This window comes from Lutra lutra, chromosome 12 (assembly GCF_902655055.1).
Source record: "Lutra lutra chromosome 12, mLutLut1.2, whole genome shotgun sequence".
NCBI lineage: Eukaryota > Metazoa > Chordata > Mammalia > Carnivora > Mustelidae > Lutra > Lutra lutra.
Window position 1 is genome coordinate 37,838,505 of NC_062289.1, and position 243,793 is coordinate 38,082,297.

Genomic DNA, 243,793 nt, shown 5'->3' on the forward strand with positions numbered 1-243,793 from the left:
AATATTCTTTAATATTTGTACGCGTTTACTGCTGATATATGCAGACTTAAATTTATGTCCCCCATAATGAAAACTTTAACTCCAACTTTATATTGTCCGATATCTATCTAAAGTGTCTATTATTCATTATAAAGATTCCTCCTTTTTCTTCTCCCAAGGAAAAGTACTAAAATTTAAGCAAATCATGTACTATTTCCATAGTTAAGATGTAAACAATTTAATAACTAAAGCTTAGAAATGACTAGAGGCTGCACAAGTGTACGTATTTATAATTTATTTGGATTTAATATCTGGTGTTGTAAGAATGATCGCTTTGCTTTTCATGATCGCTTACCAATCCTGTAAATGTGTTATTTCCTGACTTATAATTTAGGTTAGTGTTCTATAAAAGGACTACTTTTTTAAAAAAAGATTTTATTTATTTATTTGACAGACAGAGATCACAAGTAGGCAGAGAGGCAGTCAGAGAGAGAGGAGGAAGCAGGCTCCCTGCTGAGCAGAAAGCCCGATGTGGGGCTCAATCCCAGGACCCTGAGATCATGACCTGAGCTGAAGGCAGAGGCTTTAACCCACTGAGCCACCCAGGTGCCCCCAAAGGACTACTTTTTAAAATTGATTTTCATTTCTTTAGATCTGTAAGTTTTAAGAATATGATTCCCTTCTACTTTTTTTTTTTTTTAAACATGGGGCCCAAACGCTGGCCCCTGAGATCAAGATTTGAGCTGAGATCAAGAGTCAGGGGTTTAACGACTGAGCCACCCAGGTGCCCCAATTCCCTTCTACTTTTACATCTATTTTGTTTAAAATGAAATGGCAAGCTGCTGGCCTGGAATGAATGAATGAATAAATGAACAAATGAGTAGGTAAATAAACACACAGTGCACACACAGTACGCAACACACACAGACAACAAGCTGTTGGCCTCTATTTCTCAGGCTTTAAGTTGCTGCTGTAGGAAACCATAGCTCTTTGGTATTTTCTGGTAGTTCCCTTCCTACTGCAGAAGACACGTTCTCTGCCCTGCCAGTGGCCTGCTTTCAATGTTGTCCTTTTTTTAGATTTTATGTCCCTTTAAAATATCATGGCATTTCTAGCTCTGAGAATATGATGAGAATCTGTTGTTCATGCCTTTAAAATTAACTAAAATTATAGATCATTGTTCCTATGTCGAAGTAAGTTTTAATGAAAAAAAAATTTTTTTTTTTTGATGGTTGAACGGGAAATCCTATTTCATCGTTTTGACCCAGGGGCTCTTTGTAGCATCTTAAAACTTCTAGTCTCTGATTAGAAGGTGTTAACCAGAATATTCTCCACCTTAAAAAAAAAAAAAATTGGATGGGATGCCTTTTTTTTTCATTTTTAAAAAATTTAAATGAAATTAACATATAATGTGTTAGTTTCAGAGTTGGAGTTCAACAATTCATCAGTCCTACATAACACCCAGCGTTTGTTGAATCACATACCCTTTACCACTCTTTCTCCACATCCTCACCAACATCTGTCATTTCCAAACAGGTTAGTTTTAGCTATTCTGACTGGTGTGAGGTGGTACCTCATTGTGGTTTTGATTTGTATTTGTATTTGTATTTCCCTGATGCTGAGTAATGTTGAGCATTTTTTCATGCGTCTGTTGGCCATTTGGATGTCCTCTTTGGAGAAATGTGTGTTCATGTCTTCTGCCCATTTCTTGATTGGATTATTTGTTCTTTGGGTGTTGAGTTTGATAAGTTCCTTATAGATTTAGGATACTAACCTTTTATCTGATATGTCATTTGCAAATATCTTCTCCCATTCTGTCAGTTGTCTTCTGGTTTTGTCGACTATCTCCTTTGCTGTGCAAAAGTTTTTTATCTTGATGAAATCCCAATAGTTCATTTTTACCCTTGTTTCCCTTGTCTTTGGTGATGTTTCTAGACAAGAAGTTGCTGAGGCTGAGGTCAAAGAGGTTGCTGCCTGTGTACTCCTCTAGGATTTTGATGGATTCCTGTCTCCCATTTAGGTCTTTCATTCATTTTGGGTTTATCTTTGTATATGGTGTAAGGAAATGGTCCAGTTTCATTCTTCATGTGGCTGTCCAATTTTCCCAACACCATTTGTTAAAGAGATGGTCTCTTTTCCATTGGATATTATTTCCTGCTTTTTCAATGATTAGTTGACCATAGAGTTGAGGGTCCATCTCTGGATTTTCTATTCTGTTCCATTGATCTATGTGTCTGTTTTTGTGCCAGTAGCAAACTTTCTTGTTAACAACAGCTTTGCAATAGAGCTTGAAGTACAGAATTGCAATGCCTCCAGCTTTGGCTTTCTCTTTCACTGTGACTTGGGTATTTGGGGCCTTTCTTGGTCCCATACCAATTTTAGGATTATTTGGCCAGCTCTGTGAAAAAAGTTGATGGTATTTTGATAGGGATTTCATTGAATGTATAGACTGCTCTAGGTAGCACAGACATTTTAACAATATTTATTCTTCCAGTCCATGAGCATGGAATGTTTTTCCATTTCTTTGTGTCTTCCTCAGTTTCTTTCATGAGTGTTCTATAGTATTTTGAGTGCGGACCCTTTACCTGTTTAGTTTTATTCCTAGATATCTAATGTTCTGGGCGCAACTGTAAATAGGAATTACTCCTTAATTTCTCTTTCTTCTGTCTTTTTACTGTATAGAAATGCAAACTGATTTCTGTGCATTGATTTTTTATATTCTGCTACTTTGCTGAATTCCTGTATGAGTTCTAGCAATTTTGGGGTGAAGTCTTTGGGGTTTTCCACATGGAATATCATGTCATTTGGAAAGAGTGACTGTTCAACCTCTTCTTTGGTGATTCAGATGCCTTTTATTTCTTTTTGTTGTCTGATTGTGGGGGCTATGTTGAACAACAGTGGTGATAGTGGACATCCCTGCTGTGTTCCTGACCATAGGGAGAAAGCTCTCAGTTTTGCATGGAATGCCTTTTAATAGAGGTTAAAATGAATAAAGTAACCTTTAAAAAATTATGCTTAAGGGGCTCCTGGGTGGCTCAGTCAGTTAAGTGTCCAATTCTTGAGTCTGGCTCAGGTCATGATCTCCGGTCATGAGATCGAGCCCTGTGATGGGCTCTGCGCTGGGTGTGGAGCCTGTTCAAGATTCTCTCTCTCGGGACGCCTGGGTGGCTCAGTTGGTTAAGTGGCTGCCTTCGGCTCAGGTCATGATCCCAGTGTCCTGGGATCGAGTCCCACATCGGGCTCCTTGCTTGGCAGGGAACCTGCTTCTCCCTCTGTCTCTGCCTGCCTCTCTGTCTGCCTGTGCTCGCTCACTCTCTCTCCCTCTGTCCCTGACAAATAAATAAATAAATAAATAAATAAATAAATAAATATTCTCTCTCCCCCTCTGCCCCTTCCCACCCTTAAAAAAAACTGCTTTAAAGTTGTCTTACCTCTACATCTGAAACCAATAATACATTATGTTAATTAATTGAATTTAAATTTAAAAATAACAAATTGGGGCACCTGGGTGGCTCAGTGGGTAAAAGCCTCTGCCTTCAGCTCAGGTCATGATCTCAGGGTCCTGGGATCGAGCCCCACATCAGGTTCTCTGCTTCCTCCTCTCTCTCTGCCTGCCTCTCTGCCAACTTGTGATCTCTGTCTGTTAAATAAATAAATAAAGTCTTTAAAAAAATAACAAAAATAGTTTTTAATACAAGTTTGATAACATTTTGAAAGATCCCAAAAGTAGTTAGAAAATGAAACATTTTTGTTGGCTACTCAGTCTCACCTACCTGTCTACCTGTCTACCTTCTGGATAGCCAATATAAATGTTTTGTTACATACTATTACAGAATTTCTTTGTGCATATATATACTGAAACAAAATATATTTTACCTCTTTTACTTAAAAGGTAGCATACCATATACTGTTTTCACTTCCCTTTTTTTTTTTTCTTTAAAGATTTTACTTGTCAGAGAGAGCATGCATACACAAGCAGGGAGAGCAGAAGGCAGAAGGAGAAGCAGTCTCCTTGCTGAGTAGGGAGCCTGATGTGGGGCTCGATCCCAGAACCCTGGGATCATGACCTGAGCCAAAGGCAGATGCTTAACTGACTGAGCCATCCAAGTATTGCTTCACTTTGCTTTTTAAAAAAACTAATAACATACCTAGAGATCTTCCTATATTACTAAAGAGCTTTCTCTCTCTCTCTCTCTCTTTTTTTTTTTTACAACCACATAGCATTCTAGCCTGTAAAATTTATTAGACCATTATATTCAATTAATCAGCCTCCTACTGATGGACATTTAGGTTGTTTTAAATCTTTTGCTATTATAAACAATCCCACCAAGAATAACCATATACATTTAAAAATAGGATATTGACCTTTTCTTGTTTTTGTGCATGTCTTTTTCTCATGTATTTGTGTGTTGGGGGGGGAATCTTTTCTCCATGAAGAGCTTTTTTTTTTTTTTTTTTAAAGATTTTATTTATTTGACAGAGAGAGATCACAAGTAGGCAGAGAGAGAGAGAGAGAGAGAGGAGGAAGCAGGCTCCCTGCCCAGCAGAGAGCCCGATGCGGGACTCGATCCCAGGACCCTGAGATCATGACCTGAGCTGAAGGCAGAGGCTTAACCCACTGAGCCACCCAGGCAGCCCCATGAAGAGCTTTTTTGATTTTTATATAATCAACTTTGTCAATTCTTTCTTCTATGGCTTCCCCATTTTGTATCATGGTTAGAAAAGCTGTCCTTACTTCAAGGTTATGAAAGAAATGTCTACTCTCTTTAAATACTTCTATTGCTTTATTTTCACATCTAAGTCATTGATCCATTGAGAATCTCTCCTGATGTAGAGTGTGGATCTAACATCCTTTTTTCCAAGTGGCTACTCAATTGTTACAACACCATTTATTGAATAACCCATCTTTCCCTAACTAATTTCAGATGATACCTTTTCATCTACTAAACCCCTGTATGTATTTGATTTATTTCTTGGCTTTCTGTTCTTTTGGGTTTATCTGGCTATATATATGTCATTTTCCCAAGTGACTTTAGATTTATTAAACATTACTAGGCTTTTTTATTTTTGTTTAGTGAATAACTGGGGGTTGTAAACATCCTGTATTTTCAGAAAGACCTATTCTGTTTATCAAGGTAAGGTATGAAGACAGTCAGATGATGGAGCTGCCAGTGCTGGCACCTCGATAGGCCCAGTGTCCTGTCCTTTGTGTTCATCCTGCAGGTCAACGTTTTCTTGGTTGTTAGAGGGATGCTTAAAACATTTTAGTAGCCATGTAGGCTCCCAGATGTTAGCTGTATGGCCTGGACATGAACTGGCTGGTGTAAATAATAAAAAATTTTTTATTTTTATTTTTTATTTATTTTTTTAAAAGATTTTATTTATTTATTTGACAGAGAGAAATCACAAGTAGGCAGAGAAGCAGGCAGAGAGAGAGAGGAGGAAGCAGGCTCCCTGCTGAGCAGAAAGCCTGATGCGGGGCTCGAACCCAGGACCTGGGATCATGACCTGAGCTGAAGGCAGCAGCTTAACCCACTGAGCCACCCAGGCGCCCCATAAAAAAATTTTTTAAAAAAGGTTTTATTTATTTATTTGACAGAGATCACAGGTAGGCAGAGAGGCAGGCAGAGAGGTGGTGGGGTGGGGGGAGGCAGACTCCCTGCTGAGCAGAGAGCCTGATATGGGGCTCAATCCCAGGACCCTGGGATCAGGACTGGAGCTGAAGGCAGAGGCTTTAACCCACTGAACCACCCAGGTGCTCCTAAATAATAAAAAATTTAAAAAAGCATTTAATCTTGTCCAGCTCTACAACACAGGAAAATAAAATTCTTAGGAAAATTATTTCAGTTATTTCTTACCATAACTTGGTAGGTAATGTTATTTCATTATATGGACTATGAAACCAAGAACAGATTGGTTAAATGAACTCAAGTTCACCGAAGGAGTGGTGGAACCTGGATTTGAACTTCAGGGTTTTATTTGTTTTGTCTTTGAGATCATTATAGTTACAAAGGAACTGTAAATATAGTAAAGGAGAGGCCCTGTGTACTCTTATCCAGTTTTCCCCAGTGGTTCCATAAGACACAAAACCACTGGGGAAACTGGGCAAAGGGTTACACCTTAGGTAACCATATTACTGTATTAAAAGCAAAGCATGGAGTCTGTACAGTGTGTGTGTGTGTGTGTGTGTGTGTGTGTGTGCATCTATGTCCTTCTATCATGCCTACATTGGTATAACCTCTGCAGCATCTAGGATACAGAACTATTCCTTCACCACAAAGATCCCTCTCATGCTTTGCATTTATAGTCATGGCTCCCCTCATTATCCCTAACCCCCAGCAACCACTAATCTCTTCTCCACATTTATAATTTTGTCATTTGGGGAATGCGACCTAATGGAGTAATACAATATATGACCTTCTGAGACAGGCTTTTTTTTTTTTTCCCCCACCCACCATAATGCCTTCGAGTGCCATCTGGGTTCTTGTAGGCATTTGGTTGTAGACAGAATAGAGTTGGGTTATGATTTTTATCTATTCTGCCAATCTGCTTGGTGAACTTAGACTGCTTCCATTTAATTTAGTTACTGACATTCGGGCTTAAGTATTCTATTTTTCATTTTGTTCCGTCTCTCCATTTTGCCTTTTGTGGGTTACTAAAATATTTTTTAGAATTTTGTTTTATCAGTTTGTCTTCATATCGCTTTCTTAGTGATTGCTGTAGACATTATATTACATATACATAACTTATCACAGTCTACTGGTGTTGACATTTACCAGTCTGAATCAAGTATAGGAACCTTACCTCCTTTTAAGTTCCCCTATCTCCCACATTTATAATATAATTGTCTTAAACATTTCCTCTACATACATTGAGAAGCACACCAAATTATATATATATATATATAGCTTCAACCATCAAACACAATTAAGAAAATGCAAGTGGTGATGGAATGTCTGTTGTATTTACCTTAATCTTTACTCTTTTTGTTCTTCCTGATGTTCCAAATTTCCTCCTATTGTTTCCTTTCTGATTCAAGAATTTCTTTTAGCCATTCTTTTAGGGAAGGTCTGCTGACAACAGATTCTCTTATTTGTCTTTCATCTGAGAATGTCTTATTTCTCCTCTATTCTTGAAGGTTATAGAGTTCTTTTCTTTCCATACTTGAAATAGTCAGTCTTTTTATGTTTATGTGTAATATCCAGGTATTTTAGCTGTACTTAGTAAGAAGAATAGGGAGATGAACACTTACACATCTTGTCCTGGAACCAGAAACTCATGGAACAGTTTTCAATATTTAATATTATTTGTATTCAAATTTAGAAAATGGGTACTCCACGAGTTCCCCAGCATATAGTTGATTTTTTCCCCCCTGAGTATTCTAGAATTATCACCAGTGGTACCAAAATTTTATGTCCTAAAGTGACCAGAAAGTGATGTCAAGAACAAAGCTTAGGATACTGGATGCAGGGGCACCCAGCTGGCTTGGTCATAAAGCACTGTAACTCTTGATCTTGGGGTTGTAAGTTTGAGCTCCACGGTGGGTGTGGAGATTACTTAAAATCTTAAGGGGTCACCTGGTTGGTTATGTCGGTTAAGGATCTGACTCTTGATTTTCGCTGGGGTCACCATCGCAGGGTTTTGGGATGGAGCCCCAAGTCGGGCTCAGTGCTCAGTGGGGAGTCTGCTTGGAGATTCTCTCTCTCCTTCTGCTCTGCGCCCCCCCCCGCCCTACTCATGCTCTCTCTAAAATAAATAAAATCGTTAAAAAAAGATCCTAAAAACATATTGGGTACAAAATCTAGATGCAATTTCTAGGGAGTATAAAAACAACTTGCCAAAAGAAAGACATTAGAGTACAAATAAAAATGCCAGCTGAATGTATCCAGTGTTTGCCACCCATTCTCTTTTGGACTGGTTAATTCGGGGAGCTTAATGAAATAGTCCTTTGTGAAAGGAAAGGACCTTAGAATCATTGAGGACTCCTTTCCAAAATCACACGTGCAGGACTTTAGTGAGACACATTCATTAGTGTTGATTGGAGTTATGTAATTCTTATTACTCACGGTATTATAGCTCCCTTTGTCAGTGTCCAATCTAGTGCCAGACTCCCAAAAGGCCCTGAATTTGGCAAGCTCACAGTATGATGAAATGCATAGCCGTTTCTTTAAAAAAAAAAGAAAAAAAAAAAAAAAAAAGAAGGGGGGCAGTCCAAGCTGTTCTCTCTAAGTTTTAAGCTTAGATTTAATCAAGTCCAGCCACAATTATCCCACCCAGGAGCTATTATCACATTCTTCCTTTTGAAAGCAGCTCAAACCATGGAATCGTTGGCAGTCACATCCAATCCTTTAGGAACAAAAAATTCTTGGAGCCTCCCAATCCCTAGCTCTTATTTCTTTTTCTGTTTAACATGTTGGTGAAGTTATTTGGGAAACAAAAAACAAAAGAAGATTTGAGTTTTAATTTGTAAATCTTCAATTTAATGCAAGATATCATCATGCTAATAATGCAGATATTGAATCTGGGAGAAATAGTAATTGGAAAATTGGCTCATGAGGGGACTGATAGAATTATGTATCAATATAAATATTTCTATTAATCTTGTTAACCAGCTATGTGTATGTCTGTGTATATACATGGATATCTTAACTAGAAAAGCAAAACCCAAAACCCAAGAGATAATGGCAGTAACCTCAGACATTAAAAATGACCAGTTTTTATTTATTTAAAAAATTTTTTTAAATTAAAAAAAATTTTTAAAAAAGATTTTTATTTATTTATTTGACAGACAGAGATCACAAGTAGACAGAGAGGCGGGCAGAGAGAGAGAGAGAGAGGAGGAAGCAGGCTCCCCACTCAGCAGAGAGCCCCATGTGGGGCTTGATCCCAGGACCCTGAGATCATGACCTGAGCTGAAGGCAGAGGCTTAACCCACTGAGCCACCCAGTGGCCCCTAAAAAAATTTTTTTAAGGGGACGGCACACCCAGTGTGGAGCCCAGCTCAGGGCCTGAACTCTTGACCCTGAGATCAAGACCTGAGTTGAGATCAAGAGTTGGGCGCTTAGCCAACTGAGCAACCCAGATGCCCCTTAAATAATTTTTGAGCAGCAACTCTTTGGGCTGAGCTGTAATGCCCTGTCCACATCTGTTTCTTCATCTTTCTTTTATAGATGTTTATGTGAGAAAGAAAACATTTAAAGATCCGTGTATTCTACCTGCGCCTTGTCAGAATTACCTGTGGTTTTGTTTGGGATCTCTTTGTTTTATACGATGGTGGAACGGCCCACTTGAGGTTTAATAAACAGATAATTTTCCATTGTATGGGACAAGTTTACACCAAGGAGGGCCTTATAGGGCTGACCATGAATGGTGAGGGATGTGCTCATCCTGAACAAAACTGAGAAGCCCATAGAGGTGTGTTTTGGTTCTTTCTTAAGTCTGTACCCTGTTTTCCTTCCTGAATTCACCATTTCCATCCACAAGCCCTGTCCTGAGGCCTGATTCTACTTTCACATGGCTGTCAAAAAATTTTTTACTAACATTGGCTCAAGGGTGTATAAAAGATGGTTTAAGTAAGCTAGACTTCTTTACAATCTTTTGCTTTTTAAATAAGATCTTTGGAAGATAAAGTACTTTTTCTCTTCTGCTATGCCTGCCTGCAGCTGGAAGGAAAGAGTTAGCATCTTGAAGAAGAGAGAGCCCCTGGTCTGTGCTTGTTTGATAGAAAGAGTTGGCTTTTTATGAATTATAGAAGCCACTTCTGGGAGGAGAAGGGCTCTAACTTGAAAAAAATCACTGGAGTCCAACCATCCAGGGCTCTCAAGGGAAAAGCTTAAGTTAAAGACTCTCCCTAGTCGGGCCATCAGTCCAAATCAAAAAGTACCTGCTCATTAAATTGCAAGTGGCCATCTGCTTGCTTAATCATGTGCTGCTTTTTTTCCTTTGGGCTGGTTATTATTTTCTGGTCTGGCCCCTTTTACTAACTAGCCTAAACTTGAGCTACAGGCGAACCTCTTCCATTTGGTTAAGCCATTTGAAGGGAAAAAAATTATTCTCAAGTTTACATGGACTGGTTATTGAGAATCTGGGTTGACATGTGGCTTTTGCCATGTGCATTTGAATACTCCCAAATGAATTGTTTTATTTTATTCTTTTTCTCGGCATGGCAGTGTAGATCATAATGTTTACACTTACTGGTTTTTTATTTTTTATTTTTATTTATTTATTTATTTTTAAGATTTTATTTATTTGACAGAGATCACAAGTAGACAGAGAGGCAGGCAGAGAGAGAGAGAGGGAAGCAGGCTCCCTGCTGAGCAGAGAGCCCGATGTGGGACTCGATCCCAGGTCCCTGAGATCATGACCTGAGCCGAAGGCAGCGGCTTAACCCACTGAGCCACCCAGGCGCCCTACACTTACTGGTTTTTAGAACTAGACAGTATTCTTTGTTTCTTCAGTAAGTCATGTATTATTAAAAAAGAACTCAGTTTTAAAGTTTAGATAACCAGTGCTAACCATTTAGTCTGCATTCTTTGCTACACCTACAAGTGTGTGCCATGGGCTAAATATCTAAATGGAGCAAATAAAGTTGTAGGAGAATATTTCTCTAATGTGCTGGGGTGGAATGTGGAAGTGAAGGAGGGAAGCTTCTTAAGTATGATGGAAAACCCAGAAGCTTGGAGTCAGATTTGAATTAAATTAAAGGCTTAAATATGAAGATGAGACCCAGTTTGAGAAATTATTTATAATTCCCAAACAATTGAATGCATAATGTTTTCAGGGTCCATCCATGTTGTTGCGTATGTCCTGCTATTTAGGCGAGGAATTCCAGGGTTATGGGGACTCTGGGCATGGTCTAGAAGGGGAATGCCTTTATGGGAAAGAGGAGTGCCGTGAGAGGAAGACTGGAGCAGAGGCTCAAGCAAAATAGAGTGGATGAGGATGGACATTGCATTATTTATTGAAGTGAGTAATTAGAAATATTGAACTGCTTAGCAGTAGAGGAAAGGTTGAGTATATCCTTTTGATAAGCCACTAAAGTAGAAGCCATCAAAAACCTTAATCTTGCAGGCTATATAGCAACATAGAAACTGTTTACTGCATATAATATCCATTGTGAAAATCCAGGCTGCAAAACTGAATGGACACTAGGACTTTACATAAAACATCAACTTAAGATCCATTTCTAGGAATTTATCCCACCAATATACTTGCATATCTGCAGAAAGATATAAGTATTAGAAGGCTGGTTGTGGCCTTGTTTGTAATTACAAAAAATTGTAAATGAGTGATTTGGTATTCTATTGAGACTAGGTAAATAAATATTGCTACATTCATATATTGAAATAATATGCAGCCATTAAAAATAGTGAGACAATTCTCAATATGTGCATACATATATAATTTTTTTTTTAACAAGAACACATCCTTTAATCTTCTGTCTCCCTCTCATACTATCACACTATTGGTTAAAAAGTTTGTTTTTTAGGGGTGCTTGGGTGGCTCAGTCAGCTAAGTGTCTGCCTTCAGCTCAGGTCATAATCCCAGGGTCATGGGATCGAGTCCCACATCAGGCTCCTTATTTGGCGGGTAGCCTGCTTCTCCCTCTGCCTGCTCTGCCTTCTGCTCCCCCTGCTTGTGCTCTCTCTCTCTTTCTGAGAAATCAGTAAAGAAAATCTTTTTGAAAGAAAAAAGCCTGTTTTTTGTCTCTTTCCTCCTTCATTCGTTTCTTAAATTCCACATATGAATGAAATCATATGATATTTTTCTGTCTTTGATTTATTTCACTTAGCATTATACTCAGTAGATGCATCCATGTGGTTGCAAATGGCGAGATTTCATTCTTTTTGATGGTTGAGTAGTGTTCTTTTATATATATTGGAATGGAATACTGCATATATATAACTTCATTCTTTTTGATGGCTGAGTAGTATTCCATTATGCATATGCATCTATATGGGAATGGAATATGTTTTGTATAAACATATAAAACAATATAGATGCATATATATGTGTGTGTGTGTATGTATGTATGTATGGATATATGTGTGTGTATATATACATTATATATAAAAGTCTCTTCTTTATCCATTCATCTATTGATGGACACTTGGGTTGATTCCATAATTTGGCTATTATAAATAATGCTGCAAAAAACATTGGGGTGCATGTATCTCTTTGAATTAGAATATTAGAATTATTAGAATTATTATTAGAAATATTAGAATATCTCTTTGGGCAAATACTGAGTAGTGGAATTACTGGATTGTATGGTAATTCTATCTTTAACTTTTGGAGGAACCTCCATACTCTTTTCCACAGCAGATGCACCAGTTTGCATTCCCACCAACAGTGCATAAGTGTTCCTTTTTCTCCACATCCTGACCAACACCTTTTTTTCCTTGTGTTTTTGATTTTAGCCATTCTGACAGGCGTGAGGTGTTATCTCATTGTGGTTTTTTTTTTTTTCCTCTCATTGTGGTTTTGATTTGCATTTACCTGATGATGAGTAGTGTTGAGCATCTTTTCATGTGTCTGTTGGCCATCTGTGTGTCTTTTTGGGAGAAACGTGTGTTCATGTCTTCTGCCCATTTTTAAATTGGATCACTTGTTTTTTTTTGGTGTTGAGTTGTATAAATTCTTTATTTCAACTATGAACCCTTTATCAGGTATGTCATTTGCAAATATCTTCTCCCATTCAGTGCATTTTCTTTTAGCTTTGTTGGTTGTTTCCTTTGCTGTGCAGAAGCTTTTTATTTTGATGTAGTCCAATAGTTTATTATTGCTTTTGTTTCCCTTGTCTCAGGAGGCATAGCTAGAAAAATGTTGCTATGGCCAGTGTCTGAGAAATTATTACTTGTGTTCTCTTTTAGGACTTTTTATGGTTTCGGGTCTCACACTGAGGTCTTTAATCCATTTTGGGTTTATTTTTGTGTATGGTGTAAGAAAGCAATCTGGTTTCATTCTTTAGCATGTAACTCTCCAGTTTTTGCAACACCATTTGTTGAAGAGACCATCTTTTTTTACATATTCTTGCCCCTTTTGTTGAAGATTATTTGACCATATAACTGTGGGTTTATTTCGGAGCTTTCTATTTTGTTCTATTGATTTGTGTCTATTTTTGTACCAGTACCCCTCTATTTTGATTATTACAATTTTGTAGTACATTTTGAAATCTGGGATTGTGATACTTATAGATGAGTTCATTTTTTTTAAGATTGCTTTGTCTATTTATTTATTATTTTGGTGGTTCCACACGTTTGAGGATTGTTTGTTCAAGTTCTGTGAAAAATGCTGTTGGTATTTTGATAGGGATTGCCGATTCAATTCTGCAGATTGCTTAGTGTAGTATGGATATTTTGACAGTATTCTTTCAATCTGTGACTGTGGAATGTCTTTCCATTTCTTTGTCATCTTCCAATTTTTTTCATCAGTACTTCATAATTTTCAGAGTACAGGTCTTTCACCTCCTTGGTTAAGTTTATTCCTAGGTATTATTATTATTATTATTTAAAGATTTTACTTATTTATTTGACAGAGAGAGAGAAATCACAAGTAGGTAGAGCAGCAGGCAGAGAGAGAGGGGGAAGCAGTCTCCCTGCTGAGCAGAGATCCTGATGCAGGACTCTATCCCAAGACTCTGAAATCATAACCTGAGCTGAAGGCAGAGGCTTAACCCACTGAGCCACCCAGGCGCCCCTAGGAATTATTATTTTTGATGTAATTATAAATAGGAATGTTTTCTTAATTTCTTTTTCTGCTGCTTCATTATTAGTGTATGGAAATCGATTTCTTTTTTGGGGGGGATATAATGGATTTCTGTATTTTGGTTTTATATCCTGTGACATATCATTTATCAGTTCTAATAGTTTCTGGGTGGAGTCTTTAGTCTATATATGGTATCATGTCTTCTGCAAATAGTGGAAGTTTTACTTCTTCCTTAGTAATTTGGATGGCTTTTATTCCCTTTTCTTCTCTGTTTGCTGTGAGTAGGACTTCCAGCACTATGTTGAATAAAAGTGGTGAGAGAGGACATCTTTTGTCTTGTCCCTTAGGGGGAAAAGGTTTGTTTTTTTCAACCAACGAGTATGTTAGCTATGGGTTTTTCCATATATGACCTTATGTTGAGGTATGTTCCCTCTAAACCTACTTTGTTGAGGGTTTTTTGTTTTTGTTTTTTTTAATCACGAATGGATGTTATACCTTGTCAAATAGTTTTTTTTTTCTGCATCTATTGGAATGATCATATGGTTTTTATCCTTTCCCTTATTGATTCCCGTATCATGTTCCCGTATTCCCGTATCATGTTGATTGATTTATAAAAATTGAACCATCCTTACATTCTGGGAATAAATCCCACTTGATCATGGCGAATGCTTTTTTAAATGTATTGTTGGATTTGATTTGCTAATATTTTGTTGAGGATTTTTCACTATGTTTATCAGAGATATTGGCCTGTAGTTCTCTCTCTCTTTTTCTCCTTTTTATTTTTATTTTTTTAATGTCTTTATCTGGATTTGGTATCAGGGTAATGCTGGCCTTGTACAATGAATTTGGAAGTTTTACTTCCTTTTTTTTTTTTTTTACATAGTTTGAGAAGAATAGATATTAACTCTTCTTTAAATGTTTGGTAGAATTCAGCTGTGAAAAGATACAGTCCTGGACTTTTACTTATTTGGAGATTTTTGATTACTGATTCATTTTCTTTTTTGATTCCTGATTCATTTTCCTTGCTGATAATTCATCTGTTCCTATTTTCTATCTCTTTCTGATTGTGTTTCAGAAGTTATGTTTGTAGGAATTTATCCATTTCTTCTAGCTTGTTGAATTTATTGGCATAGAATTTTTCATAATATCCTCTTCTAATCCTTTGTATTTCTGAGGTGTTGACAAGTGTTTCTCCTTTCATTTTTGAATTTTATATGAGTCTTTGTGTGTGTGTGTGTGTGTGTATCTAACAGTTAGATCAGTTTTGTTGATCTAACTAACAATTGATCAATTTTTTTTTTCCCGAAGAACTAGCTCCTGGTTTTATGGATCTGTTGTAATGCATTTTTTAGTTTTTATTTTGTGTATTTCTGCCCTAATCTTTATTATTTTCTTCCTTCTACTGGTTGTGGGTTTTGTTCTTTCTTCTTGTAGGTGTAAAGTTAGGTTGTTTATTTGAGATTTGTTTTCTTAGGGTAGGCTGGCATTACTATAAATTTTCCTCTTAGAAGAGCTTATGTGTATCCTAAAGATTTTGGCCAATCATGTTTCCATTTTCATTTGTCTCAGTATATTTTCTGGCTTCCTCTTTGATTTTTTTTTGGTTGACTCATTCATTGTATAGTAGAGTATTATTTAACTTCCATGTATTTGTGCCCTTTTCAGATTTTTTTCTTGTGGTTGATTTCTAGTTTCATAATGTCGTGATTAGAAAAGATGCATGGGGGGTGCCAGGGTGGCTCAGCTGGTTAAGTGGCTGCCTTCGGCTCAGGTCATGATTCCAGGGTCCTGGGATTGAGCCCTGCATCAGGCTCCCTGCTCAGCAGAGAGCCTGCTTCTCTCTCTCTCCCTCTGCCTGCCACTCTGCTTACTTGTGCTCTCTCTCTGTCAAATAAATAAATAAAATCTTAAAAAAAAAAAAAGATGCATGGTAAGACTTCAGTCTTTTTGAATTTGTTGAGACTTGTTTTGTGGCCTAATATGTGATTATACTGGAGAATGTTCCATGTGCACTTTAAAAGAATGTGTATTCTGCTGTACTAGGATGAAATGTTCCGTTTGATCCATCTGGTCCAATGTGTCATTCAAAGCCACTGTTTCTTTGTTAATTTTTGTTTGGATGATCTGTCCATTTCTGTAAATGGACATTTACATTTATTGTATCACTATCAGTTCCTTTGTTTGTTATTAACTGTTATTAACTGTCATGTGTTTGGGTGTTCCCATGTTAGGTTCATAAATATTTATAATTGTTACATCTTGTTGGATTGTTTCCTTTATGATTCTGCAGCGTCCTTTTTTTTTTTTTGTCTCTTGTTAGTCTTGTTTTAAAGTCTATTTTGTCTGATATAAGTATTGATACCCTGTCTTTTCACTTCCATTGACATCATAAATGCTTTTCCATCCTTCACTTTCAGTCTGCATGTGTCTTTAAATATGAAATTAGTCTTGTAGGCAGCATATTCTGTTACCCTATGTCTTTTGATTGGAACATTTAGTCCATTTACATTCAAAGTGATTATTTTTTTTTTTAAGAATTTTTATTTGAGAGAGAGGATACATGAGTGGGAGTGGGAAAGGATAGGGGGAGAGGGAGAAGAAGACTCCCTGATAAGCAGGAAACTGGATGTGGGGCTTGATACCAGGACCCTGAATCATGACCTGAGCTGAAGGTAGATGCTTAACTGACTGAGCCACCCAGGCAACCCTCAGAGTGATTATTGATAGATACATACTTATTGTCATTTTGTTACTTGTTTTAGGGCTGTTTTGTAGTTCCTTCTCTTCCTTCTCTTGCTCTCTTCTCTAATGGTTTGCTGTCTTTCTTTAGTGATTAACTTGGATTACTGTTCTTCTTGCATATCTATAACCAGTCTTTTTATTTGTGGTTACCATTTGGTTTACATATAACATCCTCTGCAATAGCCGTCTACATTATGTTGATGCTTGCTTAAGTTTGAACCCATTCTAAAAGCACTAAATATTTACTCCTCTCTTACCAGCATTTTAGGTAAACAGTGTCCAACTTCACATCCCTTCATTTTGTGAGTCCCTTGACTGATTTTTGTAGATATAGTTAATTTTACTGCTCTTGTGCTCCCTACTTTTCCAGTTCTTGCCTACAGTCCTTTCTTTCCACTGAAAAAAATCCCCTTTAATCCTTTTTTGTAAGGCTGATTTCATGGTAATTAATTCCTTTAACTTTTGTTTGTCTGGGAAACTCTTATCTTCCCTTCTATTCTGAATGAAAGACTTGCTAGAGGGGCGCCTGGGTGGCTCAGTGGGTTAAGCCTCTGCCTTTGGCTCAGGTCATGATCCTGGGGTCCTGGGATCGAGCCCCACATCAGGCTCTCTGCTCAGCAGGGAGCCTGCTTCCCTTCCTCTCTCTCTGCCTGCCTCTCTGCCTACTTGTGATATCTCTGTCAAATAAATAAATAAAATATTAAAAAAAAAAAGACTTACTGGATATTCTTGGTTGCAGTTGTTTTCTTTCAGCACTCTGAATATATCATGTCCCTCCTTCTGGCCTTCAAAGTTTCTGCTGAAAAAAAGGTGATTGCCTTATGGGGTTTCCCTTATATGTAACGTTTCTGTTTTTTTCTCTTGCTGCTTTTTAAAATTCTCCATCACTATTTTTTACTATTTTAAGTACTATGTGTCTTGGTGTGGACCTTGTGTTGATTTTGTTGGAGGCTGTCTGTGCCTGCTGGATCTAGATTTCTGTTTCCTTCCTCAGATTCAGGAAGTTTTCAGCTATTATTTCTTTTTTCCTTCTGCTTTTTCTAGTCCACCATTTACTCATCTAGTGTATTTTTAATTTCTGGTATTTAGTTCTTCATCTGATTGGTTCTTTTTTAAGGTTTCTGTCTCTCTGTTGAGGGTCTCACTGATGTTCTCTACTCTTGTGTGAAGTCCAGTGAGTATCTTTATGACCATTACTTTAAGTTCTCTATCAGTCATTTTACTTATATATGTTTCATTTCTCTTTTGCTGTGTTTTTGTCCTCTTCTTTAATTTGGGATATATTCCTTTCTCCTCATTTTATCTAACTTTCTGTGTCTGTTTCTGTGTGTTAGGAAAATCAGCTACATCTCCTATTCTGGTGAGCAGTAGCCTTATGAAGAAGGGGTCCTGTAGTGCCCTGTAGTACAGCATCCCCTATTCTTCAGAATCTGGTGCTTCAGGGCTGTCTCTAGTGTATGTTGGGTGTGCCCTACTGTTGTGGCTGAACTGCATTTGCCTCAGTCTAGTTCTGCAATGGCTCTCTTTTCCTTTTGTGAGCAGTGTTTGGGCCCTGTGGTGTTAATAGGCCAGTGAGGGTCACCTTATGCTTGAGTTGGGTCAGACAGGGGTGTTTGGCAGAGCTGTGGTCACTCTGAACTGTAGGATGCTCTCCTTGTGTTCTCCTCTGGGAGTTTTTCACTGGTAGGTAGAGCCTGCATTCAGATCAGAGGCCACTTATAGGGCTGCAGTTAAACTGGTGTTATGTGGGGTTATCCTTCCCTCTCCCCAGGGGCAGGAGTCACTTGGGAGTACTGGGGCTGCTTGCACAGTGCCATGCTTAGTCCCCCACTTTGGATGTATTCCTGCCTCTCTGGGTTAGAGGGGGCACACCTGCAGAGGAATGTAGGGTCAGGTCATGCTTTTGGCAAGCTAGGTAGAGAATGTTTTTACTGCACTAGTTCCTGTAGGTGTGCTTCAGTATAGGCTGGGGAAAGGGGTGGTGGAGAGGGAAATGCATCTACCAGTTCTTCATTTCTTGGAGTAGTCTCCCAATGATGTCTGCCCCTCTAGCATATACTCTGAGGTTATTAAAGAAACTTTCCTCCCTGGGCACCTGGCTGGCTCAGTAGGAAAAGCATGTGATTCTTGATCTTAGGATCATGGATTTGAGCCCCACATTGGGTGTAGAGATTACTGGATTTAAAAATTTTAGAAAAAAAAAATTCCTTCCTCTATATACTGGATATTTTTCAATTGTGCTTCTATGCTGTATCTCAGTAGGGCTCTTTTTTGTGCTGTCTCTTAAAGGGTGTGGACTCATTTCTTCTTGCTCTCTTGGCTCTCTCGGAGCTGAGCTACTGATTTTAAAGTTCCAGGTGTGAAGCTCCAATGATTATAAGAATTTGAGAAGTTAAGTTTCTCTGGTTTTCATAGCCAACTGTTGTGGGGATTTGTTTTCCGAATGGGGGTTACCAGGCCTGGGTGCCTGGTTTGGGGTCCGTTCCTTTCCTTCTCCATGCTTGTGGTACAGCTCCCTCCTGTGGACAGTCCTGCAGGTCAGTTCGGCTTCTGACTGCACCTCTGCCCATCCTACCTTCTTCAGTGTGGCCTCTTCTCTACATTTAGCTGTGGAGATCTCTTCTGACCTTCTGACAGTCCTTGGGTTATTTACATTGATGTGAGTGTTATCTAGATGTATCTGTGGGAGGGGATGAATTTAGGATCCTCCTATCCTGCCATCTTTCTATCACACTCCAAATACCAAGATGAAAGCACCTCCCATAAATATTTTGGTGGAGAGGAAAAAAAAAAAAGCGAGGTACATGTAATATATTCCTGCGGGTATAAAGTAGAGGGTTTTGTATACGTGAAGAAGCAAGACCAGGCAAGAATATGACACATGATGATAGTTTTAAGGTGCAGCGATGTGGATAATGATTTTTATTTTCCAAACATTCTTTAGTGCTTTTGTAACTTAAAAAGTAAGATCAAGGAAAAGTAAATGCCTACGCAGCTATGGGAAGGATGTTTCTTAAGCTCTAATGATCTCTCCCTATGCTGTTGACTTCTGATGCGAGTTAATGTAAGCACACTATCCATTTCACAAGTCTTCATCGCCCTGTTATGTTCAGAGGCAGAGTGCTAGGACTTGGTTTTAGTTAACAGTCATTTTAGCATCAAGCATGTCAGTGCTTTGTAAAGTGAGAATTTCATATATAGCTACACATAGGAGAAAAGACTGAAGTTGAGAGAGGTTTTTGCTTTGGTTGAGATTTCCTAACTGATCTATTTCTGTTAGTGATATCTTACACGGTGCCATAAATCAAGGCACCTGAACACTTTTCTTGGCTTTTATAACTGAACCTTAACTTTCATTATTTTACCTTTAGACATTATACTCCCCCCCTTTTTTTAGCCCAAATATACTTTATTAGCACAAAAAAGCAGCCATAACAAGGCACAGAAAACAAAAACATACATTAGCCATCAAAGGGTTAATGTTACATACATATAGCTTTTCTTTTTTGTAGCCTTGGCAATAGCCAACAGAATGTAAAAGAATTTTCTGTAGCAACAGGTAAGGAAACCAAGGAGCACTCACCAGTGGTACAGAGCACATTAACAAAAAGACACCAAAATGGATTTGACTAGTGCAAAATGTCTAGGACAGGACTGTAGATTCAGTTCAGTACTAAGAAGCAAGCACTAGGACTTGGTATTACTTCCAAAATAGCTTGTACTTCCTTCTGTAGCTACACTAGTGGGTCTTGTTGTCAACTTGGTCTTAATAGAAACATTAAGGGAGACAGCTTCTATAGCTAAATGATCTGGTACTATTTTGAGAAACCTGGGGGTATTGAGATGGTAAAATCAATTAAGTCCCCCATATTTTTTCATTCTCTGTGTTCTATGAAATGTAGCAAATTCATAAATATCTTTCATTGATCTGCTTGGCTATACAGGTGACAGTTCAAGGGCTGAGCTGATAACTATTATTAGCAGCACCTATGAAAGTGCCTGAATTAATAGTCCAAGTTAGATTGCCAGTTGATGCTGAATTTCTACTCTAGTCCTTGAATTTCAATACTTTTAATTTTTTCCCAAAGTCTTGGTAATAATTACATAAAAAGTTCTTTTTTTTTGTTTGTTTGTTTGCACAGATGAAAAGGCAATGATCCTAGATTGATTAAAATTCATTCTAGGCACAGACTAATTGCTTATGATTATAGCTTCCTTAACTGGCACGTAAACTGACTTTCAACTGTGGTTTATCTCCTATAAAAGATATGATTCATTAAAATTGGAGAAATTTTCTTGATTTATATAGTTTTCATGTGTCCTTGGCAGGGTTTCATTCAAATTAGTGAGTAATCAAACTGCCGAGGGTTGCTTGCAACTGGTCTTCTAATTAGTTTGGGACGGCAGCGCATTCATATGAACCCACATAAGAAGCCAGAAAAAGGGTGTAACATATTTTAATTGTTGTCTCAGATCAGAGTTTCATTTGTTATTTTTATTTTCTATTTTTTTGAAGTTGAAATCACTCTATATATTCAAGAGATACTACATTCTTTATATTTATTTCTTCAACTTGGCCACCTTGTCCCCCCCCCCTCCAGGAAGTTATTAGATAGATAATGGAGAAGATAAGACCTTTTATAAGCAGAGTTCCTGACCATATATATATGATATATATATATATATAACATATATATTATATATAATTATATATAATGAATATTATATATATTTCATTATAAAGTTTGGCAGGTAGAAGTCTATGGTAAAAACAGCATGGGTTTTGAAGTTAGGCCAAGGTTGGAATGCTGATGTTCTAGTCACTACTTTTCACAACTAGTGTGTACGTTGGCAAATTAAGCCTTTTAACTCACAGTCGCTTCAAACGTCAAGTTGGCATATAATCTTTGTCCTGCTAGGAAGTTATGAGACATAATAAAAGAATGAATGTAAGTCTGGTTTTCAGTTTGGTCTTCAATTCAATAAGCATTCACTGAGTATCCACTACTTTCGTTCCTTTTTTTTTTTTTAATGTTCTATTTTTTAAAAAAAATTTATTAACATATAATGTATTATTTGACCCAGGAGTACAGGTCTGTGAATCATCAGGCCTACACACTTCACAGCACTCACCACAGCACATACCCTCCCCAATGTCCATAACCCAACCACCCTTTCCCTACACTTTCTTAATTTCTTTTAAAAATACATCTTTCATAGGATTTCTTAACTAAAGGATGTATCACAGAATATTGTACTATGGTAAAAGAGTAGTTGATATTTTATCATCTGGAAATCTCTCTTGCTATTTATTTCTACACATCTGTTATATAGTAATGATGGTTCATATTTATTATTAGTAATCCTGAGCCCAGAGGCTCTATCCAAATGATTAAAGATAGGATAGGTCCTATGCTTTCATCTTTAAGAATTTTTATTGTGTTCTATTTCCTTAAAAATCAGTAATCCTGGGCACCTGGGTGGCTCAGTGGGTTAAGCCACTGCCTTCGGCTCAGGTCATGATCTCAGGGTCCTGGGATCGAGGCCCGCATCGGGCTCTCTGCTCAGCAGGGAGCCTGCTTCCCTCTCTCTCTCTCTCTGCCTGCCTCTCCGTCTACTTGTGATCTCTCTCTGTCAAATAAATAAATAAAATCTTGGGCGCCTGGGTGGCTCAGTGGGTTAAGCCGCTGCCTTCAGCTCAGGTCATGATCTCGGGGTCCTGGGATCGAGGCCCGCATCGGGCTCTCTGCTCAGCAGAGAGCCTGCTTCCTCCTCTCTCTCTCTGCCTGCCTCTCTGCCTGCTTGTGATCTCTCTCTGTCAAATAAATAAATAAATAAAATATTTAAAAAAAAATAAAAAAAAATAAACATAATCTTAAAAAAAAATTTAAAAAAAATCAGTAATCCTTTTAGGCACAAACAAAAAATCCATAATTTAATCCCACATATTACTTTTAACAATGACAAATATGGAAACTATCTATTTACCAGAATATTGTTGTTGTTGTTTTTTAAAGATTTCATTATTTATTTATATATTATTATTTATTTATATATTATCTCTGCTGAGCAGAGAGCCTGATGTGGGCCTCTATCCCAGGACCCTGAGACCATGACCTGAGTTGAAGGCAGAGGCTTAATCCACTGAGCCACCCAGGTGCCCCCAGAATATTGTTTTTTATAATCATGCCAGATAGCAAGTCCATTGAAAATTAAGAATAATATAATAAGAGCCCCCATTATCCAGTGCTTACTATGTACCAAGCTCTGTGTGTTTCTCATCTTGTTTTATTTAACATTAACTTGAACCATGCAGGATGTGTGTTATTATCCTCATTCACAGATAAAGGAACTCAGAGGTTAAGTAAAGTGCTCAAGGTCCTATAGGAGGTAAATGGCAGAACCATGATTGAACCTATGGCCATCTTTTTCAGCCACCTTATTTCAAAGCGTTGGTTCTTAACCACCATGCAATTCTAGATGGCTTTTTGGTATATAGCTACTCTTAAATATTTTTCATATGCCCTGTGGTCAAACTCTTTCTCTCTGAATGGGCCTATGCTAGGAAATGGTACCTTATGATACATGCTGTAATTAGTAAGTCAAGACTCTGTCAACAGGAGGGAAAATGTACTAGCAGTAGCAAAGTTGGACTGTATCTCTGGACTCTGTAAACAACACTGTATCTCTGAGGTTGATGGGGTCGAAAGGTGACATCGTCTTTACCATCACTATTGAAGGCATGGGGATTTAGCATGTGAAAATCCATCGTGAGTCATTCGCCCCACAACATGAACAGAATGTAGTAATAGAGGTGCTACATATCACTTCAGTAGAAAATCAAAGTGAAGAATGGGAAGGCTTGCTGGTAACACGTGCAGAGATGACCCGGCAACATTAGCCTGTGACTGAGCGGGGTTCTAATGTCAGTAGAGACATCCTTAAAGTTAGCAGCCGTCTAGACTGTTGTATGTATGGCGTGTGCTCTTTGTCTGGGTGGAGTGTGCACAGTATTGTCAAATTCTCTATGGATCTGTAACCAAAATAATGTTAAAAACCAGCTCATCTAAATTTATCCTTACAAAAATGATTTTAAAAAAGTAAAGTTTAAAGATAGAAGGTAATTTCTTTCTTTTTTTTTTTTAAAGATTTTATTTATTTATTTGACAGACAGAGATCACAAGTTGGCAGAGAGGCAGCAGAGAGAGAGGAGGAAGCAGGCTCCCTGCTGAGCAGAGAGCCCGATGCGGGGCTCGATGCGGGTCTCGATCCCAGGCCCCTGGCATCATGACCTGAGCCGAAGGCAGAGGCTTTAACCCACTGAGCCACCCAGGTGCCCCAGAGTTGAAGGTAATTTCTAAGGATATAATTGCGTGTGGTTTTATGTTTATCATTCCGATGAAGACCACTCTGGGCAGAATTGTCTCATGGCTGAGAGCAGTAGGTTTCAGAAGCCACTAATTAGTTTTGTATCATTATCCCTGTCCTGCCTGCTTCTAACTTAACTTGTGTGGCTCAACTTCCTCTTCTGTAAAATGGGAATACTAATCCATTCCTCACTGGGTTGTTATGGAGAATACATGGGGAAATTTGAATGATCTGTGCAAAAAAAAAAAAAATTGTCTAAACAGAGTAAACTGTATGGCACTTGGTTTCATAGTTACTCAGTAAATGATTGTAGTCAGAGCCCCATAGCCTTTGTTTTAAGACTTAAAATGGGCACCTGGGTGGAGTATTTGGTTAAATGTCTGACTCTTGGTTTTGGCTCAGTCCCTGAACTCGGGGTCTTGAGATCAAGCCCCACATCAGGCTCAGCGTGGAGTCTGCTTGAGATTCTCTTTCTCCCTCTTCCTCTGCCTCCTCCCTTCTGCTCTCTCTCTCTCTCTCAAATAAATAAATTAATTTAAAAAAAAAAAAAGACTTCAAACAGCCAAGCGAATGCTGCCAGTATGTACGACATACAGAAAACATAACAAGACGACTAAATTAGCTGAAGTCAAGGAAAGTGAGTTTTCAGCAAGATTGGGGCAGGAAGCATGAGGCAAGGCAGCTAGTTAGCGATGTTTGAAGCTTCTCTCCAGGTTTCCCTAAGGGGGCTTGGTCAGGGAATGAGGATTTGGGAAGGATGTGACGGAGCACTCGCAAGAAGCGTAAGCTGCTGCTTTGGAGTTATGTCAGGAGCAAGAATGGGTCCCACTCTGCACCGTCTTCTGACACCCTAGTGTATCATCATGTAAATGAATTCATTGGCTTGTTCCAGCTGCTTGCAAAGTCATGCCTCATTTCTTGTAGTCACAAGAGCCCTCATAGTAGAACTATATTGATTTCTAATGGGGGGGTGAGAGATGGAAAGGAAGGGCTTGCTAAGCCCAAATGCCCGAGTTTCCATGGCTCTTTGGACAGTTGTAAAATGGGGACATACAGCAATGGAGAGACTTCTTCACCAGTCCTGTCTTCTGGGGCTGCTTGAAGTAAAGGTGTTCATGTAAAAGAAAGCAGTGCATTCACACTGAAATTTAAGTTTTCCAAACGGCAATTGAAACAAGGGAAAATATTTTCCATTTTTTGTATTGAGATGTAATTGACATATAACATTTTATTAGCTTCAGGTGTACAGCATAATGATTCGATGTTTGTTGTATATTGTGAAATGATCACAATAAGTCTAGCTACCATTCATCACCACACAGTTACAGATAAGAGAAAAGGTTTTTATTTTATTTTTTTATTTTTTAAAGATTTTATTTATTTATTTGACAGAGATCACAAGTAGGCAGAGAGATAGGCAGAGAGAGAGAGAGGGAAGCTGGCTCCCTGCTGAGCAGAGAGCCCGATGCGGGACTCGATCCCAGGACCCTGAGATCATGACCTGAGCCGAAGGCAGAGGCTTTAACCCACTGAGCCACCCACGCGCCCCGAGAAAAGGTTTTTAAATGATAATCAACAATCTTCAGAACTTGAAGACAGAACCTAACATTTAAAATTAGCTATTTCCTTAAGTAACTATGTTAAACTTCCTAGCATAGAATCTGGCACAGAGTAGATTTTTACATATTTTTTCTTTCCCTTCCCTTTCATATGTTTGCTGGCCAATGAAAATTTCAAGCTTATTAGGGACCCCCTTCTCCCACAGTACTCCAGTGGTGTTTTCTAATGAATGACAAAACACATTTACATGATAAAATATCTTTCTCTTTTTAACTCACATACAAGAGTATCCTGCCCCTTCAGAGTCAAACATTCTCTGTTCTCCCAGGATATGAAAGCTGAACCCTTTTAACAAATAGAAACAGTGGATTTTCTTTTCCCTGTAATAAAGGCCATAGAAAAGTTGTTGGATTTGTCCTTGGGTTTTATGAATGGGACATGAATACACCCACTTAGCTTTCCCAGAGGCTGTTTCAGAGAATAACCTCTTTTCTCATTCTACTAACACTCTAAATCCTTGCACAAAGCTACTAATTTATAATTGCTGATTTGACTGAATGTATAATCTTAATCTTAAAGCATTTCAAGTTCTTTCTGGCAACCACAGGGAATTTCCATGTTCTAAAAGAGAATGTTCAGTTTACTTTTCTTCTTTAATTAGATGAGATGGTGGTTTTAACCCTATCAAATGAGGTAAATTTTGATTGAAAGAAAAATCTGGATAGTATGGTAGGATACTGAGGGCAGAACAAATCACGAGGAATGTTAGGCAAACAGCACCTTAAAATTGAACTCAAGTCCTTAGTACCGAGACTACCAGTAGTCCGGGGTTTGTCGGCTCTATTCAGACTTACCAGAGAGAAATTCCAAACCTCATGATAGTATACTTTTACTTGCAGTGACAAACATCTTTTTTTATCCAGATGACTCATAATTTTGTGTTATCGGAGAACTTGGGGCTTAATTTTTATTTCTATAGTCATTAATTTTACTTGCAGTTGGCAGTGTTTTGTTGTCTGCTCTGTGTTTTTAAATAGCCTATTTTGGTAGCACAGTCTTGTTTCAAATTATTCCTTAGGGGACACAGTAAATTCTAGGCTTATAGCAAACTGGGAAAAGATGCTGGATGAAGGTCTAGAAGCCTTCATGAGGCATCTGAGGACCTCCAAATGACAGGGTGGATATGGGACCCTCAGGATCTCCTCATGCTTCTCTTGCTAGAAGTCTAATACAGAATTGGATTTAACCTGGAAATCTACATGGATGAAGAGCAGAACTAATCTGCTCTGGGTATAAGCCAGACCTAGAGTTTCAGGAGTGCCTGGAAGGGTAGATATGTTTTTTTTTTTTTTTTAAGATTTTATTTATTTATTTGACAGAGAGAGAGATTACAAATAAGCAGAGAGGCAGGCGGAGAGAGAGAGAGGAGGAAGCAGGCTCCCTGCCGAGCAGAGAGCCCGATGTGGGGCTTGATTCCAGGACCCTGGGATCATGACCTGAACAGAGGGCGGAGGCTTTAACCCACTGAGCCACCCAGGCGCCCCGGGTAGATATGTTTTTGAGAGCTCTTCGCATATTTGAAATCTCACAGGAGTAGGTGGCAAGCTGGGGTCTCTCCGGTCAGATTGCCTGACTTCGTGTTCTAGCACTACCTGGCTGTACAACTTTGGGAGAGTTGCTCAACCTCTTTGTGCCTTAGTTTTCTCATCTATGACATGGGAAACTAATAATAGTAGAGTTGTTTTGAGGATTAAATAAGTTAATTTTTTAAAAAAGCCAAATACAGTAGCTATATATGTTTAAAAAAGAAAATACCAGGTCAGAGAAAGATCAATGTAGGCTAGAGTGAGGGCTGGCAAACTATGACCCATAGGTCAAATCTGGCCTACTGTCTGTTTTTGTAAATAAAGTTTTATTGGAACATGGCTACACCTATTCATTTATGTACTGTCTACGGCTATTTCTGTGATACAACAGCAGTTTAGTAGTTGTGACAGAGACCCAATGGTCTCTAAAATATTTACCCTAAAATATTTACCATTAGGTCCTTCACAGAAAGAGTTTGCAAGCTCTGAACTATGGTCTTCATTCTTTTGCATTGCTGTATTTCCTTGATTCAATAGTAAATGCTTTTGCCACAGATCCAGCAAAAGTGCTTCCAGCTACTCTTTCCTTCTTTAAATGCATGAGAGTCTGTAGGTCATGAAACTCCCACGAAGTCACACATTGTACCAAGCCTAGAGGCCGCCCATGTCACAGAATGAATTGTGACTGGATCTTTTGTGGTGGTACTGTGGACCATTGAGACTAATATGAAAATTACCTTCTGAGTATTTATGTGAGATAATTTAATTTTAGAGCTCATAAACAAGATCAGAGTTGTGTGGTTTAACAAAAGGTCTCCTTATGTGTATACACTCTTGCCAAAAACATGATGAAATCCTGAAACATGGCAAACTTCATGTGCCCTTCCCGATTTCCATGTGGCAGACAGAATGGGTGAGTGTATCTTCTTCAGAAATACTCCTGTTGCTTTTGGAAGGTGCTTGGGAAACTGGCGTAGTTCTAGAAAATAGGAGAATGATTTTCTCTTTCACTATGGGGGCCCCCGTCCCAATGAACACATGTGTACCAAAGTCCTGCAGGCAATTTTTCTTTTTAAAATGTTCTGTTCTATAGCAAACATGCCCAACTTTCCCCAGCATCTTGCCCATTCATTTAAACCTGTCCTTGTTCAGACTGCCTATCTTGAGGCTGCCCTGGAGTCTTAAACTTCAGAGGTTCCCAAAAGCTGTGTGTGGCAGTGTATAAGAAAAGCTAAGTCTGCACTAGTTCTAGGTTAGAAATTAGATTTGATTTGGGCACCTGGGGGGCTCAGTCAGTTAAGTGTCTGCCTTTGGCTCAGGTCATGATCTCAGGGTCCTGGGATGGAGCCCCAAATCAGGCTCTCTGCTCAGCGGGAAGCCTGCTTCTTCTCCCTTATGATCTCTCTCACTTTCACTCTCTCTCTCAAAGAAATAAAATCTTTAAAAAATTAGATTTGATTTATTTATCCAATTTTCCAGGTAACTCTACAATTGAAAGCAACCTACTTTCTTTCATTCCAATCTGCAAACATCAGGCTAAGTCATGTCTGCATGCCAACTGGAAAAGAAATGGTGGAGGAAAATGTCTTCAACTTAACTTAGTTATTGAGAGATACTTAACCACTAAAGAGGGGGTTGGCTTTATTGCCATTGTTGATGGACAGCAAATACCATCAGTGATCAGTTTCATTCAGCAATAGACCGTATTCTGTGTGGCCATGGGTAGCCATTCTTCTTCATATTGGACTGGATATATTGGAACCAATGTTTCGATTACTTGACACTAGATTCAAATGAAGTCATTCTAGCAGTTTTGATTCCCTAAAGTAATATAAATATTTAATTGTTGTGAGGATAATAAATGTAGGAGAGGGAAGGAAAGTCCTCTTATTATAAAAATGCACACCATATAAAACCTCACCAACAATTAAAAGAAGCAGATCAAAATTAGCTAGAATTTTACTTAAAGGCTAGCAAAGATGAAGTTTCCTAATATGCCAGTTCGTTGGGTATGAGGGGGAATGACTACCCTCATACATTATTGGTGGAAGTTTAAATCTGAATTTGACAAAACTTCTTGGAGGTTTGCAATTTGGCAGTATATATGCAAATTTATTCCTTTGATTCAGCAGTTCTATTTCTTGGAGTTTCTTCTATGGATATACTCACACATGTACGAAGATTTCTCTACAGTGATGTTCATTATACAGTTGTAATAGTAAAAAGCTGGAAATAATAAAACCTATAATCCTTCTGTTATAGGCTGAATTGTGTCCCCCCACCCCCCAAGTCTATATGTCAAGGCCCCCTAGCCTCCCAGTATCTTAGAATGTGACTATATTTGGGGGCACCTGGGTGGCTCAGTCAGTTGAGCACCTGACTCTTGATTTCAGCTCCTGTCTTGATTTCAGCTCTTGGAATCATAACATCAAGCCCTGAGTCCCACACCACCCGGGGGGCGCCTGCTCGTGGATTCTATCCCTCCCCCTTGTCACAAGCACACGCTGGCTCTCTCTCAAATCTTAAAAAAAAGAATGTGACTATATTTGGAGAGTTGGCCTTGAAAGAGATGATTAATTTTATTTTTTTAAAAAAGATTTTATTTATTTATTTGACAGAGATCACAAGTAGGCAGAGAGGCAGATAGAGAAAGAGGAGGAAGCAGGCTCCCCGCTGAGCAGAGAGCCTGATGCGGGGCTCGATCCCAAGACCCTGGGATCATGACCTGAGCTGAAGGCAGAGGCTTTAACCCACTGAGCCATCCAGGTGCCCCAAGGTGATTAATTTTAAAATCATTAAGGATGGGGCCCTAATTCGATGTGACTGGTGTCCTTATAGGAAGAGAAAGCCCCAGGGGGCACACAGATAGAGGGCAAGCCATGTGAGGACACAGCAAGTAGGCAGCTGTCTGCCAGCCAAATGGAGAGGCCTTAGGAGAAACCAAATTTGCTCACATGTTAATCTTGCACTTCTGGCCTCCAGAACAATGACAAAGTAAGTGTCTGTCCCTTAGGCAACCAGTATTCAGTTACAGCAGCTCTAGCAAACGAATCCGTCCATCTTATGAAGTACTGTGCAGTTCCCACATCAGGTAGAGTATACTCCCATTTACTAGATTAAAAAAAAATTTTTTTTTTTTTAAAGATGTGCCGTGCTTGTATATATTCAGAAACAATTTGTGGCTGCTTTTGGGGAGTGGCCTGGTAGTGGGGCTTGAGAATAGGTAAGGGAGACTCTGATTTTTCATTATATACCCTTTTGTCTTGTTTGCATGTTTTTATAAATGTATGGGTATTATAGTAAAGCATTTAGTTAAAGACAAAAGAATATTCTGCTTACAATATAGATATTTGAAAACGATGGAACACAGCCCCCGCCAATATGTCTACCTATAGAACAGTGTTTTTTTTTTTTTTTAAAGATTTTATTTATTTATTTGACAGAGAGAGATCACAAGCAGTAGAACAGTGTTTGTTTTGTTGGTTTTTTTCCCCCATTTAAGTTCAGCATTGAGGAATTCATCCTAACAAAGTGACCAGAGGTAGGTAAGATGATAGATGTTCAAAGGTGCCCATTGTGGCTGTGTTTGAGAATGAAATATCAGGAATTTCAACAACCAGATGTGGTTTAAGACCTAAAATGAAGATTTAGTGCTATGTGCTGTCTTGACATTTGAAGTTGGGTGTCTGTGGGGGACACAGAATGGCTTAACTGCAAGTTCCCCTCCCCATTCTGTTGCTGTAGGTAAGACCTCCCAACCGGAACACCCTCTTTATCATGGGAACTGAACACATGCTGCTTAACATGAGTGACGGGCTTCACTTTCCTACTGGTGTGCAAAATTATTCAAACAAGCCAAATTCAGATCCCATCCTTCTCCAGGAACCAGCAGTCACCTCACTCTCTTGTTATGAGGATGCCTGCCTCCCATAGACCCTGCTTGTGCCCTCTGTTCCCAGGTGGGACCCTCCCCGCAGCCCCGTGATCCTGTGTGGCACACACAGTCCTCCCTTCGACTGGGAGCATGGATGACTCATAAATTGCTACTGGTCTCCTCTGGCCCGTGTCAGATGTGTGGCCATTCCTATAACCCGAGGGTGCGAACCCCTCTGTTACTAATGGGGTGAAGGGAAGGTGAATAAAATACAAGAGATTGATGAATTAAACTGTGGTACATCCAAAAACCAACAGGCTATGCAGTCATTAAAAATCTTGTATAATATTTAATAATGTATAAAACTGCTCATAATAGATTAGGCTTCATGAGTAACCGCTGTCAGCCATTGTGTCATCTGTCACTCTCTGCATGGTTTCGAGGACTCTGGGGAATAGTAGGTGATGGATATAGGAGGCAGTGCCTGGGGGAGCATCAGAAAGCACCCCCCACTGACTCTGGATTCCCAATCCCAGAGTCTGATATCATTAATCAGAGAGGTCACTTCCTGTCCTGGTGTTTTGAGTGATCTGAAAAATGAAGGGGTTGGGGTGCCCGGATGGCTCAGTGGGTTGAGCTTCTGACTCTTCATTTCAGCTCAGGTCATGAACTCAGGTTCGTGAGATCGAGCCCCTTGGGCTCCGTGTTCAATGGGGAGTCTGCTTGAGATTCCCTTTCTCCCTCTCTGTCTGCCCCTACCCTACCCCCACACACCTTCCAGGGGCCTCTCTCTCTCAAATATTAAAAAAAAAAAAAAAGGGGGTTGAACATCTGTGTTCTATCGTTAAGGTCTCTCCTAGCTGAAATATTGTGATTCTTTAAGATGACTTTCAAGGGGAATTGCATTCCAGGCTGCAGTGTTAGAATGACCTTATAGTCCCTGAGCAGAGGGACCAGGCCCTCTTTCAGTACTGCTTGTGTGTATAAATATACACACATCTACACATATGTATGCTGCATATGTGCACACACAGACATGTATGCAGGGGTTCTTCCCTGCTTTCCTTTTTCAGGGGAAGAAGATGACCGGCATGCTAGTGTGCCTAGACAACAATGGGTTGTTAGGTCTCCTGGAATCCCAGGACCATCTTTTTTTTTTTTTTAATATTTTATTTATTTATTTGACAGAGATCACAAGTAGTCAGAGAGGCAGGCAGAGAGAGAGGAGGAAGCAGGCTCCCTGCTGAGCAGAGAGCCCGATGCGGGGCTCGATCCCATGACTCTGGGATCATGACCTGAGCCGAAGGCAGAGGCTTTAACCCACTGAGCCACCCAGGTGCCCCCCCCAGGACCATCTTCACGATGTATCAGAGCATTCCTAAGTATTGTGTATCCAAGTATCCAAGTATAGTGGCTTCAGAAACAAAGTTGGTATTCGCCCTACCCCTAGCATTTTTACCTTTCAAAATTCTAAAGAACTTGAACAGAAATATTTATGGCAGTCTTTATTTTACTGCTCAGATTCTCATAAAAGAAAGACTATGACCTAGACAGTTGAGACCTAGAAAGAAAAAACATATAGTTTCTTGAGATCAAAATTTCACTGGCAAGGATTTCATATGTATTAATATTTAAACTGATAATTCCTTAGCACAATCTAACTGTAATATGATACAGAAGGGAATAAAGTAGTAAAGGGAAGGTGCAAGAAAACTATTTATTGGATGGGGGGGTGTGGGTGGCTCAGTCGGTTAAGGGTCTGCCTTCGGCTCAGGTCATGACCGAGCCCCATGTGGGGCACTCTGCTCAGGAGGGAGTCAGCTTCTCCCCCTCACTCTGCCTCTGTGCGAGTGCTCATTCTCTGTCTCTCAAATAAAATAATAATAAAAAACCACTATTTAATGGAGACTGTGATTCCAAGAGGCCTCACAGAGTTCAGAAGTATGCTAAGGTAATACTGGAGTCCAGGTACATTTGTCCTAGAGGATGAAAACCAGAAACCCTCATTTAGGAGGTAGTTTGACCTGATGGTTGAGAGTATAATTTTTGGTGTTGGACTATAATAAAGCCCCAGGAGAAAGAAAATGATCTAACATATTAAAATTAAGTTAATTTGGGGGGTTTTAATCCAGGGATGATTTGCAAGGATAGAACTCTCATCAGAGTGCATGCTTCAGAACTTATAACAATGGGATGAAGGGGTGGGAGAGACTGGTTTCTGGAATCTGAGAGTTGTATAGAGAGTACCATCTTGAAAACAGTGGTGATCTTCACTTGCAGGACACATAAGTTTGAAGGTGATGCTACAAGGAGGGATCCTGGGAATAAGTACCCCAGACTTAGTCTCCTTCCTCCCTCTGACGTCCTCCTTGGCCCCATCAGTTGACACAAGTGCAGTCCAGAAGCCCACTGATGCAATTCCTAGAGGTCAACCACCTGGCCATAAAGTTGACACAATTTGTAAAATTGGTGCAGAGATTAGGGTGGAAAGTAGATCTGGTAAATGAAGAGGTCCTGCACACAAACCCATCTGAATTTAAAACCCAGCCTTGGGATTTCTTAGCCATATGCCTTTGGGCAAATTATTCAGTCATCCTAAGCTTATGTAAAATGGGGTTGATAATACTCTCCCAGAAAGTTGTTGCAAGAATTAAATGAGCTAATTTATAGGAAGCCCTTGGTATGATGTCTCACCTGTGGAAAAGATCAATAAGTGCTAGCTATTTCATTATCATCATATCCCCCCCCCCCAACCCCTCTATCTCCTTCTCTTCCTCCTCTAAAGAGTATGTTTTTAATGCATACCTGCTCTGGGCTTGATCTTGGAAGGATCTATTGACGAAGACAAGGATCCCTTAGGGGCTGTTTCCATCCCATGCAGAGGGGAAGCAGGGTCTTGTGCAGTCACTTGGCCCAACTGTCCCAGTCAGCTAGCTCTTGGAACCCCCAATCTGATTTCTCTCAGGTGCCTGACAATCATAATGATCCTATCACAGAATGACGACCTTTTATCTTGTTTTTTAATTTAAAATTTTATGTGAATCCGTTATGTTGTCAGTGCGTAATAATGCTCATATATACTCTTAGTAATAACCCTGGAAAGTCCATGAGACCCAAAACGCCACCAATGTTGGGAAAAAGGACAATTACTTCAATACATTAACTTTGATACATTAACTGCCAGGATCCTTGGAATAGTTTCTGAAAAATTGTGTGTGAGCTTTTTCTGGAGCTTAACTGTGGGCAATTCACTTTGTTTTTGTTTAGAAATGTGGAATTTAAAAAATGTCTTTGGAAAAAGCATTTGTGCTTCTCCTGATAAAAATACAAAGTGAGTGGAAAAATGAAATTTTATCGAATGGGAAAACCTTACCCTCCTTATGGTATATACAGCTTAATTCATCAAAGGAGGAAGAAGTGTGAGAGAATTTCTTAGAGTAACATGTCTTCATAATTAGGATTTCTTGGACTGTGGTTGTTTTTATAACAACTGTATACCAAAACCTCAATCTTGGAACACGTGGGCTCAGCCAGTAAACTCACCATGTGGGGTTTTAAAGTTAGGTCTCTGGGTCTGTTGGCTCTGCCTCCATCTGAGCTGTCCTCCATTCAAATGTTGGCAAGTAAAGTTCTTATTATATAACCCCAAACTTCTATGGCAACAAAATCCCATGATCTCTCCATATTCCCTTATACCATCAACAGATTACTACTACAACAAGGGGCCCTCAGGGACTGTAGGGTTAATATGTATCCGTAACTTTTTTGCTCTGGGAAGGGCAGTTGAAGGGGACATCTTTTCATTTCATTTTTTAATTTGGGAGAGTGTTAGTTGTCCCATTATCTTTATTAGAACTGCTTAAGGGATCCACTGTCCACTTTCTTTTTTCACTTTGTTTATGAGAGAGTGCAAGAGCGTGAGTACACGTGTGAGCAGGGCAGGAGGGTGCAAGGGAGAGGGAGGGCGAGAATCTTCAGCAGCGTGGAGCCTGACGTTGGGCTCAATCTCTCAACCCTGAAATCATGACCTGAGCCGAGATTGATAGTCAGATGCTTAACCAACTGAGCCACCTAGGTGGCCCTCCTTTTTCACTTTAAAGAGTTAATGTCAGAATGGTGTAAGGAAGAAAATAGAAGTTAAAAATGAAAGTCTTTGTCAATACTGCAAATTCCTTTTTCTAAGAATTGAAAACACTTTTCATGATCTATCATAATTTCACATATCCCATTTGGAGTAAAACCTAGGTCAGTCCCCTCCCCTCACCCATCTCACATGAACACACACTCACACGCACGCTCATATCATGTGCCAAAGGGGAAATGAGCCATTTTCCATAGAAATGGTGACAGCTTGGTTAGCTAAATACCCAAGTACACTCCAGATCTTATCCAGCGCCGAAGCACAAATGTGGAAAATCAACTCCAGGAGAGCACAGAGAGATTTCTCAACTTCATCAAAGATTTGTTTTTTTCTAATGGAAATCTAGCCTAGTGATTCAAACCATCTCCAAATCATGAATTGATTTTGTTCCAGAAGTCCATTTGTCAGCTGGTTGTCATTGCTCAGAATTCATTTTTCCACATAAGCGATGTTACAATGTTCCGTTCCCAACTGGCTTCTAAAAGCTGATTGAACACATGTGCAACTGAGCAGTGCTGCTCTAGACTGGGACATTGTTTGTACCCGAAATATCTTCAGAGATCTTCAAGTTCAGTAGAAATGTTAAGTCATACAAAGGATCAGAGACATGACTTGTTACCTAGTAGAGCCCAGACTGGATCCACATGTCCAGACTTTCAGGCCATGACCTTTCTACTCTAGTATAATTTATAAAATGGCACCACTGTTTACTACCTTATGTCTCTGAAACTTGCTTCTGAATAACTATATTTCACTGTGGCACTTAGAAAATACTTGCCTATATATTAGTCTCACAAAGACTTCCCCCACAATCCTATGAAGATGGTAGAGCAGGTCCTGTCCCCATTTTAAGGGTAAAGACATAGAAGCTCCAGGAGGCTAATTAGGTTGTCCACAGACACACACTTAGTAAGTGGAAGACTAGGGTCTCAGTTGGCTCTCAAACACGATCTTCTGAAGCCAGAGTCAGCATCTCTGCAGCCCTGCAGCTGGAGGGAAGCCCACAGGCCTTGTACCCTAGGGTATCCCATCAGGGACCAGTGGGCAGATGTACCTCCCACAGGTAAGTGGGAGGCTGGGTTCATCCTGGAGAGGGCGGGGACTGCAGAGCTGATGGTGGGGCGACAGAAACCAGGAAAGGGGCTGGAGAGGAGAGATCTAGGGCTCTGGTGGTAACGCAGCTCTGGGTAATTCCCAGGGTCATGGTGGGTGGTTGGCAGTTGGTGGTCCTATGCCGTAGGAGGTTGAAATAATGTCAGAGTGGGTGAGCTGTGCTTGCTGTTACCTTCAGGTCCCAATTTCCTTAGGAACTACCTCCATGGAAAGGTGACCTTTTCTTTAATAGATCATCTGGCATGTGGTCGGTATTTTAATTATAACGTGCAGACTGGGCTTTAGTGCCTTGCTATAAATAGGCACTCATTAAGGACTTAATGTGGGTCCTTATTTAATTAACCGATCTGGAATTAACCTAAAACTTCACCATAAACAGATCAAATGGCTACAAAACACCTTTCAAAAACTAATCTCCGTTCGTTCGAAGAACATGTGCTTCTTTAGGGAATACAAGCTAATGCTTTTACAGACTCTCCCTCTGCAGTGTTAAGGATTTTCCTACCTTTTTAGAAAGAAATGTTTATCTACAAACAAACAAAAAACAAAACAAAAAACCTATTGAATCTGGAAGGAAAAGAGATTATAGCTGCAAGTTTAAAAAGGTTCTGACATGGTTTGCACATTGTAAATGTGATTTTTGAAATTCCCCGGAAGGGGGAGAGACAGGAATAGCATTCAGAAGCCGGCACCTCTTCCTGGGTACGCCTCGCCGCGGCTGGCCGCTCCGCCCGTTGTCGAGCTGGCTGAAGGTGTTGGCAGGCAGGCGTGTGACACTGGGGGCATGTTCCTGAAGCTCCCTTCTGCTCGCTGGGTAGTAAAGATGGAGTTGGGCTCTGGTCTACAACTCGGGGGACTAAGCAGGGGAAATCCGTGACCGCAGCCTGCGGTCTGGAGGCTTTGCTGCAGGACTGAAAGTGGTTCCAGAACACTGCCATGTTTCGGTGCCACGTGCCACGTTTCTCAGAATTATGTCATGTTGGAATTTCATTTGCATTCCTCAGTGCTTAATTTTCCTTTTGAGGAGCCTGTTTGCTCACCGATGCTTTCAATTTATCACCTCTGCGACTGCAAAATGTATCACTCCAAGTGGTGGAGGCTGTTGATGTCAGGAAAGGGAGGGAAACCCCGCCTGGGAGGACATGGAGCTGATTTATGGAACGACAGGAGGGCTACATCTGCCTTCTCCTGCCCATCGTTCATCTGACCCCATGATTTCTCTCATTTTTCATCTTTTCTTGCTCTGTACTCCTTTCACTCTCTCTAACTCTCATCTTCTTCTCCAGGTTTCCCCTCAATTCCTGCCTCTTTTTATGCCTCCATCCTTTGTAGAACTGCCCGCACCCCGCCTCCCCCCCACTCACCCCCCATCCTCCACCTCCCCATCCAGAGCTTGTTGTGTTACCTCCCACCGACCTACTCTCTTCACTTTCTTTCCTTTTCTGTCTTTGTCCATATTTCCTGAGATTCATGCTCCTTATTTTTAATTATGTCTTGGAGTATAAGAATGAGAGGGTGGTTCCAAGCTTGTGGGCTGTATTCTAAGATGGTGTTTGGGAAGAAAGGATCATTTTTCCCTTCTCTGGGTCTAGGGTTACTAAATGAACTTAAAAATATTTGGGGAAAAAGGGAGTATATAAACCCAAAATATATGTCAGATTTGCATTATTACTGCTGCTAACAATAGATATTTAATAATGAGTTACACCTACCTTGCAGGTCTTCCAGCTTGGGTTAAATACTAGTTCAAGCAAATGTCATAGTTTCCATTTTGGAGCAGAAGCACAATGTTGTGGGGAAAAAACATGTACTTTTGAGACAAACATGTGAATTTGAATCAGAGGTCTGCCCTTAATTAGCACTGTAATATGGGTAAATTGTTGCCATCATTTATTATTTTTTATTATGAAATATCTCAAGCTCACAAAGAAGAATATAGAATAGCATCTGTTTACCCAACATGTAACTTTGTCTAATCTATCCTGCCCTATTAATTTCAGATCTTTGTATTTTTGTTAAGGAATAAAATGTGATAGCAATTGCTTAATTGCTCTGATCTGCAGTTTCTTTTACACTGAAATGGATCCAATCATATCAATATCCTGGAGTCATGAGAATTAAATAGCATGACGTATAAAGGGTCTGCCATATGGTGAATACTTAAAAACATTAGCATTCTTATGGAAACAGTAATGAGTAAATCGCTTTAGCGGCCTGTTAAAAACTCCATATGATTTTTAGAAAATAAAAGAAATAACATAATTTTGCTGATTCTAGGTAGTCCCTAACCCTGTCTGTTACTATAAAATAAAGATGATTTTCTTTATCACTGCTTAGAAATGACCCCAAGTTAATATCTTCCAAAACTAATTTGTTAAAAATGTTAAATTTTCACAAGCATTTGAATGTTTAAGCACCAACTGGTTCCTCATTAAATGCTTTTTGGAAATAGTATTTCATAGTCACTTGGCTACTTTGTTAAAAGTAAAAAGTTACTTTTCCAGGCACATGCGGGTTGAAACACTTTCTAAGTGTGTCTTCCAGATGGTAGGATGAAAAGTGTTTTGGTAGCTGGTTCTTCTGCCGTAGCAGCTGCTGTCCAGGCCGATGGCGAAAGTGTGTCCTCAGTGGTGGGCGGATGGCAAATCAGGGAGGCGTGGTTGCCAGGGAACCCAGGAAGATCACTGCCTAGAAACGGCCATGGCCACCTGACGAGCCAAGCAGTGGAGGCTTGTCATTCCTTTGTATTTATTAAGTGCCTACTGAATGCCTGGTGCTGTTCTATCTACTTGGGACGTAGGAATAAACCAGCCATCTGAAATCCATTTTGTCATGGAGCTTCTGTGTGGAGGGGATGTTGAAGATGAAGAGATAATGAATGAAAGAAAGAAGCAAATTTATAGAATGTTAGAGGCAGTAAATGCTATCGAGGAAGAGAAGGAAGGGAAAGGGATAGGAAGCCCTGGGTGTGGGGCACTGTTTACAGTGGCTGTAGGTTTATTCATTTAGTCAACAAACATTTATTGAATAACCACGCCATGTGCACAGTGGAGTGACATGGCGCAGGATCTGACATTACTTATCCGGTGGAACAGCCTGTGTCTGGCGGGATCTGGTCGAGGTGGGCCATGGGAAGACAGGAGAGGGGCGTTTCAACTCTTCAGGATCAGGGAAGGGTTTCTGGGAAGAGGAAATAAGGCTGAGTGGTATGAAAGAGTTGGAATCCAGAGGATATGACCGCAAGCGGGAGGTGACTGAGAGGAGGCATGTAGGACAAGGCCTGGTTCCTGCAGGACTCCCTGGGTGGCGGCGGTTCTGTTGTCCTGAGTTAGGGGAGGCAGAGACACAGTGGTCTGGGGGGGTGATAAGCTCTGTTTGATGCCTGTGAGCAGAACTGATTAGAAGCAGAAAGAGGTCCCACAGACTGGCTGGGGCTCTCATTTAGATGGGACAGCCATGCATCTTTCTGTCCCCACCTCTTGTTTCCTTCTTGAGAGCTGATATGCTCGGCTTTAAGATTAATCTTTGGGATAAAATGAGGAATGTGTGGCTAGTCATACTCAGAACATCAGCCCTGATCACCTACCTAGGACCCGGACCATCACAAAATTTAATAACTGGGTCTTTATTTCCCTGGGTTCTAAGTCCTGTCCTGATACCCTGTTCTCAGCTCTTTCCCCCTTAAGACTGGTTTCCTGCTTCATAGTTTAGTCCTTCTTACTCATGAGCACTTGGTCCTGGGTACTAAGGGCACCATGTAAGGTAGGAGAATTGAACCTGTTCCCTGTCCTTATGGGGCACATTAGTTTTGTAGGAGAGCTGGTCCTATAAGCGGGTAATGATGGTTCTGTATGACTTGATGCAATAACGGCAGAATGTTTACAGTCTAGAGGAAGAGTTCTGCCCAGGAACAGGGGGCACCAAAACCCAACTCTGGCCTCAAAGCCACCTGCTGCAAGACTTCCCTGTTGGTGGTTGCTGGCCTGTCCCCCACTATTCTCTATTCTGCTTCTACAGGACTGACCCCTCAGTGTCTTTAAGCATTCTTTTTGGAATCTAGAATGGGTGACTTCACTGCCTTTCTCTGCTGTTTACTTCAACTGTAGAGCCTCTTTCCCCTTTCTCTCCTCTCCTGTCTGACTTTGACCTCACCTGTACACTAGTTCCAAGCCCCTGGTTTTAACGTGGAAAATTAGCATCTGGAGAAGAGTCTCAAATCTGTATCAGAACTTGAATCTAGTTTCCCTGGGTCTCATTGTAGTGCTCCTTCCATTAAAGCTCCTGGCCATGTATTTATTTATTTATTTATTTATTTTTAAAAAGATTTTATTTATTTATTTGACAGAGAGAGATCACAAGTAGGCAGAGAGGCAGGCAGAGAGAGAGGAGGAAGCAGGCTCCCTGCTGAGCAGAGAGCTCGATGCGGGGCTCGACCCCAGGACTCTGAGATTACGACCTGAGCCGAAGGTAGCGGCTTAACCCACTGAGCCACCCAGGCGCCCCCTGGCCATGTATTTAAAAGGGACAGCAAGGAATCTGCATTTTCAGTAAGCATAGTATGGTGGTTTTATTTTTATTTTATATATATATATATATATTTTTTTTTTTTTTTAAAGATTTTATTTATTTGACAGAGATCACAAGTAGACAGAGAGGCAGGCAGAGAGAGAGGAAGGGAAGCAGGCTCGCCACTGAGCAGAGAACCCGATGTGGGGCTTGATCCCAGGACCCCGAGATCATGACCTGAGCCAAAGGCAGAGGCTTTAACCCATTGAGCCACCCAGGTACCCCAGTATGGTGGTTTAAAAACCTATCTGCAGGGCGCCTGGGTGGCTCAGTGGTTAAGGCCTCTGCCTTCGGCTCAGGTCATGATCTCAGGGTCCTGGGATCGAGTCCCACATCGGGCTCTCTGCTCAGCAGGGAGCCTGCCTCCTCCTCCTGTCTCTCTCTCTGCCTGCCTCTCTGCCTACTTGTGATCTGTCTGTCAAATAAATTAAAAAAAAAAAAAAACCTATCTGCAAATTCTTTGACATTCCTCCCATCAAAAGGTAGAATCTAATCCCCCCCCTTTTTGAATGTGGACTGCCCTTTATGATTTGATTTGAGAGAACAGAGTGTGGAGGAACGACACGGTATGACTGAAAAGGTTAAGGTAAGAGCTGACACAGCTTCGGGCTGGCTCTCCTCTGGGATGCTAGCATGTGGGGCCCAGCCACCTACTGTGAGGAAGCCCAGGCCATGAGGAGGGGCTCTGTGTTGGGACTCTAGCCCCTGCTAAGATCCCAACCACCAGTGAACAGCAACTGCCAGCCTTGGGAGTCCATGAGCCTTCAGATGCTTGTCGGTCTCAGCCTGTGCATTCTCCGAGATGGTTTTGAGCAAAGCTGAGATGAACTCTTCCTGGTGAGTTCTGCCCAAACTGCATTTAAGACACAAACTTCTGGACTGGTGTTTGATGTGGTTATAGATCATCAGAACACATACTAAACAAATTTACTGATTGTGTTAAAAGCTGTTGGTAAGATATTTGAAACCTTGATTTTCTATAAGGAGGCAAAGAGAGATAGCAAAAGGGTTCCTTCTTGGATTAGAATCGGTTGACAACCTCCGAATCAGGCCCATTAACAGTGTTCTTTGGAGAAACAAAATCCTCAGCTTTTGTACAGGACTGACTTGCTTATCTATAGTTATGTCTATCTGTAAAAGTGAAATCAGTAAATTTGAGCGGAAGAAGGTCAATCTCTAGTTGCTTGCATGTTATTATTTAACAAATAGCTTTCCTGAAGTATGATTGAAGTACAAGGAACTGCGCATGTGTCGAGTATGTGCAGATTATGTCAGTACATTTTGAGATATGTACACATGGACGAACCTCTCACTGCAGTCAAGATAATGAACATGCATCCGCCATCCCCCCTTAACAGTCTCTCCCTCCTGACCTTCCCACTCGAGGCCACCACAATCTGCTTATTGATTAGCCTGCATTTTCTAATGTTTGATATAATGGAATCATACAGTATGTATTCTTTTTTGTTTTTTTTTTTTTTTTCATTCTGTGTAATGATTTTCAGATTCATCCTTGTGGTTATGGGTACCATCACTTTATTCCTTTTTATTGCTTAGGAATATTCCATCAGATGGGTATATTATAATTCTTTAAAGATTTATTTATCTGAGAGTGAGAGAGCATGCATGAGCAGGGGGAGGGGCAGAAGGTGAGGGAGAAGCAGACTCCCTGTTGAGCAGGGAGCCCGATGTGGGGCTGGGATCATGACCTGAGCTAAGGCAGACCATTCACAGACTGAGCCACCCAAACACCCCTATATCATAATTTGTTTAACCATTCACCCATTCATGGACATCTGGGTTGTTTCCATTTTTTGATTGTTATGAATAAAACTGAGAACATTCGTGTTTAAGTCTTTATTGTGGAATGGCCTGTTTGTGTGTAGGTGTGTATTTTGTTTTTTTAAGAAACTAACAATTTTCAAAAGTGGGCCCACCATTTTACATTCTCACCAACAGTGTATGAGAGTTACAGTTGCTTAATACCATCTCCAACACTCGCTACTGTGTGAGTCTTTGTAATCTTAGCTTTTCTAATAGGTAAGTAGTGGTATTTAATTGTTATTTTACTTTGTAGTTCCCCAATTACTAATGGTGAGCATCTTTCCATGTACTTGTTTTCCCACTTATTTGCCTTCTTTAGTGGTAGCTATCAACATGTTTTGCCCATATATTTGTCGTACTTTGTCTTCATTTTAGAAGTTGAGAATTCTTTATATTTTCTGGATAAAATCTTCTATAAGATACACAATTCTCAGATATTTTCCCCCAGTCTGTGCCTTGTCTGTTCATTTCTTAACAGTTTTTAGTTTTCATAAAGTCCAGTTTTTCAATTCGTTATTTTATTGATTATGCTTTTGGTGCTATAAGAGATCTTTGTCTAATTCAAGGTTATAAAGATTCTCATCTATGTTTTCTAGAAGGTTTATAGTTTTAGGTCTTACATTTTGGTCCATGATAGTCCTTAAATTAGTCCTTGTATATGACATAAGGGATTGCTCTAAGTTCACTTTTTGTGCATATTCTAGCACTATTTGTTGAAAAGATTATCCTTTCTCCACTGAATTGTCTTGCATTTTTTTGAAAATCCATTGTTTAAATATGTGTGGGTCCTTTATAAACTCTAGTCAATTCTATTGATGCGGTTGTCTATCTTCATGGCAATACCACTCTGTCTTGAGTATTGTAGCTTCACAGCAGGCTTTGGAATCAGGTAGTGTTAGTCCTTTAACATTGTTCTTCTAAAAACTTGGTTTTCTTTTGTTGCTCTAGGTCTTTTGCCATTTCATCTGAATTTTAGAATCATGTTGTCCTTGTGTGCAGAAAGCCAGCTGGGATTTGGATAGGAATTATGCTGAATCTACGGATCACTTTGGGGAGAACTGCCATCTTAATAGTGTGGAGTCTTTCGACTCACAATGATACATCTCCATTTCTTTAAGTATTCTTTAACTTTGGGGGGCAGTATTTTATGGTTTCAATGTACAAGTCTTATAATTTTTGTCAGATTTATATTTTTGATTTTTGATTTGAAATTTTCAATTTCTAATTACTCATCATTAGTATGTCGGTATATAGAAATATTATTGACTTTGTATATTGGTTGTATCCTGCAACCTTGTTAAATTAACTTATTAGGTCTAGTAGTTTAAAAAAAATTCCTTAGGATTTTCTACAGAGGTAATCATGTCATCTACAAGTGAATAAGTTCTACATTCTGCTTTCTAATTCTTTACTTTTTGCTTTTTAAATGAAGACAGTTTTACTTTTTACTTTATAAGACTGATGACTTCTATTTTTTTTTTTTCTTGTCTTATTGAACTGGCCAGAATCTCCTGTATGATGTTGAATGGAAAGGTGAGAGTGGAAATTCTTATCTTGTTCCTGATTTTAGGAAGAAGACCTCTAGTCTTTAACCATTAAATATTAGGTTAGCTGTAGATTTTTTGTCAATGCCCTTTATTGGGATGAGAAAGTTCCCTTCTATTCTTAGTTTACTGAGAGTTTTTATCAGGAAGGAATGTTAGATTTCATCAAAAGCTTTTTCTGTGTCTATTAGGATGACCATATTTTTTAGTTTATTATTTTTTAGTTTATTAATATGGTGAATTACATTGTTTTTGAAAATACTAAACTAACCTAGCATTCTGGGACATCCCCACTTGATCATGATGTATTACCCTTTTAATATATTGTTGGAGTGATTTGCTAAATTTTCTTAAAATTATTTTTTTTGCATCTCTGTTTAGGAGGGATATTCATTCTCTATTTTTCTTCTATTGTCTCCATCTGGTTTTTATATCAGGATAATGGTGGCCTCGTATAATGAGCTGGAAAGTATTCCTTCCCCTTCAATTTTCTGAAAGAGTTTGCAAGGAATTACATATTATTTCTCCCTTAAATATCTGATAGAAACCATCAGTGAAGCCATCTGGGCTTGGATGGTGTTTTCTTCTCCCCAATGGTTTTAAACTACAAATTCAATTTCTTTAGTCATTATAGGGCTATTCACATTGTATATCTATATTCATGTTAATATCTTCATATTTGAGTAAATGTTGGTAGTTTGAATTGTTCAAGCAGTATGTCTATTTCATCTAAGTTGTTGAATTTATTGGTCCAAAGTTGTTCATAATATTCCTTTATTATCCTAGAAATAAACATAAACTCTAGTGATATCCTTTCTCTCATTCCTGATGTTGACAATTTGATTCTTTTCCCTCTTTTTCCTCCCTGATCAGCCTGGCTAGATATTTACCAATTTGGTTGATCTATTCAAAGAACCAGGTATTGGCTTCATTGATTTTTTTCTTTGTTATTGTTCCATTTTGTATTTTAGTGATTTCAGTTCAGGTATTTATTTCCTTTATTCATCTTAACTTTGGGGTTAATTTGCTCTTTCCTTTTTAGTTTATTAAGGTGGAAGCTGAGGCAAATGATGTGAGAACTTACTCCTTTTCCATTGTAGGAAATTAGAGCCATACATTTCCCTCTAAGTGTTGATTTAGGGACATCCCATGAATGAGTTCTCCTTCAGTTACCCCTTCCTGCACTATGACCTGACCTGGAATTTCTCTAAGTCAGTAAACTAAGTAAATCATAGGCCTCACCTCATTTGATTCCTCTTTTTCAGGAATTTCTGTCCTCCATTGTCTGATATCCATTATCTTAAAAACCATTGTTTTATATATTTTGTCTGTTTTTTGGTTTTGTTTTTGGCCTTTTCAGGTAGAAGGGTAAATCTAATCCTTGTTACTCCATGATGCTTGGAAGTGGAAGTTCTTATGTATTCTTAAAGATATATATTAAATCATCTTTTTTTTAAAGAAGTATGATTTATTTAAGTAATTTCTACACCCAGTATGGGGCTCAAACTCATGACCCCAAGATCAAGAGTCATATGCTCCTCTGACTGAGCCAGCCAGGTGCCCCTAAAAGATAGGTATTAACTTATAGGCATCATTTTGATTGTGGAGTGCACACGTTAGTTTACTTATCCTAAAATTACTCTTAATTCTCTTCTTTTACTCTTCAGACACCAGAAGATCTGGCTTTTCTTTCCCTAAGACAGTATGGTATAGTATTAGGAGCTCAGATTTTGTTTCTTTTCACAGGATATATCAACCCTCTGATATGCTATACAGTTATTTATTTATTTTATTTATTTACCTTCTGTCTCTCCTCTTCCCCACAAGTGCAGTGAAGAAAGGCATTTTTGGGGGCACCTGGGTGGCTCAGGTAGTTAAGTGTCTGCCTCTGGCTCAAGTCATGATCTCAGGGTTGTGGGATCGAGCCCCACCTTGGGCTCTCTGCTCAGCAGAAGTTTGCTCCCTCTTCCTCTGTGCTCTCTCTCTCAAGTAAATAAATAAAATCTAAAAAAAAAAAAAAAGCATTTTTGTTTGGTTTCTGCTGAGATTCAGATCCTGGCTCTGCCACTTTTACTTACCAGATGATATACTCCTCTGTTTCAGGTTCATCATCTCCAAAGTGAGAATAGTAATGACCATCTCAATGTGGGGTTGTAACAATTAACTGTATAACATTAAGCACTTAGAACAGTGCTTACTACGTAGTAAATCACCGTTCTTAAAGATGTTACTGAATTTTCCTCACTAGAGACTGGCAGGGTTACAAGAGATAATAAACACAAGCTTAACTCTCTCAGATCAGCCACAAACCAGTCGCACTTAACACAGTTTGGTTAGGGCTGTGCATTGAAATGATCCACTTAGGGGCAACTGGGAGTCTCAGTCTTTAAGCGTCTGCCCTCAGCTCAGGTCATGATCCAGGGGTTCTGGGATCGAGCCTGCATTGGGAAGGTGCCATCTTCTCCCTTTCCCACTCTCCTGCTTGTATTTCCTCTCTCACTTTGTCTTTTTCTGTCAAATAAATAAATAAAATCTAAAAAAAAAAGAAATGATCCACTTAATATGACTATCAGATCATTTGCAGATCTACTAGCTTTACTTACAAAATAAAATAATTGAGCATTGACTATTAAAAAAGCATCCTAGTGCCCCCCAAATCCAACACATAACCCATTTTGTGGTGAAATGTATAAATGTTCATACTAAATAGATAAAGACTATAAGAAACCCAATGTTCGGATTCATTTTTGCCACCAAAAGACATCTTTTTTTTTTTTTTTTAATCGAAAGACTTTGCTGTACACTTAAGAAAAAATATTTGGGGCACCTGGGTGACTCAGTAAGGTAAGCATCTGACTCTTGATTTTCACTGAGGTCATGATCTCAGGGTCCGGGGATTGAGCCCTAGGTAGGTACCATGCTCAGCAGGGAGTTTACTTCAGTATTCTTCCTCTCCCTCTGCCCCTTCCCCCACTCTTTCTCTCTCTCAAATATAAATAAATCTTTAAAAATTTTGTATTTTCAAGACTTTTTGTATTTTGGAATTATGGGTAACAATTGGGGGCCTTTTATCCTAAGGCCGTAGAGAGGATTAACTATGTAAAACAGCTGACATGTGATAGGAGCTCAGTGAGTTATTACTGTTGCTCATTGCCTTGGCAGTATTGGTAGTGTAATGTAATAGTAGTAATAGTAACAGTAATAGTAGTCAGAAGAGGAGGAGGAGGAGAAGTGGTAAAAGAAGTAGGATAGTGGTGATTGCAATACTGTAGAAGTTAAAAGCCTGTTAGAAATGTTCCTCAGTTTCCCTGATCATCCAGGCTTGGTTTAAACCATGAGTGATTTTTAGAGAGGGTTTAGACAGGAAAAAGGACTGGGAGGCTCACCCTTTGTGTTTCACTGAGGGATGAAATTGAGAGGCCGGTGGTACACGTACCTGGTGGTAGTGGATGGAGCCCCAGGTCCCGCTGGCTCTCAGAATATTGAGAACTGCTTTTTTCCTCCTTCCCTTCCCTCTCCTCTCCCTTGTCTTTCCTTTCTCCTTTTCCTCTTCCTCCTTTTTTGGGTACTAGATCTCATGGATGCCGTCTCATGAGGAACAGGAAATCACTTCAACTTTGGGCTAGAGGTTGGGGATCACATGTGGGGGGTGGAGACCAACAAGGAGGTTTTGATTCTGTGAGGGAGTCAGGGCACATTCTCCCCTGCACTGTGGCCGGTGAGGCTCAGGCCACTTCCGCATGTTCACGCTAGCATGGCCATCAGTCATTGCCTTTTGAGCAGTGGCTCCTGTTGTGCTCACCTCTCCTGTGTTTAGGTAATGAACATCTGGTTGATGGGGTTGTTAGAGGTTGGGGTAAGTTCTTAAGGAAGCCAGGAGACCTGGGATTGTTCTAGCAGTGGTCCTGCCTTAATTGGAGAGTGAGACATTTCACAGAGTCTTTTCCCTGATGTGTAGTTCCTTGGAAATATCACAGACTTGGGAGTATTGTGAATCCTGGCTTCCCACATGTAGGTGTGGGCAAATCACTTAGCTTCTCTGAACCTCACTCTCATGAGCTAGAAAAATAAAGATTTTCTTTATTTTGTGAGGGTTTTCTTTAATTATGAGGGTTATACACCAAAAAAAACATGCAATCATCTAGAACATTCTTCAGTGCATCACATGATGCATTATCTGTGTATCATGTTAGCTTTGATCTAGTAAGAACATGATAACAGAATTATCATTTGAAGATCTCTATTAAAAGAGGATGATGAGTTGTAATAAATGTATTGTCTGGTTGGGGCATGTCAGTAATGGGGGAGACTGACCATGTGTGCGTAGAAGGTACATGGAAATCTCCATACTATCTGCGCAATTCTGCTGTGAGCCTAACACTGCTCTAAAAAATAAAGTGTATCAAAAAATAACTTAGGGCACCTGAGTGGCTCAGTGGGTTAAACCTCTGCCTTCAGCTCAGTTCATGATCTCAGGTTCCTGGGATCAATCCCCACATTGGGCTTTCTGCTCAGCATGGAGCCTGCTTCCTCCTCTGTCTCTGCCTGCCTTTCTGCCTACTTGTGGATCTTTCTGTCAAATAAATAAAATCTTTTTTTTAAATGACGTAAAAAATTACTGCATGGGAGCTGTGACAGCAGCTGTAGAGGTACTCAGCCCGGTTCAGTGAAATAGTTGTAAAGTAATTTAGAACATGATGTGGTTGTGCAAAGAGCTTGAGCTTTAGTAACGGGATACTTGGCTTCCAGCCTGGGTTTTACTGGTTGTAGGATCTTGACTAAGTCACTTAACTGGATTTTAGTCTTATTTTCAATAAAATGAAGATCATGATGTAGACTTTGCCTACCGCCTAGGTCTGATGTGAAGATCAAATGAGAATATGCATGGAAGCATTTTTGAAACACAGTAATATGTCATAGAATGGATAACGTTTCATAAACCTACTCTATTCTTTGTCATTTTGGCAAAGGGACCCCTGGTTCCTATCCAGGGGAGAAGAGGTTAATCAGAGCGTAATCGCCTGAATTCGAAAGGAAACTTCTCATTTCTTGCCAAGCCGCATTTCCGTTAGAGACGGGGGAATACCATCACTGAAAGCAGTGGGGAGGATGTACATAGGGATAGGCTTGGAAAAATGAAGTACAATGAATAAAACATACAGCAGTTCCCCGTTTTGGCCTTTCTCATTTGATACCCAGGTCGTTTTTGGCAATGTGTACTTCCCTCCTCCTGTTGGGGGTTTCCATTTATATGAACCTATTTATTTCCATTCATATAAATAATATTAAGAGTGTAATTATTTGGAAAATAGAGAATGAGTGCTTGTGGCTCTCTGCATTGGTGAGAACTTGGTAGTCGGAACCCCCGATCCCAATTGTTCCCCTGTTACTGTGTTGTCAATTTGTTTCACTTTAATCTTTCATGCTATCTCATGCGTCCTCCTTTGCTGTCATAGGCCCTTGAAAATTAGCCTAGAGTTTCATCAGTGACACTGGCTTCATTACTAGAAGGATCTGGGAAAAGCAGCCTGGCACGTGGGCAGGAACATGGGTGTGGAGACCTCAGACCGGCCTTTGGGTCCCAGCTCTGCCACCTGAGGGCTCGATGACATGAAAGTCACTTCTCTGAACCTCACCTTCCTCTCTACCTTTTAGGATGGTTTAGAATGGCTGTTCATAATTTAGGACCATGCTCAAGACTGGGAATTTATTTTTTACTATTAGGAAAAAGGTTTTGGAATTTGAATCTAGTTCCGCAGCCTTCGGCTATAGCCAGTGGGCAAATCACTTACCCTTCCAGAGCTCCAGTGTTCTCATCTGCGAGGTGGGGATCACAGCACTACTGGTCTCTGAGGATGATTCTGAAAATTAAAGATCAGACATGCAAAGTTCTGGAAAGTCATGGGAATTGGCTCTTTCTAATGCTGCTCGTTTCGTGGCCGAGTTTGCACCCATTGTAGGTCTGGGTGTAAGTCCTAATTGGACCACTTAGCCCTTTGGAACTGCATTTTTCCCTTCAGTAAATTAGAGGATAACCTCTTCCTTGCACAGCTGGTGTGATGATGTATCTTTGGCAAATTTATAAAACTGCTCAATAGATGCTAGGATGATTTTTGTAATTTGAGGTATTAGTAAGTCATTTGTATGTTTCATTGGCTAATTGTGACTGTTCATGTACTGGAAAATAGCCAATAACTAGTAAGAATGTTTAAACTTTAATTATTTTTTTCTCAGGCCTGTAAACATTGGCAGCATTGGGAAAAAAAAATGCGTTTCTGACATTTAGCTCAAGCAAGAAATGAGGCCGGACAGATGTCACCTGATCTGAAGGCATAGTTGGGGAGACATTTCAAAGACTTTGCGCTCAGATGTGACGGTGGGCGCAGTTCACGCCTTTCCATTTGGGAAACCTCCAATAACCTGACTCTCTCAGCCTGTAAGGGAACTGAGTGTATACCTGAAATAGGAACTTGAAAACAGTGGCTCTTACTCTTTTCCCTTTTGGAATATGGTTTGGAACCTGCTGGCCAAAGCTGAAAGGTTAACAAGGCACTGGAGACCATTGGTCCCGGTAACTCAAACCAGACCTTTTTCTAAAGTCTGAACCACTGAGATTGTAGTCTTCTACTTTGTAGACGTAGTCATCTACTTTGAACAGTTTTCCAAATTGTTTCTCCCCTGTGTAGATCCAATCAAAACATATAATTGTCAGTGGTACAGAACATTTCCTGGCTGTCAGCTTTGCAGGCCAGCTCGCCTGTAGAAATGACGGGCACAGAATACCTATACTCACAAGAGAGGCTCTTTTTAAAGATTTATTTATTTGAGAGAGAGAGAGATTGAGAGTAGAGGGAGGGGAAGAGGGAGAGAATCTTTGAAGCAGACTCCCATTGAGCACAGAGACCGATGTGGGGGATATGGGGCTCGATCTCATGACCTGAGCTGAAATCAGGGGCTGGACAACTTAACTGCCTGAGCCACCCTGGCACCCCAAGAGAGGATCTTTTTGATACTGGAGTAGAAAGCTAATTCCTTTATCCCCAGTTAAGTATTTTTAGCAGTGGAATGATTATAAAGCAATAAAACAACAATTACAGTCCATTCCATTGACTCTGGAATCAAGACAGGCAGTTGAGAAAGGTAAGTTTCAGGGCACATGTTACAACCTGAATACTTTGAAAATATGTGCATTTAGCCAGGTCTCAACTCGATCTGTTGGATCCAAATACTGGGCGTATTTGTTTCTCAGGACTGTAAGAATGTACCACAAACTGGGTGGCTTAAAACACCAGAAATTAATTGCCTCTCAGTTCTGGAGGCCAAAGTCCAGTCTGTCCAGGTGTCAGCAGGTCCCACTGTTTTCTGAAGGTGACAGGAAGGATCTGTTCCGCGTGCTGTCCTAGCAGCCTCAGACGTCCTGGGCTCAAAGATGTGTCAGTCCAGGGACATCTGGGTGGCTCAGTTGGTTAAGCGGCTGCCTTCGGCTCAGGTCATGATCCCAGCGTCCTGGGATCGAGTCCCACATCGGGCTCTTTGCTCGGCAGGGAACCTGCTTCTCCCTCTGTCTCTGCCTGCCTCTCTGCCTACTTGTGATCGATCTCTCTCTCTCTCTCTCTGACAAGTAAATAAATAAAATCTTAAAAAAAAAAAAAAAAGATGTGTCAGTCCAATCCTCTGTCTTCATGTGGTGTTTTCCCCGTGTGTCTTCACATCTCTTTCCCTCTGTGTGTGTGTCTCTTTCTGTGTCAAAATATACCCCCTCTTTTTATTTTTTAAAAGAATAGCAGTCACATTGGGTTAGAGCCCGCTCTAATGACTTATTTTAACTTGATGACCTCTGGAAAGACCCAATTTCCCAAAAAGCTTATATTCTGAGGTACTAGGCTTTAAGACTTTAGTGTATCTTTCTTGGGGGACACAGTTCAACCCATGACAATGGGTATAGGTTTCTTACTAAGGAAGATCATGAACTTTTCATCAATTGACCCTTGAACAAGGTGGGGGTTGGGGCACCAACCCTCACACAAAGTCCCTGTACAACTTTGACTACCCCAAAACTTTACCAATAGCCTAGTTTTGACTGGAAACCTTACCTAAATATAATTAATACATATTTTGTATGTGTATTATATATTGTATTCTTACCATACAGTAAGCTAGAGAAAATAAAATGTTAAGAAAATCATAAGGAAGAGAAACAACATTTACAGTACTGTGTTTACTGAAAATATCCACATATAAGTGGACCCACATAGTTCAAACCCATGGTCAGGTATGTTTACCCTATACAAAAAAAAAAAACAACTCTCTGATAATCTTTCTCTTCATCAGACTCTTAGAGATACATGTCTTTTTTTTTTTTTGATATTCACAGCAACTTTTTTTGTAAAAAAAAAATTTAATTCTAGGATAATTAACATACATTGTTATGTTTGAGCTGTAGAATGTAGTGATTTGACCATTCTGTTCATCACTCAGTGCTCACCATATGGGTACTCTTAATCCCTTTCACCTTTTCACACACCCTCATGCCTACCTCCTCTCTCATAACTATCTGTTTTCCATAGGTAAGATTCCATTTTTTGGTTTGTCTTTTTCTTTCTTTTTTTTCCTTAAAATCCATATACGAGTGAGATCATATGGTATTTGTCTTTCTCTGATTTATTTCACATAGCATTACACCCTCTAGATGCATCCATGGTTGTTGCAAATGGCAAGTTTCATTCTTTTTGATGGCTGAGTAATATTCCTGTGTGTGTGTATATGTGTGTATAACTTATTTTTTCTGTTCATCTATTGATGGACAATTGGGCTGCTTCCATAATTAGGCTATTGTAAATAATGCCTCAGTAAACATAGGGGTACATGTATCTTTTCAAATTAGTGTTTTTGTATTCTTTGGGTAAATACCTAGTAGTGGAATTACTGGACCACATGGTAATTCTATTTGTAATTTTTCGAGGAACCTCCATAATGCTTTCCAAAATGGCTGCACCTCTTTGCATTCCTATCAACAGAGCAAGAGGGTTCCTTTTTCTCCACATCCTTGCCAACCTTGTTGTTTCTTGTGTTTTTAATTTTAGCCATTCTGACAGATGTGAGTGCTATATAATTGTAGTTTTGATTTGCATTTCTCTGATGATGACTGATGTCGAACATCCTTTCACATATCTGTTGTTTATATATATGTCTTCTTTGGAAAAATGTCTGTTTATGTCTTCTGCCTATTTTTAATTAGGTTGCTTTTTTTGGTGTTGAGTTGTGTTAGTTCTTTATACATTTTGGATACTAACCTTTCATTGGGTATATCATTTGCACATATCTTCTCTTATTCAGTAGGTTGTCTTTTAGCTTTGTTGGTTGTTTCCTTTGCTGTGCAGAAGCTTTTTATTTTGATGTTCTCCCAATAGTTTGTTATTGCTTTTGTTTCTTTTGCCTCAGGAGGAATAGCTAGAAAAATGTTGCTATGGTCAATGTCAAATAAATTACTTCCTGTGCTGTCTTCTAGGATTTTTTTATGGTTTCAGGTCTCACATTGCAGTTTTTAATCCATTTTGAGTTTATTTTTGTGTCTGGTGTAAGAAAGCAGTCTGGTTTCATTCTTTTGCATGTAGCTCTCCAGTTTCCCAATACCATTTATTGAAGAGACTGACTTTTTCCCATTGTGTGTTCTTGTCTCATTTGTTGTAGGTTAATTGACCATAGAAGCATAGGTTTACTTCTGGGCTCTCTATTCTGTTCCATTGATCTCTGTGTTGGATTTTGTGTCAGTACCACAGTGTTTTGATTATTATAGCTTTGTAGTGAATCTTGAAATCTGGACTTGTGACACCTCCAGTTTTGTTCTCTCTCAAGATTGCTTTGGCTATTTGGGGTCTTCTATGGTTCCTTAGAAATCTTAGGATTGTTTGTTCTTGTTCTGTGTAAAATGCTGTTGGTGTATTGATAGGAATTACATTAAGTCTGTAGATTGGTTTGGGTAGTATGGGACATTTTAACAATGTTTGTTCTTCTAGCCCATGAGCATGGAATGTCTTTCCATTGTCTCGAATTTCTTTCATCACTGTTTTATAGTTTTCAGAGTACAGGTCTTTCACCTCTTCGGTTATGTTTATTCCTAGGTTTTATTTTTGCTACAATTGTAAATGGGACTGTTTTCTTAATTTCTCTTTCTGCTCCTTCATTATTAGTATACAGAAATGCAATGGATTTCTGTATATTGATTTTATATCCTGTGATCTTACTGAATTCATTTATCAGTTCTAGTAGTTTCTGGATGGAGTCTTTGGGGATTTCTGTATATAGTGTCATGTCATCCTTAAGTACTGAAAATTTTACTTCTTCTTTACCAATTTGGATGCATTTTTTTCCCCCTAAATGCTGCAGCTAGGACTTCCAGTTCTATGTTGGATAAAAGTGGTGAGAGAGGACATCCTTGTTTTATTCCTGATGTTAGGGGGAAAGCTTTCAGTTTTTCCACCATTGAGTATGATGTTAGTTGTGGGTTTTTCATATATGGTTTTCTTAAAAAAGATTAAAAAAATATTTATTTGAGAGAGAGCATGAGCGGGCAGAAGGAGAGGGAGAAGCAGGCTCTTCACTAAGCAGGGAACCTGATGTGGGGCTCAATCCCAAGACCCTGAGATCGTGACCTGAGCTGAAGGCAGATACTTAGTCAACTGAGCCACCCAGGTGCCCCACATATATGGTCTTTATTAAGTTGGGTTACATTCCCTCTAAACCTGCTTTATTGAGTTTTTTTTTTTTTTATCATGAATGGATGTTGTATTTTGTCAAATGCTGTTTTTGCATCTGTTGAAATGGTCATATAGTTTTTATCCTTCTTGTTGATGTGATATATCATGTTGATTGATTTGGGAATACTGAACCATCCTTGGAGATGCCTGTCTCACAGGCATGAAACATTTGCAAACTCCAGTGGCTATAGTTCCTTCAGGTCTGAGAATGTCCTTGATGTTTGTACTTACTTTATTTTATAATCTGTAGAGAGAAATAACTGAACATTTATCCTGTATCCATTATGTAAATGATAATATAATGTGTTTAAAGGCATCAAATCAGTAGTTAAAAAACAAAGTTTATTGTAAGATAAAGAACAGAGTTTAGTTGTAGGTGTGCATGACTTAAGATTTTTAGAGTTGGCAAACAAAAATGCTAATGCAAATTTTGTTGTTGTTGATTAAGTGCATAAAAATCCATGGTCAGTAGAATATAGCTAATGTAGAAAAGATTTCAGAGGCTTTAAATTGGAGCTTGAAAGGAGGGAAAGAAATATTTCCATTGCTAAAGAGTTTGAAGAAAGTTAGTTTAAAAAGGGAAACATGACACAAATAAAACTTCAAAGAGTAGAACGGGCAAATTGGCAGGGTGGTGGGTTTTATTCAATAGATACTTACTGAGTCCTGGCTGTGTGCTTACATTCTAGGCACTTGGAATATCTGTGAACAAAACAGAAAAATGAGTACCCTTGTGGAGCTGATATTCTAGGAGTGTGTGTGTGTATGCAGGGTGGAAGAAAACAGAAAATAAAGGAATAGGTAAACATTAGAAACTGGCTAGTATTTTAGAGAAAAGAAAAAGTAGATGGTAGAGGATAGAGGTCTGCAGTACCAGAGAGAGGTGGTTACAATTTTCAACAGGTGTTCAGGGCTAGCCTCAGTAAGAAGCGAATACTTGAAGGAAGTAAGGGGACTCTGTGGCTGTCTGAGGGAAGAACATTCTACAAAGCGAGAGGCACCAGTGCAAAGAATCCAAGGGAGGAACGTGCCTGATATGTTTGAGGAAAAGCTAGATGATCGGAACAGGTTGAAAAATGGGGAGAAGTTATCGGAGTGACATGGGTAGGCATTGCAGAGCTGAACCAGACAGAATGTAATGATATGACTGCTGTTTAAAAAGAATCCCCTTGGGGCACCTGGGTGGCTCAGTGGGTTAAGCCTCTGCCTTCAGCTCAGGTCATAATCTCAGGGTCCTGGGATTGAGCCCCGAATTAAGCTCTCTGCTCAGCGGGGAGCCTGCTTCCTCCTCTCTCTCTGCCTGCCTCTCTGCCTACTTGAGATCTCTGTCTGTCAAATAAATAAATAAAATCTTAAAAAAAAAAAAAGAATCCCCTTGGCTCTCTAGGAGGCAAGGATAGAAGCAGAGAGACCATTTAGGATCCCATTGGGGTAACCCAGGTAAGAAATGACGGAGCCTGGATGGGTAGTAGCTTTGAAAAATGATGTAATGGACTGAATTCTGGTTATGGTGTTTTCTTGATAGCTTTTCTTGGAGCCAGTAGGATTTCTGATGGATTTAATATAGGGTGTGGGAGTCAAGTGTGACACTGAGACTTAACTTGAGCAACTGGGAGGATGGAGTTGTTATCAACTGAAAATAGGAAGCCTGTAGGGTTTGTACATTTTTGGGGTGGGGCAGGGAGAAATTGGGTGTTCAGTTTGGGATATGTAAATTTGAGATGTCTGTTTGATCTCCAAATGGGGATATTAAATAGGCAGTTATGTGTATAAGTCTGGAGCTCAGCAGAGAGTTTGAGCTGAAAATAGAAATTTGAGTCACTGGCATACAGAGACTGGATAAGCTCTCCAAGGGTGGAAGTATTGATAGAAAAGAAAACCAAAGACTAAGCCCTGGGATCTTTCACTATTAAGAGAAGAATCCAGAGAAAGGGACTGGGAGGGAGGAAGCAGTGAGGTAGAAGGAACAGCAATGGGATTTGCTTGGCTGTCATGGAGGATCACCCTTCTTTTGAGACAGGGACAAAGGATACATTGGTAAAAGGTCTTGAAGACCAAGCATGGAATCTAGGTTTCTTGGATGCTGAAAGTGAGGTACAAATTGATACAAGAATTGCCTAAAATGATTCATAGCAAATCTGTTCTTTTTTTTTTAAGATTTTATTTATTTGACAGAGAGAGAGAGAGAGAGAGAGAGATCACAAGTAGGCAGAGAGGCAGGCAGAGAGAGAGAGGGAAGCAGGCTCCTGGCTGAGCAGAGAGCCCGATGCAGGGCTCGATCCCAGGACCCTGAGATCACGACCCAAGCCGAAGGCAGAGGCTTTAACCCACTGAGCCACCCAGGCGCCCCGCCAATCTGTTCTTCTAATGCTAGTTCCTCAATTTAGTTAGCATCTTTGTGGTTGAGAAAAATTTTTTGATATGCAATGTTTAGTGATAGGCACCTTACTCTATCATGGAATTCGGTATAAGAGGCTGTTTCGTTCTGAGTTGTTGAGAATAACAAATTCTTCATCTACTTGTGTGTGTGTGTGTGCGTGTGCATGCACATACGTGCACACTTCCGATGAGTGGCATTTCAAAGAAGCTTCCACAGAGCCACTAAAGACAGTAGGTCAGCATTACTATCTGAAAACTTAGTTTTCCTCACAAGCTTGATAAAGGAGAAGTTTCAGGCTTGAAAGCCAGACTTGAGGATGGAGATTACTGAATCTTGGTTCTGGCATCATCTTCTTTAGTTTTTCCTTTTTTAAAGATTTAAAAAAAATTTTTTTTAAGATTTAATTTATTTATTTGCCAGAGAGAGTGAGCACAGGCAGACAGAGTGGCAGGCAGAGGCAGAGGGAGAAGCAAGCTCCCTGCTGAGCAGGGACCCCGATATGGGACTCGATCCCAGGATGCTGGGATCATGACCTGAGCCGAAGGCAGCCGCTTAACCAACTGAGCCACCCAGGCGTCCCCAAAATTTGTTTATTTGACAGAAATCACAAGCAGGCAGAGAGAGGCTGGGAAGCAGGCTCCTGCTGAGCAGAGAGCCTGATTCGGGGCTCGATCCCAGAACCCTGGGATCATGACCTGAGCCAAAGGCAGAGGCTTTAACCCACTGAGCCACCCAGGTGCCCTGGTTCTTTTTTTTTTTAAAAGATCTTATTTATTTATTTGAGATAGATAGAGAGAGAGGGAGCACAAGCGAGGGAGAGGGAAAAGCAGGCTCCCTGCCAAGCAGGAAGCCTGACTCAGGGCTCCATCCCAGGACCCTGGGATCATGACCTGAGCCAAAGGCAGATGCTTAATGGATAGAGCCACCCAGGTTCCCCTCTATTTTTTCTGAGATAATCAGTCTTGCTTGTTGACCTCTAACTTGGGAGCTTGGGTTTCCCTTTTGCAGTGTAGGTTATGAAATTGAAGAACAGTAGATTCCCAAGGAGGCTGAAATAATATCTTTGGAACCTGAAGTGTGATGTAAAAATATACTAGAGATAAAGATGTGGAAATTCAATGAGATTCCACAAAACAGGTGAAGAATGAGAGGTAGTGGTCTGGCATCTCCTATGACATACAGATCCCAGGTGTGTCATCCCTAACTTGGGAAAAAACTTGAGCTGCGTGCAGAATTTTCATGGATTTTTTGTTTATGACTATTGGGTAATTGCTGACTAAATTGGTGCTTCAAAGAAATAACAAAGTGTTGGCATTTCATAGCCTTTGAAACTCGCTTTAAGACATTTGGTGGGGGGAGGGGAGTTTGGGTGGCTCAGTGGTTAAGCACTTGAATCTTGATTTTGGCCCAGGTCGTGATCTCAGGGTTGTGAGACTGAGCTCTGTGTTGGGGTTCATGTTCAGTGGGGTGTCTGCTTGAGATTCTCTCTGCCCCACCCCCTCCTCAATCAGCACCCATGAGAATGTGCGAATGCACTCATTCTCTCTCTCTCTCAAAAAAAAAAAAGCTTCTTTTTTGGTTGTTGTTCCATTTTCTGTGTTGCCTTTTTGATCTAAACTCTCAAACTCTTTGGGAACTGTAGCAGGAAATTTAGATTTAACCTCAAGAGTCAATGTTTTGTCTTGTGTCTCCTCTAATATAATACAGATGTTGGGATGGCTATATTTTACTTGAATGCTTATTGAATTTCTTCCTTACTCCTTTCTCTTTTTAATGGGAAACAGTCTGACTATAGTCCTCATTAAACTCAGAGAATCCAAATTGTAATCTTGAGAATGTACATGGAGAGAAGATACGTTCAGGCTATTTACTTAGATTACAAACCCTCAAATTGCTTCAGTATTTGAGGGAAAAAAATCCTCCCATCCAAGAAAAAGGCACTGAAAAAAAAAATAAAGATTAGAAAAGTATTATTTTAAGGTCTGAAAAAGTGGATCTCCAGAATGTTCTGTCTTGACCAAAATGAGTAGCAGTTCATTACCTGGGCGGTCTGTAATATGGCTGAGAGGTCACTTTCTAACACTCTGTTTTCTAACATTATAATGCCTAGATTTTCTATGTAGAAAGCTAAATTGCACTATTTCAGGGAATTGTACAAACCATCCCAATATGTCAGCAATTTTGAGACGGCTACTTCAGCTCTGTGCTGCACATACTCTCTCTCGGTCGGCCGGTCAGAGAAAGACCCAGTGTGTCCAGTGACTCTAAGATATAAACAACAACATCTGGCTCCTTTGGCCGAAGTGCCACATTTATTTACTGGTGCTCAACCAACAACCTGATTTTTTTTCCAGGTCAGTGGCAAATTTATTTAAGAGTTAAAACCACTGCATAATGAGGCTGGGTAATACGAGCTTATTCCTATGGTTTAGGTACCAATTCTTTGTTGGCTCCGTGACCTGATCTGCTTCAACTAGTCTAAACATATGTGTCATGATTTTTGTATTTTGTATTTTGTATCCTCTTTTGATTTACTCGGTTATAGGCTTTCTTGTTGACTTGTGTTCCAGAGGAAAATAAACATGTATCTGCGTCCTCAGACCACTCCCTGATTTGTTTACTCTGACAGTTACAACTAATCACGAACTAGAGCTGTCTAAAGTGGAATGGTGGCCTCTTCTGGGGTGTAGTGAGCTCTTGGCCAATGTAGTCAGGTGGCAGACATGACTCTGGCATGTAGCCAGATAGCTATATGGTGGGGATCTTATGTAGAGACCCGTGTTCTGAATGAGCAGTAGGTCTAGATGACTTCCATATCCCTTCTCACTCCTAGGTGTTTTGATCGATTCATTTGATTCAGTGCTGTCAGGACTGAGTGTCTGGGTGGGGAAGGGGGCTTGGTTATAAATGAGCCATGTGGATCCTGTTCACATCTGGTCCATCTTGTGCCAATGAACCTGCTAATAATCACATGTGTGCACTTGGCCGTGGTATGTAGAACCAGCATTCTGTGGGAGGAACATTTAAAATAATTTATTGTTTTGGCATTGACATTTGCTTTGAAATTTAAATTTCTATCATGTGCTCATTAGGAATGCTGGGAATCTGGTTTAAAAACAGGGTTGTTATCCCTATGGTCCACCTCATCGTTGTGAATTATGACAAATATTCGCTTATAAATGCTCCTTCCTGCCTTCCCATCCAGCCCTGTGTTTCTGGCTTTTCTGCAGACTTTGAATAACATTAAACCCAAGAAGGTACATTAGGAGGCACCAGAGAAAGAGTAAGGAGCGGGTAGTATGGATTGACATGGGTTGGAAATTCAGCTATGAAACTCACTTGCTGTGATTCGTTGTTTCCAACTTCTTTTTTTAGATTCTTTAGAAAAAACAAAACAAAACAAAACAAAACCCTGGGCCTCATGAAAGCTGCTCAGTGCATGTCCTGTGTGCAGAGAGGGACGTCCTTTCACGGGAGGGACCATGGTTCCTAGCCGGACCTGGGGCATCAGTGGGAGCAAGGAGCAGTGAAGGGGATGAAAGGCGTATTAGACCTTCTCTAGTCCTCTTCGATTGTACTGGCTTGTACCTGCTTCAGCGGTCGGCAGATCAAAGGCTGAAGGGGGAAGAGAGCATCAGGGCACTGGAGCAAGAATGTGCTCAACAACGAGGGTCTTGCTGTTCTCAGAAGCTGGTATTTGGCTTAAATAATTCTGTGTGGCAAAGATGAAAGCTTATTCAACTTCTGAGAGTTATGGGATGACTGCAAAGCCTTCTAATAGGTATTTTTGTGTTGTAGGGCAGATCTGAAGAAAACCCTGGAAAGAAAATGTTAGTTTTCAGGAAGCTTTGCTCCCCTTTCATATCTCCCACCCTCTTGTTTCCCCCTCCTTACTCTGCGCGTGGTCTCACCCCAGCGGACATGGTGACCAGGCAGCCCAGCCTGTTGATATTTGTGTCTGCTGTTGCTTCTCCAGTGTGACTCTCAGGGTCTCGAGTCCTCACTGGTGTTATTTACCTGGTAGAGACTCTTCCATAGTGGAGGTATGAATCCTTGAACCCAGCTTGCTTTGACAGACTCAGCCAGTGTATACGATGCACATTCACCAGCCATCTACCTTTTGAAAGAGGTTCAGGTCTTGGGGCGCAGGAGATAGCTAACGTGATCGCAGAACTTGGGTGACATGGGAGGAAGCTCGGTGCCACTGGAGAATGCCTGCAGTTAGAACCGATTCCTGTCCAGAGCACTCCACCTGACAGGCGTGGAGTGGTAACAGATTAGGTTCCTGGGGCTGGAGATGGGTTTGGTGGAAGGACAGGCTGGCCTGGCCTTTGGGCCGGAGAGCAGAGCCATGGGAGATTGAATGACAGCGTCCAGGCCAAAGCTCAAGGGGGACACAGGCTAGCGGAGGGAGCAAGCCGGAGCAGAGAGAGAGAAGCTGAGAATGTGGTGGTGGCAAGGAAGCTGAGGCCACTAGACCCACTAGACCCAGGGATGAGGACACAAGGGCAGGAGGCACAACACGACAGGTCCCTGGTTAGGGTCTAGCAGCCTAGCTCACTGGAGAGCTGTCTGTAACCAGCTTGCTTACTTTACGGAGAAAACAACTGAAGGCAAAAGCACTGTGCAAAAGATCAGATCACTGGCTCCCCTGACCTTGTATCCTGAGGATCCCTGAGCTTGTAGATCTGATTGCTCTGGCTTCTGGAGAAGAGAGCTCAAGAAAACAGCTAGGCTATCCTAAGAGAAGCTGGGGATATCTGACTGCACTGTTCTAGCTTCTATCAGCAATCCAGTAAGTAGCAAACCTCCTGGCAGTCTCAGGCACTGTCAGGGTTAAAGGAAAATGCTGGAGAAGAGGTAGGAAACTTTGGTCCTTTAAAACTGGTTTGAAGCTTTACACTCTGGCAGCCGAAGACGTATTGATTCTGCGTTCCCTGTTTTCTGCTTTTCCTGTTTGGCCTGTGATATAATGCATTTAATGTATGCCTCCTCTTTAACTTTGGTGTGGTCCTTTGGATATTAGAAGTTGACCGTGAAGAGGACAGGGGCATCTTAGTGGAGTAAATCATTCGGTGGTCTTGGTTTCCAGTTTCATTTCATTAAATGGTGGTTTGCTCCTTTTAATTTGTAATACAAAGAAGCCATTGAAAAGGGGGAATATTTTCATGTTCTCCTATCAGAGCCAAATGAGCAAAGCATTAAAGAATAGGAGTTGAAATGGTTTCCAAGTCAGAAAAGCCACATATCTCTAGAATTTTCTCATTCTGGTTCCTATTTATATTTTCTGTGGAGGCTGAGCGGTGGTTGTCATAGTAATGCCTTCTTACATATGAAATTCTGATGCTTGGATTTTTATTATTTGCATCCCTTTTCAAGATCTAGTCAAGTCTAAATACTTCCTTTTAAATAATATCTGACTAGATGCGGTCTTTTAACCTTCACCTTATTATTCTAATATTTTTTTGACCTCTGAATTATGCGATTTCTGAGTATTGTATTTTGGGCGGACCAGAAAACGGTCCTTTGAACAGGGTGGTTTGATGAAATCCTGGGAGTCCGGTGCTCCCCATCCTTCCCTTTGCCTTTAGGGCCTGTAGGGGCTCTGAGACCTTTGGCTGTTTCCATCGCGACTACACCCAGGTTGTCGTGGCTTACAAACCAAAAGCCTTTGCAGGATTTGTTCCCCCTTTCTTTCTCTTACCCTCTTTATTTCCTTTCTTCTGCATTTAGATTTTTTCATTAAGTTTTCATGTATTGTTTGGACCCCACTACTCTGCTAAAAATGTTTGTCTGAAGCAATGACCCGATTCTTGTCAAATCCATTCGTGTCTCAGCCTTTAGCATTTGTGTCTTTCCTGGGCTTTGTTGGGCAGTCTGTCCTCCTCGAAGCTGTTCTCTTTGGTTCTGTTCTGTTCTATTTTTTTTTTCTTTTTCTCTTTTTTGGTCCTTTCTTTCATCTTCCCACCCATCCATTGGCGATGCCTTGCCGAGATTCTGTACAGGCCCTGCACTGTGCTGGTCTCTTGAGTGAGCCTTTCCCAGCATCTCCCAGACTCTTCTTTAATTCCTATTCCAAGAGGAGCCCCTCACCTCCAGATCTGCCTTGAACTGCTCCATGTTCCACATTCACTTCCTCGACAGGACGGGCTTACTCACTCTCTGGATGCCACCTGTCACTAGAGAGGGCTGAGCCTCAAAAACTTGTCACTGGCCTGGCTGCTCACACCCACAGTTCTCTGTGTCCAGGTAGAGATCAAGACAGTGCAGGGCTTCTCCGCTTGCAGGATCTGCTGGTTCGCACTGGCTTCCTACCTTCTCCAGACTGGCTAATTTCAACCGCCAGAGGCTCTCCTGCTGGTTGCCTAGCCTGACTGAGAACCTTTGAATCTTTGGCTCTCATTTCTTTTTCACTTCCTATACCTAGTTTCTTACGAATGATTGCTGCTAATTCACAACATTTTTTTGGTCCCAGCCCTCTCTTTTTACTGTGACGCCAGGGAGCTTAGAGAGCTTCTTTGCCCTCTTTATTAGTAACCACACAGAAAAGCCAGCACCTGGGGCGCCTGGGTGGCTCAGTGGGTTAAGCCTCTGCCTTTGGCTCAGGTCATGATCCCAAGGTCCTGGGATTGAGCCCTGCATCGGGCTCTCTGCTCAGCACGGAGCCTGCTTCCCCATCTCTCTCTCTGCCTGCCTCTCTGCCTACTTGTGATCTGTCAAATAAATAAATAAAATCTTTAAAAAAAAAAAAAAAGCCAGCACCTGATTTGCAGACTTGAATGCCAATCCCAGGTTAAAAACCATGGGTCTGGAGCAGTGGTTCTTAGGCTGTATGGTCTCAGACCATATCTAGACTTTTATTTAGACCCTATTTAAGTTTTATTTATATGGGCTGTAGTTATTAATATTTGTCATAATAGAAATTAAAATTGGGAATAAAAACATTCTTCTTAAAAAGCAGTGAGTTCATTATATATGAACATAGCATATTTTTATGAAAAATAACTTTTAAAACAAAAACTCTCAGAAGAGTAATATTATTTTACATTTCTGTAATTCTTTTTTTTTTTTTTAAGATTTTATTTATTCATTTGCCAAAGAGAGAAAGAGAACAAGCAGGGGGAGCAGTAGGCAGAGTAGAGTGGGAGAAGCAGGCTCCCTGCTCAGCAGGAACTTGATCCCAGGACCCTGGGATCATGACCCGAGCCGAACGAAGGCAACCACTTAATGAACTGAGCCACCCGGGCATCCCTCATTTCTGTAAATTTTCTTAGGGTTTGGCTAAATAGAAGGGAATTGGGTTCTTAGATCTGCTTCTGCATTTGTCTGCTGTGGTATCATATATCATGTAACCTGTGGAAAGATCCACTGTTCACTGGTGCAAGAATGAGAGTGAAAAAGGCAAATAATGCCCGAGTATCATTAGGAAAATGGCTTTGATTTTGAGGACTCCCTTAAAGGGTTTTGGGGTCTCCAAAGGTCCCCTGACCACATTCTAGAGCATCAGTGGTCTAAAGGGTTGCTAAGTCTTTTTCTAACTCAACATTTTATTTTTTATTTTTTTAGAGATTTTATTTATTTGTCAGAGAGCGAGAGCACAAGGAGGGGGAACAGCAGGCAGAGGGGGAAGCAGGGGTCCCATGTGGGACTCGATCCCAGGATTCCAGGACCATGACCTGAGCCGAAGGCAGACCCTTAACCGACTGAGCCACCCAGGTGTCCCACAACATTTTATTCTTGTTCATGATCTTTCAATTTTGGTTTTGAAGTTTATATTAGGAAAGTTCAAAATTAAACACAATTATGTAGTCAGAATCTAATATTTACCAATGACATTCAGTCTCCAAGGCTTGAAAATACATCCTATGATAAAGTGATAGCTTTTTAAAAATCATGATGTCGAAAAAAAAAAAGAAAGAAAGAAAAATCATGATGTTCAACTTTCATGCTCCTGAAAATCAGGCCACGCTTCATCGTTCTCTCCAGTTCTGAGTTCTCATCTCTCTAGTTCTTCTGGTCACATGGACTGTAATTTTCTTTAGTAGAAAATTAAATTTCGGGGCACCTACGTGGCTCAGTCATTAGGTGTCTGCCTTTGGCTCAGGTCATGATCCCAGGGTCCTGGCATCGAGCCCCACATTGGGCTCCCTGCTCAGCAGGAAGCCTGCTTCTCCCTCTCCCACTCCTCCTGCTTGTGTTCCCTCTCTCGCTGTGTCTCTCTCTATCAAATAAATAGGTAAATAAAATCTTTAAAAAAATTTAAATTTCTGTTGCTTGTGTTATTGGAGAGCAAGATGGATATATAGGAAATAACTCTAAACTCCATCATTGCACTTTTCTTTTCCTTTATTTGGTAGACATACTGTGTTTCTCTAGGTGCTCAAAATCCTAGATGCCGAGGATATTAAATTCGTAGATAAAATGGTCCCATCCCTGAAATCACACCATAGTATGAACAGCAGCCTAAACACCAGGAATCACAATATACTGTGTTAACAGAGGAGAACTCCTTTAAGAGAAACCTGTGCTGACACAGTACAAGGTGACCAATGATCTCCAGTCCCCGTTCTGCCCAAAGAGACCACTGAGGACACGTAAGATCCGAAGATTTTGGATCTTACGTGTTGAGCAGAAAGCATATCTCTTCCCGTTAACTCTGGACATTTTTATTCTTCTTGGGACTGGAACGTAAACCAGAAGAGCTGCTAGTGGGGGGTGGTCTGTGGGGAGAGGAGGCAGGCACTTAGAGCCAGGAGGAAAATGGCGGTGATGGGGATCTGAAGATGAGCGGCGGTGTACATACTGGCTCTGGATAGCAGCCTCTCTGGAGAGCAGAGAGTGTCCTCTCTTACACACACCTGAGTTCAGGTGTGGATTGAGAGAAATAATACCACTGCTACCACCACGGTTCCTAGTCCTGTTAGTCGCAGTGGCCAGCAAATGTACCGAGTTCTCATTGTGTCCCAGGCACAGTGCTAAGCTGTTTGCGTGCATACATGTAGCTATTACTGATTGAGGACCTCTGATGTACTAGACCGTGGGCATCTAACAGGGCTACTATTGCTATCCCTGTTCCAGATAAGCAAACTGAGTAAGTTTTGGCAAACTGCATGACAGCATGTGCACTGCCAGGTTGGGTCTTTCTGCATCGTGCTGATGATGAGTCACTGAGCACACCTGGACCCGTCAAAGGATGGACCATCTGCAGGCTCATTGCCTTTGTTGTGGTTTTCATCAGAGGTGGCAAAAGCAAAATGTGTGGTTTGGTCTCCTCATGCCACTGGAAGCTAGTGTCTTGGTGAAGGTGGCTGTGGCTAGGGTTCTTCCCTGGATATTCGGAAGTTGGGAATACAGAAAAAAGATAGCCAGTGTGATTTTTATGATGAAAGTGAAGGGCATGTCCAGTAAAATATGTTTTTAAAATTATCCCTGAGCTGTTTTTTAAATCACAACCAATAAAGAAATCTATCTAAAGGAAGGAAGTGTTTCCCATAAACTACACTTTGGAAATAAACCAGTTTTTTTTGTTTTTTGTTTTTTTTTTTTTTTGGCTTCGGGAGAAGGAAGTTTGGGGGAGAGAGCAGGGCAGGAGGAAAAGGAAGTTTTTATAGATAACAGTGACTTGTAATGAGCCTCCTTTAGCTAGAGCCAGCTCCCCAGGTCCCCACCATGTTTTGTGTCTTCCTTCACAGAGCAGCCGCCAGCCTTCTGGAAAGCCTGGAGTCTTTGACACTTGTCCTGTTTACTGTGTCAAAAGCTGAGTCTTGTTCACTGCAGAGGGTGTGGTGAATATATGATCTTTTTTTCCTTCTTAGGAATGAAAGAAAAAGTTCCAGAAAGAGGGTGGAGGCAGATGAGGCCATGTCTCTGCTGCTGACAGGGGCGTCTGTGAAAGTTGGCTATCTGTCGTATGTAAAGGGTGACTTGTATTTTCCGTAGGCTCAGCTGCCCGGGGAGGAATAACCTAAGGGAGAGCAGGTTGGGTAGATGTGCCCATTAGCTGGAAAACTTTGAGAACCTTGGTACAAGCGTAGTAGTTCGTGTTGACAATTCACTTCGGACCTGTTTACTCTTACTTCATTGGTTTAGGAGGTGACCTCAGGTCAAGTGAGTGAGGAAAAAAATAGCTGAAATTAAGTCAAAGTACCCATGAAAGTGATATTTCAATTCAAACAAATTGTAGGCACCAACGATGCCTCTAAAATCAGTTTGATTTCATGTTGGACAGTTTATAAGGTAGGAAAGCCGTTGAGCCTCGGGAAGGGCCATGTCTGGATGGTGGTGTTGGCTGGCCATCAGAATTTTGAAGAACCAGAAGGGATCTCAAAGATCATGTAGATCATGCCCTCATTTTATATTTTTATTTTATGAAACTCAACAAAGTGATGTGTCAAATTATTTTAGAGCAGTTATAATGAATGTGCGATGGAAATCTCATTCTCTCTGCATGAGGTGTGCACGGAGCAACAACATAAAACTTGTCCCTTACTATTAACCAGTTTTCTGTTGCCATGTCATGAACAGCCCTACACTTAGTGAGTTACAACAGCTTGTTGTTTTGGTGGTTCTAGGGGATGGCTGGGCAGCTCTTGCTTGGGGTCTCTCCATGGTCGTGTGGGTGCCCAGAAGGCTCAGAGGGGCTGGACGTCCAGGGTGCTTCGTCACACTCACAGCTGCCGGTGGGGCTGGCTGTTGGCTTGAAGCTCAGCTGAGCTTGGGACCAGCTTGTCTTGAAGGTCCCTTCTGTTTGTGCACTTGGGCAAGTTATTCCCTCTCAAAGAGACTCACTTCATGAGAATGTCTTAGGTTACAAGGAAGACATTCATTTAAGTGGCTTCTCTGACTTTAAGATTACACAACACATCACATCAACCAAACTGACCTACTGGATTTCAAGGATAAAAACAACTGGTGGGTGTTCAGGGTTCAAGAAAGCAGCCGATGTGTGTGGATCTTAGCTAAAATGTTGTTCCCTGGTTCTTGCTTGAGTGTCTCTTTTCCTTTTGCTTCTTCATTCTTCTGTTTCAGGACAACTGCTTTATGTATAACATCTGCTTTGCTGTGATCTTTCCTCAGGGTTCCCTTCATTCTGCATCTAAGTCTAGTTTGCACGGCTCAGTCCTCAGTCCTTAGCAAATACAAGAGACAGGTGGGCTCCGCTCGTAGAGTCATGCTGTGTGATTACTGGCCACCCCAGATTGATTGTCCCTGGGTTGGCTGTCCATTCTGGACCATCAGCTGTGGCTGGGTAGGGGTGGGGTAGTGGGATGGTGGCGGGATCTTAGCATATAACCTAGGACTGCCTAGGGCTACTCCTTCTGCAGGTGTGATGGGAGCCATGGGCAGTATTGAAATAAATGTCTAGCACCAGGTCATGGTAGTATTATACTACCTATATCACCCACTAAGAATAGCTACTATTTATTAAAAATCTATGTACAAGGGACTTTATACATGTCATCTCATTTATTCTTCAAAATGTCTTTGAGAGGTAGGTTTATTTTTTATTATTTTTTAAAAGATTATTCATTTACTTGATAGACAGTGAGAGAGGGAACACAAGCGGGGAAGTGGGAGAGGGAGAAGCAGGTTTCCTGCTGAGCAGGGAGCTGGATGCATGGCTCGATCCCAGGACCCCAGGATCATGACCTGAGCCGAAGGCAGATGCTGAACAACTGAGCCACCCAGGCACCCCTGCAAGGTAGTTTAACCTACATATTCAGATGAGGAAATGGAGGTTAAGAAATAATATGCAATTTGCTTAAAATCACACAACTAGAAGTGATGTGGCTGGGATTTGACTCCAGGTCAGCGCATTTTCAAAGCCTAGTCTCATTTTCCTCTACATTGTTGTTTGTTTTATTTTTATCTTAACTGTATGTAGTTAACATACAATGTTACTAGTTTCTGGCATACGATATAGTGATTCAGCAATTCGATGTGTCGCTCAGTGGACTCTTAACCCTTCACCTACTTCACCTCCCAGTCCCTCTGGTAATCACCAGTTTGTTCTCTATAGTTAAGAATCTGTTTTTTGGTTTGTCTTTTTTTTTTTTTGCTTTGTTCATTTTTGTTTCTTAAATTCCACATATGAGTGAAATCATATGGTATTTGTGTTTCTCTGATTGACTTATTTCACTTAGCATTTATACTCTGTAGCTCTGTCCATGTTGTTGCAAATGGCAATATTTCATTTTTTTTTATGACTGAATAATATTTCTGTATGTGTATGTGTGTGTGTGTATAACACTTCTTTACCCATTCATCTATTGATGGACACTTGGGCTGCTTCTGTATATATACCCAGTAGTGCAATTACTGGGTCATAATATGGTAGTTCTACTTTTAACTTTGTGAGGAACCTCCCTACTGTTTTTTACATTGGCTGCCTTCCCGTCAACAGTGCAGGTGGGTTCCTTTTTCTCCACATCCTCAGCAACACTTGTTTCTGTAGCCGTTCTGACAGAATGAGGTAAGATCTAATTGTAGTCTTGATTTGCATTTCCCTGATGATGAATCACGTGGAGCATTTTTTCTTGTGTCTGTTGGCTATCTGTATGTCTTCCTCAGAAAGGTCTCATGTCTTCTGCTCATTATGAAGTGGATTATTCATTTTTTTTGGTGTTGCATAGTATAAGTTCTTCATATATTCTGAGTAGTAACACTTTTTCAGATATGTCATTTGCAAATACCTTCTCCCATTTGGTAGGTTGTCTTTTAGTTTTCTTGGTTGTTTCCTTTGCTGTGCACAAGCTTTTTATTTTGATGTAGTCCCAATTGTTTATTTTTGCTTTTGTTTCCTTTGCCTCAGGAGACATAGCTAGAAAAATGTTGCTATGGCCAATGTCAGAGAAATTACTGCCTGTGCTTTTTCTAGAATTTTTATGGTTCCAGGTCTCACGTTGAGATCTTTAATCCACTTTGAGCTTATTTTTGTGTCTGGTGTAAGAGAGTGGTCTGGTTTCATTCTTTTGCATGTAGCTTTCCAGTTTTCCCAACGCCATTTGTTGAAGAGACTGACTTTTTCCCATTGTGTGTTCTCGTCTCCCTTGTTGTAGATTAACTGACCATATAAGCATGGGTTTACTTTTGGGGTCTCTATTCTTTTCCATTGATCTCTGTGTCTGTTTCTGTGCCAGTACTATGCTATTTTGATCACTATAGCTTTATAGTACATCTTGAAATCTGGAATTTTGATGCCTCCAGTTTTGTTCCTGTTCAAGATTGCTTTGGCTATTTGGGGTCTTCAGTGGGTCCTTACAAATCTTAGGATTAATTCTTCTAGTTCTGTGAAAAATGCTGTTAATATGTTGATAGGGATTGCACTGAATCTGTAGATTGCTTTGGATAAATAGGGACATTTTGATAATATTTCTTCTTCCAGTCCATGAGCATGGAATATCTTTCCATTTCTTTGTGTCATTTCACTTTCTTTCATCAATGTTTTATAGTTTTCAAAGTACAGGTCTTTCACCTCCTTGTTTAAATTCCTAGGAATTTTATTATTTTTGGTCCAATTGTTAGTGGGAATATTTCAATTTCTCTTTCTCCTGCTTTGTTATTGGTGTATTGAAATGCAATGGATTTCTGTATATTGATTTTGTATCCTGTGACCTTACTGAATTCATTTATCAGTTCTAATAGTTTCTTGATGGAGTCTTTAGGTTCCCTGTACATAGTACTGTGTTATCTGCAGAGTGAAAGTTTTACTTCTTCCTTACCAGCTGGGATGCCCTTTATTTATATTGTCTGACTGCTATGGCTAGGACTTCTGGTACTGGGTTGAATAAAAGTGGTGAGAGTGGACATCCTTGTCTTGTTTCTGATATTAAAGGAGAAGCTTTCAATTTTTCACCATTTGGTGTGATGTTAGTAGTGGGTTTTTCATATAAGGCCTTTGTTATGTTGAGGTATGTTCCCTCTAAACTTAGCTATTTTGTTGAGGGTTTTTACCATGAATGGATGTTTTACTTTCTCAGATTTTTAGATCTGAAATCTTAGATCTATTGAAAATGATATTTTAAATCCTTTCTCAGTGATGTGATGTTTCATGTTGATTTATTTGTGAATATTGAACCACACTTGTATTTTGAGGATAAATCTAACTTGAGCATCATGAATGCTTTTTGCGGGGAGGGTAGAAGGAGAGTGAGAAAGAATCCTGAGCAAGCTCCACATTCAGCATGAGCCCAATGGGGCTTGATCTCATGACCTTGAGATCATGACCTGGGCTGAAATCAAGAGTCAGACACTTCAACTGACTGAGCCACCCAGACGTCCCTGTTGGGAATTTTTCAATTACTGATTCAATTTCATTGCTGATAACTGGTCTGTTCAACTTTTCTGTTTCTTTCAGATTTAGTTTTGGGAGGTTGTATATTTCTAGGAATTTGTCCATTTCCTCTAACTTCTTGAATTTGTTGGCATACAATTTCTCATAATATTGTATTGAAATCCTTTGTTATTTCTGGGGTGTTGGTTATTTGTCCTCTTCCATTTTTTATTTTATTTATTTGGATCCCCCCCCCCCCCCCCCCGCTGAGAGTCTGGTTATAGGTTTATCAATTTTGTTGATCTTTTCAAAGAACTAGCTTCTGGTTTCATGGATCTGTTCTTTTTGTTGTTGTTGTTTCTGTTTTATTTCTGCTCTAATTTTTATTATTTCCTTTTTTTTTTTTTAAGATTTTATTTATTTATTTGACAGAGATCACAAGTAGGCAGAGAGGCAGGCAGAGAGAGAGAGGAGGAAGCAGGCTCCCTGCTGAGCAGAGAGCCCGATGAGAGGCTCGATCCAAGGACTCTGAGATCATGACCTGAGCTGCAGGCAGAGGCTTTAACCCACTGAGCCACCCAGGCCCCCCTTATTTCCTTTCTTCTACTGGTTTTGGGTTTTGTTTGATCTTTTTCTAGCTCCCTTAGGCGTAAGTGTAGGTTGTTTCTTTGAGATTTGTCTTCTTAAGGTAGGCCTGTATTGTTATAAACTTCCCTCTTAGATTTTGCTGTATCCCAAATATTTTGGACCATTGTGTTTTCATTTTCATTTCTTTCCATGTATTTTTTAATTTCCTCTTTGACTTCTTGGTTGACCCAGTCATTGTTTAGTAGCATATTATTTAGCCTCTGTGTTTGTGTCCTTTCCAAATTTTTTCTTGTGGTTGATCTCTAGTTTCATAGTGCTGTGGTCAGAAAAGTTGCATGGTATAACTTCCATCTTTTTTAATTTGTTGAGGCTTGTTTTGTGGCCTAATATGTGGTCTATTTGGAGAATGTTCCATGTGCATCTGAGAAGAATATGTATTCTGTTTTAGGCTGAAATGTTCTGAATATATTTCTTAAATCCATTTGGTATGGTGTGTCATTCAAAGCTACTGTTTCCCTGTTGATTTTGTTTGGATGATCTGTACATAGATGTAAGTGGGGTGTTAAAGTCCTCTACTGTTACTATATTACTATTGATTACTTCCTTTCTGTTTGTTACTAACTGCCTTATGTGTTTGGGTGCTCCCATGTTTGGTGCATAAATATTTATAATTGTTAAATCTTCTGGTTGGGTTGTTTTCTTTATGATTATATAATGTCCCGCCTTGTTTTTTTTTTTTTTTTTTTTTTTTTTTCCACTTCCATTTGCATGATAAATGCTTTTCCATCCCTTCACTTTGAATCTGCTTGTATCTTTAGGTCTGAAATGAGTCTCGTGTAGGCAGCACATGGATGAGTCTTATTTTTTTTTACTTATTTCACCCTATTCTTTTGTGTGGAGCATGAGTCCACTTATGTTCAAACTGATTATTCATAGGTATGTATTTATTGCCATTTTTCCCTTGTTTTATGGTTGTTTTCATAGTTCTTCTTTGTTCCTTTCTTCCCTTGCTCTCTTCTCTCAAGATTAGCTGGCTTTCTTGAGTGATATACATGGATTCTTTTCTCTTTATTTTTTGCACATCTATTACTGGTGTGTGTGTGTGTGTGTGTGTGTGTGTGTGTGTGTGTGATTACCATTAGGTTTGTATAGAACATTTTCTGCATATAGTAGTCTGTTTTAAGTTGATGATTACTTAAGTTTGAACCCATTCTTTACTCTTCTTCCCCCATAATTTAGGCATACAGTGTCATAATTTACATCCTTCTATTTTGTGAGTCACTTGGCTGATTTTTTTAATAGTTATACTTATTTTTACGGCTTTTGTGCTTCCTACTTTCTTACTCTTATGGTCTTTCCTTTCCACTCAAGGAGTTTTCTTTAACATTTTTTGTAGGACTAGTTAGTGGTCATGAATTCATCATTTGTTTGTTTGGGAAACCTACTCTGCCATCTTCCCAGTGATCTCTACTACAATGGTTATTTGTACAACCATTTTGCAACCTGTTAAGTGTTTCATATGGTGTCATACTTTAATCCTTTTATTTTGTGAATGCCTTGACTGATTTTTATAGATACTATATTTTCACAACTTTTGTGTCTCCTGGTTTCCTTATTTCTGCTTAGGGTCTTTCATTTCCACTCAGAGAACCCTGTTTACCATTTCTTATAAGGCTTGTTGAGGGGTGATGAATTCCCTTAACTTCTGCTCATCTGGGAAACTATCTCACCTTCTGTTCTGAATGATGGCCTTTCTGGATAGAGCATCCCACTGAATAGAGCAGATTCAACCCCTCCAGCCAGGCCTGCCTTAGTCCTGGTGGTGGCCAGTGCCTTCCCACAGGAGACCAGTTTGCAAGCCCTGCTAGCACTGTGCATCCCTCCCACAAGCACACTGTGGCTCCGTCTCCCCCAGTACACTGTCGGCTGGAGACCATCCAAAACTGTGCGAAAGGCCTGGCAGTGTCCAAGCAGCCTCTACAGGGGCCAGCACCACTCCTACTGTCCTGGGAAGAGGGAAAGATAACCACATATACCAGTCAGACTGCAGCCCCAGCAGCGGGCTGGGAGCAGACAGCTAGTCTAATTGTGAGCCCTGTCCCATGGCTTCCATGAAAGCTTCTCAGAGGACAACACAGGAAAAGCACCCCGCCTTTGGATGCTAATGCATTTCTGGCAAATGCCTGGTCTCACCAACTCAAGCCCAAGGCAGCCCCAGATTTGACCACTTGCACAGAGGGACTAAACCCTGCCTGCAACAGGCCAAGAGAGCTACTTCAGAAGACAGGATGAAGGAAAAGGTGGCTCAGTCACAACCATTGGGCATGCAACACATGTAGAAGACAGCCCTGAAGTGCCAGGTTCTGGAGAACAGGGGACATTACCACAGGGCACTATGGAACCTCTTCACAAGGCTACGGCTTTCAAGAGCAGGAGATATAGCTGACTTTCACTTTTTTTTTTTTAACTTTTTTTTTTTTAAATGATTTTATCTATTTATTTGACAGAGAGCATGAGTGTGTGAGTGAACACAAGTGTGGGGGGAGTAGTTGGGCAGGCTCCCTGCTGAGCAGAGAGCCTGATATGGGACTCAATCCCAGGACCCCAGGATCACAACCTGAGCCAAAGGCAGACACTTACCTGACTGAGGTACCCAGGCACCCCTGTGGCTGACTTTCCTAATGCACAGAAACAGACACAGAGAGTTAGACAAAATGAGGAGACAGAGAAATATGCCCCAAATGAAATAGGATGAAATCACAGCAAGAAACCTAGGTGAAATGGAGATAAGTAATATGCCCAATAGAGAATTTAAAGTAAGAGTCGTGAAGATACTCACTGGACTCGGAAAGAGTGGAAGACCTCAGTGAGACCCTTACAATGACCCCAAGACTGACAGGATAAATTCCACAGCTAAATGTAGAGAAGAGACCACATGGGAGAGGGTAAGGAAAGGTAGGGGTGTGGAGGGGGAGCTAAAAGGACCTGCAGGGCAGTCCCCTGTCGGGGGAGCCGTGGGCACAGAGAAGGGAGAGAAAGTCAGTCACACCGGGGAGCCTGCACGGAGAAGATGAAGCCCGGTAAACTTGGGCTTTGAAAACCAGAAGGGCCAAATTTCATGAGCTCTTAGAACCAGCAGGATTAAATATTGGAATTTAAAAAATCAGTGGGCTCTGTTCTGAAAGGAAAATGCATCCCTGCCCCTAAGGAAATAGGTAAAAAACAGCCCATGGAAATATAGCACAAAAGTAGCAGTTTGAAAAATACCCGGGGCTTATGTTGGGAGGGTTATTTACTAATCTCAGAGCTTAATGGGAGGGACAGAAGTTACTGGGAGACCCCTCCAGGAACAAGGGAACTGGTCCAGGCCATTTCCCATAGGTACAGGAATACCTGGAACCAGTGGGGTGCTCACAATGCCCTCCCCCCGCTTTTTTCCCAGGATGAAGCCTGACACTCTGGAGTGATTTCTGTGCATAGACAGTTTAGATCCCTGGTAGACTGGTTTTTACTGAATTGCATCTTGCCATTATGTCATCAGGGAGAGACTTGATGCCTCCCAGAACATCACTGTATTAGCTATGAGATGTGGTGAAGGTCGGGCTCCCTCCATCATTTAATTTCTTCTTAGGAGCCACAGAAATTTCTCTTACGATCTAAGTAAGGCAGATGTGCTAACCACTACACCATGGGACCCTCTTACGATCTAAGTATCTGCACTCTTAAGTAACTGTTTTCAGGTTATGGACTTTCAATTGAGTAACAATTACTTACCTCTTGATGTTGGCAACTAGGAAGCTCAGTGGTCATTTTTCCCCTTCTTCCTAGTAAAGTCTAGAAGACCTCAGGGCATCTGTGAGGATACTGACCGTACTTCTGCTTTTGCTTTTCCCTCATTTCCCTTTGCTCTGATTTCCTCACTTCTATATGGAGTGTATGATTTTAAAAACTAAACCGCTTTACCTTTTTTTTCTTTTGGACTGAGGCAGGTATGGATGCAGAACGCTCTTCTTTCAGAGTTGCATTAGAGTAACTGAGGGATAGGGATGTGATATCAAGAGTAAAAAGTCGCTGTTGACTTGTGCTTTATCCATGGTTTGTGCTCAGCTTTTAAAACCATTAAATTAGAGGAGAAAATAAAAACACTCTCCCCTTCCCCCTTTCTTTAGCCAAAAAAATTCTTTTGGGTCTTTCTGAGGTAGTATTACACCTTTTCTGGATACATGTTTTAAATTTAAAGAGTGTCTACATTTGGTAATTTTTCCCTCTTATTTCCTCTTGAGAGCACAATTGAGTCAATACTTAAACGTAGGAATCTTGTCAGTAAAGAAATGTGACCAGGAATAGACACCCTTTCTGGGAAGCAGCAGCTGGTTCCTTCTCTGGTTCCCAGGGCATGGTTTCTCCAGAGGAGCAATGTTGATGGAATCCATGACCGAAGATCTTCCATGGACAAGATACGTGGAGCTGTGCGCTTCTCTTCTGCTAAAGCTGCAGCCTTGGCAGAAATCCTCTTGCCAGCCTTTTGCCTCCTGCCCACTTCAGCTGGCTTTGGGCTGCCGGTTCCCCCGCCCCAGGGCCTGGGTTCTTACCTTGCCTGTTCTTTGAAGTGAGCACACAGCTCCTGCCTCAAGCTAATCTGTTCTTGTTGAGTTGCACCTGGATTGAGGACAGGATCAAATCCACCTCACACCCCCCGCCCCAGCTCTGCCCCCCCACCCATGCTATTCTCAAAATAGGATCATGTGACTTGAAGGATACTGGATTATTCTTAAGATGTTTTAAAAAGGAAAAGAGATCACCTCTTCTACCACTGTCCCCTTTGCAGTCTTTCCTGCTCTTTCTTTCAGTAGGAAAATCATGTAAGGGGACTGCCACTGAGCTGGACAAGTAGGGAATGATGAGGGAGCTGAAAGCTCTTGTAGGTTCTGCTCTGACAGGCACCACTGGTCCAGAGTCCTCTTCCTAGGTCTTCAAAAAGTAAGTTCAGCCCCAAGGCACACCCACATCAGGTTTTGGGGGAGTTCTCCACAGACATGCATCACTCTGTTCTCTTTGTGGAAGGGAGCATAGTCCCATCAGAAGATGGCAGAGGCCTTTCACGACCTGCAAACCAGTGTGGGTAACAGACCAGTGTGGGTGAGAGAGCACCAAAGCACGGTGATGCTCGAGCCCGGCCAACTTTCTCCTCAGTTAGCAGAGTCAGAAGTTACATGAGGCTTTTTCAATATGTCATGTGCTGAGTTTATGGCTGTGGGGTCCAGCAGACTGTTTTAAAATTGCATGTAAACCGGCTATTAGGAGTGGTTTCAAATAAGTGTTTGAAGCATCTTTTTAATACTCAGAGGCTAACAAAACTGTGTTCTGACAAGGGAGTATCTACACTGTCAAGTCTTTGCTTAGTGAAGACAGGGAGATAAAACCACCTGTCTACCATTTCCCACATCATGTTCTCAGAAGAGAAAATTACATTTGAGCCTTTTTAGATCTGTATGTATGGCGCATACAACGGTTCATTCTGTGCCTATTAAATCTTTAAAAGGAATTACGTTTTACATCTTAGAGTAACTGTTACCAAAATTCAAAAAGAAAGCTAGATGACCTTGGATGTTGTATTGATAATGTCTTAGCTGTGACTAGTCAGCATTCTGAGACATTAATTTCAAGAAAATTTCAAGAATTTCAATTTCAAGAAAAATTGAAAATGTTCTGAGGTAAAATTCACATTTTTCTTCTTGGCCCCCTTCCCCATTTTTTGCTCATGTGATGGGACAATGTCTGTGTCTGCAGGACAGGACGATCCCTGAACCTATCTTTGAGAGAGCTTAGCCTCTGAGAAACTGACATTTAAGGTGATTTTCTATAGTTTCTCTCTGGAAAAACTTCGCCTGGTTAAAAAAAAAAGATGGTTTCATTGGGAGAAGGTCATATTTCATCTGTATAATAAATGCATCAGATTGGAAGAGAGCGTCCTAGTGGTAAGCTGTTTAGATCAGATTAAAATTGTGAGTGCATTTATGGGAACTCTTTGTTCAAAACTTCTCTAATTTCTAAAGGTTAGAAATTAATGTGTGAGGGCAATCAGATTTGACTAAAACATTTTAGAAAAATAAACACACCTAAAAAATTATACAGGGGCGCCTGGGTGGCTCAGTGGGTTAAAGCCTCTGCCTTCGGCTCAGGTCATGATCCCAGGGTCCTGGGATCGAGCCCCGCATCGGGCTCTCTGCTCAGCAGGGAGCCTGCTTCTCCCTCTCTACCTGCCTCTCTGCCTACTTGTGATCTGTGTCTGTCAAATAAATAAATAAAAAATCTTAAAAAAAAATTATACAGATAACCTTCAAGACATAGAGAAATAATATAATGTAAAAATGAGGGATGTTTGGTATACAGAAGGAAATGTGTACTTTGTTCTGAAAAAAGAACCCATTCAGGTACTGGACTAGTTTCTATTGAATATCATAAGTTCAGATGTACGTTGATATGTTATTTTAAAAACACTTCACTTACATTCAGTCTTAAGAAAATAGTTACAAGATACCAGAGGCGACCAGTTTAAGAAGTAAAGCTTGACAAGCTAAAAAGTCAACATTTTCAGTGAAAAAGAAAAGTGCATTCAACAAAGAAGCTTTGGCTGGGCCTTCCACAATCCTCATGGTAACACAGGAGGTGGGAGACCTCAGCAAACCTTCTGTGTGAGTCCTACCTGTACAGGGTGTGGGGGCTGGGGAGGGAGGGTCTTGCCCTTGGGCAGTCCTGTGATCTCAAGTTCTGGTGCCATGTGGAGGACTCTTCTAGGGTTCGGTGGATTTTAAGCTTTGCCTTCCATTAGGCAATAAAGCCAGAGCTCTTTCAGTGAGTGGTGAAAGTCTGAGTTCCCAGCTCACCAAAACTGGGGCTGCCCTGCTGTCTTACTCGCACGGTCTGGCAACATGGCGTCAGGGCCGAGAGGATGGGTTGGTGGTGTCTGCGAGTGACAGTGGCTGGAAGGATCACAGGAACTATGTCTAGCAGGGAAGAGGAAGGCTAAGACAAGCCAGAAATGAAGTCACTGGTTTCATTTTAGAGAACTGGCACTGTAGAACTTGAATTTCAGTGGAAATACATGAATTCCTTTCTGTCCACTGCCCTCCTCCCCCCAACTCATGGGCCTACCCATAATCCCACAGTCCCAGTAGGAACATGTTCAATTTTTAGAGATGATCTCAGATTTAATAAATGGAGCAAACCTGTCATTCTACCCCTTTTGTACCATTAGTGATGTGTTTTCTAGAGTCCCCTGGTGTGTCAGATGGAGTACACGTATTCTGAACTGTGCGTGTGCAGATGTCTAAGTGTGAGATCTACTGTTTAAAACCCCAAGGTTGGCAAATGAAATGCAAACACATGTGTGTCTTGAGCAGGAACTTTCACAACCCAGGTAAGGGCTCCGACTTCTGTCACACACTTACCTGGTGCAGACATGAGTGTAGATGGAGAAGGGTAGTAGTATCTTTCTCTTCTGTCCTTTTCCCACTTCTCAGCTCTTAAAAGGGCCTAAAAGCAAGTGAATGGAAAAATCGTCTCCGAAGGATAGTCTAGAAACAAAACCGGCCTCTAGGTGGCGCCGGAAAGCAGTTTCGGGCAGAATGGCATCTGGTAGGGTGGAGAGGGCCCCGGCTGAGCCTCTGTACCTTGCCAGCTCGTGGGCACAGTGTCCCACACGCTGCTGTCCCCTGCTCTCCAGCCTCTCCAGGCAGCTCACGGGGCCACTTCTAAGACATTTTTTTTCACCTATTCCTGTGTCTATGAGTTGGTATTCGATTGATGTGGCTAAACCATCACCGTTGGTCCCAATGGTCAAACTAGAGGGCGAGAATGCGCTGAACCTGAGAGCGTTTGCTGATCCCAGGTCAGTTTGCCAGGAAGCCTCAAAACATCTGCCTGCTGCTCCCCCAGCTTCCTGCCTGCCCAGCTGCATCTCACCCGTGTGGAGCAGGCTGGGGCTGCAGGAACGAGGCTTCTGTTTGCCTGGGAGAGCAATCTTCCCTAAGTGGATGGCTTGTCTTTTTTTTTTTTTTTTGGTAAAGTTTTTAAAAAGGTATCACAGCTGCTACATTTGAAATCAGATACTGATCTTTAATTCCTGTTAAAACATTTGCCATCAATAAAAGCAAGCCCCTCCCCCCCCACGTCCTGGTCAATCATAAGAAAATGTAAGTAGATATGGGGTTCCAATAACAACCTATTCACACACACATGCTCACTCGGAAGGAAACCCTTGGCATAAAAATGTAAGAATCTGTAAGTCCAGTCCTTTTAACATATACTTTTTTTTTTTTATTAAATATGTAAAAAGATAAACGCAAGTCAAGTTATTCACATATTCAGAGACAAAAAAAACTATCCTACCATGCGACAATAGGGTAATGTAAAATGAATGTGATACATCTGAATAAGACTTTTTCATCTATGATGTCATTACTTATCTATTTATAATTAACAATACATATGTTTACATTCCTTTCAGTTTACATTGAATATATAACAAAAGCTTTATGGTGTACTATTTAGTAAAAGTAATCTGATGCATATTAAACCTTAACGGAATAATGCAAATACTCACCAGGGAAGGGAGGAGTTCTTGGTTCCCTTCTGGAGTTTACTTCTCTCTGGTCAACAAGGTGTTTGTCTGGTCTTTTTCTGCTTAGAAAGAAGACGGGCTCTCTCTCTGCCCCCTGCTTCAATCACTTCCTATCTGACACGAGCAGTGGAAGTGCTATCACCGGCCACAGCGCGTGGCCAAGAATGAAGTCCGGCTTCTGCGAGGGCAGGCAGAGCCCACAAAGGGATGCTTCTCAGCCAGGCGTGAGGACGTGTGATGGGGGGACCGTGGAAGAAAGCGTGCCCTGGATGCCGAGATGGGAGGACGATGGGGTGCGGGCCGTGGGGAGAAAGGAGTGGCCCTGGGGAAGGAGGTGGTCTGCACAGAAGTTGGGGTGCAGCCCAAGACGACGGAGAATCCTAGCTGTTCAAGATTCCCTCAAATATCCATGATGTCGCACGCTACCCAGCATGAGGGAAGAGGGGTCAGATGCGGACAGAAAGAGGGATGTGGAACTCTTCTCTAAATCCGTGAGCAGCTGGCGCTAAGACCTGGGATGGATAATCAAGGACGACCACCTGGGAAAGGGAAGGTATCTGGCCAGTAGGTTTCTTAGCTGACAAGGCTGGGGCACCAGGGGGAGGCAGAGCAGCTGTCCCCCGCGAGGCTGAGGCAACTTCCTCCATCATCACACCCACCCCCATGCCGGCAATTCCAGGCACTGGGCATCACTGAGATGTCCCTGCCTAGCAACCACCGAAGCATGCTCCGCGTGGAGTTATTTACTGTGCCTCTTTACAAGAGTGATTTTTACAAAAGGAAGGTCCATACAAACGGCCGGGAGGGACCACACCGGTAAGTGTGCGGCCGAGCATAGCACAACCACCACCTGTACCCAGGTGTGGGAGGATGTCACTGCTGAGAGCCAGGCTGTCCAGCCCGAGAGAAGGGAGCTGCCACCGCCGCGCAGAGCAGGCGGGAGAGAGAAGGAAGGGAAACCAAACACCACAGAACGTCTGTCCAGTTATGCACAGTGCGTTGTAATAACCTCACAAATACAAGCCATCGTGTTCACCGGTAACTCAAATACCACTTTGCTGCGAGAGATTTTGGGAAGACTTCTTTTGGTGGCAAGCTCCAATGCTAGAATTTAGAATTAGTAGTCCATCAATTAATAAAGAAATGTCAAAGCTTTCGGATACATATTTCACAAATTTATTTTAAGCTTTTCAGTTAAGAGGCAAGTGGGGCGGGCACACTTGTTCATTGTTCTTGCACCTGCTAAGTAACAAGCGAAGTACATCTAACGTTCGGAAACCAAGTGAAACGAATGATCCAGGAAGGGATACCATCTGTCAGAGGAATAAGAGAGGCAAAGATTTGGAAAGATACTAAGAAAATGTGCAAATATTAGTTAAAAAAATAAGGAATGCTTTTAATTCATTAATGTTTCCTCTATTTACGAATTGCCACGGTTATCAATGACAAGGAGGGCCGGAGTATTAACGAGGGAAATTCCTTATTCCCGAAGGTATGGGGAATCATAGATTTTTTTTTCTGTGCTGTCATTCCAGTGTCAACACCAGACTTCAGAATCCGGAGTCTCCCTTGGAATGATGCTCCTAGTAAGAAGGTCTTCACTTGGCAGCGAGCGTGCAGCACGACGCAGAGCCCTGCCCCTCAGGGGCGCACACCCTGAAGTCATTCTGGAGGAGTCCCCTAGCGTGGAGGACAGGCTTTGGGCTGAAAGAGAGAGGCAGGAGGACCTGCACCTACGCAGACCCCCTCTGGACTGTAGGTAACTGATGACAGCTTTTGGGAAGAGTGGCTGCCCACCAAAGAGGACCCTGAGAAAGAAAAAAGCATGAGAACCTGGGTGGGGGAGGGGAGGGCAAGCAGTTGGGAGGGCGAAGTGGGGATGGGGGTGTCCTCGAGTGAATGTCTTTAGAAACTAACTGTGTGACCGTCTGCCGTGCTCAGGGAGAAATACTGCTGGGCCCTGAAGTCCTAGTTTTCCTTTTTTTTTCCCCTTTAGTGTTGGGAGTCGAGGGGGAAACTTTTTCCCTATAAAAGTCACTGTCCTTATGGCTTTCATATCAAGGATCTCTTTCCCTTTGCTCCAATTTATCATTTGACCAAATTTACGTTCAGAGGTTAGACTTGCAAACATCAAAGCACCACGAATGTGTGACATCTAGTGACACTGGTTGAGAAATGCCAATATAAATACCATATATCAAATTACCATTGTTTCACACCAGGATAAAAAGGGGGTGGTGGTGGGGCGGTGGGGAGAGTTGTTCCGGAAAGAAATGAGAAGAGCAGAATCAATCCCAAGCAGCCAAGTGGTGAAGTGGTAGGTATGTGACCCCGTGACCTCTCAGGCCGCCCAAAGGCCGGCTGCTAACGGGTCTTGGCAAAGGAAATGGGAACCGAGCGCGGTGGCTGGCGGATGCAACAGTGCGTTGATGTTAACAGCGGACTGGGAACGACTGGTTTCTGTTGAGCTTGAGGCCACACGTTTCTCCAGAAGAAAAGTTCCCACGCACAGCTGAAGGCGCAAGGGGCCAGGACGCTTCAGTACTCTTCCTGCTGCTGGGGCTGCTGGTCGTGGACTTGGTCCTCGGCCTCCGCCTCTTCCGGGTGGCCCTCCTGCCAGACAGGGGGAGAGGTTTCAGCTGGAACTACGGACTGGGTTGGAGGCCCCGCAGCGTCCAGAGGACCCCCTTCTCCCCGGAGAGCGTGCGCGAGTCCCCCCTTGCCAGCCAGGGCTCTCCCACTCCCTGAGCCGATGCATCCCCAGATGCCGCTGCTTCCCTGCTCCAAGGACTCGTCATTCTAGAACACAGCGGTCAGGTGTGTCGCACCTAACATTCCTTCATGGGACACATTTCTACTTTCCTACCCTCGTGAAAGAGTCAACCAAGGCACGGCCTCCAAAGCATCATGACCACCCGGGAGAACCTGCTGTGAAAAGGCAGAGCCCTGGGCCACTGTGGGTGGCGGAGGGTTAGTCCCACCCTGCCGGCAGGCGATGCGACGCTTCAGCTTCCTTTCCTGCCTTGTCCCTCTTCTTACTGAAACAGACCCTGTGGGAGATCGGATACTCCTCGGCTGTGGAGATGCCCCTGTCTGAGTCGTAAGGCAAGGGAGGGCAGCAGGGGGGTCAGCAGCTAAGGCTCAAGGACTTTGGGATATCTGCTTTGGGTACCTAAGTACTTCAGGGACAGGACCCGGAGGGTGGAGGTGTTCTAGAACCCTTTCATTCGTTCCTCTAACCCCCATGAGCACCGCTCCAGGGAACATCGGCCCTGGCTGGCTGCATCTGCAACTTCTGCAATGTTCTGACGCAGGAAGCAAGTGGCTCTTATCACCTGCGCCAAGGGAGCCACTCCCACAGGAGTGCTGGCGGCCTCACACCAGCCACCCTCGCTCCTTTCTCAACCCCAGTACCCCACCCGCCTTTCTGCCAGGTCTATGCCCTAGAGCCCCGGGCAAGCCCAGCCCCTTAACCACGGTAGGGTCTTCTCCCCTGAGCCCCGGTGCTTGCTTTCCCCGGGCAGGCAGCACTCCATTTCCTCCTTAGCTACAACACTCGGGCATGGAAGCTCGTGTGTCTCCAACACGGTGGCCTCAGGTTACTCAAGTCAGGGATGGGACCTCACCCATCTGTGTCACACTTGCTTACTTCCCAACTTGGTACAGGTTGTGCTGAGAGGAAGAAATCCCCGAGGACCCAGGAACAAATGAGCATGTTACTCAACCGCCGTGTGCCTTAGTTTTCCCATCTCTACAATGGAGAATTATAACAGGCGCACCCATTTAACAGTTTCCCAAGAGCTTTGCTGATCGGTGAGTCAGTGGAGTCCCTGAATTCAACAGAGGAGTCAAGGAATTCAAGAAGGTAAGGTGCCTACAATATTGGGCTGTTCATAACACCTATTGTGAGCTGCAAATATTTCATGGTGGGAGAATTCTTTGAAATATATTCTAGAAGTGGAAAGATTTTTAAAAGGTAACCTCTTCTGTGACAATAGTAGAAAGGAACATCACACTGAAGACCCTGGTTCCAATCTAGCCCTATCCCTTACCAGCTCGGGGTCCAGAGGCATAATGTTTGGTAACAGTCAGCTCTCCCCATGCCCAGGACCATCCCTCTTCCCATCCCCCAGAACTACTCCACCGCGATGTGCCAAGGCCCAAGATCCTGCTCTGCCCACACTCTGCTGTCTTTGGGGCCCCCCCAACTCCTTCATTGCTTAACCGTATTTGATTCTGGCCTCAGAATGTCCCCCCTACCCCGTTCCCCTGGGCCCTCAGTGCAGCCTCCGGGGCAGCAGCCTGGCCTACAGCCTTGCGTGAGGGATGAGGGTGGTCCTTGCTGCTCCGAAAGGGAGCACCTCAACTGACAGTGGCATTCCTAGGGGAGCAGGGGAGTATCTGTGGGCATAGTACAAGACCGCATAAGTCACTGCCCTCTCCCAGTGAGTGTTCTCCCTCTTGTCTAGGGGAGAAAAAGAAGTCTAGGAGTCACGGATCTTTACCAGAAGTTGGAGCCTGGGAACTCCCTGGTGTCTGTTCTGCCACATGTTCCTTCCTGATGCTGCTCCCCTACCCTCTCCCCAGTGTCAACTCCTCTCAGCTTCACGTCCTGGCTCCTGGCTCGGCTTCGGTCAGGCGACACACCGCAGCCCTGAGTGGGGTCAGGGATGCTATTTCATCCATCACCCTAACTCTGTACTGCTAGTGGGGTACCTGCCTTTGCTCCAGCTAGGACTGCAGCAGGCCGCAAGTGTGCGCTCCTTAGTTGTTTAGTGTGTGTTAGGGTGCACGGAAGGTCTCAGACCTGAGGATCTGTTTGACATTTCACAGAAGATCGCGTTTGCTTACAGCACAGTTGGGAGTTAACTGCGGGATAATGGGGTTAACCCAGGACTCAAAGTCAAAGACTTGGATACCACACCATGGGCCGGTAACAAGCTGTGGGACCAGGAACCCATGAGATCAGACCTCACCACCGCTCTCCCCTTCCTACTTGTCAAGCCAGGGGGCACTGCGGTCTGCAGCGGGCCAAGGGCAGCTCTCACAGTGACGTCATCTGCCTGCGGGAACTGTGGACTCCAGACTCTTACGAGGAGAAAGTGCAAACCTCCCAGCTTATCAAGGGATTGCTAACGCTAGGGGCGCAGGTTAAGGCGGTGTGAAGGTCTGGAGAACAGATCCGGAAGGCTGAGGTGGTTGGACGATGAATCACAGCCAAGTGCTCCCAGCTCACACCAGGCTGGGTAAGCTCCCAGGAAGAAAAATTTTCTGACGCCCTCCATGAAAAAGAACAACGGAAACCCGCATGGAAGTGGAAGCCAGGCAAAGCCCACGCCAGACAATGCCCTGGAGCACTACGGGCTAAATTCTAGTGTTTGCCTATCATCAGAGCTTTCTCAAGGTTTGGCTATGAGCGAGCCTAGAGTTCCTCATTCTCATGATCTCAGTGGAAAGAGAAGCAAGTCGGAAGCCTGTGGGAAGGCTCTTGCCTACCATAGGAGGAAAATGGGGGCAAAGGAAGGAGGACCGTCAGTGGTGGCCCCCGACTTCCTCGATGGGGCTGGGGGCACTCAGGAGGCTCACGTGCCTCAGTCACGCCGGCCACATCTGGCTGTTCTTGGCTCAGGGCTGTGCCCACCTGGTTTTCTCTGCCTGCACAATCCTCTCCCTTCCCTAGCTCTGTGCAGCTGCTCTTCCCAGTCATTCTTTACCCCCACCCCAACATCCTCTTCTCTGGAGTATCTGCTTGTCACTCCGGGCTGTCATCGTATGCTCGCCACACAAGTTTATGTCTCTCTTACCGCATGGGTCATACCTGACATAGTCCGGTCAGTGGACCCTCGCTGAGGCAGTGGCTCTGTCCCTTTCTGTCCACCCAAGCCTTAGTCCAGTGACAGAAACACAGGCTTTTCCCCAGAGCTCTCGGTTGCGTGGAGAGGAATCTTTAGGTCACCCAACAGTGACTTTTGTGACAGTGCCTTGGGAATTAAGTGCCTGTTTATATAAGCAGGCGCACCGCAGTTGACAGACGGACAAGGCAGCAGCTAAGCAATGACTAAGTCCAGATACCTGTGGCCCCAAAGGGAAAAAGATCCTGAGAATGATAAAGATGGGCACGAGATGGCTGTCTGGTGATCTGCTTTGGAACTTCCATTAGGTTTCTACAACTGTGAACTGAACCGCCCCTGTTTACTTCTGTACGCAAACTCCCATCTGGATTTCCACATCTTCCAAATATTCTATTCTAGGATTGTTTGACTCCCAAGAATCAAAGACCAGCCGTCACCAAATAAAGACTTAGAGAAGAAGCCTCTCCGGCAAACACCTGTCCCTGAAACGCAACTTAGGGCATGTCTGTATTTAACGGAACAACAGGCACCGGGCGGAATCCCCTGAGGTCACACTCAGAAGTCAGGAGCTCTCGCCCAGGGCCGGCCCTGCCGGCTGCGAGCCAGAGCTCAGGGACCCCTGTCCGCTCTGAGCTTGGAGCGCACCTGAGTGGGCCCCGGCACAAGAACTCCCTCGTGGGACAAGACCGGGAATGAGGGGCTGTCGGAAGGGTCCTCCTGCCCGCAGCACAGGGCTGGACGTGCTGATGCTGCACACTGCCTTCCTCTGTCAGTGGGCCTGGTCCTGCAGAGGGGGGCGCCGTGGAGACCGGTTGGCTTTAGCCTCTGACCAGCAAGCACGCACTTGGGCCACAAGCACTCGGGCTGGTGCCGGCACACTAGAAATCAGGACGTTTCTGCCATCGGATCTGAAAACATTGAGAACCGTATTTTGTGAAGCCATCTCTGCCTCTGGGACCTGGACAGGAAGCTTCTCAGGGCTTCAAGATCTACAGTCCGAGTCAATGATAACTGAGAAAGAGGCTTCAAAACAAAACAAAACAAAAATATGGGCTGGGGGAAGGGAACAAAAAATGTAGCGGGGGGGCCTCAAACCCTGGGCTGTTTGAGAAAATCTCATCTCTAGGATTTCAGATCTAACAAGGAAGGAGTAAACATTTGCCTGGTATTGGGCTGGAATAAGTCCTAAAGTAAACTTGCCGGTGACTTGTTCCCAGTGGGTGGAAGTGACAAACACAGCTCACCCCCAGAACCCTGGGAGGGGCCCTGGGTGTCCAAGTTCAACAGCCTCAGACGCCTCCACCAGCTGCAGCCTGGCCTAGGGAAGAGCTCGAAACCCCAGCCCAGATCCCTCTTTCACACCTTCCACAGGGGGGCTCCCGGTCAGGCTCCCACTCCTGCCTTGCTGCCGGGCCTCTCACTCATCTCTCCCCCGCTTCCCTTCCTGCCCTTGAGTCTGTTCCTCGGCTGCTCCTCACACCTGCTTTCCATCACCGGGATGGAATCCACATGCTGGGATTCCCCCTCCCACCTCTCCCCCTCACACTCCTGAGGAGAAGCCCTGCTAGTCAGGTCCTCCCCAGAGAGGAGGCCGTCTTTTTTTTTTTTTTTTTCAATTTTTGTTTTTTAAGATTTACATAATCTCTCTGCCCAACATGGGACTTGCACTCATGACCCTGAGATCAAGAGTTGCATGCTCTTCCGACTGAGTGAGCCAGACACCCCCAGAGGAGGCCTTCTAAAAATATTTTTCAGCTGAGGGCTGTTGCGTAGCGCTGGTCTGCACTGCCAATGAGGAACCAAGACAACCAGCGCTGCAATAAAAACAGGCAGTTGTGAGGCTGATGGGGATGGGAAAAACATTTAGATGAATTCTTCCTCTAACCATACTCTGTTCTGTCAGGAAGAATCTTACACACATTCTTGCTGCTCCGCAGCTCAGAGCTGAAAACTACTTGGTACCTGGCTGCATCAATCTATTTTTCTTAGTCAGTCCTCCTCCTCTCCCCCCAGCCCTGGCCACTCATCTCTTCCCAGATGAATTCATGAATACACGTGGGTCAAGAGATCGCGATGATAGTGATACTTATTATTCTGGGAATAACCAATGCACGGAGTCCTCATTCTCCGTGATTCCAGGGCATCTGAAGGCCCACTGATCACTGCGCCCTGACCAACGACATCGCTTTAGAACGCAGCAGTCAAGGGCTCCCTCACACTCACATGTTCTTCCGAAGCATAGAGGACTTCCATTAGTCGCTGCACGAGGTCATCGTTTTCCTGCCCGTGTTCTTGGCAGAGTAGCTCAATCTCTCTCAACTTTCCAAAGTAGAAATCTCTCTCCTTTTCCACACCTTCGAGGGCAAGTTTTAATGAATGTACCTGCAAGGGAGTGGGGGTAAAAGAAAAGAAAACCCAAAAAACAGTATAAGAAATGTGAGCAACTACGCCTCCTATATAGATGGGAAATAACAGATGTGCAACGGAGCTCGAGCCTCGGCCACAAGGTCAACTTCGCCAGCAGGCCAGTCGTCCCCTCTGTTCATAACCACTGTTGGACGGATTCTTCTGCTCAACCCAGTGGCATACGGGCACTGAGCAAGTTTTCCTCCTTGCCTGCTAAGACGGGCTAGAGCACATCCTTCTCCTACCCCGTTTGTCCTCTGGAGGGAGGGAGGGGAGGCAGGCAGAGAGGCTGCCGCTGTGGTTGGTTTAGATGTATCCTGAGGACCCTCCTTTTTTCAGAAGAGCCACCCTTCATTTTGGAGCCCTTCATAAATATCCCTGAGCATCCTAGACAGATGCTTTCTATGGAGAAACGGGGTCCCAGTTACACAAGGACAACTGGGTGAGATGGAGAGCCTGGCTGAGTGGATCGGGTTTAAGTCCTCTGGTTCTGGCTCTGGGGACACTACAGGGAGTGCAGGGGGAAGAAGAAGATAAGCCCCATGCCCTCAGCCAAATAGCCCTTCATTCCCTTTTCCCCCATTTGCGATTCCAGGACCTTCCACTTGGGCTGTGCGGCCTCTCACAGTGGTGACAGAGATGGTGTAGGAAGGAGGCAACACCTGGTCTGAAGAACTTGGACAGTGGCGTCAACAGACTGGGTGTCCAATCCTAAGTGGGCACATCAGCTACACACGGGCCCAAACCATCACCCTGTGCCTGCTTCCTGGGAATCCTTTTTTTTTTTTAAAGCCCCTGTGGGTTTAGATTTACGTAGACAATAATCTTTAGGAGGTAAATTAAATCTCTCATGCTCCTCCCCAGGTGAAGTCTCATTCAGTGTACTAAAATCACCCTAACAGAATTTCTAAAAATTACCTTTGGAAGGGGAAATTTTCTTCTCTAATAATTCTGGGCTTTTGTACATGCTATTGATCTGGCTGGAATTACTGATCCATCCATCCCCTTCCTGCACACTGGGCCCAAGACTCAGTGATATGGCCCCTCAGAGCTCACCTCGCAGACCCCCTCACACGCGGCTCTCAAGGCCGCTGAACCTCTCACTAGCTTTCCCTCTTATTTCTAATAAGATGGTTGGGTTATTTGTAAAACCTGAAGGCAACCAGAAGCCTTAAGCAGAGGAAGAAGAAAACTTCCCTTATTCCAGAAATCGTTCCTTGTTGTAAAACAAACCAACCCCTTCCTGAGGCTTGGCCACAGGGTCCCTCTGCAGCCCGTGGTGGTGCCAGCAGATAGATCGTGGCACTTCAGGTGTCTGAGTCTGCCAGCTCTCCCCAGACGAGGCAAGAAGGCTCTCTGGATGCATCCAACCCATGGAAACCAGGTTTGCTGCCTCTCGAGAGTGCTGTGGTCTGTACAGCAGACAGGGGCTGAGGCTTCTGGAGAAATCCAGCCCAGGCTGGCCTCTGGTGGTTCTCCAGATGCGCCGGGGAACGGAGGCACAGCTGTGAACATCCCCAATAAAGACCAGCAGGGGCTGGAGCGTATGAGGACGGGTGAAGTGGCCAAGAAAAGTCCACGTTCCCAGTCCCAGTCCCGGAAGCTAATGCCAGGCCAAACCTGAGGTATTGCCGCAGAGGCCAAAGCGGTGGAAGAGACGCTGGGGACAGACCCCTGAGTATGTCAAGAGGAAGAGACAAGAAGGGCAAGTCCTCTCCCCTCAATTCTCTCCCCTCCCTCTCAGTGTCCTCCCAGCTCTGGTGCCCACACCCCAGTATCTGCGCGGGGCCCACCAGCGCCCACTCTCCAGCCCAAGGGGCCCCTGAGCACGGCGGTGACCCCCCACCCCCCCACTGCCTGTCTGCTGACCCACGCTCCACACACAGCACTCAGGATTTTAGTTGTCATCTTGTCCCGCTTTTTAAGAGAGAAAGAGAGCGGGTAGGGGTGCGGGAAGAGGGAGGGAGGATCTTGAGCAGGCTCCACGCCCAGTAGGAACCCAGCGCAGGGCTCCGTCGCACCACCTTGAGATCAAGACCTGAGCTGAAAGCAAGAGTCGGGTGCTCAATGGACCGACCGAGCCACCCAGGCACCTCTCCCCTCTGTCTTTTGATTCGTTTCTATCACTGGAATTGTCATGGGAGACCGCCTGAATAGAGGCAGGAGGCCAAGTAAATGAGAATTCTTCAAGTTTATGGCACTCATCACTTGCTCTATTACGACTGTAATTCACTCTTCAGCCGAGGCGTCTCCACCCAGCCCTTCCTTGTCCGGGAGTCCTCCGTCCTCGCACAGTGATGCCCTGTGGCTCCCCGCCAGCATCAGCAAGGCCCCTTTGTCCCCCAGGACAGAAAACGGAGGGAGAACACAGAAACAGGGCAATGGATCCGGAGTCAGTGCTCAGTGAACAGTTGGAAGAACGCTCACAATTTAGGGCGTGTGACCTTCCCTCTGAGGGGCTGCGTGGGGGTGAGGGAGGCAAATGGACATACCCCTCCTTGGTGAGCATGGGGCAGGTGGGGGCCGTGAAGCCCTTTGGAAGTAACAAAGGAATTATAAGACCGTTGGAAAGCTCCTCTCACTCTTCTTCCTCACCCCCCCTAGAGTGACGTTTTTGGATGAGAAGATGAGTTCTGGGTCTCTGGGGGTTGGGAGGCTCTTTGAGTAACTGGACAGCTAATGGGAGCACGGAGCCAGCCCCAAGGAGAGGAAGGGGGTCTGTCTGGCTAAGGCCAAGTGGGAGAGGGGCAGGAAGGATCTTGAGGTTTCCATGTCGTTATACTTTGGGTTGGAAGGTTGGAAACTTGGGTGTGGTAGAGGGAGACCACAGGGAGGAAAGAGATTGTGACAGAATGAGAGGTAATAAAGATACCAAAAGAACTTGGGTTCCTAAGGAGAAAGAGTTATAAATCTAAAGCATCAGAGACCCACACCTGATTCTAGGTCTGTTCGGATCTGCTCAGAGCCTGGGGCATGTGGCCCACGGCTCACTGAGGCTGTCACACCAGTCTTTTATTTAAGAAGAACGTACTACTGGAAATTCCTTATGGACTCAAAGTGAGAATCAGCAGGTAGTTGGAACATTCCACAGTTTCCAAATCAAAGTCGTACCCACTGGATGACTCTGGGGTTCACCATTTTCATTAAAGTGATCAGAATTGTAAAGACACGCCTAAGCAAGCCCTGCTTTCAAACTAGACTCCTGACTGCAAATATACAGTTATCTCAAAACTGTTTCCAGACTCATGCTGGCTCATCAGGAGCCAGATTAATCACCAGGAATGGCCTGGCCACTCTTCTGGGAACAGCCTAAGAACCATGAATAAAGGCTCCTCTCCCAGTGGTGGGAGCAGCCAGGATAAAGGACTCTCTCCTCACTCAGGTCAGGGGAGGCATCTTCCGCAGGCGGCCTTGTGCTCCCAGTGGTTTTATTAACCTTTCGACTACATCTAATCCTAGGCAAAATTAGCTACTGGTAGGTAGACATCATACCTAAACTTTTATATTGAAAATTTCAATGATAGGAGAGCTAGATTTAGACAAAAAAGAACATTTTTCAACTTAAATCACAACTGGGGCCTTTTTAACCCCCGAGTGTTGGGCTTGGTGCTTCTGTGGCATCCAACTTTTACTGTTGTGGGAAGCGTCCTGTGTTCACTTTGCTGGCATAATCGCCCACCTCAGACCACTGCTCTCAGTCCTACGAGGGAAGGGAAGGTCTAAGGTCTCTCTCTCACTACTCATTATGTTATTAGCACCAAGCATGGGGTCTGTCCCAAAGGACAGGCTTGACAAATAGGTGCTGCCATATAAGGAAGGAAGGAGAAAGAGTGAATGGTATCTAGACTGGCCGGGAGTGGGCAGAGAGGCCGAGGTCTAGCCTGAAGCTGGTGACTGGGCCTTGAGGTGGTGTGTGTGTGTAGGGGGAGTGGGTGTGGGGAGAGAGATATTGGCCCATGGACCTGCATTTACGTGAGGCTGAGTCCTTCTGTATTAATGTACCGCTTGGATTTCTGACTAACATCTTTTGCTCCTACTGGGCCACTGATTTTATCTGCCTGAACTATTTCTTTAATCCCTACTTGCTTGAAACTACTGCCCCTGCTCCCTTACCTCAGACCTATAGTTGTTTGCTCCCTCCCTCCCCTCTCAGAGACCTGGCCAGGGCTGATGAGTTACCTGTTCATTAAGCTGTATGACCTGTGTTTCTAAATCTTTATCAGATTTGGATGCTGAGCCGCTGGATGAAGCCCTTTTGGCTGATGAGGGACGAGAAGGTGTGGATCCTGGCTTAGATGCTGGACTGGATTTAGCCGCACCTGAAAGTAAGCAGAACAGATTACAAATATTGGCAACATTAAGGATGCTTTTTAGATTACAAATGTACAATATAAAAGTTTACAAGAAAGTACAGAAGGTAGCCCCAATGATCCCTTCCGATCACAGAAGTAGCACACACACTGAGAGAAAGTGCACACAGGGGTGCCAGAGTGGCTGTGGGTTAAGCATCTGTCTTTGGCTCAGGTCATGATCCCAGGGTCCCAGGATCCAGCCTGGTGCTGAGCTTCCTGCTCAGTGGGGAGCCTGCTTCTCCCTCTCCCTCTGCCCCCATTCATGCGCTCACTCTCTCTCTCTCTCCCTCAAATAAATAAAATCTTTTAAAAAAGGAAAAAACAGTACACAAAGTACAAAGACAGGGTCCACTTGGGCAAATTATTTAATATTTCTGAGCACTTTTTCCTTTCAGTATGAGATTATGTTGTCCTTTCTCCCTCTGTAGAGATAAGAACAACTCGTACTAAGAGATTTAAAAAAAATTTTTTTTAAGAGGAAATGTTCTTAGATAATCTTGAAGCACCACCATAATGGAGTTTCTAATGAATAAGAAAAAAGAGCTTATGATAGATTAATACTTTAGAAAAACTTCAGTACAAGGGCCTATTTTTGCCCTATTTCCTAGGTTCAGCCACTTGACAGCGTGTGGGAGCCATGACCTCTCTGGAGCAGCACGTGCCCCTGTTCCATATGGCCTGGTGTCTGAGTTTTACTGGGACTGAGAGAGCTTCTTCTTCTTCTTCTTCTTTTTTTTTTAAAGACTTTTATTTACTTATTTGACAGACAGAGATCACAAGTAGGCAGAGAGGAGGGCAGAGAGAGAGGAGGAAGCAGGCTTCCCGCTGAGCAGAGAGCCCCATGCTCTCTGGGACCATGACCTGAGCTGAAGGCAGAGGCTTTAACCCACTGAGCCACCCAGGTGCCCCCTGAGAGAGCTTCTTGAGAGTGGGTGGATTCCAAGGGAGGGGCAGGGAAGGGATAGGGTGGGACACCTTCTTGTGTCAGGAAGCAAGGATGTGTTCATGGTCTGATGTGAATAGGCACAGGAGCCAGTGGGAAAATGTCTCCAACTTAGCCACACTCGGGGCAGTTTTATATATCAAAAGAATAATGGCTCTAATGGACTGTAATACATTCAATAAATAAAAATCTAGTTGAGAATGATGAGAAGGAGGAGGAAGGGAGAGAGGGAGGATATGAAAATCTTTCTAGAACATGGACAGCTGGCAAATTCAGAAGAAATGTTAGAACTGGAAAAATCACCATTTTGCAACAAAGGTAACTGGTCCAGGAAAGGCTCACTGACTCTAAAACATTAAGTGAGAAGTTTGGGGGGAATAAGCCATTCATGCATGTCAAGGTATTGTCCTAAAATTTACTTTCTGTAATGGAAAAAAGATATGCCTTTGCCTTTACAATGGGGAAGATCTGGGAATTAGCACCTTGACCAAGTGATTCAACAGCACCACTAATAATGATAGAAATTGAGCGGAGCAGGAGGCGGGGGGAGGTCACCGACGTCAGGTAAAATCTTGCCCACTGGAAGCTCAGCTCCTAATAGGCACTCACAATCTAGAACATGACAGACACAGGAAGTGGCCTCTGCAGCCAAAACTGTGCAACAATGTTTACACACTTCGTGCATTAAGAAATGCAGCGCCATTACCGGGGGCCCACCTGGTCTCCACCACACGGCAGCTCAGCCTGGTGGGGAGGTGCTCCGCCCGATCCCCCGCCATGCTCCCATACCCCCCTGCTTCTCCAGAAGGTCTTGGAGCACAAGGAACCAGCGTCCCTCACCTTCGTAACCCCAGTACTTAGCACCACGCCTGGCTGAACGTATATTTTCTGAAGGTACAAATGTTGAAATAAACACGTGAACAAGTATATACAACCTGGTTCTGTGGTTTCTAGTTTCCCAGTTTATCAGTACTAACAGATCAGAAAGAGGCAGGGGCTAATGAAGCCAACTGTGCTGACAGCAGTTACAAGTTTCAACCAATCTCCTAACAATCATATAGCAAACCACAAGAGTTCAGGTGCCTGGAGTCCCTGGGTATAAAGGCAAAATCATACACCCCCTCAGAAAGCACTGGCAATATCACACCTTTTAAAATCTGTGGCAAGGGAAAAAAGAATTTTCTTCTAAAAATTTCTAGGAAAAGGCCTACTATATTTTAACATGAAAATCAAATTGGGAATCGACTTAAAACAGTTCGAATATCCGAAGGTAAACCCTCAGGGAGCTGAAAACCTCGCCCATGCTGAAAATCTTGCCCATGCTGAAAACCTCGCCCATGCCGAAGACCTTCCCAAGGATTCCAGAGAGCTGAGGCTTTGGTTCATCTGTGATTCCCATTGGGCTGCAAGGATCCTCTATCTCTGCAGAAGCCCACAGAAGATACTTCTGGAGCACCACTTCTAGTGGCCGACTGGCCAGGCTCACTAAAGACCATGCCAACAGAGTAGAGAAAATAATGTGGCTAACAGCAGAGGACACAGGGGGAGGACATGCTGACCTGGCAAGGGCCTCCTCCGAGGGCAGCTACCAGCCAACCTCGCTGGGGAAAAAGCTTCTGGAAAATCAAGTTACTTCAGACCTTTTTATAAGCAGTGTATCATATTTTTATACCAATAAAGTCCAACAGAAAGCAGCTTCAAGACAATGTTCGACACCTCTTATGTACTAAATACACGCTTATCCAGGGCCTACCATGAAGCGCGTCATGCCAGAGATCCCCGCTCTTCGGGAGCACATGGGATTTCACGGAGTGACAGTGGAGTCAGAATGGCCAGGCCGGCCACACTCAACTTTCTCAGGGACAAGGCAGCGTTCCTGACTACAGACCACACAGCAGGATTCGGGCTGGCAGCCCTCTGCCGGAATCACTCCCATTCCCCTCCTCTGAGTGACTAAGCGCTGTATCCCGCAGGTCTGAGCTTGGACGCTGCTGCTCTGGGAGGCCGCAGCACCTGTCCCCGGCAACGCTGTGGCCCTCGCCTTAGGCCTGATCTCCCAGGAGACTTAAACATGGCAGAGTAGGAGTTGCATCTGTTTTGTTTACCATTTTATGCTCCCAAGGCCAATTTCCATGCCTGACCCAGAGGCAACACTCAATACAAGCTTTTATAATACATTAAAAGAACTCCTAGGAGAGATAGCCATCCAGGATAAAGCTACCAGCGACAGATCGCAGAGCTGATGCCAAGGTCAAAGTCGCTGACAGCACGCGCCGGCAACACATGCAGGAAACCCAACGAAAACATCGCCAGCCTCCCACAAGGCGAGCTCTTACTTGGTTTCAAGATTACCTTTGGCTATCGCTTGGGATCAGGACCAAGTACAAGTAGGGACATCACTGTAAGTCACTGTAAGCATTTAACTCTGAGTACAGAGGCACAAGCTAGCTTGGGCTGGGCCAGCTCTCCACGGCCTCTCCTGAAGGAAACAGCCCTGCAGGAGGGGCTCCCCAGGAGTGTGCCTGAACCATGCTGGGCCCTTTTCCCCAGGCAGGTCAGCATCCACGAGGGGGCCAGGTGCAGTAGCGGACGTATGTTCATCACTCATTCCTGTACCCTGCCTTACCCAGTCTCATGCAAATTTTGAAAGAAAAACATGGAAGGAATAGAAGCTGATTGCTTGTAAAACAAAGCTATTATGTGTTATATTTCTAGGACATCATCAAAGGCAGCTTGAAGAAAACCTAAAATGTTAGATATGAAGTCAAAGAGGAAGGCTCATAGACAAGCCAAAACCTCCCACAAGACCACGATACCAACAGAAAAGAGAACTAAAAATAAACACGGAAGCTGGTGGGCAGAGGAAGAGGGGCCCCCAGCAGACACGGCACAGCTCCTGGCAGACAGGCCGGAGTGGCTGCAGGGACAGACGCTGTCCCAGGCACAGCTTCTTCCCAAGGAACCACATCACTTGCTCCAGGCAGAGCCCAACTTCGCCTTGGGTCAGGGTCTTGGCCTTAAAATGCCCCCTGTGTTTCATGGATCCTGTCCAGGTCGTTTGGGGCACGGAGTCCCCGTCTTTCACCTGATACACACGCATTTCACCTGATACACACGCACGCGGCTGGTGGATCTCTCCGAGAGGTAAAAGATGAAAACAAAGAAAATCAGACTTGGCATCCTCTGCTGCAGGGCAGGGGCAGGGGGTCTGCCCTCGGGCACCTGTACTTGTTACATGCGGGATGGAAGAATCGCTCCCACCCCGCCCTGGACAGTCACTCACAGGCCGGACAAAGGCATGGAAAATGAATTGGAACAATTAAGTTACAGATGAAGTAATTAGTATCTGAAAGTTAAAGTCAGGCTTTTTGAAATTCTGATTCAGTTGTTTGGAAAGAAAGTGATCACACAGGGAGTGAAATGTCTGTGGACGAGGGCGTGGGAGGGCAGGGCCAGCCACCTGCGCATTTACAGACCTCTGAAGGAAGGAAGAAATCGAAGAACAGGAAAGATGCGTCAAAGAGTTTAGTGTCTTCAGAGGTTCCAAGTTAAAAAAAAGAAAAAAAAAAAAAACAAACTACACAATTAAAGGGTTAAAGTAAAAGCTCATTTTTCAAAAAAATGTAAAGTGAGCTCTTTAAATCCTTGAGCTGCTATTTGATATCAAGTCATTTACCCCTCCCGGCTATCACATAGAGAAATACCAAATCATAAAACTTACAAAAATGAAAATGAAGTCTTTTAGTCATTGTTTAAAGATTTCACGGTTTACTTTTTAGGAGAGGAAACAGTATCCTAAAGTAGATCACACTCCTTAGACCGCAAAGAACTCTGTTTTTGTTTATTTGCTTTAAAAGTCTCACGGTCTTCCTTTCAAACCACCGTACTCTTGAAGAGTACCCAGCTTCTGGGGTGCCAGGCTGTCTCCCAGCATCTCTGGGGTGCTGGGCTGCTAGAATAAGGAAATGCCGAGAAAATTATAATGATCAGTGTCAGCAAATTTAACATTGGTAGGTCACTTTTAGGTAAACTGCCATTTATATTCCAACTTTGTGAAATGACCCAATACTGTCCTTAGTAGCCTCTAATCCTGCCTTGAGAGATCAGGGTCCTCAGTGGCTGCCTTCCGGCTGCCCAGAACGTGCCCTAATTCAGGGTGACTCTGCTTCTGTGCCTTCCCGTGCCTCCTGGCTCAAAGATGCTTCCACGAAAAACATTTACATAAGAGCTTTTAAAGGAAGGCAGTACTTCAGCTGTAACGCAGATATTTTTTTTCCTTGCAGCTATCAACCATTCCACAATTTTTTTTCAAGCTGCTTGTGATGTCCTGAAAACATAATTAGTGGTAGCCCTGTTTTACAAGAATTGTTTTTCCCTCAAGCTTTTCTCTCTCTCCCTAATTTTCCCTTTCAAAAGAAAAAGGAGTTTCAGAAGCGGAGGAAAAGAGACATAAATTCTGTGCAAGTCCCTGTAATTCTCTGCCTTTACTCATTGGATATGGAGATGATTTACAATGCTAGTCTTTGAGCAGTTGTGTCTTAATTAATGCCTTTAGGATTTGGTGTATAAATATGATTCTAAGATATTTTAACCATAGTTGTAAAAAAAACAAAACAAAACCGAGTGGTCTTATTCACTGCCTTAGTGAAGCCACAGTATCACTGTGTCTAATGTCAATAATTAGTAGCTTAAAGTTTATAGAAAATGCTACATTTTGGGCATATGAGGCCCAATGAATTAATAAGGCTAAAGCAAAGAAAAGCACTTTACTTGGCTTTATCCTTCACGGCCGGAGCTCTGATGGAATTAAAAAATTCTTCTCACTTAATCTGCTGTATTCCTTCTGCCAAAATCATAAACAGAGGAGCTAAAAATATGACGTTAATACTGTTGACAAGAACCACAGAGACATTAAAAACATGTGCACACGCGCGTGCACGTGTGTGTACCCACAACACACACACACACACACACACGCACGCACACACTCAGGAAGCAACCAGTCTTCTGGTCATCCCCCGCTGCTTCTCTACATTGAGAGCACATTCCACCCCCAGGTCCTTCTCCCTCAAGTAAAAACCCCACAGCAGCAGGGACTGGGGAGTGGGTGAAATGGGTGAAGGTGGTCAAAAGGCAGAGACTTCCAGTTATAACACAAGTCTGGGGCATCAGATACACTGTATGCTTGAGAGTTGCTAAAGGGTAGATCTTCAAAGTTCTTATCACAAGAAAAAAATTGTGATTATGTGTGGTGATGGATGTTGACTAGACCTATCATGGTGACCATTTTATAGTCTATACAAATATTCAGTCATGTCGTATACCTGAAACTGTTATGCTGAATGTCAGTTATAGCTCAGAAACAAAACCCCGGGCGCCTGGGTGGCTCAGTCGGGTTAAGCATCTGCCTTTGGCTCAGATCATGATCCCAGGGTCCCAGGATCGAGTCCCACTTTTGGTACCCTGCTTAGCAGGGAGCCTGCTTCTCCCTCTGCCCCCACCCCTGCTGGTGCTCGTACTCTCTCTCCCCCCAAGTAAATAAAACCTTTAAAAGACAAAACAAAACAAACTCCCACAGACCTGAAACTTGGCAGAAGATACACTGTACCTACACTGATCAGTTATTTGTGGATGATCTGACCTCATGTCTTTATCCCCTTTACCTTGGCAAATAGATTTTGATTTTTAACCGAGGTAATGAACTTAGTTAAAATAAAAGTAAATAAAGCCACTGCTGGGGACAGAGTATGGGGCTGGACTGAGGAGAAGAGCTGATTCCCACAGGAAGAGGGTTTCATCCTCAGTGACAAAATGGACACCAGAGTGGTCCCACTGTAATCCCCACAATTATGATCACTGCAAATTCAAGAGCTGCCCCTTTCCTTCAAAAATGGCTCCATACCTTCCCTTTGTAGGTTCTGTCATCTGTTCTCTGAGGGCGAAAAAAGAAAAGCACGTCAGTGGCCAGAGGTCAGTCCAAAAGGAGCAGCAAGTAGCTGGGGTTCCGGGAGGCTCCGACTCATGGGATTATTAAGAGGTTGGCTTTTTTTTCCTTTTTATTTGTTAGAGAGAGAGAGAGAGAGCACGTGGGAGCACAGGCAGACAGAGTGTCAGGCGGAGGCAGAGGGAGAAGCAGGCTCCCTGCCGAGCAAGGAGCCCGATGTGGGACTCAATCCCAGGACCCTGGGATCATGACCTGAGCCGAAGGCAGCTGCTTAAGCTGCCCAGGCGTCCAAGAGGCTGGCTCTTTGATTCGGAAATTACTAGTTCATGGCCCTTCAGGCTTTTGTCACCAGTGCGGCCAGTGGCAAAGTTGGGTTCTTTTTGCTACTTTAGTGTCAGCTTGTAAAAGAGGGCAGCTCCTTTTTTGAGCACCTTGAAGCCTGGCACGAAGCACATCAACTGTGTGGGAGTGGACTGGAAATGGCTATCCCTCATCTTGCCCTTAGGGAGGCAGTGGTTAAGCTGGGGGATGATGTGGGGAGCACCTACAGCCAGGAGTCCTGGCTCTGCTACTGGCTGAGTGGTGTGACTTGGGCTGCTGCCAGGACTTATGTTAAAGACTGGAATAGCAGTGCCAGTTTCCTGGAGTTGGGAACAACACGTGAGTTCATACATGGAAAGTTCTTATACAAGAGCCTGGCACATAGTAGGTACTCAGTAAATGTTAGCTCACATTATTACTCAGCACATGAAAGGTGATTCAACTAATGATGAGGTACACAGGTTTCCCATTTCTAGACTAACAAAACAAAAATGAAACTGCTAAAGTCATAAGAAAATCCAACTGGTTGTCAAAAAAATCTCTATGAATCTCTATAAAAAATTTTAATCCATAAACCACAAGTGGGCACCAAGGTATAAGTTCTCCTGTTCCATTTACTCTGTATCTTGAAAATCAGCAGGCTGTAGCCCAAGTCTCTGTGTTCCTTCTTAAATTACTTTGACTCATTCATTCACGCAGCTCATGTTTACTGAGCCCCTACCATGTACCTGGCAAGCTATAGGCAGTTGGGATACATCAGTGAATGAAACAGAAGATGCTGGTCTTGGTGGAATTTACATTCTAACAGGGGGAACTGATAATTAATAACATAGTAAATTAGCAAGTAAATGCTATAGAAAAGAGAAAGGTAGAGGAGGGTAGGGGTGAGCAGTGCAGGGGTGGGGTGGGTGAGCAGCTATTTGCAGGACCCTCTTTGGGGAACCGGAGCGTCCACCACTCATCTCTCTCCAGTCTCAACTCCTCTCAGACCCACAAGCCTTCCATGGGCCTCACTAGACTCAGGCCCCCTTGGAAGGACAGTTAAATGTTCACTGCTGGTGGGGGTCATGCGGCAGTCCAGCACTGACGTGACACACGTGTGGGGGGGGATTGCCTGGTTCAGAAGTCCCATTCCTCAAAGAAGCCTACATCTCTTATGACAACTCCACAGTCACAACTTCTGGGATCCCTGAAAGGGATGTGCCAGTTATAGGAGTAACCCTTACTTCAGGGCCTCCTTGAGAAAGTGAGGTGTAAAGAGGGACCTGAGTCGGGGGGAGGCGGCCCTGTGGAGAGTCAGGAGCCAAGCACTCCAGGCAAAGGCCCGGCCTCATCTGTCCAGGAGCCAGGTGGGTGCCGGAGCCTAGGAAGCCCGGGGCACAGATCATTAGGGCCTCCGTGGCTGGGCTTAGGAATTAGGACGTGGGCTTTCCTTCTGAGGGAAGAGGGGAGCCAGTGCAGGCTGCTGAGCAGAGGAGTGCCTCGGGCTGCAGGCTGTGTGGAGAACAGACGAGTGGCCACCCAGGAGGCCGCTGCACGCTTTCTCCTAGGTATGAGCAGGGAGCACTCAAGACCGTGTTCTCTCTGGTAAGTCATTTCCAATGCTCCAGCCGAGACAAGCCTATCACGTACCCTCTAAAAGAGGCACAGACGCCTGGCCATTGCATACAACTCACATTTTGCCATCCGAACAGTAGCAAAAGGCCCTGTTCTGATCAATGGCATCTGCTATTGATTCCGGGGGTGGGAGAAGGCTGAAGAAAAGTAGCTCCAAGTCAGCCTGTGTCCCTCCCAATTCACTGCTCAAGGGGCATCACACAGTCTGCTAACTGGCTCTGCCCTGGGAGCGTATGCCAGTGAGCTACACCGAGAGTCAGGGGCCTGGGGAGGGTGTGGCTCACCCTGACCCAGAGCCCCAGGGCCTTGGGGGTGCCCCTTCCCCCACCACAGGTCACAAAGCCTAGCCCTGGGATGGGCAAGCAGGCCCGAGCGCGTCCAGCCGGTGTGAGCGTTCACAAAACCGAGTTACTTCTGCCCTGGTTACTGTCCCTGCTGGAGATGATGTACTTATTTTTAGCCATCATGTGATTCTCCAGTATTTTCCAGGCTCTGCTTGAGTCACTATGGTTTCAGAGAATTTTTCATAGTGGGGAAAAATACACGAAAGAACTCCTCCTCTTCAAATGGCTCAAGTATTAAAAAAATCAAACCTCTGAAAAGTTACCTAAATGTGGTATGTGTGTTTCTTGTGATAAACTGGCTTTTCTCACCTCTCAGATCTCGGTAGACAATGAAGTGTGCTTTTAAAGACAGGAGGAGCTAACCAATCATTATCTTAGTTCAAATTGTCCTCCGAGCAGTTTCTCTCTACAAACGGTGAGACTCCCTCACTCCCATGAAAACAATCACCTCAGAATCCCAGCCATTTAGGCGAACACCCCTTGCCTGTTCCCTGCAGCAATGAGAAAAGCTCGAGGCTGACACAGCCCAGCAAACGCAGCCAGACCATCAAGAAGGAAAGCACAAAGGCATCGCTGTGACCTCGTGGTGCCCCCGCGCTCCCGGCAGACAGCAGTCCTCTCAGCCAAAGGCTTACAAATTAAGACGGCTATTTGGGGGGAACACAATGACTTGAGAGTGTAGATACAGACCTACTGACTCCATGGTCAAGACCAGTGTTTGAGATTGTTTTCCTAATGATGGCCAGTCAGCTGAGCTCCATGAACACTATCTTACCCAGACTCCCTTGCCAACAGGAGAGACAGACAGACAGTCAGGGTCTGAGGCCATGGTGCAGCTGGAGCTCAGCGGGGTGAGAACCAGGGCTGAGCCCCACTGCAGTCCTCTACTCTCCTCTTCGGCACGTGGCTCCTGCCCCCGGCTCTCTGCTTCCACCAACCAACCATTAAGCCAGAAACGTGTGCATCACTTACCCTTGGCTTCCCTTCTCCTTTTCTTTCTCACATCCAGTGGTCAAGTTTCATCAACTCTATCTCCTTAGAAAGTCTCCGTAACCCACATGGCCGATGACCTTCGCTTCGGCCAACCTCCTGCCCTGGATCGTCTGTTGTAACAGCTTCTTAGCTAGTCTTCTGGATTGCACCTCTACACCCTGCATGGATTCTCTATTACTAAACAGCAAACTTGTCCTTAAAACTTTTTAATGACTCCCAACTGCCCCCTTTAAAGTACAAACCTCTGTGACCAGCAGAACCCAAGGTGACCCCCTCCCCCCAATGAGCTTCACCTCGTATTCCCACCTTTGTACAGTCCCTCGCCTCTAGCTTCTGAGAGAATAGGGCACAGGTGACAGGAAGTGACTCTCCTGATGATGGCATCTACAGAACTCTGCATGGCTAGCGTACCTGCTAGCGAGAATCCTCCTGCTGGCCTTGAAGAAGCCTGAATGCTGGAAAAGTCCACATGGTGAGGAACTGCAGGTGGCCTTTGGGAACTGAGAGCAGCTGCTGGCAAGGGACTGAAGCCTCAGTTCTGCAACCTGAAAGCAACAGCCACAACCCAAGAGAGCGTACCCTGGTTAAGCCTCTGTTAGAACAGAGCCCGAGCAGACCCCTGAACCGCCTGTGTTAAGGCGGAGAACACAGCTAAGCGGGGCCCAGACTTAAGCAGGTGGAAGACAATACGCGTGCTGGTCTATGCTGCTAAGTTTGTAGTGGCTGTTTTGCAGCAACACACATGGAGACCACCTCTCAACTCATACGAGGGCCCCACTTACCTCCACAGCCTTACAATCTCAACACCAATGCGGAACAACGTGCCGTTCACTCAATAGGCATGTTCTCTGTTGACGACAACATTCTGCTCTTTCTGCTTGCAGCGCTCCTGTCCTACTCTTGACCTGGCTGACTTCTACTCATTCAGCAAGTCTCAGTCCAATCTCACTCTTCCCTCGAGAAGCCTTTCTAGAACATGCAAGACCAGCTCATGGGGTCTTCCTACATACCCTGACAGCATGTACCTCACTTGACAGCTACTGCCTTTTTACTGCCATGTTTTGTCACAAGACTGTACCTTCCTTGAATCACGGTATCTCCAGAATCCAGGTATCTCCAGAACCTCCTAGAGTGACTTAAAATACATGCTGAGAGACTGAATGAATGGGAATTTAAGTAAAGCTTTCATAAAAAAAAAAAAAAAAAAAAAAGAGTCCATTAAATAGGAGCTGCTATTTAAGAAATTATTTTTGGAGCTACTGTGTAGGGCACCACACTATTTCCTGAGCTATAATACAGGGGGTCCTCAGGGACAGAAGTGACAGGAAAATGTCAAGAACAGCCATGTATCAGCTTACGGACTGCATCTTCCTGGATCCAAATGGACATTCAGTGATTCAATTTAAATCAATTCAACAAATTCTAAATGAGAACCTTCTATGTGTCAGGCAAATGGAGAAAAAATGATTGAGCAAGACAGAACTGGCTGATAGTTTAGTTCACCCAGTTCAAAGGGAGTCTAGAAAATTCTTCAAAGTCAAACTGTTTTTTATTCCTGCCCAACATACCAAGTGACAAAGGGAAGAAAAACAGGTACATGGGCGACCAGTGATATTCCGTTTATGAAAACTGAGAATAAATGCTAAGTCATTGCTTTTTGAGGCCATGCAAGTTTTATTGTGAGGTTAAGAAGCCAAGCACCAAGTTATTATTCCTTTGGAGAGAAAAGGGATGATCAGAGTAACCTGTGGAATTTAGGGCAAAGCCAATTAGTATTTCAGCATAGCCAAGAAGCAGTAAAAATGACCTGATGCTGGTTATGAAAGGGCTCAGTGCTGTTTACGGAAGGACCAGGAGGGTTGGCTCCCCAGCTGTAGGTGGGACAACAAAGGTGGCCATTGGTCCTTGGCAGAGTCCCGTGGGAGGGAAGCAGAGGACGGAGCGCCGAAACATGTGCCGGTTTTGTCTGAGGGGTGTATTATATTCTTCCCTCTGAAATCACCCAGACCATCGATTCAGAGAAGGATATGAATCAAAGGATTAAGAAATCCAAGACTGGTAATCCCACTCATCGGGGGCTCAGTACGCCAGGCTTCATACACATTTCTGCTCAGGGGTCAGTGATTTCTGCACTGATGAGTTTACAGAAATGGAGGAACACCCACCAAGAACCTGTTGCAAGGATGCATGAGACCACTTATAAACTTCAAAATTATTGCTATTTTAAAAAACAAACACCATTCAAATTGAACAGCATGTGCTCTGTTTCAAGCCTTTAGGGCATGGCAGAGTCTTTTAGGTCCTCCCTAGGCTGTGCAATTTGAATGTGGTTTGTGAAAATTTACTGCAGTTCAGAAGAGTGTGAGGAGGAGATAAGAACATAAAACAAGACTGTAGCCATGATATTTCAGAGGCAATATAATGGTTTAAGAGTGTAGTTTCTGGAATCACAGGGTCAAACTTTAAACTCTGGGGCCCCCATTTCTAGTGTCTGATCCTGGCAAGTTACAGACCCTCTCTGTGCCGCAGTTTCCCCACCTCAAAGAAAGGGATGATGGTTGTAGGTTCTGATCTCTAAGCTTTCAATAACTCTAGTTTTATGCAAAACTAGGTCCTATTTTGATTTCAAAAAGCCAAAATAACTAAAGGTTGTATACTGGGTTAGTAAATACCCGTCAAAGATGCTGTCTCAGTAAGCAAACACATTGAGATGGCAATGAAAAATGCATGCCTGCTCCTAGGAAGAAGGTTCTCGGCCTTCGGTTCAGATACCACCAGAAGATTCCTATCTGAAGCTCCTGCATTCTTCATGTCTCTGGTCCTATCTGTGCTCTCAATATTCCAAACTCACAGTCCATATCCTGGCATGGCCCTGCTCATACTGTGTGCCGTGCTTTTATCATTACAGGTTGAGAAATGCAGTTTCAATTATTCTTTGAGCAGAAATGTATCCCGATGCCCAGGGGTGCATCTTATGTATCTTACACAAGACAGATGTGTAACTGGAGGAACAAAACGACCAATACCTTCTCCTTCCCCTGAGCAGCCATTATCTGGAAGGTAGCTCAGTGACTAGGTGGTTTCATACTAGCAGGAGGCCAAGGGGATACAGCGCTAACAGAGGGTAGGGAAGGAGTGAAAGTAATTACTTATTACCGAGTGTTCACGTAATAAGACATGCTAGCAGCTCCTGGGAAACAATTCTTGCTGATTCTGGGACTAGTAAAATGGCACCTCTTGTTTTGAGTTGGTATTACATGAGCTCTTAAGACGAATGTTTGATCCTTGAAGAAGTGAGCAGGTGTGTGGGTGGTACAGTATATGGTTAGATGATGGGGGGCTGTGAGGACAGTTAATAATAGCGGGAGTATGAATAAACAGATGTGACTCATTTTGATGGGGAGACCATGAAGGGACAAGCCTCCCCTATGGCTCAGACGTCAGATGCCGTCATGGACTGGTTTGGTCTAAAGAGCAGAAATGGGAAAATGCCTTTCTTGGAATAAATAATGGCTTTGGGATGAGAGCAACATTTGTGCTTAAGGGCAGATTTTTCCCAAAAGGTAAGTGAAGACATAGGTTTTGTCAGTAATGAGGAAAAGGAAGTCCTGTGTGAAGGCACAGGCCTTTCTGGACCCGCTCAATGAAATTTAACTTCTTGGGTACTTTTTATTTGGACTCTAATTGAGTCCCTGCTAAACCAAAAACATCAACACTCTTTGGAGCAAGACACCAAAAGCTGCAATGTTAACAAAACATCACAATGTCTATGATACAATCCAAAATTAATCAACCTATGAAGAGCCAGGAAAATGTGACACGTTCTCAAAACCGACAGATGCCAGTCACGAGGAGGTCAGAATGGTGGAATCAGCAGACACAAACTTTAAAGCAACTACATAACCACACTCAGTGAAAGATGGTCGTAATAAATGAAAGGCAGGCAATATCAATAGAGAAAGAAAAAAGTGAATTACTACTGAAAACATGCAATAGTTGAAATTTTTAAAATGCTCAATTGAAGAGAGGGGACAGAGGAAAAAGAGGGTAACCTGAAGCTGTATTATGTAAAGAGAAAGAATGTTGGGGAAAATGTGAACAGCACCTAAGGAACCTAAGGAATAATTTCAAAAGCTCCAACATATGGATAAATGGTGTCCGAGAAGGAGAGGACAGAGAGAATGGAGATGAAAAAATATTTGAAAAAATGGTTGAAAATCTCCTAAATATGGTAAAATACATAAACTTTGGGATTTGAGTAGCTTAAATGAACTCCAAAACAAGATAAATTCAAAGAGAACCATGGTCAGGCACATCCTGGGCACTCGACTGGAAACCAGAGATAAAGGGAATCTGGAATGCACCCAGAGAAAACCAACTTCCTGCATGCTGGGGAAGAAGGATGAGCAAGCACTTCTTATCTCTGGAGGCCACAGACACAGCTCTGAGGTGCACGAAGAAAGGATGATCTGCTGGAGTTCTTTATCTATGGAAATTTTCAGTAATGAAGGTAAAATGAAGACATTTACAGAGAAAGGAAATTAAAGAATTCGTTGCCACTGGACCTGCTCTGAAGAGAAATGGAATCAGTAGGGAACTCAGGTCTACAGGAATGACTGAAGAAGAGGGAAAATGGTAAGAACTTCGGGGGAAAAGCCCCCTATTTTTTCTTTTAATTTCTTTAAAATACATATGATTGGTTAAAATAGTACTGCCTCATAGAAAAGGAATGTTAATCTTGTAACTTAAAAATTTAAGGACATTTATTTTAATATGTGCAAATACATACAATATATACAAAATATAATTTCTACACGTGATCAATGAAATTATTAGAGGTTTTATATTCATTTTCTTCACACTAAGTTTTCAGAGCCAGCAAGTCTTTTACACACACAGCACATTTCAGTGTAGAAAAGTACATCTGAAATGCTCAGAACCCACGAACTGAGCAATACTGCCTTAAAGCCGGAGTTGTGACATTGCCTTGCGGGATTTATGATGCATGTGGAAGTAACAGACAGATGACAAGTATAACAAAGGACAGTGGGAGGAAGGGCTGCCAGGATTCCACACTTTACATGAAGAGATAAAATATGATTTTTAAGTCCACAGTGAAAAGGTAAGTATATATATTGTAATTCTTAGAGCAACCACTAAAAAAAATTAATGCGAAGAGATATAGGTAGGGAGGCAACAAATTTGGAAGGAACGTACAATACTTTTAAAATTCCAGAATATGGATATGGCACCTAACACACACACGACAAAAAACAGTCAGTGGGACTCCATCAAACTAAAATGCTTCTGCTTTAGCACGAGAAACCCTCAACAAAGTGAAAAGACAACCTACAGAGTGGGCAAAGTATTTGTAAACCATGTATCTGGCAAGAGATTAATATCCAAAATACAATAAAGAACTCATATAACCCAATGACAAAAAAGCAATCAACTCACCTCCATTTAAAAAAGTGGACAAAGGACCTTAACAGACATTTCTTCAAAGATGTATGAAAGGCCAACAGGTGCATGAAAAGGTGCTGAACATAAGCATTCATTAGGGAAATGTAAATTAAAACCACAATGAGATACCACTTTATGCTGATCAGAGCAGCTATCAGCAAAAGAAAAGAAAGAAGAAATGCTGGCGAGGATGTGGAGAAAAGGGCACCCTTGTGCCCTGCTTGCTGGTAGGGATGGAAATTGATGCAGCCACTACGGAAGACCATAAGGAGGATGCTCAAAAAATTAAAAATACAACTACCTTATGATCCATCATTTCTAACTTATGGTTATTTATCCAAAGGAAATGAAAACTCGGAAAGGTATCTGCACCCCCATGTTCACAGCAGTGTTATTTACAATGGCCAACAGACATGGAAATAATCTAAATATCCATCGATGGATAAACAGATAAATTGTGGGACAGACACACATAGGAATATTTTTCTGCCATAAAAGAAACAACAAAATCCTACCATTTGCAACAACATGGGTGGACCTTGAAGGCATTACGCTAAGTGAAATAAATCAGACAAAGAGAAAGACTGTATGATCTCATGGGTAGACTCTCTAAAACAAACAAACCACCAAACTCAGAAAAAGAGATCACCCTTGTGGTCACCAGAAGCAGAGAGCAGGGGAACTGCAAGAAGGTGGCAAAAGGTACAAACTTCCAGCTGCAATAAGATTAAGTAAGTGCTAGGGACGTAACGTACGACAAGACGGCTACAGCCGACACTGATGTATGATGCCTTGGAAAGTTATTAAGAGACTAGAGCCGAAGAGTTCCCACCACAAGGAGAGATTTGTTTCTTTTTATTGTATCTCTATGAAAAGATGGATGTTGGCTGAAGCTATTGTGGTGATCATGTCACAATACGTGTAAATCAAACCATCATGCTGTATGCCTTAAACTCATACAGTGATATACGTCAGTTATTGTAAAATAAGACTAAAAAAAAAAAGAGAATCATAAGAAACAGAAGCCCCTGGGTGGCTCAGTTGGTTAAGCATCTGATTCTCAATCTCAGCTCAGGTCTTGATCTCAGGGTTGGGAGTTCAAGCCCCATGTTGGACTCCAAGCTGGGTGTGGAGCCTACTTTAAGAAAGGGGGGCGGCAGGGCGCCTGGGTGGCTCAGTGGGTTAAGCTGCTGCCTTTGGCTCAGGTCATGATCTCAGGGTCCTCGGATCGAGCCCCGCATCGGGCTCTCTGCTCAGCAAGGAGTCTGCTTCCTCCTCTCTCTCTGCCTGCCTCTCTGCCTGCCTGTGATCTCTGTCTGTCAAATAAATAAATAAAATCTAAAAAAAAAAAAAAAAGAAAGAAAAAAAAAAAGAAAGGGGGGCGGGGCTGAGGGAAGAGAAACAAAAACCAGAGGGGACGAGCAGAAAACAAGTGATAATATGGTAGACCTAAATCCAGCTGAATCAATAATTACATTAAATTGTAATGGACTGGATACTGCAATGTCCAGAGATTATGAGAATGAATAAAAAGGCAAGACCCAACTATATGCTTTTTTAAGAGGTACTTCCAATATAAAGTCAAAGACAGATAGAAATTTAACTTATCATGGGGAAAGATACACCAAGCAAACAGTAAGCATAAGAAAGGTAGAGTGGCTGTTTAGTATCAGATAAAACAGATTTCAAAACTAAGAGTTTTAGAGTGCCTGGGTGGCTCAGTCATTAAGTGTCTGCCTTCCCCTCATGTCAGGATCCCAGGGTCCTGGGATCAAACCCCGCATCAGGCTCCCTGCTCAGCGGGGAGGCTGCTTCTCCTGCTCCAACTCCCCCTGCTTGTGTTCCCTCTCTGGCTGTCTCTGTCAAATAAATAAAATCTTTAAAACAAACAAAAAACCCCCTAAGTTTTATTAACAAAGATCAAGAGGGATACCTCATAAAATCTGAAGGTCAATTCACTGGAATGACTTAATCATAAATATGTATGCATCTAATAATGGAGCCCTACAGACAGAAGACAAAAATTAAGAGAAACTGAAGGGAGAAAAGACAACTCCACAATCGATGTAACATCTTCACAGCAATTGTTAGAATTAGACAAAAACAAAAATGAGTAAAAACACAGAGGATTTGGGTAACATTATCCACTACCTTGATCTAACTGGTATTTCTAAAACACTAAACCAACCAACAACTGCAGAATACATATTCTTTTCAAGTGCACATGGTACTAAGAGACACCATATTTTGGGCCATAAAATCTGTATCAGAACAAGGACAAAATCACCAAACTGCCACATTTCACTGCCTCTTCTAAAAACACACAGAACAAACTTTTTGGGAAAGTAAAAGCAACTCTTCTTTCCCCCCAAAAAGTGACAGATAATGCTTACTTAGATTACGGGGAGTCAACAAATAAACCAATTAACCTGGTCACCTTGTTAAGATCCTAGGAACAGCCATAGAGAACCCAAATTAAAGATAATTGAGAGAGCAGTCACATATTCATAGATTTGGAAAAATACTGTTAGGATTTCTTTATAGCTACATTTAGGGATTTAAGTATGACTGTTCAAATCCTTTATCCCACTATTCTTCTTAGGTTGTTTCCTTTTTGAAACCATCTAATATTTCTATTGATCTCATTTTAAGGCTGGAACACTCAAGTCCCCAAGGAAAAGAGAAAGCACAGACTCAATTTCCATAGCAACTCTAAATCCATCACACTATATTTGTATATGAGAATTTGATTTAAATACATTAATATATGTGAATTTGCAATGTGTCTGAGCTGTGGTTGCTATAGGAACCGCAACTTTCAATTTCCTTTCAAGTTTAGGAAGTGCTCACACTTAACAACTCAATCCCCCCACCCTGATGGCTCTCTTGAGTTGCAGATTAGGCTCATCGCAATGCATTTACAAACATCCTGACTCACACTGATATATGCACTCAACAGAGATCTACCATTGTGAAAATGTCTCTTCTAACACTTATTCCTCCTTGGTAGATCACAAGCAATTAGAGATGCACTTCTGCAGAATGTGGAGAGAACAACTCGCCAGGCAGCCTCTACTTATGCCAAAGCCGGCTGCAGGTGCAGGAAAGTTGCCCAACCGCACAGACACCAGTGGGCTCTGCGGCTTCTCTGAAGCTGCAAAGGATATTCTGTGTCTGTAATGAACTGGCAGAAAAATCCAACACCTTCTCACAACAGCCGAATGCACCAAATGTGTGGAGGGCATCTACTTTATACAAAAGCGAACAACCCACGGAGCATGGTTATAGATGTCTGTAGGATGAAAAAGATTTTTTCTTTTTTTTCTTTTTTTGCCAAGGTAGACAGCACTTAATTATCAACATGTGGACGATCCATTCCATGATGGCATTTCCACTCACACATGGGCTCTTCGGCACAAGATGCTCGGAGCACCTCCTGCTCCTCGTGGATTACAGTCAGGACATGCAAGTTACTTTTGATATCAGCCTAAGGAAGTATCTGGGGAGAAAGATCCACTTCGAAATGAAGAGTCCCAAAGCAAAATGAAAAGACCGGGGTGATCTCCTGCTTTTGATTATACCAGCCATTGCTTACTTCCACTAATGTGGATGGTTGACAAAGGACAAGGTTTAGAGGCGGGACAGAAATAAATGACTGCTGAACGTCCCTGACATGGCATCACTGTGACGCGGATTGGAGAATTCCCAGGGAGCAGACCCTCACCTCAGCATCACACGCGTTGTCTTCAACTTTGGATGGACCAAATCGGACTTGTATACAGAGAAGATGGCCCTGAATGGTTTCAGACCAGAGGCAGGAGGCCACTTTAGAGACTGTAAGTCGTTCATGGCGGAGATGATTAACAGAAAGTTAAAGAGAATCTTAAGAATTAGAAAGAGGGGGGTGCCTGGGTGGCTCGGTGGGTTAAAGCCTCTGCCTTCAGCTCAGGTCATGATCCCAGGGTCCTGGGATTGAGCCCTGCATCAGGCTCTCTGCTCAGTGGGGAGCCTGCTTCTCTCTCTCTGCCTGCCTCTCTGCTTACTTGTATTCTCTGTCAAATAAATAAATAAAATCTTTAAAAAAAAAGGGAGGGGCTCTGAGTGTATCAATTAATACAAGCTGGTGTCCCACCGACCCTGAGGGATACAGAGAGGCGTGGAGCTATGTGATTCTCTAATAAGGCATTCGGGCTGTTGGGCTGTTCAGTAAGCTTTCTGAAGTCTTTCGGCTCTTCCTTTACTGATGCTTACATTTTCTATTGCTATCAGTGGCCTCCCTGCCCTGACACGTGATGTGTGGAGAAACCATACCCCCATGTTTGTTATAATTATACATTTTATATCACAGATTTGACAATACCTATTCTGACTCTTGGAAGACATGTTGACTTACATTTTCTTGGCTGTATTCCCAAGAGTTGGATACATGACCTCAAGAAAAATGAGGTCTTACTGTCTTTATAGGAGCCTTTTACTTACTATAGCTTTTAAAACAATGTTCTACATGTGGTGTATACCTTGCTATAATTTTTCTCACACTATAGTTTTTCCATCCCACAATGTCCAAGAGACAGAACCTATTTTAATAAAAAGGTTATGATTGGTTTGACTTTTGAAAATACCCTTTCCTCCTGATTAAGACCAATGAGGTGCACATGGTCAAGGTATTAGGAACATAAGTTGTAAGAACTACTGCCTTCTGGAACATTAAAAACCCTATTTATTACCTGTTGACTTTAATGTGTTTCCTGAGCTTTGTCACCGGAGAGGTTAAGCTCTGGAAGAAATGTATTTCTGTTTCAGGTTCACGGACATTCTATCAAAACAGCACACACTTCTCTGTGCTTTCTGAGAAAGACCAATGGGGGAGCTGCTAGAGAACAAGGCCAAGGCAACAGCACCGGTGGTGGGGTTGGGGGAGCAGGAGCAGTAGTGCCAATCCAAGGACACGCTGTGATTGTGGAAGAAAAATAAATTTCTGAAGCCTGTCTGATTTCACTACTAAAAAACGTGGGGGAAAAAGAAAGTGGCAGTGGAGTTTTAAGATGGATCTGTACACCATTAAGAGCTCTAGAAAAAGACCCTAAGATGAGAAATGCCAGGTGCCCTGAGTCTCCCCTCCTGCCCATGTCCTCCTATTCCATTTGCCACCAAATCCCCCACGCTGGACAAAACACACCACTCTTCTTCTCTACCCACATCTATTGCACTGATCAAGTTTCTGAGGCCAAACCTGAAGTCCAATTTGAACCGCCGTAAATTTTTGTTCCCCAAACTCCTTGTGGCTTCACCCAACCTCTCTCTCCCCACCACTTGTTAAAATAAAAATAAAAATAAAATTCCCCTTCCTTTCTAAGTTTGTATCAACACATTTGACCTCATCTTCTCCCTCTTTACGGGTCCTGGCTCCACAAATTTTGCCTTTTTTCCTATCATCAAATATTTCTCTTCCCATGGAACTTTCTCTCACCTTACAAAACTGCCCGTTGTGCCTTGTCCTGAAAGCAAACGAAAACAGATCAAGGACAACACCATGCTCCTTCCAATCTCACTTCTTGAGGCTGTCAGCTTTTCCCACAACAATTCAACGTTTTTCAACTTTTTTTCCTGACAAATTTGGTGAAGGCAGTCTACTCTTACTGCGTGACTTTACCATTTGTGAGTGAGGCCACACTCCTATCCAGTCTCCTGGAATCTAGGTTTATGCACTCAGCATCTTAACAGACCTGTTCTCTCAAGGATTATTCCTCACCTCCTGGGAGCCCGGTATCTTTGGCCTCTTTTCAGGCTTCATCCTATTTGATCTCTCCACAATTAATATTCTCCATTGCTGGTGATCCCTCTTTCCAGAAATTTCCTACTATTCATTCTCTGATGCTGAGTCTTCCTCGTTTCCTCCCTGTTCATGTCTTTTTTTCTCAGCTTCCTTTTTTCCCTTTTCCAGAAGATCTGTGCTTAGCTTAGTTTATTTTATATAAACTCATTCACTCTATGGCTTCAAAGCTGGATTTTTATGCTATCTTAATCTCCTTCCTCAAGTCCTCTACCAATCTGGTCCCATCATTCCAATGAGTGACCCCTAAGTTGAGAAATCCAATGGACTCTTCCCATCCTCATTTTGCTTGACTCCTCCACAAACTGAGACATTGTTGGCCATTCTGTTCCCTTCCTTCTGCTTCCTTGACAAGTCATTCCTTCATTTCCTTTAATCTTTTTGGCATCTTCCCTCCTCTTGTGCAAACCCTTCCTTGTCTGCCCAAACATGAAATGCTAGCATTCTTCAAGCCAGTCTCTTCCCTTCCCACTGAGGGCACAGTGCCAGCCTCAATGACATGGATATGTGGAAGGCTCACAGAGGGACCCCCTCTAGCCTCTACAAGATGCCTGTATTGTTCAGTATTAGTATTTTTCTGGCTACCTCTTATCCATTCTGATTGGGCATAAATAAGGACTTTGTACTGTTTACCAAATTAAGGTTATTGGTTTAATAAGCATGAACACTGGTTTTTAGAATGGAACAAGTAGTTTCTGAGCATTTCATCGTTTAACTGTCCAGGACTGCAACTTGTGTAATAATGACCTCAATTTGTACAAGAATACCCTCCTGCTTGATAAAGTCCATTTTTTATGGAAGGATGTTTATATCTTTGAAAGATTTTATCCACAAAAGTTTTAAAGATTTTAAATCCCCAATGACTTCACTTTTGGACCAAGCTGGATACAATGAGGTCTTGCTGGATATTATCACACAAAAATTGGCACCATCCATACAGGAGATAGGATGCATATTTCATGACTTTCCTTTGAAAGAGTATATTCATATTTAAAAGCATAAATTGGTTCATATCCTGGTTTCTACAGCCAGCAATTAAGTCATAAAAATATTTCAGTTGAAATCTAAACAGACACTTGATATTTTTCAGAAAAACATACCAAGAAAATGAAATCGACCCCTGGAGTATGATCCTAACATGCAGCTTGAATGATAAAGAGTGAGTAACTCTGCCTTTTTAGTAGTTTAAATCACGATCATTAGACTTATTGCAGATAAGGCACTGCTGGGAAGATAATGTGGTCAAATCCAGAGGCATAAAGAGCCTGCTGGGAAGAATCAACCCAACACAGGAGAGCGCAGATGCCATTTCCCAAAAGGAAAGCAACTGTTGGATTTCCCTGTCCCAATACCTGCAGTGGGGGAGTTTGCGTGGTGAGACTTTTTGGGCAGGTTGAAGATCTGTTCGCCAGGGTCGGGGGGAGGGATTGCGTCTTGTCCTTGCCGTGCTTCCACAGGATCATACTCCTTCCCATCGTAGTTAGCATCATAGAACTTCTTAAACCACTGAATGAAATCCAGGTTGTCCTGGAAACGCCCTTTCACCAGCTTCTCCACTGGGATCACCTGCAAGACAAAATCGCCGTGAGTCATGACCCTGTGTGTATTTACCACAACCAAGGGGCTCCCTATAACTGTTTCATACATGTCCACAATTACAGACTACTGGTCTCCCCACAGCTTCTTCACTAGCTACGTTCTAGAATTCACTTTTTTTTTTTTTCCATCATATTAAAGAAAAGTTAAACTAAAATGCTGTAAGTGGTTCTTTTGAATTATTTCACACTATGAACAAATGAGATGAAACAAGGAATACCCTTAGCTGTCAAGCGTGACTGATCCTCCTCATCATGTATGTAATTACTCAAGCATCTCCCTGCAAAAATGGGCCTGGGATGTTCTGCTGTTTCAAGATTGATGGACTTTCCATATTTCTTTCTAACACTTGGTCTAGCAGTGCTGGAATGAACTCCTATAAGGATTATAGCTACCAGACAGAGTGAATAAGACTTAAATCAATGCAAATATATGCTTATCTAATGGTTCATATGAAGCAAAATAAACTTTCCTGGTTGTTGTTGTTGTTTTGTTTTTACACGATACAAAGGGACGAGCATTAAAAACAACTGCCTGCGGGGCCCCTGGGTAGCTCAGTCGGTTAAGCGTCCGACTCTTGATTTCGGCTCAGGTCACGATCTCTGGGTCGTGAGATCGGCTACACAGGAGCACAGCTAACGTGCCATGGAGGAGCAGAAGGACAGAAATGGGGTCTGACTGGGGGAGTCACTGAAGGCATTCTGCACTATATTCACCTCAACTTCTGAGACAGATCTTGGCTCTTCATGGAGGAACTCTACTGGCAACCTAGACAGCCAATAGGTATTCCCTTTAGAGGTCGTGCAGGAACTTTCAGGATTATGACAGGATGAAATGCGGGGTGACTCATTAGCTTTACTTCGTGGGCAGCTATTTTTGAAGGAAAATGGAAAAAAAGGACTTAGTTATGCAAATTGTGCCATTACCAGGTTCTGACTTCCTCATTTTTGAGTGGGAAGTCTAGCTGAATGTAGGCCACGAGAGCTACGAAGCTGGGGAGTGAGTCCGATCACAGCTACACGATTCAGACACAAACCCAGCATTCAAAGCACACAGTTTCACAGAGTAATAATATAAACAGAAGCCATATAAATTAAATTTTCAGCAAGGCTTTGCCACCTCAGGGGCTGGATACCTGGATATTCTGGCTGGATCACGGATGATCAGGACCACTTAAAAATAGAGAAAGACCTCAAATATCAAAGACCACGGCAAGGAAAAAAACACCTGAAGCATTTTAGGCCACCCATTAAACTAAATCATTAGCAACAGATTTTTCCGAAATATTTGTTGAAGCTAAAACTGAAAAGAACTCAAGTTATGGAGCAAAATAAAGAGAAACAAACTTTGGGAGAGGGGCACATTTTTCGTGAAGACTCTTTCAGTGAGGGAGACTTGGATGTGGATCTCTCTCCTCCCAAGCTTCAATGAAGCCTACCCACACCGAAGAATTCCTTGCACACATGTACTTAGTAGCTGACGTTTTATTGTGCTAAGTATTTTCATGTTTTCTGATTTATAACTTTTGTTTATGCCAGTTGATTTTTAAATACCTTCTTAGGGAATAAGGCCCTTTAATTAATATGCTACTATATTTTGTTTTCTGCCAAACGTGAACATTTAGAACCAGTTTTAGATGATGGCACGACTATTACCTTAACTGTTCCAAGTAGGCACTCACTTCTATTACCTTAATTTCACATTCCCTATCCAAATGGAAGTTCTGGGGGGCAAAAGTTCAAAATCTGGGGTGGCAATCAAATCTTCAAACAGACACTTCCCACCTGCTGTCATGCTCTGACAAGCATTCACAGGGACCAATGCCCCTCCAAGGACTCTTGGGTGGAATCATAGCATATTAAGCTAGAGAGGCTAACAAAGGTGATCAAGGCCAGTCTCCCTGCGCCAGAATTTTATCTTCAACATTCTTAACAATGGCTCAGCCACTCTATGCTTCCACAGAATGTAGAACGCCCTAATTTGTTGCAAAACTATTTATGAGTGAGTGTTTTCCTTTATGATCTAGGAGCATGTATGGAGAAGTAATACTGTTAATAAGTAAGGAGAACCTATGTAGCTTGGTTTCCAATGCATATGGAAGGAGCTAACTGGAAATTAACCACACCAAAGGACATAGTTGAAATGACTCCAAAAGGTTGAGCTGTTAGAGGTAAGTCTCTTGAAAAAAAAAATTATGAGAAAACCAGAGGCAAAGATTTTAATATTTGATGAGAATGCTTTGGTTTAGTAAGATATTACATTAAAAACATGTATGGTTTAGAAAACTTTTCTCTTTTCCTTTAACCTGTCTCTTGTAACAGTATTTACATTTTTGATTTCCACAGCCTAGTTACAGCTACTGTTGATGCCAAGAAGTTTTCTGCTTATTCCGTTTTTTTTCTCTTTCCCCTTATTCAAAATTCCTTTCTTCCCAAATATTCCCTCTAGGAAATATATCCTAGATACAGAATATGGCTTATGTGTGTATTTGCGTAACAGAAAGCATGCAGATACGGAATATGGCTTATGCGCGTATTTGCGTAACAGGAAGTAGGCGGAGACTGAGTGGACTTCAGCCATAATTCTTCAGCTGTAAGTTTAGAGATTTCCTTCAGTGAAAGCCTCCTACAAATATGGGAAGTGAGGGTTGATACTTTATGCTAGGCACAGACCCCAAACTACTTTGACAAGATCAAGATATATACACCATTGATATGTCTTTGCATTTCTGCATCTTGGCACAAAAACAATTTTGAGGAAAGACCATGCATTTTACGGAGGTCTAAGTTAGTTTCCTACCTTATCAACATTCATTCGCTTAAACGATGCTTGCAGAAGTTTAAAATTGTGAATATACTCATGCTCCAACTTTGCTTGAAATTTTACTTTCTTCAAACTAATGCAGCCCGGAAAGAGCATGTCCATAAACTGGCAATAGGCAGCTCCTGAAAAGAGAGGAGAGAAATGCTGGTGTCAGTCTGACTGCAGCCAGGTGTGACTGAGGACTGCTGGGCAGGATGGAGGGCCCCATCTGCGTGCTCCTCTCAGTGTGTTGCACCTCCCTCGTTCACCCAGGCTGGGCACGGGGGCGGGGGGGGGGGGCGGGGGAGTGCAGGGGGATGGGCGGGGTGCAGGGCCATGATTCCAGGCAGCCCCTGCCACTCTCCCCATTCCTAACCACTGTGGTACTGACAATGGATTCACCAGAGCATGACCACGTTCATGAAGAGTGGACAGAAATACTTCAAGGCCAAGGAAATCACGGTCAGAATAACTGTTCCTCGCTTCTATCATAAAAAAAGAAACATTTTTTTCTTCCATCTAGATGCTCCCGCTCCAAGTCATCAAAATATATAAATGTAAGAGAAAAACAAAGTTTAAACACAAGAAAACCGCAAAACTTCACATGAAAGGCGTAGCTCAAAAAAATACACATGAAAATACAAATATGCCCAAGCCGTTTTATATCCACCTTGCAAAATGACTGAGGTGAAACTGGATAACTAAACCATCTAATGCCAAAAACAGTTGTATCCTGATTTAATTTCAGGCCAGAGCGATGGGGTCCTATATTCACATGAAGGATAAAGACATGGAGACTCTGAAACTTACAGAAGCTGAGAGTCATGCTGTTTATGCCCGAGGAATAAAAAGAACAGAAATGTTCAATGAGTCCCCTGAGGAAATGGTTCTAGAAAAAAGGATTAGTAAGTCATATATATATATATATATATATATATATATATATATATATATATATATTTATGAAGAACTCTTACATCATGACAATTTCCACTAGAAAATCCCAGAGAGATCATGTTTACTGATTCACATCTTCTTAATAGTTAAGGCTATAGGTATTTACAAAGGAAATTCAAAGCCAGAATGATTATTTTTCTTTTACAAGGAGGAAAAGCAATTGAGTGGCAAGAAGGGGAACAAGCTGGCATTTCTGTGTTCTCTTTCCTGCTCCAGATCTCTTGGTCTGTCTCTGTAATGTGCCAGTGATGGCCTTTCTGGAACATGAAAGGCTCCCCTCATGCTCTGGTATCAAGGTTTCTGTGAGAAGCTCTTTATTCCATATGGGAGATTCACCTTTACATCGGGAGAAACCAACTCATCTCTTAGGCCAGAGATACTAAGCTTCCTTTACTGAGACAGGAATCCAAGATCGAATAAGGTACTGGGAATCGAACAGCTGCCTCAACAGGAAATGGTGAGGCAGCTCATTGTTTGTAGGTAAGAGTATAAGGTAGTGAAATATAGACCACAGTAAATACCACCTCCAGAATCTTGGCATCTGTGAGGTTTCCCCTTAGACTCCAATACCCTGAGGACAAACTAGTATATTCCTATGCAAAGAGATGGGCTCTTTTAAAAACAAACACTGGAGGAGATAAGAGAAACATCATGATCTTGGGCATTCTTACAGTCATAATTCAATTATTCAGGTCTTCCTTTTGAAGTGCCCCCACATGGAACAAATTCTAATAGCCATTTGAACATTTTTTTTTTTTTTTTAAACAAGAGATGGGGTATCTAAACATAACTGTCTCATTACCCACTTTTGGAAGAGTTATTCTTCCTTCTGTGGTGTTTAGCATGAAATGTACTTCTAAAGATCCAGACACCTATGTATTCTTACAAACCAACCAACCAACTCACTCACTACCCAAATTTAAAAAGTAGTAACAGGTTTTGGAAAGAAAACCAAACTTGAAACAGGAAAAAAGGAGAAACCATTTCTAGTTCACCTAAAGAGAGCCACTGTTGGGGCACCTGGGTGGCTCAGTGGGTTAAGCCTCTGCCTTCAGCTCAGGTAATGATCTCAGAGTCCTGGGATCGGGCCCCGTGTGGGGCTCTCTGCTCGGCAGGGAGCCTACTTCCCCCTCTCTATCTGTCTGCCTCTCTGCCTACTTGTTATCTCTATCAGATAAATAAAATAAAATCTTAAAAAAAGAGAGAGAGAGAGAACCACTGTTAATGTTCTGGTATATACCATTCTTTTTTTTTTTTTCCCCTTTAATCTAACACACTGATTCCCTTCTGGGTCGTTAATGGTCTCTACTGACATGTTTAATGGTTGTCTGATTTTTTTTTTCATGCTAAGCAACTTTCCCAACCCAAGATTAGATAAATATTCACATATATTTTCTTCAAGTATTTTATGGTCTCAAGATTCACATTTACATTCTGAATTCATGTAGAATTTATTTTGGTCCATATCATAAAGGATGGCTCTAATTTTAGTTACTCCAAATGTTAGTAGGAATCTGTCATTTTTGGCTCACCAACATTTGGGCACCTTCCTGTCTGTGTTGATGCGACAGTGCCTTGCCTCCCACCACAGTACTGATGGTGAGCAGATAACCTTTTCCCCATCCCTAGCATGAAAGATGCGGGGCTATGTCCTGGGCTCCACCTAGGTCTCACAGTCTTAATAGTGACAGACATATACAGGGACTATTAGAATTTAGTCATGGTGGCATGGGTGGGATTTAGAGTCCTGTGACAGCAACACAGTGGCATCCTAGGCGAGCGGCACAAGGGAGGCTCTGTTCCCAGCTTCTAGCCTGATTTCCTATTGACTGAGCTACCAAATATTCTTCCTATAAATGTGTCTCTGCCTAAGCTTGCCAGGATTATTTTTTGCTATTTTCAACAGCAAATGCCAACTGCTAAAGTCAGCTAGGTGTTGAATGTCATCATTTCATGAATAAACTGTATTTTTCCCACTGAGGAAAAGGATTAGTTTTACTATATATTGGTTTCCTAATACATGCATTTAGGTCTCTTTCTAGACTTAGATTTATTTTGGTCTGTCTCAGTGGTTAAGTTCATACTCTGTTAATCAAATACTATACTATATACTATTATCTGCAGTATAATTTCCCTTTTTCTCAAAATTTAATTGTCTTAAATTTCATCATCCATTTTTTCTTGCCTTTCTATTTTTGTATTTGTCATTCATGGCATATAGAAAATACGTTTTCTTTAAAAAAGTAGAAATTTACTAAATATCAGCTCTTTTGAGATATAACTCACATATCAAAGTCCAGCTTTTTAAAGTACAGTTGACCCTTGAATAACATGAGTGCTAGGGGTGCTGACCTCCCCACACAGTTGAAAATCTGCAGGTAACTTTTGACTTCCAAAAAACTGAACTACTGGGGCGCCTGGGTGGCTCAGTGGGTTAAGCCGCTGCCTTCGGCTCAGGTCATGATCTCAGGGTCCTGGGATCGAGTCCCGCTTCGGGCTCTCTGCTCAGCAGGGAGCCTGCTTCCCTCTCTCTCTCTCTCTCTCTCTGCCTGCCTCTCCGTCTACTTGTGATCTCTCTGTCAAATAAATAAATAAAATCTTAAAAAAAAAAAACTGAACTACTAAGAGCCTACTGTTGACTAGAAGCCTTACCGATAACAGTCAAAACGTTTTGTATGTGAAAAAAAAAAAAAAAAAAACACGTTTTGTATGTGTACATGTATTCTATCCAAATACTATATTCTTATAATAAAGCAAGCTAGAGAGAATGTTAAGAAAATCACAGGAGAAACTGTATTTCTGATACTGTACTGTACTTATTTTTAAAAAAATCCACATATCAATGGAAAGGGACAGTTCAAACCCATGTTGTTCAAGGTCCAATTATATACAATTCTGTGTCATTGAAGGTATTCACAGAATCATGCACCCATCACTACTATTTAATTCCAGAAGGTTTTCATTATCACCAGAATAAACTTCATATCCATTAGCAGCCACTCTCTCCCCTACCCCCGGATCCTGGTAACCAACCACTAATCTATTTTCTGTCTCTATGGGTCTGCCTATTCCGGACATTTCATATAAATGAATCATAAAACTTGCGGCCTTTGTGTCTGGTTTAACTTAGGAAAATCTTTTCAAGGTTCATCCGTGTTGTGGAGTGTATCAGAACTTTACATTCCTTTCTATGGCTTAAAAATATTCTATTGTGTGCGTATACCACATTTTATTGATTTGTTATCAGCTGATGAACGTCTGGGTTTTCACTTTTGGCCTATTATGAGCAAAGCTACGATGAACTCTCATGTACAAGATCTTATGTAGACTTAAGTTTTCAGTTCTCTTGGGCTGTGGTATACCTCTCTCTATATTTAACATCTGACGAACTGCCAAACTGTTTTCTATTTTACAGCAATGTATGAGGGTTCCAGTTTCTCCACATCTTCACTAATCATAATTGTCTTTTTGATTCTAGTCATCCTAGTCGGTGTAAATTTTGATTTGATTTCCCTGAAGACTAATAATGTTAAACATCTTTTTCATGTACTTTTTGGCCATTTATAGATCTTCTTTGGAGAAATGTTTATGCAAAATGCTTTGCTCATTTATAAAGTGGGTTATTTTTCTTTTTATCAATGAAAGTTTTTTCTACATTTTAGGGTCAAGTCTCTTATCAGGTATCTAATTTGAAAATACTTCCTCCTTTCTGTGGATAGTCTTTACTTTCTTGATAGCATCTTTTTAAAAAAAAGATTTTATTTATTTGAGAGAGAGAGAGAATGAGCAGTGGGGAGGGGCTGAGGGAGAGAGAGAGAGAAGCAGACTCCCCGCTAAGCAGGAAGACCCATGCGGGACTTGACCCCAGGATCCAGAGATCATGACCTGAGCAGAAGGCAGACGCCTAACTGACTGAGCCACCCAGGTGCCCTTGATAGTATCTTTTGAAGCACATACATTTTTACTTTTGTTCTAAGATTTTATTATTTATGATAGAGAGAGTGTAAGTATACAAATGGGGTAGAAGGACAGGAAGAGAGATAATCTCAAGCAGACTCCTCACTGACCATGGAGCCCGGCATGGGACTCAATCCCACAGCCTTGAGATCATGACCCAAGCTGAAATCACAGAGCTGGATGCCTGACCAATGGAGTCACCCAGGCACGCAACACACATTTTTACTTTTGATGAAGCACAATTTTTTTTTTCACTTGGGCTTTTGTCATTTCTAACAAACCACTGCCTAACCCAAAAGCGTAATGATTTCCACCTACATTTTCTTCTAAAAGTTGTAGTTTTAGTTCATACATTTATGTCAATGATCCATTTTGAATTATTTCTTGTATATATAGGTGTAACATTTGGGTCTAACTTCATAATTCTGCATGTGACAGTTGTCATGGCACCATTTGTTGAAAAGACTATACTTTCAATTGTCTTGGCATTCTGGTTGAATATCAATTAGCTCTCAATGTGTGGGTATATTTCTGGGCTCCTAATTCTATTTATACATCTATCCTGATGCAGTAATAGTCTTGATTACTGTTGCTTTGTACTCAGTTTTGAAACCAAAAGCAGAAGTCCTACAACTTTGCTTTTCTTTTCCAAACAGGTATTCTGGTTTCCTTGCATTTCCATATTAGTTTTAGGATCAGTTCATCAATTTCTGTAAAAAGGCAGCTAAGATTGGATTGGGGGGGCGCCTGGGTGGCTCAGTGGGTTAAGCCGCTGCCTTCGGCTCGGGTCATGATCCCAGGTCCTGGGTTTGAGCCCCACATCGGGCTTTCTGCTCAGCAGGGAGCCTGCTTCCTCCTCTCTCTCTGCCTGCCTCTCTGCTTACTTGTGATTTCTCTCTGTCAAATAAATAAAATCTTTAAAAAAAAAAAAAAAAAAAAAAAAGATTGGATTGGGATTTGGTAGGGATTGGACTGAATCTAGAGATTTGATAGGGATTGGACTGAATCTAGAGATTTGAAAAATATTGCCCTAACAATAGTCTTCCAATCCATGAACATGGGATGTCTTTCCACTTAGTTTCTTTCAATGATATTTTCTAGTTTTCAGTATATAAGCCTTCCACTTTTAAATTTTTACTTTTTAAAATGCTATTATAGGTGGAACTGTATTCTTAATTCTGTTTTTGGATTGTTCATTGTTAATATGAAAGAAATACAATTGATTTTCAGGTATTGATCTTATATAGCCTGCAACCTTGCTTAACTCATTTTTCAGTTATAATAGTTTCTTGGTGCTTGGTGCTTAGGACTTTTTTTTTCCCATACAAGATCATGACATCCATAAACAGAGACAATTTTATTTTCTTTCTAAACTCAATGCTTATTTTTCTTGCCCAATTGCCACGGCTTGAACCTTTAGCACAATGTCAAAAAAAGTGCTGACAGCGAACATCCTGGTCTGGTCTTGAGGGTGGGGGGAGCATCTAGCTCTTCACCACTAAGTAGGATGTTAGCTCCAAGTTTCTCATACATAGCATTATCCGATCAAGGAAGTTCCCTTCTGTTTCTCCTTTAGTATTTTTTAAAACAAAAGGGTGTTGAATTTTGTCAAATGCTTTTTCTGCATCTATTATCACATGGCTTTTGTCCTTTATTCTATTAAATGATGTTTTACATTGGTTTCTTTACTCCCATTTGATCCAACCTTGCATTAATCTCATTTGATTATGGCACATAATCCTCTTTACATGTTGCCAGATCCACTTTGCTAGTACTTTGTTGAGAAATTGTGTCTACTCATAAGAGATGCTGGTCTGTAGTTTTCTTGTCGTAGCTTTGGTTTGGGTTGATACTGGCCCTCAAAGAATAAGTTAGAAAGTGTTTCTTCCTCTTATGTTTTGAAAGGATTTGTGAAGGATTGGTGTTAATTTTTTTTTTTTTTTAAACACTTGGTAGAATTCACAATTGAAGTCACCTAGGCTCTGGCTTTTCTTTCTGGGATTCTTCAAAAATTACTAATTCCATTTCCTATTATATAGGTCCATTAAGAATTTCTATTTTAAGTTTCAGTAGTTATGTCTTTCTAGGTGTTTAACCATTTTAACTAGGCTATTTGGTTTTTAAACATTCATTTTCCAACTCATGAGTTCTAATAAATTCACAGTTGTTTCCCTTCAGTTTCCTAGAGACAAATAATACATAAAATGATATTTTGTAATATATTTTTATGTGTGTATATTTGTTTATATATACACTTTTTTTCTTTAGTGAGAATATCTCTTCTTCTTCCTTTAAGTCCTTTAAGTCTGTCATATGATTTCTAATACTATGTAAATATTTTTCTGAGTTTTACCAATAGCTGTATGAGGAAAGGATCCTGATATCTACCTTTTCAGCAACCACAGAGACAATAAAAGTGTTTTCTCCTTTGATCTATTAACTGATCAATCACATTCTCCATTTCCTAAAGTTGAATCATCTTTGCATTCTTGGTATAAGTCCCACATGGGGATGTTTACTAAGTTTTTATTACAGTGCTGGTTTAGACTCACAAAGGCTTTATGATTTTTGCATCTATACTCATGAGGCTGAAACTTTGTGTGCTTTTGTCCTATTTATGATTTAAGTTTAAAAAATATGTTGGGAACATTTTCCTATTTTTGAGGGTCTAAAAGCTTGTGCACTAAAGTAAAAAAAAAATTATTAGATTACCAATGGCACAGTTTACTCTCTTTATATCCTCAGTTTTTCCCACCTCTATGCTTTCAGAATCACATGAGCATCAAACAAGCAGGGTCATTTTTATCCAACAAGCAATGTAGAAAGAGTAGATCATATGAGCATCTCCAGTAAATGGTACATTAGTTGATCACTTAAGGTATTCTGTCATAGGTCATATTCTCTAGAGTCAAAGGAACCCCTGAAAATTTTAAAGAAATAGCTTATTGACTTTGGGGACTATGCTTAAGTTTTGTTGTGACTGCCCCTGGGTATGTCCGTCTAGGTATTTTCAACATCCAGTTCCCCAAATCTGTAGTGCCCAAGAAACATCATGAAAGAATACTTTGAAGTTAATTGTTGCTACCAAGAACATGGTCAAGACTTCCTATTGGGGCAGAAAACTATAACCAAGGCATAACTTGAACAAGGCTGTTGTATTCTGTCATCTATCCAAGGCGAACCCTCCAGCTGTGCTCTACATCGCATCTCCTCTCACCTTCTCACTGAAGTCATGGCTCCAACTGCCCTTAGTCTCTCTTGCAGTGTCAATTTCTCTATGCTCTAGTTCCATCTGACTTTATTTGAAGTGACTCTCCACCATGTCATCTTATTTTAGGTCTATTTTACTAATTCTTATATTGATCTGTGGTTTCCCTTCCCTTCACTGCGATGTAAGTTTCAAGAGTGCTAACACTTCATCTGTCTAGCTTCCTTCTGTATACAAGCCTTTAATACAGTCCCTGGTACAGGGGGGCCTTAACTATCTGGTCAACAAATCAAGGTTTACAGGTTACAGCAGTTCAGCCACAGCAAGGGCTGGCTGACGGTAAGATTCTAATGTTACCAAAGTCCCAAATAAGAGTACAGGGAGAGTTGCTATATATTTTAATAACTGACAGGGTAAAAATTAACAGGAAGTCTAAACAGGAAGCACCCTGGAACCCAAGTTTTCAGAAAGGGGAAAGACAAGCTTCAAAAGGCTAAATATGATACATCTGGGAAAAGCAATCCAAATTTAGGATGTTGTGCTTATTAACAAGATTGAGGGGCCATGCTCTGAGCCCATGAACTCAAGGTATTCTGCAGTCATGAAGGTCAACAAGTTTTGAAAATGATGAGGAAATAGAAAAAAGGAAAATATTCTTTGTAGAGTGCCATGCTATGCTTGTACCTACAGCCATAAGAACAGTTTCAGTTGTTAAACATCAGAAGGGACCTAGTGGAGCTAAAAAGTTTGGGGACAGGATCCAAAATGACTAGGTGAGGCATGGTATGAAGGCAGAACTCAAAAATGACTTCTTATACTCAAAAGATTCAAGGCCATAGGATTTAAGTCATGGAATCATGAAAAGCATGAGAAGATAAGCTCATTTCTACCAGATTGCAGGATTTGATACGACATTAATATCAGGATAAATTGATATTTTTAAAGGGAAATGTCCAGAAAACGAAAAAGGAAATATTAGTTTATAGATTATGCAAAGAGGTAAGAAATGAAAATACCCATGTTTATGGGAAATCTGTTAAAGGTTTCACATCTATTTTTAACATCTGGAACCTCACCGGGATATTTCCATCGCCACCACCCTATTTTAGAGATTTGGGAACAAAGTTCAGAAAGTCACCCAACTAATAAAAATAACAGAAGTGGAATTTATACTCTGATCTGAACTTCAATTTCCTAAATATTTCCTCTTCTCCTATGCTGCTTCTAGGAAATGATAACTGAAATTTGAAGGTTCAGAAATTTTTCTAGATTATAATTCAATAAGAAGTCACAAAATAAACTGCAAGAAACCCCATGAACCTTTCAGGCTGATGTCAGGGGTGGAGTGTCAATGATCCCTTTCCTCATCACAGGACAATCTTGGGCTGGATGGATGGTTCATTTGTTTGTTCCCGTGTATTCCAGTATAGGTACACAGGTAAGAATTTAGTTTTATATATTTATGTGATGTGTATATATATAAAGTTAATACATATATATTATGTTGCCAAAATCTCCAAGCGCTTTCCCGGGAATGTGACATCATCTGTGCTGAAGACATTAAGCTATATTGGGTTTTGCCACAAAAGAGCTACTCAATTTGCCCACCTGATGTTCTCACAGGCCAAGGAGCGATTACACAGAAATGTCTGTATCACTGGATTCAATTACAACTTTCTACCATCTTAAGTGGTACTGATGAAAGGTCAGAAGAATGACAACTTTAATTTGCCAGACATATCCACACAATTATATCTTTCTTTGCAGGTGAATGATTTGTGGCAAAGCTTCTTCTCTCAAGCTACCCTTAGTCTCTCTTGTAGTGTCTCTTGCCCAGGAAGTAGGCAGAGGAGGACAGAGAACTGAATTTTTGGCCCTTGGATCTAAGCCTTAATCATCCTGAACGGACTGTGACAGATCATCAAACCTTTCTAAGCCAGCAATATTCCTATCTGCAAAACGTCAGGTTTGGACACATCTCTAAACTCTAAAATTAGATGATTCTCTAATTCTCTGCCATGATGTCTCTTTTCAAGGATACTTGATACTTCTGCTAATCAGGAGACAACAATGCTTTGTTCTCAAATGACTAAGACTTTGCCAGCACTCTTGCTTCTAGCCATCACCATCTCTTATCCTAGCTGCTGGAAGAGACACTAGGGGCACGGCTGCGTCTGGACTCATGCTCCTGGAAGGCGGGGGCACACACGCCCCTTCTGGATTACGGCTCTCCCGTGTATTCCTCCAGGAGCTCCGGATATTTACATACTCAGCAACAGAACTGCATGTTCTGGCACCTTCCACGGTTGACTTAGTAAAGATCTTTCCTATCGGAATATTGTTTTACACAATAATCAGGATCATTCCAGCTCTATTTTTGCATTCGGCCCTGTCATTCCTTAATCTGGTGTGACTTTAGTTTGTAACTGAAGCTCTCACCTCTAGCTGAAGGCAGTATCCTATTCCCCTCTGAGAAGTCAGGGCTTCTTATCAAGGGAATTGAGGCTGTAGAACACAGGGTCACAGATTTCCAGGACATCAGCAGAACTCTCCCTCCCTACACAATGCAAGGCTTGAGCTTAATGGCCACTGGGAAATAATGCTTTGAAACACTAACATCTTAAAGGAATTTAAAAATCCTCAAGTTCAGCTGCATCTTCCCAATCCAACAAAAATACGATTAAGTTAGTAGTAGCTCTGTTTTTGTTTTTACGGGCATGTCCCACATTCCTGGCACGAACAGCAGCTTGCTAGCTTTGGTTACCACGGTATTATTTCACGCCGTTGGAGTGAACTTAGGACACCCGTCTGTTTCACCTGCCCCGAGTCACAAGTGCAGAAAGAAAGATCCAGAGTGCAGAAATCTAGTCCACGGAGCTTGTTCTCTGGAATTCCCACGGTCCTCCACTCAGTTTCCTGCTCCTTCCCACTGTTTGGAGTTATGTCAAACTTTTTACTCATATTTTAAACAAGTCCCAAAGACAAGTAACTTTCAAACTGATTTTAGAAAAAGGAAAAGGAGTAATAACCAGCAGGAAGATTTCAACTCCCACAGATGTAGACAGAGCAGGCTCAGATGAATGGTGCAGTGTGCTGAAAAGCACCCCATCCTTTCCCTTTTCCACATAAAGAGTAAGCTGTCACAGGACATTTTCATCTCCTCCTTTACAGAGAAAGAAATGTGCCAGCAATCACTATTCAGGCAGACGGATTTTGAAGAGTATCAGCGGATATATTACAAGACCTTGCCAAATCACGTGGCTGGGCTCTCATCTGATATGCACACTCAGGTTTTTACTAATTCAGAGGATATAAAACCTTTTGAAGTATCCTATTACTTCTCATTATGAAATAAGAAATAGAAATGAAAAGTGCAGTATAAGAAATACCAACAGTAATATCTGTATGGTAACAGATGAACTACACCTACCATGGTGAGCATTTCATAATGTATATAACTGTTGGTCACTATGTTGTATGCCTGAAAGTAATACTGTAGAATTCAATAAAAATAAAAAATTAAAACCATGTAAGTCTGCAGCAAATTGCAGCTAAAGGCACTAACATTCTGTGCTTATAACCTGCCTTTAAGAAAGTAGAATACTCTTCATTTTTATTAAAGATTTATTTTAGAAAGAGAGTGCGTGTGAGCAGGAGTAGGGGCAGAGGGAGAGGGAGAAAGAATCTTAAGCAGACTTCCCGCTGAGCACAGAGCCTGATGCAGGGCTCCATCTCATGACCCCAAGATCATGACCTGAGCTGAAATCAAGAGTAAAACGCTTAAACGACTGAGCCTGTCAGGTACCCCATGAAGCAAGAATACTTTTAGAAAGGTAATGTTACCCTTAAATTGGGTTTTTAAATAAGAAAATTGCAGAGCAGTGTTAAAAGTGAGATCTGCCATTAAGAAAAAACTGATCAGATAGTAAGATTGGTGTACTGAGTTGATTTAAAGGTGCTTCTAAAAAGTCATGGAAGAATAAAGAATATTTTTCAAAAGGAATGTCAACATAGCAAAAATTTACATGTGAAATAGCCCTTAAGATTTAGGCATCAGTGTTCTCAGATAAAAGGTAAATTTTAGAGCAATAATTACAGATTATAATGGATAGAAATCTATAATAACACAGAAGAGAGCTGATATCTAACTAGAGGTATTTGTGAAAATTTTTATAGAAACTTTTCTAACTCTCAGTTGAAAATAAGAATATAAAGACACTGAAGTATAACCAGACTACTTCTAGTTGTTTTTGTTTTGTTTTTTTCCAACTAAATGGCAAGTAACCCTATAACTTGTCATCTTCTATTTTAATGCTTTTAGGAAAAAACACAAAACTTCAAATCTGCCTCTTGATACAGAAAAAGATTCAGCCAATTAAAAGAAGTGGAAGGTGAAGAATTATCTTGTTGGTCTGAAATACTTCTTTTCAGGGGTGCCTGGGTGGCTCAGTCTGTTAAGCATCCAACTCCTGATTTCGGCTCAGGTCATGATCTCAAGGTTGTGAGATTGAGCCCAGTCCTGGGCTTTGTGCTCGGTGTAGAGTCTGCTTGAGGATTTTCTTCCTCTCCCCCTGCCTCTGCTTCTCCCCATCTTGCACGCACCCACGTGTGTGCTAAAATAAATAAATCTTAAAAAAAAAATACTTCTTTACATCTGCTAATAGACAATCCAGTGCTGGGAGCCTGGTTTGACTTCTAGCTTCTAACACCAGTGATGGCCTTTAGAGTAATGGGCTCAAATTTTACCACAACAAGCTGTCTTGTACAAGCTATCCAGCTTCGTACAGAAAGATCTGACTTCGACAAGGGCATCAGGAATGAAGGAAGTAGAAGCACTTGGAGCACAGGCAGGCGTGGTGTGCAGGACAAAAGGTCACTGGCTTCCAGAGAGTCTGATACCGAAACTGGCAGTGAGATGTCCCAAAGGCTTGACTCCCAGAATAGAACTAAAGTTAGAATCTGGCATTCCAGAAAGAGGAGAAAAGGAAGCACAAAAAGCCTTTCTTACAAATGAAAAACAAGTTAGAGAGGTACATATGAAGCTCAGTCTGAAGGAGTCAGTTTTCTTATTTTGGTCATCAGCACCAGCTTCTTAAAGCTGTGACATCAGGGAACAAAGTCTCTTTACATTTGCACGTGGTATTTTCCCACTGTTTTGTATTACCTCCTCTACTTCAAAGGACAATTTTTTTTGAAGTGTTGAAATTACAAGACTAGGTAAAAAGGGAGTATTTTCATCACAGAAAGCTTAAGGAGGTGGCAAGATTCTGAAAAGAAAAAAAAAAGATTGTTTCTAATTTTTTGGTTATGCTAAAGAAATGCCTGTCTGTAGGAGACATATAAGGATGTCCTTTTATTAATCAATGAAAAACCAATAAACCACCAATACTTATCGAGGAATTGGATTTTAAAGAAGTAACTTAGTTTTGAGAGCTCAGAGAAATAGGAAAATCGGCAAACACACAAAACTAGAAGTGCTCAAGGATATGGCAGAGACACATAAATCTAAAGGCATTAATGTTCAACATTCTGCCCAAGAAAATACCAAGAAAGAATAAGCAATATTCTCAAACAGATTAACTCAAGTTCAACTTGCATGGTCAATTCTGCTCCTCAAGGAGCTTCATAACCTCTGATGTTGAGATTTTAGGTACTCAATGACCTTAAGACTTTGTAGAAATCTGAACTTTGAGAACAGGGAAAGCTCGCATCTGGAAGAAAGGGAGGAAGCTAGCGTTGGAGATGGCCCTCAAAGAAGGCATTCCAAGCAAAGAGGGAATTAGGACATTTGGTGAAAGATGATTTAGGGCAAATGTAGGCTAGGGGCAGTGGGTCATGGGATGCTGGAAAGACTGGTTGTAGTAACTGCTCAAAGCTTTATAAGCCAAGAAGAGAGGCAAATTAATTTGGTTATTTGCTTATTAATAAATATGCTTATTTCTGGGCACAAGTGTCTATAGAAAAATGCCTAAAGTATGCCATTTTTAAAAAAGATTGATTGTTTTGAGAGAATGTGAGCTTATGAGTGGGGGGGAGGGGCAGAGGAAGAGAATCTCAAGCAGACTCCCTGCTGAGCACAGACACCACCCTCCATTTAGGGCTTGAACCCATGACCCTGAGATCATGACCTGCAATGAAATCATGAATCGGAAGCATAACCAACAGAGCCACGTAGGTGCCCCTAAAGTATACCATTTTGAAGCTCCAATTTTTAGGACATACCTATTTTAAGGGAAAATGAGATAATGGCAAGAGACCTAAAGCCTATGCACTCCTCCCAGTTTCTTAAGGAATGTCTACCATATCACTCTTCCAACAGGCCATGCTAGGCCACTATGTAAACTCTTGGTATCCCAGCTGACGAAGAAGCTCTTCACACAGTGCAAGATACAGTGGTATGAACTGCCCAGAACAAACCCGCAGTCCACTTTTATGCAGTGGACCTCTCTCTACAGCTGATCTTTTTGTGGCTGAGGTCACTGTCTCTGGGACTGGGGGCTCTTCTAGATCCATGTTACTTCACCTGTTCTCCAAGGCTTACAGGTGATAGCTCCTTACTTATCACCGCTCCCCCTCACATGCAGTCCACCCACTCTCACCAATGCCAGTAACACCCTCTACCTGCCAGAGCGTTCCCTTCCCCACACCTCCCAGAGAAGAGGTCTGGGGGCCAGAAAAAGCCCAGAAGGCCAGGGATGGTATCCAAAAAAGTCCCCAACACTTTGGGAAGAACCACCATTTGACACACATGCAAGTGGTGACACATGAGAGAATATTCTTCCATAATGAACTGTTTTCTTTATATTTCACAGGGTAATCCCAGAACACGTTGCTTTTCTCAGCATGATTCTAGTATTAGGAGAAATCTAAGTATTTACTTCGGGGATTCAATTATACGAGTACTTACTCGTATAATTGAGTATTTACTTTGGGGATTCAATTATACGACCATAGGAGAAATGAAAAAAAAAAAAAAAAAGGAATTAAAAAAAAACAGGAAAGGAGTTTTTTTGAACATTAGATTTAAACACAATTACATATAATTTTAGAGTTGACATACACATTTTCATGAAAATGTGGCACCTTATTCGGTTTCCTAATGTTCTACGAATTGTCATACAATGTAATCTAGAAGAAATCAAAGTGGAGAATGATCTTCTTACGGAGAACAGAAACTGCAGGAAATCGTGTTGGCATAAGCTTCCTATTTACATGCTTCTTACTGTCAAATAATTTGGTCATAAAAGTTTATGAGTATTAATACTTGGGCAAGATCAAACCTTTGGAAGGGAGGAACAAACACAGAGGTAATTTGCAATCTGCCTGAATTACGTAATGGTTACAGGGTGGAAAAAACCCAACCTGCAGAACCATGGTGTAGAGTTGACAAGTAATTCAATTATTTTTTCCAGGTATACAATTCTGACATGACCAAGCATTTGACAGTGACTTCTGACACTCCTCTTTTATAGTGTCTACATGGCTGATAAACTGTATATTCAAGAACATAATTCAGAAAAAAATATGTTAGAAAAAGTACTTTCCTTTGAAGAACAGGAAAATTTGAAGCTGCTTGGCTTGATCTTTTTTTTTTTAAAGACTTTATTTTTATTTATTTGACAGAGAGAGAGTGCACATGCAGGGGGAGTGGTAAGCAGAGAGAGAGGGAGAAGCAGACTTCCCGCTGAGCAAGGAGTCTGACACAGGGCTCGATCCCAGGACTCCAGGATCATGACCTGAGCCAAAGGCAGTTGCTCAACCAATGGAGCCACCCAGGCACCTGGATTTTTTTTTTTTAATAACTTTTTTTTTTTTTTTCTTTTTTTAAGTAGGAGTCCAGCATGGGGCTTCAACTCATGACTCTGAGATCAAGACCTGAGCTGAGATCAAGAGTTGGAGCTTAACTGTGTGAGTCACCCAGGCACCCCACAGGCTTGATCATCTTAACTGTGGGAAAACTAGACGGCTTGTCGATGTTTCAGATATGCCTATGCACAAAGTGCCTGTTAGTGTTAGAGGCCGCCTGAATGGGGAGATGAGCTGCACATCTACTTACGTCCAGGGACCATGTTTCACCTCTGCTTTGTACTTAGGGAAGCCAGAGGAAAAGGAACCTGAATGATCTGGATCCAAGGATTGAGGAGAAATTCAGTAGTAAAGGCATGAACAGGTGTCCACTGGGTATGATCTGTTTTTACGTAACTGCATCCCCAGCTCCTAGCCCATCACCGGACGCACAGTAGGCCCTAAATAAGTATCTATAGACATCATACAACATCAAAAGGACATCTTTTGGATAAAGGTATCTTTATCCAAAATCTCCATCTTCCCCTTCTTGGCCTGAATCTTAACCACATTAAAAAATCCAGTTTGAATAGCATTTCAATTAAATTATGCTTCATAAATATTTATTCACCATCCACTAAATCTGCATGGCTGTTTGGCCAAAGACGCAAGTAAGGGTAAGACAAGAACCTTTTCTAGACTAAAATAATCTTTCTTTGAATACTACAGCATTTATTATTTGAAACATTAATGTCCCTCTTCTGCCACCTTGAATCTTGATGTACATCCCAGTCTTAAACACACATACATGCATAAAACACTGCATCTTCTCTCTGCTTTCAGCAAACATTTTCTGCCTAAAATGTCCTTTTGACACTTACACTTGAGTAGAGAATTCTCATTCTTTAAAGGTTAGTCCAAATAGCACTTCCTCTATGATGTTTTTCTATTCTTTGTACAGAATTAGCTATTTCAAGCTAATGGGTATGGAGGCCCAGAAGTGGGCTGCCTTGTATTTTAATTAGCTGTCTCTCTCCTAGTTTGAGAATGGAGGTGGTACCCGACCCACCTCACCACTGTGTTAGCACAGTGTCCACTACAATGACCACACTCACGGCTCCAGAGTTTCTATCTGGGCGGAGTTGGGAAATAGATACGGGAATCAGGGGACAGAACTGGATGGGAAATGGGTGAATTCTCTTTAATACTGCACTAGCATGTCCTTCACAGGAGGCTAAGAAAAGCAACTTTTCATGCTGAAGGGGTTGGACAAGGACCAACAGAGGTCTTGGCATAGCTACTGCCACTGGGTTTACTGAACTGAAAGAAATACCAGGAAACAGTGATACCTTGATACCCTTTGCGGGGACCAGACTTGTTAAATGATTCAGGATATTACTTTTCCTCAAGAGCACATAAAGCTGGAAATGAGGATATGAAGCCCTCTCAGACACAAGCTTGTTAAAGCAAGCCTGGATTCAACATGGGGAAAGCGCTACAGTCTTGAGATTCAAACAGTAGACAGGGCACCCACGTGCTTAAGTCGGTCTCTAAAGGAGGATTATCCTGGCTACAGCTTCCCTGACCAGGAATCATTTGGAGACAGATGAACAGGTCTTCCAAGGAGGGTGAAATCTCAGAGCCACCTTGTCTTGCTTAGAGGGAAAGCATTCAGAGCAGGAGAGGAAACAAAGGGAACAGGCAGAAAGGAAAGGCTTTTTCTCTACGCCATCCTCACCATAAGTAGAGCAGGGAAAAATCATCCTAAGACCAGGATCAAGTGCCTGTGTCTTTCTCTTAGTGTCTCACCACCTTTGCTAAGAGAGGCCTCGATGAGACCACTGGGTCACATCCTTGTCATCAAAAGAATGACTAGATACATCTCATTTCTTCAATGTAATGGAAAGGATGAGGATACAGACTTCTAGCTCCTCCTCTTCAGACATGCTGGAGATGTTCAATGGGTTCCTGATTAATGGATATAGAAAAAAATCCAACACAAACGTGCGCACACAGGGAGCAGTCTACCACACCCACAGCTGCCATACATTGAAGCAAGAGGGGCTTAAGGTTGTGACCCAAAGAGACGCCAGTTCTACTGTCAGCAGTGAACATTTGGCTTCCCCGAGCTTTTATCCTCTTAAATAAAATACAAATTAAAAATTACTAGTCTTCCATACATGGCTGTTATAAGAATTAAAGTAAATACACATAAAAGCACAATGGAAATGGTAAAGAGCAATAAATAAAAGTGGAGTCCTTATGACATCATTTTTATGCCCCTCAAGTAGGAGACTACATCCTATGTGCCTGGTTAAAAGAATCAGAGCTGTAAGAATGAACAGGATTGAACTGGATTGTTTCAGATATGAAATATGAATCTCCAAAATGCATGTTTTAGATTCAAAGGGCAAAGAAGCAAAGAACAAAAAGAGGTCCTTGGTCTCCCACTAGCAGAGAAAGGCTGTGAGCACATTCCTGAGACCCTCCAGTTTATCTACTGAAAAACATCCGAGGGCTTCTCCAGGCCTGAAGTCTTTCCCCAGATAAACATGTGAGGTGCTTAAGTAATCACAAGTTCATTTATGAAAGGAAATTGCTATTTTCTCCCAATTTTATACTCTTCCTGTTAAAGTCTTTAGATGATTTAAACTGAAAAGGGAAAGAAAAAGCAATATGAATACAAAGTAATGTTTTATAAGAAAGAAATCCATAGTGTAAAGTAAATGACAGCTTTAGAAAAATCCAAACAACTCAATATATTGGAACACACTTTTATTTCCCCTTCAGATACTTGTTTTTATAGATCTTGGTGAATAATCTCAAAATAAACATATATGATTTAAAAGTAAGCAGCTTATAAAAGAGAAAGTGAGAGAAGGGGCTCTAATGATTTCTGAAATTAGAATTTTAAACAACAAATGAGTCTTAAAATCCACCATGTCCTTGGGCTCTAGCCTGATGTCTCCCCAACTCTTCACCAAGATTCCTTGGACCATGGAGTCAGGACTCCAGGCAGCAAAGCTGGTGGAGTCAATCCTGAGGCTTCTCAAGTGCATTCTAGCCTTCGCCCAATACTTCTGCTTTGAGCCTTATCACCTAGACCCACCGCAGTACAACAGTGCTCACCTGGGGACCCACAGCCATGGACCCCATTCGTGGTTTTTGAGCCAGTAAAACTCAGCAGGGTCTTGCTATAGAAGAAAAAAGAACCTGAACCCAAAAAAGTGTGATAATGGGTTTTTGAATTAGTGTTATACTTAGAACCCTGAAGATGGCATTCATTTGTGACATTTGTAAGTTTTCCCAGATAAGGGAACATAACTAAACTCTAGAATTTAAGGGATTGCTTTGTACAAATTCATACAATTATTACCAGTTTTTGTGATTTTATGGAGAACTCTCAAAGGTATTAATTTGAGTTTCTAATAATATGTCATTAATTAGCTTTCTGTTAAAGTACTATATTTAGTTCTTTGTGATTACATGTTCCTTGATTTTTTGTTCAGTATAAATACTGCCAGTCTTCAATAAAATAATCACATTCTAGGTGATATATTTTCCTAGCCTATCTCCCCTATTTTACGGTGTTCACCATTACCTATGAGGGACTCCAATAGAAATGAGTAAGAATAGAAAGGACGCATCTGTAGATATGTACCCGTGAAAAAAGTAATGGAGTCACATGACACTTATCTAGTTAGGGACCTGAGCAGTTATCACTGAGGACTGGCTTTATGGAATTTAAAATATTTGTTGTGCGGCACCTGACTGGCTCAGCAGGAAGGGCATGTAGCTCCTGATCTCAGGGTCATGAGTTCGAGATTACTTAAATATATAAAACTTAAAAAAAATGTTTGTTGCATTTTTCACAAAGAAACGAGCAATTCTATGGTTTCCTGAGGATATCCCATGTATGCACAATTGCTTCAAATAGAGTAAAATCAATCTTCACATACTTATATGATGAGATCATGAGGAAAAACTGTCTTTCTCTTATAGAAGACAACGTGCTTCATGTATTTCAGGGCTGTCCCTAATAAAACACCTAGTATCTTACATATTGGTCACCTCATCTGACTCAAGAGGGAGGATTTCTAAGGTCCTTCCCAAGCTACGGCCATTCTAAGTCATCGAGGCAGCACCACCCAACTCCCAAAGAACCGGAAGGAAGATCCTTCTCTGCAGACTCCCCATGACCCAATCCCCTCCCTCCTTAGTATATCCAAAGCTCTTCCAAAGCAGCACTTAGCATAGTGTGGTCTCTGGTCTTTTGCAAGGACAGAACCCTGCTGCACTGAGCTCCTAGAGGACAATGGCCAAGACTTTTTAAAAATTTTATCTTATTTAAATTCAATTAACATATAGTATATTATTAATTTCAGAGGTAGAGTTCAGTGATTCATAAGTTGTATATAATACCCAGTGCTCATTACATCATGTGTCCTCCTTACTGCCCATCACTCAGTTACCCCCACCCCCTACCTCACCCCCTGCAACCCTCACAGTTTGTTTCCTATAGTTAAGAGTCTCTCTTATGATTTGTCTCCCTCTTTGATTTCGTCTTATTTTATTTTTCCCTCCCTTCCTCTATAAGCCTTTTTTGTTTCTTCAATTCCACATATGAGTGAAATCATACAGTAATTGTCTTTGTCTGATTGACTTGTGTTTTATTTATCTGGGTTCCCAAGGCCCTGCCCAAGGAAAGGGTCAAAACATGTGTGCCAAATAAAACTAAATTGATTATCAGAACTGAATACAGTAATGAGCTAGACGAAGATGTGGCTGATTGCTTGCAAAGATGCATTATCCATATACATAAAAACCAATTTTACAGGGCCAGTTTGATCAATGAAGTGAATACATATTTTCCCACTAGGGTATTTAGGATTACAAAATGCAGTAAACAAAAAACCCAACAAAAACAAAGCACCAGGGGCGCCTGGGTCGCTCAGTGGGTTAAGCCTCTGCCTTCAGCTCAGTCATGATCTCAGGGTCCTGAGATCAAGCCCCGCATCAGGTTCTCTGCTCAGCGGGGAGCCTGCTTCCCCTTTCTCTCTCTCTGCCGGCTTCTCTGCCTACTTGTGATCTCTCTCTCTGCCAAATAAATAAATAAAATCTTAAAAACAAAAAACAAAAAACAAAGCACCAACTTATGTTTACTTTCAGTATTGCACAACAAAGGAACAGTCAACAAAACTAAAAGGCAACCTACCTCCCTAATGGGAGAAGATATATTTGCAAATGTCTTATCAGATAAAGGGCTAGTGTCCAAAATCTATAAAGAACTTACCAAACTCAACACCCAAAACCCAAATAATCCAGTCAAGAAATGGGCAGAGGACATAAACAGACATTTCTGCAAACAAGACATCCAAATGGCCAACAGATACATGAAAAAATGTTCCACATCACTCGGCATCAGGGAATACAAATCAAAACCACAATGAGATACCACCTCACACCAGTCAGAATGGCTAAAATTAACAAGTCAGGAAATGACAGATGCTGGTGAGGATGCGGAGAAAGGGGAACCCTCCTACACTGTTGGTGGGAATGCAAGCTGGTGCAGCCACTCTGGAAAAGAGCATGGAGGTTCCTCAGAAAGTTGAAAACAGAGCTACCCTATGACCCAGCAATCGCACTACTGGGTATTTATCCAAAGGATACAAAATAGTGATTCAAAGGGACACCTGCACCCCAATGTTTATAGCAGCAACGTCCACAATAGCCAAACTACGGAAAGAGCCCAGATGTCCATCAACAGACGAATGGCTAAAGATGATGAAGTGTGTATGTACACACACACACACACACTAGAGTATTTCTCAGCCACCAAAAAGAATGAATCTTGCCATTTGCAACGATGTGGATGCAACTAGAGGGTATTACGCTAAGCGAAATAAGTCAAAGAACAACAAATACCATATGATCTCACTCATATGTGGAATTTAAGAAACAAAGCACAGGGGTTAGAAACACAGATGAACAGAGGGGAAGGAAAAGAAAAATAAAATAAGATGAAAATAGGAAGAAAAACTGTAAGAGATGCTGAACTCTCGAAAACAAGATTGCCAGAGGGGAGGTGGAGGGGGGATGTGGTAATTGGGAGATGGGCATGAAGGAGGACACCTGAGGTAATAAGCACTGGGTGTTATACGCAACTGATGAATCACTAAATTCTACCTCTGAAACTGGTAATACAGGATATGTCAATTACATTGAATTTAAATAAAGAATTAAAAAAGATATATGTAAATAAATTTAGAAGGGAAAAAAACCCTACTGTATTCCATATTCTGCTCAAGAAAATAACTCCCTTTCATCTTGTGCATTAGTTAGGACACAGGAGTATACCGCCCAGTGCAGTGACTGAATCTGAGGCTGGACCACTCCCTTCATTACCCAACCTACTTTTTGGCCCCCTGCCCTTCAATTAGCCAGTATACTAAGACCAAGTAAATGGATTTTAAAATAAAACTGGAGGAAAAAAAGTCACCAAAGAAAACCCCAAACCAAACAAACAAACAAAAAAAACAACCAAAAACAAAAAACAAACCAAACCAAACAAACAAAAACCTCTCTTCATAATAGGTCACAAACTTGAATACTATTCCATTGTAATACGATTACATCTATAACCATAGCAACACAACCCAAGAGATTTTAACTTTCTTATAACAAATAACAGTGTGATTTTATAAAGCTAAGTAAGCTCTTGAGCAGAGAGACACACATTAAACATCCTTACTTGGTTTCAGTTCAAGAGAGCCAACAGGAGAAGGTCTACTAAATTTAGACATGAGCTGATTTCATCACTAACCTGTCCTGAAAGAGGTCTCTGCGGACAGAAGAAAAACGGCACGGGGACAACACAGTAGGACGGGATTAACCTAGTTACGAGGCACAGTCTGCAGCCAGAAACGGTCACAAAAAATATTCTGCGGGGCTCACAGCAGCTGTCCAGGCCCTGGAGCATGGCAGACAGCCACACCTTTGTGAACCCCAGAGTGTTTCTGTGAAACCTAGTTCCTTTCCGGAGAGCCATCAAGGCCCCAGAATTGTAAATGTGACCACAGCAATTGCATTAGGACCAGCTGAATCTAGACGCCTTCCCCGAAGAAAAAAAAAATACCAGAAACTTGATCCAAGACAGAGCTTGAAACAATTTGGAGAAGCACAAATTGAAACTGAATCAAATACTGATCATGTTTCTTTCTAAGCTAGTGAAGAAAATGCCTAGATTTTCCATCTGAAAAAATAGTTTAATTCCAATTAAATTTTACTAAAATACTAAAATGCTCAGGAAGGTAACTGAGCTGTCAGCCAGCACAGGATAGTCCAGGCAGTGCCCCACCCACCACCCCCACACACAGTTTGTATCGCTGAAGGTGTAAAAAGTCCCCAGTTGGCCTGTCCTGCGGAGTCGGTGGGAAGGAGGAAGGGAAGGTTGCACAGAGAGGACAGGCAGGCTGCACTAGGCTTTGGAGGAATGGGAGAGCCGCTGGTGCTGAGGCTGCTGGTCATGAGGTCGCTGGCCAAGCCCCCGCAGTGACTCAGCAGCAGACCCAGTGGCTTTGCTGCTTAGATCCCGGCCAGCAGGAGAGGGTGAGGACACAAAAATGGGTGCTGAAAGTTTCAAAGGAGATTTGGTGTATTGGAACGGGAAGTGGGGTGCAGAGGAAAAGGAAAAGGGACATTTCTTCCACCCCCATCAAATTCCTCTTCCCATTTCTTTCCGCTCCTCTCCACATAGTCTGCTACCTTTCCTATCATCTCCAACATGGTATCTCCAGTTGTTAAAGCTGTTTTGTTTTCTTTTTCTTTTTTTTTTTTTCCCTTTCCTGGGTTTTTAGCACCATGCTGTCCATCCTTCCTCTGAGTACCTTACAGAATATTCACTGGTTTGAGCTGGTCGGGAGCAAAAACAAAGTATCTCACCCCACAAAAAGCCATGGCAATTTTAGGAAGCAAGTGAACTCTAACTTAGTATTTTGAAGCTGAATCAGTCTGGTGCCTCATGGGCTTCAATCCCCCACTTCAACCGTGGGAAAGCCACAGATACTGCTCATTTTTACAACAGATTCAGGTGAGCTGTACGGTGTCCTGTGATTACAGGTGCACGTGCCCATCCCTGTTAAACTGCTTTCCATTTACCAGCCCCATCTTTCACCTGAAACGTAAAGGCTGCTTTTCACAAGAAATGAATGCACACTAAATATGCATATGATTGTATGGCCCAGATTTACTGTTCAAAGGAGATTTTCATAACGTTACATTCTTGGGATAAAATACCAGGAGGTAAGAGTGAGTCATTTTCATTGTTTTGCAACTCACTGCAATCTATCTCCAAGTGTTAGGCCTTCTCTCCCCACCTCTCTTTTAAGATGCTTCTATACAGGGGTGCCTGGGTGGTTCAGTGGTTAAGCCTCTGCCTTTGGCTCAGGTCATGTTCCCGGGGTCCTGGGATCAAGCCCCGCATCGGGCTCTCTGCTCAGTGGGGAGCCTGCTTCCTACCCTCTCTCTCTCTCTCTCTGCCTGCCTCTCTGCCTACTTGTGATCTCTGTCTGTCAAATAAATAAATAGAATCTTAAAAAAAAAAATATGCTTCTATACAAGTGAATGTCATATAAAGGCAGAGAATTCTGAAGAAAAAGGAAGACAAATGTGAAGCAGTAGGTTACTTCTCTATGAGCTATGAAGAAAAGCTGACGTCAGATTTAGTATTAGCTGGATGGAGATCTCTTGGCTGGAAATAAAAAAAGAAAATAATGCAACTGAGGGAAAAATGCCAAAGGGGAACTGCCAGAATTAGAGCCTAAGTCTTTAGCAAAAAGAATTTTATTAAATAAGGAAAAAATCAGTTTAAATATGTGAAGTTAAAAAAAAAATAAATACGTGAAGTTATTTTGTGTGTTTTCCCACAGCATACTAAAATACAATCACACAGAGTAAACTGAAGTCATTAAAATAAAAGTTGAGTAACGCCTGGGTGGCTCAGTGAATGTCTGCCTTTGTCTCAGGTCATGATCTCTGGGTCCTGGGATTAAGTCCCACATCAGGATCCTTGCTAGGTGGAGAGTCTGCTGCTCCCCCTGCTTGTGCTCTTTCTCTCTCTCTCTCCCTCTGACAAATAAATAAAATATTTTTTTTTTCAAATAAATAAAATCTTAAAAAAAATAAAATAAAAGTTGAAGGAGAAAAAAATATTATCCAAGAATTTGACTACTTGTAAGTATGAGGAGGAGAAATCCCTTAGTGATTTGTTCTTGTCCTAATAGCACTGTCCTAGCTGCCTTAATGTCTTCTAGAACAGTGAAGGATATAAATAAATAAACTCATAAATAAATAAATAGAAAGATGGCATCTTCCTGTGAAATGCCATTGCTGAACAGAAGAGTCACAGACTAAATTATGAATGAGGAAACTGTACCCGATAGGTTTTGGATATTTTAACTTCATTTCTAGTGGTTTGAGGTTTCTCTAAAATGCACTGCAAGGTCTTGGCTACAGCATAAGGTACCTGGGGTGCTTGTTAAAATACAGTTTTTAGGCTTCACATCCAAAGAAACTGATTTAGAAGGTCAAGGATCCGAAGAACCTGCATTTTTAAGGAGCCCTATAGATTATCAATGCATACGGTCTACAGTTTGAGGAAACCACTACCTAAAATTAAAGACCTGTTTTTGTACTACATGGATTAACATGATTTGGGGGGGGGGGGAGTTATCCTCTGTACTACAGTATTTTTGAGCAAAAAACTGTTTCAGAGCGGAAAGGAACCTTTGCATCTACTTTATTCTTCTGAATCACCAACCTTGTAACTTTAGGCAGCCAGTGAGTTATCTTAATAAAAATTATCTGTTCAGTAGTGACCAGAATGGTTTCTAGCAGGTTTCATCCAGCTGCAAGTGGCTATAAAATGCATACCAATGCTTTAAGAGAACAGAACAAGAATGTTTCACAAAGACCGCTGAAAATTTTGTTGAATTTGCCTTATTAGAAACATGAAAGATCGGCAAAAAAAAATTACATTTATCACCCGAACATTACATCTATTACTACTCTACCTAAAAATCCTAATTGCCTTCTCACTGCATTCGCTAGCAAAAACTCTCCACGCTTATTACCGAGAAAGCTGTTCACCGGCTCATCCACCACTGAACTCCTTCCTTCCCATCTCTCTTCTTGATAACCAGCCCCAATCCCCTTATCCACAGGTGCATACACCCACTTTGAGAGGAAGATACACTTTCTGTCTTTGCCCCTCGCAGTTGCAAGCGGATTTTCATTCACCCAGCAACAAGCATCTCTGAGGGAAGAGTATGTGTAGGGCACGGTGGAGAAATGGAATTACCAACAATTATGATATTGAAGGGATATGCGCTTTTATCAAGGGAATTGCTAACAACAGAAAACTCTGGGTTTCTCGCCCAGGCAAAGTAAAATACTAGAGTGCTCTAGAATGCATAGCAAGAATAGTACCATAAAATGTGATTGCGTAGAATCTACAGTTGAATGAGATGCAGCAGGCTGTTTCCGACAGTGACTACTTGGAGTCCTTTTCAATAGGCCAACAATATAGACTTCGCATGTCTATGCCAGTCTATGCCAGCTTTTCTGTAGCTTGTACTCAAGGGCAAAGAACTGGCTGGTGAGCATCTATTACTGACCTCACAAATCATAGGACTTATGTTTGAGGTCTGGGCGCAAGGAGGGTGAGTGAGGTAATGCCTCAGTTTTAGCCAACCCCACTCTGTTCCTTGGGAGACAAACTATCATGGGAGAAGAGGTGTCAGGAGAAGTGAAAATCTGTCCTCTAGAATCTGTTCTCAAATCTTGACCTAGGCAAAGGAGAAAACAGTCACTGGTGGGTGCTGGACTGAGGGGTCTCCTGGGGCTTTCCAAATTCTGATGACGCTTCATGAAATCTCTTTACACACAGGCATCTCCCAGGAAAGACAGGAGGTCTTCCCGCTGTACCAGCTGAACCTGCTAACTCCCTTCTATCTGTTATGTCTTGTGGAATTTCATGCAAACACACTTCAGGAATATTTCCTAATACCATTTTCATGTCCGAGCCAAAGAGGAAAACTCTTACCCATAATTCACAAGAAGAAAATACTTCGTACATCCAAAGGAAGACCTTCTCTGATAAACACTCTAAAGATGAATTACTTTACCAGTGGCATGTTTTTAAAACATGCTCCTACTTTATCACTGATCAAATCTTCATTTTTTTTTTTTAAACTCAACATGCATTTCCTGCAAACCTACTTGATACCAGGCATGGTGTCACCCTGGGCATCTGATGAAGAATAAAACTCAGTCCTGTCCTCAAGGACTTCTGGGGCCTTCAGGCGAGGAGTTGGACCTTCTAGCACAGCATGGTCAAGTCTCACTCTGGAAGAGTGGGCACAGTGTTTTGGGAGATCTGGGGAACTCTTCAGAGGGGTGACAATGGAGTCAGATTTTTAAGTGTGAAAGAGATTATAGCACAAATGAAAAGAAGAAAGACATTTTTAGCAAGAGGAGCATGAAACAAGTTATGGAATGCAAAAGGCAGTCTGTGGAGAACAGAGGATTTTGTGGGACTGAGGCACGGGGAGGTGCAGGGAGAGACGTAGAAACTGAGGAGGAACGATGCAGCAAAAACAGAAAAAACTTTATCAGCCATGAAAAAGAACGAACTTTATCCTAAAGGAAGGACAAGGTGGAGTCTGGGAGGTTTTTTAAGAAGGGGTTGCAAGACCCATCCTATGTTTTAGGAAGAGAAGTGCGATGGCTGACGGGATGACCGAGAAGAGCTGACTGAGAAGACCAATAAGGCAGAAGTGCGATGGCTGACGGGATGACTGAGAAGACCAATAAGGCAGCATTATAGAGACCGCCTCATAATATGTGTTAGGACTGTTCTATGCTTTTAGATGCCCACGATCATTTCTCTCTGCACGTTCTTTAGTTGTATCTGAGTTTCCCCCCTTTAATTATAGATCAATACCAATAAATATTTTTTCCTACCCAAGATACATCATCTGCGGTTCATAAAGTAACATTCCACATGATATGCAGTAAACATTTAGGTAAATACATTCTTAAAAAAGAATCTCTTACCTGAACAAAGCTGTTCCACTTTTGTGTAGTTTAAAGATACTATGTCATTAACCCATGCGATGATGTCATGTCTGCTCATAGTCTCTTGGGTTATCGAGGTAGAATACACATTGACCGCCATTCCCCAACTAGAGAAAGACAAATAAGGAAAAATTTAACTCCAGAGCATAAAAGATACCTATTCAAGGTCAGGACCCCGGGAAGAAGAACCCTAATGGGATGGAAAAGGCCTGCTTCAGCTGAGCCTTTTCTCTTCTTTCTCCCTCTCCCACGTATTTGCTTAGATTCGATGAAATGCCACATATTGTTCATGCAGGACCACTTCACGTCTTCCTCTGCTGGCCTCCCAAGGTTTTTAGGTTCTAAGATACCTATTTTCTCATGTAACTTGGTCTTACTGTCATCCTTAAATCGATGTGTGGTATTAAAAAGTTGTCATGTGTGCACTAGGGTCACTTTTCATCTTTCTACATAACTTTGTCATACTTCCATCATTTGCCAACAGCTCCCCCTTGCACACTGCTTGGAGATGGGAATGGGAGCTCTGTTGTATCCAACTGCTCAGGCTAAAAACACCATGCCCACTCTTGCCTCTTCTGTTTCCCTCACCACCACATATGATCCACCAGCAAATTCTACTGGCTCTACCGTCAAAGTATTTTCCAACTTTGGTCAGTGCTCACCTGGTGCTCTGCAATATTAGTCTTTTCCTGGGTCTCGCAATGTGCACCCTTGCCCCCCACCATATATTCTCAACACAGCAGGCAGAGTGACCCTACTGACAAAAAATCAGATGCTCTCTCTCTGTAGTTTGAAACTCTCCAAGGGTTGCTCATCCCCCAGTACAATCCAAAGTTCTTGCCAAGCTTTAGCCAGCCTGATATATTCTGACACCTTTCCTTACTACCCTCTCCCTCACTGCACGCCATCAGGACAGCCCCCTGGCTGTTTCTGGAACTCCTCCAGCTCACCTCCTCTTCAAGTCTTTTGTACTGCTGTGGCTTCACTTTGGACCCTGACCCAGTTTTAAGGGGCATGCCCTCATCTCCTTCATCAAGGAGGCCTCATCTCTTATTCTTTCCCTCTTCACAGACCTAGGAGAGAAGCTCCACGGGGACAGGGATTTTGTCCATTTTATTCTTGTATATCCCTGGTGTCTAGTTCAGTTCCAGACATAGAGTAGGCTTTCAATAAAATGCTGCAAGAGACACGTGCTCCCCCACCCCCTCCCATGTAAGGTAAGCAGGGCAGTGATATAAGCTAGGTAAGCTCCGCACTTTTCTTTAATCAGCTTTGGAGAAAATCCACTTTAGAAATGGGCTTCATTTAAGTTCCCTTGGAAAAAAAGAAATCCTCAACCTGGTATTCTCTATTTCTAAAAGCTCTGGACAAAGCTTTTATAAAAATATATAAAAACATCTGAATAATCTGAAATACACGTACTACTTGCATGAGCCTTCCCTTTAATTAATATACTTCTTCTGACCGTTTCATGACACCTTTCACCAACCTTTCACCAGAGTGATATACACAGAAAAAGTTTTGCTTAAATATTTTGTTATCTGAAGCTCTATGTAACTGGTTTCCTTTTTTTATATTAATAAACTTTATTTTTTAGAGCTGTTCACAGCAAAATTGAATGGAAGCAGAATTTTCCCATAGACCGCCCCCCTTTCCCCCCCTTCCATGCTCTGCCCTGTACACATCCCTACTAGCTGGTACATTTGTTGCAGTCAATGAACCCACACTGATGCTCCGCCACCTCAAGTCCTTCCCCAGAATGCCATGCGGGGAATCCTACAGCATAGAGCATTTTCAGGTCAGCTTCTTTCACTGAGTACTGCACAGTGAAGCTTCCTCCAAGTTGTTTCATGGCTTATCTTTTTAGCACTGACTATTCCACTGTCTGAATGCACCACTCAGCTAATGAAGGGCATCTTGGTTGCTTCCAAGTTTTGGCAATTATGAATGAGACGGCTACAAACATCCATGTGCAGGTTTTTGTGTGGATGTGAGTTTTTGATTCATTTGGGTAAATACCAAAGAGCACTATTGGTGGCTTGTATGATAAGAGTATGCTGAATTTTGTAAGAAGTTATTAATCTGTCTTTGGTGTCTATCCAAAGTGGCTGTACCCATTCTGCAGTCCCACCAGCAATGAATGAGTTTCTGGTGCTCCATATCCTCACCAGCATTTGGTTTTGTCTGTGTTTTGCATTTTGGCCATTCTAACAGGTATACACTAGTAAAAAAAAAAAAAAAAAAAAAATTTAAACATTTAAACCTGGTTGAAACTTTGTAATTTTACTAGTTCTGTGCAACATAAAATACTTGAATCTTTAAAAAAAGTATGTATTTATTTATAAATACATAAGAAAGAGAGAATATACAGGGGAGAGGGGGCAGAGGGAAAGGGAGAGAAGCTCAAGAAGATGACGCACTGAGCACAGAGCCAGACGTGGGGCTCAATCCCACGAAGAGGAGATCATGATCTGAGCCAAAATCAAGAGTCAGACGCTCAATGGACTGAGACACTCATGTGCCCCTACTTACATACTTTCATGTAAAATGTTTCAACTTTTATTTAAAAAAAAATTTTTTTAAGGTTTTTATTTATTTGACAGAGAGAGAGCACACACACAAGCAGGGGGAGCAGCAGACAGAGGGAGAGAGAGAAGCATCGATCTCTCTGCTCAGCCTGCTGCTGAGCAGGATTCTGGGATCAAGACCTGAGCTGAAGGCAGACGCTTAACTGACTGAGCCACCCAGGCACCCCCCAAATTTTATATATATAAAACTTATTTTGAAAGTTTTTGATACGTTAAAAAAAAAGTTGTGTCTATTGGCTTCAACAGTTATCAATATTGGCCAATACTGTTCCATTTATAATAGTCCATATTCTGTCCCAGATCCTACCCTCTGCTCCCCAAGCCAGTTTATTTTGAAATAAGTGCCAAGCATCATTTTGCCTACAGGTATTTCAGCATGTGTGTCTGAATGATAAGGGCATTAAAAAACTCAAATAGCATTATCACATCTGAAAATAAAATTAATTTAGGCATTATAATGTTAATTTTTTCAGTTTGTTTGAATCTGGACAAAAAAGATTCATACACTGTGCTTCTTTGATGTGTACTTTAAATATTTTCTATCTGTAGATCTCTTCTTCATTTCTATTATTTTCTTTGCAATCTATATTTTTTCTTTTCTTTTTTTTTTATTGTTGAAGAAACTGGGTTGTTTCTTGTACAGTTACTACAATCTGGATTTTGCTCACTGCATCCCATGGGTGTGGTCTGACATATTCCTCTATCCCTCGGGTTCCTACAAATGGATCATTTGATCCACTGGCCAGATAGGATTCAAGTTCTAATTGAGGGTTTGGAGGCAGGATTACCTTGCAGTGTTTGAACTTCCATCAGGAGACACATCATGTCTGACTCCCTTTGGGATATTGTTAGCTATTAACGTTATTCGTTCAGAGCCACCAATTCTTTAGACTGCAGAGTCATAGTCTATCATTCATTTTTGAGCCAAGACTAGTTTTACAAAGAGAAATTTCCCCTGTGAGGTACTGGTCATGTAACAAAGACAGGATAAGTGCCTGATTTGCTTTCTTTACCATTTTTCAAAATAATGAGGTAGTTCTCTACTATTCTCCAAACATGACTAATGAGGTTTTTATTTTTGAAGCAGAATTATGAACTCATAGCAAATGTGTTTCAATCCACGTCTCAACCAACCACAGTTTAAATCTTTACTGGTGTGAGCTTGCAAGAACTTATTCAAGCTGTTTTTTGAACTCTTCTGACAAGGTCCCAGTAGTCTTTGATCACTTCCTTGCTTTCTGGTATGACAAAATGTTCCAGGCCCAACCTGAACATTTTCTGCCTTAGACATAAAAACGGTTATTTCTCCAAAGGTTCCTTACTTCTTTAGTCACAAATAGTATTTAGAAATAAATATTGTTAAGCATGGCTATATAGGACAGGAAAATCTTGTTTTACACAAAAATCTACGTATTTGTAAGAGAGTTAGGTTTCGAGTGTTTATTATGTCTATAGCAATAAAAATCTGCTTTCTACCTCCCGTGCTAAATGAAGATTTTTTTTTTTTAAAGATTTTATTTGTCTGAGAGAGAGACAGAGTATGAGGAGGGGAGGGGCAGAAGGAGAAGCAGACACCTCGCTCAGCAGGGATCCCAAGATCCTGAGATCATGACCTGAGCTGAAATCATATGCTTGACCGAACCACCCAGGTACCCCGAAGTTTTTTATAAATATAAAATAAATATCCATCTATTCCTAAGAGCACCCTTATCTCTAAGTTCTTTTCCCCTGAAGACCTAAAAACAAAAACAAAAACAAAACCCTCCTAATACTGGCATTTCAGATAATGGCACCATCGTCACTTCTTTTCTACAACACTATTAGAGCTTTTTGAATATCTGGTTAATAACATGCACTGTTTTCTTCAGCCATCATTTATTAAACAAAACCGTTTGTTTTTAATACCTAAGCAAACTTTGTGTGACTATGGAAATGATATAAAATCTTGATAAAGATAATTCAAGACTTAGAACATTTTGAAATGCTTGAAGTAATTTTCACTTGCTGGTCTAACTTTTGGCAGTTGAAGTAATCTTCTGATGGTTTCTTCCTCAGGCAATTCTGGAAAGCTCTGCTCTACCAAGCATCATTGCAGGATAAGGCGCAAGGCCGAGAGATGTGCTACATGACGTTCAGCCAAATTGTAATGAAATTTTTTGTCCAGATGATTTAAAGACAACTAACCACAGAGCAGAAGAGATCCAATCAGGTCTGTGATTTAGAAAGATAATCCCAATACAAGTGAGTAGAGATGTTCTGTGGTTTCCTAATAGAAAAAATGTGCAACCAAGGCACAGGTTACAATGGCTTTTAAGAAATCCATGAGGACAGAGAAGCTAGTCATTCCTTTGCTGGAGGTTCTGCCAATGAACCACACACTCCTCTGGTCTTTACTGATAACATCCCCTAAGGTCAACAATCTTTCCATATCCAAATAGACATTCAGCTCACAAAGGCAGGTAAAGCACTATTTGCCTTGAAGGAGTTCATTAGGAAGACCAGAAAACAATGAAATAGCACCTGATCTTTGCTTTAGAAAAATTCCAGTTAATTAGTTACAAGACTCACCCCTCTCACCTCTACCACAACCCTTCTCTACCCAACACAGCTGCAGTCCCCAGAAACCCCAGCAATAAGAGTAACCTGCTTTAGGGGACCTGTGGGAAAACCAGAATGGAGGGCAGAACAAGAGGAGGGTGTGTGTATGAAGGTTAGGAATATTTTTTCTTTTTTTTTTTTTTTTAAGTAAGCTGTACACCCAATGTGGGGCTTGAACTCATGAACCCAAGATCATGCTCTACTGACTGAGTCAGCAGGTGCCCCTATTTTCTTATGTCTTCTAAAATAAAACAACAACAACACATTAAATAGATTTCCATAACTACTTTGCACTAATAGCAATGGAACCAGTATAGTTAATTTCTAATTATAATTCATGCTGATTAGAATATTCTTATCAACCTTCCTCTAAATTTCACCAAGGTACTTGCAAGTCATTTCACTTTGTGACTGTCCCTTGCTTCCTTTATTAGTTTCCCATCCAAATGCACAACGCCTTCTGATTTTAGACAGAGAGCACTGGGTCTAGACCCTTCTCTGGGAAGGGATGGTGCTCTTCCCAACCTCTAGGAAGTCAGGAGGAGCCAAAGCAAAAGAAGAATTCTATTCCTAGGTGGTTGGGTTATGGACACTGGGGAAGGTATGTGCTATGGTGAGTGCTGTGAAATGTGTAAGCCTGATAAGCCACACACCTGTACCCCTGGGGCAAATAATACATTATATGTTAATAAAAATTATTAAAAAAAAAAAAAAAAAGAATTCTATTCTTGCTCTGCCATCCATGCTTTTATCTTCCCCAATCCTTCAACTCCCACTTTTTGTACCAGGGCAACTCCAGTCTATTCAAGCTTAAAGCATTCAGGTGACTGACTGGTTCCCAGAAGAAAACTGATCTTTTTCAAAAGTTAAACTCAGGGCTGGTAAAAGAATATTTAACAATCTTTGCTTTTCTGTGGACATACTCTAAAACCCTAAAATTTCATTATAATTTCTTGGTGCCAATATAGCTTACAATATAAAAGTACCAGCCTCCGCTTATTCAGAAATGTTTGGATAACACAAGGACTTTTTCTTTTATTTTAAAGTGATTTCATGCTTCCATTTTGATCCTTGAAAGAATCTTGTGAGGAAAGCAGGGGAGGAATTAATTCATATAAGACATCAATCTAAGAAATTGAAAGACACACAAATAAATGGAGAGATATTCTGTGATTATGGATTGGAAGAATATTGTTAAGATGTCCACACTACCCAAAGCAATCTACAAATTCAGTGCAATTCCAATGGCATTTTTTTTTTACAGAACTAGAATATAAAAATTTGTATGGATCCACAGAGGACCCCAAGTAGCCAAAGCAATCTTGACAAAAAAGAATAATGCCAGAGGTCTCATGCCCCCTGATTTTAAACTATATTACAAAGCTATAGTAACCACAACAGTATGGTATTAGCAAAAACCAGACACATAAATCAATGGAACCGAATAGAGAGCCCAGAAATAAACCCACACATGTATGTATGATCAATTAAGACAAAGGAGGCAAGAATATACAATGGGGAAAAGACCATCTATATATAGTGATGGGAGAACTGGATAGAAACCTGCAGAAGAATGAAACTAGACCACTAACTTATCCATATACAAAAATTACCTTAAAACGGATAACAAACTTGAATTTAAGATGTGAAAGCATGAAACTCCTAGAAGAGAACACAGGTGATAAACTCCTCAACACTGGTCTGAATGTTTATTCAGATCGGACGCCAAAGGCAAGGGTCACAAAAGCAAAGATAACTAAGTGTAGTTACATAAAATTAAAAAGCCTCTGCACAACAAAGCAAACCATCAACAAAATGGGAACTGGGAGAAGACATTTGCAAATCATATAACCAATAGGTTAACATCCAAAATATATCAAGAGATCATACAAATCAGTCATAAAGTAATCCAATTAAAAAAAGGACAGAGGATCTGAAAACATTTTTCCCCAAGACATACGGAAGACCAATAGGCCCGTGAAAAGGTGCCCAACATCATGAATCAGAGAAATTTAAATTAAAACCACAGTGAGGTATCACTGAACACCTGTTGGAATGGCCAGCATCAAAAAGACAACAAACAACAGTGCTGGTGAGGATGTCGAGAAAAGGGATCCTCATGCACTGTTGGTGGGAATGTAAATTGGTGCAGCCACCGTGGAAAAGAACATAGAGTTACTCAAAAAATTAAAAATAGAACTACTATATAATCCAGCAATTCCACTTCTGGGTATTTATCCAAAGAATATAAAAACACTAATTTGAAAAGATATATGCACCCCTATGCTCATTGCAGCATTATTTATAATAGTCAAGATACAGAGCAACTTAAGCATGCATGAATGATGAATGGATAAAGATGATGTGATACACACACACACACACACACACACACACACACATCAGAGCTACTCAGCCGTAAGAAGGAAATCTTGTTATTTGTGACATGGGACAACATGGATGGACTATGAGAGTTTTGCACTAAATGAAGCTAGACAGAGAAAGACAAGTAGCACATGATTTCACTTATAAGTGGAATCTAAAAAAACAAAACCCAGATTCCTAGATAGAGACAATACAGTGGCAATTGCTAGAGGGGCAAGGGGGAGGGTGTCTGTGAAGTGAATGAAGGGGGATCAGGGGATACAAATTTCCAGTTATAAAATAAGTCTGGGCGATGTAATGCACAGCATGGGGAATACAGTCAACAGTGTTGTATTAACTCTGTATGGTGACATAGTAACTAGATTTATTATGATCAGTTCACAGTGCATGTCAAATCACCATGTTGTACACATGAAGCCAGTAGACTATTGCATGTCAATTATGCATCCATTAAGAAAACTTCAAAAATACTAATTTTTTAAGATTTTATTTTTAAGTAATCTCTACACCCAACATAGTTCTCGAACCCACAGCCCTGAGATCAAGAGTCACACGTTCCACCCACTGAACCAGCCAGGCACCCCTCAAAATACTAATTTTTAAGTTTATTAATTTCCAAGGACTCAGCCAAGAAAAATGAATGGCTGAGAAAGGTAAGTAACACCAAGTTCTACAGAATGAAAACACAGGGAACACACTGTGCAAAGTTTACTCTGGATCTTCAGCATGTCTTTTCCATGGAAACAACAGTTTATTCTGATATAACCGGCAATCCCGTTTCTGGGCCATAAACACTTCTCTTGGTGCCACCCTTGCAAAAAAAAGGAAGTCAAAGCATTGCCCTCTAATTTGCAGCTTTCCGTCAGATTTTTAACCAGATCTTAGGTATTTAAGACCTGATAAGTACAGTAACACTGAAAGAAGATAAAGGATAATTCCCTAGCATGACAGTTTCTGGGCCACTGTATTTTGACACAGTATTTACTTTTTTTTTCTTTTTTGGGGAAGATTTCTTTAAGAGAAAGAGCACATGCCCACATGCAAGCTGAGCAGGGGGAGGGGCAGAAGAAGAGGGAGAGAATCTCCAAGAAGACTCCCCACTGAGTGTGGAGCCTGAGGTGGGGCTCCATCCTAGGACCCACAGATCATGACCTGAGCTGAAACCAGGAGTCGAACGCTTAACCCACTGAGCCACTCGGGTGCCCCTTAAATTTTATTTTCAAATGAATTTGCATTCACTGTTACCACTTAAAAATAAACCAGTAACAACAATTTATTTATACACTGTTATCATGAGTGTTTGCATGTCTTTCTGAAAAGCCGGCTATATAGATATTTTGCAAATAGGAGAAAGAACAACATACAGAAAAACAAAAATCCCTTCATACCTCCAGCAGGCAAAGTCACGACTCTGACTTTTCTGTGGATAGTGACTTCAGAAAAAAGGAGAGCCTCAGGCTGGGGGCCCATGTGTTGATTTTGTCTCCGTATTCAACATGTGGTGGTGGGAAGGGGAGAGGTTCAGCCAGTTTAAGCTCTGCAGCAGTTAGCCATATAAATTAGAAAGCGCACTTCTGCTTACCAAAACAAAAGGAATTTTATGCGACCGACTGGAGTTTGCCTACTGAGCAAAGCCTGGATAAAGACTTGGCAAGCCCCAAACCACGGAAACCGAAGGATGAATTCTATCACCTTCCAAGGCATGGGCCTCTAAACCAATTACAAAATATTCTGCAATTTTGATGTCCAAGAACAAATTTGGCCGAGTTTGTGAATTTGGAGAGACACTCTTCTGGAGTGTCTCTCCAAAATTTGACAAATATATAAGCTATCCTAGCTAGTAAGTATCATGTGTGGCCCTCAATTGAAATTCTTTCTTACGCAACTTATTTTGTTTCTCTGCCCCACCCTAACCCTTACAAATAAATCACAGCCATACATGGGGTCTGGGGAGGCAGCTACTTCTCATTTCCTCCCTTCACACTTTGATCAGTCCTTTTGAAAGAAACAGTTTCTTTCAGTGAGGCTCACGACAGGCCAGGTGTCACAGGATGCTGGCTCCGGTCCTGTTTTGGGTGTGTGGCTCTAAGAAGAGGAGTCTGAGAAATTAATTTTGGGAATGAGGCATGTGGAGCTTATTTTCATTTTGATTTCTTCCCCCTACAACTAACGTTTCAGTTTGCCAGGCTTCCCAAGTTTAGACACGACCATCTGCGGAAGAACAGCCCTAAGTGTCTGCGGCTCTGTAAGAAGGCCCCATTTGGCTTAAATTTACCCCAAACCCATTCTGAAGCTGAACTGTTAAAATACCTTCCTGACATAAGTTACCTTCTTTATGCCACTCCCTAAAGGAGCCTGGATGCAACTGGAAACGTAACATTCAACACAAAACGTTCTGAAAATTCGACCTGCCCTGTGCCAATGCATTCCATTCACACATTTTACCCCGACATCTGACAGCTATACCCATATTTGTGGCTCTCTGTCTTCGCTCTCATTAACAGGTCCCTCTTCTCCACATGTTCCCCCATCGCGGGAGAATATCCCTCTCCCAGTCTAAGATAAATATATGCAGTCCACCCTTCACCCAGTTTCTCACAGATGAAAACAAAGAGCCACCTGGAAAAGTCGTCCGAAGAATAAGGCAATTTCTCTTTCACCTGAGAAACGGACTTGAGTCGAGGCACATGAAGGATTTCTGAAGCCCTTATAATAATCCATGGCCCTGGTGGTTTCTTCAGTAATATTTCAAGACAACAGTGTTTCATAGGAAGTTATGTCCTGCTGACCCGGTGTTAGCATTCCTTTCAAAATATCTCAGAAGTTGTTTGTACCACGTGTCCATATATGCCAAGGTAGAAAAAACACCTGTGAGCCATAAGAACACCTTTCCTTTACCAGTCATTGGACTTATACTTGGTCCAGGTCAAGGCCTCACTTTTAGTTCTCACATGGTGTTGTTTGCCTTAAGTTTTTTAGGATTGTCAAGGTTGGCCTGCCTACCTACCTACCAGATGAAGTAGGGGTTGGGGGGGGGCACTGTTTCAAACAGACTTGCAAACATAGCTATTTCCCTAGAAATAATTTTTTGTCATTTTAACAGAGATGGACATTTTGCAAATATTTCTAATCAGTCACAATTCTAAGATTTTAAAAAGAGATTTAGGTATAACATAGGTATATGTTAAAAAGAGATTTAGGTATAACAGGTATAACACTGAATATTTCCTTCTCTTACAAGTGGCATCTTTCTAAAATAACTGATCAATATTTTGAAGCAGCAGCAGATCAAATACCGAGCCAAAGGAAGAAACCCCGAAAGCTGTTCTCCAAGACGATTTCTGCGTTAGAAACTAGGTTATCCGCTCCATCTGAGGGGCACAGAAGAGATTCGGTCCCACAGCAGACAGTCACTTAAACGAGGGAGTTTTCCTTTGAAAAGCCTTGCAACAACACGACTAGATTCTGCCTGAGTGCCTCCTTCCTGGCTCCCTCCCTAACAAAAGGCGGATGTGAAGTCTCCTGTGGTTGTTCCTCATAATGAACTGGGCATCAGCAGGGAGTGACAAGTCAATGTGTCCCCTGAACCAGAAACTTCCCTGCTTTTCAGCTGTGCATAATTCATTCTCTAGATTCAATACCGTGAGGGGTGGGATTTAAACATTTCACCAAGGAAAGACTATCTCCAGATAATTCTCAATTCATCACTTTCTCTTTACTTGTGACCTGAAATGGGGGGCGGGGGGGAGACAGTATTAGTTTGAGGAGGGGGATCAGGACCCAGTGAAGCCGGAGTTAAAGAGGGTATCTCTGAAAGACAAACTGTGACGGGATGAAATCTCCCTGGAGAGACATCACAGAAACCATATTGAGTTTCATTTAAAATTGGGTATTAAGGCTTCCATTTAACTTGTGGAATAATTGATGTATGCATGGATTGTAGGGCCGGGATGAGAATTTAAGAGGTCACTTATTGTCTTTAGGTAATAAGAACACACTTAAGCTGCTGTGTGCAGACATGCATCTGTTTTATTTTTACGGGGCTCTGTGACTCTGTTATGGGATTAGACAACGAAAGACTCACTCCTCCAGCCACGGACCCTCCCTGGAGCGCGCCACCGGCCAGCGGAAGGGCATCCTTGGGTAGCAGAGCTGAAGGCAGGACTGACCTCAGAGAGGGACAGCAGAGACAGCAGGACATGGCCACAATGACAAAACATGTCTATTTTGTCAAAATGGATGTTGTGAACCACTGCAATTATTAATGTGCTCTTCAGTATATCAGTCACTGCTTAATGATAATGCTTTTAACATGCATCCGAAGTTTCATTTAGTGTGACAATCCAAAGTCCTAATTCCAGCTAAGGAGAGAGAAATTTCTCACTCAGAGGGAATCAACCGAAAACATTTGTCCAAGGTGCTCATCTCTTTTACCATTAACTGCTATTTTTTTTTAAAGATTTTATTTATTTATTTGACAGACAGAGATCACAAGTAGGCAGAAAGGCAGGCAAGAGAGAGAGGGGGAAGCAGGCTCCCTGCTGAGCAGAGAGCCCAATGCAGGGCTCGATCCCAGGACCCTGGGATCATGACCTGAGCTGAAGGCAGAAGCTTTAACCCACTGAGCCACCCAGGTGCCCCATTAACTGCTACTTTTAAAAACAGATTAAATTTGGGGCGCTGGGTGGCTCAGTCAGTTAAGCGTCTGCCTTTGGCTCAGGTCATGATCCCAGGGTCCTGGGATTGAGCTCTGCATCAGACTCCCTGCTCAGAGAATCTGCTTCTCTCTCCCCCTCTGCTGCTCCCCCTGCTTGTGTGTTCTGTCAAATAAATAAATAAAATCTATTTTTAAAAAAAGATTAAATTTGCTCTGGCCATACCACCATGTATTCCAAGTACTATTTTTAAAAACAAGAACATGAAAACACAGATTTCTCCAACCACCTGCAAAAGGAGGTTCTAGAGCTAGCCTTGAAGATCTACCTCTATTTTAACACCCTCGTCATTCTGTGTCAGTCCTGTCGGGTACTTTCCAGGAGGTGCTTCCTTAGCTGGCCTGCCCACAATACGGTAAAGAGACAAAACAAATGCACTTCCAAAACAACATACATAGGTTTTGATTTTTTCAAACTCGGAATTAATGAGTCAATAGTGATGGCCCTGAAATGACTTGGAAACTTGGCTTTTATCCCAAGAATGAAGAAATTTTTGAATTCTAAAACAGTTCTTGGTGGCATTTGTAGTGTTCACTGATATGAAACTCAGCTGCATATAACGGAAGAGTAAAGGCTAAGGCCATAAATACACACACACATACACACACACACATTTCTTCTTATGGTCAGAAACGCAGCAGATTATAGCTGATGATATTTGCTTAAACGTCCATCTGTTTCAAACAGTGGGTGGCTCAATCCATGCTCTGAAAATAATTTCAATGACCCAGAGCTCATTCCCATGCCACAAGGCTTGGCTGGTCTCCTCAGGGCACCAATTTTTGTCAGTACCCTCCCCCCACCCCCCAACTTGGCTCCCAGTACATCCACTCGTTCTTGACCATATGCCTTCTGTTTATTTTCCCAGTCCTACTTGGCTCTGTTCCCTCTCACCCTGACCTTAGCTCTCTCCCATGATCCAAGTCATTTCCAGTCAGGTTCTAAGCCTCTGCACCCCCCAGCATGACCCCAGGTCACCCTTTCAGGGCATAGGTGTTACACCCACCATGGTGGGCAATCATGCTCAGTAATTAAACCATCATGCATAAATTAGGTGCAGAAGATAAAGCAGGAGAGTATGTGATGGCCAAATGAACACGCCAACACTAGGCCAAGCTGTGCAGTAGGTGAATTTTTTTTGGAAGCACCCACCTCTGCCCCCCATCCTGATTCTGAGCGACTGTTGCTCTCAGTAGTGCGGATTCCTCACCAGGTACTTAGCATGTTTAGCTGTCTGCCTTCTCAAAACCTTGTCATAGCAAGAAAACAAATAAGGGATGATAGCTTCAAGGTTACTCCAGCAAGGCCTCAGGTAAGGAGGTCTCTCCCAGAACTTGGCACCACTGGCTGCACCTCATGCTTCAGGTTCAGTCCGAATGCTAACTCCCTGGCAAGCCCTCCCTGTCCACCCTCTGAAGTGGCCTCCTCCGTTATTACCACATCACACTCTTCTCCCTCTTTGTGCTCCTAACACAGTCCATTCTTATCTCACTTCTTTGTTGTCTGTCCACCACCTGCTGCCCCCAGAATGTAAGCTCTATGAAGGCAGAAACTTTATGGAATATATATTGTTAACCTGCTGCCTCTCCTTTGACTAAAGCAGTCCCTAGCACGAAGTGGGTGCACAATAAAAAATGCCCAATGGATGTATGTGGGGGAGAGTTTCATGGGGAGGGGAAATTCACGAGGTGCCTGAAATCATACCATGTAACCAACAGCCTATGTAGGCCTCTTGCCCAGTATGTCATAGTTTGGAGGAACACATTAGGGTTGAATGAATTCAAGACCTCTTTTAGGTCTAAACAAGAATCACATAGAGAAATGTGCCATTTTTTAGGTCTCTCAACACGGACATGAAAAGCTCAGGAACTATACTGCAGCTTCATGAGAGCACTGATCTAGGAATCAGAGCAACTCACAGCTAGATTCGTAAACTTGGACACATGTGCCTCAACTCCTTGACCGTCCTTTTCTTCATGGAAGTAGGTAACACACGTTTTCTCATTTCCTCTATGTGATAGCTACTGATTTTGTGCAGTTATATGGGAAAAGACAAACAGACTCAGGTCTAGTGACTAACCTGCGCACAGTCACAACTGAGTGGAAGAACTGGGATTTGGAGCTACAGCTGATTCTAGGATTCTTGATTCTCTCAACAAAGCCCCTTTTCTACTCTACTATGTCATTAGAGTAAGTGGGAAGAAAAAAGAACTCGAAATGGGACACAATTGTGTTCTTCAATAAAACCCTTTTTCCTTTTTATAGTTCTACCAAGGCCTCATTGTACATTTTCACTTCAACCCAATGAGGTTTCCTGAAGAAGAGCCTGAAATGTAGAGATTCAGGTGACTACTTAGTTTATTGCTGGGAATGAATTTTGGCTCAAAAACCTGCCAGCTGTAACATACAGGCCATGCTAATATTTTAGGAATCACCATATTCTACATTTCTAGTTACTACTTATTTTGGACTCCGGTCTCTCAATAGGCTTTCGTATTAGTCAAAATACACAGAGACCACATACATACATTACTGCTTGTAATTCTTTTAACTCTAATAAAAGAAATAAAATGGGAATTTTGACTATATGTCTAGAGAAATCTTTTTTAAAAAATAATCTCTTGCGATCTCACTCTTTGAGGTTAGTGCCTATCCAAAGGTCTGTATTACAGTAAATATCATTTTTATTTTTTTAAAGATTTTATTTGTTTATCTAACAGAAAGTGAGAGAGAGCAAGTGAGCACAAGCAGGGGAGAGTGGCAGGTGAGGAAGAGGGAGAAACAGGCTCCCCACTGTGCAGGGAGCCTGATATGGGGCTCAATCCCAGAATACTGAGATCATGACCTGAGCTGAAAGTAGACACTTAACCAACTGAGCTACCTAAGGGCCCCTAAAATTCATTTTTAAGCTCATGAGGATGTTTTGAAATGGAAAGTGAAATACCAATAAAATTAAGCCTAAAAGGAAGAGCAATGTGCAGGCCAGTGTTAAAATAGATTTTGGTGACTCTGACTCCAAAATGGGTAATGAACATCCACATCCATCCAGCCCTGATCATGCTATTTCCTTTTAATTATTTTCATAGTAGACTGACACAGAACCAAAAGGCCAACTGGGGGAACAGCATGACATTCAACTCCATAAATACTACATAAATACGACAAGGTACCAGTGAGCTTCTACATCAAACCCACTCCCCACCCTAGAGAACAACCTGTGAATTACATAGAAGATGGCTGCATATTAGAACAGGACATGTAAATTTCAGTCATTTTTGACCTTAAATTAGTAATGTTCAGCCAAATTGGTGTTACAATAGGAGAATGCTATCAAAACGAGGCACACTATTTTGTCACCAGTTCTCCAGGCCATCGTCCCCAAAACTTCCTTTCCCAGGTGAAAGGATTCATTTTGGTCAGAATGGATTTCCCCCATCTTCCTGCAGTTCCATTGCAGAGTCACAGTGCCTCCTTCTCTCCTCCTCCCTAATTACTCTTTTGGCAACTAGACACCAACCCTATCTTCCTTGTATACTGGAGTAGAAGAGGTACATGTTATTTTGCTTTGCTTTATTATTATTTTTTTAAGATTTATTTATTGGAGAGAGAGCACATGCATGCAAACATGAGCGGGAGAGGGGTGGGGGTAGGGAGGGAAGGGCAGAGAGAGAGGCAGACTCCCTAGTGAGCAGGGAGCCCCACATAGGGCTCGATCCCAGGTCCCCAAGATCATGACCTGAGCCAAAGGCAGCCACTTACTGACTGAGCCACCCAGGTGTCCCTTGTTTTGCTTTTAAATTAATGAATTCATCTACCATTTATTTACTGTAATGAAGAGACCAACAGACTTTTTTTAATCAGTAGGTACCCAGCAAAAATCAGTTTACATACACACCTCGCAATACCCCTCCACTTCCCTGTCTAACAGGGCTTTCTAACAGGTCAAAAGTCAAAACATTTCTCGCATCAGTGTGTTGACACTATGATTCTCCAAGGGAAGTACAGATAGTGAGCATTTGAGTCAAGACTGAATAAAAAAACTGCACAATGTCCAAACTGAATCAGGTACAGAAATAACAGATCAGATACATGGTAAAATCCTTGGGTTTGGTAAAGAGTGGAAGCGAGGAAGTTTATTGAATTGAAGCCTCCCTTTCTGATTCTGCAGTTCTATGGTATGAGAGGACTTACAGGAGCAAATGACAAAATTTAATATACTGTTGTCATCTAACACATGTTGGGGATCACGAGCTCTACTGAGTTTAGAATGTTTTGTTAAACTTGAGATGCTCACAGACAGAAAAATAACATGATGAATGAGCATTCAGCCCTAACTAAGGGAAAGGAAATTACTTAGGAGAAGCCCTTCTGAAACATTTGGCTAAATAACTAGAGTTACTACTACAGACAAAAAAGTCTTAAGAATAAGAAAGGTGGATGTAGAGAGTTCTAGAGTAGATGTGTGTGCCAGGAGGTACCCGGTATTTGAGCCAACGTGAACAAATGAAATTTGGTCAAGTCCCTCCCCGTCCTGTCCTCATGGCTAGTTCCTAGGTTTAGTTTCTAGGATTAATTTGATTTAGAGACTTTAAAACATTTAAGAAATTAGATTTGAATTCAACAATTGAATATAACTTTTTTTTCCTTGCCTCCTCAGACTTAAATCAGACACCAAGTATTAGACTGGCTTACTCAAATCATTACATTATTTCAATTTTAGCTATTGTTAGAGTATACTAAGTATAATAAACCCAATACCATATACTACTGACTCACATACATTTATATGTGTATATATGCTACAAGAGATTATTTTAAGATAAGTGTCTCTTAGTTTGATGAGGCAAAGAAAACAAGCTCTAAGTAGGTTAGTTAAAAAAAAAACTTTTTAAAGGTAGATGTCAAAGTGCTATTTCAAAAAATACTTTTATATTAAATCAGTTTTTCACTATAGAAAAAGTACAAAGAAATAAAATTAAAGACCTCTTTTATAAGGAGTATGGGGTAGGTGTATGAATTTTCTACACACTTATAAAAATGGGTGTATATGTACACACACACACACACACACACACAATAGGTTGAATAGTGACACCACCACCCCCCAAGAATTCATGTCCACTTGAAATCTTAGTATATGATCTTATTGGGAAACAGTCTTTGCAGATGTAATTAGTTGGAAGTTATACTGGATTAGGGCCCTAAATCCAATGGCTAGCATCCTTCTAAGAAGACCATGTGGAAACAGACACAGACACACAGGGAAGGAGGTCACGTGGTAACAGAGACAGAGACTGGAGTGAGGTAGCTACAGGGAACACACAGGCCACCGGATGGGAAGAGGCAAAGAATGATTCCCCTTCAGAGCCTGGAGAGGGAGCATAGCCTTTCCAACACCGTTTGAGACTTCTAGACTTCATAACTCTGAGGGAATAAATCTCAAGCTGCCTAGTTTGTGGCAATAGTGTTTTTAGCAGCCCTGGAAAACCAATACAATACATATATACTTTGGTACTGGTTAGCTTGTTTCTCTTAACTTATTGTGAAGATCTATCTTTCTTCTTCTTTTTTTTAAGATTTTGTTTATTTATTTGCGAGAGAGCGAGCACAGAGGGAGGGGAGAAGCAGACTCCTTGCTGAGCAGAGAGCCCAACGTGGGGCTGGATCCCAGGACCCCGGGATCATGACCTGAGCAAAAGGCAGACATTTAACCAACTGAGCCACCCAGGCGCCCCTGTGAACATTTCACTCTTTCTTCCTGGGTAATATTTGTACTACGTCTCATTGTATAGGGAGGTGACCACAATGTACCCGACACCACAAATCTTACAGTAGCATGTTTAATTGCAAGAATTCTAATTTGGTCATTTCCTCTTTTTCAGTTAATTATTATTTCAGGACAACAGAACTGGTGGTCACTTAAATGCTAATAATGACCAAGTCATTGTTGGCTCACATAAAAAGACATGGACACTTTTTCACGTTCTAGAACTCTTCAAATAATTTTTGGCAGAGGTTCAGTTGTTTGTTAGACTTCTCACAGCCAGCTGAACATCATTGGTTCTGGACTCCCACTTTAACAGAAAAGGAAACAAGAAATCATCTTATATTAAAAAAAAAAAAAAAAAAAGTCCTGTCCTTGGCCCTGGCCATCATAAACTAAGGGAATCACAGGATGTCCTGTCTAATGGTATTTGGCTTCCTTTCATGGAACAACCTCAATTAAAGCGAAAAGAACACACTCAACTCTCAAGTGATATCTGAGTGGTTGTGACTCGCTCAGTCCCAACCAGTACACAGGATGTTATTGCCATCATGGAAGCCTCAACTCCACTGGAAATTGGCCCAAAGGTTTTGCAATGAGATGAATAAATGACAGATGAAATAAGTTAAACTCACAAAATCTACGAGTAGACCTAGGGCATTTGTGAAATCATCAACGACCTTATATTTTGGAGTATCTTTGGATTTGAAACATACATGGTTAAGAAGTTTGGCTTTCAGCAGCCACGATTCTGGAAGTTAAGCATCCCCACTCTCTCAAAAATCACAAGGCCCTCAGCTGACCCTTTCAGGTAAACCTGAAATCAGGCATTAGCTTCCCAGTTTCTCAGTTTTACTTAACACACTTATTCCTTAGGCGTTTCCAGAAGTTAGGAGTCAGACTGGCAACACAAAGCTGCCAAATTAGAATGAGAATGCATTGAGGAAGAATTGGGGGATGTCTGCCTCCAAAATTCCCTCTCTCTCTCAAACACACACACAAACACACACACGTGCACTTTAACTACCCTGGGCAAAAATTTTTAAGTATGAAAATTGTTCCTTGCTACCTTTAAAGAAGAAAACATTTCAACATACATTTTCCTCAAACATAGGAGCAGAAAATTTGATCCAGCATTAAGGGGACATGCAATACAAAGAAAAAATTATCTACGTAATTATTGGGTTCTTCTCCACAGAATTAAAAAAGCGTCCCCTAGCTATCAAAATGCCAAAGGAAAACCAAGCTCTCTTATTAACTTATTAACTTGTTAACTAGTTCATATGCAACTTTTAAAGTATGTATAGTGGTTGTTCCTTCCCCCTAACCTAGAAGAATGATCCTGTTATTTTACTTTTTAACAATCTGTTTTAATAGAATCACTGAATATGTACTCACGGGGAGCTGAAACTAACTGCTTGAAAGGCACTGTAGACAAGGACCAGGTCTCTCAACTAGTCTTTTTCTTAAAGAGTTTATAAGGAGGTTAAGAAGAACACAAGACCCATAACCCTTAAAATCTAAGACTATATTACAGTATCCAGAATTTTTTACAATCCTCTTAATAACAATAGGATAAAACATGTAATTTTAAGAAACCGGCAACTGCCTACAGACACTTTACTCAAGATACACAAAAGGCCAATAAGCACCTTCATCACCAGGAAAATATGAATTAAAATCCCACTGTGCTACTTCTATACATCTGTAAGGAGGACGGCCCAAATCTAGAACACTGACAATACCAAGTGTTGCGAGGAATGTGAAGCAACTTTCACACACCGTGGGCAAGAACGTGAAATGGCACAACCACTCTGGCCATTTGTAGTTGCTCAAGTAGGACTCTAGGACGCCACCAGTCCCCTTCCAGGTATCTACCCCAGAGAAATGAAAACATATATTCCCACAAAGACTAGTATGTGAAAATTCACGGAAGTTTTATTCCTAATTGCTAAGAACTGGAAACCACCCAAATGTTCATCAACTGGTGAATGATACACAAAACACGGGGTAGCCAGATAATGGCTGAGTACTTTGCAACAAAGAGGGACAAACTGCTGATCAACCCAGTCCGGATGAATCTCCAAATGATGCTGAGTAAAAGAAGTCAGACCCTGAAGAGCACAGTCTGGATGGTTCCATTTATGTCCAGTGTGACCTACTGTATGGTGACCATGCAAGCGATTACCACCGCCACGTGAGACGAAGTGAAGCAGCAGTTGGTTACCTGGGGCGATGGACAAAGAGAACCGGCGTCTTCTGGGAGTGATGGCTTCAAGGGCATATCCATGGCCAAACCTCGCTGCATCGTACACTCTAAAAGGATGCAGCTGACTGTACGTAAGCTAAATCAAGGCTAAATCAGATTTGTATCATGTCTGAAGTTCTTTCCACATTCCATTTGGACTTTTAACGAACATCCGCTGTGTGCCAGGTATCGTGCCGGGGGCTGAGGCCACAAGGGTCATAAAGGATTACAGACAAAGGGCGACAGAGTAGTCTGGAACTGGGAGCAAGGAGAGACGAGAAGGAGCAAGGAGGGATGGGAAGGAGGTTAGCACACCCACCTGGGAAGCCCTCACCCTGCACCTGGTTTGCACCCCTCCCCACCACACAGGCTAAATACCCCCTCTCCCGTATCCTCCTTTGCTAGCAAGACATTGAGCCCACATACCCCACAAGCTTTCTATTTCATGGTTATTGATGGTGAGCAGGTCCCTATAGCTAGGATAATGCATTCAAAGCTCCCCTTTTGTTTATTCTTAATTGGTCAGTCTCCATGGGATTCCCGGAGCCCTCACCCAGACTGGCGGGTGAGGGGCCAGGGCAGGGGGAGACTGTGGATGCAGATGGCGGTTTCCTGCCCGCGTGGCACTATCGCAGGGCTCACATTAAGGCCAGATACTGCTCAATAACTTCCAGAAGTGGGGAGGCTGGGCGAAGAGCCAGGGCGGCCCGAGGACCGTGGCAGAGTGACGGCTGGACCCGTAACCTGCAGCTTTAGGGCCTGCCCCGCACTTGATGCGCAGGGCCGGTGCTCCAAGAAGGAGAAGGAAACAAAAATTCGAAGAGGCGTCAAGAAAGAAATCTCAGAGGATTATTTTGCAGTTAGTGCGATATTCAGGGAGCATACTAAGCAGGCTGGACGCATCACAGATCAACACAGGCGGCAGCTCCCGTGCACCCGGGAGAAAATGAAACAAAATCCGGACTAAGGGTTGCTGTGTGTGCAGCCTCTTGGGGCAGCTGCTGAAGGGGCACATGCCCCGTGATGTTTCAATCTGAGAGTAGTACCCGCACTAGGCCAAGCTTTAGAACCATCTCTCTGACTTCAGTCAGTCCGTAGACACGTGGAGATGCTTTCCAACATCCTTGAGCATGGAAACCTCATGGTTAAACTTCAAACTCATCTGATTTTTTTTTTTTAAAGATTTTATTTATTTATTTGACAGACAGAGATCACAAGTAGACAGAGAGGCAGGCAGAGAGAGAGAGGGAAGCAGGCTCCCTGCTGAGCAGAGAGCCCGATGTGGGACTCGATCCCAGGACCCTGAGATCATGACCTGAGCCGAAGGCAGCGGCTTAACCCACTGAGCCACCCAGGCGCCCAAACTCATCTGATTTTTAAAATTCGTGCTATTAAAGTGTTAAATGAACCACCACTGACTAGGCAATCCGCTTACATAATGTCAGTTTAAACAAAACAAAACAAAACAAAAAGGTAAACACGGACTTATCTGTCTAGTTCCCACCTAGTTTATATCCTTAGTTTCTCCATGCACATCAAGTAAATGGGAATATATATTCTCATTTTCCGTTTTGCATAATAGCAGACTGTACTATTTTTAACTAGTGATGGTCAATCCAATGATCGTAAAAATCTGGGGATCACAACAGATAAGCCTTTTACTCTTCTCAAGGGCCTTCCTGTCAGGGTGAAGGAACTTGACCATGCAGGCCACTCAGCAATGCTGCAACCTGTGCCTTGTGGCTGCATGAAAACTTACATCCAGAGGACACACACGTCCGATTTTCTTGTACATGCTCCACTTCTGAAAGCTTCTGAAAATTACAGGACTAATCACTGCAGCCCTGCTGGGTATTAGGACAATGATCAAATGATCAATGATCAATGAACAAAGTTACTTTATCAGGGTCAGGTGTGGGTCTCCCCCCTTTCAGATGCCTCCTTCCAAGTACCCCAGAGGCTTTTCCAGGAGGAGCTGGGCATTATTTATCTCTGCCCTCTGGGGGCCCAGCAGTGGGGCATGGCATAGAGAAGGAACTCAGTAAGGTCGCTGAAAGGATAGAAATCTTAAAGGACTGTGGGAATTTGGGCTTAAATCTCCATTATTGTGTAAAATCCAGAAGTGGGAATTTAAAAAGCTACATTAGCAAGAACTTGAAAATATGTTTTGTTATTTCAAAACGACAAAAATGAAATAGATGTGGGGGGTGTGGAGCCCACTCTGGTAGCTTCCCTTTCTCCTGATCTGTTGACCACCAAATGCAAAACCTGAAAGGAATGAAGGGAGTGGGGGCTCTTAATAAAGGGATACCAGTATTTATAAGCAAAGTAAAACTGTGACCCTGAGAGAAGTTCCCTGTCATGTTCATGCCTCTGGCAATTTTGACAAGTTACCTCTCAGGGCTTTTCCAGGATAAGATGACACTAAATAAAAAATTAATGTCTCTAAAGCAAAGCAAAACAAAACAAAGAGTACTTTAAAAAAGAAAAAAAAAAAAAGGATCACAGAAATCTGAGGAAGAGCGCTGGAAGAGAATTTCAGGCTTATGCAACAACGACACTGGCCATAAACTCCAGGACCAATTCTCTACAATACATCACAATTTTATAGATTTCTATCAATGCACACTACGTATTTTTAACTCCTACTTCCCTCTCTCAAATCTCTTGCCCTTTTCCTCTTTTGCTCCAAGTCATGGCTAAAATCTGATTCTTTTGACATACTTTCCATCCTGAACCAAATCAGGTCTGGACATAACAAAGACTGAGCTCTAGCTGTATTTTCTTCACTGGATAAACTACACAAAGGACAGCATTACTAATAGGAACCATCAACTTCACTATCCTATGTAAACATTACCACCACCTTCTGCTCTTTTAGAAACAAAAAAATCCTGCCTGAAGAAGAAAGTCTGTCCTGGTTCAAGTGAGCAAAATTCTAATTAGCCAGGGGAGATCTGACACTGAAAACGTACAAGTATTTTTTTTTTTTAAGTAACCTACTAAGAAATTATTTCTTGGTGGCCTATAAAACTCTGTTTAACCTTTACCCCACTATTTATTTTCACTAAAATAAACAATCACCTTCAGGGACACTTTTTAACAAAAACACATTTAGGAGAAATTTGAGTATGCTATAGGGTAAAAAGATGTGTAATTTTAGTTTTTGCCTATGTGAATTATAGGTTTCCAGTTTGAAAGAATCCTCTCAACAACAAAAATATAAATTCTAAGGGGTACAAATACTGAGATAAACAATCAGAATTTCAAAATGAACTGAGAAACAAGGTTCAGGGCACCTGGGTGGCTCAGTCAGTTAAGCGTGTGCCTTCAGCTCAGGTTATGATCCCAGGGTTCTGGGATCGAGTCCTGCATTGGGCTCCCTGCTCAGCGGGGAATCTGCTTCTCCCTCTCCCTCTGCTGCTGCTCTCTCTCTGTCAGATAAATAAACAAAATCTAGGGCGCCTATGTGGCTCAGTTGGTTAAGCCACTGCCTTCCGCTCAGGTCGTGATCCCGGAGTCCCAGGATCACGTTCCACATCAGGCTTCCAGCTCCACAGGGAGTCTGCTTCTTCCTCTGACCTTCTCGCTTCTCATGCTCTCTATCGCTCTTTCAAATAAATAAATAAAATCTTAAAAAAAAAAAAAGAAAAGAAAATCTAAAAATAAATAAATAAATAAAGAAGGTTCACAAGATGCTGATAGGGATGTGTGAGGAGTGTTATAAGAAGAGATGCCGGAATAGTGTGTAAGATACCAGAGAAGTAGGACACAGCCAATTCAGTATCACAGAGGCTGAGAGTGGAAAGACAGCCTAATAAATTCAGGAAGAATGAAACTCTCCTAACTATATATATTTTTCTAACATTTTATTGTGTAATTTTACATATTTCATATATTATATTCATTCAATATATACTTCATTATGAGATATTCATATACTCTAACATATACATATTCTAACATTTCATTATGAAAAAAGGTAGTTTTCATAGGAGAGGAACAAGCCAATTTTTCCTTTGAAGTGAAATGGACAAAATTTCAAAGTAAACAATTGACTCAATCCAGATTCAACTCTCAGTCTTCTCCAGAACCTGCCATGGAGAGGATCACCTTCTGGCCGTATAAAGAACTGGCACCACGCCACATGGGGGGCTCCAGGAAGCTTCCTCAGTTATGTCTGTACATTTTATGGCATTAAGTGACTCAGAAAGATCCTTCACAATGAAGTATCATACCCCTGCTTCTGAGTTGGAAGGACTGGAAGAGCGTAAGCTCTAGGCACCAGCCACCTCCTGAGGCTCTGTAGCTGACTACGAAGTGGGTTCCTGCAAATACGGAAGCCACCAGCTGACCGAAGTCCTGTCATGGGGTGAAGCTGCACTGATGGCTTCTGCTCAGGGAGAGAAGACTCAAGCCGGGAACATATGCCTATATCTCCAGAGTAGGGCTGGAGGATTCTCTCATGGCAAATCAAGTATTCTCTAGGAATTCTGGCCCTCTAGGGTGGGGCACTGGAGGACCCTCATTTTCCTCTCAACTCCCATTTTGAAACAAAAGATAAATTCCAGCATGCACTTCTGTTTTCATTACGCTATTTTTCAATTAATGAACTTTCAGTGGCCTTCAATTTCCAAGTTCTGACTACCCTGCCTGCCTCCCAATGCCCCTGCTTTATTTTCCACTCCTGCTCAACATGTACCTTGCTAGGCCAGTGAAAATTCTGATTCTAAAGCCTATACTCTACTCTTTAGACCAAAATTTTTGGTTTTCTGCATTGTTTAGCTTCCTATAGCATAACGGCTTTGGGGGTATCTTCTTTGTCTTTGAGCCACTGTGGACTAAGGAAATGCAAACCACTTTTACTCCTAGGTCAAGCCAAATACTCACAACAAGGTAAATCTGTTACAAAAGGAGTTGCTTATACATCTGACTTCACCGGAACTCAAGGGCCTTATGGGGCATCTAGCACAGACTTTGGCCAGAGTATGCTTTTTTTTTTTTAAAGATTTTATTTATTTATTTGACAGAGATCACAAGTAGGCAGAGAGAAAGGCAGAGAGAGAGGAGGAAGTAGGCTCCCTGCTGAGCAGAGAGCCTGATGTGGGGCTCGATGTGGGGCTCCATCCCAAGACCCTGGGATCATGACCTGAGCTGAAGACAGAGGCTTTAACCCACTGAGCCACCCAGGCACCCTCAGAGTACGCTTTTGAAAATTGGTCGAATTCTCTAAACCAAATGGAATATTTAGATTAGCCTCTATATTTCCCCCTCTGTTAATCTAAGGGATAACTCACTGTAGCTCTAGGAAGTCCCCTATCAATACAGAAAAGATAGGGCTGATGGAAATCAACCTCCTAAATTCAGAGAACCATCTCAAGCCACCATTCTGCTAAGATAACCCACTGTAAAAAGATACAACCAGTGACAACCACTGCTGAGTAGGGGTGAGCATCTCAGCACATGTGCCCAGAAGACCAACCCCTTAACAGAAGTTCTGACAAAGGACCCTGAGAAGAAGTTAAAAATTAGGCACCCAATGAGCATCAGATAATCCTTTGATTTTTTACAAATACAAAGAAAAATATTAAGGACAAGATCACCATTTTTAGAAACTTCCTATGACAGCAGCAAACCTAGATGATACTAATATGTAGGCAACATACAAGTGAAACTAGACTTCCCCCCCCATCTGCATCTGCTGACTTGGGGAGCAAGGGATCTTAAATCTACACTCTCATCACAGTAAGCCACCTTACAACAGCCTCTGTTAAATGGGACAGACTTTCACAAATGTCTTTTATACACACACAATATTTCTTTTTGTTTTTCTTAAGAGTTCATTTTCCAAAACTGGCCAAGCTGGGTGGGAGAGCCAATGTCTTAGGCTTAAGTTTTAGTTTTGCCTTTCTTTATAGTCCATTTCCTGGGGCCAAGTTGGTTTGGGGTTTTGTTTTGGTTTTTATTTATTTTTTGTTGTTGTTGTTGTTTTTAGTATTCAGAAACATATGCTACTGTATTGCATGTTCAAACACCCATGTGGAAATAGTCCTCTGGACGTATACATTCATTCTTAAGAGACGGGAGTATGCAAACAAGGACGTGCTGGGCAGAGGGCCAGTTAATAAATCTCATTTCCTACAAGCATCTGCATGAAACAGAGCTATAGGGAGTAGCCTCTCCAGGGAGAGCCAGAGCCCAACTCATTCGTTCTGTGAATTAATAAACACTATCACCTCAGATGGCCCACGCCACATTTGTTTTTGAAGCACCTCTTAAAATATATGGATTTCCAGTGCTCATAAATGCAATGAGGAAGCTGGGTCCAAGAAGGCAATCACACAGTAGAAATACCCACATAGCTCTGCTGAGCCATTTTTGCACTGGCCTCCTTTGACTGAAATTACTACTAGAAGGATAATTTCCTAACTTGCTCTTCTAATCAAAGTAAGCATGGGTTTCGATAATGGTGAACCACCCTCTCTGGTCCAGACTATAAAAACGGACTTGGTTTACACAAAGAGATACCTGAGTGAGATATGTGGGTCATGAACCATATTTGACCCTTATCCATGAACAATCTAGGGCAAATGGCATGACAAGAAGGTCTTTTGCTGGGAAGAGTGGCCACCTGACATTACTAGAAAGAACAGTACTGTTCCCTAGGTGTCCTCTCCTCCCCTCACCTGTGTTACCTCCTGGCTGGAGCTCCTGGAAGAGTAATAACGGCATTCTTCTTGTATCTATGTAGATCTTTTATGAAAGTCTTTGTTTTAAATGTTTGAAGCTAACTTCATAGTGACTCTGTAAGAATGCAAGGAGATAATCTTACATGCCAGGAGCAACTGTAGAAAATAAGGCCAAAGGTAAAGGACCCGCTTGAGGCCTACCTACAATACAGCGAAGGAATCAGGAAGAGAGTTCCCTCCGATCATCCCAGGGCTCTGGGCTGTCCCCTCCACGGAACTCAAACCGAACTCTTCAGCACATGTCATTTTTGAGGGTTATAATGAACCCACCACCTAAGCAAAATTTATTTGGTTAAGTATCTCTATTTGGGCTTTCACAGTACCTTCCAAGTTTCCTCAGCAATTAAATGGCAATATTATTCCAGCCTCATAATTATGGAACACTTCCTGGATAGAAACAGGTCTCACATTTTTCCTTTCCCCACGCCCCTCCAAAAAAATAAGTGGTAGTTATACTACATTGGCCATCCACTTTGAAAGCAGAGCAGACCAAAGAAAACATAAGGTGTGTCTGTCTCAGCATACACCCTTTGTGTAATACAATACCAATATAACTTTGGAGGATTCCTTCCTTCATTTAACCTATGACACCTCTCACTATGGTGTCCAGTAATCCTGTTACATAAAATACAAATGAAATAATGCTCTTACTGACTTAAGAATTTCTCCAGTCAGGTCTTTTCTTTAAATTCAGTTTTTTTTTTTCCTTTCATATAACTTCAGGTACCATTACAGGGACTCAGAAAACAAACTGGATATAATTTAGGAAATGAAAATAACTTAGATTGAATTGAAAAGATAACTAAGCCTTTACTTTAAAGCAATATTTTAACACCAAAAGGTAGCATTTAACCTTTCCAACCAAGTCATTTTCCACCGCCATTTCAAGTTTGTTCATATGACTAATAAAACCCAACTAAGCAACTTCCTTTGGCCTATGTGGTAAAATTCGAACTCCGTCTTAAAAACAACTGCTACTTACGTGGCAGAGATTAAATCACTGACAAAATGAAGGCTTCAAATCCTATTACCTATATGGACAGTTGAACTAAGTGAGGTTTAAAAGCAACCCGGGGTTTTTGTTTTTAAATTCTATTTTAGGCTTTGGAATGTTCACAGGGAAAGGTGGATGAGTAAGGGAGAGAAGGGACCCAATGTTCCAATCACAAGGATCTCCGAGAGTCCCAGACATTGTGGACCAATTTCGGTTTATATTAATAACAAGCGCTTGGACTCTGTAAGGATGCCATGTAAACATATTAGTTGGAACCATAAGGCATGAGATTTTGGTGACCTCATGGGCACAGCCAAAATTAACTCCAAGTATTTATATAACTGCCGGAGATGGCAGGGCAAAGGTTGCTTATAAATTTTTCTTTTTGAGTCAGCAAATAGGGTTTTTTTGGTCAAAGAGAGAGGAAGTGGGGTGCTTTGGGTCCCATTTTACAAATATGTCATATTTACACACACTGAATATTCTACCCACAATACCACTGGAACGTTTAGATGAAGGCATTAAAAAAAGAAAAAAAGAAAGAAAGAAAAAAAGAGTTATTTCCTGTTGCTCACTAACTGAGAGGATGCGCTCTAGAGGTATGTGTGCTCTGCCTTGAAGCAAAAGCATTGTTAGTGGTTATCAAGGTAACATTTAAAAATAACTACCCCAGTACAAAAGAACTTCAGAGGAAATATGAGGGAAGCTATCAGTCTCCCTTCAAGTCTGGCCTTCAGCAGCATTAGACTCTAGCTGCATTCTCCATTACATTGTTATCCTTATCAAACAATGCAAACAATTTTAATGAGCTTATCTACTAGAACATATTGCCAGATATGCTAATGTAAAAATGATGCCAACCACACAGACCCACTCATTAATCAAAAAGCTCACAATACAATGACCAGGATCAGTCCCATCCTCAAATCAGACCTCGGCAAAATAGCAGGAATTACCTTCCTACTGTTTAAAGAAGGGCGGGCTCCCCCACCCATGCGGACGCTATAAACTCCTAAGAAAATGCATAACGGCACTCGGGTTTCCTCAGGTCCACTGCAGTCCAGTCTCTTTCTAATAAACCATGGGTTCTATGGAGAAAATTTTGGCGAATGTCTGACACCGTGACCTCTGCTGTCAATCCTTGCACCAATCAGCGAGCAGAATTCTTACAAAGCTCCATCAATCTGGCGGTTTAACATCACAGACTGCAGCTTAATCTAGAGGATTCCATCTTTCCTGCACACACACCAGGGCAAGCTCAAACATTTTTCTCGCCATCCTCCTGTTCCCTGCCTCCAGGCACAGCCTATCCAATGGTTCCTTTAAAATCTAAAGGAAAGGAGGAAAGGAAGTGCTACAGCCTGTCTCCCTTTGGAGAGGGGGGAAAAATTGCTTGCATTTTTATCAGCGTGGAAGGAAGGAGATGGAAGGAGACCCCTCGGAGGCAGCAAACCTATTCACAAAATGCTCTCCATCTGCATTGGTGAAGCCTCAGCGCATAGCCAACATGACACATGGAAACAGCAAATGATCACAAGCGCCCGGGCGAACGCACGTCTGCAGCCGGGTCCGGGCGCAGTGTCCGCTCCATTATATAACGGGCCGGATTTCCGTGCGCCCCCGCCGAGCTCCCCCGCCCGGCGCCGCGCCCGGTGCCAGCCCCATTACCTGTAGGAACGCTCCCCGCGCACTGTGTGCTTCCGGAAAGGAATGATGGTCCCGTTATCCTGGATGATGTCGTTGTTGTTCTCGCCATTTGGGGACAGGGTTTGGGTCGGACCAGGCATTGGCGCACTCCCGAGGAAGGGAACAAACCGCGGAGGGCTGGCTGGTGAGGAAGGTGGCTGCGTCTCGTCTTCCCGCTCGCCTGCTCCTCGCGCAGACCGTGCCTGCCTGCCGCCTGCTCGCTGGCTCCCTTCTCCCAGCTCGGCTCCCGCCCCGCCCTCCTGCGTCCCGCCCTCCCGGCTGCTGACGTCAAAGCGCCGGCAGCAGCACCGGGTCACGTGGCCGGGCCCCGTCACCATAGCAACCCGCTAACTCATCACCTCGCCTCAATTCGCACAGGGCCGAGGCGTGACCATGCCAGCAGCTCCAGGCAGGCACCGGGGCAGGCCTACATCTGGCATGTAAAACCCCAGGCCACCCCAGGCCCCCCTTACAGACTCGCCTCGTCTGAAAACCAGCTCTTCCTCTAACCATTTCCTTTTCGACCCGTGCTCCAACTGCAGCTGTGTACACAAAAGAACGATTCAGGCAGAGGGGTGTGGGAGACCCTTTAACTCCTTCAATACCAAGTTCTTACAGCATTCAAATTAAACTCGGTCTGGTCGCAAAAAAATATACAAAGACCTGGTGGCCTGCTCCAGAAAATGTACCAGACTAAGGGGGTTCAGATTTCCAGCTTCCTCCCCCATTCTCTCAACAGCAGCATCCTCTTCCCCCAAAAAAGCCCCAAACCTGAAGACCTAAGAGGAAACTGTATTTCCTTCAAATCAGTGCAGCCTTTACTTTAATTATGTGAAGATTAAAGATTGCAAATGAGATTTTCTGCAGAAAAGAATCCTCAAAGGGTTTTTAAAAAAATAAATAAAAAATAGCCACCTTTTAGAACATGATGGTGGTTACCCAAGACTCCCCAAATTCTTAAACTGCCTCTTGATACAGATAATTAACTCCTTGCCATTTATTTTATTTTCATTTGAATTAAACCAGGCCAAACTCAATTAGTATTTGGAAGCTCTCAACATTCTAGCTGTTCTATATCATTACAGTGTTTTCAAATACACTGGCCATGAGGCAGGTACTATTAGCATCGTCCCTATTTTAAAATGAGTAAACTGTGAGATTAAGTAACTTGCTCAAGGTCACAGAGCTAGGAAGTGGTGAACTGGAACATCAAAATGACATGCTTTTTTCAATGTGATTGGACAGTACTGATCTATATTTAATGTGAGCTCATAAATATAGATCAAGGTAAGAATCAAGTACTTTATGTACACTCTCAACATGACCACTGTGAAAAGAGCTGTGAACAGAATTGCTAGTACTAGGCAACGTCGATGGATTAGATTATAAACTCTCAACAGACCCCAGATGCATCCATTGCTTTCCTCCAGAGAGAAGAGAGTTTAAAGGATTCTCTGCTTATCAAAAGTGGTCTCTGACCTTCTGTTGGGTGAGAAGGGAAGAACTGGGGTATAAAAGAAAGTACAGGCTATATGGGCTCATCCCTTCACATCATTGTGTGGTTTATCAGCTTTATCGTTTTGTGGTATAGATATTTTTAAAAAACCAAACAAAAAACAACCTTGTCGTTCCCGACAATTCTCCAGCCTATCTCCGTGGTAATAAGTTATTTCTGGCATCAAGCTTCTAGAATTAGAATCAAATAGTTCACAACCCAGATGGTAATGATAATCTCAAACAAGGGGATCTTTTTTTCTTTTTTTCCTACTTCATATTCTTCTTTTGGGCATCTTAGTTTTATTTTTCTGTCTTTCCAGTGAACTTATAGTGTACAAGTTGATTTTTTAAAATCTATATCTCAGTTTACCTGAGATTTTTTCCCCCTCATACAGTAAGGATCTACTTCAGACCTAAGACTTGAAAGTTATACAGATAAATATAAGTAAAAGATACACCGCACGCTGAACTAAAGAGGCTTGAGAGTGTAGTCATTACTACTAAGATTACAGTTCCTCTATTTCTGTTATTGGTCCCATGGTTGTCAATTTCCTTACTAATTTGTTCCCTTTCACAAAAGCTTCCCCTTTCTTTAGGATAGTCTGAAGGTGAAAAGCACAGTCTACAAATGAAGTAATGTTTTCAGAGTACATCCTCTCATTTTGGGTTCTTTAGTACAGCTTACTTCTCCATGATCTCATATTTAAGTAATACATATAACATAACTGATATTATCATAGGGACTAAATTTGTCAGAATTTGAATGTATAGCTCATTGGCTATATCAAATTATTTTTGGAGACAGTACTCCCACCGTTTCTATGTTGCTCATGAAGAGAGAGGACTATGGCCAAGAATTTGGGTTGAGGGGAAGGGCAGTGAGTCAGGTGAAAGAGGGATCTAAGAGTTCCTGTAAATCTTTCTCTAGGACTGCCATGAGCCATGTTACTGTGGAGGGACCCAGAGAGCTCCAGAGACCTGTGATTACCCTCTGAGACACTGGGGTAACCGGGGTAATAATTTGAAAATACTAAACAGATGTGTTTTCATTCCTTTTCCCATAAATCAAGTAGGCTGGCAGCCATTCTCCTGTTTAGCCCTAGGGAAAAGGAGAGGGCAAATTCCACTTTGGGAATGAGGATGTAGGACACAGGGAAAGTGCAGAAAAGGCAGGAAGGGGGAAGAAAGAGTCTACCCCTTCCAAATCCGACTGAGTGTAGGAAGGAGATGAAAGGTGGAAAAAGCAGGTCTCCAAGGGAGATGTTAGAGAGGTTTAGCTTTGTTCTCAGGCTTGCGGACTTACTCTGACCTCCTTTCCCATTTGAGACTCTGAGAAATAACACTCAAGGAGTGTCTCCCCAACACCTCCCTCCCCAACTGGGCAAGGTTAGCCCCAGCACAATAAAGACTTAAATCAGTGGCTTGGTATAGCTTGGCAGAAGGGTTAGGGAGAGGGAAGGATAGTTTAAAAACTGAACCATTACCCAAGAGTTGGAACTATTCAAAGTCAGTCAAAATTGCAAGAGACTATAATTCTATGAATTGGCAAGTTTAAAACCATTTGTTTCCCCACCTCTCAGTAGGGTGAGGACAGTCACATAGATCAATTATAGAAAAGAATACCTTTGCTAAAGCATCTATGAACATCCAAGTCTGGATTGAGGTTTTGTCCTATGTGCACAGGTGTTTCTAAAATAAAATACATGCAGACAATAAATCTCCAACTGCCCTATGGAGAAATGGTTCCTCTCATCAAGCATCAAGCATCATGATTAAAACTGGGGCTCTGGAGCCGACTGGAGTCCCCCACTGGATTTCACTACACGCTGGCTGTGTGACCTGAGCGAGTTACTTTGCATCTGCAAGATTTGGTTTCTTCACTTTCCTCACCTAGAAAGGAGGTGTAATGATACTGGTTTCATACGGTTGCTGGGAGATAAAGTTACAGAATATATTTAAGGTAGTTAACACAGTGTCCGGCATATGACAAATGCTCTTTAGTGGTAAATGTTATTTTAAGGTATACTCTTGTGTATCAGAAGCTGGTACAATAAAAAGAGAAGTCCCAGGCTTGATCCTCGAGGAACTCATAGGATTGTAGCGAGCAAGATAAAAATACCAGCAATTATGATACAACATCATGCTGTAATCACAGCACCATATAGGGTGACATAGGCCTGTAGAGGAGGAGCACCCGATTCAGAAAGAAAATTAGGAAGTGGGTCCGAAAAGTTCCCCCAAGGAACTATCACCGAAGCCTAATGAGTAATAATTATAACTATTTTGTTCACTTCCTCTGAGCAAGCTAGAATATAAGATCCTTTAGGGTAGGAGCTCCAACTGTTTTGTTCACTGCTATCTCCGCAGCTCTTAAAATGGAGCCTGGAAGCCAGCAGGCACTAAATGAACACACCATTCATTCAGTGATTCAACAAATACCTAACTTGATTCACACAACACTCCTAATGACAAAATTGAGGTGAAAAGAAAAGCAACTGGTCTAGTATTGGACATCAAGTTTTCTTGGCCCCAAAGTTCTGATGCTCATCCATTAGGCTGTATGGCATTTGAAATAGAAATGGTAGTGTAGGGGGAAGATAAAAGACTTCTCAAGCAGCTATACTTTGGTACAGAGGTAGGCTAGGATGTGGGGTCTCTGGGAAACAGCAATTTTTTTCGGTATGGACCAAGAGCAGGTTACAGAGTGACAGGAGATCAGGCAAGGACCAGGGACAGAAGAGTGCCATGGCCCTGCTAAGGAGCTTGACCTTAATTCTGAAGGTGTTTTAGAACCATGAAGTACTTTAGGGAGAGAAATTAATGGTGAAATTTGCTTATCGCCAAGGTCTGATGCCAGTAGTGTGGAGAATATATCAGAGAAGTCTAAAATGAGTTAGTGATGAAGGCCTAAATTCAAACAGTGGCCAAGGGGCTGTAGAAGAAAGCACAGATCTGAGTTCTGAGGGTCTAACGGTTAGGATTTTTTGACTAACTGGATGTAGGCACCATCATTAATGGAGGCCTTGGGTGGGTGGTGGAGAAAGACATTTCAAATGAATCCCAAGTTTATGGCTCGGGTGACCAAGTGAATAATGGTATCATTTATCAAGCTAGGAAATACAGATTGAATTGCCCTTCTGGAAGAAAGGTTCTCAATGTGTTTGGACATTAAAAAAAAGTACTTCTAGAATATCTGAGTGGTGAGAATGAGCAGTTACTGGGCTTCACACATAGTAGGTGTTCATTAAGTATTTGTTGACTAAGGGAATATATGGGTCCTTGAATTTATTTGTTATGTTTGACTTGGAGATACATAGGATTTGAAGGAAATTATCTCACACATGATAATTGAAGTGGTAGGTGTTGGTGCCCTCAGAGAGAAAGAGAAAGCTTGCCATGGAACTCTTTAGAAGCTTAGGGATACAAAACAAGCCTGCAAAGAACGACTGAGGAGGATTTTTGCCTGGTGGGGCAAATCAAAGAATAGTTTCGCTCTGCCCAAGGGACGAACAAGTTTCAGAGAGAAAGTCTCTCAGGCCAAATGTCATAAAGTTTGAATCCTATAAGGGCAGAGGATGGTTTCCTGGATTTAGTGACGTGTTCTCAAATATATTTTTTAAGAGGCTTGATTTCAGATCAGATCCCATCAATTATTTCTGAAGAAAATAAATAAATTATTCAAGTAGGGAGAACTGAAATTCTCTGCAAAATCACTCATATTCCGACTCATCTAAGATCTTTGAGGAAGGAGGAGATATTAAATCAAGGTTCATACACAGTATTGGCAACTACCTAGAATAAGTATTTACACTTATTGCACTGGGAAAAATAGTTCCCAGCAATATCCCTTCAATATGTTCATTAATGAGCACCTGTTAGGCACCAGATGAACTGACCCTTCTTCTGAGCTCCCATTCTAGTGGGCCTATTGACCCCCCCCACTATTGGTTTTCAAATATTTAAAATGCATATTTGGAGAGCAGGATTGCTTGGAGAGCAGACCCAGAGGACACAGAACTATGAGAACAACACGGAAAAAAGGGAAACCATCAGAAGTCTCAACACACAGGTCCACTCAAGGAGGACGGAACTGGGTACCAATACAGATTCTAATTTTCAGACTTCCTAGGCTATAGCACAATCACATTTCTCTGGAGACTTCAGTCAGTGAGCACCACCAAAGTCATTGTCTCTCTATTGCTCCAACATGTGAAGTTCATCTAGGACAGGGATTTTGTATTGTCTTGGATTTGAGAAATCCAAGAGATGATAGCAGAGAAGATATGAAATCATTAGCCAGGAATGGCTGTTAATCCTGATTCCATTCCAGAAGCCCCTGCTCATCACAAATGCCTTTCCAGGTGAAAACGTGTTCACTGAAGCTGATAATCGCTGCTGTCAAAGGCATTCACAGCTGTCACACCACTTTGGATGGGGGCTTCTGTAGATTGTTATCACCTCCGATTGCAGACAGGATTCCACTTAGCAGTCGCACTGTTGCCCTGGGAAAAGTAATTTCTCCCATGTGTATGTTCTAGGACATTTTCCAGTACAGAATGGCAGGGACAGGTTATCAATCAAGAGCTTAAAATATGCCCCACACCCAAAATGATAGCAGTGGAATGAATATACAATTGGCCAGCCAGTGGTGCTGGCTTTGATATTGCACTGGTGGCATAGAAATGTATTTGGGATTGGATCTTGTCTTTTTCACTGCTTTTAACCCCAAGACATAGCAGATTTTATTAGTTCTTTCTTTAGATCTTATGAGAATTTTAGGATATGTAGTTGTCTCCTGGTTTTCCGGAATAAAATTTTACTTAAAAATTGGTGAATTTCCCCCCCACATGAAGCCCCTTCAAGGCCAACCTAAAAGGTATGCTCATGCGTGATTGACTTTTGAAATTACCTATCCTTGTAGATTACTTATCAGCCATATTTATAGCTACGCTACTATTTTCATGCAGAATTTTGCAAGGGTCCTCCCTATCTGCTAGTAAAATAGCAAGGTTTCTGTAATGTCATGATACAGGACATGCCACTGCTCAAGATGTCTCTGTGTGCTGGAGTTTTCTAATTGGCTTTTCCTTGGATTTTCTCAAGCTTGGACTTAATTTTGTGGAATAATTCATAGGACATGATGGGAATGCAATTTAAAAACACGCAGAGCATTAGGATTTCTGTAATCATTCAATCAAACCTGTGCAGTGTGAGGTTTCAGTATATTAAATAAGAATGTGCTTTTGAATTATACCAGCTGGCTGAATTTAAGAGCCTTAAATATGTTTTTCATAAAAATACAATGTGATGAATTTTAATTGAAGAATGTATTAAGTATCACAGAAATATAGAAAATACAGCAACCATGCCTGGGTAAACAGGAAAAGCTTCACCAAGGCAGTGATGTTTGTATCAGGGCTCAGTCATTCAATAAATATTTATAAAGCAACTACAATGTGCCAGGAACAATGCTAAGCACTGGCAACATAGAAATTGACAAAACAGAGACAAGATGCCCTGGCTCGTGGAACTTAGCACTAGAACTAGTGTGTACATCATGGGATAGAGGAGCAGTTGGAAGAGAGGAGTTCAGGAAGGTTAAAGAGGGACCAGAATGTACAGGGCTCTGAATGGCCGTTGTAGAGTTTGCCTTAACACCAAAGTTAGAAACCTTTTATTTGTAGAAGCGTTAGCAACATCTGCTGACAAAGATGTGGAATTTTAACAATGACAACAATAGCAATAGCAACACCTAACATTTATTCAATCCTTTTTGACGGGCCAAGTGCTATGCTTTAATCAAGTAGGTATATGAACTTATAAGGAGCGATTTTAAATCACCCTTGTCAGAGGAGGTAACTGGCTAAAAATAACTTCGCCTGATCACCAGCCAGGAAGCTGGGCAGGAACATACCTGCCAGGTGTCCATCGTCATTCTGACTAACAACAGCCTGCCTTCTAAAACCTGGGTGTGATAATGCAGAATCTAAGGTTGGGGAATAGCAGGGATGAGACATCAGACGTCAGAAGTTCGTGGAGGTAAGAGACTGTAGACTGCTGCCCTGAAGGCAATTAATTCAGTCTAGGGAGCAAGGAGGTAAAGCCAGGAAAAGACTGAAGGCAGGGGCAACCAGGAAGGGATGGGAAGCTGTTACAGAAGAGCACTATTCGTGGAATTAAGGGATTAGAAGAAGTGAAAAGATAGGAATTGAAAATTATGGTTAAGGAAAAGATGGGGGGGGTGTCTTTTCTTACCCTTATTGATAGTAATTAACTTTTGATAATAATTAACTATTGATAGTAATTACCTTTTTTTCCTGAATAAACTTTAACTATCAATGCCTTTTTCTAAAAACCTTTTTTTTTTTAAGATTTTATTTATTTATTTGACAGACAGAGATCACAAGCAGGCAAAGAGGCAGACGGGGCGGGGTGGGGGGTGTGCTACGGGAAGCAGGCTCCCTGCCGAGCAGAGAGCCAGATGTGGGGTTCAATCCCAGGACCCTGGGATCATAACCTGAGCCGAAGGCAGAGGCCCTAACCCACTGAGCCACCCAGGCACCCCTCAATGCCCATTTCTTTGCTATCTTCTGGAGGAGAGAGAAGATCATGGGCTTTTCTTTTTTTCTTTTTTTTTTTTTTTTGTACTTATTTCCGAAGTTAAGATCTGCTTTCATTTTCACTACACCAAGATTGTTGTAATTCAACCATCCAGCTAGAGACATGCCTATCTGAGAGCTCTTAACGGAAATGTGTCTGAGCCCAAGCTTATGAAATTCTTTCATTTCCTTCCCCTATTTTATTTCCATGTTTAAATTGAGCACATCTTATTGAACTGACTGGGTAGGACAACTGAAAAAGGATAAAAGGCGTCTTGGGCTCAACTGGGTAGCAAGAGAAATGAAGAGACTGTGTACCATTAACAAATAATCTTTGGAAGGCACGAAAGCTTTCAAGAGAGGATTTCCTTAGGGCTCCAAAAAGTCAACTAACCCGTTTGGTTTTATTTCTGACTTTGATATTAAGAAGTTCAAATTGAGTGAAGGGACTCACTAACATAAATGTGAAGCCAGGAGGCAGGGTACGTGAGTGGTGAAGAGAGTAGTTCTAACAGGTACCAGGGGCCTTCAGAGTTTCAGAGCCGCCCAGAACTCAGGCCACCAATGGCAAACAGAGACACAGGGAGGGTGGGTCTTCTAGAGCCTGGGGCTTCTCTGTAAAGTCTGGTGTACATGGCACCAGAGCTGTGGCTCACTGATGTCTCCTCTACAGTGTGTCAGGGGAACATGAGGCTAACAGCTGGGAAGCAGTGTGAGTAATGGAAGAGAAATTCCCCAATTTCTGACCTCATCCAAATAAAATTTTTTAAGAAGAAAATTAAAGAAGATAGTTCATTAAAAAAAAAAAAAAGCAACTGGAAATCATGAAGACTAAGTTTCTATCAGAAATGGTTTAATTAGGGGCGCCTGGGTGGCTCAGTGGGTTAAAGCCTCTGCCTTCGGCTCAGGTCATGATCCCAGGGTCCTGGGATCGAGCCCCACATCAAGGCTCTCTGCTCAGCAGGGAGTCTGCTTCCCTTCCTCTCTCTGCCTGCCTCTCTGCCTACCTGTGATCTCTGTCAAATAAATAAATAAAATCTTTAAAAAAAAAAGAAAGAAATGGTTTAATTAGAGCCTATACTTTGTTTATTCGAGACCTTAAAAGCCAAGTACTTTACCTTCAAGTTCTCAATTCATATTCACTGAATATCTACAGAACATGAAGTGTCCACCTACAGAGTAAGAGCACATGAAGACAAAGGGTCACCTTCAACTAGCTTCCATTTAATTTATATCTGAAGTTATCAGATTCTTAGGAAATACAAAAGGATCTTAGTCTCAACAACATATGGAAAGCCACAAGAATTTAACAGTCAGCTGATAGAACTACAATCAATTCTTGGGACTAGCTCTCCTACACCGCCTGCCTCTCCTACCTTCCCCCAAACCCCTAATTCCAGTCTTCAGGGAAGATCCCCCCAGCCTTCAAGGATGCAATGGGATCATTATAAACAAGAAGCAATGGCATGTCTAGTGAATTTTTATTATTCATGTCTTTCCATCCTGCTGGGAACTATTCCTTCAAACCTTGTGATTCTAGTAGAGTTTGCCAATTACAATATTCCATCTTCCTGGCCCTAAGGATTGATTGAGTTAGCCCTATGATCAAGCTGTTTAGAATATTTCTCTAGCATTTAAAAAAATATTAAAGCTGTAGTGTGTGTGTGTGTGTGTGTGCACGCATGCGCGCGTGTATGCACCCATGTGCTTGTGGGGGGGGGGCAGAGAGAATACCCTCCTTACTTACACTTCAGAATTGAGAAAATAATATAAATTGTGGGGCAGAAATAAAAAGCATCCACATCAGAAAGAAGTAAAATTGTCACTATTTCCAGATGATAGGATATTGCATAGAACCCCCATCCTGACTCCAAGAAAAACCTGTTAGAATAAGTAAATTCAGTAAGGTTGCAGGGTACAAAATTAATTTAAAGAGCCAATTGCATTTCTATATGGTAATCAACTATCAGAAAGAGAAATTAGTCTCATTTACAATGGCATAACAAAGAATAAAATACCTAGGAGTAAATTTAACCAAGGAGGTGAAAGACCTATACACTGAAAACTGTAAAACTGATAAAACACTGATAAAAGAAACTGAAGACACAAATAGGTATTCCATGTTCATGGATAATATTGTTAAAATGTTAATACTGTCCAAAGCAATCTACAGATGTGATGAAATCCCTATCAAAGCTCCAATGGCATTTTTTTTCAAACAGAAAACAATCCTAACATTTGTTTGGTATCATGAAAGATCCAGAATAGACAAAGCAATCTATTTTTTTTAAAGATTTTATTTATTTATTTGACAGACAGAGATCACAAGTAGGCAGAGAGGCAGGCAGAGAGAGGAGGAAGCAGGCTCCCTGCTGAGCAGAGAGCCTAACGTGAGGCTCGATCCCAGGACCCTGGGATTATGACCTGAGCTGAAGGCAGAGGCTTTAAACCACTGACCCACCCAGGCGCCTCTAGACAAAGCAATCTTAAGGACGAAGCTGGAGGCATCACCCTTCCTGAGGTCAAACTATATTGTAAAATGGCACTAATAAAAAAAAGAATGGCACTGGCACAAAAACAGACACATAGATCAATGGAATGAATAGAGAGCCCAGAAATAAACCTATATATATATATATATATATATATAGAGAGAGAGAGAGAGAGAGAGAGAGAGGGGATTTTTTTTTTTTAAGATTCACTTATTTATTTTAGCAGGTGTGCACTGAGGGGGTGGGGAAATGAAGGGAGGCAGAGGCAGAGGGAAAGAAACTCAAGCAGACTCTCTGCCTAGCACAGAGCCCCATGTGGGGCTCCATCCCACAACCCTGAGATCATGACCTGAGACAAAATCAGCAGTAGGCCATTTTACCAACTGAGCCACCCAGGCGCCTCTATAAGATTAATTTATGACAAATGAGGCAAGAATATACAATGGGGAAAGTAAAGTCTCTTCAATAAATGGTGCTGGGAAAACTGGACAGCTACACACACTAGAATGAAACTGGACCCCTCCTTCACACCATATAGAAAAATGCATAATAGATTCCAGACTTAAATGTAAGACATAAACCTTTAAACTCCTGAAGGAAACATAGGGGTTAAGCTCCTTGATGTCAATCTGACAATTATTTGGATTTGACACCAAAGCAAAAGCAACAAAAGCAAAAACAAATAGTGGGACTATCAAACTAAAATCTCCTATATAGCAAAGGAAACCATCAACAAAATGAAAAGGCAACCCATAAATACGAGAAAGTATTTGCAAGTCATACTCAGTAAGGGGTTAATATCCAAAATATATAAAGAACTCATATAACTAAATAGCAAAAAACAATTATTTAAAAAATGGAGAGGAACTAAAGAGACATTTTCCCCAAAATGACATACAAATGGCCAATGGGTACCTGTATAGGAGCTCAGCATCACTAATTATGAAGGAAATACAAATCAAAACCACAATGAGGTATTACCTCACACCTCTTAGAATGGCTGGTATCAATAAGACAAGAAATAAGTGTCGGCAAGGATGTGGAGCAAAGGGAATCTTTGTCCCCTATTGATGAGAATGTACATTGGTATAGCTGCTCTGGAAAACAGTATGGAGTTTCCTCAACACACGAAAAACAGAAGTACCTTATAATCCAGCGATTCTATTACTGGGTTGTTAATGGGAAGGAAAATGAAACCACTAACTGAATAAATATCTGCACCCCTCTATCCATAGCAGCATTATTTACAATGGCTAAGACATGGAAGCAACCTAAAATGTCCACAGACAGGTGAATGGATAAGGAAAACGTGGTACACCCCCCCGCCAAAAGTGGATTATTATTCAGCCATAACAAATTGAGATGTATTGCCATTTGGGACAATATGGATGGACCTTGAGGGCATTATGCAAAGCAACGGGAAGTCAGACAGAGAAAGACAAATACCATATGATCTTACTTGTATGTGGAATCTAAAAAAACCAACCAACCACAAATCCGAGGTACAGAAGAGTGGGAGGTAAGTAAAATAGGTGAAGGGAGCCCAAAGGTACAAAGTTCCAGCTATAAAATAAACAAGTCCTGAGGACATAATGTACAACACGGTGACAACATAACATTATATTGCACCTTTGAAAGTTCAGGAAGTAGACCTTAAAAGTTCTCATTTTCAAAAAGAAAAAAAAAAACCCAGTTGTAACTGTGCTGATAGATATGAACTATTGTGATCATTGTGATCATTTCCAATATATAAAAATACCAAATCATTGTGTTGTACATCCAAAACTAGTACAGGGTTATGTGTCAATTAATCTCAATTTTAAAAAAGAAAATATAGTATAATTATATAGTTACTGTATTTTGCAAGGAGAAGTAGAAAGAGGTCATAGTTTAGATTAATACCCTCAAATTTGAATCTGGATGCTGGTCCTTAAAAGTTGAGTGAGCTTGGCAAATAACTTCTTTTAGCCTCAGCTACTTTATACGTAAAATGGGGTAAACTAACATTCTCAGGGTAATACTCTGAGATAAAAAGCTAGTTCTTGCTTGATCTACTGAGGCTGTAATGGTTTACCCTTTTCCCTTTAGAGGTTTGATCTAGTTCTTCTCCCTGTGAATTTAGGCAGGACTTGTGGTAGCTTTGAAACACAGATTTTGAGCAATAGATTTTTTTTTTTTTTGAGCAATAGATTTTATTGGCATAAAAATTACACCAATTAGCTCCTAGCCTAGACTTTACAATGACTAGCAGCTTCTGCCTTTGTCTTTTGGAAGCCAGCGTCCCTGTAAGACATTCAACTCTTCTCCATCACCATGCTCTGGGAAGTACAACCAATGTGGAGAGGCCCCAGAAGAAGAGAACATGGGGAGGAGGAGGGAAGGAGGAGTGATAAGGAACGGTGGTGAACCCACAGACTTCCAAGGCCATGACTGAAGAAACATCATCCTGCCCCAGCTACCACAGAAGATAATGATCCACTATGTGGATTGGAGACAAACTGCCTACCCAAGACCTTCCTGAGTTCCTGATGCACAAAACCTGGAGCTTTAACAAATTGGTTGTTTTAAGTTTAGGATTTTGGGGATCATCTGTTACACAGCAATACAGATAACACCAACGCCCTATTGGATCTCTATTGCTGTGTACGGAATCACTCCAAAACTTAGTGGGTTACAACAGCAGTCATGTTATTATTGTTTATTCTGCGGGCTGACTAGACACAGTAGGTGGCTGTCACTTATGATCTATCATGCAGTTGTAATTAGAAGGATGGGTGACCACTGGTCATCTCAGTGGCTTCCTCAGCCTCACAACTGGTGGTCGATATTGCTTTTTGGTTGGGACCTCAGCTGGAGCTCTGGGGGAACACCGACACACACCTCTCCCCATGGGCTGGGCTCCCTCACAAAATGGCAGCTAGATGCCAAGCAGGATCATCCTCAAGAACAGGCAGAAGAGCATGGGGTTTCAGAATCTACTCTTGGAAGTCCCAAAGCATAACTTGCCAGTCAAGGTAACCTAGATTCAAGAAGGGATATTGATTCCATCAGAATCATAAATAAATCCTAAATCACAAACTCCCCATTTCTTCTACACAGGGTTGTTAAAGAATTAAAGAATGAAAGAAAGAAAGAAGAAAAAAAAAAACAGTGCTCAAGTACTGAGTTTCGAAATAGCCTTAAAGCCCATGGCATGGAGAATAACCTGAAGAAAAATTTGTGAGCCTCAAAAGTCTTATTTTCAAGTATCAAAGGCTTAAGATCCTTGAATGATTCAGAACTTAAAGTTCATGCTATAAATCACAATACCACATTACGAGTTAGAGACCTTTGAAGTAGGAGGCTGGTGCATGTCCCTGAGAAGGGTTCCTGCCCTCTCTCCTATTCCCAGGCATGACTCAAGTCGATTTGGGAAATCTGCAAGCAGAGGGAACCAGTCCTTGGCCTTCTGTCTGGAACCCTCAGGGATGGGCAAAGCCACACAGAGCTTTCCAAATCACCACAATACAGGAAACAAGAGGGGACAGATGTCAGTGAATGGCTTAGCAGGATATGGATTTTTCTGCAGAGAAGCCAAATACTTCTGGGGGGGGAGAACCTACCTGGCCCAAGTGATAGTGACAGAAACATCAGCAGAAAATAGATGACCTAGCACGTTTCCCTGAGGGAAAGTTGCCCTCAGTGCAACTCGAAAAATTGGATCTTCAGGTTTCCAGAAGCGCCTTGTAAAAATGTGGTGTGGTGTCTACAGTCATCACCGCAATCCCTGACTTACTGAATAAGCAGACCAGAGGCAGAGGCAGAAATCAGGGCGGCGCCATTGCTTTGGATGAGGCACTGAGCATTTATTTATTTTTAAATTTTTATTTTTTATAAACATATATTTTTATCCCCAGGGGTACAGTTCTGTGAATCACCAAGTTTACACACTTCACAGCACTCACCATAGCACATACCCTCCCCAATGTCCATAACCCCACCCCCCCTCTCCCAACCCCCCTCCCCCCATCAACCCTCAGTTTGTTTTGTGAGATTAAGAGTCACTTATGGTTTGTCTCCCTCCCAATCCCATCTTGTTTCATTTACTCTTCTCCTACCCCCTTAACCCCCAATGTTGCATCTCCTCTCCCTCATATCAGGGAGATCATATGATAATTGTCTTTCTCTGATTGACTTATTTCGCTAAGCATGATACCCTCTAGTTCCATCCACGTCGTCACAAATGGCAAGATTTCATTTCTTTTGATGGCTGCATAGTATTCCATTGTGTATATATACCACATCTTCTTTATCCATTCGTCTGTTGATGGACATCTAGGTTCTTTCCATAGTTTGGCTATTGTAGACATTGCTGCTATAAACATTCGGGTGCACGTGCCTCTTTGGATCACTATGTTTGTATCTTTAGGGTAAATACCCAGCAGTGCAATTGCTGGGTCATAGGGTAGTTCTATTTTCAACATTTTGAGGAACCTCCATGCTGTTTTCCAGAGTGGTTGCACCAGCTTGCATTCCCACCAACAGTGTAGGAGGGTTCCCCTTTCTCCGCATCCTCGCCAGCATCTGTCATTTCCTGACTTGTTCATTTTAGCCATTCTGACTGGTGTGAGGTGATATCTCATGGTGGTTTTGATTTGTATTTCCCTGATGCTGAGTGATAGGGAGCACTTTTTCATGTGTCTGTTGGCCATTTGGATGTCTGCTGTGCAGAAATGTCTGTTCATGTCTTCTGCCCATTTCTTGATTGGATTATTTGTTCTTTGGATGTTGAGTTTGCTAAGTTCTTTATAGATTTTGGACACTAGCCCTTTATCTGATATGTCATTTGCAAATATCTTCTCCCATTCTGTCAGTTGTCTTTTGGTTAACTGTTTCCTTTGCTGTGCAAAAGCTTTTGATCTTGATAAAATCCCAATAGTTCATTTTTGCCCTTGCTTCCCTTGCCTTTGGCGATGTTCCTAGGAAGATGTTGCTGCGGCTGACGTCGAAGAGGTTGCTGCCTGTGTTCTCCTCAAGGATTTGGATGGATTCCTTTCTCACATTGAGGTCCTTCATCCATTTTGAGTCTATTTTCGTGTGTGGTGTAAGGAAATGATCTGATTTCATCTTTCTGCATGTGGCGGTCCAATTTTCCCAACACCATTTATTGAAGAGGCTGTCTTTTTTCCATTGGACATTCTTTCCTGCTTTGTCGAAGATGAGTTGACCATAGAGTTGAGGGTCTATTTCTGGGCTCTCTATTCTGTTCCATTGATCTATGTGTCTGTTTTTGTGCCAGTACCATGCTGTCTTGATGATGACAGCTTTGTAATAGAGCTTGAAGTCCGGAATTGTGATGCCACCAACTTTGGGGCTTTCTTTTCCAATATTCCTTTGGCTATTTGAGGTCTTTTCTGGTTCCATATAAATTTTAGGATTATTTGTTCCATTTCTTTGAAAAAAATGGATGGTACTTTGATAGGAATTGCATTAAATGTGTAGATTGCTTTAGGTAGCATAGACATTTTCACAATATTTATTCTTCCAATCCAGGAGCATGGAACATTTTTCCATTTCTTTGTGTCTTCCTCAATTTCTTTCATGAGTACTTTATAGTTTTCTGTGTATAGATTCTTAGTCTCTTTGGTTAGGTTTATTCCTAGGTATCTTATAGTTTTGGGTGCAATTATAATTGGGATTGACTCCTTAATTTCTCTTTCTTCTGTCTTGTTGTTGGTGTAGAGAAATGCAACTGATTTTTGGGCATTGATTTTATATCCTGACACTTTACTGAATTCCTGTACCAGTTCTAGCAGTTTTGGAGTGGAGTCTTTTGGGTTTTCCACATACAGTATCATATTATCTGCGAAGAGTGATAGTTTGACTTCTTCTTTGCCGATTTGGATGCCTTTAATTTCCTTTTGTTGTCTGATTGCTGAGGCTAGGACTTCTAGTACTATGTTGAATAGCAGTGGTGATAATGGACATCCCTGCCATGTTCCTGACCTCAGCGGAAAAGCTTTCAGTTTTTCTCCATTGAGAATGATATTTGCAGTGGGTTTTTCATAGATGGCTTTGATAATATTGAGGTGGGCACAGAGCATTTAATGAGGAAGCTTCTCCCTTACTTGGCTCCCCATGCTTTGTCCCCCCTCCTGCTGGAACTGGACCCATACCCAGCACTCGGTTTTGATGCCTCAGAATCTTTGCCCCACCCCCACCCCGTCTCTCTGATTTCGTATCTGTATCTCTGGTATTTGTATCTGGTATTTGGTATTTGTATCTCTGTATCTGTTCCTTTCACTTTGAGACATAAAACCTAAGACACCTGGGTCCCTCCTTTTCTTTGGCCACTCCCACACCCCACTGCCCACCTACTACCTCATGCCTAGATTATGAGACTCGAGAGATTTCCTCAATTCCTTACACTTATTTCTCAAGGCTTCTGACTTGTCACCCCAAGAGCTATCTTTCGTCCCTTCTTTTTCAAGGGTCTTCACTGGTTTCCTATCACTTTTAGGATAAACATTCAACGTTTACTTTGGATAGGGAAGTGCCCTAATATAATCTAACCAACCTGACAAACATATCCTTCACCTTATATAGGAACCTCTCAATCTGGCATGCTAGTTCTGGTTACCTGGCATGCTAGTTCTGCCTCTGGGACTCAGCATGAGGAAAGACTTCCTCCACGTGTAGTAAGCAGAGAGAAGAGCCTATAAATATTTCCATTTTGAATCCTTCTCATGTATTCTTGGAGAGCTGGATGCTTCCCTACCATCATTGCATTGGGCTAGGTTCAGGCCTGCTAGATCTCTCCGTGATCTTTTGAAAAGAATTTCAGCCTGCCTCACAGTAAACCCAGGAAGAGGACAGCAACCCAGGTCAAATGAATTATGATACAAACGTAACAGTATCTGAGTCGTCCTCTCCTTAGAGTCCCTGTCCATCCAGAACATTCAGGACCATTCATCCACTATCTCATCTTCACAACCGCACTGACTGATCCGATTGCATCATCGAAGTCAGAATCCGGGTTTTCAGCCAATTAAAACATCAGCTTAAAAATTCATGGGCAAGTCTGGCGTGGAAGAAGAAATAAGGAAACCCAGTGTTGCTCTTTCCTAGATTCAAAGTTCTGCAGAGGGGGAGTCCTGAGGCATGGAACGACATGTCCCAAAAAATGTTTCTCTGGCTGGTCACTTACATTGGGACACAACCCGCCGAGCCGCAGCCTGGCATCCTGCACTCAAAACTCGAGGTAAAGTAAATCATCCCACAAGGGGTCTCCTCCCACATTCGCATTACTTGAGAAGTGTTCCTGAAGTCTGGACATCACTCTGTGGAGCTGAGCCAATAAACTTCACAGCAGTTATAAAACAGCTGCAAATCCATGCTTAGGTCATGCCTGGTGCAAATACTATATAAAGGACACATTCACATTGAGAAAAGCGACATGGCTTTGCTAGTGCCAGGCAAGCTGAGCAGCCTGATTGGGCTGAGATGACTGATGAACCCCGTATGGGGGTTGTTCCCTCATTAGACGATTCTAGGATGCATAGCTACCCTGCACTACTTTTCCGATTTTATTTTCTCCAATCCCCCTCACTCCAGGCCAAAAAATAATTTACTGCCCTGTTCTAAATCTATCACTTTAGCTGTTCAGGACATGGCGGGTAAGAAGCCAACCACAAACCACAACAAAAACAATCTGTCTGACCTTCCTGAGCTTCTTCACACTGACTTTACCTGGCAAAATACAATGCCCTCCAGCAAGGGGAGATGTTGCCATCCACCGTATAGCATTTACTGAAAAGATCTTTCTCTGATTACCTTGAATATCAGTCAGGCAAAGGTAAGAGCCAAGTTTTCTGTGTGATTTTACACCTAATTGTCAGTCTCTGCAAGAAATGGAAAGCTCCGCGAGATTTTGGATTCTGGTCCAAAGAGCTTTATCAATTTTAGTAATCTCGAGATGGTTTCCATTCCTAAAGTTATGCAGTTCTAGGAACTGAAGCAGATTTGTGTAAAACGCTTTGTTCTACTGCAGCCAGAAAAAGGTGGCATTTCAGTGGGAAGGACTTCAGCAAAGAATTGCAGCAGATAATCTGTGAGCGAGGAAGGGTGTCAGGCTGTGAATAAGGAGGAGGGGGACCTGCAGAGTTCATAGTTTAGAAAGGCTTTGAAAAGAACTCTATTCCTCCCAGCTTCCACTTTAAGTGCTTAAAAAATTTGTCGTAAATACGATAAAGTAAATAGGATCACGCCCAGGAAATTGCTAAAATCCCAGCTCAAGGTAGCAGAGGAGGATTAGAAGCTCAACTGAAAACTCAAATATTCAGAGCCCCCGAGCATCAAGAGCTTCTAATGCAGTAAAACCTGGCCTCTTTCCCCCCAGCCACAAATCCAATCACTCCAAGACAGAGAGCCAGCATCCACTGCCACTGCGCTAACCTGAACCATGATTCTTTGTTGATCGGAGAGTTTTGATCAAACAAGCGCTATTTAGCTGATACTTTCCTGTGGTCCCTGGTGGTTCCAGAGTGTGATGCATTTGACACTTAGGATTAAAAAAAAAAATGTTTGGATTATCCCATTATGACAAATAGTTGACCATAGGGCTTATCACCTATATTTTATTACATTAAGTATAAATAAAACAAAATAGTATCACTTAATAAAATGGCCATATTTTCATTTCTGGACCAGCCTAGAGAAATACTACTGGATAAAGAACAGCAAGGCATCAGCAAGTTTAACGAGTCTATTATCCCAGGGGGCATTCTGTCCATAGCTTCAGTTCAGATTAACCCTCGTCAAGGAGTCTAAAAATATCATACATCTTTGCTTTATTCCCTTAAAACAAAACAAAACAAAAAAAACCAGGGGCGCCTGGGTGGCTCAGTGGGTTAAAGCCTCTGCCTTCGGCTCAGGTCATGATCCCAGGGTCCTGGGATCGAGCCCCACATCGGGCTCTCTGCTCAGCAGGGAGCCTGCTTCCTCCTCTCCCCCTCTGCCTGCCTGTCTGCCTACTTGAGATCTCTGTCTGTCAAATAAATAAAATCTTTAAAAAAAACAAAACAAAACATACCGTTCAATTATCTACTGAACCACCAAGTCCTACCCATTCTTCTCCCATTACCCCTCAGTTTTTCTTTGTTTCCCTAATGTCACCTGAGCTACAGGCAAATGTGCAAACTTCTAAAAGTCCATCTGTGCTCTCCTTTCAATCCTCTCAACATAGGGGACTATTTGTAATTTATGGACTAAGCAGAAGAATGTGAAGACATGCAGAATGCCTAATATTAAAAGCAAACATCTCTTACTACTTTCCCTTACCCCAATCCCATTTTAAGTAATTTATCTGTTTGAACTACTTCTGTTCAATTCTGTTTAATTCTTCTGCAGTTACAATCATAGCTCTAAAAAGTCAGGGTTTTTTTTTTTTTTTTTTTTTAAGATTTCATTTACTTATTTGACAGAGAGCGAGCAAGAAAGAGCAAGAGAGCATAAGCAGGGGGAGCAGCAGGCAGAGAAAGAGGAAGAAGCACGCTCTCTACTGAGTAAGGAATCCAATGTTGGACTGGATCCCAGGACCCTGGGATCATGACCTGAGCCGAAGGCAGAGGCTTTAACCCACTGAGCCACCCAGGTGCCCCTGGTTTTTTTTGTTTTGTTTTGTTTTAAGGGAATAAAGCAAAGATGTATGATATTTTTATGAGCTGAAGGCAGATGCTTAACTGACTGAGCCACCCAGGTGCCCCCCAGTATGGTCTATTCTTAGTGTATCAACACAGAATTTTCTACTATGAAAGAAATTGAACACTTCCATTGCTTCTTGCCCCTCTCATTTATTGTTAATATTTTGAATTATTCTAGCAATTATTATGACTTTTAAGCAACATTTTTTAAACCTTTTTTGAGATTTTATTTACTAGACAGAGAGAGATCACAAGTAGGCAGCGAGGCAGTCAGAGAGAGAGAGGAGGAAGCAGGCTCCCCGCTGAGCAGAGAGCCCAACATGGGGCTCAATCCCAGGATTCTGAAACCATGATCTGAGCCAAAGGCAGAGGCTTAACCCACTGAGCCACCCAGGCGCCCCTTAAGCACCATTCTTAAAATCTTATTTTTGACTCATTCCAAGGAACATGACTTATCAACTCTCAATTTTAGGTCTCTTCGCGAACTTTCCTGCTTTTAATTTGCATGACTTTACCATTAGGTCTGCTTTATCCTTCATATTTACATTATGTTCTATGACTGTATTTAAGGCTTCCTTGTTTTGACTGTAGATTGCTTCTAAACTTGAAGTCTAATAAATGGCACTTGTGATTAGATCATTTCTTCTTTCCAAAACACAAGTGGTGTCACCTTTCATAGGGAAAGAAATATAATCTCATTACCTCTTGCAATCCGAAGAATATCCTAACAAAACCATCAAGGTCAAATAGATTATCTTTCCACAGGTCATTAATTGTCCAAAAGCATGCCTTATTTTAAAGCTAAAGTTGAATCTTACCATATTCATGTATTTGACCTATCTGCATCTACATAGTTTTTCCTAGAGATTTTAACTATTTTTTTCCCTGAGAGAAGAAACCTGTAACTATCATTGTATGATAAAGGACACTCAGATTTGAACTCTAAATTTATAGCAGAATGACTTTTTTCTACAAGACCTTCCTCATGGAACCCACTAATTTAGGCCAATTGCTTTACTATTGTTGCTGGCATCTTGATGTTTCTTAAAGTTGGACTCCTCTAGTAGTTCCATAGTTTTGGGTGTTTTATTAACATTTATCTATTTCTGTCCTGTTTTCCTAGACTATATCTTCAAGTTGTTTGAGAAGAGGGGTAAAGTTTTCAAGACTTCAGGTCAGGAAATTTCTACCTGCTTTCATACTTTGTTGATAGTTGGGGTGAGTTCAGAATTATAGTTCCCAAATCCATTTCCTCAGAGCTTTGAAAGCCTGGTTCTCTGGTCTCCCAGCTTCTAACATTATGTACCAAAGTTTACACCATTAAGGTGATCACTTGAGTTGGTAATCTTCTCATGGTCTAACTTTCCACAACAGAAGCTCTAAGATGTCCTGTATCCTGGGTAAAGGCTTGGCCTCTTTTAATCTGAATCTTTAGGCCTTTCTGATTTGTTTTTTCCTTTAAAGGCTTGAACTGTGTTGGAACTTCTAGACCATGCTTTCAGATCTCAGTATTTTGAATCTTTTTTTTTTGCTTTAGACTCTAGAATACTCTGTCTACATTCTAAGTCTTTCTTTTGATTTTTAATTCGCAAGAATTAAAAATTTCTAAGCTCGTCTTATACATGGCAACTTTTTTTTTTTTTTTTAAAGCAAATGGGTAGTGGAGTTTGAGGAATGCAGTACTTTTCATTCTAAGGATAAATTTTTTGTTCTATTCTCAGAATTATTTCATCTGGATTATAATAATTCTTTGATTTCAACTGGGTGTTTTCCCCATATTTTTGTCTTAAAATTTTTTTTAATTGGCAATATAATCCTACCCCCTTTCCATGTTCTAGAAGTGTGTCAATTTCTAGTACTTGCTCCTGTTTCCAGAACTGCCATAAGTTTATTTTTAAATTGTTATTTCAACAGATGATCTGGAGAGAAGGGAAGCAAAGCTTGTTTTTTGGAGACTATCATCTTAGAATTCAATGTTTCTAGGGACCCATGGGTGGTTCAGAGGGTTAAGCATCTGCCTTGGGCTCTGGTCATGATCCCAGGGTCCTGGGACCGAGTCCTGCATCGGACTCCCTGTTCATCCGGGAGCTGGCTTCTCCCTGCTTGTGTGCTTGCACTTCCTCTCTGACAAAATCTTTAAAAAGAGAATTCAGTGTTTCTCAATTATTTGCATCGTGTTCGGTATTTTCCACTGTTTAAATACAAAGTGCAGACAAATTACTTGGTATTTGGGACTCAGAACTACTTGATCCTAATTTAGCTTTCTCACTTAATCCTCCAGTAATCACATTAAAGAATCAATCATCCCCTCCTACTCTCCTTGAGATGGTTAATGGTGTTCCTATTACCTCTGACTGATACCTAGAATGGGCTTTTTCCTCCTCCTTAATCCTTATTTTACAAAAGTAGGCTCAGCTCAAAGTCCACCTCTTCTGAAGCCTTTATGGCCATCCTTAAGATAGCCAAAATTTTGTAATATTTAAAGCCATTTATTGGATTCCGTCCAAGTGAATTGTTCTTTGTGCCAGAAATGTCACTTTTTTCAACCACAATTCTCTACCATTTTTACTCTGAAATCCAAAATAATTTTACTTAGATGGAATTACATTTAAAAGCAAATGCTTGGGGCACCTGGGTGGCTCAGTGGGTTAAAGCCTCTGCCTTCGGCTCAGGTCATGATCCCAAGGTCCTGGGATCGAGCCCCGAATTGGGCTCTCTGCTCAGCGAGAAGCCTGCTTCTCTTCCTCTCTCTCTCTCTCTACCTACTTGTGATCTCTGTCTGTCAAATAAATAAATAAAATCATTAAAAAAAAAAGCAAATGCTTCATATTTTGCTATCTTCCATACAATAAAATATTGAAGTTTTGATGAGAGGAAGCTCTGGACAGAAGACATGAACAGACATTTTACCAAAAAGGACACACAGATGGCCAACAGATACACGAAAAGATGCTCAACATCACTCATCAGGGGAATACAAATCAAAATTACAGTGACATATCACTTCACACCTGTCAGAATGGCTGAAATCAACAACACAAAGAACAACAGCTGTTGGCAAGAATGTGGAGAAAGGAGAGTCCTCTTTCACTGTTTGTGGGAATGCGAACTGGCATAGCTACTCTGAAAAACAGTATGGAAGTTCCCGAAAAAGTTAATTAAATTTCCCTATAATCCCCCAATTGCACTACTAGGTACTGACCCAAAGGATACAAAAATACTGAAGGGATACGTGCACCTCGATGTTTATAGCAACATTATCTACAATAACCAAATTATGGAAAGAGCCCAAATGTCCAATGACTGTTGGCTAAAGAAGATGTGATATACACACAATGGAATACTACTCAGCCATAAAAATAAAATCTTGCCATTTGCAATGACACGGACGGAGCTAGAGAATATTATGTTGAACAAAATAAGTCAAATACCCTAAGATTTCATTCATATGTGGGATTTAAAGAAGAAAAGATTATGGGGAAGGGAAAAAGAGGGAAACAAAGAAACAGACTCTTAACTATAGAGACCTGATGGTTACCAGGAAAGTGGGGGGGAGGTTGGAGGATGGGGAAACAGGTGATGGGGATTAAGGAGGGTACTTGTTGCGATGAGCACTGGATATTGTGTGGAAGTGTTGAATCACCAAATTGTATACCTGGAACAATATTATACTGTGTAAACTGGAATTTAAATAACTTTAAGGAAACAAAAACAAAAACAAAATTAGATAGTGTGCCTGAGTTAGGCAATTTCTTAAATTTTGTTTTGAGCAGGAGGCAATAGTGATAGGATACTCTTATTTCAAGACCTCTTTCTAGAAGAATGGTTATCCTGCTTGGAGGTAATAATGACCTCATACAACATTCCAAGCACTCAAATCTTATTTTTTGACAAACCAAGTGAAGTTTTTCTCTAAGCTGGGCACTGGAAAATGATACTAATGGTTCAGTACAGCTTGTAAGCCAAAGCAATGTTGTGTGAGTGGCATTACCTCACACAAGTCTGAACTGTATCCCTCCCCAAGAGCAAAAAATATAGTTGGAAAGCCAAGAATCTCATGAGACAACCTCTGTAGGTATTATGTAGACTAGTCATTGCCTTAAAAAATCAAAACTGAACACATCAGCATTTTGAACCATCTTGGTCCAGTAAAGGACTAACACCATACTTCAAAGCAAGAGTATGAAGTATTGGAAAATAAAGAATCCTCATTACCTAGAATCTAGCTCTCTAGGGAGGCACTGAGGTTTATCTTGACCTTTCCTATTCTTATTCCCCAACGTAGTTTGAAGTTAACCTGATAATCCCTGATGCATTTGAATTGTTTTCTTGAACTGAAACTGAACTTTAGAACAGAAGCAAACACGTCTGTGCATATAGCTTAAGCAGAATGATATTTTAGGTAAATGAAAACCTGTCAGCCCCAGTACGAGCCGCTGAACAACCTCATGTCAAGGTAGTTTTATAGATTATGCTGAATTCAAGAAGCATAAATTAAGTGCCTAATGTCTAGGGCGGACATGAGAATTAAAATAGAATACGTCCTATGTTTATAAAAAATAAAATAAAAAAAAAAAGAGAATGCATCATCTACCTTTCTTTAAGAATATCCTGTTTTGGAAAAATTACATGGGAAAAAACTTAAAATCTAAGGTAATACCCTCTCTGGAATTCTCTAGTACAATAATTATTCTCAGGGCATTGTGGAAACACACAGGTAGGAGACCTCCAGTCAGGGGTATTTCCCCAGTTAGGATCTGTAAGTCTAAAACTTACCCAACTTCGCTTTGAAACAGACTCCGTAAATCAAACAATAGCAGGTTGGAATAATAATAGGATGTCAATATCATAGACTATTCTAAGGACCTTAACACTATAATCATAAATAAATGTGGCAGCATGGAAAACCTGTGACATAAAAGGAAATTAAAAAGCAGTCTACTGACGTATGGCCAAGGTATTGTTCCAACTATGTGAAATTACATGAATGAGGACTAGAAGGAAAAGAAAAATAAATTGTTAGAATTATGGGTGATTTGCTTTTCATGATTTCTACTTTTTATTTTCAATAATGGAAATTTTGGAAATCCTACAGAAGTAGAACATTATAGCTAAGACATTGGAGAAGGAAGGCAGGAAGCCCTGGAACTCTGGGAGACAGTTGATTCATCTGCTGTATTTCTCACGAGATCTGTCAGAAGGATACATCATTACCAAGTAGCTTGACTTTTGCCTAGATGGCAGCTAAGATGATGGTATAGTTCTGTTCCTTGAGTAATTTTAATTCAAATGATTGATTGTACATCTTCTATGACACAAGCAATTGTACTTCCACATAACCCATCATCGACAAAACTCAAATGGTGGGAGGTGAGGAGGGCAGGCAAGCAGGCAGAGGAGGAATTTACAGGTACAACTTCTGAGATAATCAGAATTAAAGAGATGCACCAAGAATCTGTCGTTTGCCTCCTATAACCTCTTTTCCACCTCCAATCCTACCCTGAAGTTCCCAGCCGTGAGTACTGCTTATGGAAATAGCTTTGGGTTCATAACTGCTTGGGTACTAATCTTGCCCCTATTACTTACTAGCGAGGGGCCCTGAACAAGTTTGTAAGCTCTCAAATGCATTTAGGACAAGCATAAACAAAATTTCACAGAGGGCATATAAAGACAACCAATTTCGGGTAAGACGTCCTATGTGAAGTCGCTCTCAGAGTGCTTATGCATAGTAGCCTTTAAATAAAGTTTGTTCTCTCCTTAGATTTTTCTTCTCTGTTGATAGGACTCTGGTATTTAGGGGTTAGACTGTTTGGGTAAACTGAAGGTGAATCCACCCTGGCTGAAGGTGGTTTTCAGATCTTACTCCTTCCCCCCGTTATTCACTCTCACACAGACCAGAATCCCTAGGCTGTAACTGACCTGATGGCAGAAGGAGGCAGAACGAGGCCAGGCCAGACTTGTCTGGACATCAAAGACCAGAGTGAGTTTCCTGGGTTGGCTCTATTTGTAAGCTGTATTTAAAATTTCAGTTCTAGGGGCACCTGGGGGGCTCAGTCGGTTAAGCCTCTGCATTCGGTTCAGGATCCTGGGATCGAGCCCCTCATCAGGCTCTCTGCTCAGCAGGGAGCCTGCTTCCCCCTCTCTCTGTGCCAGCCTCTCTGCCTACTTGTGATCTCTGTCAAATAAATAAATAAAATCTTAAAAAAAATAAAATAAAATTTCAGTTCTACCTAATCTGGCTTCTAGAGCTGGCTGCCTAAAGCAGTAGCCACTGTTCACATTGAGATTAAAGACTTAAAATGCATAGGAAACCTTCACAGTCCCATTTCCAATACTCGGTGGGTACCTGGCTACTGACTATCAGATCAAGTGGCAAAGATCTAGAACATCATCACTACAGGACGTTTAGAAACCCGCGTTCAAGCTCTGAGGGTATCAGTGGGAACAAGACATAGCTTTTAGGTGGTGCCCCTCATATTCGTGACTTTTCATCTCTCGGACCGAAAACACAAACTCATATGGTGACGGGGGCAGAAGAAATACTTGATTAAGGGCCTCAATATACACAAGTATTCCAGACACCAGCCTAGGGGACAACAATAGCATTCTTTTCCACATGCCACAGCCCACTTGTAATGTGATAAGGTAGGTCAACCTCAGAGTAATCTTAGTGACATTTTTCTAGCAAAATGAGTATTACTTAACCAAGTCCTGGTACTCCACACTGAAGGCTGAACTCTCTCTAGATCCATCCATATTTTTGCAAATAGAATTATTGGAGGGCCATCTTGTACACCTGAAACTAATATAGTACTGTATAGTTAACTATACTGGAATTAAATAAAAGCAGTTGGAGGGGGAGATGAACCACGAGAGACTGGACTCTGAGGAACTAACTGAGGGTTTTGGAGGAGAGGGGAGTGGGAGGTTGGCTGAGCCTAGTGGTGGGTATTAAGGAGGGCACAGATTGCATGGAGCACTGGGTGTGGTGCATAAACAATGAATTCTGGAACACTGAAAAGAAATAAAAAAAAAAAAGCAGAAATCTCCAATTAAGATATACAGCATTAAAGGTTTGCTAAGCAACTGGCAGTTTTATTTCTGTGCAACAGAGTAGTTGTACGAGAGGCAATCCAAGTTTGTGAATGGAGGGGGAGGGGACATAGAACTTCTCCAAATGTTCAGTTTCACTTTGAATTCACCCAATCAATTGTTCGCTCAGGCTAGTCCCTGATAATCTACTCTGTCAACAGGGGGCCATCGTGAGTTACCATCCTTGAAGTAACCACAAAAAAGTCTGAAACCAAAATAATTCGCAGCCCCCCTCACATTTGGCACCTACAAACTTTCAAACAAAGCATTAACCCATTTTAAATGTATTGTCCTCATGATCAATTTTTCCAGTTTCTCCCAAAAGGGAGCTCTGAGGAAGTTTTCACCTGCTCAGATGCATGTGCCTCATTTGGACTGCTGAACCACGCTGGGGGATAAAGCACTCTGCCTCCAAGACTGGCACAACTATAAGTCCATGGGCCACCCCCCACACTGAGTGGGTGTCAGGGCTTCCATCCACCCCTCTGCTTCCCTAGTCAGCTCTCAGTCACTCAGCATACATCAGACATTTTAATACTCTGTTACATCTCTGATCTTTCCACCTTCCCTGAGCAGATGTTATTGCTTCTGACTTCAGAGCGTACTGAAGCCATTAGACAAGATTTTAAGTTTCCCACCCCCAAACCTATACATTTGCCTACAAGGTAGCCAGCCATCTTACTCTTTCTTGCTTGCTGCCACGAGAAGGTGGATTCCTGGCCAGTGGCCTCCTGCCTTCTTGAAACCCTGCTCTGTGACTTTCTAGCAGACTTTTCGTGCCCCTCTGCTTGGCTCCTTCTCGGCGTCAATGAACTGTGCAGTCCCTCTTCCTCCCCAAAGGTTCCCCTTTCTCTCCTCTTCCTTATGTTCAAATATCTTCAGGCTTATCTAAACCTACCCTCTCCACTTGCCCTGGACTCTGGTTTGGATTCTAGTTTGACCAGGCCATTGAAATTAGCTTCACCAAGATTATCAACTTACCTCTTCGTTGCTGAAAATCAAGAGACACTTTTTAGTTATCATCTTAACCTTTGCAGAGCATTTGGACTTATCAACCCCCTTTGCTCGTTCTTGAAATGCTCTTTTCCTTGGGCATCCATGACAGCATACACAAGTGGTCTTCCTCCTGTGTGTTTGGCTAATCAGCCTCTCTCATTGTAGGAAACACGCAGAACATAAACGTCACCATTTTTACCATTTACATGTACAGGTCAGTGGTATTAACATGGACACTGGTGTACAACCAGCATCAGTATTCAGCTCCAGTATGGTTTTCATCTTACAAAACTAGAACTACACCCACTGAATAACTCACCACATCTCCTTCTCTCCAGCCCCTGAAAACCACCATCCTACTTTCTCCTCCCATGAATTTTATTCTCGGTATCTCGTAAGTGGAACCATACAGTATTACTTTCTGTGATGGACATTTCCTTTAACATGAGGTCTCCAAATTTCATCCACGCTGTAGCATGTAACCAAGTTTTCTTTAAGGCACAAGAATATTTCATCCTAGGTATATACAATGCTTTGCTCATCCCTTCATCTGTTGATGGGCACTTGGGTTGCTTCTATCTTTTGCCTACTGTCAATATTGCTGCTATGAAAATGGGTGTATTCTTTCTCTTAGTCTAGTTCTTAAATATTGCTGATCTTGGAGGCTCTACTCTATTTGGGCAATTTTACCTATACTCTTCAGTTTACGGCTTACCTACCAGTGACTCCTATGGCTGTCTTTGTGGTTTATTTTCTCTTTTGGGGTTCAGACCCCAAAGCCCCACATACATCATCCTTTTAGCTGTCACAGGCACCCTACACTCAATACATTCAATACTACGCTTTGGATTCTTGCCGTCACACTTGTAATGTTCTGTTGCCCTGGGTTTCTGGACTCGGCAAGCAGTACCACCAAACCTCCCACTTACACCAGGCACGTGGGCATCATCCCACGTGTGCCAACCACAACACTGCCACTGGCAGAAGTTCCAGGGAGCCCACTCAGCTCCATGGTCCCCAGGTGACTATTTCTCACTTCGGCATCCCAGATGGGGGTCCCTGAGGGTCACTCTGTGCTCCAGCAAAGACCTCTCTTCATTGGTCTCTTCTACACCAAACAGCAACCACTCACTCTGCAGTCCCTAGAGCTGACTTTTTCTTCACAGCCCTGACATGGCGCTTACTGCACAGCAAACACTCAAGGCACCTGTCCACTGAGTTAACCCCTGGCCTCTCCCTTACTGGGTCCCATCTAGCTCACCTTCTTATTGGTATTCAAGTCCACGCACCTCTCTACCCCAGCTGTTACCTTCTTAGCCAGACGCTGGGCATCTTTCACTTTCTCTTGCCGTTGCATCCTCTCCCCGTCACTGTCCACACAGCTGCCAGGGGAACCATTTTAAGCCATGAAACTGGTGGTTTCGCCGCTCGGCTTCAGCACTTCAACTGGCACTTGCAGGATACCCCCGAAGGTGTTCACCAGCCTGGCAAGGCCCCTCCTCATCGGTCTCTCCAGCCTTGTCTCTCACACCTCCTGGGACGCTGCGGCTCCTTACTGAGCCTCTTTCAATGGAGCCGATATGCCAGATGCTTCTCTTATTTTTATAGGACTTTGAGGAGGCTGCACACTTTCTGCCTAGATAATCCTCCCTTTTCTCCCATCCCCTTCTCAACAACTGCTGGCTCCTCCTTTTCCTTCAGGTCTTACAGGAGAGGTCCCTGCCTCATAGAAGCCTCGTGGGACCTCCTTGCGCCAGCTGTGGCTTTGTTCTCATTGCTAGGGGCTCCCATGGCATCCTGGACTTGTCCCCCTAGGTGCTCAGCATGGATTGCCCGCTCTGTGAGTGTTCCCTACGGTGGGCCATAGTGCCACCATGGTGGAGACCCTGACCTTCTGGCCTGAAATGGAACCTCTGTCACTTGCACAGTGATGGGGGCCATGGTCAAGGCTTAGTATTTCATAGTTTTAAAAAAATTGGCCTAAGACCTTTCAAACATCCAGGTAAGTAGAAAAAAAAATCCTGTACAACAGCATAACATACACTCATACTCACCGTTTAGATTTTTAAATGGTGAATATTTAGCTGTATTTTCTTCATTGAGTCATCTCTGTATTTGACATTTTAGAGTAAACATCAGAAAATTCTGAAATCTTACCGACACATCCACAGACCATATGAAATAAGCTACTGAAGGGTAAAGACCATGAACGAAAACCTCTAAACTCCCACTTAAGCATAGGTAAGTGAAATTCAGAAATGGGAATATTAAGTTCTAGACCAGATACTTTTATAAATGTGTTCTCATTTCATCGTTTAATGCTCATGAGTTTTAGAGGGAACCCTCCCTAATCAATGAAAGGAACCCTGTAAAAGCCTGTAGCTCTAGGACAGAAGGAGCAAGAAAGACACTTGCCGAGTGCCCGTGTGTATCCAACACTTACGTTACCTCCAATTATTCTTACAACAAACTCAACACGTAAAAACTCAGTGCAGCCAAGTAATTCGCCCAGATCCTAAAGGAGGAAAATGGCAGATGTAGGAATCTGTTCCACACTTCTACTACTCAACTACTCCTTGCAGTTTAGCTTTTTCATTTAGAAGTTAAAATTTAAGGTTTGTTTGTGGTGGTCTGAATTGGGTGAAAATACATGTTGCTTCTCCACGTACGTAAAGAAAAAATGTGTGGGCTAAATTCTCTTTTTAGCTCTTATTACAGGGTCAATTACAGCAGTGAGCACAGAACAAGCAGGAAGGGAGCCCAAAGCCAGGGTCTGGTGCAATGGCTTGTCCTCCCAACAGCTGGCAGTTGGCTAATCCCTCAACTCTCCTCAACCAACAATGTTCGTCTTTACAATGGGTCAGTTGGATTAGATTGAGGCTCCTTCCAGCTGTTTGAAAAACAACATACAAATGAAATTCTTGGTGATTTGCTTCAGTCGTCATGGGATCAGGGCCAGGATGTGGGTCTTGTCTTCATGATTCCAACCCTAGCTCTGGACTGCTCAGTGAAGAGACTCATTTGGGGTGGGGGAGAGGAGAGCTGGAAATATAGGCCAATTTTAATTGGAACATTGGTCAGTCAATTAGAATAACCTTCAAACTTACAGAAGCCGATCTCCCAGATTCTGATAGGACAGCTAATGAGCAAGACTATATCGAAGGAAGAGCCATGAAAAAGTCTCCTCTTCAAAAGAGGACTCTGGCTTCATCCCTATCCCCATGCATTCTCTGCTAGACAAGCTATCAGACTCAGAAGACTATTTTATTTTTTTAAAGCAGTCAATTCCATTATATGCTAAGCTTTAAGAACTGTCTTGTTTACCTTTACAACCCTAGCTTTTAGTGTGGTGCCCAGCACATATAGTCAGCTATCAGTACATATTTATGGAATGAACAGCAAATCTCACCACCTAAATGTTCCAATCCAACCCATCTCCAAGGTTCAGCTCAGATGCCATCTCTAACCGCCAGAATCCCGATGTATTTTTCTGTATCTCTCCTATGGTGTATCTCATTTTGTATATAGTTATAGATATCATATATATCTACTTTAGTTTCCCAGTAAGGTCAAACTCAGACAGAAGCTATCTTCTGCTCAGCGTGGAAACCTTACAATACATAGTTCAGAGCAGGCACTTAAAATTTGTGGAAAAAGCCTATCATTTAAAAAAAAAAAGATTTTATTTATTTGACAGAGAGAGACACATCAAGAGAGGGAACATAAGCGGGGGGGAGTAGGAGAGGGAGAAGCAGGCCTCCCACAGAGCAGGGAGCCCAATGTGGAGCTTGATCCCAGAACCCTGGGATCATGGACCGGAGCCAAAGGCAGATGCCTAACGACTGAGCCACCCAGGCGCCCCAAGCCTATCATTTTTATATATACACACACCAAAGCAAATAGCACACTTCTTTATATATATGAGACACTCTAAGTATTATTGAATTAAATGCTATTTCTGATCAAGTTGTGGTGAGGCTAGTCCTCTCAAATTACAAATGTTTGTGAAGGACTCCAAACCATTTGGGAAGAAATATGGTAAACTAGATTAAAAGTCCTAAGAATGGTCATATCTCTGAATAATCCACTTCTGGGATTTTGTACTAAGGAAAGAGACAAAAAAAAAAACCAAACACAACGAAATTAGATGGAGTCAAGACAACAAGAAAACTGGAGGATATTAGGACACACAGATACAATAATACTGTTCTATTCTAACAATAGTTCTGAAGATTCTTGAAAGAGGTTTTTACTAATGCTAAGTGAAACACCAAGTTTACATCCAGGATAGAAAAACAGGAATACTTGCGAGCAAAGCAAATATACAAGAGACCAAACAGTTATTTTGGGATGGTGTTATGGGTCATTTTTTTCTTTCCAAACTTTCCTTTAAATGTACCATTTTTATAATAAAAATTTGCTCTAGCCAACATTCATCTTTCCTTCATGTGGCTATATTTTCCATAAACAGTTATTTAGTGAGGACCAAAGCATAAAATTAAATTGTCTACTAAACAGCTATTGCTTCAGGATTTAACTTTAGGATGCAAGCGCAGTCTCAAAGGGCAGCTGTTCTAGGTCGTGAGGTACAAGGCACAAGCCTGGTGCGCAGAGTGCAGAAACAAACTCGGATATGAAGCCAATGGCCAGCCTCCGTCAAGGATGCCCAGGAACCACACCCCTGAGATTAGTCACCGAAGCAACTATCAACTGTCTCAGAAACTGGGATTAAGTAAGGAGGCTGAGACCTAGAAAGGATAGGGAGACAAAGGAGAGGATTTAAGGATGGCGGTCTTCTTGGTAAGGGGAGAGGAAATGGTGGAGAACTGGCCTGCCAACCAAAAGTCACCTACTACCCGTTTCTGTAAATAAAGCTTTACTGGAACACAGCCAAGCCCATTCATTTATGTATTCTCTACAGTGACTGTCACACTAGAGGGAGTTGAATAGTCGTGACAGAGACTGTATGGCCCGCTAAGCAGAAAATATTCATGACGTGGCTCTTTACAGAAAAGGGAGCATTTGTTCTGTCTCCTAGATCTAAGGAGGATTAGAAACACACACCCTTTTTGGGTATTGGACCACCTTTTTCTATTACTTTTTCTTTGAACAAACCAGCCTAGAAGGTAGGCAACCATAGAATTTATCGTCCAAATGGAGATACATTGGAGGGTGAAAAGGGGTACTAATGAGACTATATTCCAAGACCATGGAAGTAAACCAGGACCATTCCAGACATGTAAGTCCCCTACCAGAAGGGCTAGTAGCACAAGAGCACGTTTCCAAGAGCACTCAAGGTCTGCTTCTAGGTGTACCAAGCAAGTCTAGGTGACTCTCTTTGGTGCTTTCTATTTTAACTGCCCTTAGATATCTTTCTGGATCCCTCTGTCCCAGCTCTGGTCTCTGAAAAGTCCAGTCAGGGTTCAGGATCTCCACTTTCATTACAGCAAAAGGAGCGAAGTTTACTCATCCCATTTAAATAAATTATTCCGAATCAATACAAGTAAGTATTTTATACCTGCAAGTTTCCCCTCCTTAAAAAGCTATTCTTTTTTTTTTTTAGAATTTTAGCTTTCTCTTCTCAATGTAAAACTGACCATTAGTCATTGCATTTATCACCACAAAATCCCAAACCAAATATAGCATATTATCCATCGATTTGAGCTTTCAATACGGACACCCTGAAGAATTATTTAAGAATGACATTTCTAATTTTATTCCAGAATGAAAAACAAAAGAAAATACCCTATATACTCCCTAATATACTTTTTTTTTTTTTTAATAAAAACTTTCGATGTGGTGGGGAAAGAAATAAAACTAGAGATGTTTAGAATACCGTTGGGGAAGTCGAGGACATCTCACACTGAGACTATTCTCTGAACAATAGTAGCGCTCAGTTTTGAAACCTCTGTGGATGGCTTTCCAAATATTGCCATCTGGTGGAATTTCAGTTAATTGTTCCTTTGTTCTAGGGAGCTACTGAAGGTGAATGAACCTTGAAGGCATGAGAGAGAGAGATTCAGAATACCAGTGGGAAATAAGTGAAGGTCAAATGATTGGGTCTCAAACACAAACCTCAAACTGGAGGAAAAAAAAAAAAAGGCTGAAGTTTTTGTCTCCTTCCCAAATATGCTCCACCTCCTTTTGTAAAGTCTGAGCAATTGTCTTGATTTATTATAAATAAGTGAAATTTAAAAATTGTTTGTTCACAAATACCATGAAATGTCCTGAGGTTACTTGCCTACATCTTAATAGGTTCTCCTTCCACTTATCACTAATAACATCTCCAAAATTAAACTTTAATTGGCTTGACCATTTTTAGAGGAATTGCTGATAGCAGTTAATCAGCCCTTCATACACATGGGAAATGGAATATAGTTTGAAAAATAACATTTTAATGGAGCATGTTTATGGGAATTATAATACATTATAATTTGTATATAATGGAATTTTGAAAATAAATTGTTACAAAGGCATGAATACTTCAATTTAATCTTCAGACAAGGAATTCTATACCATTTTAGATTTTAATCTTACCTTGAGCATCCAGGCTCTCTCCCTGGCTGACGAGATGAACTGTACCGCTGAGGAGTGGGATACTGGGAGAGTGGGGGAAAAAAAAGAAGAAAGAAAAAGAATACTTAATAGGATGAAAACATAGGAGCGAAGGATTTTAATGTAGTTCGTTAGGTGTGGTTAGTAATGGAAAGGGAAATCAAAACACATACACAACATCAAAATTCAGTTGGTTTTACCATAGGAGAGAGATTAAGTTAGCCAAGGCATTTGGTTCTCAAAAAATATATATATATGTATATAAAATTATATATATATATATGTCAACTTTGAGGTTGATTATGGCTTGTGAACAGTATGTCAGTTTTATGAAGATAATGTTTTCTTTTTACCTTTCTCCCTGATAGTCTGATGTGATGAGAATTCATGTATTAGCAAATAACCCCAAGAAGGAGGACCTCTAAGCGGGATAGCAAAGGCCAACACTAGAGTATCAGGTTTATTGGCAGGTTTTACATCTGGTACCAACACAGGCTTATTCTAATCAGAAGATTTTTGAGAGGACAGGCATTCTAAACAATGCCAGGATCAAACTTCAAAACTATACGCACAAATGATAATTTCCTTTATGTGCATTAGCTCTTGTTCTTCAAAACAAGAACAGTGAGAAGTAAACTAATGAAATGGCTGAGAAGTAAACTAATGAAAGACAATTCTCGAGGCTAAGAAATGTGTCTGAGCTCCAGGTTTTTACAGTCCAGTGTGAGGGTGGGAAGTGGATGGTTCCTGGGGAGGCTGCTTATGGCTCATGCAGATGTTGATTAAAGAAAAAAAAAAAAAAGACCCAAATGCATATGTGCACCAGCCTTAATGGTCTTCCCACCACCCCAAGAAACAAATTAGAAATGACTGCTGCCTTCTACCTACGTGCTCACCCAGCCCATAACTCTTCTAAAATTGTCCTAGAACAGAAAACACAAATGCCTTTGGTGCCTGTTTGTTGTTTTTTTTTTTTTTTTTTTTAAAGTCAATTGCATAAAAATATTTGTGGTAGACCCAATGCAAGGTGATCTCCAGAACTGTGTCTGGAGTTGTTGCTGGGTGAATTTTTTTTTTTTTTTTAAGAAAGGAGGAAGGACTTTTATACCTTTTCTATAAGGGAAAGAGGAGATGGTAGGAAAAAAATAGGAACAGGAAAATGGTAGGTATGGAGAGAAAGTTAAGGTAGGAGCTGATTTTTCAATGTTATACTATTCAGAAAGAGCTCAAACATCCTTTGTAAAGTTAGCTTGTTTTAAAAAAAATGTCAGGTATTTTAAAATAGATGGTCTTAAGGACTGAGCTCAGGTAAGCTAAGAATTTTTTCTTCTGATAGAATTTCTTCACATAGTTTAGAGAAGTTCATGTCCTAGCTGTTTTACATCTTTTCATAATTTAATGATAGTTGATAGTCAAATAAAAAAATCCATTCCTACCCATATCATTTTCCTAAGTCCATAAATCTTCCAGCAATGAACTGAATTGCAACAGAACTTTCATTTGCCATTGTTATTGAACTAGTACTCAGTAGCTATGTTATCAGGGAAAGTACTGGCCACCAAGCTAGGAAGAGTACAAGGTTCCTAGTTTACCTATCAAATAGATAATTCATCCTTAAAAAATTCAGGATTGGCTATATACAATTGGCCCTTTCTGTTGTCTGACAATGGCCCGTTGCTCGTTTTTCAGCAGCTGTAATGGATCAGTTTGAAGAACGGGATCATTTATTGAAAAGCCTTTGCACAAGTCATTTCACATATTTTATCCAATTTAATCTCCAAAACCTTAATACAAATAAAGAAACTGAGGTTCAGAGTAATGGAGCAAGGGGCCCATATTGTGCATCGAGAAAGTGACAGCTTCTAGGAGTTGGACGGACGTGAGTGTCTACTCCATCCTTTATCCGCGCCACATCTCTGTAAAAGCCAGATCTTCGCTATAGATCTGAAACCCCCGGAAAGTCTTTGGTCTGCTCCTGGCATCTGAGCATTCAAGGCACAGCCTGGCAAGGGTGGAAACATAAGCCCCGCCCCCCCGCCCCCGCCAGTGGGGGTGGCAGGTAAGGCAGTTTTGTCTGTGATATTTGACACTGGCAAGGCAGTTCTCCAAAAGTCTCACATTTAATATAAAAATTAAAAATGGAGCATGGGGAGCACCTGGATGGCTCAGTGGGTTAAAGCTTCTGCCTTTGGCTCAGGTCATGATCTCAGGGTCCTGGGATCGAGCCCTGCATCAGGCTCCCTGCTTGGCAGGGAGCCTGCTTCTCCCTGTCTGCCTACTTGTGATCTGTCAAATAAATAAATAAAATCTTAAAAAAAAAAAAAAAAAGGAGCATGGGGGACCCCTGGGTGGCACAGTCGGTTAAGTGGCCCACTCCTGGTTTCTGCTCAGATCGTGATCCTCAGGGTGGTGAGATCAAGCCTACGTCTGGCTCCACTCGTGCTCTCTTTCATGTTCTCTAATAAATAAATCTTTAAATAAAAATATGGAACATGGCATAAATATAAAATGCAAAGCTATGAAAAACAAAGAAAATCTCTGAGACCTGGGGCCTCGCAAAGAGTTCTTAGCCTTGACACCAAAAACACAAACCATAAAAGGGATAAATTGGACTTTCTCAAAATTAACAACTTTTGTCCCTGTGAAGTAGATGCAAATATGAGGGATAAATTAGAAAATATTTGCAAACCACATATCTGACAGAGGACCAGTTTCTAGAATATATAACGAGCTATGAAAACTCAACAGTAAAAAAAAAAAAAAATTCCATTGGAAAGTGGGCAAAAGACATGAAGAAACATTTAGCTGAAGAAGATACGCGAATAGTCAAAAAGCACATGAAATTATATTTAACATCGTTAGCCATTAGGTAGGTGAAAATTAAAGACCATAATGAAATAGCACTATACACTTAGAAGAATGGCTAAAATAGAGAGGTGAAACATTGAGAAGGAATTAGAGCACTCACATTACTTGTGAAGGTGTTGGATGGCTCTGCTACTCTGGCAAACTTTTTTTTTTTTTTTTTTTTTTAACATGGAACTACCATACAACCCACCAATTATACATCTTGGCATTTTTCCAAATGAAAATTTATATTTATAGCAGGGGTTGTGTGTGTGTGTGTGTGTGTGTGTGTGTGTGTGTGTTGTTGTTGTTGTTGCTGTTTTTCTTAGCAGTAGCCAAAATCGGAGACAACCCAGATGTCCTTCAACAGGTTAATGGTTAAGCCAACTGTGGCAAACCCTTTTACCATGGAATGCTCTCTGGCAATAAAAAAAGAACTATTGATACACACAACAGCCGGCATCAACCTCCAGAGAATTATCCTGAGGGGCAAAAGTCAGTCCCAAAAGGTCGTATACCATATGATTACATTTATCTAACAGTCTTGAAATGAGAAAACTGTAGAAATGGAGCACAGGTTAATGGTTGTAGGAGTAGGGAGTAGTGGGGAGCATTGGAGGAATGGGGGGAGGAGGGGGTGATCATCAAAGGGCAACACTAAGCTTGAACATGTATCCTTGTCAATATCCTGGTTGTGGCCAATTTGTGAGATGTTATCATGGAGGGGGAAGAAGTGACTCAAGAGCACATGAGAAAGCTCCACATGGTTTCTTACAACTACATATTCATGTACAGTGATCTAAAAACCAAGTTTAATTTAAAAAAAGATTGGACGACGACGACAGTGGAGCAAGAATCTCTTATTTTCCTACTTTTCCAGAGATGAACAAAAGCTCTGGGTGCCTGGGTGGCTCAGTGGGTTAAGCCTCTGCCTTAGGCTCAGGTCATGATCTCAGAGTCCTGGGATCGAGTCTCGCATCTGTCTCTCTGCTCAGCAGGGAGCCTGCATCCCCTCCCCCCTCTCTACCTGCCTCTCTGCCTACTTGTGATCTCTCTCTCTCTGTCAAATAATTAAATAAAATCTTTAAAAAAAAAAAAAAAGCTCTGAGACAGTGGGCAAGATGGGGTCGCGACTTTGCCCCACTTTGTACAGATCCAAGAAAAAAATATTTCTAGCATCCAGGATTCTAGCATTTGGAACCCTCTGCTGACAGTCTTCTGTCCAGTCTTGCCTATCTGAGAATTCTCTGCAGGTATCCCCTCTTTCCTCCATGTCAAACTTCCTAAATTTTCATTAAAAGTCAAAATAGAGGGCACCTGGGTGGCCAGTTGGTTGAGTGGCTGCCTTCAGCTCAGATCATGATCCTGGAATCCCGGGAAATAGTCCTGCATGGGGCTCCCTGCTCAGCAGGGGGTCTGCTTCTCCCTCTGACCTTCCTCCTCTCATGTTCTCTCACTCTCATTCTCTCTCTCAAACAAATAAACACACGAATAAGTAAATAAATAAAATCTTCTAAAAAAGTCAAAATAGATACAAATACACTGAAGACCAGAAGGAACTTCAAAGTAGCAGTTTCATAGTTTTGCATATTTAAAAGGATCTCTGATAGCTTTGAGTTGATGTTACGCAAGAACGTCCCCCAATTCTCACCCTTACTGGTCCAGGTCTAGCATTTCGTCCCGTGTGGCTCTTACGGGTGACAAGGCAGGCAGGTATGCTCTATTCTGAACTGGGCCACACTGAAGAAGATAGAACTGTCCTCACCCCCACACAGAGAGGAACATGTGGAGTCTTCCTTCATGTTAGGAAAGACCCTGTCGGCTTTTAGTCTTCCTATTTTGAGCACTACGCAGCTCCTCAGAAAGCCAGCCCCCTTCTCTAGTTTACTGGCTTTAACTGAAAAGACCAAGTTTCTTTGTTAGAAACAGAGTCACGACATGGCCACACTTTAACAAAGCACATTCTCTGTTGCTACAAAAGTCCATTCTCCCTCGTCCTCTAGACATATCAGATGCTCTTTCTTTGAACAAACTCAGAACTCAGATATCCCATGGGTATAGCCCAGAACATCTGTCCTAGATTGAAAGCCCCACCCCACCCCCCACCAAAGACTGCTTCCACGTCCAGCAGTAAAGCCGGCACATAGGAGACAGCAGAATGAAGAAAGGGTTGTAAAGATTTTCCAGTCATGCCCACCATTGGAGGAAGATCTGGCTTTTCCTTCAGTGCTATGTATTTAGCCAGTGAGGTTTCTGACCATGCAAGGTTAAAGCCTTTTCCTCATAAAAGGCTTTAACCTTAAGCCAGTTGCTCCTGGCTTTTCCAAGAAGGGAACCCCACTGGGATGTGAACCAAGGTTTTCTCCCCTGAGGAGTTGACTAAATTCTCTTTGGACCTTCAAAATGAGCTGTATCCTGAATTCCAAACTCCCTGCAGGTGCTTGCAGATTTTCAATCCCTCCAGTTGTAGATCACATTCTTTAGGATGGGAGCGCCACAGCTTTCTAGGAAGAATGCAGCTCATAACCGTTAACAGAAGGTCACAGGCTATTAATCCTTCGGCCAATCCTACTCCATATTAGTCTTCTGGAGAGCCCTTCCTCAGCCAAGCACCAGCTCAATTAGTGGCCTGGGTTGGGTGGGCTGGTCTCAGAGCCATCCCCAGGGCGGCAGAGGGAGGCTGAGAGCCTGCCTGGTTTAACTTCCCCGGGGAACTAGCGGCAGGATTGCCGGGAAGCACAGAGCTGAGCACGCACCAGGAAACCAAAACCAAATGAGATTATCCATTGAGTAAGGGAGGTCAAACTACACTGAATCTTGGGCATTGAGTGTGGTACAATGCATTCCTCTCCTTAAGCAAGCCAGACTACAAAATGACCCGTATTGTATATTTAAGGGCTTTGAAAAATTATAGCCGGCTAATAAAGGGATTTTGATGGTATACATTAAGAATGGTAATGATGTTATAAACTTCTTTTGGTCGTGTGATTTAGGTTTCTATAAAAATAAAGTATAATCCCCCCAAACTGTCTAAAGTCATAGCTATAATAAAACAGAAATTCAGTTATTTTCATACAAACTGAGCCTCATCCCCCTCTCAGAATCCTCCTTTTTCCATCTGTTACTTCCCATGCGAACCAGGATTAAAATAATTTGAGATTGCCCTTTCTATTCTAGAATAGACTATCCACCATGCCAAAGGCACAAAAGTAAAATTAAAAAGACAGATGTGAGACAAACTACACGAGAAATAACCTGTGTATTAATTCTGTGAATATTTTTAATAATTACTTATCCTTTTATTGGTGTTTAATCAGAGATCCCGGAAAATAGTTGGACTAGAAGAATGGCTCCTTTCCTCACAAGTATGACCGATAATGAAATGTAGCAGAATGTTCACAAAGCAGGCAAGTAGCGCAGTGACTGGGATCAGATTCACTTTGAGCCCAATGTCCAAATTTAGCGTTCAGGTTATCGTGGAAACGAAATTCTTGCTTTGCACGTGTCCTATCTTTATCATCTTATTCCTTTGACTGTCCAAAGAAGCAGCACAGAAATAGAGGAGAAGTGTTGAAAGGGTAATAGGAGATTTGAATAAGACTTTGGCTGTGGCAGGAGGGTTGTTAGGACACTGGGTATCCAGGGTTGCTAAGACCTCCCTCCAAAGATGGATAAGCATGTCCAACTGTAGTGTCATGTGGGAAGGCTTTCACACTAACATTTTCAGTAGTCTGTTAAAAGTGTGAAATGGATGGAATTTATTGAAATATTCAGGATTATTTGCATAGCTTCTATCCCTAAGTTTTCTGCTGGGACTAGTGTGCACCCTATGATAACCACCAACACTGTTTTGGGGGGTGCTGCTGTGGGGGTCAAGAAGAGTACCACTTACAAAATGTTTGAGGGCTGGATCAGTAACTATTCGATGGGGGAAATTCATGCTGAATTCCAGTCACCTGGGAAATAGTGCTGCCCCGGAGCGGAAGCACCAGTTACATTGTTGTGGATAAAACTTGGGTGGGGCATGGGAAAAAAACCCCAATCTATTATGGGAAATATACTCAGGCAAAATACCCAACTTGAAATATTTTTTTTTTTTGAAAAATTTTTTTAAAGATTCATTTACTTGACACAGTGAGAGAGCACAAGCATGAGGAGAGGCAGGGAGAGGGAGAGGGAGAAGCAGGCTCCCCGTTGAACAGGGATCCTGATTTGGGACTCGATCCCAGGACCCAGAGATCATGACTGGAGCTGAAGGCAGCTGTTTAACTGACTGAGCCACTCAGGTGCCCCTCCAACTTGAAAGGTTTCTTAAAACCTTCTCTTTAGGAGTGCTTGGGTCACTCAGTCATTAAGCATCTTCATTTGGCTCAGGTCTTGATCCCAGGGTCCTGGGATCGAGCTCCACATTGGGAGCTCCCCGTTCAGTGGGAAGCCTGCTTCTCCCTCTCCCACTCCTCCTGCTTGTATTCCCTCTCTTGCTGTCTCTCTCTGTCGAATAAATAAAATCTTTAGGGGGAAAAAAAAAACAACAAAAAAACAACACATCACAGGGCACCTATGGGCTGAGATGTAGGGATATAATAATGAGCAAGGTGGGCCTTGCCCTCCTAACTGATCAGTTATAACTGCCTCCCCCTTTTTGCATAACCCCAGAAAATAAAGAGTAATTGCGGAAGCTTGTTTATTGTAGGAGACCCCATAGTTGATCAGGGCTAGAGCTAGGACACAAACTCTGGTCTTCTGAGTCCAAATCACATGCTTTCTCTATGGGTTCATTTTGACCCATTTTCCCTTTCTCTTGCCTTCTATCAGGCTTTCTTTGCATATTAAGATTGCCTATTTTTGAAGCAACAAAACAGATTTTGATCTTCATAAAGTGTTTTTTTTTTTTTTTAAAGATTTCATTTATTTATTTGACAGAGAGAAATCACAAGTAGGCAGAGAGGCAGGCAGAGAGAGAGGAGGAAGCAGGCTCCCCGCTGAGCAGAAAGCCCGATGTGGGGCTCGAACCCAGGACCTGGGATCATGACCTGAGCCGAAGGCAGCGGCTTAACCCACTGAGCCACCCAGGTGCCCCCATAAAGTGTTTTTTATACGAAGTTCCTATCTATTCATTTGTCCAACACTGAGCACCTAAGCCCAAATTATCACATATCTGCAGCTAGGGTGTGTGAGGCACGGGCTGAAGTAGGTTACCTGGGTCAGCTCGCTGACTTCCCACAGTTAACCCGCTGAAGGAAGCGATTTCTTATTCTCATCTTGCAGATCCCATGAAGAGAGGCTTGCAGGTTTGGGACTTTGGCCTTCAGAGCAGGAGTTCATGAACACCCTGTTACACATCTGGTATATCCAAGAGGCCCTGCTGAGGGCTGGGTGTCTAAAGGGTGAGCAGTGCATGGTGTGGCCAGCAAGGAGCTCACGGACACTAATAACTACACCATGAGGGCAAACATATCGACAGGGAAGCGAAGAACAATAGGGAAAGACGTAGGACTGCTGTCCCTTTGGAGGAGATGTAGGATTTAAAAGCCATTTCTGTTTTCCTCATTCAGAAAATTAGAGGAAAATAAGTATTTTCTCTCTCAGTTTCCTTTTTGGCAGTGCTTTTCAGATTTTGCATCTGCAGAAAATCTTAAAATTCAGATTATGATTCAGTAGGCCTAGGGAGGGGTCTAAGATTCTGCCTTTCTAGAAACTTCTAGATGCTGCTGCTCTGGGAACCACACCAAGGGGCAAGGCCATGATCTGTTTTCAGAGCTCTTCCCACAGTCTGCTATGTGGTAATCGGGCCTGAACTTAGTGAGATGGGGCATTCACTCAGATGATCCCAAATGAAGTCAACTCATTTATAGCTCAGATCTTGCTACCAAGGATGGAACAAAGCAAAATTAAGGAGCTAAAGTCCATTCTTAGAGCACATTTTCCCTTGCTTCTCCTCTCTCCCCCACATCCCTAATCCCCCAGTGGTCATGTACTCATCCAGAGTTTCAGGTCCTTAGGGAAAGTTCCCTGCTTTCTAAGATGTTATGCACTTAATTAACTCATCTGTGCAAATGTGTTGGGGAGTACTAATCACAAACATGTTATTTCTTCTCTGTTGACCTAAACGGCTGGTTCTGGATCTTGCTACACTGGCACCCTCAATGATGCCACTTACTTTCCTTTGTATAGGAAACAGACTCAGTGGAGTTTACCACACAGGCATCCAGTGTGTTTGAGAGATAGAAGAATGCTCAGATGAACTACCAAGTAATTTCTCTAAAGCAAAAAAGGAGCAAAAACTTAAGCAATTTGCAAAAGCAGGATGCCTGGGTGTCTCAGTCAGTTAAGCATCTGCCTATGGCTCAGGTCACAATCCTGGGGTCCTGGGATCGAGTTTCACATCTGGCTCCTTGCTCAGAGGGAGCCTGCTTCTTCCTCTGCCTGCAGTTCCCAATGCTTGTGCTGACAAATAAAATCTTAAAAAAAAAAAAAAAAGGTTTGCCAAAGCTAAATATTTCAGCAAACTCTAGTATACCTGGACTATCATTCTGCTTCAAAGTAGCAGGTTAGGCTTTTGAGATCGCCTTCGCTTTTTTTTTTTTCCTTAAAGATTTTATTTATTTATTTGACAGAAAGAAATCACAAGTAGGCAGAGAGAGAGGAAGGGAAGCACGCTCCCTGCTGAGCAGAGAGCCTGACATGGGGCTCAATCCCAGGACCCTGGAATCATGACCTGAGCTGAAGGCAGAAGCTTTAACCCACTGAGCCACCCAGGTGCCCCTTGCCATTGCTTTCTAATAACACTTCCAGACAAGTCCTGAGGACTTTTCTATGTGCACTTGCATTTTCAAACTGAGGGAAAAGAAGGGACCATTGATGCCAGAACTTGGAGTCCTCGTCTGTACTGGGCTATGTATCCAAAGTGGATTTATCAGCCAATTTTTTTTTTTTAATTTTTGAGACCCCATGCATCTTCCCATTGAGGTCATTACAATTTAATGGCTTTAGGAGTTAAATGGGCCTTTAAGAGCTACTTGGGGAATCCAACTATCCTTTGTAAACCTGCCTGCTGCACAGAGCATGGCACCTGGCATGAACTTCCCTGGGGCTGAGGTTTTCTACCTTATGTGACTGTAGATATACCATCTAAACTCGGGGCTCCAGCTCCGAGCGTTCTGTCAAGTGTAGTTAGAGTGTTGCTGCTCTGTATATGAATTCTTCAGCTATGGCAGATTTCTGTGTAAATGGAAAACTCTTGTGTTCGTCATCACGATTTGAACACATCTCCCTTGTCAAGTGGATCTGAGTTTTAGTTATAGAATGAGGAAATGTCAATGTAGAATCAACCCTGGGGAAAACCTATGGCTTAGAATGGGAGAGAATGCCCATCTGAAGGGCTCTTGTGGATGTGGCCTTGAGCATGACCCTCATATGGCCCTTATGAAGCCAATCTGTTGCCTCTTCTATAGTCTGTGACCTCAGCAAACTCCATGGTTTGATCACCATCTCCAAAGGTAGGCAGTGGGGGGGGGGGGCGCAGAAAAGAACAAAACCATCTTTAGACAACAAGCAGAACCTTTCCTGTTCACTTTAAGGTTAAACACTAGCTAGCTCAAGTTGTTGTGGGAATTTTCATTCTTTATAGACATTGCACTTAAAGTAGGGCTTTAAGATTCTTAACTCTTTCCAATCTTTTAGGTCCTCCCTAGAGAAACAAGCTTTTGTGCCTTCTTGTTCCTCCCTATCCCACATGGTACTTCCTTTTTGCTCCCCATGGGGAGAGCTCATGCTTCCCTGAGTCTTCCTAGAAGCACCACATGCTTGAACACCAGGAAGATTCAGGGCTCTTCTTTCTGCCTATATTTGGGGTCAGCTCAGTCCAACCCCCTGCTGGACTGGGTCAGTCATCCTGCTTTTCCACGTCTTCCCTGCTAACAGAGGAAGATATAGAAGCTATCCAGCCTAGGCCGGTGGATGGAGAGAAGACAGAATGCTAACAACTACATTTACGGGGAAAAGTGAGCTCAGCAGGGTATCCAAATGGATGCTCTTTAAAACGTGCCTGCTCTTCCAAAAATCACAGCACTTCCCTATTTTGAGTGACAATGGCATTCTTCATGTGTTAAATGGAAGTCTGAATCCTACCACTACCACCCTCAGCGACTCAAATCATTCAGTGTGCTACTGTACTATCAAAATGATGTATTTTCCTCATGTGTTAAGAACCTTATGGAGGCTTTGAGAGGAAAAAGTCCAGTTCCCATTACATTTTCTATTCTATTTTATTCTAAGGAAGATGGATTGACAACTGGCTTCTGGAGTGCTGACATTTCTCGTGCGGAAAGCAGAAGTAAAATGTAAGACACCCCCCCGCTGAGGAGGCTAGAGGTCACACATGGATTGAAGTGCTTTGGGACTGCACTTAAAGCAGAGCTGGGATAAGGCCCAGGCCCTCCTACAATCAATTTAAGTTGACTTGTTCATAAGAAGAGCAGGAATGGTGGGGTACCTGGGTGGCTCAGTGGGTTAAAGCCTCTGCCTTCGGCTCAGGTCATGATCCCAGGGTCCTGGGATGGAGCCCCGCATTGGGCTCTCTGCTCAGCGGGGATCCTGCTTCCCTCCTCTCTCTGCCTCTCTGCCTACTTGTCATCTCTGTCAAATAAATAAATAAAATCTTTAAAAAAAAAAAAGAGCAGGAATGGTGTTGTGCCTAACTTGCAAAGATTTTAAAAGAAGATCATTGTTTAAGGGGGTAGAGACAAGCATTCTTTGTCTTGACTCCTAAATCATGCTTATTTTTCTTTTGGATGTTTTGGTAGATGTTGCTGCTTCCTCTTGGTTGGACTATCAGTTCTTTAATACGTTAAATCTTTGAAATGGAATTTTAACTTCCTCTTCATTTTTTAATCTCTAGAGTCTCTATTCCTGATCATTATTAGACAGTTTGGCTAGTTTTTTTTTTCCAGATAGGGGAATCAAAATATAAAAGTCTCCCAAAGGCGGGGCACCTGGGTGGCTCAGTGGGTTGAGCCTCTGACTTTGGCTCCGGTCATGATCCCAGGGTCCTGGGATCGAGCCCCGCATCGAGCTCTCTGCTCAGCAGGGAGCCTGCTTCCCTTCCTCTCTCTCTGCCTGCCTCTCTGCCTACTTGTGATATCTGTCAAATAAATAAATAAAATCTTTAAAAAAAAAAAAAAGCCTCCCAAAGGCACACAGAATTAACAAACAGCAAAGTTATTAACTACTTAACATTTGCAGACAAACTCCCCCAAATGCGAAAAACCAAAAAAATGCACATGGCTTTCCTATTCTAAGAGCGAGGCTGACAACACTAAACTTCTCAAGAATAGGGTGTTTAAAATCTCATTCCTTTGGGATGGGCCACAAACCCCGTGGGAAAATATGACTCAAATGGACTTCGGCTTGAGATCACAGCGAATGGAACACAATTGTTCTTCCCGTCCTGCATGGCTCACCTGCGTCAGATTGCTCAACAAGGTATGCTCTGGAGGTGTCAGAGGGTTCCTAAAAACCCCACCCAAGCTCCCTGTCTGGGCAAATTACTGTGAATAGCATCACTGCAGACACTCACATAGGCAGCTTAGGACAGAAAACCAACCTAATACACCCTTCTGCAAGAGAAACCAGACTCAGATTCACAGCTCAACTTAAGCTGGTGTCCATGGTGATAGGTGGGCACAGGCTCCCGAAGGGGAAGAGAAGCCACACATTCTTGAATATAGTTATACTCCTTGTGCTCCATGAGGCTAATTGTGAGGGCCATTGGTAAGCAGTACCAGGAGCCTCTTGTTCCTTTCAAATAAGACAAACAATAGCCCTGCAGGACAGACATTTCTTGTTTCTGGGTACAACTTGATTCCAAAGCTCTAATCAGTCTGCTGCTAATTCAAAACAGCAGGCTTCTGGGCTCAGCCTCCCTCTATCAGATTGTCTACTCTTGAGTTCACAAAACGTTCCTGCCACAATGAAAGGACCAAGTGGTTCCTGAACACAGAGGAGGCTCCCTCAAGATCTGTTCAATTTCAGTAGGCATTCAAAAACCATGGTGTAGAAGGACCTGCACTTTGTCTACAGTTAAAATCAGTATCTGGGAGAAACAAACAAACAAAACGACCAAAAAACCCCAGCCTGTCAGTGGTTTGCTTTGAAAGGAGGACTGATGAAAGGCAGGATGGGGGTGGAGTCCTATCTTCAGATTTTTATAGACTTTTTTTTTTTTAATGAAAAAGCAACCTATGGTAGGATTCAGGATAAAACCTATTGTAACATCTGGCAGGATTAGAAGCTGTTTTGTAGTATTCCATCATTTAACTTCCCTAACACCTACTAGAGCACCCTATCTTCTCTGTCAGAGAACCCTTATCTCTAGATCTTATCAAATGCATACAAAAATCTGCCAGCTGCTCAACCTCTATGCCAAGTGTAATGTGTAGGCTCTCCCAGAGATATTGGTAACAAATATCCAATACTTTAACCCAAAAGGATCAAGTTACAACAGCGGACTTCCAGAAATTATTCACAGAGAGAGAAGCATTTCTTTCCCCCCCCAACCCCCAGTGCGTTTCCCACAGTAAAGACTACAATTATAGGGCTCTCCCAAACTGTGGACCAGTGACCCAGGCAGTCCTACCTGACTACCCACTTTCTCAGCACGGACGAAAATTTTCACCTGTATTTTTGTTTCATCTACAGAGCCGCGGTGTCAGAAGAAGGATAAAACAACTCTAAAAATGGAAGCTTACGTGCCAAGCGCCGCGCTCGAACCCGGGGACGTGAAGAGCCACAGGAGTCCATCCCCATCTCCAACCAATTTATGAGCTGGGGAGGCCCACGTGTGGGGAATTAAAGGCAAACCGCAGTGAGTCACCTGACCTACCCTGGACGCGTGGGCGGGCCTGTGGGAGGTGGGGGAGGTCACGGTTAGGAGGTTCGGAGAGGTTTTCCAGAACAATCCTCCTCAAATGTTAATCCATGACACCTGAGAATCTTACAGCAGTACAGATTCTGATTGAGAACATCTGCAGAAGACAGAGCTTCTGCATTTATATGAAGCTCCCAGGTGATGCAGAAGCCACTGGTCGGAGCGCGCTCCCAGCGGCAAGGACCTGGAGGAAGGACCACCTGAGCTAAGACAAAGGCTGAGCCTGACTTCACTACAGAAGGAAAGACAGAAAGACGTCCCCAGCAGAAAAACGTGCAAAGACACTGAACCTAGAAACATTAAGCTGGCTGTGGGAAATAAAATCCAACATGCTATGGAAAATGTTTATGTGAAATATTGTTGAGTGTGAATACAGGCAACAAGAGCCTTACACAAAAAGGGAAATTCTTTTTCTCTTTTTGTAATAGTTGCACAGAGGTAGAAAGATTAGAAGTGCCTCCCCTCTTTCATCTCCCTCATCTTTTTCAAACTCTCACTAATGTGTCTTATGTTGTATTTATTTATTTATTTATTTATTTATTAGACTTAGCTTTATTAAGATCTAATCTTGGGGCGCCTGGGTGGCTCAGTGGTTTAAGCCTCTGCCTTCAGCTCAGGTCATGATCTCAGGGTCCTGGGATGGAGTTCCATCCTTCCCCCTGCCCCCCTGCCTGCCTCTCTGCCTGCTTGTGATCTCTGTCAAATAAATAAATAAAATCTTAAAAAAAAAAAACTAAATCTTTTTTTTTTTTTTTTAAAGAGAGAGAGAGAATGTGTACCTGTGCAATTTGAGTCAGAAAGGGAGAGAAAGAATCTTAAGTGGGCTCCATGCCCAGTGCAGGGCCCGGGGGCGGGGCTCTGTCTCTCAACCCTGAGATCATGACCTGAGCCTAAATGTGGAGATTCCTTAAGAAATTAAAAATAGAGCTTCCCTATGACCCTACAATTGCACTACTGGGTTTTTACCCCAAAGATACAGATGTAGTGAAAAGAAGGGCCATTTGTACCCCAGTGTTCATAGCAGCAAAGGCCACGGTGGCGAAACCGTGGAAAGAACCAAGATGCCCTTCAATGGACAAATGGATAAGGAAGATGTGGTCCATATACACTATGGAATATTACTCTGCCATCAGAAAGGATGGATACCCAGCATTTGCATCAACATGGACGGGACTGGAAGAGATTATGCTGCGTGAAATAAGTCAAGCCGAGAGAGTCAATTATCATATGGTTTCACTTTTTTGTGGAGCATAAGAAATAACACGGAAGACATGGGGAGATGAGAGGAGAAGGGAGTTGGGGGAAATTGGAGGGGGAGATGAACCACGAGAGACTATGGACTCTGAAAAACAATCTGAGGGTTTTGGAGGGGCGGGGGGTGGGAGGTTGGGTGAGCCTGGTGGTGGGTATTGTGGAGGGCATGTATTGCGTGTAGCACTGGGTGTGGTTCATAAACAATGAATTCTAGTACACTGAAAAGTAATTTAAAAAAATAAAAAATTTTAAAACTAATTAATTAATTTTAAAAAAGTCAGATGATCCACCAACTGAGACACCCAGGGGCCCCTTAACATTGTATTGATTAAAACAACAGCAAAAGGATAAATCCGTTTCTCCTCCAAGTGCTGGTGGGCGGAATTGTGTCCTAGGGTGTCTTTTGATGAAATGACCAGGTGGCTTCCTCCAGTTTGGAATTATGTGATTGGATAGGGTTACACTACTTGGTAAGTGACTGCCACAATGACATAGTGACTTGATTATGATCACCACCTAAAGATGTGTGTTTTTGAAGGAATAATGTTTTAGAAGAAGAGGTGAGGCATTAAAAATATTGAAGCACGTTTTTATAATCTATTAGTAAATTTTGCCTGGGAAAAAAAGATGCAGGAGGAATCTTATAGAATTCTGACAGAAGAAAAAAACACCAAACATTGTGTCTTTTGACTTCGCAGAGTGCGACAAGGAATTCATTGCTGGGTGTCCCAGAGCATGTCACTGTCCCAGGCAAGGGGGAGAGCTTTGTGTTTCTGAGGAGCAGAAGGAAGGTTGTGGTTGCTGAGGACGTACAGCCATAAGCTCTAAGTCTGTAAGATATATGCTCTGTGATTCCATTCCTGATGCATAAATGGAACTCTTAAAATTAAGATCACCTTGCTTCCAAATTAGATGTGTTGCAGGAAAATACATAGATCATACTTGTTCTATTGTCAGCCGTATGTGAAAACCATTAAGCAAATCTTATGACTGTGTCACTACATAATACAGTTCTCATAAAGACTCACACGTTATCTGAGTCTTCCAAGAATCCTGTGAGACGATGTCAGACTCCACCGTCTCTACTGGGCAGAGGAGAAAACTTAATCTGAGGGATGTTGATTAAGGACGTAAAGTAACATCTCCAAAGTCACCCCATCAGCAGCAGAACTAGTTTTAAGCCTTAGGCTTTTCTGAGTTTTTTGCACCAGTTCCAGAATTTTTTCTGCGATACAACACTGTAACTTTTTTTTAGATTTATATATTTAGGGATGCCTGGGTAACTCAGTCAGTTAGGTGTCTGCCTTTGGCTCAGGTCATGATCCCAGGGTCTTGGGATCAAGTCCCCTGTTGGGAATCCCTGCTCAGTGGGAGGTCTGCTTCTCTCTCTCTCCCTCTGCCGCTCCCCCTGCTTGTGCATGCGCTCTCTCTGACAAATAAGTAAATAAAATCTTTAAAAAAAAAAAAAGATTTATGTATTTATCTTCGGGGAGAGAGAGTCTTAAGCAGACACTGTGTTGAGTGAGGAGCCTGACTTGGGGCTCTGTCTTACAACCCTGAGCTGGGCTTAGACCCAGATCATGACCTGAGCTGAAACCAAGAGTTGATTTGCTTAACCGAGTATCATCCAGGTGCCCCACAACACTGTAACTTCTAAAAAAATCAGGTGGGCAGGGATAAGGAAGTGAAGATTTCAAACTCAAAAAGGAATTAAAATCTATGGAAAGTTTTCTATGACTTTTTAAAGCTCAGAATTTCACAAGAGCAGTTGGGAATTTGTCATAGGCTCAAACTACATGCCCTCTGTTCTGTTTTAAAGGAACCTGGATACAAACAGATACATGTGTGGTGTTGGCATATAAATATCTTACAAAACTTATAATACACGAAATGAAGAAACACAAGAGATTTGCTGTATTCTGGGGGCCAGGAAGTGTGTGACATTAAGTGTGTCCTTAATGAAGGACAAACCACAATGTTCTTTATAATAGGTTGTCCAGTTAGTTCTTATCAGAGCCTTTTTCAAATTTACATTTGTCTTCTTTTGTTAAATATGTTCATTATAAAACAATAGTAGAAATGGTCGTTTAGTATCTTCATAAGAAGAAAATAGAAATAGTTGCATCTTAAAGATATTTGATCAAAAGAAATGATTTCTTCTTAGGTGTTAACAAGAGTTTTGTTAAGGATTATTTCAACCCGGTATTAAACCAAAAGGTCAATTTATGTGTGAACAAGTGAATCCTCTGCTTCAGGGTTTCTCAAACTTCCCTGTGCACGGAATCCCCTCCAGGTGTTGTTAAAGTGAGGACTGATCGAGAAGGTCTGGGGTGGAGCCTGAATTCTGCATTTTAAGATGCTGCTAGACGAAGCCGAACTGTGGTTCTGGGACGTCACACGGATAGACTTGGGAGGATTCATTGGAATCCCCTGCAAATGAACTTCCTTGGAATCACTCAAGATCAGGGGACTTTGATTAGCAATGTTGTGTGGCCGTGGTTGATGCTCTCTCAAGTACTCCACTAGCTAATAATTTACCTATCAATGTATCTATTCTATTAGAAGGTCTGTGAAAGAATAGAAAGTACCTTACAGAGTGCTGTGAAGTGTGTAAATCTGGCGATTCACAGACCTGTACCCCTGGGGCTAATAATACATTATATGTTAATAAAAAATTTTTAAAAAATTTAAAAATTTTTTTAAAAATTTAAAAAAGAGAAAAAAAAAGAAACTACCTTACAATATCTTACAAAATAAGATTCCTAATTTTCTAGCTCTGGGTTTACTTTTCATTTTCCCCTCTTAATTAGGTAAGTTGTACAGACAACTTCAGATAATGGCTTGATTTTTTCCTTTAGTGGGTGAAGGCAGCTCAGACATTCTACTTCATTATCTTGGACATGGAGCCTCAGATCAGGTATTTTACAGACTGGGAAAGTGAGGCATTTGAGATTTGTTGTGGGATTAAAGTAGGGTTGCACAATTAGCAAAAACAAAAAAAGAAAAGAAAAATAAAACCCAAAAAGACACACCCAGTTAAGGTTGAATGTTAGATAAAAGATCCATTTTTTTTTTTTAGTATGGTTGTACCCCCATGTAATACATATATGTAATATATACTTATATTTTAAAAAAAATTGTTGATCTAAAATTCAGATTTAATTGGGCATCCTGTATTTCACCTCCCAACCCGAGGTAAATGCACACCCCTCCAGAGCCTAACCAACACTGAAGGGCTGAGAGGACAGATGCTGGCAGGTGGCTTAAACACTCCCAACTGCACAGAGAACGGCTTTCTGGAATTGCCAATAACACATACAGCTCGCGGTTATTCCTGTTGTTGATATGTGGAAACTCCTTTCAGAAAATTTGTGTCCAGAAGACCACAGTTAAAAAAAAGAAAAAATTATGGTCGAAGGTAAGCTGGAAGGGAAACTAACAAAAATCTGTCAACAGTTTGGGGAAAGGACTAGGGGGAGCAAAGAAGAAAGGTCTCCCATCTAGCTCCCTCTTTTTCTTCTCCTCTTTCCAAGACCGGGGAAGATCAGTGGGAAAATGGAGATAGTGGTTTCCTGGGTCGAATCAAGAAAGGTGCTTCTTACTAGATCCAATTCTGACAAGCTGATCAGATTGAAGATCATCTTTGAAAGCAGGAAGGAAAGTGTAAGGTGGTGGTTGCAGGCATGCTCTCACCTCTTGCTTATCAGTTGTTGAAAACAGCCTCTGCTTAAAGAGGGTACCCTGGCGCTCTGGTTTTACTTTGGTATGACATCGAATAAAAAGCTTCAGATACTTTAGCAAAACTAAAAAAAAACTGCCTCATTTTCCACCGGCCTTTTTTGGCATATTTTCTTTTCTCTTACTAACTCCAAATAATAAGAGTTATTCTTTTTTTTTTTTTTTAAAGATTTTATTTATTTATTTGTCAGAGAGAGTGAGCACAGGCAGACAGAGTGGCAGGCAGAGGCAGAGCTGAGCAGGGAGCCCGATGTGGGACTCGATCCCAGGACGCTGGGATCATGACCTGAGCCGAAGGCAGCCGCTTAACCAACTGAGCCACCCAGGCGTCCCAATAAGAGTTATTCTTGCCATGTTGTTTATAATTAATTCTAACTTAATACCAAGGCTTACCTGTCAGCAAAATGCTTGAGTGTTCTGCCCCTGTTTAAGCAATTAAAAATTATGAATTTCTTCCTCTGGTTAAAAAATATAGTAAAATCCGGGGCACCTGGGTGGCTCAGTGGGTTAAGCCGCTGCCTTTGGCTCAGGTCATGATCTCGGAGTCCTGGGATCGAGCCCCGCATCGGGCTCTCTGCTCTCTCGGGGAGCCTGCTTCCTCCTCTCTCTCTGCCTGCCTCTCTGCCTGCTTGTGATCTCTCTGTCAAAAAATAAATAAATAAAAATAAAAGGAGAAAAAAAATATAGTAAAATCCAATTAGTTTCAGAACATTCTTAATTTTGGAACTGCTGTTTTTAAGAAAATTGGACAGCCACATGCAGAAAAATGAAACTGGACCATTTCCTTACACCACACACGAAAATAGACTCAAAATGGATAAAGGACCTCAGGTTTTTATTTTAATTGCAGTTAGTTACGGGGCGCCTGGGTGGCTCAGTCAGTTGAGCATCTGACTCTTGATTTCTGCTCAGGTCATGATCTCAAGGTCATGACATTGAACCCCATGCAGGGTTCAGCCCTGGGCATGGAACCTGCTTAGGATTCTCTGTCTCCCTCTCCTCCTGCCCCTTTTCCACCCCAAGCCCTCCCTCACATACTTGCTCTGTCTCCCTCTAAGTAAATAAATTAATTAACATTCCAGTTAGCTAACACATAGCATTATAATAGTTTCAGGCATACAATATAGCGACTCAACACTTCCATACATCACTCCGTGCTCATCGCAACAAGTGCTCACCTTAATCCCCACCACATATTTAATCCATTCCTCTACCCACCTGCCCTCTGGTAACCATCAGATGATTCTCTATAATTAAGAGCCTGTTTCTTGGTTTGTCCATCTCTCTCTCTCTTATTTTTTTTTTCCCTTTGCTTGTTCTGTTTCTTAAATTCCACATATGAGTGAAGTCATATGGTATTTGTCTTTCTCTGACTTTTTTCACTTAGCATAATACCCTCTAGTTCCATCCACGTCATTGCAAATTACAAGATTTCATTCTTTTTCACAACTAACTAGTATTTCTGTGTGTGTGTGTGTGTGTGTGTGTGTGTGTGCCACATCTTCTTTATCCATTCATCAGTCAAAGGACACTCTTGATTATTGTAAATATTGCTGCTATAAACATAGGGGTGCACATATCCCTTTGAATTAGTGTTCCTATACTCTTGAGGTAAATGCTCAATAGTGTGGGGGCACCTGGGTGGCTCAGGTCATGGTCTCAGGGTCCTGGGATCGAGCCCTGCATTGGCTCTCTGCTCAGCAGGAAGCCCGCTCCCTCTTCTCTCCGCCTGCCTCTCTGCCTACTTGTGATCTCTGTCTGTCAAATAAATAAAATATTTTAAAAAGAAATAAAGTACTCAATAGTGTGACTGCTGGATCATAAAGCAGTTCTATTTTTAACTTTTGAGGACCCTCCCTACTGTTTAATTTTGGAACTACTTTGAAGAGAGCTACACATTATATATATACATAAATATGCACAAGCTATATTAAACAAAATGTAGTTAATAAAATATGAAATCTAAATTATGATAAAGGAGGAAAGTTCCTTTTCACTTGAACTGGTTATACAATCTGTCTTCAGCTGTCTCCCTTCATCCTCCTTCCCCAGTTAACTCCGTCAGGAGCAAGAGGAGCTTAAGTCACTTTGGGAGTTAGAAATCTACATGCCATTGCTACCAACGGTCCTAGGATGGGGTTAATACCCTTTTCATTTTTGTTTTGTTTTGTTTTGTTTTTAGAAATTATTTAGCTGATCTCAGGTACCTCAAACTTTATATTGTTTATAATGCATTGTTTGATCTAGTGAAAAAGGGACCCCAACCACTATTTTTGGCTTCTAAATTGTAGCTATACTGATTTTGGAAGGGATGAAGAGGACCAGTTATATATAACCCTTAAAATTGCTCTGTTAATCTAAGTGAAACTCATTTGCAGTCGGTGGCATTAACAAGTCATCAAAAAGAGGAAGTTCTCTTAACTGAAGGAAATCTTATGAGGCAACTCTTAAAATAAGAAAGTAAGACAAGTTCCTATCAATGTAGTTATTGTTCTTTCAAATATTCTTTCTAGAATCTTAATAGTAATCTGTCTAGCCTCGGGCAGAAGGCAAATAATTTGAATTTCTGGATCATAATCTGATCTGTTTTTGAATTTGGAAATTTTAGACAAAATTGATCATGGCATATTGCCAGCCTCTAGTGATGTAAGTGACTATATGAAAATCTGCTTATTATTTAATGAGCACTCTCTTTGTAAGTAGCAACTGATCTTAAATGCATACTGTAGAAGAGTAGTGCTATTTTCAAAACAGCAAGTTTTCACATCATGTTTCCAAATGTATAAAGTGACAGTCAATGAAAAGTCTTAAAGCTGGGGCACCTGGGTGGCTTGGTTGGTTAAGCAGCTGCCTTTGGCTCAGGTCATGGTCCCAGGGTTGTAGAATGGAGCCCTCTCCCTTGGGCTCCCTGCTCAGCAGGGAGTCTGCTTCTCCATCTCCCTCTAATGACCCTCCTGCCTGCTTATGCTCTCGCCCTGTCTCTCTCAAATAAATAAATAATCTTAAAAAAAAATCTCAAATCTGAAAAAAATCTTCAAATTATGTCTTCACATACTAAATCAAATAAGAAAAAAAAAAAACAACTCTCACAGGTTAGGAAAGAGAAAAAGGAAGTTCCCACTGCTAAAAAGTTAAGGCAAGTCTCACTCTGGGCTTGCTGGCAAGGCTGTGTTTTCCCATTTTCTGGAGCACTGAAAACAGTGACATAGCTCGAAGGAAGTTAGCACAGCTCTGTTTGGGCCTGCTAAGGTTCAGAAGTTCTGCAGTTTACTGTATCACAAAAATTCATGTATTACTTAGAAATGTACTACTTTTGCAAATTATATACACACCAAAGGGAAATATGAAACTAAACTATCTTGAGTGATTAGTTTACCTATGTTTGGAAACAAATTGTTTACCCTTTTCTAAAAGGAAAAAAAACCTGAAAAAAAGATGAGGGCTTTAAGTGAGCAAATTTTCACTTTGCTTCAGAGAATGTTTTGTGGATGGAATGTGAGGTGAGAGAGAACCCAAAGCAGAGACTGCAGGACTATTTAGTAAGGATGCTGTATAGGGCATTTATGTTTTCATCGGACGGTGTGATGAACCTGTAAGGGCCCTTAAACTAGAGAGTTTATGCTTCTATGCACTGGGCAAAGATTCTGAAACTTCCTACTTTGGTTATGTGGATAAGAAGCTTGGGGCGCCTGGGTGGCTCCGTGGGTTAAGCCTCTGCCTTCCGCTCAGGTCATGATCTCAGGGTCGTTGTGGGATCGAGTCCCGAATTGGGCTCTCTGCTTGGCAGGGAGCCTGCTTCCTCCTCTCTCTCTCTCTGCCTGCCTCTCTGCCTATTTGTGATCTCTCTCTGCCAAATAAATAAATAAATTCTTAAAAAAAAAAAAAAAAGAAAGAAAGAAACTAATGATGGCTTGGATTTTTGGGCGTTGGCCTAGTCCTAAGGTTGATTTCTTTGTGAGAACATGTGAGAGCATGATGTATGTAAATCATTTCTCCTACTTTGAGGAGGGAGCAGAGAATTAGACCTGAACTTGTCTAGCCAAAGCCTCCAAGCAAGATTATATCCAACACTATTCAAGAAAAAGCTGCATGACATGATAGACACTAGACAAGGAGTCAGCACCCCAGGTTTCTCGCCACCTTGGAGCATCATTTAATTTTGGGCTTTGTGCTTTTGGGCACATGGGAAGTCTATCCACCCAGTTCTGTTTAGGTCCTGATGTGTTAATAAGACCAAAGGGCTGGGGGTGCCTGCGTGGTGCAGTCCTTTAAGCTTCCGTCTCTTGGTTTCAGCTCAGGTCATGATCTCAGGGTCATGAGATCAAGATGGAGTTTCACCTTGAGGTCTGCACTCAGTACAGAGTCTCAGATTCTCTCTCTGCCCCTCCTACCCCTGCTGTCTTTCTCTCTCTCTCAAATAAATAAATAAATCTTAAAAAAAAAAAACACCAAAGGGCTGTATAAATTTAAGGTAAAAAAAAAAAGACAAAAACAAAACACTGGATGATTCTCATCTGTTCTCAATTACTTGCGAGTTTCTAGGCAAGGGAAGCAAGGGCAAAAATGAACTATTGGGACTTCATCAAGATAAAAAGCTTTTGCACAGCAAAGGGAAAACCAAAAGACAACTGACAGAATGGAGAAGATATTTGCAAATGACATATCAGATAAAGGACTAGTATCCAAAATCTATAAAGAATTTATCAAACTTAACACCCAAAGAACAAATAATCCAATCAAGAAATGGGCAAAGGACAAGAACACACATTTCTGCAAAGAAGACATCTAAAGGGCCAACAGACAACATGAAAAAGTGTTCAACATCACTCGGCTTCATTGACATAAAAATCAAAACCACAGTCAGATACTACCTCACACCAGTCAGAATGGCTAAAATCAACCAGTTAGGAAACGACAGGTGTTGGTGAGGATGCAGAGAAAGGGCAACCCTCCTATCCTACTAATAGGAATGCAAATGCTCAAAAAGTTGAAAATAGAGCTACCCAACGACCCAGGAATCGCACTATTGGGTATTTCCCCTAAAGATTCAAATGTAGTGATCCGAAGGGGCACATGAACCCCAATGTTCATAGCAACAATGTCTACAATAGCCAAATGATGGAAAGAGCCTAGATGTCCATCAACAGATGAATGGATAAAGAAAATGTGGTATATATATATATGCATATATATAATGAAATACTATGCAGCCATCAAAAAGAGAAATCTTGCCATTTGCAACAATGTGGATGGTACTAGATGGTTTTATGCTAAGCAAAATAAGTCAGAGAAAGACAATCATCATATGCCCTCACTGATATGAGAAATTTGAAAAACAAGACAGAGTATCATAGGGGAAGGGAGGGAAAAATGAAGCAAGATGAAACCAGAGAGGGAGACAAACCATAAGAGACTCTTAATCCTAGGAAACAAACTGAAGGTTGCTGGAGTGGAGCGGGTGGGAGGGATGGGGTGGCTGGGGGATGGATATGGGGGAGGGCATATGCTATGGTGAGTGCTGTGAATTGTGTAAGACTGATGAATCACAGACCTGTACTCCTGAAACAAATAATACATTGTATGTTAATTAAAAAAAAAAAACTTGAGAGTTTCTAAAATTGAGATGACACACATTCTTTCTACCTCACTCCTCTTGGTCTTGGTCTACTTATAAGTACTAGAGAACTAGGTTTACACCATCCTCTCATGAACAGTTCCTGATTAATCTGGATTAGACCCAGTCTTCTCAACTACATTTCAGCCTTCAATAAATTATACCTCCCCAAAAAAGGATGGGAATTTCAGAAGTACATCCCCAGTGCTTCTTCTAAGCTACATAGAAATGAGAATGGGTTCATTGACATCATGTTGGCCTTTGGAAATTCTTATTAACATTTATTTTTGGTAGTATCTGTCAAAGAACACAACAAGCTTCTCATTTTTAAATATGCTGGCTATTTAAATAGACTTGTGCCATTTTTAATGAAGGCCAATGACAATAAAAGCTGTTTAACTATTAATGTGTTATTTGTCCAGTACTCTGAAATAACACTCCTAGCTTCATGAATTCCTTTAGGCATCCACATAGCTGGATATTCCTGTTTGTTTGTTTTTTTTTTTTTCCATAATATTTGGCAGAGAGCAAACTTGTGAAGTGAATCTTCGACCCATGAGAGTGTAGTTATGTATAACAACTACTAGTTAAATTGTTTTTAACTAAATTATTTCATGCAAAAAACAATGCTAAATTGTTTTATGTAAAACTACAAATAAACAATGAGCTACCCTTTTATGGCACTTAAGAAATGAAAGAGACCTTTGGCTCCTCCATATCCAGAATGTCTGTCTTGGAAAATAACAAAACTGAATGTACTCAGGATGCTTTGCTTACAAATGTTCTCCCCACCTTTTGATAATGCTCAGTGTAAACAAGCAGCATCCATTAAAGGTCCTATGCTCTGTGCTACAGGAGCCAAAAGCCCGGAGGAGAGAATTCTGAGCAGGGTACCCAGGGGCAATGAGAAAATTGAGCAAAGTTCTCCAGCTGACAACACTGAAGCCTTGAGGTGTGTCAGGTACTGCTGGTTCCCCTTAAAGAAACAGAATGGGGAAGGAAGCATTCAGGCAGTGATAGAGCGAGTCATGGTGATATAAAGAATAATGAAGAGCTTATAAAAAATTTTTAAAAATTGAATTAAAAAAATAAATATAAAAAAGAATAATGAAGAGAGGAGAGGTATAAGAATTGAAGTTAATAGTAATAAAAATAAGAAAAATAAGTTTAATAATCTGTGGGCATTTTAAAACAGGTTATCTTTATTAGGGTTACATATGCCTTAGGAAATTTTTTTTAAAACCAGAAATGGTGGGTTAGTTAGTAGCAAACAAAATTTCTTGCAAAATGTTAGGGATAACCATTTCCATTTAAATAGAGCCTTTAATCGACCATTGAGTGTGTCATCAAATAGTATTTGACTTTTCTGTATTCAAAATTTATGTGCTACAATTTCATCCTCTCTATTTCACGTAATTGAAATAACCCACATCAGTCAGTCAGCAGCACTCTCGGGCTGGTTTTTTCTCTTCTTTTTTTTTTTTAATGCCTCCCACCAAGGAAATTACAAGACGTCTAGTTGGCTCTGTGCTTCCTCTTCTAACAGGAGAGGCACTAAAATGAAGCTGGTAGAATAGGGTGCTGGAAAAGGGATCGGCTTCTACAAGCAAACATATCCTGATCAGATATTCAAATATGCTTTCAAAGGAGTGGAGTACTGCGCGTCAATAAGCTACTGGATGTAATTACTTCCTATACCCGGGGCTCCGCCTTGGAGTGCAGCCTGCTGACTCACCAGGCTGCTCCTCCCAGTTAGTTTCTGCTGGGTTTCCCCACTGCCTGTGCACGTGAGTCATCATGGGAATGAAAGTTTCTACCCGTCTCCTTAACAACCGTGAAGAAACCGTGCACGACAGTGAACTTCGATCTTTCCAATAAGAACCGGACTTAAGGCAAGAGAGGGTGAAAGATGATGTGGCAGGTGTCACCGCTGGCCAAGATGCCAGACGACAGTCCCCGCCCTAGGGCGTCCGTCAGCAACACCAGTTTCACCGTCTTTTCTTCCACCCGCCCAAGTAGTTAAACTGGCATCTTGTCTAGCATCGCTTGCAGCTGCTGGCCACTGAACTGTGTGTGTGTGTGTGTGTGTGTGTGTGTGTGTGTGTGTTGCTCTGACTTTGCTGCACAATGAATTACCTGCAGATTAATAAAACAAATAACAAACCGGATGCTTGGCTCTCATCTCCAAACAGTTAGATTCAAATGAGTTGGGATAACGTGTGGACATCAGGATTTTCCAAAGTTCCCCAGGTAATTCTAACAGGCAGCAAAGTTTGGGAACCTGTGCACTGGAGAAGCGTCCCTCTCCCCGTGCAAGTGAAGCCTACCAGTTAAGCTTAACTAATGACTACCCGGTGGCCTCCCAACCCGCCTTGGAGATATACTGACACATGGCCCCTGATAACTTAGTTTGGCAGCCACAAAGAAAGCTAGCGAAGGCAAGAGGGCATTTTTAGAAGTGACACTGTCTAGACAAGAACCATTTCCCCTCTTAGCTTACTAAAAACTTAGCTAAATTTAGGGCTCAAGAGAAGCATCTCAAATGTTTCTATTCTTTCTGTTACCTTTTGATCTCTGTTCTGTTTCATTCCACAGAGTCTGGTTCGGCAAAGCTGCAAGCCTCGGGTCCTCTCAGATCAGAAGCAGGTGCTGCGTCAAAGGACAGTCAAGACGGGACTGCACGCTTCACCTCTGCTGGGACCGAACCTCCGCCTCGCAGCGCGGCCCCAGGGTAGATACTATGCTAATCAAGAAAGTTCTTCCGTCTCCTCGCGGGAGGGCGGGTGCAGGTTTGAATACTTAACCCTTGATTTTACGTGACTGCATTATAGTGCGATTAGTGACCTCCTCTTGCTTAGCGGGTCTGGACTATGTCCCACGATTTTGGAAGAGAGGACGTGAGCAAGTGATGGAGAAAACCCGCAGGGAGGGGACCGCAGTGTTGGCCGGTGCCGAGGTGAAGGGACGGCTAATGTTCGGAATATTAATTACTCCACGCGCTACTGACCCGGCGAAGACTAGCAGAAGGGGACTGGGGGTTAAGACAAAGGCTCCTCCTGATCAAATGGCTGCAGCGCCCCTTCCCCTGAGGTTATAGCTCTGCCTTCTGCGCTGGGCCGCACTTGGCACGGGACTTGCAAAGTGACTCAGGGGTGACCAAATTCACCAGCCCTTTCGTTATTTGAAAGTCTGCAAGACGGAGCGCTCCAGATTCAGAGGGGGAAGGTCTTTCTGTGCCCACCCCTCCCTCCAGCCCTTTGTGGGATTTCTGGGCTTTGGCGCAGCCCTTCTAAGGGTGGACTGAAGACTTTCCTACGGGAAGCAGAGGGGGAATCGCTGAGTAGCCCTCGCCCTGCGCCCAGGGAGCTCTCTGCAGAAGAACCTCTACGGTTCAGAATCGCAACCGGCTCTCTTTTCCCCAGACCCGGCTCCCAAGTCTCGGGCATCAGGAGCACCAGCGGGAGCTGGAGTCGGAATGGGGGGCAGTAGGAGCGCAAGCACCTAGGGCGGCGGCAGGGCCGGGGGTCCGGGGTTTGATACCCTGCCCGCCAGCGCGCTGCACTTCCTGGTCTGCCTGAAGCGCGCGGCCCCTGCCAGCGCCCTCAGCTCTCAGTCCCAGCGCCCCAACTCCGGCGCCTCCAGGTCTGCGCGCGTCGGGCGCGCACCCCCAAGCCCCTCTGCGCCGGCGCCAAGTGTCCGGGTCCTGGAGAGCCCCGGCCCTCACCCCCAGAGCTAGTCCACTTTGCTTCTGCCAGCGTGGCAGTCCGACTCCCTCCCCTCTCCTCCAGGGCACAGTGAGAGGCGCTGGGGCAACAGAGAGGTGCAGCCCGCGGGAACGCGGCGGGTTCACACCCCGGAGCCGCGGCGCCCACCCCTGCACAACTTCTTGCGGGGCACGAAGACCCGGGGTCCCGGCCGCTCCGCGACCCGCACACTGCAGTCCCCGGCTGCGGGAGGAGGCGCGGCCAGTGCTCAGCCAGGAAGGGACTGCGCCAGGGCAGGAGGTGTCGGGGTGCGCCAGGGCGGTACCGCTTTAAATGCACTTGACTCACCTGCTCCTGGGCTGTCGCCTCCTTCCTCTACTGACAGCTGGGGGCTTTGTTTTCTCCACCCACCCGGCCGTCTGCGCTCCGCCCCCCACTGCCACACGTGACTCGCCGTCTGCCACCGCCGAGGCTCTGCTAGTCCACCCGGGAGAGCCGGGGCCAGCGCCACCCTTTCCCCAGGGAGCGGAGGGCAGGTGGAGACCCCAGCTCTGGACACATCCGCGCTGGTCCGAGGTGACCAGTCGGCGGGTTGGTCGGAAGGTGGCACGTGGGTTAGGGCCCTTGGAAGCCAGAGTGAGTTGGTGACATGGAATAAAGTGCCAGCCAAAAGGAGCTGGGCTGTTGGCCCCACCCAAGATAGAGGAGGCCCGCGGCGGGAGAAGAGGGGTCTTGAAAAGGCGACGCCATACCCTGAATTAAGTACCTGTAACTGGAGTCTTGCTCACCGACCGGCGTGCTTCCGCCCTTTAGACCAAGTGTTCGTACTCATACGTGGGGAACAACTGATAGATAATAAATAAGGGGCAAACTGATTTTGTCATGAACATTATTAATCAAACCAGGCAAGTCTAAACCGAATAATACGGTTAATATAATGCAATCGGAGCAAGTTTTATTGAGGTTTCAAATCTGCTTTTTTGGTGCTGTTGATAATTTGGATTCTATTTGGAAAAGGAAGCGAGGCTGGAGAAGCGAAGTCCAGATTATTGATGTGGGCACTGGTCCATTTGGAACAGTACCTATTTTTAATGAAATGAATTGAGAAAATGTTCTGGCTTCAAGACCCAGCTCAGTATCTGCTGCTTTTGGAAGTGTTCCCGACCCTTGCTGATCTCCAGTGTTTGAAACTGAAAGAACCTGTTGTCTGAATCCTTCCTTTTGCCCCTGGAGAAAGCAAACATTATCTCCTCCCCCCAATCACCCACCCCCCATTCCCACCCAGCTGCAATTCAGGGGAAAGATTACCTCCTACTCCAGGAGCATCCTTTAAAGTCAAGTCTGCATAGCGAAGTGACTTAGCACAGTGCTTCCCAAACTTTCATGTGCAGAGGGATCACCTGGGGGCCTTGCTTAAACCAAATTCTGATTGAGCAAGTCTGGAATTGGGACTGATTTTCTTCATTTCTGGCAAACTCCCAGGTAATGTTAGTGCTGCTGGTTTGAGGATCACACTTTGAAGCAGCAAGGCTTAGAGGACCCACTCTGGCACCGGCCAGCCTATTTTGAGTCCCAATGTGTCACTTAATAGCTCTGTGACCTTGGGCAAGTTTCTTAACATTTAAGCTCCCTAGGCTCTAACATTGAAATACTACTAACCTCCACCTCATAGGGTTGTCTTGAAGATTAAATGAGAAGACCTATAAAAAGCACCTTATGTCTGGCACACACACCTAGGGTTCAGAAAATGTTAGCTAATGAACTCTTGGGGTCTTCCTGGCAGGAGCAAAGCTGGCATAAAGCCAAACATTCAGGGGGAACAGGATGTGGAATGGGGGCTGAGGCAGCTGGCACTAGAATGACGACTAAACCCCCTTAGTACCCAGCACCGGCCAGATGTATAGAACAATTCTGTTGAATAAATGAGAAAACTATAATGCGGAGCGAATCAAACATGTTTAAAAGTTCTGTTTCTTCTGCAAAACTCTTCTGCAAAAATCCTGATAAATTAGTTCTGGGACATTGAATTAAAAAATCATTTGCTTTTTATTACAGATAATGTCCAGCTGCCTGTCACATGGGTAATCTATTTTAATATCTGAGAGAGTAAATGGATTGTTAAGGAGTAGTACATTTTTTATCCTCATTAAAAACCTTGAAATTTAAATTTAAATGAATTTATTAATGAAGATATGGTATTCTTAGCTCTCAGAATGAATGGGTATTGTCATCATCGTTCTCCTATCTCCCTTCCTTGCTTCTTCTCTCTCTAGCCCTAAACAGGAGTGCTTCCTAAGATTTTTTTTTTTTTTGCTTTTTGTTTTTCTCACTTTCCTGCCATTTCTTTTGGAAACTTTATTCATGTTTTATGTTCAGCTTTCAAGTGCATGGAGATTACTTCTACGTATATACCCAATTTCTTCCCCTGTTTCCAAACCCCATTTCTGCATTACCAATTACTTACTAGGCATTTCCAACTGAATTTCTCACTCGCCTAGAAGTTTCAGTGTGTTCTGAATTAAACTCCTCCTTCTTCTCATAAAACTGATACCTCCTTGGTAATAAATCAAGATGGCAATTTGCACTGGGAAGCCTTCCGTGCTAATTCAGGGACCCGGCAAGGGTTTGGAACACACAGCGTAATCATCCCAGTACCTTCTCATTGATCCCAGCTCTTTCTCTGAGACTTCACCTTGGACATTGACTGAGGCTGATTCATGTATAAACACAACTTACTGGCAAAACAGCCTCATAAACGGCTCTGGGCTGCTGCATAAATGGTGATCCATGTAAACTGAGTTGGTGAGAAACCGCATCAGTCAGGGTAGGCTAGATTACTTTGCTGTAACAAACACCACCAAAATATCAGTGGCTTACTACAATAGAAGTTAATTTCCTACTCATGCCAAATCTCCGGGCAGCTCTCAGGGTGACTCAACGTTCTAGTCTGCTTCGTTCCTGTGGCCTCTCCTTCAGCACCATGGCAGGGGAAGAGAGTATGGAAAACTGCACCAAACCTTAAATGTTTTTACCCAGAAGAGAGGTCACTTCTCACATGACACTGGTCAAAGGAAGCCATATGGTCTTCACCTAATTTTAAGGAGATATTTACTCAGAGATAGATGGAGAAGTAGAAACCTTGGAGGGCCGGAGTAGGTCTACCATAGGGATCCATTTAATATGGAGGGATTGGAGATAAAATTACACTAATAATAGTGTAGTTATCATAGAGGATGAGGGTAGACTACCAGTTCAAGGAAGGTACACAGTTGTGTGTGGAGTATTTGGAGAAGCATTATTGTTGTTTTTATTATTATATAGTATAATAATGTAGGGAGACACTTAAAAGTGAAAAATTCTGTGTCTCTGTCTGTCAGGGTCACTTTTTGATTTAGCCAAGGTCAGTCTACTTCAGGCACTGATCATTCAGAGTCTTCTGTGACCCAGGGGCCAGGAAATATCTTCCATCTCGATTATACCCTGGGTGACACGCAGACCATTAAATAAGTAAGGTTACATCAACATAAGCACATTTGCTAATTTTGCTGACATTTGCTGACAAGTCACCCTCTGCTTGAGGATTGAATATGTGTGCGTGAAGAATGGAATATTTCAGCAGGATCAAAGTGTCCCATGTTTCTCTTATGATTGGCTGAATTATGCCTTTGACGTCTTCCAAGTAATGGTGAAATATAGTCTTGTGAGTAAAAAATCACTCCATTAAAAAAAAAATCCATAGGATAGGAAAAAATCATTCATATCAGATTGAGAAGGAAAAAATCATGGTTTTCAATAAGCTTTGGTGGTTCTTTCTCCAAAGAGCAGAGATTCTGTTAGCTAAGCTGGCTTCCTTCATCTCCCCACACTTCATATGCTTATAAGAAACAAAGCCTTGATGAATGAATGCTATAAGCTCTAAAATGCTCTAGAGCTATGGAT

General features: G+C 41.9%; 1 protein-coding gene across 2 annotated transcripts; it reads right to left on the reverse strand.

Moving 5' to 3' along the window:
• Positions 1 to 81,784: 81,784 nt before the first annotated feature.
• Positions 81,785 to 240,234, reverse strand: MAPRE2 (microtubule associated protein RP/EB family member 2). Of its 2 annotated transcripts, XM_047696481.1 has the most exons (8): positions 240,203 to 240,234; positions 211,753 to 211,814; positions 147,112 to 147,239; positions 119,088 to 119,233; positions 116,045 to 116,258; positions 93,062 to 93,201; positions 88,700 to 88,858; positions 81,785 to 83,237 (listed from the first exon to the last, which is right to left on the reverse strand). In XM_047696481.1, the coding sequence occupies exons 3-8, from the start codon at positions 147,230 to 147,232 to the stop codon at positions 83,163 to 83,165; spliced, it is 855 nt and encodes a 284-aa protein (XP_047552437.1). In that variant the 5' UTR covers positions 147,233 to 147,239; positions 211,753 to 211,814; positions 240,203 to 240,234; the 3' UTR covers positions 81,785 to 83,162. The 2 variants fall into 2 exon arrangements, with proteins under 2 accessions (XP_047552437.1, XP_047552436.1); XM_047696480.1 differs by lacking the exons at positions 211,753 to 211,814; positions 240,203 to 240,234 and adding an exon at positions 176,842 to 177,117.
• Positions 240,235 to 243,793: the final 3,559 nt, after the last annotated feature.

Bases quoted from the DNA above. Each gene is read 5' to 3' on its own strand.
- MAPRE2 (XM_047696480.1), bottom strand. From the start codon at position 176,960: ATGCCTGGTCCGACCCAAACCCTGTCCCCAAATGGCGAGAACAACAAC. The intron at 116,259-119,087 runs GTAGGAAACTAA...TTTGTCTTGCAG, and splicing joins AGCGAATGAATGTTGATAAG to GTGATCCCAGTGGAGAAGCT. The intron at 93,202-116,044 runs GTATTGGGACAG...GCTTACTTTCAG, and splicing joins CGCAAACTCCCCCACTGCAG to GTGCGGCTAAATCCAGTCCA.